At 40.1% G+C, this 275931-nt stretch overlaps 23 protein-coding genes and 5 non-coding genes across 68 annotated transcripts; 9 read left to right on the forward strand and 19 right to left on the reverse strand.

The window, feature by feature from the left end:
* Positions 1-16751: 16751 nt before the first annotated feature.
* LOC116046078 (transmembrane protein 275) lies at positions 16752-19889 on the reverse strand. Its single transcript, XM_031294249.2, has 2 exons — positions 19351-19889; positions 16752-18488 (listed from the first exon to the last, which is right to left on the reverse strand). Exon 2 carries the CDS (start codon positions 18370-18372, stop codon positions 17758-17760), a length of 615 nt encoding a protein of 204 aa, XP_031150109.1. The 5' UTR covers positions 18373-18488; positions 19351-19889; the 3' UTR covers positions 16752-17757.
* A 1907-nt stretch (positions 19890-21796) lies between these two features.
* On the reverse strand, positions 21797-26057 carry kncn (kinocilin). Its single transcript, XM_031292861.2, has 5 exons — positions 25783-26057; positions 23959-24027; positions 23796-23867; positions 22718-22799; positions 21797-22060 (listed from the first exon to the last, which is right to left on the reverse strand). Exons 1-5 carry the CDS (start codon positions 25928-25930, stop codon positions 21985-21987), a joined length of 447 nt encoding a protein of 148 aa, XP_031148721.1. The 5' UTR covers positions 25931-26057; the 3' UTR covers positions 21797-21984.
* A 2699-nt stretch (positions 26058-28756) lies between these two features.
* trnai-aau lies at positions 28757-28830 on the reverse strand. Its single transcript has one exon. It is a non-coding gene; the product is annotated as a tRNA-Ile (tRNA).
* A 190-nt stretch (positions 28831-29020) lies between these two features.
* Positions 29021-29092, forward strand: trnaw-cca. Its single transcript has one exon. It is a non-coding gene; the product is annotated as a tRNA-Trp (tRNA).
* A 635-nt stretch (positions 29093-29727) lies between these two features.
* trnap-agg lies at positions 29728-29799 on the reverse strand. Its single transcript has one exon. It is a non-coding gene; the product is annotated as a tRNA-Pro (tRNA).
* Positions 29800-30562: 763 nt separating this feature from the next.
* Positions 30563-47981, forward strand: gigyf2 (GRB10 interacting GYF protein 2). 11 transcript variants are annotated; one of them, XM_031294253.2, is made up of 30 exons: positions 30563-30629; positions 33140-33190; positions 33383-33542; positions 34084-34179; positions 34435-34543; positions 35703-35808; positions 35970-36010; positions 36098-36133; positions 36325-36492; positions 37073-37278; positions 37484-37631; positions 38294-38545; positions 38650-38819; positions 39057-39213; positions 39337-39503; positions 40818-40912; positions 41922-42050; positions 42188-42318; positions 42440-42540; positions 42849-42989; positions 43106-43264; positions 43355-43588; positions 43673-43795; positions 43910-44245; positions 45359-45564; positions 45710-45861; positions 45967-46160; positions 46632-46634; positions 46856-47000; positions 47103-47981. In XM_031294253.2, exons 2-30 carry the CDS (start codon positions 33153-33155, stop codon positions 47168-47170), a joined length of 4071 nt encoding a protein of 1356 aa, XP_031150113.1. In that variant the 5' UTR covers positions 30563-30629; positions 33140-33152; the 3' UTR covers positions 47171-47981. The 11 variants fall into 11 exon arrangements, with proteins under 11 accessions (XP_031150113.1, XP_035860933.1, XP_031150111.1 ...); XM_036005040.1 differs by lacking the exon at positions 30563-30629 and adding an exon at positions 31671-31689; XM_031294251.2 differs by lacking the exon at positions 30563-30629 and adding an exon at positions 31671-31689 and having other exon boundaries at positions 37088-37278.
* Positions 47982-48438: 457 nt separating this feature from the next.
* On the forward strand, positions 48439-54161 carry snorc (secondary ossification center associated regulator of chondrocyte maturation). Its single transcript, XM_031294261.2, has 3 exons — positions 48439-49036; positions 52901-53062; positions 53145-54161. The coding sequence occupies exons 1-3, from the start codon at positions 48712-48714 to the stop codon at positions 53252-53254; spliced, it is 597 nt and encodes a 198-aa protein (XP_031150121.1). The 5' UTR covers positions 48439-48711; the 3' UTR covers positions 53255-54161.
* A 2440-nt stretch (positions 54162-56601) lies between these two features.
* LOC116046082 (G-protein coupled receptor 55) lies at positions 56602-60485 on the forward strand. 2 transcript variants are annotated; one of them, XM_031294263.2, is made up of 3 exons: positions 56602-56729; positions 57692-58436; positions 59629-60485. In XM_031294263.2, the coding sequence occupies exons 2-3, from the start codon at positions 57708-57710 to the stop codon at positions 59833-59835; spliced, it is 936 nt and encodes a 311-aa protein (XP_031150123.1). In that variant the 5' UTR covers positions 56602-56729; positions 57692-57707; the 3' UTR covers positions 59836-60485. The 2 variants fall into 2 exon arrangements, with proteins under 2 accessions (XP_031150123.1, XP_031150122.1); XM_031294262.2 differs by having other exon boundaries at positions 56619-56729; positions 57687-58436.
* Positions 60486-62542: 2057 nt separating this feature from the next.
* On the reverse strand, positions 62543-69482 carry itm2cb (integral membrane protein 2Cb). The gene is made up of 7 exons (XM_031294278.2): positions 69323-69482; positions 67257-67528; positions 65181-65318; positions 64849-65040; positions 64654-64764; positions 64333-64483; positions 62543-63777 (listed from the first exon to the last, which is right to left on the reverse strand). The coding sequence occupies exons 2-7, from the start codon at positions 67341-67343 to the stop codon at positions 63686-63688; spliced, it is 771 nt and encodes a 256-aa protein (XP_031150138.1). The 5' UTR covers positions 67344-67528; positions 69323-69482; the 3' UTR covers positions 62543-63685.
* hes6 (hes family bHLH transcription factor 6) lies at positions 69323-71238 on the forward strand. Its single transcript, XM_031294279.2, has 4 exons — positions 69323-69567; positions 69651-69737; positions 69868-69949; positions 70309-71238. The coding sequence occupies exons 1-4, from the start codon at positions 69493-69495 to the stop codon at positions 70728-70730; spliced, it is 666 nt and encodes a 221-aa protein (XP_031150139.2). The 5' UTR covers positions 69323-69492; the 3' UTR covers positions 70731-71238.
* A 2559-nt stretch (positions 71239-73797) lies between these two features.
* Positions 73798-94954, reverse strand: per2 (period circadian clock 2). 11 transcript variants are annotated; one of them, XM_031294271.2, is made up of 25 exons: positions 94802-94954; positions 89717-90263; positions 85950-86042; positions 85654-85808; positions 84985-85106; positions 84634-84835; positions 83945-83996; positions 83348-83490; positions 83085-83163; positions 82855-82961; positions 82601-82754; positions 82356-82470; positions 82003-82152; positions 81599-81689; positions 81259-81439; positions 80746-80870; positions 80380-80586; positions 79413-79679; positions 78065-78993; positions 77615-77728; positions 76963-77170; positions 76515-76641; positions 75589-75739; positions 75082-75129; positions 73798-75051 (listed from the first exon to the last, which is right to left on the reverse strand). In XM_031294271.2, exons 2-25 carry the CDS (start codon positions 90142-90144, stop codon positions 74929-74931), a joined length of 4371 nt encoding a protein of 1456 aa, XP_031150131.1. In that variant the 5' UTR covers positions 90145-90263; positions 94802-94954; the 3' UTR covers positions 73798-74928. The 11 variants fall into 11 exon arrangements, with proteins under 11 accessions (XP_031150131.1, XP_031150126.1, XP_035860640.1 ...); XM_031294266.2 differs by adding an exon at positions 91519-91744 and having other exon boundaries at positions 73798-75129; positions 94802-94952; XM_036004747.1 differs by having other exon boundaries at positions 73798-75129; positions 89717-90171; positions 94802-94953.
* A 9469-nt stretch (positions 94955-104423) lies between these two features.
* LOC116046092 (solute carrier family 12 member 9-like) lies at positions 104424-116463 on the reverse strand. The gene is given in 17 exon segments (XM_036004805.1): positions 104424-105228; positions 105230-105851; positions 105974-106120; positions 106555-106727; positions 106814-107002; positions 107119-107243; positions 110441-110486; positions 110488-110515; positions 111924-112081; positions 112431-112527; positions 112831-112837; positions 113035-113150; positions 113829-113837; positions 114266-114517; positions 114872-115009; positions 115464-115598; positions 116089-116463. Coding segments are annotated over 17 exon segments (2775 nt in total). The 5' UTR covers positions 116297-116463; the 3' UTR covers positions 104424-104903.
* A 151-nt stretch (positions 116464-116614) lies between these two features.
* On the reverse strand, positions 116615-120562 carry thpo (thrombopoietin). Of its 3 annotated transcripts, none has more exons than XR_004898200.1 (5): positions 120246-120561; positions 120007-120131; positions 119735-119835; positions 119445-119609; positions 116615-117643 (listed from the first exon to the last, which is right to left on the reverse strand). XR_004898200.1 is itself a non-coding variant. In XM_031294290.2 (5 exons), exons 1-5 carry the CDS (start codon positions 120256-120258, stop codon positions 117500-117502), a joined length of 537 nt encoding a protein of 178 aa, XP_031150150.1. In that variant the 5' UTR covers positions 120259-120562; the 3' UTR covers positions 116615-117499. The 3 variants fall into 3 exon arrangements, 2 of the variants coding, with proteins under 2 accessions (XP_031150150.1, XP_031150151.1); XM_031294290.2 differs by having other exon boundaries at positions 116615-117646; positions 119749-119835; positions 120246-120562; XM_031294291.2 differs by having other exon boundaries at positions 119749-119835; positions 120246-120556.
* A 426-nt stretch (positions 120563-120988) lies between these two features.
* On the forward strand, positions 120989-162673 carry clcn2a (chloride channel, voltage-sensitive 2a). Of its 8 annotated transcripts, none has more exons than XM_031294283.2 (25): positions 120989-122100; positions 140622-140790; positions 144665-144796; positions 146822-146950; positions 147320-147453; positions 147816-147896; positions 149567-149590; positions 150059-150137; positions 150783-150908; positions 151348-151432; positions 151874-151975; positions 152453-152555; positions 153529-153684; positions 153765-153834; positions 153926-154036; positions 154580-154793; positions 155006-155139; positions 155869-156113; positions 156496-156607; positions 156787-156833; positions 158029-158097; positions 158662-158700; positions 158799-158903; positions 159859-159945; positions 160088-162673. In XM_031294283.2, exons 2-25 carry the CDS (start codon positions 140622-140624, stop codon positions 160601-160603), a joined length of 3069 nt encoding a protein of 1022 aa, XP_031150143.1. In that variant the 5' UTR covers positions 120989-122100; the 3' UTR covers positions 160604-162673. The 8 variants fall into 8 exon arrangements, with proteins under 8 accessions (XP_031150143.1, XP_031150140.1, XP_035860695.1 ...); XM_031294280.2 differs by lacking the exon at positions 120989-122100 and adding an exon at positions 126158-126416; XM_036004802.1 differs by lacking the exon at positions 120989-122100 and having other exon boundaries at positions 140398-140790.
* Positions 137875-140246, reverse strand: LOC116046089 (zona pellucida sperm-binding protein 4-like). The gene is made up of 7 exons (XM_031294286.2): positions 139902-140246; positions 139610-139797; positions 139290-139387; positions 139058-139215; positions 138640-138980; positions 138473-138548; positions 137875-138052 (listed from the first exon to the last, which is right to left on the reverse strand). Exons 1-7 carry the CDS (start codon positions 140185-140187, stop codon positions 137937-137939), a joined length of 1263 nt encoding a protein of 420 aa, XP_031150146.1. The 5' UTR covers positions 140188-140246; the 3' UTR covers positions 137875-137936.
* Positions 162674-163624: 951 nt separating the features above from the next.
* On the reverse strand, positions 163625-169509 carry fam131a (family with sequence similarity 131 member A). 2 transcript variants are annotated; one of them, XM_031294287.2, is made up of 5 exons: positions 169238-169509; positions 166434-166545; positions 166167-166343; positions 164479-164616; positions 163625-164335 (listed from the first exon to the last, which is right to left on the reverse strand). In XM_031294287.2, the coding sequence occupies exons 2-5, from the start codon at positions 166522-166524 to the stop codon at positions 163809-163811; spliced, it is 933 nt and encodes a 310-aa protein (XP_031150147.1). In that variant the 5' UTR covers positions 166525-166545; positions 169238-169509; the 3' UTR covers positions 163625-163808. The 2 variants fall into 2 exon arrangements, with proteins under 2 accessions (XP_031150147.1, XP_031150149.1); XM_031294289.2 differs by lacking the exon at positions 169238-169509 and adding an exon at positions 166816-167113.
* Positions 169510-170841: 1332 nt separating this feature from the next.
* Positions 170842-192942, reverse strand: eif4g1a (eukaryotic translation initiation factor 4 gamma, 1a). 7 transcript variants are annotated; one of them, XM_036004885.1, is made up of 33 exons: positions 192500-192942; positions 190493-190619; positions 190315-190401; positions 189983-190015; positions 188216-188236; positions 187660-187839; positions 186452-186551; positions 185382-185492; positions 183399-183592; positions 183093-183185; positions 181484-181559; positions 180494-181387; positions 180317-180405; positions 179947-180127; positions 179714-179847; positions 179313-179432; positions 178499-178888; positions 178137-178283; positions 177778-178014; positions 177107-177211; positions 176580-176876; positions 176171-176288; positions 175985-176087; positions 175462-175799; positions 175236-175357; positions 174914-175086; positions 174631-174756; positions 174102-174183; positions 173824-173922; positions 173304-173447; positions 173087-173168; positions 172680-172820; positions 170842-172255 (listed from the first exon to the last, which is right to left on the reverse strand). In XM_036004885.1, exons 2-33 carry the CDS (start codon positions 190565-190567, stop codon positions 172074-172076), a joined length of 5274 nt encoding a protein of 1757 aa, XP_035860778.1. In that variant the 5' UTR covers positions 190568-190619; positions 192500-192942; the 3' UTR covers positions 170842-172073. The 7 variants fall into 7 exon arrangements, with proteins under 7 accessions (XP_035860778.1, XP_035860780.1, XP_035860779.1 ...); XM_036004887.1 differs by having other exon boundaries at positions 172074-172255; positions 183441-183592; XM_036004886.1 differs by lacking the exon at positions 188216-188236 and having other exon boundaries at positions 172074-172255.
* Positions 177315-177391, reverse strand: LOC116046254. Its single transcript, XR_004104081.1, has one exon. It is a non-coding gene; the product is annotated as a small nucleolar RNA SNORD66 (small nucleolar RNA).
* Positions 178402-178461, reverse strand: LOC116046255. Its single transcript, XR_004104082.1, has one exon. It is a non-coding gene; the product is annotated as a small nucleolar RNA SNORD66 (small nucleolar RNA).
* A 1420-nt stretch (positions 192943-194362) lies between the features above and the next one.
* tfa (transferrin-a) lies at positions 194363-202059 on the reverse strand. 3 transcript variants are annotated; one of them, XM_031294298.1, is made up of 17 exons: positions 201920-202059; positions 201674-201822; positions 200806-200908; positions 200498-200689; positions 199622-199751; positions 199330-199385; positions 198772-198935; positions 198441-198603; positions 198172-198335; positions 197983-198079; positions 197860-197880; positions 197003-197167; positions 196279-196429; positions 195670-195737; positions 195309-195493; positions 194901-195093; positions 194363-194742 (listed from the first exon to the last, which is right to left on the reverse strand). In XM_031294298.1, exons 1-17 carry the CDS (start codon positions 201957-201959, stop codon positions 194696-194698), a joined length of 2088 nt encoding a protein of 695 aa, XP_031150158.1. In that variant the 5' UTR covers positions 201960-202059; the 3' UTR covers positions 194363-194695. The 3 variants fall into 3 exon arrangements, 2 of the variants coding, with proteins under 2 accessions (XP_031150158.1, XP_035861034.1); XR_004898293.1 differs by lacking the exon at positions 194363-194742 and having other exon boundaries at positions 194927-195093; positions 195309-195545; positions 195627-195737; XM_036005141.1 differs by lacking the exons at positions 194363-194742; positions 194901-195093; positions 195309-195493 and adding an exon at positions 195514-195545 and having other exon boundaries at positions 195628-195737.
* A 9547-nt stretch (positions 202060-211606) lies between these two features.
* Positions 211607-221468, reverse strand: ubxn7 (UBX domain protein 7). Its single transcript, XM_031294300.2, has 11 exons — positions 221345-221468; positions 219096-219249; positions 218741-218805; positions 218557-218622; positions 218278-218390; positions 216488-216634; positions 215993-216083; positions 214780-214910; positions 213450-213936; positions 213262-213341; positions 211607-212119 (listed from the first exon to the last, which is right to left on the reverse strand). Exons 1-11 carry the CDS (start codon positions 221448-221450, stop codon positions 211958-211960), a joined length of 1602 nt encoding a protein of 533 aa, XP_031150160.1. The 5' UTR covers positions 221451-221468; the 3' UTR covers positions 211607-211957.
* Positions 221469-222438: 970 nt separating this feature from the next.
* Positions 222439-228567, reverse strand: ppp1r7 (protein phosphatase 1, regulatory (inhibitor) subunit 7). The gene is made up of 10 exons (XM_031294302.2): positions 228440-228567; positions 227557-227652; positions 227252-227307; positions 226778-226843; positions 226376-226506; positions 225972-226134; positions 225678-225794; positions 225467-225571; positions 225247-225333; positions 222439-224640 (listed from the first exon to the last, which is right to left on the reverse strand). The coding sequence occupies exons 1-10, from the start codon at positions 228477-228479 to the stop codon at positions 224464-224466; spliced, it is 1038 nt and encodes a 345-aa protein (XP_031150162.1). The 5' UTR covers positions 228480-228567; the 3' UTR covers positions 222439-224463.
* A 2199-nt stretch (positions 228568-230766) lies between these two features.
* Positions 230767-236387, forward strand: LOC116046099. The gene is made up of 6 exons (XM_031294303.2): positions 230767-231196; positions 233099-233281; positions 233403-233660; positions 234427-234525; positions 235119-235136; positions 235585-236387. Exons 1-6 carry the CDS (start codon positions 231130-231132, stop codon positions 235668-235670), a joined length of 711 nt encoding a protein of 236 aa, XP_031150163.1. The 5' UTR covers positions 230767-231129; the 3' UTR covers positions 235671-236387.
* Positions 236388-237884: 1497 nt separating this feature from the next.
* cdc20 (cell division cycle 20 homolog) lies at positions 237885-241536 on the forward strand. The gene is made up of 11 exons (XM_031294304.2): positions 237885-238096; positions 238454-238665; positions 238764-238906; positions 239044-239140; positions 239233-239358; positions 239584-239780; positions 239881-239975; positions 240061-240289; positions 240784-240909; positions 241044-241161; positions 241303-241536. The coding sequence occupies exons 2-11, from the start codon at positions 238476-238478 to the stop codon at positions 241476-241478; spliced, it is 1497 nt and encodes a 498-aa protein (XP_031150164.1). The 5' UTR covers positions 237885-238096; positions 238454-238475; the 3' UTR covers positions 241479-241536.
* A 1795-nt stretch (positions 241537-243331) lies between these two features.
* elovl1a (ELOVL fatty acid elongase 1a) lies at positions 243332-247457 on the reverse strand. Its single transcript, XM_031294305.2, has 8 exons — positions 247131-247457; positions 246215-246308; positions 245796-245986; positions 245603-245683; positions 245364-245420; positions 245138-245243; positions 244806-244945; positions 243332-244675 (listed from the first exon to the last, which is right to left on the reverse strand). Exons 2-8 carry the CDS (start codon positions 246273-246275, stop codon positions 244367-244369), a joined length of 945 nt encoding a protein of 314 aa, XP_031150165.1. The 5' UTR covers positions 246276-246308; positions 247131-247457; the 3' UTR covers positions 243332-244366.
* Positions 247458-252286: 4829 nt separating this feature from the next.
* On the forward strand, positions 252287-260400 carry bokb (BCL2 family apoptosis regulator BOK b). The gene is made up of 5 exons (XM_031294306.2): positions 252287-252603; positions 253000-253343; positions 254961-255089; positions 258240-258403; positions 259416-260400. The coding sequence occupies exons 2-5, from the start codon at positions 253121-253123 to the stop codon at positions 259539-259541; spliced, it is 642 nt and encodes a 213-aa protein (XP_031150166.1). The 5' UTR covers positions 252287-252603; positions 253000-253120; the 3' UTR covers positions 259542-260400.
* Positions 260401-261513: 1113 nt separating this feature from the next.
* On the reverse strand, positions 261514-270033 carry thap4 (THAP domain containing 4). Of its 2 annotated transcripts, none has more exons than XM_031294317.1 (6): positions 269921-270033; positions 264196-264318; positions 262980-263133; positions 262655-262764; positions 262036-262139; positions 261514-261835 (listed from the first exon to the last, which is right to left on the reverse strand). In XM_031294317.1, exons 2-6 carry the CDS (start codon positions 264218-264220, stop codon positions 261719-261721), a joined length of 510 nt encoding a protein of 169 aa, XP_031150177.1. In that variant the 5' UTR covers positions 264221-264318; positions 269921-270033; the 3' UTR covers positions 261514-261718. The 2 variants fall into 2 exon arrangements, with proteins under 2 accessions (XP_031150177.1, XP_031150175.1); XM_031294315.1 differs by having other exon boundaries at positions 262980-263136.
* A 40-nt stretch (positions 270034-270073) lies between these two features.
* On the reverse strand, positions 270074-273844 carry agxtb (alanine--glyoxylate and serine--pyruvate aminotransferase b). The gene is made up of 11 exons (XM_031294308.1): positions 273497-273844; positions 272827-273019; positions 272627-272691; positions 272358-272458; positions 272189-272259; positions 272022-272106; positions 271809-271907; positions 271546-271615; positions 271071-271166; positions 270705-270833; positions 270074-270453 (listed from the first exon to the last, which is right to left on the reverse strand). The coding sequence occupies exons 1-11, from the start codon at positions 273767-273769 to the stop codon at positions 270346-270348; spliced, it is 1290 nt and encodes a 429-aa protein (XP_031150168.1). The 5' UTR covers positions 273770-273844; the 3' UTR covers positions 270074-270345.
* Between the last annotated feature and the right edge of the window lie 2087 nt (positions 273845-275931).

Raw genomic sequence — 275931 nt, forward strand, 5'->3', positions numbered from 1 at the left:
ATATGCAAATGAGCATATGACGTCATCTAGTGACTTTTAGCGACTTTTGGAGCTGGTGCTAGCGACTTTCATTGGAAAAGAGTTGGCAACACTGTATCCAGTTCTTAATACATCCATGCTTATAGAGAATCCTTGATAGCGATAACATGTCAGGCTTGCTTTATTCCAGCAATGTACATTCGTTCAGGCAGAGTTGGTGGAGAACAAAACCAAAATGAGAGTAAATATTGGACTTACATTTGTCAGGTGACCAAAAACAAGACTCCAAGTGAATAATAATGTTGCTTTGTGTCTGCTGGTAAGCAGGCAGATATGTGCTAACAAGCTAGCTAACGTTACCAATAACAACTTTAGGGCCGCATGCGGTCTTATTATACAGCCATGGCGCATGTCTGTCAGATTGTTATGGGTTTCTTCTGCCCTTTAGTGGCGAAAAAATTGATTAATGCCTAACGCTGCCTTCACACTGGCAGTTGAAATCAGCTCCGTAATACGCAATACGCCTCCAGCAGACGTCGTACTACACTGTTGAACAGCTTCGGAAACGACTCACAAAAATGGCAGAGAGACTAGAACGACTGATAAGTGTCTGAATGTACGATTCTCTAAGACCTCTCTTATACAGACATAAATAGAAAGGCTGCTGCGTGGAGAAAAGTTGCCCAGGACGTTGACATGTCATGTCGGTTAAATGTGATATAGCGGTATAATGTCAATAGTTCGATGTCTGTTGCTAGCTAACTAATTAGCATTAGCAGGTTTGTTTATCAGTACCATAGCAATGCTGGAATTGTCAGATAGGACCTAGTTTTTAACATGGTTACTGCAGTCCACATGCAAAATACTGAAGAGAGTCGTCTCCCCAGACCCGAAGTTCATGGCGGTAACTTTCCAGGTTGAGAACCAAGGGGGTAAGCTTCTCATTGGACCGCGAACCTCCTATGGCGCCATTTTGATGCTACCAAGCCATCACCTCCCGTTAGCATTCCATTGACTGCCATTCATTTTGGCGCCACTTTGACAGCGAATAACTTTACATCTGAAGCGTTTAAAGACTCTATTTGTCCATTGTTTATTTCTAAAGAAACACGACAATGTATAAAAGGCTCCATTACCTTGTACCTCACGTTATGGCTCCGTAGCAGACGTCTTTGTAAAAATAGGCTAACGATTGTGTCATAACCACGCGACTTACTGTCGCATAGTAGAGGAATTACCGTATAGTACAGGAGAAGTGCACAGGCAGTTTCGTCTCACATTAGCTGTTTAACTATAATTACTAATGTTAACTAGCATTTTAGTTAGCAATAATTAGCCTGTCCCTATGTTATCTCATTACATATACCTACACTCTCCGTCTCTGCAATATTCGGAATGATTGAGATTTCTCTTGGCACAGCTACCAGAAGACTTACAACTTTCAGACACATTGCTCACGTCACATTTACGTCGTCTCTCTCAGTTGGAGGCAGCGCAGTAACGCTCAGCCATCACCGGAAAAGTGCTTCTAATATCCTTCACTGGTCTCCGTCCAGAGCAACGGGATCTGTTGGTCCATTCTTATATACTGTCTATGTTGAGAACGCTGAACCCAATGCCCCACAATGTCAATGTGTTGACAGTCATAAAAGCCTGTGCTCTCGCGGTGCCTTCTACACGGCTGACAGTTACTTTTTGTCAGCTAAACATAGGCCTAACTGCATGAAGCCAGTGTGCCAATCTAAAAATAAAATGTTTTTTTCCCCCAAACTTACAGCAATATTCAGCTTTAATAAGAGCACATGTTGCTGCTGTAAACCTCATTCAACTTTTGCTATCACATTAAATTAGATTAGATTAGATTCAACTTTATTGTCATAGTGCAAAGTACAAAGACAACGAAATCAAAGCCGGTCTACGGAAAGCCTTTCCACTCCCTATTCAGCCCCATTGTACCAAATTTGGTTGCAGTTCCACCAGAGTTCCACTGGGGGTGATCGCAGGCGAGTGCAAAATGAATGGGACTCTATGGAGCTAGACGGCTAAATTTGTCTCTTTCACCTGATTGTCGTTGAGAAATCTCAGATTTGATTGTAGTTTTTGCAAGTTCAACATGGATTATAGGTCGAAAGTTGAATGAACGAGTACTTATGTCATTTAGATTTCTTACAGGTTGAGTCGTTGTTGCCCATAACACGCTAGCATTCTGCTAATGAATGCTGATTGGTCAGTGATGGACTGATTACGATCGGAGATCCCGCTTGACGGCATCCGAAGCAGAACCAGAATGTCAGAATGGATATTTTGGTGTGGTCTTTAAAACATTAGCAAACCTCATTCTAGAACGTGTATTGACAGGGAGAGCCTAACCTGTCAGCTGTGTTGTCGATGCCTCGAGAGAATAAAGGAAGCGACTCAGAGTTTGCCGTAAAGCAGTATCTCTGGCCGTATATGTGTATGACGTCATTGACGTTTTAAAAGGCTTTTTAGAACAAAAAATAGTAGTAGTAAGAATAAAATAGATATACATATATGCAGTGTATTAACAGAATATATAATAAGAAAAACATGCATGTCCCTACATAAAAAAGACATATTTGCAGTGTTGATGAAAAGAAAGTTAATCTATACCCACATACTATTATTCATTTATTATTAATTAATTAATTATTAAGCACAGTTATTGAAAAAAAAATGGATAACTTTATTTAATTGCATGATTTAAAATACTTCACAATACAGTAATTTTATAAAACTCGTTAAACATCTATATCTTCTTTTTCCTTCTCTCTATTCTCTATTTTATTTTGTGCAGACTTTCTGTTTCTGAAGACTCAATCAATCCTCTCTTCCCCTTTTTTAAGCCTACACGTACAGTAATGTCATCTACAAATGCGTAAAGAAAAAACACCACCCTCCGTCTTCACAGTGTCAGATGTCTAAGTAAGCAGTGTGTGAGCATTATACAAGGTAGGTGACTTTGTTTTTCATGAGTCAGCTGTGTCAAAGCCATGAGTCAGGGAAAGTGAGGAAACAGCTGCATCTTTGTGACGTCTGACTTTTTTTATTTCCACTGTGAACCCTGGCAACCTTTTTAGACCAGTTGTAAAGCTTTATTTGTACATGCTCAAAAGCCTTTCCAACATATGACATTGTCATGGATTCAGATCATACTATGCATCATGCTATGTCTTATTTAGCAGTGATCAAATCTCCAAAAAAATTAAAAAGTGTTTGGTTTGACCTTTGAATGACCAGGTGTTGTAACAATAGTCTATTTAAGTTATCCGTGTGGACTTTGACATGTTTTCTTTTACCTTCTCAGTTACACGTCTTAATGTCTGGTTTCCAGTTTCATGCCATTCTTTCTTTCCTTCTTTCTCTCAGTCTTTCTTCAGCTCGGACAGATAAATACATGTAATCAGATTAGGAAGAGAGGAGGAGTTGTATTGTTCACTTTCAGGTGGTAACTGCCCACATCGAAGGCCTACTCAAAACAAGTTTGAACAGGAACAGCACAATAACTGGTTGGGCCAGGGTCTTGGTTTTTAGGGGTCCAAGCCCCAGTCTGTTCACACAGCAGGGATGTGGAACCCTATTGTTTTCCTAAGGATTATTATTTTTAGGGCCTGAGCGCCGACAGCGGCGAAGGCTCTATTGAAACTGAAGGAATTCTTCTTTCTTTCTTTCTTTCTTTTTCCCGGCAAATGAATTGCCTTTTTGAGGGGCTTAACATATTCAAAAACTCACCAAATTTGGCAGTCGCATCAAGTCTGGTGAAATGTTAAGTATTTTAAAGGTTTCGGGAATAGGCGCGCAAAAATGGCTCGCTAGTGCCCCCTACAAAATTAAAGAAATTGAGCCCCTGCAGTACGTTTAACGTAGACTCACGAAACCTGGTACACATATGTATCATGTCAAGACATATAGAAAACGTCATTGAAGCCATACCCTAAACCCAACAGGAAGTCCGCCATTTTGAATTGAAAGTTCAAAATGAGTGTGATTTTGGCCATTTCCACGTCGTACTTTAACAAACTCCTCCTAGAGATTTCATCCGATGGACTTCAAATTTGGTCTGTACCATCTCAACACCTTAAAGATGAAAAGTTATTAAAAGAAAAACTTTTCGTCAAACGTTGTGGCCGTGGCGTGGTGGCCATTTTGAGTGTTTAGCAATGAACGAGAAAGTGGCTGTAACTACAGCGTACGTTGTCATATCTGCTTGAAATTTCCCACAATCAACAAGAGGACATCTAGAGGCCAATATTCACTTTTGGTCTTAGCTCCCCCCACTGGCAACAGGAAATAAGCCTTATATGACAAACATCATCTGATTTATATGAAACTTATAATGTGTGGTCTCCATGTGATACTGAGCCGCCCCCTATACTTTAACCACACCCACTTACACAGGTCACGCCCCCTTTCATAACATTTGAACCATTTAAGGTAGAGTCTTGTGTGAGGTGTCATTGAACTTAGCAGAGAGTTCCTTCTTTATTGCTTATGGTTTGGCCCACCCCCGATGCTTAAGCCACGCCCCCTTTAATAACTGGTGAACCATTTAAGGTAGTCTTGTGTGAGGTATCATTGAACTCAGCAGAGAGTTTGTTTTTGATTGATGATGGTTTGGCCCGCCCCCTATGGTTAAGCCACGCCCCCTTTCATAACATTTTAACCGTTTAAGAGAGGTTACACACCAACCAGACGGCCGACCGTTGGCAGAAAAGGTCCAAAAAAATGCCTCAAAACACACTGAGGCGACGCCGACTTGAGCGTACGCTCTGCGCGAAACGTAATACATCTCCATAGCAGCAGTCTTATGTGAGGTATCAATGAACTCAGCAGACTTTCTTTTTTATTGGTAAAAGTTTGCCCTGACCCCTATGCTTAGGCCACGCCATCTTTCACAGGTAATGAACTGTATGACGTAGAGTCTTGTGTGAGGTATCATTGAACTCAGCAGGGAGTTCCCTTTTCATTGGTGACGATTTGCAGTGTCTGAGTGCCACGCAAATGCGCGGTCGCAAGGAGCGGCATCCGCCAGTAACCCCGACACGCGCACAAGCGCGAGGGCCCGTCCATCGCTGCTTGCAGCTTTATTTATTTATTTTTTTCGCTATTTTTCTTATCCGCCTAAAACTCCCGCTACATCCTAAACAGCTACAGTAGGGGTGGCCTCAGGAGTGGTCCTAGATGGTACCCTCCAAATTTGGAACAGTGGGGTACTGATTGGTCAAAGTGGGCATGGCCTATGGGACCCACATTTGGATTCACCACTTACACTAATGTGAGCAACTTTAAATTTACAGGGTAGATCTACAGTGGGTCATGGACCTCACCTACCAAAAATTACACATGTGGACCACTAGTTGGCGCTATAATGTTTTTTTGCCTTTAACTCCCACATTACACATTGCACATTAGAAAACCATACACCCACATTTTCCTTGAATTAATCTGAATCACATGATGTAGGCCTCGCCCATTTCCACTAAGAAGTTTTTTCGCAATATCCCACAATGTGCAAAGCCAACTTTTTCGAACTCGTCCTAGGCTGTGCGACCGATCTGCACGAAACCTGGTAGGTAGCACCTCCAGATGGACCTGACCAAAAGTTATGGAAACAATTTTGCTATGTTAAAGTATGCACATTTGACGACCAAACAACTTTTCTACCTACCAAACACAGATGTTATATCTCGGCCAAATTAAATGATATCAGCAATAGACTTGAGAGTGACGTTCAACATCCCACTACAATGCTCTGTACCAAATTTGGCCAGTAGGGGATGCTATAATCAACGATTATGTGTTTTGGCCAATAACACAATGCATGCAAATGGGACATTTGCGATTGCAATATCTCTCTTCCGTAGTAATTTCTATCAACATGAAACTTGTGATGCTTGTTTGGCATGCAGCTCTGTGGCTCTGTACCAAATTTGGCAAAGATCGGCCATTAGGGAGGCACTATAGTCAACGTAGACCAGTTTGGGCCCTTTTACCCCTTCTGAGGTCAAGTGCGTTGTATATGATGCCAAACAGCACTTCTGATTCATAACTTAATAACTTTATAATTAGAACTAGTAGAAACATATGGTCTTTTGGAGCTAAAAGCTAACAGTCGCCACGTTCTGCTGATGTCTTTGTTGTCTTCCTAGCCCTTACAGGTTTTGTATCCAGCCTAGAAGTCTAGAGTTTTTCGGGGTCTTTGTGCAATTAATCCATACTGTTGCAGCCAAGATTGATACACTGTATGTAAGAAATGTAAATAGTTTGTCCTTTATATGAGTTATAATGTTCAATATGTTTATTTTTGCACTGGATGACTCCAAATATATAGAACTTTTAGGCAACACAAATGCTGTGCTGTGTGCTGTGGCATTGCTGTGTGTGTTATATCAATATCTGTGAGATTCATGTTCCGTTTTATTTATTTATTTATTTATTTGTCTTTATGGTCCTACAACCTTTTTAACATTCAAGTGACCTCACTGCAGCACAAATATTCTAATAGCCCAGTTTTTCCTGAAAAAAAATGATGTTCATAGATTAACTATGGACAACAGGGTTGATGTTTTACAAGCTTTTATAGAAAATAAAACCAGACGGACCAGAGGTTTGCGGCTCACACCACTCGATATTTCCTGACGTTTGCCTTCCCACCGTTACGCTTTGGGTCCCGCTTTCGCACGCTCCCCGGGTCGTCGGGGGCGACTGGCGTCAGGGGCGACTGGCGCCGAGAGGCTTGGACCCCGTTATAACTGCTTGCAGTTCTAGTTCAGCTTGTTTCCTTTAGGAGATGAACCTATCAACTCTCTTAAGGTCGTTTTGTCTTTTAGTCTATATTGTATGTTCTCCATATGGTAGTGAGAATTAGATAACTATGACTATCATTCATCAATGTGGCCCTGTTAGGTTATACTAGGCACAGCGGTGCTTTAAGGTAAATGCTAACAGGCTCACAATGACAATGCATACATGTTCAGCAGTTATGATGTTTACCGTATTCACCATCTACCAAGTACATCAGGCTGATGGAGATGTCATTAATTTTGTATTAATTTTGTATTTATTCATAAAACAGTCATAAAAGCTTAAGCAAAGGTTAAGGGATCACTTAAGTTATTACAATTCATCCTGAAGGGGACATGGATATCAGAACCAAATTTCATAGCAATTCATCCCAAGACATTTCACCCAAAAACCTCATGGTGGCTCTTCAGGAAACGTCAGGAAATCCCCAAAGTCAGTGGTCTTTATCCTCTGGGAAGCATGACATTTCATGGCTCCAGTCACGCTGCTAGTCTGGGTAAAAATGCAGAAACATACATAGCAAATGTATCTATTTATTATTTGTTGAAGATATGTATTGGTTTTCAATTCTTTCCTACAATTAATAAGAGAAGAAATAAACAAAATAAAACAGATAATACTGTAGATGACAATGAACTGAAACAGAAAACGAGAATTAAAAAAATAAAACATGTATATATTTCATCATACTGTCATTCAGCCCTATTCCTTCTTTTTCTAAAAAACAGGGTGAGGGAATTCTCAGCATGCTGGTCACCTGCTCATCACACAGGTTTATAGATAACAGAACATCACAAGATTAAATACTGCAGTAGCAGCAGAAATAAAGGGACATTTGATTTGTGAGTTGTCAGTATTACTATACAGTCATAGTGTATGTCACAGTGTTTTAAAGGAAAGCTTAGACAGAGCACATACATAACATACATACCCTCATGATTGGTTATAACACACACACACACACACACACACACACACACACACAGTAAGCTCAGTGAGGATTTACAGCAGGGATTATATTTTATTACACATGCCATCACTCGCTGTAATCCACTTTAACAGGGCCTTGTTTGCTGACACCTTGCAAAAAGAACATACAACTGAAAGAGAGAATTATTCACTCAAAGTCATAGCTAAAATTACCATTGTGAACTCACGAAACCTTGAACCTTGTGTCACTTATGAACTCAGGTCGATGACAATAGTATGAATTTAAATTCTGACTCACCACCTGTGCAACTTGAGAAACTATCATGTCTTCAACCAGGGGTTTAACCTTTAAATAAACCCGACAAATGCCCGATTTGCTGCTGACCTCCCACTTGCATCTGATTTTCTTTTCAGAAAAACATTAATGCTCTTATACACTGATGAATCAATCAATGATTAACTGATCAACTTGGGGGGCACCTGGTGAGCTCACCTGGTTCAGCGTGCGCCCCATGTCCAGAGGCTCAGTCCTTGTTGCAGCTGCTGGAGGTTCGGTTCCGACCCACGACCCACCCCACGGTGGGTCATCCCACTCTCTCTCCCACTTTCCTCACTTAATCTGTCCTATAAATAAAGGCAATAGAAGCCAAAAAAAATAACCTTTAAAAAAAACTGATCAACTTGGCATAAATTATAGGGATAAGGATAAGGATCAGAGCAAATACTGTCCACAGGCTCAACATATTTTAATATGGAGCTGACATGTGGATTGGGTGTTTGGAGTAACTATTGTTGACATTTCTTTCCTGTTTCCATTTAGTAGAAATGTGTTTGTATCAGTCCAGTGTCACATTGTCCATTTGTTCTTCTGTCAACAAGCAACTTCAACAGAACAGATAAACCTTCACAAAAGGTTTTTTGGAAGGAGTCAGTGGCCATGTGATCATTGTAAGCCAATTACATCGTAGCTCTGGGTATTTACTTTAATAAACCTGCCAACAGAAGATCTAAACAAGAACATGCACCTAGAAAAAGAGTTTTATGAAATTACGTAAGGGAACACGTTGTCTCATCTGTTTGCTTTGAACTGCATGTGCAATGATAGGTCAGGGTTTGTTGGTGGAACCCTTGTTTGGGTTTGTGGGGGTTTTGCAACGTGACCATGTGTTGGATCCAGAGGAACAATCAAACCAGGATAAGAGAGGGGGCTGTGGGGACAATAACAAGGCTGTCCCCTGTAGGTCCCAAGCCACATAAAGACCTGATTATTCTCCCACCACCCCCCGTTGGCTGTCCATGCAGAGTGGACAGACAGTGGACTCAGTATTTCCCTTCCTCTGTTGAGCAGTGGGGACTCTCCTCCAGTCTCAGCCAGACCAAAGCAATTTGAGGGGAAGTGTTGTTTTTGAGAGCCACTGTGGGAAAGTCATTAAAGTGTAAAGCATCTCTCTTTGATTTAATTCTAAAGGACTCCTGGAAGAGACATCCACTAAGGCGGTGGATGGTAATGAGTGCTGACACAGATCGGCCACCCCCACAGTGCCATGTGAGCCGATAGCCGCTGCCATGGCAAACCGATTCTCTGCTATTAAACTGGCTGGTGGGTCACACAGCAAGAAGGGCTTTCTCTTTTCCACAGGTGGCCAGTGTCTACCAGCAAACTACTAAATCAGACCTTTGCTTCCAACCGGAAAAGGACTTTCAGTCCCTTTGGTGGCATGTGGTAGTGTGTTGGGGTGTGGGTATTCAGTCATTTGCTCTAAAGATCAGCCTGTCATTATTTATTTAAAGGTGATTCAGTGAATACCTGATACGCAACACATGGCTCTTAGGGATGCTGAGATAAGGCCTTTAATTTAATCAAGGGTCATTTCTTAGCCGTCTCCTCTTACTAATCATATCATTATTATTCCATGTAATATATATTTAAGTGGTGAACTGAACAGTTCACAGGTACAAAACTACCCATCATCCTTTCTCCAGTGAAATGACCCACAGGGCAGGCTATTATCATAGCATTACAAAACCACAAAAGGAGACGTAACAGCATGCAGGGGATAAAGGCACAATAAGTAGCTATATGCACTGCATTGTAATGACAGAAGATTGCCTTTACTGAAGAAAACACATCATAGCAGTTCCCTTTATGCAACGGTTGCATAGAAAACAATCAGAGGTGCTTCACTTGCCAATTCATGAATGATAAGGTAAAGTATCCAGATCACAGTGGCGCAGTCAGGCACAGAAAGAGCTAAAAGCAGAGTCCAATGTTGAATTTCCAAATATGACAACCTCTCTAAAATGTGGAGCACACAAACTGGTCTGAGGCAGTCTGCTGTGGAGAACTGTTTTTCATTCATTGCGCCTGTATTTCTTTGAAAAATGGAGGCCTCTGCTGGAATCCATTGGTACCACATGTTGTTTACCAAGGCTTTCGCACCCCAGGACATCCCATTACAGTATTCAATTGACTCTTTTTGTCACCATAGCATGAAGCTGTCTCATCAAACATTATTCATAAAACACTGTGCTGTACACACTATCCTGGCCTTGCACCAGGGATGTACTATTCACAATGCTCTAGAAATCATGTGCAACTCCCCTCAGTAGTGTTTAAGACGAAGCTTTACTTGCCACAGAATATTATTTTGGCTTATTGGACTCACGAGTTAAATATTGGTCCAGTAGTCACATTTAAATATTAGCACACCACCATTCTATTTTCAGTCTGTCTATCGATTTGCCTGGTTTATCAGTGCACGTGCAAAAGGATAACATTCACAGAACAGGTCAAAGACACCCAGTCATGGTAAAGAGAAACAGGCCTAACTGTCCACACAGTGTGCACAGTAGCAGAGCATTACTGAGGCAACTGAAAGCAACATTGATTGGCTTTGTTAATGGCTGGATATAGGACATAGTGATTGGTTTTATGTCCTGTTGGTCATACTGTTACATGCAACATTTTTGTTTGTGCTTTTATATTTCCCCGGAACTGCACTGGGATCTGCTCTCTGTGCTCTACTGTGCATGTTTCCTTCTCCCAGGGCCCACATATATACTTGTATAAAGTGAGGTTATGCAACAGCCTGGCCACTTGAATAAACTGCCATTTACTGAGCTTGAATGGAGGAGTTAGAAATGGTGAGGGCCCTATTGTCAGTGGTCATTGGTATGCAGAGCACTACAGCATTACTATTAGGACCCTCATTGGTTTTGATCAAAATCCGCTGTATCTTTGCCCCCTGATGTGTGGGGAGTTTTCCTTTTCATGGCGTCCTCGAACTGCCCCTGTCATAGAGACCAACAGAAACAGCGCAGCAGTCACAAGGCCCGCCCATGCATGGCACATAGAGGACCAAAGCAACACTTAGAATGAAGTTTGTCTGATATGTTTTCTAATCAAATCATATGTTCAAACGTACCCAGAGACCTATCTTGAGTAAACACTTGCAGGGTTGCAGGATTGCAGTGAGGGCCTGAAATATGTTGTTGTACTCACCAGTGCAATGAAGCAATAACCAAAGGTGGACACTTCAGTCAATAAAGTCAATAAAAAACTAAATCATTTGAATTTGCTCCAGCACAAAATAAGGTCAATGCTTTTATTCTGACAAAACAATCTAAATCTAATCTAAACTCCTTGTTGACCTGGAGAAACAGAGTATGAATAAGAATTTGACACCCATTGTCATCTGAACCGAGAGTGTGTGCAGATAACCAATGGCCGCGTTCGTTTTGGTCTTAACAAAAAGATTCACCCCAGTTCAGTAAATCCCCCATCTCCTCCCTCCCAGTCTGTCTTTGGAAGTGGAGTGAACTGGGTTAGGGTTATATAACCAGTGTCTGCTTCTATAGATCCTTAGCAGCTCGTCTTCCCCTAATCTTTTCAGCTTGATTACACCCTCCATCCCCCTCCTCTGCCGACTCACTCAACTGAAAGTTTTCTCATACACAAGCACATCCACACAGAAGCACATGAACAGTGCGTCGAGATCCACCACGCTCCGGTTTAGAGCGGATGGGATGCTTGTGATTGCAGGTGTGTGCGGCTGCAGCAGCGTTTTGTGCAGCATCTCGTCATGACAAACAAGAAGACATGCGTCTGAGGTTAGACTGTTCCAGTTGTTTACATCTTATTTTAGCATCACAAACATCAGTGTCAGGCAGTCATCGCTGCAGCTTGATATCTGTGTGAACAAGAGCGGTGTTAAAATCTGCTCAAAGATGTCAACAAAGAGAGACTGTACACTGATAATATTTGATATACCAGCAGCATGTCAGTGGTTTTGTAACATTGAAAAGTCTGCTGATACTGGAGGTGTTCCTGGAATTCAATCAATATGGATGCAACATACAAATAGAGTATAATGAAAGAGACAAACAGTGGAAGTGTCAACATTCACTACTGCTTGTTTACAGTACATCTGTCTCCCTTTAAATATCCTCTTTGATTTTCTGACAGAAATCAAACAGTCCTCGTTTGTTATTGTAAAGCAAACATTTTGCAGTCACAGGGTACATTTGATAACTGCTGTGATATGAGAGAAATCCAGGTCAAAGGCTCAGACAGTGTACTCAAAACATTTATCATTACCCATAATAAGGCCTGAGGATATAAGGGAGACATGGAGGTTTAAAGGGCAAAGGGTGAACGGACCTATTTGGTCCGCTTTTTTGTGACAAGTAAGCTTAACTGCAGCGGTAAACCATGACCCCTGACCTTTGCTCTCCAACCGCATAAACATGTGAATATTCTCCTCAGGCCGCAGCTCACCCACAAACCTGTGCATCTCCAGAAAGCAATAAATATGTCAGCCTCCAGCTGGCTAAACATTTAATATATTTTATGAGTTTCTTCAGTGAAGGCCAACAGGCAGAAGATGCAGGGAGTGGGCATGTGTCGCAGTTGTAACGCAACATAAACCTGGAAGCAGTTAAAAGGTGGGGAGGGATGGGGTTTGAGTCGAAAAGGGGCTTACTAGTTTTCATGTGTAACTGTTCTGGTGCAGGCTTAATCACAGAAACGTCCATTATATGCTGCCGATGTATGACAGCGACCAGTGACAGTTTTACTTACATCATTGGTACTGTATGTAAAAATTCATCAGGCATCATTTGGAGCAGAACAGAGAAATATGTCAGACACAATCTTGTTCTTTTCATATGTATTATAAAACCAAAGTAAACTGGATTTTTATATTGTCAAAACATTCCCTTATGAATCAATGTCTCTAAATCCCTATAGCCTTTAATCTACTGCCAACCAAGGCTCAGTTGATGTAAAAAAAAAACAACTGCATACTCTCACACTGTTAAACATTTATCAGAAACTTATCTATGAAATTGGTATTCGTTTTTGGAGCCTCTCTGAAAGAAAATAAAGATCCTGATTCTCATTTTGTCATCTGTGAGAAGCCTCGGAAAGTAGGCCACCCCAGATTTGTGCCGTCATCATCTTCATGAGCACAAGGGGAGCTTTATCAGCACTGTGGGTACTTAAAATGATACTCTCGTTACATTGGTGTCATTAGTGCTATGATGGGATCGCCAAAACACAAGCTACTCTCATGTTCTCTTACAGCTATGAGAAATCTTCTAGAAACATGATGTAGACTACTGACACTTTTGACTGGTTTATCTTCCAAACTTCTCAAGACAATGCTTTGTGAAAACTGCAAACAATTTCTGATGATATTGTATTCCAATAGTCAATATGCAGTTGACAATGTCCCCAAATCCACTTCAATATAATCTACTAAGCATTTGTGCTCTTGCCTTCCCTAAACAGTAGCCAACAGAAGTTTATTTATGATCTACTGGCATCTATTGGCTTGATGTAAAATGACAGCCACATTTTATATAACTTCACTGAAACTCATAGATGTGGCTCTGCCGCCCTCCAGTGTTAAACATTTTAAACACACATACACACTAGTAGAAGAGCCAGATGGACATCATATCGAGTTCTTTTCTCAAAGGGCATTTTGATGTTGTGCATAAAGGGATAAGCAGCATTTCTTGTTCGCTTCTTCAGAACAACTTTTAAATAAGCCAGCCTTAGTTTTTTTACAGCAAAGGCGATGCGACTAAAGCTAAAAAAGATGATCAGTCGATTGACACAAAATGAATCGGCAAACATTTTGATAAACAATTAATTAATTCAACTTATTTGTCAAGCAAAAATGCAAAAAGTTCCAGGTTCCAGATTTGCAGATTTCTCTGTTTTGTATTACTGTAAATGTTATATCTTTGGCTTTTGGCTTGTTTGACCAAATGATATATCTATTATTCAAGAGATGAATCTGCAAATATGAAATAATCGTTATTTGCATCCCCAGATGTGAGACTGGAAGAAGCATGCTTCAGGTGAACAGGAGGTTGGTTTGGCATGGAAAGATAAACTGAAGCATAAAGTCACCAGCTGTTTTGCACTTTCTTTTTGACACATCTGGGGAATCATTTATGCTTTGTCTTGTTGTTTTCCTACAAACTTCTGTTAGAGTCTTTATAGAGTCCCTCTTGGAATGAATAATGCTTGTAAAGATGAGCAAGCCCCAAGAAACGGCTGTTATCCTACAAGATCACAATGGTCTTGTTTGAAATTTGACCATATAACAAACCCAGTTGGACATTTTTATTCATTTCACTTCATGATGACACAAAATGCAATGTAGCAAGAACACAGTGTCATGCCACGCATACATAATGAGCAACCTCGTGTTCTACTGAAAGATCCTTTTTATTTGTATCTTTTGAAAGATTCACATTTGGAACACTGCTTTTTTTTTTTTTAAATAAACAAATTATAATCTTCACAAAAATATTCTATCCTTTACATTTTCCAGATTTTCATTTTTGTAGAAGTGCTACACAAATTAAAATACACAGATAACACCAATAGTTCACAACAGGGTGTTCGCATTTCCATGACTCAGTTCTCTGAACTTGCAAAAAATAAGCTTAGCACAAGAGAGAGCTTTGACAGAGAAACTGGTCCATTTGAGGAGCTGTGTCACAAATAATGAAGGTTAACACTGTATATGGTAATGCTCTGGTCACTGGACTGTGTATCTGTATGCAGGTGTTCACTGACCTGCTACTCTATATAAACGTCTGCTGAGATGAAACATTTAAGCCATTTGCATGCATTTGTTATACCCACACACACAAAAAACTTGTTGAGGCTTTTTTAACAATATGGAATAGAAATCCAGAGCCAAACAAAGGCTTTCTGAAGATAAATGCTATTGTGCACTTTTGTTATAGCCCTCATTAGTTTGATTCTGATATCTCAGTCTAAGGCAACTTTCCTTTCAAAGGAAATCAGGGTTTGAATGTTTCTTTTGACCAGTCGAGTTCATAACTGACAAGGAGATCACAGTGACAGGGAACAGTTACTTTTTTATGCAATCTGAATATCTAAACTCTGCTCCCCTATATTGTCTATACAAGGTCCAGTGGAGGTTAACTTCTTCTGAATGTGAAGTTAAAGTTTTTCTTATACCGGACATAAAAAAAAAAGAATTCAATACTGTGAAATTCATATTTGTAAAACATTCTTTTGTGGGGTCCCACTGTAAATTCAAATTCATGATGAAAAAAAATCATCATTATGACACATTGCTATGCCTTAGGATGAGGTACAGTGTCCTATTCCACTTGGATCATGAATTAAACTGAATTACACTGTATATGAATATATGAATGTATATGAAATAGCGTGATGAGCTCGACCTTAAAACGGTGAGTTGACTCCCAATTTTTTAGCAGGGCGCACTAATCTGTTAAAATGAGAAGATTCTTATACTTGTTCCAGATGATCCCCATTTTTCTACCCAAGTCATTTTTTAAACAATATATCTCTACATTTATTTGGAATAAATCTAAGCCACGTGTACGAAAAGGTATATCTGAAAAGGTCAAAACCAAAAGGTGGACTAGGTCTACCCAATTTACATCATAATTAGTGCAAACATATTTAAATGACCTTGCTGGATTACCACATTTTCCGACTTGGTCGCAATTGACCTCTCCATTACCTCCATATCCGGGTATCCACACTGCAAATTCCAATGTAAAAAATTCCTTTTTTTCCACTTAACCCATAACCAACTATTCTTACCATCACAAATAGATCCAGCGTTTAAGTTGTGTCAATGGTCTTTGTTTTTTCCCTAACTTTATGTAAAAAAAAAATAATATTCCCAGGTCACACTTTTTTAGATACTTGCAGATCCAGAGTTTTATCATTTTCCATCTTTCTCTGGTACTCCCCCACTCGACCCAGTATTTTACCTATTAGATCTTAACCCGTATGGGAATGGCCTAATCTCCAGGGTATATACTGTGATTCAGCACATTAAGCCCCTTACTTGTGCCGACAACAAAGTAGCTTTGTAAGAAGACATTGGGGAAGACCAATCAGAGCAGGTATGGGAAGACAGTATATCACACATCCATACCTCATCCCTCTGTATAAGACATGGATTAATACAGTTCAAAGTCCTTTACCAACTGCATTTTTCAAATGCTAGACTAGCTCAAATATTCCATACAGTGAATCCCAAATGACCCTGATGCCACCAAAGCCCTGCTACTTTGGGCCACATGTTTTGGACACGTCAGGCACAGAATAATTTCTGGAAACCTATCTTTGAACCCTTCTTGCATGTGTGTGGTAGAACGCTTGACCTCAACCCTATCACTGTCATTTTGCCATTCTCTCTGGGCCCCGCCGTCTCATTCTTCTCTAACGTCCCCCTACATTTAATGGATCAAAAAGATATAATAACCTCTCTGAAAAAAGTCAGGTAAAGTTTTATACAACTTGGTCAAAGGATACGTAGAAACATTGTCTTTTGCTTGAATTAAGCCCTTTTTCTACCAAAGTTATAGCGCTAAAGACACTAAAGAAGAGAACTTTTATGGTCTGTCTCAGTCTATATTCACACATCTTGCACACAATTCTTTTTTGTCTACTGTTTGCTTAATTCATTTGTATTTATGTATGTATGTATGTATGTATGTATGTATGTATGTATTTATGTGTGATTTATGATGTATGTATTATGTCTGTATTTATGTATGTTGACCCTGGTATGGATGGGGGTGGCAATGGGAGCTGTTACTTGTTATTTTGTATGGAAAAATCAAAATAATGTTTGTAAAAAAAAAAACTGAGTTGCGACTACCGTCAATGAAAATTTGCATGTGAAATCAGAAAGCAATGTGCTGAGAAACATATTCACAGTGTTAATATTGGTGTGATGACAGATGTTTGTCAAACTACAGGTAAAGCTTGTACACAGTTACATGTTATTATACTGTAACACACTGTTCTATATGCACCGTTGTTCATTACAAATGTATTGGCTGTAGACAAGTAGTGTGTTATCACTTACTTGTGAAAAGAACTATAAATGCAGAGAATTTAATGTCAGGTGAGAGGATATTGCTTTGGGACCCCTATGACCTATACTATCTTATGCCCCCAAAACAAGTTCAGCACTGAGAATGGCACACAAAATGCCAAATGTCACTACAAACGTACCTGTACAGTTCACTGTTGACCTTTCACATCTAATCTTTAAGTTTTCAGAACAAATAAACATTCATATTTTTCAATCCAGCCCTCTGAAATCACTGCCGACCGCTGAGGTTACAACAAACCAGAGTAGCAGTGGAATATAAATGTTTATGGTTTCCGACACTTTTTGTTATATTTCTAAATGAAAACTGTTCATAATGCCCTACGTTAAAAACAAAGACCTGTAGGAAAAAAACAGCACAAGAGAGGTAGGAATTTGAATTCCAAAACCTATGATCCACAAACACTTGGATGTTTCATTAACTTTGCATGCTAATTACCAGTTGGCTGCACAACAAGAAAATCAAAAGCAAACTGTTCACAACCAGAAATATGGCACTACGTAAACTAGAGGACACAATCACACTCAGCAAGCCCTCTACCCAGAAGGATATTTACACTGGCATCACTCCGGTATTGGAAGAGTTTCTGCTTTGCTAGGCGACTTCTTCACGTGGCAGGTTGAGCCTCACCTCCCCTCCTGCTGCTGTGGAGGCTGAGTAGACTGCGGTGGCAGAAACAGAAGGGCCGTTGGTCTCCATGGTGAAAAGACTGCAGGGTCCTGGTAGGGCCACATCAGGAGTCTCCTTTTCTGGGCTGGATGCCTGGGATGATCCAGGGGAGGATGTGGGGCTTAGCTGCACAGCTGTAGTATCCTGCAGTGTGTGCTCGCTGGTCTCTATTTCAAACGTTGCCCCACCAGCCAGCCCGCCATGTCCCATCAGCCCTGTACCTCTGCTGCCCACCTTAGACCGCCGGGAGCTGTGGGGAGGGGGGAGGCGGCTGCACACGCAACAGGCCCCGAAAAAGGAAAAGGCCACCAGCAGGAGGATAGGTCCAATGATGATCGGGGGATTGGCAGAAGGCACCAGTGTGCTGAAGGCAAATGCTCCCACCAGGGTGATGTTGAGTCCAGCCAGCATGATGCATAGGCCACAGGCACAGCAGAGTGCCGGAGAGGGCAGGCCATGAGGGCGAGACTTCCTCCTCGTCTTCTTCTGGGGCTCCTTTTTAGGTACAGGGGTGGCGGTGTTTCTATCAGTGATGACCATGTCTTCACCTCCAGGCTCTGTCTCTTCCACTGTGTTATCAAATCTCTCTGTCTTTCAGTCCAAACTCTTCCCCATGGCAATGTTTAAATAAATTCACAGCCAGGAAGCATCTTTGTCTGTAAATGACAATATATGACAGCTGTAAGATTTTTTTTAATTATATACAATGAATACAAATAAACTCTGATATATAAGTGCCCTCATTATATTGCTCTTGTTCTGTGCACCAGTGTCACTGGACAGCTATCTAATGAAAATGTGTGAAACACGAACTAAAATATGTTACTATATCTAATTTTGCTTGTTTTGCTCAAATTCCATGTGAAACAACACATAAGTAAAGTACACAACACATCATGTAACCCAGGTAGACAAAAATACATTTAAACAATAAAACAGTCGAGATGTATTGGTGGGACCATTAATAGAGAATGTTATCTACTGTATATTGTTGCATTATCACATAATGAGATACATGCCCACTGTGACTCTTGCATCACTATTTAGAAAAAACGTGCTGCTTAATAATTTAACATGTTTGATCACATTTGCTATTTATTTTATTTTGTTCTGTGAAGTAAAATGTGTGTAATGGCACTGCTGCAGGTGCTTTATGTGTGCCAGCTAGGCCATTATGTGAATGGCATTTTATGTTAAGCACATTGTGTTGCAATTTGTGCATGAATTGTGCTATATAAATATTGTTTATGATTATAGCGTATTAATAGTATTTCAGTATTTAGTTGCAACTGACTCAGCCCTTTTATTCCAGCATGCACATATTAAAGAGCATACAGTGCAAATGAAGAGAGGGGATGTGAGGAAAGAATATTATTTTTTTAAATGTGTATATCAGTATATATTACACACAGTACGTTTAATCATGAACTAGGCTTTGCTAAGAATACATTAAAATGCATGCTTACTGCACTGATGTGTTGCATTCCTGCTAAATCAACCCGTAAAAAATCATCTTACCCTTTATGCCGATATATTGAAGGTCTTTGCATTATTTAATCAGTTGATTTTCACCGAGATTCCCAGTCTAATAACGGTGTAATTACTGAGGGGTTGAAGGGACACCAAATGAGGGATTTTCATCCTGCTTCCGCAGCTTCACAGTCCTGGGGGCACAAGTCATCAATCAGTGGCCACGGAAACACAAAAGCAAGGCGATCCGACCTACTGATGTAGGCTATATAACATCCGAGAAGAGAGGAAAAATCACTTAGGTGAGAAGGCATTTCTTCTGAGTTGACACACAAACGCAACACCGTGCGCTACTCATGATGTGGACCAAGACACACGTAGCACCTGACAGGTCATCCTGCAACGGAAATGGAGGGAAACCGCTAATATATGCGAGGCATCTCTCCGGTAGTCGGCGTGGAGTCGTCATATTTCATAAATGCATATGCTATCTGATCTGGCGCGCAGAGCATCTTCTCTCTTCTCTGTGGACCTCTGGATGCGACTCTCCTGCCTCCTCCTCACCGATCCATCCTTTACCAGTGTTCAACCTGGCGTATGTCTGTGTGTGTGTGTGTGTGTGTGTGTGTGTGTGTGTGTGTGTGTGTGGGGGGGGGGTTGAAGGTGAAGGCTGTTATACTTTGCCTGCACCAGCTTCTTTGTTTACTTGTTGCTGTTTTAAAGAGGAACACGACGCACATTTTTAATTATTTCACCATTTCTTTTGAAATTTAATTTACAATCAGTTGCTTGTTATCGTGCCTTCAGTCACGCCCTTAAATAATATGATGCCACTTTTTATAGAGTGTTCTTAAGTTGTAACTAATGGCTTAATGGTTAATAAATGAATTATTGTAAGTAATTAATTATAACAAACTTAGGGTTGCCACGTGGTAAAAAATCTCTCTGGCTGTTGAGTATTTAATAAGTCATTAATAAACAAATAAGCCAACGTGTTTGCAGTTATGCATGTTCGTAAGTCATTAAGAAATGACCAAAAGTCACCTAATAAGCCAAGAACAGAAGTTAGTAAGTCATGTGTAATTACAGCACATATTAAATAAATCATTAATAAAAGGATCAGAAGGTCAGAGGTCAAGCTGTCCTCTGTAGGGGTCTTTCTGATGACTTAAAGAGCTAAAAAGGATTTAGCAAATGTCATGCTGGAGAAGGATAAACAATACCTACAACCATTTACTGTTAAAAGTAGCTGGCAACCCAAAAGCTGTTCTTATTAAGGACTGACTAATGTTAATAAAGCATCACTAAATAATTAATTAACTATCAGTAAGTTGTACAGTAACTGAGAAATAAGTTGCTATAAATCCTTCAGTGAGGCCAATGGCACCAATAATATCCTTAAACCTGAGAGTTAAATATTCGTCCACTTACTAACTTTTTTCTTTAAAACTCTAAAAAGCAGAGAAGGGGTTTCCATCACAACTTCACTTCTAAGGTGCATGGAAAAGGGAAAAAGTGGTAAAACTCCTTACCTCTACTATGCAGCCAAAATAATCCCAACTCAAGGTCCCCTTACTATCTCGCTCCGGTGCTTTCAACCAAAAGACATAGATACATGGATTTTGTTCTATATTTATGCATAGATATATGGTTTGCATCCTAACCATCGAAATTCCATCCATTGGGCAGTGACAGAATTCTCATGGATGGATACTTCAAAATTTCTTTAATTAAACAAAAAATATGGCTGGACACCTTTAGGGGTAATTGAAAAAAAGGATGGTTTTTGTTTGTGATTTGGGTCAAATGACCGTTTAAATGTTCTTCTAATGCTTGTTTTATAAGGTTAGCCCATGGTGTTTCACTGCCTTTCGAAAAGAGCATGCTGGGATAGGTAACTGGCTGGATGGTTTACAGGTGGTACAATTGTTTACACCTTCTGGCTTTTATTCAGGTGAGTTTTAATTGTCAATCGCTGTAACCCATTCTGGATGGTGTGCAATAAAGCATTTGTTATGTGTCCCTCTGTTGTTAAACTTTACACAGACACAGAGGGGTTGTGATTTGAGGTCTGACAATCAAACAATCAAGGCACTGCGGACTCCTCGGTCTCCTGTTGCTGACATTATTCAGCCTCACAGCACTCCACAGTTTTTGTCAGAGCACAGCGTTCTTCCACATGCCACTTCCCATGCAGCTGCCATCCTGCCTGTGCTGCCCTGAATATCAATGTATTACGTTTCACTGCCGGGATGCAGTTCACTGTGTGCACGCAATGGATAGCTGTTTGTTTGTGTGTGTCTCTACTGTCTGTACACATGTAATCTAATTTGTTTTGCTCATGAAAAATATAAGCAGGGGAACTTGAGTTAAATCTTGTATGAGTCCCATCATCACATAACGACCATAATCATTTCCTAATTGGCGGCTGAGAACATTGTTTGCTTCACTCATTGGCAGGAAGTTTGGAAATACTTCTCTAACAATCACAATGTAATCTTTGGAGATGTTTATTAGGCCACATAAGTACAATATCAAAAGGTGATAAGGACAGGACAAGTTCAACTGATACAACAATTCTACAGAAAATCAGCATCTTTTGTCCCAAATTTGAAAGAAACCAAATGAAGAAGATTTAGCAGGAAGTTGAATAATATTGGTCAGTGAGGTCACAGGATGACATCATGGTAGATCTTGATCAGAAGGTGGCTGCTTAAGATTCCGTCTTGATAAGACGTCTGGCATGTCTGAAGATGTCCTGCAACACATCAATGCATGACTCACGTAAGCAACGGATATTGTATTGTGTCTTTTGTTTGCCAGATGAAGCTAAACTAAAACATCCCTAGGAAAAAAAATAGCTGAAGAATTGCACCTCATCACCTTTTCCTTTAAACTATGACATAAAAAATGGTTACTGGACATACCACAAAAAGAGCAGCATAGAATGTGGTCTTTGTATCTAAAACATTCCTGCTGCATTTGAATTAGATTGGTAGAAAGCAGCATGTCAAAATAGTGCAACAATGCAATAATCAAGGGCAAATCAATGATGAATGCAATGATTACATTTCGGTGAGGTTCTAGATCTCGAAAAAATAACTATTTGGTTAATGTGAGGGAAAGATCACTGTCGTGGTTTAAAGAAAACAATGTTGACTGGTGGCAAGAAGCATGCCCCTGTGTGTGCATGTATTCGTGTGTGTTCAACATGATGATCTGGAAATGGTTGTGACTTCTAACGGGGCAGAAACCCAATAACCTGGTGTCAAAGTAAATTGTATTGTACACCCATTCACCTCCTCCTCCTGCTCATCCTTACTTTCTTGCACTATATGAACGTAACACTCTGCTCTTACTAATCCACATTACACATTATTAACATAATTCACAGGATATAATATTGGCCTCATACCCCTCATCTGGGTTCGGTCCGCCCTCCACAAAGGTTCCCATTCGACTCTTAGAACGCTCCAGATGCAGTTGACTCTGAGTCCCTGCCGAGAGCACAGAGAACACCTCAACATGCGGCAACATTCACTTACATTTTATGTTTCACCAGTTTGTGGATGTCTGAGAGCTGTATATCGTGATATAAAAATTGGCAGGTGAAAGGAAAAATAAGCTCAGGGGAAAAGGCACACAAATACTTGGAATGTCCTATCCATCCGTCTTCACCACTTAAACCTAGATCAAATGAAAAGCTGTTACGGGCATGTATAAGCAACTGCAGCTTCTAAAAAAGAAAGAAAACACCCATCTCCATCTCATATAAGTGTTGGTGAAGCTGAATAACCATAACAGAGGAACTTGATTCCATGATGAGGGAATGAAAGAAGAACTTGCATCCCACAGCTATAAGCTCCTATAACTAACTAACTGACTCCTCAGCAGTTGTTTTCTATTTAATCAGTGACTTTTTAACAGGAACATTTGGGTCGGATACAATTAATACATGTTTTCTGTATAAAAAAGAAAAAAAATATATATATATATATATATATATATATATATATATATATATATATATATATATATATATATATATATATATAAAATTAAAAACATAAACTACAATAATAATAATATTTCATACTTGATTTTTGTTGTTGAACTAACATTTATATGAACATATTTATTAGCTGTTACATGGCTCTTTTCTCTCTTTCATCTCTCCTTGATCTCATAATGTTTTCCATCTAGGTCAAGACAAAGTGGTTATGAAAGAAGAACACAACTGCACCCCATGAGGTATGAGAGAGATGACTGATGCTCTGCAATAACCACACAACTCCACCTCTCTCACTGCTGTTAACTTTTAGCTCTCCAGTGTGCAGACAGGTGTCAGATTTGCTATCAATAAATACATGAACTTGACGGCTCACTATCTGGCTAACTGAACAACATATCGTTGAATGATATAATACATGCATATGGTTGGCTGCCCTTCTGTTGAAACATTAAGCAAAAGGCTGCCTCACACACTTGCTCACCTTCTCTTCTTAGAGTTTCTACAGGTTGATCAGGAGCAGGATTGGCAGGTGTGGGGTGCACTCTGAAGTTTCCTGGGAAGTTGAGACATTTTCAGAGCCAAATAATGTTTTACTTTCAATACTTTAATGTTCAATTACTGAGTAAAAATATCAAACAACTAACCAAAGGATGGAAGAATGTGGTTAATGTTCAGCCAAGCTTTTATAAAGGGGTAGATCGATATGAGCAGGCCTGGAAAGCAGACAGAGTCATTAATTTCATGAATTATATAAAAACACTGCTTTTAGTTTCCTAATCACTTTTGTTTGAATTAATAAGCAAGGACAGATGAACTGCAGTGTTATTGTGAACATTTGTCACAATCTTGGGTTCCAAAGAAATGATAGGCAATTCCATTTATTCTTTGGCCTGAATTTGCCCTGTACTGAAACAAAACCAGGAGTGAAGGAAAATATTGTGTACTGCAGGCAATAAGAACAATCTCATTATAAAGAGATTTCTGCTAATCTCTAAGTGCTATGTGAGCCACACCAGAAAGGAGAAAAACTCTCTTCCCTTTCTCATACAAGTTCCCATACTTGCAGACATCATGACCAACCATAAGACTCTTTGATGAAATAGCCTTTGGATTATTTTGAGTGTACCGAATACAGTGTGTGATGTTTCTTCTTGTTCAACTCGAAGGATAAAGTAATATCTGAATTACAGGGCTTGTGGACTTCTCAGTGGCACTCCGCTCCTATTCAACACAGTTATTGATTTCCCTTGTAAGCCACACGAGCTGGCGTTAAACCCTGGCAGGTCCTGAGGGTGGCTGTGATGCATGCATGTGCTTAAAATGTCGTGAAACTACAGAAGGAGTGAAAAGAATCTGCCGAGAACACTCTGTTCATACTCATTAGTCAGCCTACGTGTCGGAGGAGGCATCAAGGCACATAGGTCCCAAAACACATAATAAGATGCTACTTAGCTGCGAATGTCTCTGTCAAGCTGCTGTGCACTGTTTGTTTGTTTTTATTTGCCAAATTCTTGTCCACATTAGAAACACAAATTAACTATTAAAAACTATCAAATCAAATGCATGACAATGTTGTCATTCTCAGATAAAAAACCCTGCCCTGTGCTCTATCTCACTCCTTTATCTTGGCAGTGCGACTTCTCAGGCTGTCAGTTGGTTCCAGTTACACTGTATCAAATGATCATGGTTTGTTTTTCAAGAGCGGTGGAAGGAAAATGTCACAGGCCCCAGATCTTTCACTCTATATATATATATATATATATATATATATATATATATATATATATATATTATGCCGAATATGAATCTGTCCTGTTCAAACCAGACAATACTCTGAGGAAATTTTCTTTAACATAGGTTTTACTTCCTCGCTGTATTACTATAAAGCATTTTTACACCAAATAAGGGTAAGTTTTATCTTTTTTATGTGCTATGCATGAAATATTGTGTTTTCCTGTTGTTTTCCAGTAACTCATTCATTCCTACATAGTGACATCACTTAATATTTGGTTAACCCAGAGCAAAATGTTATAAAACATCATAGATACAGATTATGTGAAAACCTGGTGAAACCCCCACTGTATTTGACCATGTTTTACAGCTGGGGTCTCCGAGAATACAAACAGAAGTAATGTGACATTTTCTATAGCAGCCTCCCATGACAAGCAAGCAAGGTCAAAATCATGTTTAAAAGCTTGTACAAAAAATTCAGGAAAGACATAAAGTATCAAGGTGAAAAAAGGAATGTAAAGTATGTTTTTAAGTTGTTTACACTAATAAAAACGTTCCATCAATAACCAGTGACAGTACAGAAAAAGATTAATGTATGGCTTTTAGAAGAAGAAGAAGAAGAAGAAGAAGAAGCAAAAAGAAAAAAGCAATCAAGACAACCAATGACATTTAACTATTACTAAATACCTTTTCCACAACTGGGTCAGTAGTTCCTAAAAGGTTTTACACACACTCACCGAGGCCTCCCGCTCCCAGGAAGATCCCCCCTACAGCATCAGCATCACACTCCCTGGACACCCCAATGATGATGCAGCCCGCCACAATGCTAAGCAGGCTTGAGCCCACCCGTAGCCCATGGTACTGCCCGACGCTGACAGGGTTCATTCAGCAGGTGGAGGCCCCCCACCTGCTCCTCACACACACACACACACACCCACACACACACAGTGAACAGTCCTGACACTTAACTCTGCTTCGGGCCCTCACTGCCACTGGCAACTTCACCCTCCCTTTCTTTTACTCTCTCTGACACAGAAACACTTTCTCTGGCAAAGCCTCCATCTCTATTCTCCGTAGCTCAAGACGTCTCATGCATCTTTAAAGATGGTGCTCTGGTTTCCATTACCACCGAAAATTAGAAAGCTTGGGGTGCTGACTCTTATGACAGTGATACACGTGTGCTACAAATCTGATCACAGCCCTCTTCCTACCAGCACCGGCATCTAGTATCACGTTACTTTGTAGATGGATGTATCTGATGTCTTTCATGTAGTCATGTTGTCATGTTGTGGTGTATAATGTATTGTATGTATCTATGCGTTTATGTGAGGCTTTGTATAGACCCATAGTCCCATGGAAAAAGGACAATAAAAATCTATCTACACAGTGAATGCCTGTGAGTTAAATTTAGGAAATATGAACACTAAAACAACAAACAGCTGTGTGACTGTCTTGAGTATGTGTCAGTGCATCAAGGACTTAGAAGTAAGTGCAGAGCAGTACAGTGCAGAGCAGCAGAGAGACACAAAGAGAGAAAGGGATATGGAGAGAGAAAGAAAGGGTGGTAGCTAGAGAGTTATAGCTATGTTACTTGTGTGATTTGTCTGTGAGCTTGAAGGGAATGTGTAATGAAAGGTTCAGAGAGTCCTCTGCGGTGAGGCCATCCACAAAGGCCTGCAGTTGCCATAGGAATAGCATATCCATGGCAACAGAGGGAAAAAGAGGGTAAGCAGGATTAACACCGGTGAATAGGATAACAAATTAACTTAGTGGGGAGAGGAGAAACAGTGACACATTTCCTGTTGTTCTATGTCTACATATATTATCAATCAATGGTGGTGATAAATATGTGTGTGTGTGTGTGTGTGTGTGTGTGTGTGTGTGTGTGTGTGTGTGTGTGTGTGTGTGTGTGTGTGTCAGAACAATCTGCTGAACGCGCTCTAAACTGTGGAGATGACAGTGGACTTTAGGAGGAGCCCCCCCTTCACCATACTCAACAACACTGTCTGCTGTGGAATTCCTCAGGTTTCTGAGATCCACAATCTCTCAGGACCTGAAGTGGACGTACAACATAGACACCATCAGGAAAAAGGGCGAGCACAGCATGAACTTCCTGCACCAACTCAGGAAGTTCAACCTGCCTCAGGAGCTGCTGATTCAGTTCTGCATTGCAATCATACATTGTGTTCTCTGCACGTCCATCGCTGTTTGGTTTAGACTGACCACCAAACAGGACAGGAACAGCCTGCCAGTCAGGACTAAAGAGAAATTCACTGGCGCCAACCTGCCCTTCATTCAGGACGTACACTTCTCTAGAGTCAGGAAACGGTCAGGAAGCATCTCTACAGACATCTCACCCTGGACACAACCTGTTTCAGCTTCTCCCCTCTGGTCGGCGCTACAGAACACTGTTCTCCAAAACAACCAGACACAAGAACAGTTTCTTCCCACAGGCTGTCACTACAAACACTAGTATAGTGTCAGAATCTATCCCTGTGCAACACCAAGCATCCACCTTTCAGTAAATTAAATATTTTATAGTATTAAACTCATCACTGTCAAACATACATTGTTTATGTCATATCCACCTACCTCAGAGATATAAGCAACCTGTTATATTAATAGTTCTTGATTTATTCCAGCACCATTTGTACTATTGCATTGCACTATTGTATTAATGTTTACAATCCTCACAGTGTTGTTTGTTTACATGTGTATATGCATGAGTATGTAATGTATATATTTGCTTTTTTTTTATATACAAATGTTTATCTGTACATAGTAATCAAATGTTTATGTTTACCTTATTCAGCTTTGTTGTCCATGTTCTCTAATGTCTATAGAAAGTCAAGCACAACATATTTTAGGTGTGAGTGCATAAGCTATATGAGAAGGGAAATGTTATCAGCAAAATTACTAAAAACTAAAAATAAATCTGTGGCCTTGTACTCTGAAAGATAACATAATATTATTACCTTGCTGTCATGTAATGAAGAGGTCACACATCTATAGTGTTCACATAATGAACACACTAAATCAGCACCTTGAGCTATCAATGTGGGAGGCTGAGCGAGCACACTCATAATATGTCAAGCAATAACCACAAACATTAATGTAATAGTTAATGTAGCCTAATCTCTCCAACATCTCTGAGGTTACTAGCACTGTGCCCTTTCAAGGGATGTGGGTCTAAGGGTCCAAGGTTTGCTCAAGGAAAAATGATTTAGACAAACAAATAGGCTAATTACAAAATAATAACAATCAACTTCAATACATTTAACATATACTTAAGAAAAGCAGACCTAATGTCACTGCTGCATAATTGTATCCAGTTGTTGCAATCTCTCTGCAATACTTAATAAAAAAAAACAATAATCACTTGTCTCCCCACATTTAACTATTCTCACAGAAATAATAACATACAACAATTTACTTGTGATTGCTGACCTTACATTTATAAAAATGAAAGACTAAAGATTAAAGTTTTTTTTTTTGAACTATCCTTGTGCTGTTTACGTTTACAGGATATAAGCTGTAAAGAACATGTACAAACAGTTGAAGTTCTATAAATAGGCTACAACAGGTACTTACATTTAACAATGCATTATTCGGTCATCCTTTGAGTAGAAATAGTCTGTGAGGAGCAGTGAAACAAAACAAAAAGATATTGCATTAGCGGGCGGTGTTTGAGAAATTACGCACAAAATTACATGGCCAGTACGGGGATCGAACCCGCGACCTTGGCGTTATTAGCACCACGCTCTAACCAACTGAGCTAACCGGCCACGTGCTAAACAAGAAAGTACAATGCTATTATTATACATGATAGTGCCCATAAATGATCTTATAACGTGGGACGACAGGCTACTTTCCATTCCAATACATCCAATCTATGATATGACAGAGAGAAACCTAAAATAATACCGACATATACTTTCTGTCTTTATATTTGGTCTACACTATCCATTTGCTTTAGACCTCGTGGCGCAACGGTAGCGCGTCTGACTCCAGATCAGAAGGTTGCGTGTTCAAATCACGTCGGGGTCATTTCTTTTATACTTCAATTGCATTTATCAAATAAATTCTCCCTCTAAAGTATGGAATGCCATTTAGATCAATATTTTGTAAATATGTCTATGAAACACATCCTAAAAGAAAAAAATGAGCGAGGCAATGAATATATATTTACATTTGTAAATAAATGTAAATAAAAATACATAAATGAGTCAATATAGTTCAATAATAAGTTTTACTTACTTACTTTTCTTTATTTCATGGGACTTTTATTTCAAAATGTCACATTTATTTAGGTAATATGATTGCTGTCCAAACCAAACCAGCCAATATTGCCGGTTCAAAAAGTATGAAAACATTAACAGTATAATGTAGTATAATAGCCTATAGTGTTATGCATTTTATCATACATTGGGAATTGATAAAGGGGCACGTGAGTTCATCTGACAGTGCCGTAGGGGTACCTCAGATGAAAAATGTTGGTAATAGAACATAAGTCAAAAAATTAAATGGCTATAGATGTGGCATGTGAGAAATAACTCACCTGAAATGTATCAGCTGTAGGCATGACCTGCAGAACACTGATAGTTCCGTTTCAACACTGCAGGACAGACAGAGGTAAAATGATATTAAGATATACAAACTAACAATCAAACAAAATACCTCCAGGGCTCGTCCGGGATTTGAACCCGGGACCTCTCGCACCCTAAGCGAGAATCATACCCCTAGACCAACGAGCCAATGTAAAATAAATGGTAGGTGTTAGACTTCAGAAAATGTGCACCTTGATTAAACTTGAGAAATTGAGGTTAGAGTGTAGAGAAAACATGACGAAGTGCCATCTAGGGTGCCCTTAAATGGAGAAAACATGACAAAGTGCTCTCTGGGGTGCCCAAATTGAGAAAACGTGATGAAGTGCCCTCTGGGTGCCCTTCCAGTAGAGAAAATGCGATAAAGTGAGAAAAATTGAGAAAATGTGGTGCAGTTGCAGGCTGCTCTACATGGAAACGTTACTTACTTACACTTACACATGGCTTATCTTAGCTTCCATATGGTCAATGGCAATGTACTCTGCGTCTACTGTTGCCGTTTGTGTGCGATATTAAAAAATAATATAAATGTGATTCAGTGCCAGGCTGCCCTACATGCTAGAAAACTTTCTTCTTTTATTTTTTTCACCCATGCCCCTCAGACAGCCTGAGTCTGCCCATAGACAGTAAAAGAAAGTCTGCCACTGGCCTGTACCATATTCCTTCTTGGATGCTTTTGATGTGTAGAAACAAAGTAATAGCCGCTTTATTTAAATGTAATTTCATGAGACATGGTTTATGACTGAATGTACTGTGCAGACCAGGCGTGTATACCATAAAAGCAATAAATACAGTGGTAATATTCACTTGGCTGTTCGTGAATCATACGCACCAGTCAGCAATTCTGTCCACTGCATACGGGTTTTATCAGTTGTCATGTGACCCATACTCAGCCATCTTGTGGAAACCGAAGAGAGAGAGAGAGAGCGAGAGAGCCACACAACTCGCATACAAACCTTGTGCTGTCAGATCAAGCAGAGGTAAGACAGCCAACGTTAAATACACTAGCAAAGAAAAGAAATTACATTTAAGTTAAGTGCCATGTCAGAGAGTGATATTCTGACGAGCTGGGGTGCTTGGGACTGTTGCTCAAGCACCATGTTTACTTGGCCTTGCAGCACCGGGCTCTAGTGACTCGGTGTGCGTGTCCGGGCCGTGTGAGGTGCGGGACGATTTAACGAGGAAATGTTGTTGTGGATCCAGGCTGCTCGAAGGCCGCGTGTAGCTAGTTAGCCAACCTGTTAGCATGCTAGCTACAAGTGTTGAGTAACGGTATAGGGATCAACATATGCGTTATAGCAGTGTTATTGTGTTATATAACGTTAGAATATATGACAAGACGTCTTATCCTATGGTAAATTAAATTATTGTCAATACATATGTAAACCTTCACGTATGACAAGCATACATTAGCTACGCTGGGATAAGATGCTGCTAACGCGCTAGCATAACCACTGTTAGCCATCGAAAATACCCTGGTGTGGCACCAGCATCTAGCTAGCTAGCGGCACTTTAACTACAATTATGCTGCCACCTTTCAACATAACTAGCTATAAGTATACTGTCAACTTTTAACCGTTGGAAACATGTGTAGGCTAATGTGCGTTACTAGTGCCATGTGTTTGCTCTATTATCCATGTTAGTGTATTTAACTGGTTAGCTTGCTACGTTAGCTAACGTAGCTAAAGTTGGTAACTGAGACGACGCTGAAGTTAGCTTCTGATTAGGCAGTTAAGGGGGAACTTACGGGAAACTAACTAACGTTGAAGTTAACATGTGAATCGGAAGCTAACTTCAGCGTTAAGTTTCCCTTTAACTGCCGAATCGGAAGCTAACTTCGGTGTCATGTAACCGAGGATGATTTCCATTTAACGTTAACCTTCCGGAGTGACCATCGCCAACTTTTAACATTCATCAGTAACGTAATTTACTTAATACATCCATGGCATTAGCAGGGTGGGTCGGTATGACTAATGTTAGGTAACGTTAGCTGCTTTGCTGTTTGATTAACATTAGCTACATGGTGGATTCAACGTCAAGGTAACAATCCGGACAACTAGCTAGCTATGAAAGAACATACTAGTGGTCAGTCATGTTTTCCGTAGACTTAAGCCGTTTACTCATCAAAATGCAAGTCTAAAATAACACTGGTAAATGGGCGAAGCGTACAGAGGAATTTTCAACTGTTATGTTTTACTCTAACTAACGTTACCAATTTACACGTGGCTTATCCTGGCTTCCATATGGTCAATGGCAACGTAGTGTGCGTTTACTGTCGCCGTTTGTGCCCGATATTTAGAATATAATTAATTTTTCATTGCACAACGAAGTAAACTCTAGCTGTCCTTTAACGTTGTACACATGTATAACACAGAACTATAAATAGAGAAAAACATTATATATAAAGGTAAATAAAAAAACAGACAAAAATATGTTTATAGATATAGAAAATATGCATTTGCTTTGCTGTGACTAAAACAGTAGATGAGATTGCAAATTGCTGAAATATAGTGGCTTTATATACAGGTAATACTGTTGGGAATACATGTACAAGGACTGTGTTAAGGTGAAGTTGGAATATAAACATCTGTGCAGTGTTATTCATATATATATATATAATTTTTTTTTTTTTTTTTTATGTATATATATAAATACTATATATTTTTGAGAAAGCATCTATGTAATAAATCCTTGCTTTCAAGCCTAAGTGTTAAGGAAAGTATTGGCAGTACAAACACACACACGCATAAACAAACAGCTAAGCTTGTTGGCAAAACATTGTTTTTAGTTTATTTGCTGAAGTAAAGGTAACATCTGTTGTCAATTAAAGGTGTCTGACATACCCTCTTTGCGGACTGGGAGACTTCCTAAAATAGCTTTAGCAGATTGAAATTGTACACTGCTTGTGTGCTAGTGGGATGGGCTATGTATACTGAGGAGTTGTAATAAATTAAAGCAGGTGATACAAGTATTTTTTCCAAATTCTGTTTAGCAGAATTATGTTATTGTAAATTAATTGTGAAATAAAACTTTTACTTAAACTGGTATGGTAAAACAGCATAGGTGTTAGGTAATAATATTTGTGTAGATATAAATTAATTGCACGTGTGTTTGGAATGAGGGAAAATGATTGAATTTTAGGTATCCTGATTATAAGTTATAATAATTAATGATCAACGAAGCAAGACAGCACTGCAGTTAAATTGTTTGTCCATGTGATGTATGCAATAGTCTAATCTAATTTTCCTATTGAAAACGTACACAAAAGGGTTTTTTGAAGAGGTAGCCTACAATTAATACAGCTAACTGTTACATCACTAGTATGTGAACAAAACTAAAACCACAGACCTTTTAATTATTAGTGAATGTTTGTTAAACAAAACAGGCTATGAAAGTAAATATGTAGGATTTCTATGCGAGTAGTACTGTTCTACCATAATGGTTCATACTGAGTGGAACTAATCCTTTTCCTCCATTTTCATATTTGTAGAACTTCAAGAAGAATGGCCGAAACCCAGACACTTAACTTTGGACCTGAATGGTAAATGGCAAGAATTCATGATTGGTTAGAATTGATTAGAATTGATTTGTAGGTGGTGAAACTGGTTTTCTGTTGGAGCCCAGTGCAGCGTTTGCATAAATGTTCAGACATGTCAAGTGCCACCTCAGCTTAAGTGTTGTCTCCCTCACCTTTGACCCTTCTTCTTTTACTATCCTTTCTCTCTCTCTGCAGGCTCCGCGCCTTGTCTGGAGGTGGTGGTGGCAGTGGTGGTGGAGGCGGTGGCTGCGGGGTTGCCTCTCCACCCCTCTCACCTGCATTGCCAAAGTATAAACTTGCAGACTATCGCTACGGGAGAGAAGAAATGTTAGCACTTTATGTAAAGGATAACAAGGTTCGTAGGCCTATAATGTCTGCATCTTAGCTGTTGATGCAGGCCTGCAGTCAACGTGATTTACATACAAATTAGGGCTGGGCGATATGGAGAAAATCCAATATCACGATATTTTTGACCAAATACCTCTATCGATACTGCAACAATATTGTAGTGTTGACTATTGGTGCTTTCACAAAATATTTACACAATGAGATCTTTGATAAATAATCATCAGTAATGTGGATACAATGACTAAGTGGGTAAAGGCAAATAAGAGAACAGCTAGAACAGTCTGGCAAGTTCAGAAAATGACATCACTTTACTGTAATGCAGCCTTTAAAACCAGGAAAAGACAACACTTATGCCATATTACGATCTCCAAAATCTAAGATGATACCTAGTCTCATATCACGATATCGATATATTGCCCAGCCCTAATACAAATTATGTTCTTGCCCATTAGATTTACGTCTTCTTTATTTCAGTGTGTTATAACACATTCTTTCAAACCCTTATGCATCTTAACAGATTTTTTGGATTGTTTATTTCACCCCTCCAGATCCCTATAGACCTACATGATAAGGAGTTCCTGCCGATATTGCAAGAGGAGCCTTTGCCTCCTCTGGCACTTGTGTCTTTTACAGAGGAGGAACAGGTATGAGTACTTCATATCAGTTCTCTATCTTGGTTAGAAATGGTAAGATGATCAGCAACAATTTATCTTCTGACTTCAAAACAAATGCCATATTGGCCTCAGGCCAGTTGGCTCCTTATTGTAATTACCTGGATTATACAGTACTTTAAGTAATTAGGCTTCCAAATACAGAGCCGGTGCAAAAAAAAAAAAAAAGAGAGAGCTAAGAGCTTGCCTTTTGTCCCCCTTGCTCCCCTCCCCCGTTTGTGTTTGCAGAGAAATTTTTCCATGTCTGTAAACAGTGCAGCTGTACTTCGGCTGACAGGGCGAGGAGGTGGTCCGATAGTAGGGGCACCAAGAGGCCGAAGTACCTCAAGGGGTAGAGGTAAGAATTGAACTAAGATCATACATGAATCTGTCATGTTTCCTTTTTCATTTCAAGGATAAACAGTTTCTGATGTGACAGCGCTATGGTAGATTTTCTTTTCAAATTAGCCTTTATTTTAGCTATTTAGCAGTTTCAGAAGTCGCAACAACTGCAGATACTTAAGATGCCTTTTAAAGAATCCCACCAACTGAGACAAGGAGTGTAATATTAGCACTCTGTAGGTGTTGTGCTTACTTGGCATATTCTTCTGCAGCTGCTTGAACTATTGATGTGTCTTAAACATGAAAACCCCTGTTTGAAAACAGACTGCTAGTATCACACACACACACACACACACATACACACAGACAACTATATACATCCTCCAATCAGTTAAAGCTGCATACTGTATTTCACAGTGCTGTTTAGACCGCCTAAGTTACTGTTGGTCAGTCCCAAGTGTTTAGAGAAGTTCAGTAAATAGCAGTACTGTTATCGGCCAGCCCGTGTGTGTTATGTTTATTGCCAAAGAAAATAAATAAATCTCAATGGCATCTCTCCTGTTCCTCACTGCAGAGTTGGTCCAGACCAACCACAGTTTGGAGATGCAGTTCTGGAAAGGCAACGAGACAAAAGCAACTCAAATAGAATAGTGATAAATGAAATATACCACTCATTGCGAAAACTGTAGGCTATTGCTTACTGACCAACTCTCAAAAGCTGATTCATGATCTTGCAAAGTCGTGGCCCACACCTTTACCAATCTTCTTTTGTACTGAGCATATAATCCATTTGAACTCATAATTCTTCACAATTTAAGGTCCTGTTCTCTGTACTGTTGATCACTTGGTGTTTGATTCACACAGCCCAAGTTCACATGTCTTTATGTCCGGACAATGGGTAGAGTACGAATTTAATCAGTAGCAGCTCCTTACATTGAGTAGGCAATGTTAGTTTTCCCTGTCACAAAAGGGGAAACAACAACAAAACATCGCAATCGGCTATCGACCAATTTGTTATTTTAAACATTGGTATCGGCCCAGAATTTCACAATCGGTGCATCCCTAATCACAATGTTAAATATATAATTCCTAAAGGTGAGTTCATGCTTAGCATTTGCACACAGTCAATAGCAACTTGATCTCCTCAGGTCATGTCAACCTTTGATTGTTTTCAGGCCGGGGAAGAGGAGATGGAGGGTTTTACCAAAGAAGTTTTGATGATGTGGAAGGTTTTGGTCGTGGAGGGAGGGAGATGCATCGCTCCCAAAGCTGGGAAGAAAGGTATTAAAATGCCCATTGTGGTATCAAATTTTGTTGTAAAAATCTGGCATTTATTTGACCATGTACAGATGTTCAATATGAGACTTTTTTTTTTCTAGACAGAAATTTAAACATTTTAAAATTATTTATTTATTTTATTTGTGTATTTTTTTTCTCACCAGGGGAGAAAGACGGTTTGAAAAGCCAGGTCGAAAAGACCCAGGTTGGTGGTAAATTTTGTTGCTTAAATAATGATGTATTCATTGGCAAATGCACTGGCTTATCCACTTGTTGCTCTCTGTCACCCTAGCTGAAGTTGCTCCAGGACATTTCCCAATGAATCACAGTAAGTGTGCCTTTGTAATTTAATAGACCATTGAGTTCAGATTTCTTTAGTAGGTGTAAATGGCACAAATTACAGTTTTCTAACCGATTACAGTGAGTTTGAGTTTAATAATGTAGCTTTAAATGTAAACTATCAATGTAATGATGATGTCTTGACCTTTTAACTATCCCCCTACCCACTACTCTATGCAGTCCGAGGAAACTATGAGGATGGTGTAACAGTCCCACCGAGGAAGCATGACTTCACGCGGTCAGAGAGCGAGAACTGGCGTACTTCTCAGAATGGTGAGGATGATGAGGGGGGCTGGCGCCTGGCGGGGTCTCGGCGGGACAGTGACTGGTGGTGCCCCACGAGCCCAGGTGGGCGCAGCACTGACCATATTACCGTTACATCTATCTTTTGATAAATGTTTGTTGTATGGCTTGTTTCAGAATAAGATACATTTTAAGGGTGCTCCGATTGATTGGTCACCGATCAAAATATAAAAAATCTATTACTATTTTTCTCTCTCTCTCTCGCACACCCTTTGTACATTTGTGTGTTTTCATTGCAGCTCACAGAGAAAAATAATATTACCATACAACCTGCTTGAATTAAGGGGTATTCTCCAGCTCAACTTTTTCTTTCTGTATAGTTGCTGCTTGGCTAGAATTGGAATTTTATCACATAACAGGTACCAATTAAGGGCACATGTTTTATGTAAAATGTACAGTTTAATGGTGCACTGATTTCTCCTTTCATCACTTCCCTGTGCTTTTGAACTGCACATCTTAATGCACATGCTCAATAATCATACTGTTAGAATGGTTTATTGTATGTGCATGCACTTCAGTAGCGCTACAGGTAGCAAAAGTGTTGCTGTCCATCCAAAGTGCTGTCCATCTTGAAGCCAAGGTAGATCATGAGATTAAGATTGGTTGTGAACACTAACCATTTTAGATGGGCCTCGGTCAGCAGGGTGGCACCCAGATCAGCGTCGCCGTTTTCCATTTGATGCAAGAGAAGACGAGCGTGGCTACAGGAGGCCACGGTCAGGCAGCGGCAGCCTGGAGGACGAGAGGGACAGCTTGCCAGAGTGGTGCCTGGAGGACGCAGACGAGGAGGCGGGCACCTTCGACTCGTCGGGGGCCTTTCTTTCACTCAAGGTAAGCATAGACCTGAGAAGAGTTTTGATTAAATCAATGAGTGACAAATACTTTTTAAGTATTAAAGTGCCATTTATTTATATAAATGGCTCGTCCTCACTAGATATTATAAAGTAGATCATTCCTTTCCTACTAATATTAAAAGCTTTATGGGATAATAATGGTGTCAGAGGTACTGTAATTTTGTTCTTTGTTGTGTATTCAGAAAGCCTCCAAGGAGCCAATCCTGGAGGAGGCAGAGCTCGACTTCAAACCCTTGGAAGAGTGTGAAGAGGGCCTGGAGGAGGATGACTGTCAGCCCAGGGAGACCAAAGAAATGGAAACGGAGGCCAAAAGAGAGGCTGAACGAAAAGGTCCGATAGTTTGAGTGCTGATTTTTTTTTTTAAATGCATTTTGGATGTTTTCGGGTTGTCCGTCCGTCTGTACCATTCTCGTTACACAAAATCTCAGGAATGCCTGGATGTAATTTCTTTAACTTTGGCACAAACGTCCACTTGGACTCAAGGATGGACTGATTGGAATTTGGTGGTCAAAGGTCAAGGTCACTGTGCTGACCTGTGAATGGTATTAGTGGACTATGCCATTCTGTTGCCTTGACCCAAATTATCTTAAGAAACGGTACAGTAACTGTAATATCTCAGTTATTACTGAAATAAGATTTAAAAGCCACACAGCAGTAAAATATATTTTCAGACCCAATGTTCTTTGATAGGGAAAAGGTTTTTGTTGTTTAGGACACAAAAAGACGCATTCAGTTGCTCGGCAGATGGTGGCTGCTTTGTTTACCAACCACCATGATTAAATAGGAAGTTAGTGACAGCATTTTTAAAGCAATCTAATCCACTGTGAGCATGACCAAAAAAAAGAAAAATGGCTGATGTGAAAGAGGTTCTCATGTTCATTATCAACCATAATCAAAACTTTTTTAAATTGAGGATCATAGTAATGTTGATTATGATCCCATCTCATGTATTTACAATTATTCTTCTTTTTTTTTTTTTCTTTTTTTAATAGAGTTGTCGAGAGCATCAGAGAAGGCTTTACCTGTGAATCCAACTCTTGCTCCCCCAGTCTCAGAGCCCCAGGCTCCTGCCCAGTCTCTGTCCCTGAGCCAGCCCAACAGAACAGAAGAGTCTGAGAGGCCATCTGAACGGCATCCACCCCTGGAGCTCCAACCAGCGCCCTGTAAAGTCCCCCTGCACGTCCCCATGTCTAACAGTATGCTTGAGTCCCTACCCATGAACCACATTTCTACAACCCTTGCAGGTGGGATTTAGGTCTTCAATTTCACTGTAAATAGGACTTTTTTGCCAGTTGGTTCCACCTACCAGGAAAACCTCCTAATATCTGCTTTTCCTCATGCTATGCAGAATTATCTGCTCCATCGCCCAGCATCCAGCTACCGCAAAAGCCCATGGAGGTTCCTGTGGCGATGAATAATCCTTTGCCCTTCCCCTCAAGTATAATTGCACCTATTGGCAGGCCCACCACTGTGCCACACGACACAGATGAAGATGAGGGACTAAAACACTTTGAGCAGGTAAGTTAGTAGACTTTTAACATGAAAATCAGTCATGAGGTGGTAGGGCTATCCTCTATTCCACTAACAGTCATAAGATATCTTTGATGGATTTAATGGATCTCTTAAAATCTTGTACTCATTGGAAAGGAAAGCGTATTGTGAATATAATGATAACAGAAATAAAAGCCAGACTATGAGTGCTGTTATATCTTTCTAAAATGGTCTCTCTGTGTATTGGCTCCCATCCTTCCCCAGGAGGCAGAAAAAATGGTAGCATACCTACAGGATAGTGTGGTGGATGATGAAAGGCTTACAGCAAAGACTTCAGAGAAGCCCAAACCTGCAGGCCTGCCGCTCACCCACGAGGCTGCTCTCAAGTGGTTCTACAAAGACCCCCAAGGGGAGATACAGGGTAAGATTGGAAGAGGTTTTATGTGCTCAAAATGTGACTTAAATACTGTACATTTATTATCAAAACTGCTCCACCATTGCCCCTGAATCTCCTCTGCTATCTTTGCTCTCTTTTGGGGCTCAGGTCCATTCAATAACCAGGAGATGGCTGAGTGGTTCCAGGCTGGTTACTTCACAATGTCTCTCCTAGTCAAAAGAGGGTGTGATGAAGTATTTCAAGCACTTGGAGAGATCATGAAGATATGGGGAAGAGTACCGTTTACTCCAGGCCCTGCACCACCACCTCTACAGGTATGTTTTTGCTTTATGTGGCCTGTTTGTAAACAGCGCTGGATGCCAGTACTAGCCGTGACCTCCAGATGGCGTGGTATTTCACACTTTGTAACAGTACAAAGTGTCAGAAGAATCCTTTATGTATTTATTATTTCTTTTAAGACCCTTCCCTCTAACTTAATGGACTTTGTAAAGATTTTTCATGTAGCAGTTGAGAAGTTCTCTTCTTGATCGCAACAAAAAGCTGTGTAAAAGTGTAAATGCATCCAAGAAACAATCGAGATAGACTGAAATCTTAAATTCTAGCCAGATGCTGAAAATGTCTAAATGCATCTGTCTCATAAAAATGCATGCAGGGTTTTTCCTGCATAGAATATTTTTTGGTGCCCCCCCAAAGAGGTTGTAGCCAGCACCCAAGGAAAATCACCAGTGCCAAATAACAATTGAGAATAAAAATAGCAATTCCTGTCCGAATGTGTTTTAATAGCAATTTACCAAACGACGGTAGAAGCAAGCAGAACATAAACCTGAATAGGAACACTTATCTCACTTTTACCGTCCACACTCAGCCTGTGCCGGACTCTCCTGGTGATTTTAATGGAAGTGTTTTAATATTATTATTTTTTTTTACAGTTTTGTTGATTGGGGTTTTATTTACTCAAGCATAATATACATTTTTGTGTATCAAATTGTCAGAAATAACAGGCAAAATGCAAACATCTCTGTCAAATAAGGTAACACAGACTCGCTGCCTTTACTGTATTCAAACCGATCATGCTTACTGTCATACGTAGTCAGGAAAAACCCTGATATGTAATATTTACTCCTCCCATAGTGTCAGTAAGCTGTTGGTGGAAATAGCCACTCACTGTTTGTTTTTCATAATACATCCATGGTCTGTCTTCTCTGTCCTTTCATGACAGTGGCAGCTGAAGGTACACAAAAATTAAATTAGCCAATATACTGTCTCCTTAAAGCAACAAGGAAAATCTGCTCCTGCCATTTCTACACATAACAATCAAATATTAAGTTACTTGTTTTGTTTTTTACACTGATATGGTGACTGTAGATATATGTTTTGTGATTGATCTATGTCAATTACAAATTGATTAATTTAGTAGATGCACCTTTAGTGGCATTTGCGGCCTTGGTTGAATAAGTAAAGGTCTGTATTAGCTTTTGGACAACTGGATGCTGTTCAAGCACTTTCAAATAGTTAAAAAAGAGACTGTGTGAACAGCAGTTTTGAGGTCCAAACTTTTTTTTAGTAGCTACCTTATACTTTTTTGACTGCTATGATTGATTTCAACTGTGTCTTCTTGTATAATGCAGGGGGATGGTGATCAGGAGAGGTTGAAGAGGCAGCAAGAGCTCACTGCTCTCAACCTTTACCAGTTACAGCAGCTCCAATATCAATACCTCCTCAGGTACACCAGACTCAGATCTGACACTTTTTGTTTATAGTTGCAGCGTGATTGTTCATGTGTCATGATGGAAATATCCAAATACACACATTTATAAACTGCTTCACTTCCCTGGGCTTAATACAGGAATAGGTTACAGCATGAATTGATGCCTCATAGAGGTGTGACGAGATCTCGTCCTACGAGATCTTGCAAGATTAAAATGTGACCAGACTTCCCGTCGAGGTAAAAATTGTCTCGAGATATCGTTCACAAGTGCAGAGGAGCAGCCAGTAGACAGTCTAACCAGGTTGGTCTTATAATACATCTGGCTTTGAAGATGAGTCTGACTTGGACCTCTAAATTAGCATAGAAGAACCCCTGCCTGTTCGCCAAATGTGCAGCGGAGTTGCAATTGTAAAAAACTGCCTGTTAAACCCAGCGTTAGAACATTAGAGGGTACGGCCACTCTCACTCGCGCCCAATGCACGGACTGCAGCTCAGTGTGGCGCTGACTCACACAGATCGCTCTCTTTCTCTCTCTTTTTTTTTTAAATGAGTCGAAAGCGAAACCTAACTTGATGATGATGTTTAATGATATTAAACAAAGAGAAATGTTCTCGCCTCGTCTTAAAATGGTCATAAATCGATACAAGAGCAGCCTACTTCCTGGTTTACTGCTGCAATGAAACGCTTGGTTACGTTGTAACCTTGGTTCTCTGAGTACATTTTTTCCATTATTTTTTTCCAGTCATATTTCTAAATTGAAGTTTTCTTTAAAATGGTGTTAAAATCTCATCTTGTCTCGTTCTTGTGAACCCCATACCCCTAATGCCTCACAATCAAAAGCACCCTCCACCACCTAATGCAATTGTAAAAAAAATATACATCCAACATTAAATTGCATTAATGCATATAGGAAATAAACATCTAACATGCAGTGTATGTTCAGTGACATTCATTCAAATCATAACTAATTTTTCCTGTTTGGCTCTCATTTCTCCCATCCCACGCATTGTCTTCCACTATTCAGGCAGCAGTATGCTCAGGCCCTGGCCCAGCAGAAAGCTGCAGCTCTTAGCTCAGCTCCTCTTCAACAGCAGCAACAACACCAACAGCAGATCAACCTGCTTCTACAGCAATACCAGGCTCTCAAGCTAAGGTTGATAAACAAACACTGTCTCACCCTACCTCTAAATACATCTGTACCTGTGCTTCTGTGTTTACAAATCCTACTTTGCATTGACATGAAGAGAGTATTGCATTTATTAATATGTGTATTTTCTTGTGTTTTTGTAGAGCGTCTGAGAGCCTCCTACCTCCTGTTACCCGGTCCCTGTCTGTGCCAGACTCTGGTTCTGTGTGGGAAATGCAGAACCCGTCCTCTCAGGCTTCCTGCACATCAAATGTCCAACAAGCTGCTTCAAACAGTGAGTTTTTACCTTAAATATTCTGCAGCGTTGGGTTCTTTTTGAATCACATGAGAGGAAAAGGAAAGTCTATATTATGTTAAAGCAGTTCTAATGTATCATATTCCATTACACTCAACAGCATGGGATGGCAGCAGCGTGTGGGATTTACCTATAGACTCCATAGCACAGGCTCCAACCATTGAGCAGATGCAACAGTTAGAGAAGTCAAAGTCTGCAAAGGTAAAAATTATTTCTGCTCACTTTTGTTTTTGTTGTCTGTGTAAAATGTTTCTCATCTAAAGTCAAGACCTCTTATAGTCTTGAATACAGCAGCATCTTATGTCTGAGTCTTTTCCAAGTCTGAAAATGTAGTTTCTTGCTATTTTACTTCTAAGATGAAATTGGTTGCATTAAAATAGTCAAATATTAAAATTAATCTGACGGATCTATGATTTTAAATTATAGGATTGGTCTGAAATATGTTCTAATCTCACATCCCTGGCTGCAGATAATATCATGAGTGTATTTTTATTTTCCTCATCTGACAGTTGGAGTTGGAGAGGCGAGAGGCAGAACTGAGAGCCAAAAGGGAGGAAGAGGAGAGGAAACGGCTGGAGGAGGCCCTGAGGGCTCGACAGGTGGAGGAACGCAAGCGCTTGGAAGAAGAGGAGCTGGCACGGCAAAAACAGGTCAAGTATTAAAACAATATAAATCTACAGCACTTAAAGCCTTTGAGCTACTGTTTCATTGTGAGGCACTTTTCTTTGATGTCGTTGGGACTGACCCAGTGTTGTAAATCCTTTAGGAGGAGGCTTTAAGACGACAGCTAGAGCAAGAAGAGGCACATCGCAGACAAAAAGAGGAAGAGGAGAGAATGAAACAAGAGGAAGCTCTGCGTAGATTAGAGGAGAGGCGGAGGGAAGAGGAGGAGAGAAAGAAACGGGAAGAGTTCCTTCGGAAACAGGTACGCTAACAAAAACATGTCACATACTTCCTACCTCCTTTCTGGATTTGTGAAATGTACCCTAAATTGCAATGTTTTCCACCTCACCAGGAAGAGGAGCGCAGAAAGCAAGAAGAACTTGAAATATTAAGGAGGCGTGAGGAGGAGAAGCGAGCGGAAGAAGAGGCAACAGCTGCTGCTCTGGCCCAACAGCAACTGGAGGAGCAGAAGAGGAGAGAGCAGGAGGCCCAAAGACAGCAGGAGCTGCAGAGACAGAGGCAGCAGCAACAAGAGGCCCTCAGGAGACTTCAACAACAGCAGCAGCAGCAGCTTGCACACATGAAGGTAAGGTCGCAGAGGGTTAGTCAGCAGAAGTAGACAGTACAAAATATATTTAAAGTTCATGAAACACCTCGTCCTACTTTGCAGCTTCCATCCTCTTCAAAGTGGGGCCAGCAGTCAGTCAACACTATAAACCAGACTCAGAGCACCCTGTCACTGGCTGAGATCCAGAAACTGGAAGAGGAGAGAGAACGACAGACGCAGGAGGAGGTAAAGTCAGCGAGCAGTCAAAGTAACTCTTTTTGACAAATTCTTGTCATTTAGCCAAATGTCATTTTTATGCAAACTTATTTGTGTCCTCCTTTACCTTCCTCACCCCCACAGCAGAGACGTCGGCAACAAGAGCTCCTGAAGCTACAGCAGCAGCAGGCCTTGCAACTGGCTCAGCAGCCCCAGGCCAAGCTGTCTGGTTGGGGTAGTGTGGCAAAACAGCCAGCTGCAACTAAATCTTTGCTGGAGATTCAAAGGGAAGAAGCCCAGCAGATGAAACAGCGGAAGGAGCAGCAGCAGCATCAGCAGCAACAGCAGCAACAACAACAGCAGCAACAGCAGCAACAGCAGCAACAGCAACAACAACAGCAGCAGCAGCAGCAGCAGCAACAACAGCAGCAGCAACCACACCCCATTGCCCCCCAACAGATCCGTACTCAAAACAGAACTGTACGTGACCTATATGATACCATGTCTTTATTGGCTATAATAGGATAAAAGCTACGTAAAGCCACAGGGTTTGGTGTGGATGTTTAGTGGACAATATTGAAAGCAGTGTATATGTATCTTAGAAATAGCTGCTTGAAGTGATGACAGAATAGTTGTGGCTCTGTTTTCCTGGCTCTAAACAATTTCACAAATCTTATAGAAATTGAAATGATCATCTAAAATTTCAACAAAGCCATGTTGTTTTTCATGTGACCTCTTTAATTATAATAACCTCAAGTGATCTTTTGCAAAAGAAGGAAGGAGGGCTGAAATGATTAGATCAATCAATTAGTCAAACCGGCATAAAATTAATCTATAATGTTGACGGCAGCTTCAGTTAGCTGTTAGCCTTACATTAGCCAAATGGGCTTTCTTTACTTCAGGGAACTCCGTAAATTACGAGAGTTGAGGCACAGTAGCCAGAGGACATCAGTGGGAAAACCAGAAAACATTTTTCTCCATAAAATATGATCCAGTTTCACCAAATCACTGGTAGTGCCATAAAGCGTAACAGCACTTCTCCCAGGATATCAGTCCCGCTCATCAAAGTTGCATAGTGAGAAAACAGGCGATCAGGGCGTGCAGTGAGAATGACAGAGGCACCATTCTCCCTATTACAAATCAGTGCAGCATAAAAACTATTTTGAAGTTGTTACATACATTATTTGTAGTTGTGCAATGTTTCTTTAATTGAGTAATAAGATTCATTTCAGCTTGAAATGATCCCAAACTTTGGAAACTTTGTTGTTTTCTCACGCCTGTCACTTCTCTTGGCCCCTCGCTATTTTCTCTCTTCCTCCATTTTTCAATCCGCACCATCCTTGTCACGTCACCTGTACACAGCCCATAAGCGTGTTGTGTGACTAATAATTATCCATGCGAAATACAGTTGGCTATATATAGTTATATGGGTTAAACAATTTTTAGTAATCACATTTTTTGAGTTATTTGAGGAATCATTTTTGCCCTACATCTGATTAATGAGAAAGTGATTAATCAGTAATGAAATGTATTGTTTCTTGCAGCCCTAGAAAGAAGTAGTATGTCAGTAACAGTATATCATTCTCATCACAGACATCGTCTCTGAGTAACTCGGTGTGGGGGTCTGTGAACACTAGCACCTGCACTAATTGGGGCTCAGACTCCAGCAGTATCTGGGGTGACACCCACAACTCTAACATGGGCTTCTGGGATGAAGCTGTGAAAGAGGCTGTCCAGCAACCTCCTCAAACCAAGAAAAGCAGCACGCAGAAGAACAACAAAGGCAACGCCAACATCAGGTATTTATTTACAATGCCAAAATAGAAAAAAAAAAAAACTATCTTTGTCCCAGCCTCCTGATGAAAAGCATGACTTACCATATGAAGGATATGAGTAATGCACATATCTTAATAACTTCCTTTTTTCTCCCTCCTGCATGTAAAGTAATTCTGTGAGTGGGCGGGCCAATAAAAAAGTAGAAGAGGAGGAGAAGCTGCTAAAGTTGTTTCAAGGGGTCAATAAGAGCCAGCAAGACACCTTCATGCAATGGTGTGAGCAAACCCTGCACACCCTCAACACAGCCAACAATCTGGATGGTAAGACTTTAAATATATATCTTTGCAAAAGCACTCTGCCTACAACTATTGATTAACCATTTATAGAAGCCAGACTCTCAAATATTCCATCTATCTCCCTGCCAGTTCCAACATTTGCATCCTTCCTGAAAGAAGTGGACTCTCCATACGAGGTGCACGACTATGTCAGGGCTTATCTGGGGGACACTCCCGAGGCCAAGGACTTTGCCAAGCAGTTCCTGGAACGTCGTGCCAAACAGAACGCTAACCAACAGAAACAGGCACCGCAGAAACAACAGCAACCCCTCAAGCAGCAGCAGGTAAGCAAGAGGCTCAGTATATGAGGTACCATATGTTTTGGTCCCATTATTTTCCATATAAAGCCATGTGACTCTTGTAATGTGATCAAAAAGAGAGACAGCTGTCCCTTTCGCTCCCCAAAAATAGCTTGTGCTCTGGGGAATTTCTGCCTGGCATGTTCAGACCAATCAGAGCAAGTCATCGGACGTCGTCAATGTCGTCATACTCCATGGCCACAACTGTTATTTACATTTCTGGTGTGACTCTCGCTCGCGTCACCCCTTTGGATCGGCCCCAAAGCATGTCATTGTACTGCTCCTTCCTTGTTTCCTAATGGGATGAAGACCAAACATGTCCATGTGATTTTCCTGCAGACTGGTCTGGCTACGTATCATAGTTTAAAAGTGCTACCATGACAGATTTTTCTGGTCTCTCTCCCTTTAATGTTTTGGGTGTGTTAAGCTGTGTGGGTAGTGTTGCATATCACTAAGCAGGATGGCTCTATGGCAAAATTCGATTTTGAAATGCTTTTTTTGCATCAATAAGGATATGCTTTATTATGTCACACTAAATTTTGATACAGAAATATATAAATAACACATACTGTCAAGTAGTAACATTTTGACTTTGCTGTCGTCACAGACTACAACTTCACAGAATTGCTTTTTCTCCAACAGTTGAATCAGTCTTTTAAATTTCTCTTTTCTCTCTTGTCCAGGATTCTGTATGGGGTGGAACGGGCTCTTCGTCACTCTATCAGTCCAACCATACAAGTGGCCAGCAGCAGTGCTTTGAGACCGTCACCTCAGGGAAAAAGAAAAAGAAGCAGAAGATGGTCCGCGCAGACCCAAGCCTTCTAGGTGAGAGCAAACGCCCATCTGCTAAATCTGAAAAATCTGCAACGATGTGTCACTGCTTTTTATATCTCATCTGCTAATTGCATCGTTCTTTCTTTTTTTCAGGTTTTTCTGTGAATGCGTCATCTGAGAGATTGAATATGGGAGAGATTGAGACTTTGGAGGACTTTTAAGGGGCACTGCAGCCAAGCAAACCCAACTGACTGTATCCAATTTGAACAGCAGTCGTTTTACCCAAACCTCCTGCCACCTTCACCTTTATTTTCAGTTTTACATTTATCAGATGTCCTCTGATAATCACTCATAAATTCCAAATTGTGAACAAACCATGATCTCTAAGGCAGGGTGTGGTTTCCTTTTGCTTACGGACCTATAAACTGATGAAAACCCTCAAGACAAATGTACTGTAGAAAACTGGCCAGTGAAACATCCGACCAGCCAAGAGAGCAATCAGCAAATGAACTCAAGTTTCTGGAGAGGAGAGAAGTCTGCAGAGGTGTTTATGTATGTTGGGCATCAGCTGCTTGGTTCCGAATCTTGTCCTGAAATTCAGTGACAACAAATTTGAAATTTGGCCTCCCATTATTTTAAGTGTGGATATATGGTTGGGATATTATGGGGCAGGTTAGAGAGAATATATCCATTGTTTTTGTTTTATTTATTAAATGTTTTCCCATTACACTTTAATCCCCCCCTTCTCTTATCCCTCCCTGTTGTCTGCTGGGTGTTCATGGATAATGATGCAAGGTAAAGCCCAAGGATTCGTGCCCACTTATGTCCTGTTTTAAGGACATGTCAAAAGTTCCAAGTAGTTATCTATTTCTTGTAAAATACTAGGCTGTTTAAAGAATAAACTTTCAATTCTGCATCTGTATTATAATATATGAAAATGATCTGCTGGAGTCATACTTTTTTATTGCGGTATGAAATAAAACAGTCTGATATGTGGGCTGTTCAAACCTGTGTCTGAACTATTCAGAAAAACCACAATTGTACAGAGTTCATATGATTCACTCACATCACTCGGTCACACTATGATCAGTTGCAATTTAAAGAGATCCTGTTAAGAGCTGGAAATGCAAACCCAACGCATTTTCTCCACAGGAGATGACAAATTGAAGAAGTTCAAATTGGAAACTAACATTGACAGCTTTTCAGGAAGAAAAGCCCATCCTCTCACCCCTTGGTTGTAGTACATATTGACATTTAATTAGTTAAGGTTTTTAAATCCACAAAAAGGAAATGAAACCTTCCATTTCCTTCTGATGAAAAGCAACATTTTTCTAAACACGCACAAAGATCGTCACCATACTGGTGACTAAACCTTTTTTAAAAAGCCTTCACTGCCAAAGATGAGCTTTGGCCATCATTAACCTTAGTGAGTCCCCCAACCTTGTTGGAAGTGCAATACTAAAGTGCTGAAGCACTGCTTTAAAATGTTGTTTATTCATGCATCAGTAACAAACATCCAATGATATAATGCAGTAAAAGTCATTCTGTATAATGAGTTTACTTGTAACTTTACATGTTGCTGCTAATATTCCTTGTAGTTTCTAGATGTTGATACTTTTAGATCTCAATACGTCCTCCACTACTGCCATCTTTTGATTTTAAAAAAAGAGTAAAGGTGTACAATAAATGTCCAGCAGAGACCTTCGTGATGTGACCTGGGCAAGGTCAGTGGCTACCGAATGTTTACCCCTCACACCCAACTATGTGGCCGGAGGAGTTTGGAGTGGGTGGGCCCTGCAATGATGTGCTTACAAAGTCCACACTGTCCAGACAGTCCTGTGCACACCTAGTCCCACCCCTTCTCTCACCCCTCAGTTGCCTACCTCTCCCCCTGCTGCGCTCCCCTGTACTCCTCTCCTGCTCCTCTCCCAGGGTCAGCTACTCGTTTGAAGTTCGAGGAGTTTTGGAGACGTATTTTGCTCTGTCTGACATCTCATCCCTCACAGCCACCATGGTTCACAGCAGCAGTATCTGTAGAGTACTCCTCCTGGTGCTCCTCGGCCTCTTGGTAGCCTTTGTACACACAGGTAAACCTCCTTTTCAGTGTGATTAATATGTTTATTTCATTTCTGTTGTTGGGTGATGAGTATGCAACCTCACCTGCGTGTGCTGCAACTAATTATGTTAGAAATGTTGCAAGAAAGAGACAAAGACAAAGCATACAAGATCTGAGTGTGATTTGTTGAAAAAACACCTGCCTGTCACCCTTGAAATGAAAGGTGTGATGTGAGGAGAAATTGTTCTGTAAAAACAATAAGGCAACACAAATCATATCAAAGAAATTCTGAATCAAGTCACAAGCCTCTTGTTATAGAAAAATGCGGGGAATTCTAAATCGTTGATCTTTTTTGCGCCCCAATGCTGTGTCCATAAACGTGGAACATTTCAGAATAGGTAGGTTTAAGGTTTTATATTCCAAATGCTTATAGTTGTTAGCTTATCTGCTGTATGTGATTCATGGGTTGAATGATGTTTGGTCCTCTGAAGTATCAAATCAAGGATTTGTGTATACGTGTCATTTTTGCCCTCTTTTTCCACACAGCTTCCACAGCACCCCGATGTAAATGATGCCGTTGTTGAGACTCTGAGAGCTGTGAGAGCTGCTCTTTAACAAACAGGATGATTCATTTACTTTCATGATGCCTGATGTTCATATGAAACTGAATACCTGCTGCCCTCTGACTCCAGCTATAACGTTGAAGTGATTCTGTGTAGTATCGGTTTGAGGTAGTGAAATGTCCACAGGTGTGTTTATTTATTGTTTACTTTATTATAATGTATGTGGAGAGATGTTGGAGGTAGTAGTAAGAAACAGGCACAGATTCAATGTGAACAGGTTTTTTTTTCGTGATGTAGCGCACCCAACGTCAACTGGTTCTCAGCATGAGTGGTATTTAAGACTTGACCACACTCACTGGTCTTTCTTTCACTTTCACTTACTATGTTTCTCTGTTCCTCTTTGTGACATCTCTCAAATCCACTTGAAAAAAAGCTTTGGAAACAGTGGTGCAGCTCTCAGGCCCAGAGGTGACAGTAGAGGTTGAGAGGGCAATGGGGCAACAATGTCCTCCCTGTCCTGTGGAAAAAACAAACAAACAAAAAAACGGTGGTCACCTTTTACATGGGATACGAAACCTACTGTGGTAGAAAAAGGCTCTGTGGCAAACACTATGTCAGGGTTTCTAACATAGAGGTGCCATGACCTGCCTATACCTTTCTAAAAATATCTTGCGGCCTCGTCTTGCTTTGTACAGTTTTAAGGTGGAAACATATTTTTATGCTTCACACTGAGTGGCCACTCTGCAGCCACCTCTTATCTGTCCGTGGCTGGCATGTACAGAATGTGATGGTTTCAAGTACTGCCATCAATCTTGCCCACATCCTTAACCGACCTAGTGACTTAACCAGCGTGACATTTGATTAAGTGTAAGAGCCTTGGACTACAATACAGAGAAGGGTTCATCACACATTGGTCATTAGCCAAATATTTTATAATGGAAAATGCAGCCACCATAAGCTAAAGAGGGTGAAACAAGGAGACATGACACCACGATGCCCTGTTTGGACTGCGTCCCACGCCAATGCTTGGCCAGGTTGCTTCTCACACACAGCCGTCTGCGCGTTTTGTCATTTCTCTGGCCAGTGTGAAATCCTGACCGAAGGCCTGAGGTACCAACAAATGGCCGCCTGTGTTTTTAGTGTCTGAAATCATCCTTTCCTACAGTCTGCCAAGCTTTTATAAATCTGGACTTGTGTATAGAGGGTTCTTGATTGACACATGTCTGATTGAGTCAAGTCTTTAAAAAGTGTGACTAAGTGCAGTTAACAGTGTGTGAAAAGCTGTGAAAAGCTTAGCTTACGAGAAAAGAAGTTGAAATAGTTAGCTAAAAGTAATGAATAAATGGTTGAAATAGTTAAAGTAATGACAGTTTAAATAGTTATCAAAAAGTGGATTCACCTATGTTCGCGTTATAAGAGATTGGTAAGGGCTATCTTCACAGTTCAAATTGCAACAAAGGGAGATGGACTTTTCAAAAGCAGCTTGAATGGTAAAAATCTGTTCAGAGAAAGGAGGTCTCCTTAATGTGTCATATTAAAAAAGATACTGAGATGGGGAACATAGGACCCTAGGCAAATAGATATGCTTCCCTAAAAGTAATGGATGAACGGTTGGAATAGTTAGCTAAAAGAGCAAAAAGTTGAAACTGATAAAAGTAATTTTTAAACATTTGAGAGAGACACACAACATGACAGATGGTGTAGTAGGGTAGCCTACTTGAGCTCATCTGATAGGGCTGTGGGGGTACAGTACATCAGACAACAACGCAGTTGCCACTGACCGAGTGGCTAGCGGGAAGTTGGTTTTTTCTCCCGAGGCCTCAGTCATGTTAATTTCAATAAACAGAAATTACAAGCTCGAGTGAACGCCTCCCCGTGGAAACAAACACCAATGGAACACATCATGTTATTATTTTTTGCCTTCTTATTAAATCAAGCTGTCCAGAAGGCACAGCCTTTTACACACAGGGACTATTTAATAAACAAGTTTGTTTGACATCCAGTGCCCAGCCGGTGCCTGGTTTGGGCCTGGCCGGTTGTTACTGGTTGCAGCCTGCCGCCCTCCGTGACCGCACAAGCTGCCTTTTGTGCCCTCAGCTGAAGGCCTCATTGATGGCTGAGCTGGCCACTGGCCCAGGCCTCCAAACCTCCAGCCAGCTACAGGACAGGAAGCTGCACACGACTCAGAGTCAACACAGCAGCATCAAAATACTCACATCAGAAGTTCATATCAGAAGTCAGAAAATACTGCAGCTAACATACTGTCGTTTAAGACTTATTATATGATTATATCATTATGCACTAGTTTCTTAGTAATCATGTAGAGAGATAATAAGAGGCTTCTTTGATAATGACACAGAAAAGACAGCATAGGAAAGATGGTAAGCAAGGTTAAAGAGTTTACTGAGGGCGTCAGAGGCTACAGGGTAAATATGTAGAGTTAAATAAACTGAGTGTAAATATGTTTGGATTACAGTTTTGTTGGTACGTGTAGAGTTGAGGATAGGATAAGTGAATCAGTGAGTGGGTGGGCTTGTGTGTGAAGAGTTGGTTTCCAGGGGAGATGAACATCACATTCCCCCCCTGTTCAAAAGAATAGCTGTACAGCTCTTTAGGTACCATAAAGATGTCAGCAACCACAATTGTCATTTTGGTGGTTTATCTTCAATTGGGGCTCTAACAAGTGGTCTTAGGAAACAGAAATGTGGCGTAGAAATAGACCTTGTTTGTCTGGCTACTGTCAAGGTGTGAAAAGTCTCAGGGTAACTTCATGCTCAGATGGGAGGAATGTCAAAGGGACAATTTGGGATGGAAAGAGAACAGACGATGGATTGGCAGAGAGAGTTGTACACAACCTGAGCTTCATGCACAGCAGCCAATCACTGCCTCTCCTACAAGCTGTTTGTGCTAAAGCATAAAACATATACTACTACACTGAAATAATTAATCAAACCTTGGTTGATGGAGTTTCTTAGACAATAGACAAGCTTGGTTCAACTCTTGAAACATGTTAAGAGGCTACCTATTTCCAAACGGACGAAATGTTCATCCTCTACAAAGACATCTTTATGTCCAGGCCTGAGCCGTTAACTCAGTGAGACAGAGAGAGGCTGTTGGGGTCATTACAGACGGGGCCATGTGTGCAGCTCTGCATCCCAGAGGCCTCTGAGTCCAGAGAAAATTAGCAAAGCTGTGCGCCTCGTCAGTGAAATTACTACCTTAAGAAAACATGCAGTAAGTCAATACTGCCCAAGGGTTAAGTGACTGCTTCTAGATCAGCCATGTTAAACAGAAGCACAAGTGGTAAATAGTTTTTTTTTCTTGGTCTGCAGAGACAGCCGCAGACTCGACAACCAGAGACAACCAGGACACCATGTCTGGAGAACCACCCAGTGACGTCACCACCAAAGAGCCATTACAGGACATGACGGAGCAGTCCTTCACTTTTGACTATGAGGACACCACACACTCTCAGGCCCTGGACAAGAATGAGGGTAAAACTGACACTATTTACACCAAATTTGTGTCAATCTTATGTATTCAAATGATTAAAACGGTGTATGTGTGTGTGTGCAGGAGTGCTGGGGCCAGGAGCCATCACAGCCATTGTTATAGCGGTCTTTCTAGGAGCGTCTGTCCTCCTCGCACTCATCGTCATCACACTCAGGAAGTTCACCGCCTCCTAGAGTGAATACATCCCATCTTGTATTCGTGTGTGTGTGTGTGTGTGTGTGTGTGTGTGTGTGTGCGTGTTTGTATGTCAGCGTTTCTCTTTTGCCTCTCATCTCAATCTCTTAACTCTTTCTTGCAAAAATGCGTTGTGTCTTTTGCTTCGCTGTAGATGCTGAAAATTGTGGCAGGTCCCTTGACTGACTATTTCCAGATTTCCTCCTGGAAGCACACTCTAATTGTTGCTCAGCACGTCCACTTGTTACTGAAGGTATAATGTTAGAAACTGGCTGGCTCTTCCAGTGGAAATCGTAGCATGTCCATGTCATTCACTTTGTTTGTTTTTTGAACTTGCATGCTCTAAATGGTTAATGTTTGTGGGCTGTTTGTTTCCTGATGTGAAGTGTCCTGCATGTGTTTGCTTTTATATTTGAAGATGAAGTGTGTGTGCTTTTGTCAGTCTTTTGTCTTACTTTTTTTCATTCAATAAGATACACATGAGGTTTTTATTAGTCTTTCACAATAATTTTAACTCATGTCTAAAATATCCCCTTGGTGTCACCCATGTACAATTTGTATTGCACCATTTACAAACATTTGTAGAGTGAAAATAAGGAGAAAACATTTTAGAAAGGCTTCTTCGATGAATGTAAACAGGGTAGCTGGGTTGGTTGTTTTGACCTGCAGAGCAAATATAAAGATAGAGCGTGGATGAATTTGTGTTTGCACTCAAGTGAGTGTTTGTAGTTTTTTGTCGTTGTTTTATTTGCAGAGGGTTGGAAATCATTTTAGCAATTTTTGGGTATTTTTTACATGCCTCAGAATCCTCAGCCATACAGCTGGATGTTGCCATGGTAATTTCACTGCCTGATTATTTTGTGAGATTTAAGTTGAATAAATAAATCCAATGAATCCGATGCCAAATGTCTGTGACTATGGTGTGGTTGTTTTTTAAACACGTGACCACTGAGTCAACACAGTGCAGTAAACAGAATGACATTTAGATAATTATATTTTTTATATATGTATTTTCTTTTCTTTTTATTATTATAGCCATTTCTTTTTTGTCAGTTAGCATTTAGATATTGTATGAAAAACTAGATTTGATACAAAATAAAGCCATGTTTTCACAAAGGATGACAAAGTGCCTGCACAACTTTCTGTAGTTTATAATCTTTACAACAAGTTACAACAAACCACAACATTATTACCAACGGTAAACTACCTTTATTCTAATGCTGTTTGTGTTCTGTTTAAAATTAATTAAATAAATACATCAATGTAGAAAATGCTTCAGCATATGCAGGGTTCAGCTTTTCCAGCCAAATGGCAAGTGAATTTTCAAATTTGACCAGCCACTCAATAGATTACCATTGTTTTTTTGGCTGCTTAGTGAAGCAAATCTACTAGCCACTTGCATATTTTACCAGCATTTGGCTGGTGGATTGGGCTTATTTTAAACCCTGACCATATGTTAATTATAAAAAGATCTTTGTCTCACATGACTATACAAAATAAACTCTTCACAAAAGTCCTTATGGTCCCCAAAACAGAGGAGAATGTACCGAGTGTTTATCTATAGGGACCACTGGCCTCACTTCAGTCAGTCAACAGTAGGTGGCAGTGTGGCTTCCAGCGTCATTTCCACTTACAGACAAAAGGCTATGGTTTTCCCAAAAATGAAAGCTATGCCACACGAATGTGCCCTAAACCTTTTGGATTTAATCCACTTCAAAAACATTTCTCTGCTGACTGAGTTCAAACTGTCCTCCACAAACATCATCATTAACATCTATCTTGCATTTCACTTGTGAATAACAGGGACTTCTCACACTTAAAATACAGTTTAGTCATCTCACCACCTGGAACCAGGAAACCCTCAAACCCCCATAACATAATCACAGTCTAAATCTGCTTTTGCAGTTTCTCACAAACCCGAAACAGTGAACGCTTTGAATGCTTTGACTTTCAGTCTCTCTGAGAAAGAAGACTGATTTCCACTGACACGCTTGGACTAACACCAATGCCAATAGTAGTACCAGTACAGAAATCACGGAACCTGAGTCATCATGCTTTACTAGTGATCAATGCTAGATTTATACTTTGATGAAGAGATGGAAAACAACTAGCCTTTGATCTAAAAAGTAGAAAGTCAATAAAGGATATAAATTCACCTGGTCACCTGATCAAGACACTTTGTTTGTTACTATAACATCCCAACACGAAGTTAGGTACACTTACAGTCACAAGATGCAGTAACCAACCACAACCAATATGACTTCATTCTTATATAGTGATGGAAATTCCAGTCAGAGCAAAAATAATACCATAATCTTGACATGTGGTAGACAGGCATGTGGTATTAGCAAATGCTAGTTTCCTCAAGTTCATATCATTTTATCCTGTTTTATCCAAGTTTTTGTTCTTTTTTTACATGTGGCTTGTGTCTTTTTAGTCTCAGCTAATTTCTAGTCATACTAGTCACAACGTTGGTCCTGACTGAAATATCTCAACAACTATTGGATGGATTAAAATAAATAAAAAAGTGAGGACATTCATGGCCCATAGGATAATTCCCACTGGCTCTGGTGATCCTGTATTTTAAACTAGTGCCAACATTTACATTTATACAAAACTATTGACATTCCTATCAGCCTCGGCTGTACTGTGTTTAATGCTTATTAGCTAATATTAGCATGCTAACATGCTAGACTACAATGTTGAACATGGTAAATATTATACCTGCTAAACAACACTGTTAACACTGTCATTGTGAGCATGTTAGCGTGCTGATGTTAGCATTTAGCTCAAACCAACCCTGTGGCTAAGCACAGTCTCCTAGAGCTGCGGTAGTGTTTCTCCTGAACCTGAATTAATATTGTTGCCTAAATGAATTTTTGTAAGTCTTTTTATCTTTTGTTTTGATAATATTATGACTGCATCTAATTATCATTGTCAATCATTATTTATAATTACTTGACTTACACTTAGTTTTAAAGAATATTAATCAATTAACTATTTACTCCATGTCAAAAAATAGCGAAAGCATGCCTGCCACAATTTTCACAAAATTCAGAGCCCAGGATGATGTTTTTGAACTTCGTGTTTTATCCAAGCAGCAGTTCAGACCAAATAAAAAGAGAATTAATCTATTCATTGTTTTAGCTCTCATCATTGTGTTTTTTTATGATGTGAAACATTTCTCAGTATTACTCACATTACAAATACAAATTAAATCTTTTGTTGCAGTTTGAAGTGATCATGCATGCCTGTATTTTTAAAAAGTATATAAAATTAAGACTTGCTGATCGAGTTCCTCTGCTTTGATTTGAATCAGCTATAACGAACGTCTGAAAACACACATGATGTGGGGCATGACTCAGGAAGTGGTGATGAAACAACAAAGGCAGAGAAAGCAGAAGTGTGTCTGGCACAACTCAGACAGTCAGACAGATACACTGAACGTTTGACTGAGAGACTGCCATCCGTGAGGTAAGACAGCAACTATTTTCCACTGTACAAGATACCTAAGAAAGTGCCAGGTTAAGTGTTGCAGTTAATGTTAATGAGGAGCCAAACATGTGTAGCACTTTGGTTTAAATGTTTAAATTACAAGCCAGGATTTTATTGTTAATACTATAATATAAAATAGTATAAAGAAATTGCAAAATATTTCAGATGATTCATTTTATTGGGAACAGCACTGATCTAATAAGAAAAACCTTGATCTTGAGCACTTGAATGAGCCAACAATATCAACGGCCTACCTGGTTAAATAAAAAAAAATATATATACTGTATACGTATATGGCTGCAAATGTTACGTGAGTTTTAACATGCGATTTGTCTGGTGGATTTTTTTTCTTTTTAATTTTCTTCTAGATACATGGCCACAGAGCTCAGAGAAATGTTTTTGGTTTTTCTCTGTAAAACCATTTTTAATAGCTAATAATAGTAATAGTTTGGAGTTTTTTTTCTCTGCAACAATCTCACATTTTCATCCAGTGACGACTGCAGATTAACTCCAGGTTCCACCAAAGACCTGATTCTTTGTATTAAATTGGGTTTACATCACTAAACCCTCAGAACCTTATGGTACTGTACTCTTTATTAGTGTTTGATTAAAGCACTGAATAGGTCAAACAGCCGAGTCAAGATCAAGCTATATTCATTCAAATCTAAATTTAATTAAAAGTCAAAATAATTCACCAATTACTTTAAATTATACCTGATTTGTTGTAATTGTGAGCATGTGATTGAAATCTTTACATCAGAAGGCAGATACAAAAACAAGTTCACTGCGACTAAACCCACACACAACGGAGAGGTTTCGCATGGCTTTGTACGTATGTGTTTCGGTGTGGGAACAAAGAGTAATGACAGGAAAGACATATTCAGTTTGAAATCCTCACAGAGCTGTTGAAATCAAATTGTATCAAACTATTTCCAGTGCAGCAGCGGCAGCGACACCATGACAAGCAACTGTTCGTTTGAAGTGGTGAACAACCTGATGAGATATTTGGAGCCGGTCATATACCTGCCCATCTTCGTCATTGGTCTGATTCTCAATGTTGCAGCACTCTTAGTTTTCTGCTTCTTTCTGCGGAAATGGACAGAGTCAACTATCTACATGACCAGCTTGGCTTTGATGGACCTGCTCCTCCTCTTCCCTCTTCCCTTCAAAATGCACGCCAACACTTACCACTGGCCTGCTCACCTCCAACCTCTCTGTTCGGTCTTGGAAAGTCTGTATTTTGTTGGGATATATGGCAGCATCTACACCATCATGTGTATAGCTGTGGACCGATGGGTGGCTATCTGTCACCCGTTCAAAGCCAAGCAACTGCGTTCACCCAAAGCGGCTCTGGGGACATGCATGGGGGTCTGGGTGCTGGTGCTGGCAGCACTTTTTCCAATCGTCTATCGCTTCAGAGAGGCCGGGCAGGGGGACTTTCGCTGTTTCCACCACTTTTCAAAGAAAGGCTGGAGCCCTCCGGTGATCATCTGTCTGCAGGTGTTTGGGTTCCTGGTGCCTGCACTGGTGGTGGTTTACTGTTCAGTGCGGACCATCTGGGCGCTTCAGCAGTCCGGCCTGCACAGCCCCCAGAGCCGGGCCTGTGTGAAGATCATCTACAGCAGTCTGAGTGCCTTCCTCCTGCCTTTCACCCCCAGCCACCTGGGCATCCTCCTGCAGTTCCTGGTGAGAGAAACTGCAAGTTCATTTCTAGTAAACTGAACTCTAAAGTGTGCCCATCTAGTGACGGGCATTGCAAATTAGCTTAGGCTATAAAAATGCTGTGGTGTGTGGCAGGTTTATACTACATACGTGTCCCAATACAAATATACTTTACAATAAAGTGAAAAGAGTGAATCACTTTAAAGTAGATTCATAAAGGTGAAAACAATCTCACCTCAAGGTCCATTTAGTAGCTGTTCCGGAGCTTTTAATCACAACACATAATCTTCATCAGCAGAACAGTTAAATTGGAGATGTTTAAATTTCCTTTTTTTGGACCACTTTAAGGACTTCTGCTCCATGTTGGCTCAACGAATGTACATTGCTGGGATGAAGCCTAACATCCGGCACATCTCTCACATGCTGGAGGTCCCTCTTCTTACGCTAGCACCACAATCTATTTTGCAGGGCACTGTCGCTGCAACAGGGCCTTTGCGTCGCCCAAGACAGTTGTGATTGGTTTAAAGAAATACAAACAAGTCAGGGCGTTTTTTTCCCCTCTCCCAAAATTGATAAGCGGTGTAGCCAGACCATACTCCAGCACTGACACAGCGCTGCGGAGATAGGTCTCGCAATGCAAGACTAAATGACTTAAGAAGACTATGTGTTACATTGCAGTCAAAAGTTACGCTTCCTACTTTGTTTTTATACTAAATGAAACAAACTACTTCCCTTTTATACGGTAGCTACAGGCATAACGAGCAAGGCTGTAACCAGGGTTTTAAAAATACTGATGATCTTTTGTGTTTTGTTTTTTTTACCTGGTTTGGGTAGAGAAATGACAAACCAGTAGGCTTAGGGTTATATTATATAATCATTCTTCAATTTAAATGTTACAAAAATACGTACGTGGAAGCAAAGAAAGCAACTAATGGTGAAGCATTTGCACTTTATTTTTATTTTAGTATTAAACATCTGTGACCATTCTATTTTAACCACAAAAAGGCTGTTTAGAATTATAAAAGATCCTGGAACCGAGATATAAATAAAAAATTTCAAACTATTCACTGACGTCGACCTGGCAGACTGTTTTAGCAAGTACAGCAAATGTACAAGTTCACAATCCTGGGTTGTCTCTAGTCTTTTCATACGTGTAGGCAGGATGCTCAACTGATGTTTCTCTATCCTCTATGTGTGACCCTTCACATAATTCCAGGTACACCAAGGAATGATTCAAGACTGCGGCAACATAACCAGGATTAGCCTGTTTATACAGATAGCTATGTGTCTGTCCAACATCACCTGCTGTCTGGACGCTCTGTGCTACTACTTCATCGCTCGTGAGTTGAGGAGCCCCAAACATACCTTCAGGATATCAATGATCAGCCAAAGAAGAGCCACCTTCAGCACTTCAGCGGTCTGAACACAAAGAAAATACAAGGTAAAACATATATTTGTCCTCATTGGATGCCTGGTGGTGAATACAAGTTCTGGCATCTTGAGTTTTAGCAGGTCAGTGAAACTGAAAAAGAGCCAGTATTGTTTCCAGTAGCTGATAAGCAAGTGTAACATGCACTAAGAGTAACGGGTCAGAGTGCAATCTCAACTAACCACAGTGCTTGAGAGTAAGGTTTAGGGGAAAGGCTCTGACAATCTCTGATATGTGATTTGGTCCAGTGACAGGAAGCACCGTAGACGCCTGTGTAACCTCAGAGAGCTCTGATACCCAAAATGTAGGCTGCAAAAAGAAAATCCACCTAAAAAGCCATAATGTGACTTCTTTCTGTAATGATTTATGGATGAGCTTGCGAGATGGCTTAAGGCACTTTCAGGTCATCCAGTCCTACACACTGAGAACCTGATGTGGGGTACGATTCATTTCAAAGCAGTGGAACTGCTACAGTCTACTGTATATGCTCAAGAAGTCAAGTCAAAGGTGCTCTTACTGTTCTGAAGACCAAGCATTTAAGATCAGGGCTGATACACTTCGCCACAGTTTGAGTCAAAAGATACAATTAGGGGGTGACCTCTAGCTCACCCTGTAAGAGCGTGCGCCCCATGTAGGCTGAGTCCTTAACAACGGCCGGGGTTCGAATCCAACCTGTGGCCCTTTGCTGCGTGTCATCCCCTCTCTCTCTCTCCCCCTTTCCTGTCTATCCACTGTCACTATCAAATAAATGGAAAAGCCCCAAAAAAATAATCTTTAAAAAAAAAAAAAAGATACAGTTAGTAAATTGTGAAACAGCTAATTATGATAACAATCATATGTTTTAGTTATGTTGCATATATAAAATGCAGATTTACATAAAAAGTCCACTTAAAACAAGTAAATAATTAACAAATATTAAACCTACGTATTAAAGTATTCACTTACTTAGTATATGAATAAATCAAGACACCAACCAGTTGAGATCTGAAAACACATGAAGTAACTGAATTGATAATTATTCATAATAACTATGGCTTAATGACAACAGATTTTATATAAACTTTAACTGATACTTAAATCATTTTATTGCTTTCTTAATTGTTGACGTTTTCTTAGTTTGTTTTTTTGGCAGATTGTGACTTGTTAAGAAATATTACTGACTAGTAATACATATAACTACATCTATCATCATTAATAAGAAACTGGAAATATAGCATCAGAAATATATTTGAACCCATACATTATGGGAATTCTGACCTGATTATTGTTTTAGAATTTAAGTTACATTTATGTATCCATCCTGTAAATTATTATAGAAATAAAGCCTGAGGCTGAATGACAAATAAATTTTAAATGTATCTCCGACCTTATTAATGCATACTCAAATAATGTTCAGGGGGGATAATACTAACACATTTCATATAATTGTTCTGATATGACTGAGGAAGCAAATAAGTGGAAAGGTCTGCTGAACGTTTTAAGAATGCAAATTAACTGACTGTGTGTTTATCAACTTCCTTAGACTTACCACAATGTATATATATATATATATATATATATATGACATGCTATTATTCATGACACATGTAACTATAATGTTATATTTTAATTCTTTTATTTAATTCTTTACAATGTAGCTTCAAATGTGCAATAGTATTAAAAGTGTTAAAAGCCAACTGTTAATGGCCTCACCTGTGTACTAAGATCATAAGACTGTTTTGATATTAGTGTGTTTACAGGAGGACATTTGATTTATGTGAATGTAGTCAAAGCTAAACTCAAACGGAAAGTTGCACATGCAGTACATTAGGCCGCTCTCTGTCTTATTTTGCTCGTGTTGAACAAAGTCACCTTTTGGTAACAGTGGAAGGTGTTCTTAAGCCTCGATTAGGGGATTTACTGTATTAATGCAATTTTTATTGTATCAAATAATCTCTTCCAAAACCAGAAACAAGACATGAAACTCATGTTTTGTTTACTTGCATTACTTGTGTCTCGATACTTTCATTTTGCACAAGCCTCGTCTTTGCTGAGTTTCAATTATTTGTTTGTGATAATTCAGTTTTGTTTCTGTTTTAATTTCTGTTTCTGTTATTTTTCCTTAAGTAAAATTTGTCGTGGAGATTCTTGATCTGGCTCAGACATCATGATGTAAAATTTTTCAATTAATACTTATCAGAGCAAAGCCCTTAACAGGTAGATAATGTTGATTTTGTTGACCCGCAGTGTGTTTGTACATTTATACCATATGCTTTACTTCTATGGCTGTCTGTTCTGAAACTTAAAGCTCACATTTACATTATGACGACACGTGTATCAATTTGAAGAAAATTACAGGAATCACTTTAAATTTACTCAACTTTTCTCGACAATTTGCATGACATGAAACCAAACCTCCTCTTCCATTTTAAAGTGAAATAAAGCTTACCACAAGAGATTCATCTTGTGATGTGTGTCACATTCATCACAATGACACTGCAGTTTTATGCATGTTGCATGTTCAGCAGAAACGGAACTGATCAGGCCTTTGTTTGTTATATTATGTCTGTACTAGCTGCGATAGTCTTTGTTTCCCTTTATACAATATTTCCACGCAATATTGTTAGCAAACTCTCCAATTATTCTACACCATAATTTGCACATTTATGATGTGTATTATTTATTGAAACTGTTGCTGATGAACATTCAAAAGACAAAAAAAGTTAATTTATCATTTATTCTTAAAGCAGCAAGATATTACAAGAAAAATCGACTGTACAACAAAATAAGGTAACCAGGACGGGGAAATACGCGCACATATCACAGGTCTCTTAGGAGACTTATTTGCTCCAGGTTGTACATTAGAAAGACACCCCAAATCTTTTTTCAAATTGGGACAAATTAACATTGTAGAGATTATAATGCCAAGATAGGAAGGATTGGGAACTGGCGAGAGCTAAAACAGGCAAAATCCAAGTGAAGAGGAGGAAGAGCAAGACAAAATGAGTTTTAGCCTTTGATATCATCTCCAGAAGGTGATCTAAGCTAAAAAACATTCTTTCTAAATATTTCATAAATCATTAACACTAAGCATAGCATTGCTGACTGCAGACTTTGGTTCCTTCTGTCCCTCTAAAGCACTGCTACTAATTACAGTCTAAAGCCATTATATCCAAGGAGTAGGAAAGTGTGATTCCAAAGTAAATAAAGAGACAAACCGTAAAGAAATAATTCACAAAAACAAGGTGATTTTAGATAAAAATCTATGCATGTAACAATATGAAATCCAGAAGAAAATTAATTTACAGTATATATTGCTTAGGAACAATTAGTTATATACACCAATTAATGATACAAACCAGCAAAGAAACGTCTAAACTACATGAGGTATGTTTCGCCATTTTCCATTTTTCAAACAAAATAAAAGAACAAACAAGAAATGGAATTACAACATAAGTGTACCGTGCAAGCAGTTTTTAAGTATGCTTACCATCACCCACAGTGCACTGGGTTACAAAATAATAAATAAAAATAATGACGTGAAGTGTAAAATAAAATTAAATCAAGCCTTCTGATGTAAATGTCACAAACTGACACACATTAACATCTTATGCACAGCTTGACATGGTACAGATATATCCAAAACACATTTATAACATCATCCACATATACAGACTGTCTGAATAAAAAAAGACATTAACATTGTACATGAACAATAATAGAGCATTTTCAACTTAAAAAAACAAACATTAAAACTGTTGGGACAAATACTTGCTCTTAAAGTGCAATTAAAAGCCTAAAGAATTCAAGAGGTATGGTTTGAAACTGGCTTCAGAGTTGGATGGCTGTGATTTCCGCCTCAGATTCAGACCCTGTCGCAGATGACAGTCTCAACCACAAAAGTGTTCTCGAAGTGACGAATGCTGTGGCACCTCTTTGTCTCACGCCTCTCAATACCTGAAAGAGACAAGAAGACCTGTTTAAAAGATCTGTTCACTTTGTAGTGTTTATATTATTTCTACTGCTACCAGGCCTACACATGTCCATGTTGAATGAGCAGTGGTAATCACCGCAAATCACATTCATTTATGTACTCTGGCAAAGTCTGTTGCATCATGTCTCTCACACCAATCAAAGAGAGCAACAACAGAGATATCACTAAAGCGCATCACTACCTCCTCCACAGTGTGTGGATGTGTCCACTGCACAACCAGTGACTCACTTAGCAGGAAGTTCCCAGGCTGCACCCACATACAAACACTGACGTGATAATCAGGCTGCCAGGCTGTTAGAAAAGGATTTTACACTGCAGATACACTGTCGGCAGATAAACTGTCTTCCCCTACTTGGTTTTGATTGTATTTTCTTTTATGCACGGCCACATGCCTCAACATCTCACAATAGTTGGTGTGAAAGAGCGTGATACATTAGCGGATGTGATTTTATCACTTATTTTTTAGCATCTCATATTGCCTGAGTAGTTTGGAAAAGAAGGTGGATGTGTGCACTTACGCCTGTGCTGGTTGCGGCGTCTGAGGCGGTAGGTTTCTTTGCCATAGCAGAGTCTGTGGATGAAGGGGCCCAGCTGCCTCATGTTCCTCACCCTCCCTGTCACCATCATCTCCTCCTGGATGATGTAAGTCTGTGGAAGGTACGTCCCTCTCTGTGGCAAAAGGACACAAATGAATCACTCATTCGGTCTGTGGGAGGAACACTGCAGATGAAGATGGGAATATGCTGTCCTTCACTTTATCAGACAGTCATTCATCTCTAACAATGCTTTTACAACAGCTTCACGAGTGACATCAGCAGCAAATGTACTGAGTGCCTCACCTTGACATTGACGAGCAACTCCCACAGGTTCCGTGGAGGCATCACCAAGGTTGTGTTCAGCTCAGTGATGTAGCATTTGTCCAAAGCAATGTCATGATAAGCTGTGAGGCCCTGGAATCAATTAAAATGAAAATGTTAAAACCTTAAATGAAACACTTGAAAAAAAACAGTGAACATATGGATGCAATAACCTACCCTCTGAAAGTCGTGGATGATATCAGCGGGGTCACTGCCTCCAAAGTGTGGCACAGGTACACTGATCTGCTCGTAGTTGTCGTCAAGGTAGATGCCAACATTCTCCTCGAGTTCTTGCCGGCCCCTCAGAGGAGCATACACAGAGTCCTCGTAGACAACCCGGCAGTGGAACAAGCTGTCTTCTGGGATCTGCTAATGGGGCGCAACAGAGCTGAGTTAGCATGTGACAGTTACTTTAGGTTGTATCTTTGTTTAATATTTGTGTTCATTCAACATTCTGTGGCACTGGGTTCAGGATATAATGTAAGAAAAGGGAGGTAGAGTGAACTGACCTGAGGTATAAAGTAGTAGCGATAGACGTAGATAGAGGCCAGCACCAGTCCTGACATGAAGACCACCAGGCCAAAGGTGAGGCAGCAGAGGCCGGTTGGAAAAGGCTTCTTGGGCCTGACAGGAAGAACCTGTTGCTCCTGTAAAGAGAAAAGCAGTTTGGTTAGAGGACAAAACGACAATGAAAAGTCAGCTAGTTAGCCAAGAGATTGTGGTAGAAGATTTGGGCGAAATATTAGGAACACAGCTTAGCAGTTAACTTGAAATTAATCATTTCCAGTTCTATGAAGGAGTATCAGTGGACATTATGTAAGTCCTCTCACATGGCCATGCGTTCCTATACAAAGTCCAAATCGTAACAGAGGTTATTCTAACGGGAGGCGGTTGCAAAGTCGTTAGTCAGGCAAGGAGGTCTGGTAGACGTAGGACGGACTGGAATAAAACATGCCAGATGCCCACCCACAGTCTCTCAGTCAATCTGATGCATCTCCCTACTACTGTTGCTATGGAGAGCGGAAGCAGGGAGAACAGATTGTGCCAGGCTCTGATGAAGATGCTGGCACGTGGCCGTCTGGGTCTATTCTTGGAGGCCTACTTCCACACTCCATATTTGTTAATTTCCTAGCACTCTCAGTGGGAGTCAAAGCGAGAAGAATTGCGTGGAGTCCCTCAGCAGAGGTGGACATATTAATAGATCTACACACATTGGCTCTGACGCCTATCGCAGCCAATCAGAATCCACACAGCCTTTTAGATCATGTCTTATTCTTCTGTTAACGTAACAAACAGGTGAAAAATGTGTTTGCAGAAGTGATGGATACATCATAAAGTGGTAATAATCATCGTGTACAGTATGTTGGGGGAAAATCTATCGATCTATCAACTTTAAAGGACAGTTTCATTCTGTTCAAAATATTGTAACACTGACTGAGCCCTATGTTTGAGGTTTGCAGCCTAAAAACTAAGGACTTGGGTCTTGGGATCTGACATGTTGCAGATGAATTTCAGGGAATCAGCTGCCATTGTAAAACAATGAGATGTTCAGTTCCTCTCTGAACCCCCTTCAAATAAACTCAAATCTAATTAGTAGCCCAGCCAGATCCTACTCATAGGATACAGGAATAGCTCAAACTAGAGAAAAAAAATTTTGTGTGCATATTTTGCTAATTTTAACTCCTGACTTTTATGATGTCAATTTTGATAAATAAAAAGCTAAACTGCCTTTACAACACACAATAATCAAGCACAACCTGCAGGACCCACGTGGTATAACACTTCGTGATGTCACTAACTGGTGCAGTGACCGCATCTAACAGCTCTGTTGTTTTCTCATTTCGACAAAACGGGGGAAAACCTTCTAATTATGCATCTATAGAGGCTATGTGATCGCCTACTGCTCATTCAGAGAAAAGGGAAGATTTTTCTTCTACAGTATATGCATACTTATATACACTTATAATACATATGAACCATATAGAATAATGGTGTCATATTCTGCTGAAGGCACATACAGGACAGCCATCTGCAGTGTGTCTTCGCAGTGGCCAAACAAGGTGACGTAATGTCAACATCCCCAGGCTGGGATGGCCTGCAATTGATGGTCTTTTCCCTTGTTATTATAACATTATAGCACAATAAGCTTTTTTGGTCAGAAATAGTGTCCTGTAGTAACTGCAGCAGCAAAAGCAATATAATAAACTGCAGTACGTGAAGTGATTTTTAACCATTCAGTTGTATTAAAAACACACAAACACACACACACACACACACACACACACACACACACACACACAACTGCGATATATTATTTAGCATACTGGCCTTTGTTTATACATATACGGTTGTTTGCTTAATCAAATAGATCATGGATCACCATTACAAAATCCAATCCCATCAAGTGACATGATGATGCATGGACAGACAAATCCAACATTACAGCTAAGAACAAACAGATTAACGTTAATCCATTTAGCTATAAACTATGAAAAAAAAGAGTACTAATGCTATAAATTAGTGGGACACAGGACAAATGTCTCAACACGAAAACAAACAAAGAAAAACAAAGTGTGCAAACTCACGTGAGCCTGAGGTATAATGATCTTGTCTCCATCGATCTCTTTTTCGGGCTTCTGCGCCGAAACTGTCTGGAAAGTGATCTTCACCATGTTTGCTTGTTCAGTGTATGTTTGCTTTATCTCGTTAGCTGATTTGGTGCGCTGGTTTCTTCTACCGAGCAAGGAAGATTATATAGGAGCGGACCAGTCTCGCCCCCGGGGCTCAGTGACCTCAGTAGAGCGTCTTCTCTGACGAACGAGCACAGTGTGGGTCTGAAGGAAAAGCCGCCTCGCCGCTGTCAAAATAAGAGTCCAAGTCCGGCTACAACGGTTACATTTAACACTTAATACACTGTTTTGCGGGCTTTGGTAAACAAATACATATACTTGAATGATAAAATCTGTTTAGGATTAAAACAAACTGTTTTTATCTTCCGTTTGTTAAAATGAAACTGCACCATGCCCTTATTCTGAAGGCAAGTGCCCGATATGGTAGTATTTCCGTATTTTATTTAAAGCTCCGTTTCTCAACCATCATGTTTTGAACACTATCCGGAAATGTAGGGATGTTTCAAAGTTAATGTAGGGATGTTTCTAAGCTACTAGAATGCAATAAAGTTAGCTCGAGGTGACTACTACTGATCCTAATAATGGGCACATGGGCACATGGGCATCAGCAGGGCATGTAATGCATACAGTACAATACAGTACACTGTGTTCTGTACAATGTGTGCTACAGTATGTGTGCCTTGGTTGAGTATAGTTTAATACAGTATATTGTAATTTAGCATTTAGTATAGTATACACCTGTAATAAAACCTTAAAGCAAATTTTACATTTCAAAAATAGGTCACTGCGTGAGGTCACAAAGGGGGTTATTAGTGCTGCAGAGCATTTCTTTTTCTTTTTTTACAAACTCTAAACTAAAGTCAAATTTCATGAATGCAACTTTGAAATGCTATAGATAAATCATCAGATGTAATTATTCATTTTTTTCTTTAACTAAACTAACAAAAACCTTATGACCACCTTCTTAACACCTGCAGCCAGGCTATCAGCAGTGTAACATTACTGAAAAAATAAAGCTGTAACCATGGCTGTAACAGTGGATCACTGCAAACCAAACAATATGTACTAGTGCATATCTATCCTAAAAATGCAAATTACACAACACATGCAAATTTGCAGACATGCACACAGCTCTCACCACCATATGTGAATAGCCATGACGGTGTGTCCATATGACTTACTACAGACATAAGACACAGCGTGTTAAACTTGGACAATTTAGCAAACTTCAGAATCAGTTGAGTTTGAGCTGATGATTTAACAATACAATTGGCTGAAAAGATCTACTTCCAAATTATACCAGAATGGACAATAGGAACATGTCATGAAACCTTCCAAAAACAGGAATGGTCGCTTTTTCTGCCAGCAGGCTGCTTGTCCATTTCGAGAGGCTAGCTCTTTACACAAGAGAGTAATGTACTTGATAAATGGCTCATATTGGCCAATTCACATTAGTTGTTTATTTTTCTACAGAGGGAGTGGAGCACTACTAGTCTTCATAGGTGGACTGATGGCTCACAATCAAGCATGAAATAGGCCCAGCTAACTAATGATGCAATGTGAGAATTAGCAGATAATGGCCTAAAGTGATGAAAGACATTAAATGAGAGTGCTTAAGAATGTTAACATTGAAAGGTAAATGTTGACGTGTTTTTGCAAGAGGAGCTTGGTATACTGAAATAACAGATGTAAAGGACTGACTATATTTTATTTTTTGGTAAATCTGTGGTTGTTGTCTGGCATTTCTATCCAAGATAATGCTTTATTATTTCCATTGATTTAATTGGCAATATCTATTTGTTTCAGCCGTTCTGGTTGAATTTATTTTAGAAGTTGATGTTTTTATCTGTACGTAGGTTCAGACCTCTTTTTGCAGTCAATGGTTCAGACTGAAGTTGGGGACAAAACAAAAGCTATGACCAATAGGGATTGGCGGGTACGAGCGTAGCGCGCCCTCGATGTGCCTTGCTCTCGTAGTAGCCACTTCATCCATTCACATGTAAATGAACCGTCATATATACCTAGTACATGCCCCCTCGGAGCAGCATTAAGGAGCCCAGTCTCTCTGCAAGCTTTGTTGGCTGCTGGGATCGCCCGGCCATCTGTCCCATTGACAAGCTGTAACGGCTCTTTGGATTACACACCAACCTCCAGTGGGTTTCTGGCAGCGCCTGGGTTAAACTTTAACAACATGGCCCCCATCAGTAACAACACAAACGGAACGGACAGAGGTGATAACTACAGTGGAATCAAATCTGAAAGAAAGGTAAGGGCCTGTGTGAGCACTTAATACCAATATGTTTGTATTAACTTGGCTGATATTAACTCAATTTTCCTTACTGTTGGCAGATGAGGAAACCTCTGGTCGAGAAGAAAAGAAGGGCTCGCATCAATGAAAGTTTACAAGAACTCAGAGTTCTCGTGGCAGATGCAGACGTAAGATACTATGCATGTATTTGTAGGCCCTTGCCTTATGTAGCTAGTGCTGTTCTTCAAATGAATTAAATTGGTTTAGCTAGCTTGTGTTGCCAGCGGTTACTTACGCTTTTTTTGTCACCCGTTGCAGTTACAATCAAAGATGGAGAATGCCGAAGTGCTGGAGATGACAGTGAAACGTGTGGAGAGCATCCTGCAAAACCGGGCTCAAGGTAAATCGTTACATTATGTACGTTTACTTTTAGAGTACGCCAGCAGGCAATAGTTCCTTAAATATTTTATGTTTCACCAAAAACTATTAACCTAAACTAGCATATTATTTACATGTCGTCCTCCCACCGAACAATATAGTTATTTTAAACTAACCCAAAAATTAAGTTCAATGGGTTATAACGGTTAGTGCATTAGCTAATATTCCAATTAACTGTGCTGCGGCCACAGGTGCTCATGTGCATCTTCGACCGCGGCTCAGCCAATCAGAACAGAGAGCCCAACGTTTGTAACTGTCAGTTAGTAGTTTAGTTTTTGCTAATTTCTGAGCTAACGGTTGTTTTATTTCATCTTTCCGTAGAAGTGGACGCCGTGAACCGGGAGGCCTGTGAGCGTTTTGCTGCAGGCTACATCCAGTGTATGCATGACGTTCACACTTTCGTGTCCAGCTGCCCGGGAATTGACCCAACATTATCCGCGGAGCTGTTGAACCACCTCCTGGAGAGCATGCCCCTAAACGACGAAGACCGCTTCCGGGTGATGCTGCCGGACACGTTGACAGAGTGCACCGGCAGCAACAGCACTTGGTCCCTGTCTGAGAGCATGTACACTGCTCTAGTGTCCCCGGCCCCTTCCACCACCTCCACCGATGACCTCTGCTCTGACCTGGATGAGACGGACTCAGAGCAAAGTCATGTTTCTTCTTCAGAGGAGGCTGAAAGCCAGGATGTGTTGTGCTTGCCTTCCTTAACTTACTCCAAGTCAATGTGGAGACCATGGTAGATCATTTAAAAAAGGAATAGCATGTTTTAAACTACGCTAGATGATTTAGCTAGCTAATGCTGTGTTATGTTGTAGGGAGTAGGCCTCATGTACAAGTACATGCCAACAACACTGCTGAGATGACAACTTTGCAACGTATTGAAAGGCATCTGAGAAGCTCTTTGTATAATTAGTGGGGAACTACCATGAAACTAAAATGTATTTAATAAATAAAATATGTAATTAAATCTGTTTTGTAGAGGTCAGAGACTTGAACGGTCTTCATTTGGAAGTGTTTTGGCCCTGCCTTCAGTGAAGGGGTAAATGCATATGTAAATATTTACTTGTTGAATATGACTGGGCTGTGATAGCTGTCCCACTAGAAATGTATTGTTAGTTGTGTGTAAATTATTTTGTATTTAGGATGTTTTTAACTTTTTTATTTATAAGTGTCCAATGACGTTTAGTAGGCTACCTCATCTGATTTGCCTAAGTTTAAACTTTTCAATAAATGTCTTTGACTTTTAAATTCTATTTGTGCAGCTTTTTTTCTTTTTTTAAAAGCTACATTTCACACACAAGGATCCCACTATCCACCCACCCACGGCTGTTTTCAAGACATTAGTTATTACTCTGCAATTGTGGCCCATTTGTGTGCACATTCTCTCTCTCTCTCCCAAGATCTCATAGCACATCGTAGGCATCTGTGAGGTGTGAAATGAGTAATCCACTCACTCCTTATATAGGCTTAGTTGAGGAATTGACAAATGGGTTTTATAACTCCACGTCAGCTTTTATAAGTTACAGTTTAAAAAAAAAACATGGGAACAAACAACTTGCTCAGTCATGGAAATAGGCTCACTGTTGAGTTATCACTTTCACATTACATTGTACTGTATTATACTGCAGATGGTGCTTTTTATTCAGGGCAATGCAATGGTGGTCCTTTGCCAAATAGTTCACTACATATGACTAATCAAATGTATAAATGTACTAATAAGAAACGGTTGTATTGCCACAATACATTCCACATAAGTGTACTTATTGTGGCAATAAAACCTTTTCTGATTTCTAATCTACCTGTAAAATCTGTGCATACCATCGATCCATCATAGGAGTCCCATGCTAATTCACACACAAAAGCTTGTGTCTGCACCCTCAGACATTACCTGTGGTCCTGGTGAGAGCCACAGTCAGTGTTCTGCCTCTGCACCATCAGCTGCTACAACTAATAAATAAGAAAAGACAGCAATCCTCAACTCACTCTTAATCCATTTCAGAAGGCTCCTCTGGTGTTCCTGTGATGTCCAAGTGTCACTTCTTACACTTTCTTACCCATACTGAGAGGGATCTTTAGTTAAATGACAAGAAAATGATTAATACAGTGAGCGTGGGATTATAGTAGTAGTACTTCTTCTAATTAGCATAACACATCTCTAGTGTTGGAAAGTACGTACTCAAGTGCTGTAGTTAATTCTGCCTGAGGTAGCCTGCTTGTACTTTACATGTCTATTTTCTGCTTCTGTATACTTCCACCCCACTACATTTCAGGGGGAAATATAGTGTTTTTTTCATCCACTACATTTATCTGACAGCTAGCTATCACTTAGCTACTTTGCAGACAGATGAAACTGCAACAATATCGTTTAAATTAGCTCTACCTCGACTAGCTAACATACTTGTACTTTAGTTGGGTATTTCCATTTTATGCTAGACGACTTTATAGCCTACTTACACTTCACCAGTTTTTACTACACTACAGGTATGAGCTAGTTACTTTGAAGATTCAGATTGAGACTTTTGTAGCACAACATCCTGCCTACGCGGTAATGCATCAACAACAATAATAGTAATGCATATGCTATTAGACCTACATTGATTGTAGAAGTAGGCCTACTTTTACTTTTAAAACAAGTTATTCTTGCATCACTGCAGATTTCACACGACATGGCTGGATGACGAACTTGATACTGTCCGCTTAGGTCCGGATCTGCGAATCTCCAGAGGTGCAAATGACCGCTGCAGGAGGGCAGTTTGTTAATTTTGTTCAGGTGTGAACAGTGGAGGGGGAGGGGCAGATAAGGGAAAGGGGTTGCTTTGATCCGGCCTGCTAAGCCGTGGACTGGAGGATCTGACTGTCTGCAGAGAAAGACACCAGATTACATCTCAGCTATTGTTTCAGTGGTCGGGTCAGACTGCCATTTGCATTGGGAAGGTGACTATCACGACTTCAGGGTAGAAAAGAACACATTTCTAATTTTTTTTTTAACATTATGCCCATATTTATCATTTAAATGTATTTGTAGTAGCTAGCTAGTTGTCCTAGCTGTTAATATCATTTATATACGTCCATTTTGATGGTCTATTTCCATTCAGTTCGTGCTTTAGGGTAATCAATTCTCTTCTCACCATTTGTCAAGCCTTGATTTGCTGCAAACGGACAATTGTTTTCGAAGTCGTTTAGGCTATACTCATTAATTGGTCATCTGCCCATTAACAGCTGCAATCCTAAAGGAGTCTAGTATTTGCCCAATTTAAACTAATTTGCACAAACAAGCACTGAAGTAGTCACGAGCCTGCAAGGAAGAAACAGTGTTATGCAAACATTTCACAAAAAAACTCAACGTCACTGTAAATTCGGCAACATTTTATTTAGATTTTATTTAGAAGTTTAACAAAACATTTGCGATTAAAAAAAAGAGAATAAAGTCCGTTCAAATAACAGAAAGACAAATTCAGGAAATGTTTAAGTTGTCGAGAAGAGCACAGCTTCGTCTCAAATGACAGCATTAGCTTCAAAGTGGCGGAAAGCTCTCTACAGTCACTTGACATCTGTCTGAGCTACTTTACACCCGTGCAATAACCCTAAACTTAGACTTCTGAGGTGACCACACAAAACGGTAATGAGCTTCAGACACTTCCACAGGACGCTCAGAGAGGCTCCTTTCCATATTTATGAGGGGCAACATCAGACCATTTAAAGTGTTACGTTGCACACTTTTAAAACTGCTGAAAACATCTATATTCTCCTCACTTTATATTTATCACCCACCATAAACAACATACTACTCTAGTATTTGTTATAGTATATAGTAATCATCTTAGTCCTACTTTTTAAGCAGGCGTTTCCATAAATAACTTAAAAACACAAGTCTCATACAGAAAACGGTGTATGTAAAAAAATAAAAAATGCTCAGAGTCAAAGACTGTTAACAAACATTCACACAAGCATTTAATAACTTCCACAGTTGATAGTGAAACAAATGCTGAATAGAAATATGCATAAAGTGACACTGGCGACTCGAAAAATGCAAATTTTGAGGATACTTTCTCAGAAACAGTATAACGTGATGGGCTGGTGAGTAGATTTAACTTTACAGGACATGTTTCACCTGATTGTCCTTTTCTTAGTGCAGTCTCAAATGTGTTCAGCACCTCCACCGTGCCTGGGGATCAGTAACAAATGTACTTTTCCATTTTATGCTACTATATTTCTTGCATTGCATTTTCATTATTTCTACTTTAGTGAATAATGTGAGTAGGTTTTCCAGTCGGAAGCTTCACCAATTGCCGATGAGTCCATGCCTGGTCACTGCTGTATACAGGAGCAAGTTTGTTTTTTGGACTTTAATTTCCTAACTCGTGTTTTCCCCCTTCTTCCAGTGCAGCCCACGAAGTGCAATCATCCGTTCATTTGGTGCTTTAGGCTAATCATGACAGGAGCGGCTGGAACTTAACTCCACCTGTTCTCACCACATGCTGTCGTAGCATGGTGTTGTTGTAACTGAGGAAATTGCGTCACAAAATGCTGAATTCATTCATTTACTGCAGCACTTACAACACCACAGTGCCATTTCCTGACGTGCATGAAGCGGCCTCCAGTTGGTTGGTGTATGAGCACATACAGTATAGTGTTTCCCTTATTGGGGCATCTCCTGATCAGTGCATATGTTGCGCTGTGTTAAGTGCTACACAGAAACAAATTCATGAACATACATAGTCTCAGAGTCCAGCACTTGTATATTCACATTCTGCAAAAGTCCTGACTGTTCCAGCCAGAAATCTTAAGAGCAAAACAGAGACAGTAATAAAGAATGTTGTGTGAAGAGCAAAGGGCCTGTATGATGCTTTAACTAATCTAGGTCCCTCTTCACTCGTACAAAAACAAAAAGGCTGAAGAGATGACTAATCTCACTGAAAATCCTGAGAAGTTTATTGTCTAGCTGGTTGTATCTGTAGAGTGTTTGAGGATTCTCTGCTGGCAGCTGACCTCCCCCGTCTCTGTATCACCAATGTCTAGGTCTGGCTGATCCTCCGCTGTTGCTGCCGCCGCTGCCACCGCCTCCGTCGCTATTGCTGCCGTCACCGCCGCTTGCTCTGTTGCTGCTCCCTCTGACACACCGGCACAGCAGGAGCACGCCTGGACAGCAAAGACAAAATGAGAAGGTGAGAGGGGACATAGAAAAAGTTGTGCATTTGAGAAACAATGAGAAAGACAGGGGTGTACAACTTTGGCTTTTTTTTTTTTTTTTTCAAGAAACATCTCAAGCCAAAAAACCAAACAAAAACAAATATTATCCAAATGATATAACATATTAACTCTGACCTGCGTACATGTACTTGTAAAAAAAAAACACTGTTTCCTTAAAAAACAACATCTTCAAATTACTTTCACCAGTTTGATATAATCTAATGTAATGTATCTAACAAACTGTTACAAAAAAAAATGTCATGTCAATCATTTAAAATTGATAAACAAGATAAAACATGAGTGTAAAACCATCTGGACTAAAACCCTGATTTTGCACATATTTCACTTTGAAGCCTAACTAAATTGAAATTAATTGAATGGCATGGAATAAATAAAGATTCATTCTACCTTGATGTCTATTGCCTTGGGCAGACATCCCTTCTTGAACCAGGGGTAGACCTCCACCAGCTCCTTCTTCTGCTCCTCTGAAAAGTGTGGCTGGTTCTTCTGCAGCAGCCTCAGCTTCTCTCGGTCCTGTCTGAGAACTCTCTGGATGTCACTGCAGATACAGCAAACACACAAACACAGCCACATTCAATCCTCTACCCAACAGTCGGTATCTGACAAACCTTTATGAGGCCGGGGTTTGCTAAATAAGTGGGTTGGATGATATATTCCTAATGTTGGAGAATCATTAACGGTGAAAACAACATTGCTTTGCTTTTTGTAATTATCTCGAGCTATTGAAGTGTTTGCAACTGAAACCTTTGTTTACCATATACAACCAAGTCCACAGTCTAATTCAATGTCAGGTACCTCCTACCTAATGACTCTGTGTTAATGTAAGTGTGCCATCTAGTGGTCCCAGCAACAATCCTGCTAAGAGTTCCTGATTCTATTTCTATTTCCTAACCCTTTTTCCTATTTCATGTGCTGTCCCTCATAAACGAGGCAATGCAACTGCAAGGGAATAGTAACAGTTAAACAACACATGATTAACAACAGTTTTGGCCACTTACACAGGACAGAAATGGTGTGCAGGAGTATGTGATGGTCTTATGACAGCTTGAGTAAAAAGGGCTTATTTGTATATTTAGTGGTGCTGCCTGAAGACAGCAAAACACTCACTTTGAGATGTGTGAGCAGCAGAAAACAGACAACAGCACTGAGAAGAGCTATGGTAGGAGGAGTTACACGTATCTAGTGACTTATAAACTGCTGATGCTGATAAACTCTCGCCTTCAAAGACAGCATCAACTGGCATGTAAATTATGCTTAAGTTATCTCTAATTCAACATATAGTGAGCAGTCCCAGCGGGTCCTGCAGTACATACTTGATGAAGTGTTCGCTGTGGTCCATCTCCACGGCCTGTCCCTCGCTGCCGTTCAAGTGATCTTTGACCTTCTGGCTGTTCTGGGACGAGTCCACGCTGCCAAAGTATTGACTACTATTGTTGCTTCCTGAGAACACCCAAAGAGCACAGTATTAATACTTTTGAAACAAAGATTTTTTACTACAAAAAGACAATATCATTAAAGGGCATATGCCAGTGGTTGCTGGTAAGCTTCTCTTTTTTTTTTTTTACACTACAGCTTATGTACATACTTCTGAATTCATAGAATCCCTGGGTTTGATCTGGTAACCAATTTTTGTACGTGCTTCCATCTGTAAATCTTGTGATATGGGATGTCTATTAACAAACATATTGCTACTTGTATTCAGTGTTTCCTGCTCATTTACTTATCTCATCATAGCCATAAGATTGAAACTTAGGTGCAGACCTTTTCCACTTCCGGAGGTCCCACTGGCTGACGTCCTGCTCTTAGATGTCCCGCTGGCTGAAGTTCTACAGCCGTTGGACCCTGAGCCCATGGACCCCGAGGTGGCTGAGCCAGTGCCTGAGCATGAGTCCTCGTCAGGAATTATGTCCAACACGCCGCTGGACAAAGAGTTGGTGTCACTGTTGTTCCCTTCACCATGTGAATTTTCCTGCAAAAACAAAAACATTAAAGAGATACTATTTAAGAGGAGCTTGACTTCATAGCTTTGGCCAGCAGACTGTAGTACTTCCTCCTTATCCTGCATCTTTACGATACAGGCAGGTGCAGTATCATTGGCTGTGTTGCATCCTGCCTCTGCATTTTTTAAAGACTCAACTGGGAGTATACTTCTTTTTTTTCTTCTTTGTTTTAAGATTATTTTTGGGCTTTTTATGGCCTTTAATCAACAGGATAGCTTGAAGACAGGAAAGGGGAGAAAGAGGAGGGACGACATGCAGCAAAGGGCTGGATAGACCAGAACTTTGCAAAATTAAAAAATGCTTTTCCTAAGTCATGAAAAGGAATAAAGAGAAACTGTTAGCTATAATTGACATATGGAATCGGGTAAGAATGGGATTGGAGAAGTGTGGAGGTTTTCCGATGATTTGCCTACCTCTTTGCTGCAAGCCCTTAGCCTAGAGTACACTTTATCCCAAGAATGCTCACAGACACGGGGCGAGCCCTCGCAATTCAAGGGTCCAGGTGGACCAAGGAGACTGAGAGATGGCTAAAGGGTGTAAGGGATAATAATATAATGGGTTAACACCCTGGGCCACATTTCATGTCTAGACTGACTGTGAATAATGTGGAGGAATCACTGTGATGATGGCATTAAATCGTGAAAGGCAGAGACACATATGAATGAATGTCTCCGAGGAACATGCCACAGCCTACCAACTGGAGTTCAAACAACTCACAATGATAAAGTTCAGCAGGGCATTGACATTTTATCCTGACAGTTTAAGAATGTTACAGGTAAAGAATATCAGTCATAGGCAATGGGAGCCATTGGGAAAGGAGAGAAAAAGAAAAGCAGGAAAGCAAACAAAAAGAGGTTTATTACCTTGTTTACCTGCTTCAGCTCCCTCTCCTTGGCATGGTTGCCACTTGCTCTTTTCTCCCTTTGAGTCGCATTATTCCCTTGTCCTCCAGAGGACAGCACTGTGCTGTCCTGCCGGTCCACAGACAGCTCCAACTCCAGGAGGTTGAGGGGTGAGCTGCACCGAGACTGGAACAGGGGTGGGGACGCCTGGCCTCCATCTCCTCCAGACTGTGGTGTAGAGGAGCGAGACTGGCCCTCCACCACGGGGGCCTTTGAGGTTTCCAAGGATGGAGGGAAGTAGAACGACGGGGTCAGGCAGCCTGCTTGAAGAGCAAAATGGTTCTGGGTGCTGAACTGGTTCTGAACACTGAAGGAAGGTGGATCTGTGAAGGGCCCTTGGCCTGGAGAGGCAGCCTGGCCAAAAGGCTGCAATTGGGTGGGGAAGCCACCAGTGACTGTGTGGTACACTGGCTGTGGAGGTGGCAGTCCGGGGGCCACTGAAGGGTAGGGCATGGGCAGCATTAGAGCCACAATGGGGGTGACCATGGGGGGGACCATGGGGGTGGTGTAGGGAGCAGGATGGATGGATGGGGGGCAGGGAGGGGACTGGGTGCCCTGATTGTGCCCAAAGCCTTGTAGAGTGGCGTCTGTGTGAGGAGGTAGGGAACTGGCTCCGGGGTAAACCTGGAGCGGGTAGCCTGGTACCACAGAGGGGTAGGCCATGGGAAAAGTTGACTGTGAGGTGTCAGAGCGAGACCAAGAGGTCGGGTTAAGGCCGAGGTTTAGAAGAGGAGGCCGCAGATGTTGTTGTCTGTGATGGGACACTGTGCTATCTGAGGACTCCATTTGCTTCGCTCGCTTTGACTTGGTCTTTTTATTTCGTGCGTCTCGTCGCGCAGTAGGCAGTACAATCGGTCCACCCTCATTGTAGGATCGAGCAGCAGGTACAGCTAGAGATTAGAGAGAATCAAAAAAGAGTTTGAGTAATTTGTGAATTTCACGAAAGTAATTATTATTGAAAACTTTACAATTTGCCAGTAAAAGGCAAGTATGAGGTAACAATTACAGAGTAAGAGGAAAATTCCAACTGATTAAAACCTGGGTCTTATTTTTGGCCATCATTGCTAGCGTTTATAATAACACTGTACTCAACGAAGTATTTGCAGAGGTCTGAGAACACAGTGACATCCCTACAACAAAGTCCACTGGGGCAAAAACATAAGCAGTCAGACAGATCCAGCAATTAACTTGGGGAGTAAAATATTAGAGTTACAGATAGACAGACAAAAATAACACCCAAGTTGTAATAAACTGCCATTATCCTTTAAAGGCTTTTAAAATGATGTGTCAGTATGGTGGTCAGAGGTACCATCGCTGGCGATCTGTTCTCTCTGACGCTCCAGGTACTGAGAGCAGTTTTCTTTGAGTGCTGTGAGTCCTTGATGCTCCCTGAAGCGATACAGAAAGGTCTGCTCCTCCTTCTGCGTATGGGCTGCCAAAACCTGTTTGGTCAACCCAAGTTTTTTCTTATAGGGCTCCCTCTCCTGACTGGGAGGTGAAACAACAGAAAGAGGAGCCCCGGGGTTCTGGCTGGATTCTACAGTCTCTCCTGTTCCTTGGATATCCCCTATGATATCTGTAAGTCAGAGGGTGACAGTAGAGAAAGGACTTTAACATACTCTAAAGCAATGAAAGGTGGAGTTTTATGTAATACGACAGTTTAGCATTGGCAGTGACAACGACAAAAGCAGTGTTGATCAAGCATTGTAGTGGTTTGAATTGGAACATTGGACACCAATGAAAAAACGGCTTTAAAATAAAATGGAAAAAAGTGTGAACCCCACAGATATTCACTTACATACTTCCATCATGATAACACGCAACTACACATACACATATAGAAGGACACAGAGAAAGAAGCGCGTACACATACTGTACAGACGTAAAGTTGGATTTACAGTGCTGTGACAAACCATTTGCCCTTTTCCTGATATCTTCTGTGTCTGCATATTTGTCACACTTAGTAGTTTCGAATCTTCCAAAAAATAAGATGATGCTTCTAATCTACAACTGTGTCTGAGCGGAGCAAAGAAGAGTGGGCTTAAATTCCCCACAAGACTGACGTTAAACATTTACATTTCAAATATGTACACTTAATGCAGTTATTGTTTTTTTGGACAACTTTTTTTCCTTAAGTAAATTACATAATAAGCTATGTTACAGTTCTTTAACTTTCTAATAGTAGATTTTGTCTGAAGATCGGATATCTTTGTATGATAAATATGTAACACTAGGGGAATCAGGTTGGAAGCAAATACTTTTTCACGGCACTGTACCTGAGTCTGGTCGAAGTTTCTTGTCCCCAACATGCACTATGGTGCTACTGTAGCTACACTGGCTGGTTATGGACACAACGCTTTCGGTTTTGTTAGGTACAGGTAGGGGCAATGAAGTGCCCACTACCGCTGTGGCTGCGTCACTGGACTTTTTGTCTTGATCATCCAATGCGGAGAGCACAGAGTGATCCTTCAACAAGGCTGGTTCTGCCAAAGAGAACAGAGAACAAGATATACTGAAAAGGAACTGGCATTGTAGAGTTTGAGAGAAGAGTTTAAAAGGAGAGGCCGTAGCTTTGTCTGATGAGGTGACAATAAGTGTCTGCTATAATAAATATTGGTAGGATCTGAATTGGGGACACATACCTTCAGACACCTGCATGCTGTTAGGTTCTTTCTGTTGGTCCTCATCTGAGTTAGAGGACGTGGTGTTAGAGGAAGATTGGCACTTCCTCTTCATTGTGATGGGAACATTACAGCCCTCCAAGTACCTACAGGAATCATAACAACACATCATTATCAACTAGCTATCTGCAAGAGTAGCTAGTTGATTTTTGTAGCATTTCAATTATTTTATATGGCTTGTATTTACCATACTAAGTATGTGTTACAAGTTGGATAACCTATACAATTTAATTGTACAAGGCTTGGTTCAAATTACATCCTACACAAGATCACGGCTACCACATATTTTTTTCATTTATTTGCGTATAGTGTACATGTGTATTTATGCTCTTATCTATTTATTATCTCATGTTTTTATGTGTTTTTGTGTGAATGTGTATGTGTTGGCTACCTGTTGTGAACCAAATTGCCCCTTGGGGACATTAAAGACATTTCAACTTCAACCATTCTTCAATATCATGTCTATCTCCGTACCTGACGACACTGTCCAGACAGCTGATCTGCTGGTAGGAGTAGACGGTCGGATCACTGAAGGCTGTCTCTTCCTGGGAAGAGGACCTACTCTCCTCCATGATGGCCTCTGTCTCCTTCCAGTTGAGGGGAGCTGCTGAGTTTTTGGGCCGCACCACCGCTGAGCTCTTTTGTACAGACTCTGCTGGAAAAAAGCCAGAAGTTAGGGATAACTCCAGGATGGGGTCAATTTCACAATAAATATAAATTGTATTTTCTCCAACAACTTTCTTACTGTCTCTGGCTCAGACACTTTCTCAACTATTTAAACAAAAATGTGTAGGTAGTTATGAACTGGACTTACTGCCATTGCTTTTCTTGATGTCTGGTCTGGTTGTCTGCTGCTCCTGGCTCTTCTGAAGATGTATTCCTTTACAGATTTCCTGAAAAGTTCGCTGTGAAATAGAGACACAAGAGTCAAGAGTCATCTGATTTCAAATATGTTGGTAGGACATTTTGCTAAAACTTTTCAATCCAAAAATAAAGGAATATGGAATAAATTGGCCAACTTGGTTACATTAATTTCCATAAATATTAATAAATATTAAACTTCGGGCTAAAGTGATTTTATCCTCCCGTTCAGTTGAAGAACAATCAAGTCATGGACAGTTATTGTGCATAAGTTCAACAACCCAGTATCTGCTATTGCCATATCATCCTGTAGCAGGACCACATGGGCTAAAACACACTGTACTAAACTTCACTCACCGGTCTGGCTTTGCCGTTCACTTCTTCCTCCTCTTGTTGGATCTTGCTCCCGCTGCCGTTGTTGAGGCTCTCGCTAGAGGAGCTCATGCCCACAGGGTGGTCATTTCTGTTCACACTACTGTAGCCACTGGACCCACTGTTACGGACCGGCTGAAAGAAAGTCGTTTTACAATTTCCAACCTGTTGTGTTTTTTTTTAAGTAAGATGTTGCTCTTATCCCTCAGCTATATATTAGCATGTGCATTTCTTTACATTTATTACATTGATGCTAGCTACTTTAATGGCTTAAATAAGCTACCCCTTCTTCTATAATCAATACTATGTGTCATTTGTTCTCCTTTCTCCTCTCTCACCTGTAGCAGGAGCCGATGGATCTGCTCAGTAATGTCCTGGATGTCAGAGTCCATGGTCTTCATCTCCTGGACAGTGGAGACCGGGGCTGCAAAAACATCTTCATTCACGGGGCCCCTGGTAAAAACACATGGTTGATAAATGTCTATCTACAGTATAATAAACTGTGAAATCCCTATCTATTCAAAGAGTGGCTTATTGACAGCCACTATAACAGACAGTGTATCAGCAAGATAGTAATACTCACACGCGCACTTTGTGTCTTCCGATAACGAAGGAGACCTTGTGGCTCCAGGGGTTGACGAAACTGGACCAGCTGGTGTCAAGAACGATGTATTCCCCATTTTGCGCACAGAACCGGACGGACGAGTGGTCAAATGGTTGTCCTGCGAATTGAAGAACTGCGGCGAAAGCCCAAATAACATAGTCAGATCATGATAGGGACAGATTTCCTGTGCAGACATGGGCAATTCTGAAATCTACTTAATTCTGAGGACTCACTCTTTCTGTGAATGGCCAACATAATCGGTCGGTCATTGGGATGCAGATGGAGGAGGAATGGTGTGCCAATCAGGTCTTGGGGGAGGTACCCGAGGAGAGGAACTGCCCTGATTTACACAAAACACATGACAATTCGCTCGGTTAGTTGGCAAGCAAAAGCACCAATTCTATTATCTTGTGATAGGTGAGAATTTTTTAGTTCAAAAGGAAATCATCCCACAATGACTTACCTCTCATCCACATCCTGAAACACACAACTCGGTGTGTGTGTGGTGGTGAAGATGCGTTTGTCTGTTGGAATTCTGGGTGCTTCAAAAGGAAGAGAAAAGATTTCTTAAGTACTTGACCGAATCTGGCAATTTTGTATATGTGTTTATTAGTCCAATATACAGTACAGTATAGTGATTGAGCAGTATGGTGCAAAGATGAACAGCAATTTCACAGTGTCAAGATTAATGAGGACCTCCAATAAATAAACACAAATTGTTCTCACCATCATAACCAGAGTGAACTATCTCAGCCAGCAGGAGGCAGCAGAACTGGTCTTCAGCATGTACTGTGTCTTGGACCTTCATCCGGTAGGGTGTCATGCGGAATGGATAGTACTGCAGATTTCCCTCACACTTATTACCACCACTAGAAATTTGTTAGAAGAAAAGATACATAACAATTAGGATTTTTGTTCCATTGAAGTACAAGTTTTCACAAAGAATTCCTGTCTGGGTTTGTGGATTTTTAAGTTATTGAAAACAAGGGGGCAGTGCTTAGCTATGTTTCCATTCATATCTGTGTAAAATTAATGAGAGTGGTGTGTGATCGTGTAATTTCCATCAGAATAAGATTAAAGGTCTGGCAAGATAAAGTCAATGGAAGGACCAAACAAGTAAGGTGTGTGTGTGTGTGTGTGTGTGTGTGTGTGTGTGTGGGTGTGTGGGGGGGGCTGGAAAAAGCATGTAATGCTGTAATTCACAATATGATGTCACAAACTAATTAAAAAACATCTAGAGAGGAATGACAGTATGAATAAAAACTGCAAACAGGTACGAGCAGCAGATGGCCCACCGCCGTGTTCAAACCAACACACACCCACCTGATACGACAGAAGAAGGACTTCTCCTGCATGCAGTCAGGCGGCGATGCCTCTGAAAACAGGAAAAATAAATGTTTTAAATAATTTAAAAGCAACGAGATCCGGCCGAATGCTAATCGGGGTCTAGGCTCCAGCAGGTGACCTAGCAACCTTCAGCTCTGCACTTAAATGCAATGTATTTAAACAGAGTCAAGGCTTAATTTAGTGTGCAAGACAAAATATATAATGCATATAGGGGACAAATCACAATAGATAAAGTGCAGCTCTGGGTCGGATTTAAGGTTATGGACCAACAAGCCAATCTGGGCACTATCAGTTAAACTGGAGAGGAGATAATGAGTTCTCCCCATTCAGTAATTCATTTTACTTTAGCACCTGAGACAGCTCAGTCTGTTCTATCCAACTTCAGTTTTTTTGAATGAATAACGTCAGGTCAAATTGAACTTAATGCACCATGATGATGGCAGCCTGTGCTTCATTGACTTGTCACCAAGCAGACTGGCTATCCAGGGATCTCATTCAGTCATTTATTTCTCCAATTCATATTTTATGTATGCAAAGTACTTTAAAAATTGACAGTGTGAATGATCATCCCTTTCACAGTCATCTTCCTTAACCACTATTATGATCTATCTCGAGTATTATTGATACTGCATCTGAAGAGAGCCTTGAAGCTGTTATATATGTACCTGCTCCAGTGCACATGCTCCAGGAGGGCAGGCGGTAGGGCGTTGTGAAGCTGTAGAAGACACTAACATCCTGGGGCATCACAAATTCCACAAACTTGCTTTTCTTGAAAACTTCTCTTTTGCAGTTGAGGATGGAGGCAGCTTGATCAGAAATGTAGACTATCCTTCCTGTAACGAGAGACACTGCTACTGCAAAAAAGACCTGTTGAGGAGACAAAATCCAAATGGTGGGATAAATGATGAAACCTGTCCCAACTGCTCAAACACAATCAGTAAAACCTTCACACCAGTATATGCAACTAAAAGAGATTTTAATATTTGTATTAGTTTAAAGATAATTCCGTGACTCACGTTGTTTCTAAGGGTGTATTCAGAAGTAATACTGTCTATCTCCTCTATCGTATACGAGGATACATCCAGGACTGAAGGTTGACTGTGATTGGTCATCAACAGCTGGTAATACTCCTCATTGGCTGCAACACACACATAGTGATTTTATTAAAGTCTGGTCACAACATATTATACAATACAGAATAGATGGGTAACAAAAAGATGATCGATTCATACTGAAGTCAAAGACATTTTTTAATGATGAGAAATGCCTCAGCGCTATGATAAATGCGTCATATTCCGTAACAACCAAACTGACTGCACTGTTGAACCTCTGCCCACTTATTGTTTATATCTGTAAACATTTAGGCAGGGTAGATATTAAGCCTCTACAGACCATTACCCATAGACCTGCCTACACAATGTTCCCTCCTCCGCAAAGTTTTGCCTTTATTTATTTTTTTGGATCTCATTTGGCTACTATGCTTCCTGATTTCCAAAGAAAAGACATTCTTGTGTACAAATAGCTACATTCGTAAATGTACTTATTGGTGTGGAGTGAATTATTAAACTATAGACAGCTTAAACAAAATAAATAGGAACAGGCCCTTAATATAAGCTGTGTAGAGATTGGCAGCAACACACAAGACAGGAGCAGAGAGAAGACAGAGAGATATGAATGCACTTTACCTTCCACTTGTTTGACGCAGCGCAGTGCGTACTTGAGGGTGTTCAATGTGGATGACTTGCTACTGTGTCTCTTCTCAGTGGGCAGGTAAAGCTTCAGCTCTTTCAGAGTTTTAATCATCTCCTTCTGGGTCTTTGCTTTGGCGGACTCCTGACTACTGCAAGTTGCACAAACACACACAGCGGCAAGTCAGATATTGCAAAAAGGAAACCATTCCCTTAAAAATAAAAAATAAAAAATAAAAAAACATTGTTCTGTGAAGTGTTTTCAGTGTTACAGCGGTGGTTGGTGCCCTGACCTGCAGCCGCTGGTTGAAGGGTTATCCTGCTCTGAGCTTAGCAGACTGAAGGCGTTTGAGCTGCTGGGAGGAGACGGACTGTGAGAGTTCGAGCTGTTGGGAAGAGAAGAACAACTGAACATTTTGGAACAAATAAAGATTACACCAATCACCTCAAAGAGAGACACAAACAGAGAGAAAGAGACTTGCAACTGATTCTAATTCAGTCAGATTTTAACTCCTCCTTCACTAAATTAAAGTTAAACAAAAATCCATATTGGTAATCAAACAGAAGACGGATTGGATACAAAATCCCCTTCTCACCCAGTGGAGACACCCGTCGTTAAGGTGCTCAAGTTACCTTATAATAAAAAAAAAAAAACATACTCAATCTCACAATATGGCTAAGTAAGGCCAAAATAGATAAGTCAAATTCTGCCTTTGTGAAAGTGAATTGAGAACAGTGTGGACGCAGCTTCACTCTCATTTAGCAGCCAGGCTGTACAAAAGAAATCACACTCCAAATCTGAGGTCCGTCTCACTTCCTTGTGGACCTTTCCTGCTGTAGCTACACAGCAGGAAAGCACCAATACTGCAAGAATTAGGGGCCTAAATACAGGAGCAGGAGCAAAGATAGAAATTCTGAAAACGGCTCTCTTGGTGCCCTGAAATAAAAAATATCTAAAATTCTTGCTTTTTCCAGTTTACCTTTCTGCTCCCTAAGTCGTTTGACCCTCCTGGACCCCTGACGGGAGTATTTACACACAAAAAAATACATCATGGACTACTTATTTCACCAAATGGCAGTGAGTATATGACATGTTCTATCTCTCCCACACCTGTGTAAGTTCCTATATGAACAAGCAAGCAATGCAAAGTGAGTCATCTGTTGGTCAAAGCTCAAAGTGTGTGCTGCATATCTGGAATAAATGTACTCGGTACATTTGAGCAAACTCCGACAGCTGAGAAAGACTGTGAGGTGGTTTGGAAGTTCTGAAAAAAGCCAAGTAAGTGGACCTTGAGTCAATACGTTTTGTCAAACTTAACATGTAGTGGTTTTAATGTCCCATTTTTCTCATGCTTGTTTCTGTATCTGCCTGTTTGTGAAAAACTTTTCAAAACAAAGATTAATGTATTTGTGGTGGAGACTCAATGAAGTAAGACTCATGTAAAGACCTGAAGAGTGTGTGTATGTGTGTTTGATCCACTGCATTAACCTACAAGCTTAACACTGATTGCACTAATACAGTAAAATCGAAAGCCCTCTGAGACACTGACTCACCACAACTCAGGTTGCTATGTATAACCTGCCTACCTGACTAAGAATAGAGAACACCTATACAAATAGCCTCTTAAGCACAAGCAGGCCTCTTATTCTATCAAGTGTATCCTTCAGGGCTCAGGAATTCAACAGCTGGTTTTAGACTGTAAAAACTGAGCATGTATTAAAGTGAGACTTAGAAACTTAGAGACTTTATTACAGAATGCTTATTGACAGTGTGGTAGTGTGCAACCTTCTGCTGACATGTTACAAAACAGGGTGCTCAAAGAGCCGAGGACAAGGTGGCTTTGTTAGAAGACCTTTGTCATAATGGAGATTTGTCAAAACCAGAGCTTTGACCTAATTCTACTGCAAATTGCATACGCTAAGCAGATTTTCAGTATAGTATACTGTAGTGTGTTCATACTGGAAAATAACCAAAAAATGTCAGTATGCACACTTAATCTGATGGATAGTGCTGTTGATGTACACTATTGCCCCACAATGCAATGCACAAAGGAAATACAAAGAGCTGCTGCTGCAAAGGGCAGATGGACAGGACAGAGCACAAAAAAGTATTTACAAAAGGAGTCAATTCAGTTAAAAAAAGACTTTACCTTAATCATCTTACTTTTCTGAATGTAAATAATGTTATCAGTCTTTAATTATTTCAGCATAGTACTAACTTCAGCATCTGTTCAGCTTGCACACTGTACTAGGCTCCAGAAGACTGGGCAGCAGCTGAATTTGTTGGTATTTGTTTCCCAAAAAAGAAAAGCAATCCAAAGGCTCTAGAATATCAGTAACTAAAAGAGTTAATGCACAGAAAGCCACCCATTGTTTTAACCATTTCAATTCTGTGTATCATGTGGTAGTAATACACCACAGTTTGATTCAAACTGAAGGTAGGCAGTCAACTGAACTCTGTGTATGCAGTCCACTGTATTAGCTGACAAGCTTAATTTAAAACTAATAACAGCTCTAAGAGCTACAACTCAGGTTACTATAATCTGCTTACCTGCCTTAGAATAGAGAACACCTATACAAATAGCCTCTCTATGCACCAACAGCTATCTAATTCTTTCAAATATAGCCTTCAAGTGTTCAGTGGGCTAATTCGCATGTTGACAAGCAAGGGGAGTGGTAAAAAAAAAAGAAAAAGTAATGGATTTAAAAGGTAAAGTGAGGTAAGACAGACAGAGCTGAAAGTGAGAAAGAAAGAACCATAGGAAAGAACATTCAAGCTTGCAACTCTGCTTCCTCCGCCCAGTGACAAACAGAGATAAACATTGCATTGCCATGGCAATAACGAGGAGTTGGAGAGCATGACACAGCCCGTCTGGTATTGAGAGAAAGCCAGTCTCCCAGATGACGTCAATCCGGTCTTCCTTACTGGCAGCAACAGACCCGCTCTGGTTGTCTTGAGGGCAGACTGCATAGTGTCTGAAACTACTTTTTAAGTCACACTGTGGTCACTTCCAGGCAGAATTTTGGAAATGTTATATCATTATGATTCAACCAAATGCCTGTGTAGTAGGGCTCATTTGCTGTACAGACTCAGAGCAAAGAAGCTGGCTAAACATGTTTAACTCTGTCACCTACAAGTCTTCAAACAAGTAGGCTTAATCATAGATATAACATGTTCAATATCTATGGGCTCAACAGGCTGAGTAAAGTAAAAAGGTGTGTGGTAGAGCTGAGCTACATGGCTAAAATAACAGTTAGACATTAGTCAACGCTGAAAAACACATCCGGTGCTTATAGCTGCATTCATTAGGTCAAGACTGTGGTGGCAGAAGGCAAAGCGGACATTATTTTGTATGCCTAAAAGACATGAGTCTATATGAATATGTCAAAGTTAACTACAAGGGCGAAAGGAAGAGAAGTGAAGTCCAGCATAATTTGTCAGCTATGACCCTTTTTGTGAGCCATGACAGCTGTGATTTGTATTATTGGTTGCTTCTATCTTTTACACTGAACTATTGGTAGATGCTATGGCTTAAAAATGTAACAGTATAGATACTGCATCGCAATCAATGCGTATTTCCCTGCATATTTAATGTTTTATACGGCATGTGCATGCAAGTGTGCTTTACGATACAGTGGCTGAAACAGCAAGCATCATTTTACATGCAGCTGTTTTGACAACGAGGGCAGTACTCAGCTTACAAAACAGCTTTCCTGTGTAAGCCTTTTCATTTGAAAGAGTAACCTTCACCCCATTTCACATCTCCTGCCTGACTCCTCACTCTTCAGAGTTTTTAAAAAGTTCAGCTCAAGAGTGTTTTATTTAAAAAAAGAATCCCTACTTTGATTTACTGTCACCAAAGGTCAGAGAGTGCTGACTAGACCAAAGATCAGTGGATACAGAGAGGATTCCTGCACAGTAAACATACCGGTGCTATCCTGCTAATAAGAACAGTAGCTCTAGTTTCTCTCTCCCTCTTTTCTTCACTATCACAGTAAGCATGTCAGAAAAATAAACAGGTCTACTGATGGCTTCATCATTCCCACAACTACCACTGACCTCTTGTTGCTTTCAGAAGATTCCAGCAGTGCTGAGTCTTTACTGGTGCCATTGGAGCTGCTCATCGACGAATGGTCGTGGCTCTCGTTGCCATGACTATTGTTGCCGTGGCTTTCATTGCCCTGTGATTCGGTTCCACTCCCGCTGGAGCCACTGCTCTTCATCTCCACGTCCTCCTTGGGGAGCGGTAGGGAGCGGGCGGTCTTGCGATGCTTGGGCGGCGAGGCAGGAGGGTCCTGACCACTGCTGTCGCTGCCCTCTGAGGGGAGGCCTAAATCAGGCCCACTTTGGCTGTAGCCACCCATCCGGTGCAGTTGTGCCATGGCGCTGCACCCTGAGGCCCCCCTTGGCATGGAGCTGCATGAGACTCCTTTCTGGTCCTCCAGAACCGAGAAGTGATAGAGCTTGGAGGCTGAATCTTCCGACATCAGGAGGAGTTCTGTCCTGGGCTTGTTCTGGGTTAGTTGTAATTGAATGATAAAAGAACACAATCACCCCATTTTCACAAGGGTGTCGCCGGAGAGAATGAAAGAGGACACGGATTGATCTGTTGAGAGAAGAAGATTACACATTAGTAATGAAGTTTACGCTTGTCTATTGCAAATTATGCATATTTAGTATTTCATATTTGGAAAACCAATGATTGAGTAGACATATAGTGGAATCCTATGACTGCAACGGATCATTACCCTAGTTAATCAGTGTTCAAGTGGAAAAAAACTAAAACAAATCACCTATGTCAAGTAAGTTTCAAGTCTTTGCAAGACCATTTCAATGCCATACTGATATGAACTGAAATCAGTGGCCATCTAGACAACAGGAATTCAAATAAACGTTCATCACTCCTCCTTCAAAAAGGTGTGTGTTTGTCTTTCGTCTGATTAAACCCCTCACCTCTGAAGAGCCCTGCAGGAGCTTCTCGATATACAGTCAAAAATAAAAAGCTCCCTTGTACAGACTGTGTGGCCTTTAAGAACAGTCGGTCTGTCCCATCTGAGCCCTCCAACCCTTTCAAAGGATCATCCACCCTGGGACACTTAAAACACTAGACAGCGTTGATCTGAATGCCACCAAAGGTTGCTGGCCGACAGTGTGGCCCAGTTTTCTGTGGCTTTTAACACTGCTCTATACAAAACCAGTGTCATCTCAGATAATGATGCTATATAAATACCAAAGTTAAAGAGCTGACTGCCAATGTGCCTGATATTCAGAAAGAATAAAGTATTAGGTGAGCATTTCCACTTTGATGAGATACTGACAGACAGTGACTAGCGATACATGTTTATACTTTTTGTTGCACTTAAGTTTTTTTTTTTAAGGAAATGCATGTTTTTGTTTTGGCAACATTGTTTAATGCCAATAAAAATGCACTGAATTGAAGTTGAACTGAGTTAAGAGAGAAAGAGTGAATAAGTGAGTCAGTAAAGAAAATACAAACAAGGTAGAGAGATGTAAAAAGACAAAAAGAGAATAGACATTTGTGCTGCTGCAGACCTACCGGTACGGGATGCAAGCACTCTGAATGGACAATTACATATTTAGCTTACCACCACTAACATATTTATGAGATACTTTATTGTACAGACCCACTTCATTTCCCCGTTACAGAAACAGAGAACTTTAATCAAAATAGCAGTCGCTCAAATTCTTACTTGATTAAAAGATCATTAATAAGAACAATCAATAAATAGCATAAAATAAAGGTCACTAACAGTATTTAATATATTTACTGTGTGCTAAGTTGTTTACTATTGCTGATGATAGCCTATAAATGTCAAATCCACCTCTGCAGTAAGGGTTACCTCAGGCTACTTCAATATCTGTGATCGCTTTTTTTCCAGTCATTAACTGAATCTACTTCATCCTGTTGAGCTGCTGCAGGGAAGGAATTGGAGGAGAGTAACGTAGATTTCCTATGACGTGTCCACCAATTTTGAAAATTAGAATGATCTCACAGGGAACTTGATGCCATAGGTCTAGGAAGCAGTTGTATCCTACATTGAGGTGGGTACAACGTGCAACAGGTGGCTAACAAGGCAAGATGACAAACATAACACAATTACAGGTTATATGGTACTCCTCTTGGGCCCTTTCAGTCATTTTAATGCAATCAAAAAATCATTCTGGGCTATCAAAGGCTGACCTGTTGGGTACATGTTGCCCACTTGGCCTTTTTGAATCTTAGGGGACTTTAAGGGAGGTAATTTAAAAGAAATGTACTTTTTCATGTAAAAAGTATGGAACACTCCATTCAGACTGATGGCTTAAACAATTACAGTTAAGCTTGTAATCAGGGTCGGAAATTAAAATTTGATTATGTTTTGATGATTGTTAGGTTTAGCCACCGATGTAGTGGTGAACGCAGTTTTTTTAACTGGTGGAAAGACAGAGATTCCTTCCTCTGTTTCATCGTTATTTTCCCACTTGCTGCTGTTCTCAATCATCATAAAATATTCTCTTTTGTCTAATTGTAAAAAAAAAAGTTATATATATATTCATGTCACAGTGCTCTGATCATATTATCTAATGCTGCGGTTTTATAACTATGTATCATGCTGGAAGCCTTTATTTTTTTAATTGCACTATGTCGTCATCATCTTGTACAATTGACTCAATTTGCATGATGACTTACTGTCCCATCACAAAGGGAAGATTAAGTTTGCCATTTTTGTCTTTAGTTCATAGACCACCAGAGTTCAGTTAGGGAACCTTACATAAAGCCACTGACATGAAAATATAACCTATATTCAGTGTTCACACAAACCTTTCCAATTTGAGATTAAAAACGTTCGTTTTAGAGAAAGTAAGCTAGGCTGTCCTGCAACATGGTATGCTTTGACAGCATCCTTCCAATCCTTGAATAAAGTTTGCCAGACAATAAGTTTAAAAAAAAATAATTTGCAATCACATCCTCTCATTCTGCAATCATGGGTGTGGAAATTTGTACCCTACATAATGCCAAACATTCCAAGTGAGATAAACAAGTCTAAATAACTTCTCCCTCACCAGCCTTACATGTGCCAGTCATCCTTTCTCTTCCCTTTCCAGTCACCAAAGGGAAGCTGAATATGACTGTAGCCACTTTGGACTTGCTGCTGATATTCTGTATGCTGCTGGACTACCAGCTGTCACACAGAGAATCACTGTTGAATTAAAATGTAATGTTTCAGTGCTAAATACTGATGATTAAGGGGCAAAATGCTATTTCATTGTGTCATCTTAAATACATCCTAGCAACGTTTGTATCACCAACTCCTGCTTTTGGATGGCTTCTTCTTGCTTTCTGTTTCTTTAGGCAAAGTCCAAGCCAGTGGCCTCCAACCATGCACACATGTGCCATGACTTTTAATTGATCCATGCACCCCCTCTATTTAGACAATAAGACAATGTATCTCAGTAAATGTAAACAGTCCTCCATTCAAACTTTCACTTTAAGTAAAAGCAAACAAGTATTAAAAGTAAAATAAAATCAGGTAGCCTATCAGAAGTAAAATATTAAGGAAGTTGAATTGTTAATATCAAACCGACCATTAAAAAGTATTTTAATTGTATATTTCAGTCTGGTTTAGTTTGATTTAAAAACCAGCAATGCTTGATACTGTCAGCTAAAAACTTTTATCTCTTTTTTTTTTAGGGTTTTATGGGATTTTAATTCTTTCAGGTTACTGCTGCCCAGGTTGGGACAATTCTCTAACTTCCATTTTAAAAACTCTTGACATGTCAAACATGCATTGTGTAGTACATTTTTTCGATATTTCCTGAAAAGAACATTTTTGTAGATACAAGAGTAGATGACAACAGGAGGAATGTAATCAGTTTCTTTGCCTGCAGTTAATAATCTTTCCAAACTGCCAGTAGGATTGTAACTAGAGATATTCCGATGAAAAGCCTCAAATACTGCCTATGTGCTGGTACCGATATCGGCAAACTACTCTGTATACCACGTAATTTAGCCCTGAAGAAAACTACTTTAAAGTAGTTTATGTTCTTTTTCTGTTATGACTGACTGTCAAACTGGATAATAAAACTAAGTTTTCTGACATTCACTGTTTGTTTGTGTGTTTGTTTCACAAAGAGTTTAACATGAACCAGACCATATGATAGCAATCATATTACATCCATACCGGGATAGTAGTATAGCTACAGCTGTTAAAACATAATAAATTATATATTTATTAACACGCTGGATCAGATCGGTACTCGGTATGGGATAGTTCAGGTGAAGGAACAAATTGTTTCGGAACATATAGTTGTAACTACAGCTGATCCCTAAAGCAAATGTATTAACGCATAGGCTACAATACTTGGTTACAGTAGGCCATCATAGCCTATTGACTTTAAGTACTTCAAACCTCTGCCGTAAACATAACTGTCAAACAAATAACGAATTAATGCACCCAAAAAGCGATGTCTTCGATGTAACATTTTTACATCATAGCCAACTAAACCGCCTGACTCAAGCCTTACATCATGATGTCACGTTGTCTCAGGGAAAACAATCGCTCACATCTTGGAAATTATCTAACTGGTGAAGATATATCCTTCTGCCATGTGCTGCTGCAGACTCTTTATGTAAGGCGTTATTATGCCGGTTTTGATGTGAAACCAGAAAGTAGTCTAATAATGCACCACGTGACTCCGACATTCCCACCAGTTATTGTTGTCAGCTGTTCTATAACAACTTTGCAGCATCGTGATAGGTTGTCAGTTTTACTGCGTAATCCATCTACTCTTCTTATGTAAATGTAGGTTACTTGAGCCCAGGTCACTAATGGTCACTGGTGGTATAGCCATACAAGGGTTACTTCCGCACCGCTGTCATGAGGGCAGGGGCAGGGCTATTGGCCTGCAGTAGTCTACTGACCGGGATTCAGTCACACTGACACAGTTATGCAACTTTCACGCACTGACACAGTTACGCAACTTACACGTTCATAGGCTAGAGTATTTTACATCATTTAGAGCACAGCGCGTTAACGATGATGTTATCTTCATTTGTCGCATTTTAAAACATCTGTATCGCACAGCAACACCAAAATTGCATGTTACAACTCGCGTACGTTACATTTATAAAACTCCACCAACCTCATAAAAGGCAAATCCTCTACCGATCCCGCTGTCTTCGTGAAATAAAAGCCTTGTTATTAGAGCTCTGTATGGTCCCGACTAGAGAAAGTGTACTGTACGACACTGCTCTTTCCCGTTCAGTTTCCCAAATACGTAACTCTGCCCTGGATCTCCAGAGTGACCTGATTTCGAGCGGCTCTTCCTGCATCTCTTCGCCCATTGGTCCAGAGAGCCGTTTATCTGTACCTCACAGCGCTGTGAACCAATAGGCGCTGCCCGCCCCCACGAGGGCGGATACGTGACTGCTGCTCCGCACTGCTACTGGTCTCCAGTGCTGTCATTATTTTTACATAAGGATGTCACCGCTTTCACGTGGAAACCCACGGCTACCACCCTCGTGTCAGAGGCAAAAGCAAACCACTACTATGCAGCTGCCGGTGAATGAATCGGTGCCGATGGTTGGCTCACTGCGGGCGACTGTTACCTAAACGGTTATACAAGTGTGTGTGTGTTCGCGTGTGGACTTTTTGGTGCGCATATCATTCGTGTATAGCATTAAAAAAAACGTGCATGTCTAAAAACGGTGATATAACACCAGATATCTTTGATAGTGGCTGTTATCTAATTTATAGTCATCCTTACATAAAAAAAACACTGCAATGTAGTGATGTTTTTGCAGCGTTGTTTTTGCTGTTGCATTGCGAATGTATTTTTGTGGTAAGTATACATAACAAAAACACATTTTGTTATTTAATTCTTATTTGGCTTTACTACCCGAGCATTAATATGCTGCAGAGCTTTGTTCTGCCCCATGCCAGGACACAATATAAATAGACGTATAGAAAAGACAAATATAATATTTAATTAAAAATATAAGCTCTATATTAGCACATTTTCATCAGTTCTCGCATAGTAATTGGGCAATGCCAAAACGAAGACCGCACATACATAACATGCTTTTGTCCAATGACAACAATTATATTATCTCAACTGAATGTTTGGGATGGTTTTGAAGTCTGTTTTTTTCTGAGGAGTCAGCCAACTGTCCCTCTAGTGGCTGAGTTTGGACTCGTGTTAGCTGCTGATCATACCACCTGCCAGTGGTAAATTTATAACCTAGCATTGTCACCAAAGGTTTAATGACCTATGCCAGCACTCATCACACCAATTACCTCTACAGTAACAATGCATGATGGACTTAATGATTTTGACATTTTAATAAATTTGACAATTTATCATTGTGGTTGTGTTTATACCTGTATTGTGATATGTCTTGCTGTCCTCTGTTTGCTACATGTCTGCTTTCCTGGACTGTGTGAGGAAACAGGAGCACCTGAAGGAAACCGACAGAGGTACAGGGAGGCACATGCAAACCACTTTTCCACACAAAGACTGTAAGGCAGCCCTTTTTCATTAGTCACATTGCACGTTTCTGTTATGTATGGTTTATGTGAGAGTAACAGCTGAAATTTATACACACACACAATAACAAAAACGTTTTTTTTCTCCATTAAATATGTATTTTGTTTATGCAAATAGTAATGATGTACGTTTTTATTTGCATATAGAATGGGGAAGTGAAATTAAATCACAAGTGATCACTCAAGACGCATGTTGAGACTCATTGTAATGCCGACATATCTAGTGTGAAATTTGCATATCTCTCACAGTATAATGAATTAACTGGACACAAGCTACAAAGAAAGTTCTCAAATTTGAACATATGTGATTTGTCTGGTTGGGGCGGTCAATTAAGTCTAATTAAGGAACATACTGCATAATAAATATGCAATAGTTTTTGCCATTTTATCATTTAAAATACTGTGATTATTAACCGCTGAAACAAACAAAACAAATAAGCCAATCAAAATGGTTGTTGTCTTGATTGGTATCCAGCCGACAGATGGAACAGAGTGTGTAGTGTGATCTATACTTGAACGAAAAAACAAGTCTCTAGATAAGGAACAGACCAGCACCAGATGGCAGAAAGAACTAGCCAGTCTTGACTGGTACTTGTTGCCTTGTGCTCTGTGTCAGGCTGAGCCAATGCAAAAAGAAAAGGTGAGAAGTTTGTAGCATGTGCAGCCCCAAAACCAAGTAGGATGCACGTTTAGACTCCCATACCTCAGTCACACACATTCATGTAAAACGAATAGATGGATATACAGATATGGATGTATAGAAAGATGTATAGAGAGATAGCTGTATAGACAGATGTAAAGCCACTGGAAGGATTGCCTTCTAATACATACAGTCATGTGAAAAAATTAGGACACCCATGCTAAAGTTGACTAAAAAGAATCTTTTGCAAATTGATCTTAATGCCTTAATTAAAAAAATGAGGAAAAATCCAATCTTTAAGGACACCAATTTTCATTGTGAATGAATAATGTATCATAAATAAATAAATGTTCTTCCTTAAAATACAGGGGGCATAAGTAAGCACACCCATATGTTAAATTCCCATAGAGGCAGACAGATTTTTATTTTTAAAGGCCAGTTATTTCATGGATCCATGATACTGAGCATCCTGATAAAGTTCCCTTGGCCTTTGGAATTAAAATAGACCCACATCATCACATACCGTTCACCATACCTAGATATTGGCATGGGGTACTTTCCATAAAATCATCTCTCAATGCAAATCAAACCAGCTATTAGGCTAAATGAAATAAAACCATGCCAATGTCTAGGTATGGTGAAGGGTATGTGATGATGTGGGTCTATTTTAATTCCAAAGGCCAAGAGAACTTTATCAGGATGCATAGTATCCTGGATCCATGAAATAACTGGCCTTTAAAAATAAAAATGCCTGCCTGCCTCTATGGGAATTTAACATAGGGGTGTACTTACTTATTCCCCCCTGTATTTTAAGGAAGAACATTTATTTATTTACCATACATTATTCATTCACAAACAAAATTGGTGTCCTTAAAGGTTGGATTTTTCCTCATTTTTTAAATTAAGGCATTACGATCAATTTCCAAAAGAAGATTTTTTTATTCCTCTTTTTAGTCAACTTTAGCATGGGTGTCCTAATTTCTTCACATGACTGTATATACTGCTACTAAAGTAAGGGGATATATTCAGTGCCTCATTTTGATGTTTTTCAGACACACCATCAGACTGAAGTGAGCCATACTGTAACAAACAGCACAAAATCAAAACAAATGGAAAATCATTGTCAGTACTTTGAAACATGACCTCTGGATGGAGTCATTTTATTCATGTACTAGCAAAGCCTGAATTAAAATTGGCTTTCAGCATGTAAAAAGATTCCATCAATTTAACATGAAATGGAAATGTTTTGAGTGCCACTGGAGACAAGCGTCATGTCACTTCAGCTAATCCACCCTTACGCAGTCAGTGACGCAGACATCCTAAATATGTCCCTGGAATAGGATTCATAATATCCATGAAAACCATTGTTGGCTCAAAAACATGAGACATCACAATGAAACATAATGTTTCCCTTGTTTGATGAAAGTAAAAGTGTGTCAGTGACGCAAATCAGCTCAGCAGGCCTCTATAAAAAAGAAGGGCATCCCCGGTATGAGGGGGTGGAGTGAAACAGCTACAATATACAGTATGATCATCAGTTATAACTGCTAGTACCACTCAAACAGCATTGAGGCCAGCAAGGTTGGTGTCTTGCTAGAGAGAACCTCAAGCTCTAAAATTAATGCTCTGTAGATGAGCATGTGGAGGGTAATGACCCTGGGAGTCATGTGGGGGTCACTATTGTGCCAAATTATCTGTAAAGTCTTCAAACATTAACTATGTTTTTGCCGAATTTAATTGAAATCTGTTGTTTTTAAAAACGTCCAAAACATTTTCACTCACTTACATTACTTATATATTTTTAAAACATTTAAATCTTCTCTTTCATCCAAAAGACCAGACACCTATGAGTAGGTTTTTCTGAAATGTGACACCCAGGGGCTTATTGTACTATAACACAGTAAGAGGACGCAAGCAGAGGCAAGGCACATTTGTTTTCCCAGACAGAATACCACAAAACTGGCATACAAATTCATATACCTAAAGTCTATTTTGGGCTTTAATCTATCATTAGTCTGCAAATAACCTGATATATGGAGGTTGTGCATGCAGTAGGAGGAAGAAGCGTACACTCCCACAGAATAAACAAAGTCTGCAGTCTTCCTCCCACTCGCACATGAAGTGGTGCTCTTTTCACAGTAACAGCAGTTTGAACTACATCCGAGATTGCTGCCAGATGATGTGGGATACTTTTCACATCAGGCTACAGATACAAGAAGCAATATGGGATGGACTGCTGCCAGAGAAAGAAATACAATAATGGCACATCATGACTATGTGACTCAAACACATCTCTCTCCCTGAGCATCCCACAGAAAACATCAATTATATGGAACATATGTACCATAGGTACATCACTCGTGACTGTAAAAGCAGAACAGAAACTAAATAAGTTTGAGTCACACACAAACGTTCTTCTCTCCACTTAGTTTCCATAATGGTCCATTTTTGATAGTGGGTCACCATACTGGTAGTGAGGTACTTAGCATTTTTGCTAAATCAGTGTTTTTTTTTTTGCTATTTTTTTTGGTAGGTAGATGCTTTACGTTAGATGGTGTCAGCCTGAAAACCAAAAAAGAACTATGAAAATGTTTCTCCACCTACTCCTATTCTTGGATTAAAAACGATTTATATTTGTGTTCATGACGATCATAAAGTGCATCTCAGGTGTCTGTGTTCCCATATCCCTTACAACAAAAGTGACCCAACATAAGGTAAAGCAACAATATGCCAGGATGAAAAACTAATTCTTTATATGCGATAAGTCATTGTCTATTTAATATAGTCCACCAGAGCAGCTAATGCATGCCAATACAGTTACCTTCCATTTAGAATTTTTTAGACACATTGTCTATATTATTGAAGATAAAGCACTTGCAGTAGTGCCCGCTCTGTCAAGTGGGCACTAATGCATCCTCCATTTAAATAACTGACAATACTGTTTTGTATTACTTAACACGAGTGCCAGCCTAATAAAAGTCCACAGACAGCTTTTTATGCTTTTCACACATCAGCAACTCTCCATCCCACAGCCATTCAGTCGGAAGTGATTCAGTTCCTTCATCTAGTGGTTATGGAGGGATCACCCTCAAACAGACACCTATGGCTGTGGAGATGCATGCCTATGAACGTATCACTTTATGGCACTTTGAGCCCAGACTGCTTCAGTCTGTGAACACACTACCTCCCACATGCAAGTTTGTCAGTGACATGTAGGCGGGTGTCAGCACACCAATATGAAAACTCATGAATTCTGCCACAAACGTGACGTATCCCGCAGATGGCCTCGTCTCTTCGTCAGAAGGAACTTTGTTGCCCACCGCCACCAAACCCGACTGAACTGCCAATGATATATTGCAGTAGCCAGGTTATTTTTCATGCCAAACTAAACCAGGTGACATCTGATAGTGAAAGTATGAAGCCTGGCATTAGGTTTACTGCTTGCCAATGTTTCATCAGAAAAGGTGCCAGAAAATCCAAATTGAGACACCTTTCAATTGGGCAAACATTTTCCAAAACACATTTTAAGCCTTAATATCTTAAAATTGGAGCAGTAGTTTTCAGCATCAACACTATGACAAACATAAGGGGGTGTTTAGTCTATATCGACGATGTTTCATTTACTGGATTGTTCCGGTGCCACCGGAGGTGCCACCAAATGTTCGGCAGGATATCCTTCATTTTCGTCCGGATGTCACTCACCTTCCGCTTTCTTTGTGTTGGCATTCTAAACTCTGGTTCCCTCACTAACAGGTCGATTCGGGAAACATCCTCCGAGCTAGAACTGACAATCAAATTATATTTATCTTTTTTTTTAGTAAAATTCTTATCACACACTCGACAGCCATTTTAATTCCAGAGCTTGCCTCACTACGCACACATGTTCCACCAAAACAAGTTCCTTCCTGAGTCTATTTTGCAGAGGCACCATACCTGTGTCCGGCGCTTAGCGCCACCCAAGATGATTGTGATTGGTTTAAAGAAATGTCAATAAACTAGAGCGCGTTTTTCTCCTATCCAGGAATGCTGTGTGAACTAGCCAGACCCTATTCCGCAGCGCTGTGGAGGTAGGCCTGGCAATGCGAGACTAGGGGGTGTTAAATTAACTACCGAGGCGCTGCCGTTGTATGGGAAAGTATTGACTGGCTAAATCTAATAGTGATTAGAGAAGCTTTAAATTAAGACAGTCTCCTCCATAGTCTATGATGATGCCATGATAGTTGGTTTGGTCAAATGCCCAACCTAGGCATGCCAATAAAATCACATCTTCATAATAAAAGGCATTTTTCTCAAGTGATTTGAAGGGCTACAGATTAAGTACAGCACAGATTAAGAGAGATTTTATCTGCCAATGTGTGCTGAATGATCCGAAGGTCAGCAGTTCAGAGCAGTGTTTTATTATTCCTCCAAATCAGAGGGATGTTTTGATACTATTTTTTGGTCATGTTAGTTTGATAGGGATTCCATTTGTTACTAATTTTGGGATTCTGAACAGCTTCTCAAAAGGTTACATTTCCTGCATGACCCCAATTCACATATGGTTGAAAGATCCTGGGAGGCAGATGACAGGATGTACATGCCCTTTTTATGAATAATTCCTCCTATTGATCAGTGGTTGCTTTATAACAGAATTCTGTCCACTTCTAGAACCTGACGGGATCCCACTCCCAACATGGTAGTCGGATATATTAGTCAGCAGGCTACAAGCACCACTTCACACCTCAAACTGCACTTGTTCAGCTCCTCTTCCAATGATGATTAAACATGTATGCCATGTCAGTGCACTTTTGAATGAAATAGGTAAGATAAATTAATGTCATCCACCATGCTAAACAAAAACAAGGGTGGTTTTGAATGAAGGACCTTTGATCACTTAGTCCTCAACAGTTTGATAAAAAGAGATGAATAGACGGTATTATATAACTGTATTAAGCACCAGTCGTTTCCGCACCGTCAAATTGGTACTGAAGGGGAAATTAATGTCTTGGGCATATGGGAATCACCTATTAACTGAACTACTATCTCAGGTAGATGCTGTAGGCTAGGATGTTTTTCCACCTTTGTTCTCCAAAATCATTGAAAGTCTGCCTTACATCAAAACTGATGCATCATCCATTTATACCCAACACTTTCTATTGTCCATTTAATTTTAAACAAAAATATTTGGTTTTGTTAAGGGGTTCTAACAAACCCTGCATTTAGCAAGTATCTGATCCCTCTCTCACAAAACAAGAGAGGGCCAATGTGATATTATTCACAGTTCATTACGATTTCCTACGTCAGAAACTTTTTTTTTAAAAGTCAATCAGTGGTCGGAAGTGATTCTGTCCCTCCATCTGACACCAAAAACCGCTGATAGTTCAGATGCATCTACAGGTGCACTATTCATTCTTTGTGATTTCCAAAAAGCTTGTCTTTAAAAATGTGTAGATGACAGAATGGATACTGTCCATTATATCTTAAATGCCCATGTTTCCTGCTTGACTGTTAACATGGTATCCCTTTATAGTACTGTCTGGAGCCCCATCTGCCTCCATCTGTGAACACACTCCCTCCCACATGCAGGTTGTCAGTGATGTGTAGGCGGGTGTCAATACTCCTATGTGCAAACTCATGGAATTTTCTCTAACCGAACGTGACGTATGCCACAGATGGCGTCAGCTTTCCATCAGCAGGTACAGCCTTGCCGTCGCCCACCACACACTTCCTATGCCAAATTATATACTGCGTCGTTAGGTAGTTTTCATTGAATTATAACTAATACTCTAATAATGCAACAGCCCATAAGAGAGGTTGCTTCATTTGTCAAATGACAAAGCAGATTATTTGGATAACATAACTGCATGTAAACTTAATGTGTTCTCTACAGAACTCAAAGGTGGAAATATTAGGGATGTAAATCAAGATATCCCCTTCACGGTAATTTTAAATTACCCATTTGGATTGTGCATGTCGGTCCACACCACTTACTGGCCTACTCCCAATGTCCTCTAAACTCCCTAAGCGTTGGGCCATTGGGAATTTTATTATTCATTTAATTTGTGTGCTCAGTCAAAATGTCCATGGGCTCTATCTTTTTTTGGGGGGCATTTTTGGCCTTTATTTTGGTAGGACAGCTGAAGACATGAAAGGGGAGAGAGAGGAGGGGAATGACATGCAGTAAAGGGCCGCAGGTCGGAGTCGAACCCGGGCCTGCTGCATCGTGGAGTCTATATATGGGAGCCCGCTCTACCAACTTTGTTATCCGGGCGCCCGGCTCATAATTCTTTATGCATTATGGGAAAGCAGTCTGTGTATTGAAGCTACAGTAAGTGATGTTAATTTACTACACTTTTCAGCAAATATCTCCACATGGTCATCTAGTTCTATTTTCTGTGGGCACTGAAAAAAGAATCCAGTGTTCCTATACAGCCCTGGCTTTGTAAATGCAAAAGAAACAGAAAAGAGCGCATGAGCCACACAACACTATTCCAGCCAATCAGCACTAGGTGACGAGTGCAAGCGAGTGATTGAGGCAGGAGAGAGGGGGGGAGGCAGCGGCCGGGGGGCCAGGAGTTATTAGTATCGGACCAGTATAGGCCAGACCTATCTCCACAGGCTGCGGAGGAGGGACTGGCTAGTCCACATAACATTCGGGGATAGGAGAAAAACGCGCTCGTTTATTGGTATTTTTTAGAACCAATCACAATCGTCTTGGGCGGCGCTAAGTGCCAGATGGAGCAACGGTGCCTCTGCAAAATAGCCTCGGGAAGGAACTTCTTTTAGTGGAACATGTTTACGTTCAAAAGTTGTTTTAGTCATGCAAGAGAAAACTTAGATTCGACAGATAGTCTAGCTGTCTGGATTTACCCTGCAGAGATCTGAGGAGTTAACCATAGTCTTCATAAATCGACCGGAGTTTAGATTGCCAACACAAAGGAAGCGGAAGGTGAGGAACATCTGGCTGAAAATGAGGTACATCCGGAGGAAACTCCGGTGGCACCAGAACAAGCCCATAAATGAAACATCGTCGACATAGACTATGATATGCAGATATTTTGGTTATAGTCGATCGGATATTTTTTGCTCTTTTGGGGAGGTACCAAGAAGCAGCCACACATACTTAGAATAAATTGTTGTTTTAAATAACTTTGTGCCATCTATGACACACAAACACCATCTTGCAAACAGGTAAATTCTGAGACTGAAATATCGTTCAGTCCAGCACAGGAGCCAGTCAGCAACAGGTCAACCAGTACTGGTCTGTGCTGAGTCAGATTGTGAGGCTGCTAGTTTGAGATAAAGAAAACCTGTGACTGAACAGATTAGCCTACATGTGTTCAAAGTACAGATGCATATTAATAACTGGCATAAGCACTATTACAACAGTACACCAACAGCCTAGTGAAGGCAGACTTGGTACAGCACATCAGCAGCCATAATACTGGGTATATATCGCCCTCTGCAGGCATACAACAGCCAAGACTCAATGGTGTATCTCAATGGTTCTCTACACCAAATTGAATAAAAAGCTTTAAGAACATCTTTATAAACCGTATATCCTAGCAGCACGTCTCTTTATCAATTCAAAGTCAAAAAAGTAATACAAGAATTTGTTTAATTAATTTTTCTATAACATGTACAAAAAGTCAAAGTTGACAATATCAAGAGCATGTGGTTAACAGTATTTTAACAAATGCATGGGCCATAGCATGGGCCTACTATACTTCTTTCTGATTTTAACTATGTCCTTTCTTCCTTTCACCCCACAAAATGTGCAAAATTTTACATTTCTATGCCACTATAGCATTTCCAGAAGTAAACTTGAGGTTATCAAATCCATTTTCCCCAAGTGTCTTAATAATATAAGGGGAAAAATTGTATAAACGCAAAAAAAATTTGGGTGTGACTCAGTATAAAATGGGTTTGTTGTGTTGTCAGTGTCAGGTCTGATGTTGTAGTTCATAGCTTAAATATCAGGTGAATAAAGTGGTGGCAAGAGACACAGTCTCATGGACAAACAAAATCAGATCAGGGATTTTGATGGAATAAGATTAAATTATAATAATAATATAAAATTTTAGAGGTCAGTAGTGACCACGGGAGTGACCCCGTGAATGAGCAATGTTGGGCCCAGGTCCCAACTCAACACAGCCACCTGGTGGAGGTAGGCATGGTAATGGCTTGTGTCTGCTGGTGGCCGGGGTAAATACAGGAATCGGACAGCAGGCTGAGGGGCACCGTGTCTGCGAATCAGATCGTTGACAGCACAGATATACTCATCTGTCAGCTGAGGAACATTATTGGGAAATGTTTGGATATCATCTTCCTTTTCAGCTTTCTCATCCTCTGGTCTGTCCCTCCTTTCCTCATTCTGTGCAGACTCTACCAGATTCCCTCTCTCTTCCTCCTTGTCTCTGCCTGTGCAGTGCCGCCACCACCGGGTCCCATGCCACAATCTGCACCTGAGCTGAAATCCTTAGCTCCTTTAGCATCATCCGGAGCTTCTTCTCCTCCTCCTCTTCTTTCAGACTGCAACCAGCCTCCACACACAGGAAGAGGCGGAGTCTTGCCTGGCTCCAGGCACGGGTCTCTTTAAGCACGCTGGCCAACTGCAGCAGGAACAATGAGCAAATGTCGACATAGCCGCAGCCGTCTGGTCGAAGCAGATTCAGAAGCCACACGTCAATGAATTGCCCCGTCATGCTTCGGTTACCCCCAATCTTTCTTCCTGAGCCCATGACCTTCTCCCGGTTGAACTGGTTGAAGTAACGAGCCAGTGTCACATTCTTCCCCATTTTTACAGCGTCAGCGATCACTGACACATATTCCTCTTCCTGAAGGTCTTTGAGTTCCTCAGCATCCCGCACATTATGGAAGAAGGGGGACCATTGCTCTCGGGGGTCTATGGATGGAGTTTCTGTATCCAAGCAACAGCCTGAAGACAGAAGAATTTTACCTTGGAGATGGTCTTGAGGGGTGCAGTCATCATAGAAACCCAAGACAAGGGTGTTTGGTCTCATTCCACCTAGATGCAAACAGATGTTTCAAATCTGTGGTTTTGGATAAGAACTGAACAGTTTTTTTAAGTAAAACGTTCAATGATGGAAAATCAACATCATTATACAGCAGCAATGTAAACTTGGCTACCAAAGCCTGTGACGAAAAGCAGGTTCTGAACTCTGTGTCGGACAGAGTCTGCCAGGGTAAGGTTGACAAATGCCTTGATGTTTAGATGGTCCACTAGAGACAGCCAGGAGTCATAATGGCTCTGCAGAGGATCAGAGGGCAACCCATCTGCAGAATCACACACAAAGACTAATGTAAAATCTGTGAGAACAGAACCATCTCATTCCTTCAACGGCAGCATGTGTTAGTTTGTTGTGAGTTACCAACATAAGCAACTCTCTGCAACATACGGCTGCAGTGTATCTGGATGTATTTTGGTAAAAGTATGACTGATGGGAGCACACTAAGTTGTGGCTTAGACTGCAGGAGGGGGTAAGGAAGTGTATGTCCATTTTGACACTTTTTCCCCTCACCGTGAAAACTTGTTGTCGACATTAAAATTCATTGCAACCGATATGAATTCAAGTTTACCATGGCTGCTGTTTCTTATAGCTTTTAACGACAAAGGCTTCAGCTAGTAACATTTAATCAAGCCACCTTTAAAGCCTTCAATAGCTGAGTTTTCAATACTAAACACACACACACACACACACACACTTTACCCAGTGAACCCAGTTTTACATGTCCCAGTACATAGAGGCCACTCTTCTTCAGGTCATTGATAAAAGTCATTAGACCTGTACAGCTGTGAGGGTTTGCCACCATCAGCTGGGACCTCCAGAACTTCACATGGTCCTTACGCCCATCCAACATCAACAGGTACTTGTGCACCCGAGTGAATAAAGATGATGTAGTAACTCATACAAACTTGCTTCTTATTGTTGCATTAGTGAGAGAGATGGCCTTCTTTGTGACACCTGGTGGTAGATGAGAGCCTGGCTTATGTAGCCCCAGTTGCTGATGGGGCCGAGGTAGTGGATAAGCATCAATAGCAGTAACATAAAGGCTATGCTGGCAAATGCATAAATGGCATTGATCAGGAACATCATGACCAGGCAGCCAAGAATGCCCAGAGTGCAGGTATGCCATGTAAAACAACGGAATGAGGGTCTAAATTCAAAAACAAAAAAGACAATGAAAAAATAAATAAAATGAAAAGACCTTTTCAACCAGGATTGTGCAAATAAATTCCAAAACAGAAAGCATGCCAATATCCTGCACAGTACCTGAAGTTTGGTGCAGAAGCCCATTCAAGAGCCAAACAGGCCAGGTTCACAGCAGCATAGACCAACAAGAAGAAGATAGTTACAATACCAGCAATGGTGTTCAATTTACCAGCAAACAGCACCACCTAGTGGGAAAAATAAAGAAAATTAATTTGGCTTACATCTAATATCTAATCAATATTTTTGTATCTTGTGCTGCTTAAATATCATTCAAGTTTTAACATTGTAACATTGATCATTAACATATGTAATAATTCTAGCAATACAAGTGTGCAAGCTTGACACACACACATTCATTCAGTGTTGCTGAGAACAATATACAAACACAACTCCCCATATCTATCTACATGAGTAGCTTCAGACCTCTGGATGTCCCTTGACCCCATTATGGCCACACTGATAAACAGCTTAACTGGTTTAAATTACAGCTATATTATTCATGCCCATGACTAAGAATAGTGTAACAAACCTTGCTATATAGTTAATATGCTGATGCTAAGTGGCATGGTTGTGAAATGAGGAATTCACTTACTAGTGTAACATGACAGTACCCTGCTCTGCCTCCCTGGCAAAACCTTTTAAGCTTTTAATGCTCTTCATTTGACAAATGTTCAGCCAATCAGAAGCTGAGCACAAAATGTTTTGCATCGCGGAGTGGTCCGTGAAAGACCAGTTGATCCAAATCTTACAGTTATCCATTATAAGGAGTTATCCAATAAGGAGTTGGTACATCTTTTTTTTTTTTTTATTTGAAGCACAATTATACTGTACTCAAAGTCTTATAGCAGGTCCCCCCTTGCTGTCAAATGCCCCTCAGATGGTCAACACCTGTAATTTGGCCTTCTTCCCCTTTGGCCTTGGCTAAACCAGCTTGCCACACTCCCTAGCATCAAAATTCTCCTGATTCTCATCAGATCTTCCACTAGTCCAGGACTAAAAATCATATCTCTGTATTTTTCGGCTGAATGGCGATACACAATATATATCTCTGTCTCTAATATATATATTTTTACACAGTGGGCTAAATGTTCAGTTTTAGGTCAAAGCCACTTTTCACAATCTCTTTTATTAAAAAAGATGTGATTAAAATAAAATGCAAAGACAGGGTTTCCTGCCCAATTTGAAAATATACAGCTGCAACACATGTAAATTATCTGAAATAAATAGCCTGGGATATATTTAAAAAAATATATGTCTGAGAAAGCTCCTTCACTTGTTTTCAACAACAGTAAGAGACCCGGATAGCCCAGTAGCTCATATAGGGAGAGAGGGGGAGTACGATGGACTGAAGGTATGCTACTCACAGAGTGATGGCTGACTCATTATGAATGGGTCCAGCACGGGTCGAATGCACTTTGGCGGGTCAGCGGCGTTACACACGTCTTGTGTATGAAATGTCTGTATCGTCCCTGGCTGCGCTGCATTTTTATGAACTATGATAATGTGGCCATGGGTCACATCTCTCGCCCATGTCCAGCAGGCTCCGTCTCACACGCTACTCAACGAACTTAAGTTAGTTCCATTCAATAACTTCTTCTGTGTTTTTCGTCGTGGCGGCCGCAATAACAGAGAGTTACCAGCGTAAACACTGGTACAAATACAGGTTTCCCTCTCATACTTAATATACAGCTGTGTTAACAATTAAAACTGTAGGCAAATGTCAGCAGTGTGGACCGGCGGCGCTGTGTCTGTCTGCATGTTGCAGGTGGGCCGTGTGTGAGTGAATTGGGGCGGGGCTGCGCGGAGAGAGATCCAAACACAGGCACGGCTTTACAGAAGAAATGGGTCACGTAACGCAACATTAAACCATATCGATATAAACGACATTGCGTCGTTAGTGGAGAGGCAGCGGATGCGAGGACGTTAGGTGCACCGGTGCGACCTAGGAAAAAACATAGTCGCATATGCGACCAAATTGGTTGCACTCTTGAGCCCTGACTGTTACTTTTACACATTATAAGCAGAAAGCAAAATGGAAACCACAATTAAAGACAAACAATTATGGTGTAAATTAGTTTTTTTTATTATCGTCATCTTCTGTTCAACTTTAGCTATTAATAACGGTTTATTCATAGCCGTAATGGTAAAAACAACAAAAACAGCTAACAAGTAATTTCACAGGTCAAATTTGTAAACTAGGTCAATAATCTAACATGCAAAAGAGCAATATGAACAGCAAGGGGTTAAAGGACAATTCCGGCGCAAAATGAACCTAGGGGTTAATAACATATGTGTACCGAGTCGACCGTTCTCTGGGGCATGTTTTCATGCTAATTGAATGTGTCTGTAGCTTGAAACAAGCTACCGCAAACCGGTGATTAGCTTAACGCTAGTAGTCAGGGCAGAGGGAAAATGCTATTTCTACACCACTAACAAGGCTTAAAATAGCACCACACATCTTGGGAAACCACAAACGCTGAGTTTGAGCTATGTTACATAGCATGGTTTCTGGTTGCATGGCGTTCGTAGTTCGACTGCTCATGACTTTTCAAAGATGGCTTCCGCATGTAAACATGAACGATACTGTCTTCATAATCTATCTTTTTAAAGGTCCCATGGCATGAAAATTTCACTTTGAGGTTTTTTAACCTCATATTAATGTTTAACATTAATATGCGTTCCCCCAGCCTGCCTATGAATGGCGAAATGGCGATAGGTGTAAACCGAGCCCTGGGTATCCTGCTCCGCCTTTGAGAAAATGAAAGCTCAGATGGGCCGATCTGGAATCTTCTCCTTATGAGCTCATAAGGAGCAAGATTACCTCCCCTTTCTCTGCTTTGCCCGCCCAGAGAATTTGGCCCACCCATGAGAAAGAGAGAGACATCATGGCTTTCAAACGAGCAAACCACACCCCCACTCTCCACCTTGCCCCCCCCCTCTCTCCTCCTCAATAGTTACAGACACAGAAATGGCACATCCTAAGGAAAGCTCATTGTGGGACTGGCTCTAGTGGCTGTAATTCTGCACCAAGGCTGAATTTCGGGAAAGAGACTTCAGATACAGTATTAGGGGAAAACTAAGGCCTATATAAAAGCATCCAAAGAGCACCATGTCATGGGACCTTTAATAAACTGTCTGTACACTTACAAAGTTCTCCCGTTGAAGTGTGGTGCTATTTTGAGCCTTGTTACAGACACATTCGATTAGCATGAAAACATATCTCAGAGAACGGTGGACTTGGAACCACTAGGTTCATTTTGCGCCGGAACTGTCCTTTAAGGCCAAGAGAAGTGAGCTTTAGTAGAGCTCAAGCAGAGCCACTCCAAACTTTTTAAACAGAGGAAAACTGTCATCGCACCTTGCATACAGTGTATTAGCCTACCTGTATAAGCAACCAGGACACCAGCACAGCAGCCCAGGGGTTCCCACGTTTTACTCGCCAGAGCCAGGACACCACCTGTAGAGATTTAAAACATTAATAAAAGCCACTTAGTCATTGCCAGTGTTGGGCAAGTTACTTCCAAAATGTAATACATTAAAGATTACTAGTTACTGTCATTTGGAGTAATTAGTTATATTACATTACTCTGTCTGAATTGCTTTACGCTACTTTTACCAAAATAACAGCAGAAGTAGGCTATGACTTGGCAGGTAGCTTGTGAATTTCACCATGGGATCAACAAAGTCTCATCTTTATCCACTTTAATACAGCATCATTTATTCATATTTTATATTATTAATCTGAATCTGCAAAATAATTAAAGCTTTAAAATAAAGAGTGAAGTAAAATGTACAATAGCCTACTTGACTCTAGAAGTAGCCTATAAAAGTAGTAGAAAATGAAAGTACTCAATTAAAAGGTAGCCTACCTTACAATTGTATTGAAGTACTATACGGTATAGTTATACTTTCCACCTCTGATAAAATGTAATGCTAGTATTTACATGTAGCAAGCCTAAACATTCATTCCCGACATGTTTATATCTGTAAGCTGCTCGGACACACAGCTGTCCACTCTGACGTACCGTTACCTGCTGGGTTAACGCAGCGTAAAAAACTCCTAAAAATAATGTCCATCTCGCAAATGTATCTGTCTCTGCAGTCATTTCAACCACCAGATTCCAGCAACAGGAAATAACACTCGCAGACTTTTTTCTGTGCTGAAATGTTTTGCGTTGTTGGTGAATAAAAAAAAAAAACACTACTAAATGTTGGGTTAAAATGCGTTGTAACTCGCATTACTGAGATTGTGAGGGGTATAATATTACTAAATTGTTGTTAGTAATGCGTTCTATTACTGCGTTACAGTAAAAAGGAATACATTACTGTAATTGCGTTACTTTTGTAACGCGTTACTCCCAACACTGGTCATTGCTCATGGTCATAAATCAGATAAACAAATGAGTCATCCTGCAGTCCTGAAGCCAATGAGGATTTTTTTTTTCTAAGAAAATCACAGCAAGCCATCTGTTGTCAAACGATGCTTTCCAAATTAACATGCCTCCACTTGAAACACGAGAAATGATGAAATTGATAACAAGTGTCAATTTCTCACATTTGAGATGGGAGGCTTCTTTCAACAGATGGCTGATTATTGAAATGTTGACTCAGCTTTATGGAAGACCAGCTAGAGTTGGATATGCTTTCATATAGCCTGGATCAACTTTTTAGCCCTGATCATAACCTAAACAAGCTAGATTAGTACTTAAATCCTTATATGTCCAAAAATGATCATATGCCACATCAGTTAAAACCCCATTCCACCAATAAAACAATAATTTGGTATGTAATTTTCTAATGTTGGGGACAACAGGCAAAACTAATTGCAAACATTGGGCAATAGGACACATGTTCAAAAATCTTACCAAACAGGTTGTCTTTGGACAGCGCATACAGGACTCTGGAGGCTCCTATCAGGTTACTCATGGCAGCAGACAAGGTGGAGGAGTAAACCCCAATTGTCACCAGGGGCTTCCATATATTGATGTCTCCCAGGAAACTGTAGTCTTTTTGGAGAAGGTGGCTAAGGATAATGGATAAAATTCCAAATATGAAATGAGTCAAAACATAATTACATAGACTAGATTTAATGTGTTAATAAAACCACATTTAAATCCCTTGTAATGTATACAAACAGAACATATCCAAGTAAAATCTCAAACTACAGCTGATATATTCCATCTCTGAAAAAGAGCAAAAATATGCAAAAGCTACTTTTGAAAAAAAATTGTTAAATATTGAAATGCACAGCAGCATTTGGGGAATTTATCTATAGATTGAATAAAAACTTGTTTATTATATTTCAGGGTATTTGTACAAGGACTACTTTGTTTGACTGTGTCTGTATGTGTGTGTTGGTGTGTTTGTCTAACCGGTCACAGGATAACGCAACCAGCAGACTAAGCAGATTGTATGTGATGAAAGTTGTAAGAACAGCTGCAAGCGTTCCTCTTGGGATGGAATAGCTTGACAAAAGTTGCCTCTTAAACAAAACCAAAATGATTAAACACCTTATAAAAAAAAATTGTCAAAGTTCACCCTTTCCCAAATGCGTACATGTATTGTGTCAAAGATCAGGAGCTGGATCTACCAAAGTCTGCATTTCAAGACCTGCAATAATTGGTTGGTAGAAGGCTCCTCTGCAAATGTTTCTGAGAAATGTAGCTTTCTCCCCAAGTGTGAAGTATACAACTGTATCATTTGTATCCCTCAGTATTGCATTATCCATGAATAATATCAGGCATAATCATGTGGCCATGTTTATGATTACTAGGTTTTTCTCTCAGGTGGTCAATTGTCACTGGTAAATACGTTATCAGCAGCCTGGATATGCTGTTAGTCAAAGGACACTAGCCTCTGAAAGACCCACCATGATGGGCTTCCTGTTTTGGTATGGTTTCCTTCCTTCACATAGCTAGAAAAAAAAGGGCCCTTTGTTTGCCCTTTACGAATTTGATTGAAGTTTTTTTTTAACACCATCTTACCTGACATGTTGGAGCCTGCCATAATCCCAGTGCAGCCATTGAACATCACAGCGAACACTGTGGCAAAATTCATCATGGCACCAGTGGTGTAGTCTACTGTGTAATTAGCTAGGAGGTACAGGAGAATTGTATGAATGATCATACATTAAAAAAAAAGTTTATCTTCTGCTTAAAGTGCTCATATTATGCTTTTTTTCCCCTTTCCTTTATTGTGTTACATATCTTTTTTGTGCATGTTATAGGTTTACAAGGTGAAAAAGTCCAAAGTACACCCCAAAGGGACTTACCATCTCCAACAGAAAACACTGTTCACAAACAGCTCTATTGTAGTTCAGCCTTTAGTTCCGTGACAAATGTGCTTCATTTTGCGTCACTTTGTAACACCTTATAATGCTCACCTAGCTGCTAGCGTGGCACGCCCTCATACTCTGCTTCTGACTGGCTAGTAGTCCTTACCTAGGTACTGCATAACTCGGTAGCTAAAACAGAGAGCTCAACACACAGGGTTATTAAACCATGTAAAGCCATTTTGTTACAACCTCTAAATACAATTGTGAACCTGATAATGAGCATAATGAGGTCTTTAAGTAGTCAAAGTCCTTAATGAACAAATCAGAGCTAACATATAAAAGGCTGCCTTAGTGATGTTACGTGCGTTGTCGAAGCTTCGGAGCGTGTCGTGTACTCCAGGAAGTTTTCCGTAATGTGCGAATCGAGGCTTATATCGTCTTGGACCAATGATGTTATTGTTGACACGCGCAGCAAGATATCGTTCCAGAATAAAACGAATAAAGTCTCCCCTCTACATGATTTACACAACCATATTCACTGCTCTCTGCCAAGTTTACAAGCACATTCACTGCCCTCTACCTGGTTAAAACATTGCTATTTTTCAGTTTTAGAACAATCATTTTGCCCCTGCTGCCATTATGAAACAATTATTTACCAAAGGACTGTTACACACATTTGATGCATTACTCACAAGACACAGTTATGTTATCCAATCTGCCTGTAATACACTCTTTGACCAACAGATGGTTTTGTGTGCACACAAATGTTATGTTAGATAGATATCTATCTATCTATCTATCTATCTATCTATCTATCTATCTATCCATCTATCTATCCATCCATCCATCCCGTAGCACCACTGTCAAGTCCAATTTTCTCTTGACTGTCAATTTGGCCCAAAGCAAGGTATCTTGGAAAAAAAAAAAAAAAACTACCAGTTATAGTTTGCTAGTGGATATTCACTGTTCTCAGTCGATTTTCCTTTAGCACCACCATAGCCAGAATTTCCACTTTTAGATATCAGATAAGATAGTACTTAAAATACACAGTAAAACACAAAGTAAAATGAAAACAATGAAGTCTTACCAAGCAGACAATAAAACACAGGAAGAGCAGGACAGTGCCGTACAGCAGAGACCACCAGTATCCTGAGGGCAACACCTGATGGAGACCTGCAGCACCGTCTGAAAGACATAGAAACAGGGTTGATTGATATAACACACTCACATGCCTAGATGTCCCACCTTGTAATAATAATAAATCCTTAATTTGCCAAGTACATTTTACACATACAAGGAATGTATCCTCTCCATTTTACTTTAACTAATTAGGAGCAGTGGGCAGTCATAGTCCAGCGTCCAGGGACCGCCTCAAGTTGTAATGCCAGTACCTACGTCAAGGGCAATGGCAGGAGTTCCTAGCATGATTGTCATTATGGTGGGAGGAAACCAGAGCAACCGGTGTGCAGTGCCTATTTTCTGTGAGGCAACAGTGCTAACCACTGAGGCACGGTGCCGCCATCTCCTAATGTTCCTTACCTTCTGGGATGCCAAAGGTAGACATGATAGCCTCAACCAGACCCAAAACATAGAGAGCACTGCCACACACATTGGCAAAGAAAAACATGATCCCAATGCTGCCGCCAAACTCTGGACCCAGGGCTCGGCTGATCATGTCTAGGGATCCAAGCTGAGGGATTTCTGACTCCAGATTTGTACATGTAAACTAGGACCGGACACAATATCTCACCTTAATAAAAGATGATTAAAGATCAACCACTGGTCAGATTTACAACGAAAAGGAACCTGTGCCAGTGGATACAGCAAATCATGAGAAGAAATAAAGACCAAGAACATTTTTTTCTTAATCCATTAGTCAGGCTTAATCACAGACAAACACCCAAGTGAGGCTTTTTAGCTACAACATAAGTGTAGTGTTCACAAGCAGTGTGTTGAAATTCTGATTAAACACCAAGTTAAACCGCAGCCAAGGAGTAGTAGTAAGTTTGACCATTTGCTGTCACACTTCTTCATTAACATGCTGGTAAAAACTGTAAAGACAATACACAAATATTCAGTCTGTAACTAAACATTGTCAACACAATAAGTCTCTCTAAGCAGTAAAGGATACAGTAGGCACCTCCAGCATCTAAAGCCCCATTGGTGGAGATGGCACAGACAGAAAGCACGGTCATTGTGATGATAAAGTAGGCCACCAGGAACATAGCAATGGACTGGTAGAGCCCTGCTTGACCCACAACAAATCCTGCAAGAGGTTGGAGGAAATCTTATTGATAATGTAGTCTAATGTTCACCTCAGGCCTGTACCATTACTTTTGTTTGCAAAGTAAAATGCAGGATCATTGTTTCACTGATTTATTTCCATTACTACATTATGGTCACAACAGATGGAATAAATTGGCGCAAATGCAGTAACGTTAGGCCTATCACAGATGGTTGAGATCATCTGTAATATAAGTGCTTGCATAGTCTGACACTCTTTGACCAACAGGTGGTTTTATGTGCACATAAAGCCTCGATAAATTAACGTTAACTCTTTTGCGAAGCTGATAAGCTCCAAAGCTTCATCTCGCTATCCTAGTTAGCATCGACTAATCGCAAACCTGTTTCAAAATGAACCGGAAATGCCTTTATTCATAATATGTACGTTTGTGTTTTTGTTGACTCTAATGTGTTCTTTTTAGGATAATATTTTCCATATTTAAGATTAAAGTTGTTTTGCCTCCTCTACTTACCAATTCGCAGAAACAAAACGACGCTAAACATGGACAGCACTGTTGGTATGACCACGCCAAACACCACTCCGAGCTCCCGGGCGGTCTTGTCCCTGGTCCGTCGACCGTGTCTGCCCGCCTTGATCCCGCTGTGTTTAGACACATCTTTCGACCACGGGCTGGTGCTTGGTGCGAGTCGGTAATGTAGAAGAGCAGACTTTTCTGACATGGTGTTAGGTTAGCGCTGGTGTCAGCTGAAAGCACAGTTTAAACCGCACTTGCTCAATGTAAGCCTAACCTCTTTTCTATCACTTTTTGCTAACATTCGAATCAGCGTTTAGCTAACGTTGGTCAAGTAGGGCGTAGGCCATGAACCTCCGCACCTCCCCTGCACACCTAGCCCTAAAGCCCGGTACACCTTCTGCAAGTAAACGGTTTACTAATGAAAAAATGACGTCGCCTCCTATAATGGGCTCATCCAATCAGTTGTAACTAGTTACCCTAACATTAAAAAGTAAACGAACGAAATAAATACATTATCAATAAATAAATGGATCTATGAAATTTAGAGTTTATTGCATATTATATTGCAAAGGTTTTGTATCATAAACAAAATTGTATCAATATAAAGTGTAGCAAAAATGTCCTCTTAAATGCAAAATCCGATTATTTACATATACAAATTAACAAAGACACCTAAGATAGATTTCCTGAATTTGTAAAAAAGCAATACATAGAAGCATGCACACATTTACAGCAAATCAATAACTTTTAAAATAAAAATGTAAACAGAGGTAAGATCTAAAAGTGCATTAAGAATAAACCACATTTGCTCACTAAAGTCATTCCAGAAATGTAGACTATAGGAACACTTTCCATGATTCTTCAGTAAGTGTATTTGATTTTTTTTTAATTCCACTAACAATGTGCAAGGACTGTCTAATGTTAGCAGTATCTTATTTGCAAAAACGAACTTGATTGAAATTAAAGATAAAATAGTTTGGGGACTGGATATGGGCTGTGAGAGTTCATCCACTTTTCAAGACCTTTTTACTACTGACTAAGGAGCAAAACAAATCTGGTATAAGAACATGAATCCAAACAAGTTGACTTTTTGGATTGGCCATGTAATCAAGCAGGACCACAACTTCTGATGTGAAACAATCATTCTGATTAGGATCATTTTGCATCCAGTGAAGACTTGGAAAAGCTGCCTGTAGGCTACGTACTCAAAAAAAAAAAAAAAACATTCCTAGTTTTATGTAGAATGATACAAAAAAACTGCCCTTCTGTCATATATTCATTTGTCCATAATGTTCATACTTGCAGACATATTGCTGTCTGTCATTTTCTCTACTTCTCCAGCTCCTCCTAATGACCAGCAGAGAAGGGTGTATTTCTTCTTTTTACTTTTTACCGAGTTGTTCTTGTGTTACTGGGAAATGCAGCGGTCTTCCAGGTTTATCATGAACCGCTCCAGTTTGCCTATGATCAGTTGGTTGTAGTTAACGAGGATTGTGCTCAGACTCTGGGTGCTTCGAGGAACACAAGACAGTGCTGGACTCCCCACTGGCCCCTGCTGGTCCAAACAGAACACACAAAAATGAAAATAGTTTTAAAAATGAAACAGAAACAGACAGGAATAAAAGTAAATGGAGGCTGGACATTAGTCCAAAAAGATGGTGACATAACCATCCATGTTGACACTGTTGGATTGCACAAAACTTTCTTCAACTCAACAACTCAAAATCAGAAATCATACTGTTCAGACCCCCAAACCTCATCAGTCTTATTGAGAGTGGCCTTGATCCCCTGTCTGCCAATGTCAAGGCCACTGCAAGAAATGTGAGAGTAGTATTTGACTCAGATCTAGCCTTTCAACCACACATCAAACAAGTTGTCCAGTCATGTTTCCTTAAAATAAGAACCATGTCCAGAATCAAACCCATGCTTTCACTCTGACCTGGAAAAAAAGTCATTCATGCTTTTATCTTCTCCAGACTTGACTACTGTAACTCCCTCCCCTCTGGCATCAACCAAAAGTCACTCTCTCTCTGTCTATTGGATCCCTGTTTGATTGAGAATAGATTTTAAGATTTTACTGATCATCTGGGTCGCGTTCCAAGCTATATAGCGAAGATGTTAAACCCATATGAGCCAGTTCGCAGCTTTAGATCCTCAGGTGGGGCCCTTCTGGCCGTTCCAAAGTCAAGGCTTAAATGGCTTTTACCATCAGGGCCCCTCGACTTTGGAACAACCTGCCTGGGAAAGATAAGGCTCACAGAATCAGCGAACTCTTTTAAATCACTTTTAAAACCCATTGGTATAGACTTGCTTTCATGTGACGTTGTCTCTTTTTTTATTGCTCTTTATTTTTTATTTATTTTAGTTTACTTATTGCTTTTATTGTTTTTACCCTTTTTTTAATCTTTTACATCTGTTTTTTTATTTTGTCTTCTCTCTACTATGTTTTGCGTCTTTTGTCTTGTTTTTATTTTCCCCAAATTTTGTCTTGCTATCGTTTGGCCCCACTGTTAAGCTCTCTGTTGTTATATTGCCCTCTGGATATCCTGCTTTTGCCTTGCTTTGTCTGTCAAAGCACTTTGTTAACTCTGCTTTTAAAGGTGCTGTATACATAAAGTTACCATTATTATAACACCCAACACAGATTATAAAAATGCCACTATTTACTGATAGGAACACTTAAAAAATGATTACTGATTTATTGACTATTAATCCATAATTTAACTTTTTGAATTTTAGGACATTATGTAAAACACAGATCACAGGACATCCATCTTTCACTCTGTCTCACTGGGAAAGTATGCACTGCTATCTTCTTCTTGTCCTGAGGAAGGAAGGCTTGGGGTCACACAACATAACATCACTCCCAGGGCACAGACACTACCAAAAGCCACACATTTATGAGAAACCAGGATATTTCCACACCAAAGGAAACTGATAATGCTTCTGAATCAGATTCAAACCAGTGAGAGAGAAGCCCATCAACACGTTTTCACTCATTTTGTGTGAATGTTCATCAACACACTGATACATTTTACTTGGCTGTTTGTGTGTGAATGTCGATAGCTTTGATTTGGTGTTTTACAGGTCAAAAGGCATCCAGACGATAAAATCAAAAGTTAAATTTTCTTAGAAGTCAAATCTGTTTCGAAAGCATTTCATTGTCTATATTGATGTGCACTTGGGAGCTTCTCAACTGTGAAATATAGATATTTAAATTGTTATATGGATCCAAGACATCCATAAACTTTCATTTATAGAAACATGTACACTTTTTTTGACCAACAAATTACCAAAATCAGTGCTTGTGTGCGCTTGTTTGCATGCAGTTTGTCACTGTGATCGCTTCTTACACTCAGCTGAAGGTGTGTGAGAATGAGCAGGTAGTTGTTGATGTTGTTCTCCAGTCTCTGCAGTAGCGAAGCGGCACATTCTGGCTGGCTTGGGGATTTCACAACTTTCACACCTTCAATAAGAAGACTCAAGGATGCAACTATGTCTCCTCTCTTCTCCTGGTGCTGCGGTAACACACACACACACACACACACACACACACACACACACAGAGGATATTATTAAGACAAGGTAAACTACTAGGAAGCAATTAAGAAAACCACTGTGGTAGATGATTTTGGACTCATACATGTGCCAACATACTGATTTGTTTTCCCAAGATGCTACATGAAGCTCGATACAGGGTAGCTGAACCGGTGTGGATAGGGTTGTCGAGCCATTACAGTTACTCTGCAAGGAGGAAGACAGTTGACAGCAGCCAGACAAATAGTTGGACTACAGAGAGACACACTGATGGGAGACTACAGGTAACAGCAGACAGGAAGGAGGATTAGATACATTACCCCAAAAGGAGGCAGAGAGACAGAAATGTTGGGAAAATGTATCTGTAACAGTCCTCACCAGTACACTCTCCATCTCTGCCACAATATTCATAGCCCTCCTGGCGCCTTTATTACACATAAATTCTATGGGTTTGGTCTCAGCATCCCACACCTCAGAGGCTAGCATACAGAGCAGCAGGAGTCCTGGACAAACACATAAACACACGCTGAAGCTGAGGCGCCACAAGCCAGCATGTTCAGCTTATAGCAAGGGCATTTAAATCCTCACAAGTCAAACTTTTTAGGCTCACTACTCACTGCTTAAAGCCATGCCCTGCTTGGCCGCTCCTGATGAATCCACATTTGTTCCATTAAGAAGTGTGTGCCAGGTGGAAAATGCCCCGTGTCCACTGTAGAGGAGCTGTGTGTCCTTTTTGTCTTCTCACCACTTGATTTCCCACCTTCTTATTCAGTAGTGGGAAGTGCGAATGTTATCTAGCCTGAGAGCAGGATGCGCTCCAACTTTCCTGCTGCGCAGCATAACAAAATGTTATAGACTGAAAATGGCATTTCATTGATAGCGGGACTATTTTGCTTCTCGTTTGGCCAGAGTTGGCTTTCAGGGCGTTGAGAGTCAGCATGCTTGCTGACTAAAAGGTTAATGATTTATTATTGTGAAAGACTCCATTTACACAGCTGACATCAAATATGGTCACTACCACTGGAGGATATTTACCTTTTGTCAAGGTTTGTTCCAACCAATAGAGGTAGCAGCTTGGGTTCATATAATCCACAAAATTGGTGTCAGAGGGAGCTACACAGCCCACATACAGAATGTGGGTGTGTTTGGTGTGACTTAGCTGTGTCTGTAAGTGACTTGGGAAAGGTTGTTAATGTACCAGCAAGCCAGACTGTTTTCACATTTAGGTTCACAAAAGTGTATAAAGATCCAAATTGTGCCAAGATTTTGTTCTTTTGTAACTTTTTTGTATTAACTCTTACATTTTGACTATGCTGCTTCATGTATTCTTACAGGCATGTGGTGCAGGGAGGACAAGGTGAAATCACTGCCGAGGTGATTACCCCTCTGAGGATCGTTTAATAGCCTTACTGGCTGTATTTATTACCCAGAAGGAGAAGTGAACAAGCGGTTTTCACCCTGATACATACAATCATCCATCGGGTTGTGATGCCTGGGGGTGCAGCTGGAAGACGTGGTGACGCGCCAATTCAATTGGAGGGGGGGTGAGGATGTATAATAGCTGTCAAAGACACGGATAAGAGAAAACATGGGTCAATGCACAATCCATCCTCATTTCAGACACTTGCTCAACCCCATCACCTCAGCCTGGACATTAACTGAGTCCCGAGCCTCTTCTGATTTAGACGCATATTAAGTGTGCGTGTTGTCACATATGCTACAAGGAGAAGGAGAGAGAGAGAGAGAGAGAGAGAGAGAAAGAGAGAGAGAGAGGGGTGGTGGATGCAGAGAGAGATAGCATGAACACTAAACACATGCTTTATTTTTCTCCCCCCAAGCCTCCTGCTATCTCTGCAGACATTCTCTACCGCCGTTAATTGAGACGAATGTGCGCCGCGGCTCCGCAGGTAATGACCGGAGCGCATGGATTTCTGCACACGAGGAGAAAACTGCGGGCCATGGCACTGACTGTACCCGCATTGCATCACGGAAACGACACCCGGTACCCCGTTGTCTCCCTCCCACTTCAACTGGAGCCGATGAGGAGACTGTAGCACCCTATCATATGCTTTTTTTTGCCTCACAATCCCATGCAGCCGCGCTCTCAGACGGCTGGCTGTTGTCGTTCCCGGTCTCCAAAGCCAGCAGCAGCTGCCTGCTCAGCTGTGCGCTGCTCTGGAGGCGCAAAACCGGTAATTACGCGCCGTGTTGACGACCTGTGGCGCGCTGCTGTATGGATTGCGCATCAGGAACGGGCCAGTTTCTGGGATCTACTGAGATTTCAGACGGGAGTCATCAGCTGCCCGATCACATCATCGATTAAGTGTGTGCGCTGCAACCTGTAGCTGCGTGCCCCTTCATTTCAGTCATTGTTCCGCCGAGGCACAATGGAAGGACACAGCTGACGGTTTTGAATCTGTAGCCCGAGGAGGAGAGAAGAAAAAGAGGAGGAAAGCAGACTCAGGGGAAACCGTAAGTCTGCTGCGTCCTGACAAGATAGATCACAGTCTCTTTTCTCTTCCCAAAGTGTCTAATCCATGTATGTCTCCTGAACTTTGTCCATATCTGGCTCAAGGGCAAATGGTAATTGAAGGTCTGATTGGGTTATAGTGTCATTTGCTGGTGTCATTTTGTGATTTTGTGATTTAAATATTTTCTGTCAGCTGAAGCCAACAGGGAGTGACTAATAATTGAGAAACTTACAATACAAAACAAAAAGAGGCACAGGTGGTTGTACATCATAATGTGCGTACACCAAGGACTCAAGGTCCTTAATACTGTAGATGTATGGCAGTAAAAAAGCATACATGTGTGTGAGAAAAATTCATTCGCACACATTCATGACTAGGATGTCAGATTAAATTATTTATTACTGTTACTCTCCTGTCCATGATACAAAATGATAATAATGAATGGTAAGAAATTGTTGATTATTCCTCTGACCTCTCTAAATTCAAGACGTAGCGTTCCTTACGACACACTCAATTAATTTAGAATTAACCAAACTAAACCAAACTAATTTTACCGTTTTATAATAGATGGAAAATAGATGTGACTGTTTTCTTATGCTTTCCCATCATGTGGACGTTAAGCTCTTTTAATACAGGAAAACCATTGATCTTTGTCTTTAGGCCTACTGTCACACAGGACTCAGGACATGTTTTTCCTCTTGTATTTTGGTACCAATCCTCCATGCAGAGGTGGGTGGTTTATATTTCTAAAGAATCCTGTGGAGATGGAGAGATATGGGTCAGTGTGCTGCTCCTTGGGGCTGCAGAGCACCCAGTTCCTCTGCTGCCGGGGCCACAGTACCCCTGCATGTGGCTGCCAGCTCCCTGATAAAAATAAAGTCAGTGACACTCTTTACCCTCAGTTATGAGATAGGGAGATGATGTAAGGACAAGTTGTAGATGCAAGGTGCATTATGAACCTGAAGTGCATGAATAATGACATTTGTGAATGTGTGCTTTTGGGTGAAATCCCTCCCATCACTTGACATTCTCAGAATCCCTAGTTCATTCTGGTGCCTGTGGTCCAGGGCTTTGAACTGGTTGCCTTGCCAACGGCCAATCAGCTGCAGTCTTGTGTGGGACCATTTTTATCAGTCAGTCAGTTAGTCAGAGGCAGTGACTCCCAGAGGAGTTAAGTCTTTTAACCTGTAAAGGATCGAGTGTTTGATATTCAAATGCTCACAGGCCTGTGACCAGTTAAATTGTTTAATGTAATGCCATCAATTTAAAGCTTAATTTCATGAGTGAACTTGGTGGTGCAATCTAAAACAATGGGGTGGTAAGGCAAGCATATTTGTTGGGGCCTGAGAAAGTTCTGAACTCCTGAAAATGTAAACGATCTGAATTTCCCATCAAATGAAGGGCATATTGGCAAACATGAAGGACATTTGGCTCCTGACAAAGCAACAGCAAATCCTTGGAACAGTGGTTATCTTTCAGGTGCGAGTCTCACTTGGCTCCACATCTTTCAGTGCAGTAGATATCCCTGCCAGTAAGTATAGCACCTCCGAAAAGCCTTTTGTGAAAGCCTGGAGAGATGAGCTTACAGTATTGTTATACATGTGTCATCTGAGGAAAGAAAGTTATCTGAGAGTGTAACAAACCTTCATGTGTGAGCTTAGAGTGTTTGATACAATCTCTCCTGAGAGGTGCTTCTGCAAACGCACACATACACTCTAACACACAAGGCAGTTTTATGTCATATAAGCCTCAACAGTGACTGCTGCTGGTGCCCATGAGCACGGTACTTCACTGTGAAATGCTCCTTATGGGGCTGTTTGGCAGCAGAAAATTGTGGCTCTTCTGAGTAAAATATACTCAAATATGAGGCAATGCATAAATTCCAACATAAAGTGTTTTAGTACGGCTTTGGACCACTATGAGAACAGATTCAATGCTCATTGAATCTACAGGTCGCTGAACTTAGAGGGGTGAACACTATTTGCCCACTTGATATTGCCTCATTTGCTTTGATGATGATGGTGATCTGTCGAAAACATCCAATAGGTGTTCAGTTGGGTTGAGATCTGGTGTCTGTGAAGTCAGTCAGTCACATAATGTTCATACTCATTCATTGACCCTTTGTGCCCTGTGGATGGGGCTGTTGCTGGAAAGTCACTTTAATTTGTCAGCCATCTGTACACTGCTTGTGTGTGTGTGTGTGTGTGTGTGTGTGTGTGTGTGTGTGTGTGTGTGTGTGTGTGTGTGTGTGTGGGGCAGTGAAAGTCTTTACATTCTCTTCACTTTGGTATTGTTGTTCTTTATGTTTTCCATCTTTCTAATATCACCTGAAAGCACTGAAAACGTAATGCTTCCATTTTTCAAAAATAACAACAGCCTGTCTAAGAGAGTAACTGTTACTCCAGTTCAGATTGTATCAATGTGAGAACTTTCAAAGGGGCATTCCACCGATTTTAACACATGAAGTTCAGTTAATCAGTTAATAATTCACCTGTGAATGTCATCAGGGTTATCTTGAGTTGGGTTCTAAAAATTTAAATGTTTTAAAAGATAGCTTGTAGGAAGGTGTACTTAAATACATTGAGTTGCATTATGGGAAATCTAAGATCCCGTTTTTGGAGCTTGACCCAAAAAGTAAGTGGCCCTTGAAGAACACCTAACAAGTAAAACAATAAATAATTGAATGAGATTTAGAAAGATTATCTAAAATCAAATCCTGAAATTATATACTGATGTTCCCACAGCCCTATGTTCCCACATTTCTAAGATTTTTCTTAAAATTAGGACCTATGTTCCCACATTTCTAGGACATTTTCAAAATGAGGTCTTGTGTTCCTACATTTCCCTTCAATTTAAGCCCTATCCTCCCACAACATTGTTTAGGGTTAGGATTAGGGGTTAGGGTTAGGGGGATGAAATCTGATACAAATTTGTGAAAAAGGAAATGTGGGAACATAGGGCCTATAATTTTGGAGAAAAAAAATCGTAGAAATGTGGGAACATAGGGCTGTGGGAACATAGGCACGCTCCAAAGTCTGAACAAACTGTTATCTATCATGGATAACCCCGACCACCCTCTCCACCCCACACTAGTCCAACAGAGGAGCACCTTCTCTAAGAGGCTCCGACAGCTTCGATGTCGCACGGACCGCTACAGGAAATCATTCCTACCGCAGGCAATTCAACTTTTTAACACTTCATCACTGAGTGTGAGATAAGACTCATACATCACAACTGCGCTGAATGCACCTTGCACAACAGGTTTATCTACATCCTATCATTACTAGTGAAACAGTTGTACATTTGTACTCCCCAACTTGCACATTAAGTTTATCTATATCTATTGAAACAGTTGTACATTTTATTTAAATATTGCTCATGTAATATTCTATTATTATTTCATGTATATTGTTTCCTATTATTTAATGTTTAGGCCTACTCTATATGTGTGCTGTGTGTCTGATATTTTGCTGCTGCAACACCGTTATTTCCCATTTTTTGGGATGAATAAAAATCTATCTATCTATCTATCTATCTATCTATCTATCTATCTATCTATCTATCTATCTAAGTCACTAATGGGTGCTCAGCCACCATTCTGTATTCACTTAAAGGGATAGTCTATTATAGGACTGTAAAGATGTCGTTATGACATTGACAGAGCCATATATCCGCCTAAGACAAGCCTCACCCTTGTGAATTACTCATCACACGTTTGATCAATCCAGTGATGACTCAAATCGGGAGCAAAGGACGGATCAGAAACACCACGCAAGAAAAGAAAAGAAAAACCATCCAAACTGTCTTTTATTACAACTGTAGCCTATCTGCTCTTGCCGCCACACAAAAGCACAAAACATCATCAAATCCAGTAACTCCAGAGAGAGAGAGACAGTAGAACAGAGAGTGGAGGAGGGGGCGGTGTTTTGCAGTCAAACCGCACCAGCGCTGCTGCGAGGCTAGCCGGCTATAGCCTACTCTCATCTTTCGCGCGCACACACACACACACACACACACACACGCACGCACACGCACACACACGCACACACACACACACACACACACACACACACACACACACACACACACACACACATCGCAGCGGCGGCGTTTTGCATCATGCAGGACTGCTCACGATAAGAACCCTGTTAAACGCTGCCCATGTGATGGCAGGCAGCCGCGCCGGGTCCTCCTCCGTAGATTAATTAGCGGATTTGCGACTTCTGAGAGTCTCGGATTGAGTGTCTTAATGAGGATATTGCGGCAATGGTGAAGGACAAGGCCGAAAACCGGACGCTTCAGTATCAGCAAACTTTGGTGAGTTTCGGTTGAGGTCATAGATGATGTTTTCGGGAATGGGGGGGGGTGTCATGGATGCCGGATTTGGCCGAAGAGCTGCCGGTTGCTCAACTGTGTGGGAATTGTGTGCAGCTTTTTTATGGAATATTCCTATATAAAAAATCTGAATCTTTATGCGCTGATTTGATAGCCTTTTGCTCTGCTTTCCCTCTATTTGCTGCTATGCTGCTCTCCATACATTTACCTTGATCCACAGGTGTTGCATCACTCTCTGCCTGGCCTGCCTTCATAATTAATTCTTATTCATTTGGATTTTACCAAACCATGTCAGATTAATTTGTTTAGCTTGAAGAAATGCATGTATTACTATCTCTGATTACTTTATGTGTGGCCTATTAGGTCATTATTAAGATGTTAATACCCTTGAAGTATAAAATAAGAGCCTCACGTTGCTTACTGAGCTCTAATGTATTTTGCTCACGTTCTGTGTCTTCCTTATCTCCTCTATTTCTCCTGCAGATCTTGTCCCTCCTCGTGCCCCCTTATGTATTCCTATGTCATCTTCCCCTCAGCCCTTCCTGTTTGCTAGAGCGGCCCCTTTTTACTTATGAACCAAAAGTGGAGTGTTTCTGAATATAAATTGCCTCATGCACCAGTTTCCCATGTCATTGCAGGACTGACAGTGGTACCCTGGAGCAATCCACGCAGGGATATCTATATTCAGATAAAGGCACAGACAGATAGGCTGGCAGTCAGTGGATTACAGTCTCCTTCCACCCTGATTTGTGAGTCTGTAGCAGCAGTTATCTATCATCTTCCTTTCCTCTCTTCTTTTTGTGTCTATGTATTTTCACATGTGCACAAACTGTCGGTCAGTCCGTGTTTGTGCAGTTGTGATGGGCCAGTGGTACAGAGGTGTTATTTCTGCTCTTTGTTGTTGTGAAGATCAATACCATGCTCTGTGTCTCAGTGCAAAGATCAATAGTAATATAAAATGGCAGTCAGAGTCTGAGGATTAAACCCCCCCCCCCCTTTTTGACCATAGCACTTAGATCATCCACTCCCTGCATACCAGTCCATTACCCCTAATGCATGTGTGTTTCTGCACATGCAAGCGATAGTGCAGCTTGTGTCCTGATACTTTCCCAAAAGTACACAGTGGCAACTCTATCATCAAATACCTTCCCTCTGGTAAAACAAAGCATCTGTGTTTTCCTCTTAGAAAACTGAATGACACACAGAGATATATATTAACCATACATTTAAATCAGATAAGTGAAGGCTCACTCAAGGTTTTTTGTCTGCATAGCTGCAGTCTAAAATTGGATTTTAGTGTTGACAAAAGGATCCTCTGTGTTTTATTGTTTGCCATCAGCAAGATTCAGAAGTTTTTCAGTCATGTGGTTGCTTGAATTTTCTGGCAGCACAGAACCACTGATGCTGTATTACGGGATGGAGCAGATGACATGAAGCAGATAGAGAAAAATATAGATCTGTCTGATAACTTCTCCCTGAGGAAGCAGCACAGAAATGTCATCTCCTCATTCATAGCTACTGTACTAAAAATTGCCATTCCCTCCATTGTATATACATTTCTAGCAATAATCTTTTTATAGAATCAGCAGTGGATTGACTGTAGTGTTTACCAAGACAATGGAACAAAATATCCCTTTAATTTATGGCTACTGCTAGTGCTCGAGTTTTAGAATCAATGAGCATTGCTGTGACAATCCATTAAAATAAAATGTGGTGGGTGTCATAAACTTATCATATAAATGAGCTGAACAGCTGAATAATTGATATAATTACATTGCAAATGGCCATGATTACATTTCCCATTGTGCAAACTCATCCCTAAAGAAAACAATCATTTTATATGTAAATGATACCCATTCATATATCATACACAGCAGCACTGATGCTGTATTTTCAGCCACTGCACCAAACAGATTTCTTGGAAATTTCTTAGAAAGCATCCCCACTAACCTCTCTGAACTCATTATCCAAAATAAATAGTAAAACAGAGAATAAACAGGCTATTTATAACCATTAAGATATTCATGAATACAGCAGTGTGAAGAAACTCTTTATCTTAAGCAGCAAGATGTTATTTTCTAGGTCCTGTGCAGAGATGCAGGAGAGATCCTTTGAGCAGCAACTGGCAGTTGGAAAGCAACCAGGGTCTGGTGCATGGGTCAATGGCTTCTACAACTGCTGTCAGGTGCAGTGCATGCTGGGATAGTGGGCAGTGGCTGTCTGTCTCCCCGGTGTCTCGTGGGATGGCGGGATGGAGCAGATAAAGTGGAGAAGATGCAGGTCAGGGACTGAAAAGAAAAGAGACCGCAGGTGTTGTGGTGACTTGGTGTTGCAGCCTTCCATCTGAATTCTTTTCAAAAGCTTTTTTTTCAGAGGTGTAGGAGGTCTGGATGTGACATGTATTTTCTCTTTTTAAAAGCGTGGGCAAGTTTACTCTTGCATTTAGTGTGTGTGTGTGTGTGTGTGTGTGTGTGTGTGTGTGTGTGTGTGTGTAGGCGGGTATGCACTGAGTACCTGCCTACACATTCGTGCTTAAATGAGTGTGTGGTGAGTCTCTGTCGAAGTAGATGTTAGAGACGGCATGTTCATGTCCTTCCAGTAGCGGGAGGCTTTGGCTGCTGCAGGGATCAAAGTGAGTCCACCTGAAGAGAAAAAAGCCTCCACCACACACCTTCCCTCACCCTGCTCCCCGCCACAGGGCACTGCAGCAACGCGGAAACCGTACACAGCACACAAGCTGCTGGCCTTTCTGAATGTATACGTGTGTGTGTTGTTTCTGAGCAACCTGCTGAACTGACTATCAAGACATGCCGCTAAGAAGATCCAGTTCTCACCCTTCTCCTTCCATATGTCTGTGGTTGATTCATATTTAAAGCAATGCTACTGCAACAAAGATTTATGTAAAAAATATGCATAAAGTGGCGCAGGAGAAGAGAACACCATCTCTTCTGTCTCACTGAGACAAACTGTTGGCAGCCGGTTTGTCCAAATTCATTGATTATGATTTCTCCAGCCACAAAAAAATCAGTATGAATACAATTACACACACAGTATTAAGACTGCACATACTTATATATTTGTATACTGTTAGTTTGCACTGTGCAGCATGCGGACAGAAGGACAGATTGTCTTCCTGAACAGCAGTGAGCAAGCGCTCTGTCCACAAAATACTAGACTGTGAGATCTGTTGCCTCTCTCTTCTCTTTTGTATTGTTTGGTGTAAAGTATCACAGACCAGTTGGGTTGGTAAATATGCCGTTTGCAATTGACTTCCATCGCTTTAAAGGATTTTTGCGTTTTATAATGTGTTTCCGTACATCTTATTGCCATTTGGTGCAGCTTTGATTTTTTTTAATTTGTTTTTTATGAGAAAAACTCATATTTTGAATATAATTTGACTGTCATACACATCTCTGTTGTATCTCAGCATCTCTCTTTCTCTCCCTCTGTCACTGTTACACACGGACATAAAAGCGCTGTCTCTTCAGGGGGGTCTAGTTCCTCATCGTCAGCATTCTGTCCCTTTATCCAACGCAGAAGCTGGCTTCAGTCCATTTTAGCTCCTGTCACTTGGAATAGTGCTGTTACCTGCACACCACTGAACGGGCTACTGCAGAGACTGCAGACAGAAAAAATCCATCTCAATTCATTTGACAGTTAAAACAGACCTAGCTCATTGTACTGTACAGGGTGTACTCAAGAACTAACTCCCCAAATATATACTTGTACACTCTTTTATAAAAAAACCCTCAGAGGATGTAGGGCAAAATCATTTGTAATAAACATTAGGCCTAGTTGATAACCCCAAATGACTATTATATAATAATGTGTGCTATTGTGAAATATGGAATTAAGTATTGAGATCCTTTACTTGAGTAAAAGAATGCAAGTATTATCAACCAAATATTTCTTATGCAGAAGGCCCTTTTTAATAATGTTATATATTATATTATTCTCCTATTATTAGTATTATAGATGCATTAATATGTAAGCAGCCTTTTCATCGATGTGGAAATAATTATAACTGCTTAATATGCTGTAATATGCTGTCGGGTAGTATGTTTTGTATGTACATTTTTACTAACGAGTGGCTATATCTGTCAGCTAGGGCTACACCTAGTATTTTCAATATTAATGAATCTGTGTATTATTTATTCTTGATTAATTGAAAATTGAAAATCTTGTAATTAATTAAAAAGATAATATTTAATCTACAATATGTCACTAGTGAAAAATGCTCATCACAACTTCCTTCAAATTTCTTGTTTTGTCCAACCATTAGTCTGAAACCCAAATATATTTAGTTTACTGTCATATAAGACAAAAAAAGAAAGTTCTGGTTTTTGAAAAGCTGAAATATTAATAAATTATCAAAATAGTCGCCAATTAATTTTCTGTTGATCGACTAATCGATTAATCTTCTACTTGGTTAAGCTCGTCTGTCAAATAAATGTAATAGAGTAAAAAGTTTATGACTTCTTCTAAAATGAGGAGAGAGAGCAAGTTCGCCCATTAATCACAGAGTTGGCGGTTTGATGTCGACACGACCTAGAGCAAGATACAATTCCTCCTGATGAAAGGTTCTGCCATCGCGGTGGGAGAAGTGCTCTGAATAAAAGCACTACATATTCAAATGTAGTGGAGTGTAGAAGCATAAAATGTAAATACTGACTTTATAGTAGTTAGAATTACAGTTCGTAAACTTACATACTTCAAACCAGTGTTGGGCAAGTTACTTCCAAAATGTAATACATACTACTGTCTCTGAATTATAATGCATTACACTGCTTTTGCGTTCCTTTTGAGTTACTTTCACCAAAATAACCACGGAAGAAAATGGAAATAGGCTACCTTATAATTGTATGGTATAGTTAGTTTCCACCGCTGTTAAGATGTAATGCTATAGCAAGCCTAAGCGTTAATTCCCGACATGTTTATATCTGACAAATCTACAAAACCACAGACAGACTTTCAGTGTGTTTATATCCCTGTTCTGACACTTTACGCTCATTTTAAACCTGTTGCAAACGTAATCTCTATGGATGAGTGTCATGATGTTTGCAAAAACAACCAGCTCCCCTCCTCAAGTCTTTTTTTGACAAGATGTCACTCTCTCAGCTTGATCCCTGACATCAACCCCCTCCCAAACCTCCCCTATCATTTGTGCTGCTTTCTACTAATATGATCAGAGTGTGTGTTGGTGTATTTTCACTTGTCTGGGTGCACAGGGTCTGCTCGGCAGCATCAAGGTGTGTGTGTGTGTGTGGGTGAGAGAGAGCGAGAGAGCTCTGACTTATAGATAACTATTCTGAAAGCAGCCTCCGCTACCTTTATTAATGCAAATGTAGACAGCGGGATGAGTCAAATTTGTCACTTCCTCCTCTAATTCAATTTTCAATCTTGTCCCTGGAAACTCAGATTAGTTTGAGTGCTTTAGTCCTCCTGTTATTCCCCTGGTCTCTCATCAATACACACTCACCACACGTTTAAGTAATCACACCGCCACAACAGTAGGCTGTGTACTATAGGAGTTTAAGGGTGTGAAACATCCATCTTTCCTCTGCAGTGATGGTCATTCTCACACGCTACAAAAAAGAAGAGATTGAAATCGCTTTATGAATATTTATTAGTGAAAAGCAGCAAGGATGAGAGTTTTAGATTTTCAAGCCTTCATCATTGTAGTGTCAAATACTTGTCCTTGCTGTTTCCTCACAATGAATAAATTATCCTGCAGTGCCTTTGGAATAGCTAAATAACAAAGAACTTTTTTTTTTTATCTCATCTGTTGTGCTAGGGTTGCACATGGTCTGACTGTGAAAGGCGGCAAAGTGAGCGATGTAGCAGTAAAGTGGGGGGTCTGACGCAGTAGAAAGTTTGACATGTGGTGCTCTTTCCGTTTTACTGGATAGTTTTCTTTTTTTCTTTTTTTTCGGTAGGTGATCTTGTGCGGTAAGTAGCGCTGTAGAGTGACATGTAATTGCTGCAGGATAGCTGGTAGTAATAATGGTGCAGCCCTTGTTAGTACATAGAAGTAGTGTGTGATATAGCCTGTCCAATATTGGATGTTTGAGGATGTTTTGAACACATAACATGAACAAATAATCTTGTTTTTTGTTTTTGTTTTTTTTATTCTGGGCAAAATCCATACTGAGCAGGACAGTTGAAAAATCAAGTGCTTTCTAATGGACAAAGTATGTAATGGTGACACCTTTTTTAAATTACCTTAAAGCTAGTTCGGCATTTCTGCACTGCAGTTTAATATTGCTTATCAACCAACATACCAATATGTACCATACCAATAAGTCTTCTACTATGGTATGTGATATTGCTGTATCAGCATGACATAGTACATTTTCTGGAAACTTGTTTGAGGACCTATTTATAAATAAAATAACTAGAAGAGAATGTCTGTTTTTGGATAATCCAATCAATTCAATTTTTGAAAATGAAGGTGTTTTATCACACTGATGCAACAATGGTGTGAATCCAAATTGTTCACAGTATCTTTATATTGCGCCCTACAAATTACTATCAGTTGTAGTATGGGAGACACATGGTATTGAAGTGTCCAACAGGATAAAATGACAAAATGATGATATTTTGTCTCCAAATGGTCAAAGGTCAACTTTACTGTGACATCATTATGTTCTGCAAAAACACATTTCTGGCCATTATTCAACGCCATAACTCAGGAACAGAAGGGGAGATTGTGTGACCATATTTCACTTTTGATCGGATACTCAACTGGTGACACTAATTTTGGGTGCCCACCTTGAAACTGTGATGATTGTATAGATCTTCTGTGCTGCCGGGTGAAAGATGTGTGTGAAGCATCCACGTTTGCAGCAACATCCACATTTGAGGCATTTTCCACTGTCATGCAGGGACGTCGTTAGGCCTATTTTAGGGGTGCTGAAGCTACCCCAAAATGTTCCTAAGCCCCCCCAAATAATAATAAGAAAAAGAATATATTTTTTTTTACAGTGCACGCTGTATCACTCACTACTTTGAATCAATCTTCCTTCACCATTCATCTGTTTGTGTCATCGTGCACAGCAGCCTGTCTGTTTTATTTATATTTCACAAACTGTCAGCTGGTGGAAAAGGAAGAGACAGAGGCTCAACGAGCCCGCGTGTACATAACGGTATGTGGACGAGCGAGGTAGAGAGTGACTGAAGAGAGAAGAGCGCCTGGCGGCATTAAAACAAAGCAGTAAATCCGAGAAATAAAACGTTTTCGCCGATTTATCACTCGAAATGCAACTGTAGCAAGCATCTCACTATCGCTAACGTTATCCAAATTCATATTTAGAAACAACAAATAATATATCCAGCTCCAAAAAGCCGGAAAGTCGAAAGTTAGACAGAAGTACAAAGAGTCGATGGTTATGAAGATGATACACCGTCCTGTCTCGTCTCATTGGTGTCTTTCTTTGGTCTGAACTTGCTACTGCACACACAGTGTGATACAGAGTGAAATTGTAAGTTGTTGTTAATGACTTTTACTTGCTTAACTTTAGCTATGTTTACTTGAGGTAAAGATAAAGGGATATTTTAGCTGGCTATAGTAAACAATATTCTAGCTAGAGTGAATGAGTGAAATACAAGAAATAACTAACCTAGTTAGCTATCCGAAGTTTTCTATTCTTTGCCATTAATATAGCATGCTATCTCTATAGTATTAAAAACAATATCAGTCACCACAGAATGTTGTCACTGAAAACTAAATGTCATAGTGTCACTGTTAATGCTATTGTACCGTTATATACTTCAATTTATTGAGCAGATGGATACTGGAAGATATTTTGGGAGAGAGGGAGAACAAGAGGGAGAACGAGAGGGAGAGAGAGACAGAAAGAGAGAAGCAGGAGTTTGGCAGGGCAGCTGATTCTGAGGGAAGTTGCTTGATTGAGGTCAGTAAGTGGTCTGCTACAGGGCTAAGAAAGTGTGGGGTGTTTTGTTTTCTTCTAACAACAGGCATTTGATGGCAGGTCTATATGCACTAAGGCAAAGCCTTAACTAAATTATTTTATGATATTATATATGCTATATTCTGACCAACTTAACTTTCTGCATTCATTTGGTGTAATAAATTCAACAAGTATGTAGATGTTGTAGGCTAGGCTATACATGAGCATACATACATACATATACACATATCAGTCCCTCCAGGAATTTGAGATGTCGCGATCGCAACAATTCACGCAAATTCAACCAATCACCGTGGTTTTTATTTTTACAGAAGTATGCAAAAAAAATCGTAACTTTTTTTTTGCAATTTTCACTGTCTCTTGCAACTTCATTGCAACAAAAATAACAAAGACATTGCAACTTTTATCCTCTACCATGCAGTAACAGTAATTAGTGTAATTAAATAGTCTTATTTTGACCTGCAACTTATCTAATAGAGAGAGGAATTAGGTGGTATTACTTTATCACACATTTACATGAGCAGATGGATTGCATTTAAGTCATAGCCTACAGAATAACTCAGCAGGAGCACAGTCCAGCCTAAGTACGTTCCCCCCATGCAGCTTTGATGTATCTAAAAGCTAACATTAGAATAACGTAAGTAAGATTTTGCAAGGGAAAGTGTTGCAAAGCCTGGGGGCTAAGCCCCCCCTGTCATCCAAATCCTAGTGACGTCCCTGCTGTCATGGCTACAACTTTGTGTTCTATCCTGTTCCTCTTGTCGTCCACCACAAGCTCATTGGTTTTGTTGATATTGAACGTCCATATCTGTCCTCTGTATGCCTCTGTAAAAAGTCTCTATAAGAGATGACAGCATGTTTCTCACTGGAAATTATTCACTGGAATACATGTCAATATAGTGATAACTTCCATATTATATGAGTCTGGACAGACATGATGTAAATTTCAACTTGACTGGTTGGCGGACGCATACAACCGTAAGGCGGTAATTCTAGTTTTGTGAGATGTTTGAAGGCGATTGTTGGTACTACTGACTAAATACAATACAATATTACAATATCAATGCATATTTTTGTTTTATCTCAGTACAGATGATCATCGCCTTGTATTCCCAGGATATCTGGACTTAACAAAAGCTGCAACTCTGAGTGGTAAAGCTGCTCTAAAAGACTCTCAGGCTGCAGTTTCTCACCAGATGCAAAGTCACTATTTTCTTTCCACTAAATGTTTGGGTCTGAATAGGTAATTTTACTTCATCTCATTTGTTAACTTGGCAACTACGGGAATTATTGTTCAAATGAGGAGAATTATGGCAGGAGCCATGTTTGATTGACAGCCTTGATAACAACTGCTCTTCAACTCCACTTAAGCTTCCTCTCCTTTTTGTCCAAATTTGGATGTTCTGGATTTTCATGTTTGGATGGAGTGTACAATTGAAATAGTTAGATGAATGTGAGTTGGATTGTCTTTCATCTTTTTACACCAATTTATGTGTGGTAAACATAATTTCTTCCCATGTGAAACTATTTTGCACCAAACTGGAACTCTACTTTCTGTAGGCATTACAGCCTGTGACAACCCAGTCAGTAGCAAACTGTGGGAGGCAGGAGTTGTAGAGGGTTGTGATGTGGGAGGTAAACTGACTAATGTAGATACAGAAGTTGGTCACGTGGGAGGTGAACTAGTTACAGATAACAGCTCATTTAACCCACAGGGTCCCACCTGCTGCTCTCCCAGGAGGCCGTGCTCCAGATGGCCAGTGATTGCTTTCACACAGGCCACAGAAAGCATCACTAACAGGCCCCGTTTAAACTCCCAGTGGGTGTTTGTCTGGTGCTGGTGGTGCGGTATGTGTGTCTACAGTATACTGTATGTGTGGGCGCATGAAAATGTTTTTGCCAACACACAACATTCAGTAATAAAGTTGAAATTCAGTGTAGCTCTGAATAGATTTTAATTTCCCAGTGTAGTGATGATTAAAATATAGACCAGTTACCAACCAGGAAAACCAAGTGTCTGTCATTTTTCCGCCATGCACGACTTCATTGGTTAAGATCTTTAGAAGACAGATGACAGATGTGATTAATTTAATTTAGGAAATACGAACACAGCCATATTGATTGTCTTTTGATGACGAATCATTTTGGGGGTTTCAGATTCTGTGTGGATACTTTTTTCTCATCTTAACTGCTTTCCAGCCAAGGCATAAAGACAAACACAATCTTAATATGTAATTACCAGAAATTATATTGTTACACATTTGAACGCCTTGCAGAGTTTTAGAAATTATGCTGACCACTGTGGTGTGAAGGTTGTGTTGTCTTTGCATTAAAAGCCCCACAAAGCTGGAATACTAAGTTGCACTACTTAATTTTTTTTCATTGCAGCTTTAAAACCCAAAATAATCCACTTCATTGAATAGCACTGAAGAAATGCAAACAGAGAGCTTGAAAGCAAAGCTTGTCAATATTAGAATTTGCCAATGATTTTATACCACCATTGTGTAAGTAGCTCTGGATTCTCTTATTTACGACGAAGGGTGATAATTTGGTCAAATATGACCGTGTTGAAGAGCCCATTTTTGCCTGAATAGTCTTGGTTTCACACTGACTTATTTGCTTAATTCTCCCAATATTTGCCATTCCACTCACATGCAAACTGCTCTGCAGTCAGTTTGCCTTATTTGACAGCATTTTTAACCAGTGGCAAAACCTACCTTTTTACATTTCACTCCAATGACGTGTATGCATGTTCACAACGGCTGTTTGTCAGCTGGCACCTATTGGCTGATTCCTCTGGGATTTTTTGGTTTATAGGTGAGGCAGTGCTGCTGTCTGAATATGATGTATAGCTACATTTTGCTTAAATGCTTCCCAGCAGGTTGGAGGTTTAAGTGGATGGAGATGAGCATCCCTGACAGAATGGTCCTCTCTGCTCGTCAGACTGAACCTATATGGCTGCTCTGCTTTCCCTCTCCACCGCCTGTGCATGTGAGCAGTAAGAGGGAGTCTGGAGGAGTCGTGATGCCCATCTCAATGAGATGAGGGGGTGGATGGGTTGGAGTGGGACAAAAAGGGAGGTGGTGTGCAGAGCAGGGAAGGGAAGATATTGCATTTTGTAGCATACAGATAAACCTAGAGGGACTGTTATCAACTATTAGTGAGTGAGTGTGAGGCTGGTGGAGTTGTGATGTTTATCTTAATGTGGCATGCTAGATGAGAATGAAGATCATGTTCATACCACCAGTACTGTAAAGCTGTTTCTAGTTAAGCACATTTAATTTCATAGCTTTGTACATGTCTTCGTACTATCGTTACATTTTCAGTTTTGTACCTGCAAGTATTTAGTTGTCATGCAACCTTGTGATTTCTAAACACAAATAAGGAAGAGGGTTTGCATTAAATGCTCAACTTCACTGCCTCTGCACAAAATCTAACTCTGCAAAAAAATTTAAAATAAAATATATAGCATGTGACCTTCAAATAGGAAAATGTAAGACCAGACCCAATTGTAAGCATGAGCTTTTAACAAGTTTATTAAAAGGCTAAATCTGGCTGCCATATCTGACTGTCATCTCTCCGATTTGAAAGGAGCAGATATTCTCTGCTCAGTCAGCATCACCTCTCCGCTTGATACTACAGCCATCCGACTTGAGGAAACTCTCCTTATTGCAGCCGCAGCTCTTCCTGCAAGAGAAGAATGGAAAGTGCATCGTCACTTGACATGTTCATAATCTCATACAAGTGATAGTCATTTTGTAAAGCACAAATACAAACATTTGGTTCAAGCTCCTCCAAAGTAAGAACTGCCTTCCAATTTGCACCAATCCATCTATTCTGATCAATAATTTCACCCCCCCCCAAATTAAAAATGTATATACTCACCATGAGGTGGTAACATAAGGCCAACGACCGTAGTGCCAACAACTTATTTGGCAGCCTGCTGTGGCTTATAAAGCTTTTAACAGGAATACCATTTCAATGAATGGTATGGAATGGCATTTTATAGTAGTCTCCAAACCTGCTCTTGGAGAGCTACTACCACACCTTTTTTAGCTCTCCAGGAGCAGGGTTGGAGACAAGCTGTCAAAATCTTAGGTCACTTACGTTGCCGGTGGCATGGCTGTTCACAGGAGTTAGTGCTGCTGGGATAACACACTGCCGTAGCACAATGGAGGAACACCTGAAAAATTAAAAGTTGCATATTCTGTAGGAAACTACAACTAGACTAAGTTGTTTTAGGGACTGATGTTATTGCGCCATGAGTATATTACCGCATCTTGCTTCGTAGAATAGGTGTTTTGATCCACAAATGTGAACATTTTAACAATGAAACGTTTGTAGTGCGTTGGGTAAGAAAGCCCAGAGGAGCCATCCACAGGAACCACTGTGGTTAAATAACGGTCATCATGATAGGGACAGCCGTCAACCAGAAGGTCCCACTGCGGCAGGCTGCGAGGATTGGGTGCAGAGGTGGCCCAGCAGTGCTCCAGGTTCAGAATGAGGTTCGGATCAGACCTCTCCAAGATGTTCACCTCCACATACAAAGGTTCTCGCAGTACTTTAGTGATTGGGTAGTCTGCTGCAGTGTAGAAGGAGCTATACGCTGCCTCTTCTGCAATCAAAACATATATTTTAGTATGTCAAATTCTAAACTAGCTGGCATCATTATAAGACTCTTGTGCCACTCACCCTCCACACACCCCTTTGAGTGACACTGCCCGTTGCCCAGTCTGAGCTCCACTCTAAGAGGTCCTGCAGCAGCGACCGACACAGGTGGAGGAACAGCATTCACCTCCATAACGAGAGCCTCCACAGCTGAGTCAGAATATTTACACTGAAACAATAACCTGTTGGAGCAGAACTTGTAAATCTCAGTGGACCATAAAACCAATACGGAGATCAATTTTACACACACACTCACTCAAAATGGCTGTCCCTGGTGATTGATCCTCTGGGTCCAATTCCCACTTCATATGAAGAAGACATGTGGTTCTCGTATACCACGTAACTCTCATCCTCCTGCAGGAGGAAACCAATTTGTCATTTATGAAGGCAGACATTTTGTTTCAATCTTAACAAATGTGACGATTGCCGATATCTCATGTTTACAGCATCGTAGACTGTATTTCGGGCCAGGGTAACTCATGCCAGCCTTCCTTAATTTGACATTTTATAACATGAAAAAAATGAGTCAGACTTAATAACTTATAGATTAGCTAAAGCAAAAACTGCACCAATCACCTTGAGTGTAGTACCACATGCAGTAACAGGGAACTGAAAGATGGCAAAAGCAGAGGTGACGCCCACAGGGGTACAGGAGGGGTCGTTTGTTTCCAGCAGGCTGACCGACTCCACATCTATGTGGGGCAAAGTGGCATCTCGAGCCACGACCACCACAAACTGGCCATCCCTGGTACACTGCACGGTCACTGGGTGAGGAGAAAATAGATGAGAAAGTTGAAAGTCGCAGCAGATACTTTACCCTTTCCATGCAGCATTTTAGAGGCACTGGAAACTAGTCCAGAGCACACACCTGCTTTCCCATAGTAGCACTGCTGCCCATCAAAGCAGCAGTTTATGTTTTCACACTGTTTAGCAGTGATATCTTCAGTACCACACTGGATCTTGTTTTCCTGCGTTACCTGGCATTTATCAAAGAGAGCTGCAGGTGGAGGGACCTTAAATGGCTGTTGAGGCCACTGAGAAGGAAGAGGAGATTGGTTTTGCTGCTGAGGCAACATCCAGTGATGCTGGGCAGTAACATCACAAATCAAAACAACTACAACCATCACACCAAACAGATTTTTGAAAAGTTCCATTATGGTATTAGAACTGCACCAAAGCTGTAACAGCACATACAGCTCAGACGCAGGCTTTATACATGATTGATTATGTGTTGTTTCCTGAGAACTCCTCTCATCGTTAGGTGTCAATTGTGTGGCAGCCCTGCAGAGTTAATCAGCTGGGAGCTGGCAGGTGGAGCTCATTGTCTGCTCATCTCTCTGAAAAGAAGTCATTACACGACTGTTGAGACAAAACTGAGTGGATTTTTATTTCTTAAAAAGACTGAGTTGCAGGCAGTGAATTTTTCGACACCTGGCCATGTTTACTCTGAGTTTGAACCTTAGTGTGTTTACACAAGCTGACTATCTTTACTGTGACCCAACATTGTATTATGACATTTCTTTTACTGCTTCCCACTGCCTACCACCTGCATAAAAGCTGTCTTTTTTTCTGTCTTTCATGCGCACAGATGTATGGGCGGTACACTCAGGAGCTGGGTGTGTATGCCAAGGAGGAAGCAGCCCGCCTACGGGATGGAGGAGTGCGGGATGGTGGAGGACTGCGGAGGAACACCAGTGTTCGCAGTCGTGCTGCAGATCTGCTGGATTATGAGAAAGAGCCATGTGCAAAGTGCCATTGTAAGTGATAAAGGTCTTCACAGTGTTCTTGCAGAGAAAAAGTGTGCAGGTAGTGTATTGCTCATGTTCGGAATGTCAGACTGTGGGTGTGGGTGGGGCACTCTGCCATGGGTTAAAGTTGCGACAACATTGAGTACAACAGAGCAGCTACCTGACACAAGGGAGCAGGAGAGGATGTGAACACGACTGATCTGAGCAATGACCTCCAGCCAATAAGGGCTGTCTCAGTGTTAGACAAAGACTGCCCCCTCTGCTGGCTGCCAGTGGCCCACCGTGTACACATCTGTGTGTTTGTGTACTGTGGAGAGATATTTGCTTTGGGGTGTGTGTATTTTTGTGAGAACTCTGATCTGAACTGTCAGATTATTTTATGTCTAGTCTTCCCAGATGACTGCAGATAATAGAGTGGCACCAGAAGAGAGCTCTACTTTAGGTGTGTGTGTGTGTGTGTGTGTGTGTGTGTGTGTGTGTGTGTGTGGCAGACTATGCTTATTTTTATCTATTTATTTAACCTTCATTTATGCAAGTTGTTGAAATCAAAGGGATTTTTTTGCAAGTCAGCAGAGATGCAATGCAGGGTCATTTCACCCAAATTGAAACATTAGAACTACTTTCCACTGTAGAAATAGTCACCATAAAACTATTCATACTGAATATACCGAGAATTTCCTGGTTTTCCTAGACTTCTGTCATCATAAACTAAATATCTTTGGGTTTTAGGGGTTTAAATATATTAAAATCGTAGGAAAAAAAGACCTGATTTTCTTCAGTATCAATGTCATACAGGGATACTGTAGGTGTTTTGTACATCTATTGGCATACTTTTATGGTGCCAAAATGTAAACAAAGATAAGCTTAGAAATTGGCTCAAGTTTTAGCCTGTGGTGTAACTCTTTGAATCCATGACGACAATATACTTCCTGTTTACATTCCCTAAAGTATGGGAAATGTAGTTGCAGTTGTCTCAATTCTGTCTTGGGGGGGCCCACAGAGTTGAACCTGTCCTGGACAGGTTAGTTGCACCCCCAGATTTAGTTGAACTGACCTTTTTAGATATAAAAATCAACACAAAGTCTTAAAACATGATTAGATAATCTCAATAAAATTGAGAAAATGTAAAAGGAGAGAAATACAGTTTGTTTTCACATGTGTTTGCACAAGTGAGCCAGTGTGGCTTTTTTCCCACAAGCCGTTTCTACCTCTTTGTCCTGGTGACTAGTGATCTGATTAAAGCTCGATACATTGCACCACAGGTGAAAGCTACACTATATCAGCCTAGCCTCGCTCGCTGTAATGGAAGCCATTTAAAACAATCAGTCTCAGATCAGGAGCCAGCCAGAGTGATTTGTGTGCTTGCTGTCGGTGTGCTGTGTGCTCGTAGATCAAGCTATGTTTGTATTTTTAGCCTTGTCTTTAGATAGACGCTCAGGCTGGACGCTCAGGCTGGACAGGTTCTGCTGTTGTCTTGTCAAGTCATGTGTAAAGGAGAGAACCTTCAGATTTGGAGGATGTGGGAGTTTTAGTGTTTTCCTCTCATGGTGTATCTGTGTGGGAACATCATCTCTGTGGATGATGGACTATGAGTGTGCCTCGGTTCAGATCAGTAACTGGAGCTGCAGCTTTTGAACAAGGCAGCCTACACATGCAGCCAAGGGCTCTGCTACTGGTCGTGATGAAGAGCGGGAAATATGTACTGCCTCACTGCCTCACTGCATTTATTTTGACTCGGATTGATCTTTCTGGGATTTTATAGCATCATGATGTCTTATGTCAAATCTGCATATACTGTTTTTAGTTGAATTTTTTTGTTGTTGGTATTTTTAGATTTATTCCTGATTTACATATAGTTGGCTTTAAGTGATGCAATGCAGGACTAGCAGAGGTGGAGAAAATGTCTGGCGTTGGGTGTGACTTTTATAACGGGATCAGGAGAAGACATCTGCGATCGCCACTGAGCCTGCGGATGTTAGCGCGAGCCAAGGTGTGTGTGTGTGTGTGTGTGTGTGTGTGTGTGTGTGTGTGTGTGTGTGTGTGTGTGTGTGTGTGTGTGTGTGTGTGTGTGTGTGTGTGTGTGTGTGTGTGTGTGTGTGTGTGTGTGTGTGTGTGTGTGTGTGTGTGTGTTCCCAGCCTCGTCCACATGGATCTGTGCAGTCTAATCTGCACAGATATGCTGTATTTATGTTTAAATATTTCTCTCTGACATTGGTGTGTCCACTCTGTGATGGGTTTGTCTGCACATGAGTGAGTTTGTATGTGTATGTTCTCTGTTGGCAGCTTACCATCCAGCAGGTGGCCTGGCCAGGCAGCTCGCCCCGTCATGCACACAGTTCCCTCAGGAGACTCAGCATCGCCCCGTGACCCGAATTCTTGCATCAGAAAGACTGATGCAATGTCATTTAGTATATTGTTTATGATTGTCTAGACAGTAGCAATGTCATTCAAACAGCAAGAAATATTTGTGAACACTATCATGAAGGGGAAGTACTACTTCTTTTCCAATTGTACAAGCAGCATAGTCACAATTTTGACTTACTGTAGAAAAAGAAAACTATGAGTTAAAACAAGGAAAGGATAAGGGGGGTAACAATGTCTCTGTGAGATTTCTGTCACGTTATGTTTATGTTATTTTAGAAATAGTTTGAGCCATTCTTTAATTTTTAAAGCTTGAAACTTTCCACAAGTAAAATGTCCAGATGAAATAGTTTTAAAGTGGAACTCAATTCAGCCTTAAAGGATAAGTCTGTCGATATTACTTTTCTCTTTGTCAATAGATCCTATTAAAGAAAATTCTATAACCAGTGATGTGTTAATCCCTCTATGACTTCCATACCTTGTCTGTGGCTGTATGACTTCAAAGCGGGAGAGTAAAATATGAAATTTATAAAATATGGATCTGGTAAACGTGTTAGTAGCATATCTTTAGCTTCTCTTGGGACGGGAGCATCTATGAATGTTGAAGTGAATTCCAGGTTTTGGCGTGTCCGCAGAGAAGAGAGAGGAAATGAGTCCAGTGATGCTTCTTTTAGCTGACCTAGCTCGGCGTTATAGATTATAATGTAATGGTAGAATTTATAACTGTGACCCATTTTTGTTTTGTCTCTGTATTCTTGATATTTGAGGTGGATGAAGTGATGCTCACACTCAACATATTCACCACATAATAACCTGCAGTTCGTTATTGTTATTTCAGCTGCTCACTCGCGCCGGTTAAATGGATATCTCTCTCTGTCCAATCTAATCATTGTCTTTATAATACACCATTCTCCTTTAGTTTTTCATTTGAAATTGGATCCTTTATTCACACAGCATGATAAGTGTTTTTTTCTTTCTGTTCAGGAAATTTCAGCTAATTCAGAATGATCTTACCAGAGTAGAATACAACAGAATAGACATTAATTTGCTAAATCTTGTCTACATATCTCTCAGTAGTTTAGGACCAAAATACATTCCTGATAGGGCTGCAACTAACTTATTTTCTATTAATCTGCCGATATTTTTGTCGATTATCCTATTAATCATTTTGTGCCTGGATAGCTTACCTGGTAGAGCAGGCCCCCATATATAGAGGTTTACTACTCGACGCAGCAGCCGCAGGTTCGACTCCACCCTGTGGCCCTTTGCTGCATGTCATTCTCTCTCCCCTTTCATGTGTTCAGCTGTCCTATATAAATAGACCTAAAATGTCCCCCCAAAAAAAGTCAGAAAATAGTGAAAATGTCCATCCCAGTTTCTCAAAGTCCAAGGTGATGTCTTTCAATTGTTCTTTTAAAGAGTCACACCAACAGATATATTTCTTCTCTTTTCACACCTTTAAGATTAATTAGAGATTTTACTTTTGCATTTCCTCTGTCCCTTCCTGTCTCTGTGTCCTCAGTGTGTGCGTCCCGCTGCCAGAAGTTCCTGATTTCGCGGGTGGGGGAGGACTGGATCTTCCTCATTCTGCTGGGGCTGCTTATGGCTCTTGTCAGCTGGGTCATGGACTACGCCATCGCCTTCTGCCAAGAAGGTAGGAAAGAGACAGAAAGCCAGAAAAAAAGAGGAAAGAGCTAGAAAGACAGGTGGATAGATGGACAGTGAATAAAGGGCAGCAAAGTATTAACCCAGGCCTTGTCAGGTGTGGTGTGAAGATGGTATTAATACATATTACTGCCATTCTGCTGCAGAGTTGTATTGCGTTAATAAAGTTTTTATTTATTTTTTTATATTTAAAGGATAAAAAAATTAGATTTTTATTTTCCATATAGCATCAAATGCATCCATCTTAACACTGACCCTTGAATTAATTCACTAGGTCCCTAAATGTATTAACTATAAAGAAAATTTGTATTTACTATACAGATAACTTTAAGTCCCTCTTTCACATTAATACAATATCTGTAAATAATGAAAAGAGTATCACAACTGGTATACACCATCAATTTCCAAAATCTCAGTCACTTTACACTTCTACTTCAGTACAATTCAAAGGCACATATATTTATTTGACAGCTATAGTTACTAATTAGTTTTCAAATACATTTTTTACACAAAAACATAAGCAAAACAATGCATTGTTACAGATGGATTAATTTAAGTTCAACAGTTTGAAGCCAAAAGATGTATCCAATATTTAACATAAAAGCAAAAAACAAATAAGTACAAAATTTGTGTAGCAGAACTTTTTTTTTTTCATCTTCCCTACTCCATGACCCGTCTCCAACCCCTCAGTATTTATCTCGTGACCCTTTAGAGGGGCCCGTCCTCTAGGTTGCGACCCACTCAGTCTCGCTTTGCCAGACCCTCCTCCAAAGCGCGCAGGATTTACCCTGCAGAGATCTGAGAAAAAGTTAACCACAGTACTCATAAACAGGAGCGTTGGACGTGGGGGGGGTACCCAGGGCCCTCATGTGAGGAGGGACCAAAAAGATGCTAGAATGAATAGCTGTGGATGCGGGGAGGGGCCCATAGAAAATGCCTTTCTACAGGGCCCAGAATATTGTGCTACGCCCTGCTCATAAATCGACCGGAGTTTAAAATGCCAACACAAAGGAAGCCCAAGGCAACGGATATCTGGCCTAAATGAGTAAAATCCGGTGGATTTTCTGGCGGCAACGGAGCAGTCCCCGAAGTGGAACGTCAAGGATATAGACTACCCACTGGACTAAACTAGAGAATAGTTAAATAGGCAATTTTATGTGTAAAGACTAGCATACTTATTAAAGTATATATTGTTGACACTTCTGAATACAGGACTTTTACTTGCAATGGGGTAGTTTTACATTGTTGTATTGGTACTTTTACTACTTTTTTACTAAAAGGTTTAAGTACTTCTTCCTCCATTGCCCTGCCCAATGCAAGAGTGTTGTTTTGTCATTTATCCGCTATGGAGTGTGTTTTAGAAAAACTTTGCTTTTAGGTGTGAAAAATGTCGGCCTAATGGAGAAAAAAAGATGCATTATGGATGTAGATATATGGACAAGAAACGCTTCCTCTAATGTGTTGGTCTGTATCTGTATGTCTTGTAATGTGTTGTCTAATAAGGAAAAGGAGGCCACAGCGCTGCTACAGGTGCAGACCAATGCATGAATAAGGCAGAGATGGGAGGTCAAAGGGTGGGAATGAAGTAGGGCTGGGTTTCGCCAATGATTTCCCAAATCCATTCGATTCCGATTCACAAAGTCCCGATTCGATTACAATCTGATTCGATTTAATATCAACTAGGTTAGGGAAATTTCAGTTACAGTACCAATTTTGCTTGTATATAAAAGAGATTCTCAGTGAATGTATGCTGTAAATTGTACAAGCAAAAAGCAACCTAATGTTTACATTAACAATTGACCCCCAAAAAGATCATTCAAACAAAGATTGATTTTAGTTGGAGAATCGATTATTTTAACCTATAATGAAGAGCAGAGGAATTGGGTGAATGTATTCACAACCGATAAATATTGTTAGATGGGGAAACTGGTTGTTAAATGGTTTAGTTTTCTACTGCATTATACTGAGATGAGGTTACGTGTATGTGTTTGTGCGTGCGTGTGTGTGTGTGCAGCACAGAAGTGGATGTATGGTGGACTGGACAGCAACATGCTTCTGCAGTACATCGCCTGGGTCACCTACCCTGTAGTGCTCATCACTTTCTCAGCAGGATTCACACAGATTCTGGCCCCTCAGGCTGTGGGTAAGACGCACATACACACTTACACACATTTGAACAAGTCATGCATAAACATATGTATTCAAATTTCCATCATATTTCTGTGTTGGAATATTGTAATTGACTCTATAATGCACCATAAGGCCTCCAAGGACATATGCTGTAGGTGTCTTAGTGGTAACGGCTGTAGGAAATCCATACAATATCCCTCTGATGAGATGTGCATACAGAAAACTATATGCAAATCAATCATCTTTTCCCCTCACCCACCTCCCTCGCTCTTCATTTATTCCCCTCATCCCTCTCTCTGTAATTACTTTTCTTTCAACTAATCCTTTCTCTCCACTCCATCACCACATCCCACCTGGCATCTCTTTCTTTTTCATTACCCAGGTTCAGGTATTCCTGAGATGAAGACGATACTGAGGGGGGTTGTCCTGAAGGAGTACCTGACGTTTAAGACGTTTGTGGCCAAAGTCATCGGTCTGACCTGTGCTCTGGGCAGTGGGATGCCTCTGGGGAAGGAGGTAGAGGGTTTCTTTTTCCAACATCTCTTACCATCACAGTCTTCTTGGCTATACTAATGACACATGACAGATTGCTTGACAGTTTTTGAAGTTTCCTGTTGGGAAGGATATAATCATTTTGCTTCTTCTAATCTCATTAAAGTCGCGGCTGCGAAAAAAAGAAAGAAAAGTGATTTACTGCTAATAACACTTACATTTTCCTATTTGGGGGGTTGAAAAGTTGTTTTTAATTTGAGTCTGAGCAGGCTTTAATCGTGCAAGGTTTATGCCCCTGAACCTGAGTGCATCAGGCTCTACTAAAATGTGCTTTTAATCATATCCTGTCTACTTACATCCTGATTTCTCTTCATCCTTCCTCTCAGGGACCCTTCGTTCATGTTGCCAGTCTGTGCGCCGCTCTCCTGAGCAAATTCATGGCTCCTCTTTTCGGTGGGATTTACATGGTGAGGATGGTAACCACATTTATAGAAGGAATGCCGATTTCCTGATGCACATATTTTAACCTGTTTGAGTTTACTTTTAAAAGAGACCTATTATACACTGTTTACATATAATACCACATCTGGCTAGATGCCTAGATCGCACCCAACACACGTGTCAACGTCAACACTTGGGCTTCCCTTCCCGTCCGTCATTGCAGCCGAAGACTGACTGTTGCGGAGTATAGTGGCACTTTCTATCGTGAGAAATCACCAATAAAGGCTTCTAAACCAAAAACTACACAACCGGACATGCTCCAGTGGGAATGTGATCCGAAATTGGGGAGAAAATAACAACATCTGCAACCAAGATTACAGGTTTCCCTGAAGTTAGCATGTAGCTACATGGAGCAGATGACCATATAGACAATGGGCTCGGTGTGCCTTTATACCAAGCTGGTTGTCTATATATGGTCCTCTGCTCTGAATCGAGAGATTAGACATTAAATCATTGGCGTTTCTTAATTAACATGCCATTATATTTACAATAGTTGGTACGCTCTCTACACTTAAATATTTAAAAAATATTGATCATGTTTGTGTTAGGTCATACCAGTCCTGTTGATGACACAAATGCAAAATATCTTCTAACTTAATCACTTCAGTTCAAATTCAGTGACACTGCACGGCACCTCCAACAAATCCAACATCACATTACAGATTGCAGCTTTAAAGGAATAGTTTACTATTTTATGAAATTTTGCTTTATGTCTAAAAGTGAGATGAGAAGATTGATATCACTTTCATGTTCAACTGTTTTGAGTTCCACAACAATCCTGTTTTAATGTTTTATGTATCTGTGTACATGTAATAGCGGATTCATTTTTCTTCGAATAGGCTTGTTGTCCTTTAAAAAAAAAAAAGACAAATATACAGCTTTAATTTGCATATTGCATATTATGCATATGAAACCCGCGAGGCGGGGGCCGCGACTGTATCAGGGTGATCGTCGCCACTGGTGACAGTACTTTAAAACATAGTTTTTTTTGCGTAGCTACTTCCCCATAATCTGCCCTTCTACTACTGCGTCATGATTTTTCAGAGACACAGCCTAAACTTGTGCCTAACTTTTGAAATTAAAAGATTTATTTAAAGGCATTTTGGGTCCATTTGAAAGTGTGAAAGTATAGAGAGGCAGCGCACACACACACACACACACACACACACACACACACACACACAATCACAGATATTCCTTGTCTTTATGTTTTACTTGACTTTCTGCCGTTCCCCAGGACACACTCTCACCTCCACTCATGGCAGTGGAAAGTGTGCAATGCTTCTCCTCCATGTACCAGCAGCACCAGCATCACCATCAATACGGAGGGAGATAACCTGCAGTGATGAGGTGGAAGAAAAACTCATGTCAGCGCAGTTAGACAGACTGAAATAGTCCAGGGGTCGACTGTGCAGCCATTAAACATAATCATTTTGGGAAAATGATAATACAGATTCACTGCTGAATCAAGACTGTGCTGAAGCTCATTCACCGCTTGTTTTGATTTTGTATGGTTTGGATAATAAGTTGGATGTCTTCCAGGAGCAGAAATAGAAGGTAACCTCTGCACTTGTACAGATCGCACTCACACACATTTCTTTTTTTTTTTTTTTTCCTTCCACTTTCACTGCTAAAGGAAGAGCCCTTTGAGGGAAGCAAGGTATGAAATGCACGAGTCAGATAGTTTCTTTTTTGGCAATTCCATCAACATTAGTAATCCATGCTGTCCATTTCAGAAGCAGAGTTAGATTGATGCTTTTCCATTGGTCTGCGCCGTTTGATTCTGTTCAGCAAACCATCACAGCAAGGCATTGATTTCAACACTCAATCCTGGGTTTTCAATTATGGCCTCCCATATCTCACCACTCATATGTAATCTCATCCAACGTCAAAAGATACAGCAGCAGCTAAAACTGTTGCATTTGTAAACAGTTGTTTTTTCATGAGACATGCATTTGTTGTATTGTGTATTTGTGGCATTTGCACGTACATGTACACCTGTTGGGATTTGATTGTTTGTGTGTGTATTTGCTTGAATGCACGTGTGTGTGTGCGTGTGTGTGCGTGCGTGCGCGCGTGTGTGTGTGTGTGTGTGTGTGTGTGTGTCTGTCTGTCTCTTTTCGGACAGAACGAGCTGAGGAACACAGAGATGCTGTCAGCTGCCTGTGCAGTGGGTGTGGGCTGCTGCTTCGCTGCCCCCATCGGAGGTAAGACAACATGGCTGCAGCCTCTGATTGAATGGTATCTAGTTATGGTAGATAATTACGGGAGCTAATTAGATGGAGGAGAATATTTATCCCGCTAGCAGGAAAGCAGTTGCCAATCTTGGTCAGTCTGTCTGTCTATCTCTTTGATTCAGAGCAACATAATGTGTCTCAGCAACTATTGGCAACGATTGACATAACATTTTGAATGAATAGTCACGTCAAAGGATGTTTCCAATTGTTTTAGGTGACCCCGTAACCTTTCCTTTAGAGCCACTGTCAGTTCAAAATGTACCCTTTCATCCAAACTTAGATCCACGTCTAGAAATTTAGATTTAAAAAAAACCCTCTGCAGATGGAGTTGCTAACTTATCATGGCCACTTTCCATACATCACTGTATGTATTTAATGTCTTGTGTCTGTCCATGTATGTATCATATTATATGTATTTTTATGTGGCAGCCTTTTGTCTAAGACAAATCTCCCTTGGGACAAATCAACTTTCAACTATTTCTTGAAAAAAAGTCTCTGAATGGGAATGTCTTTAAAGTGTGTTTGTTTGTTTGTGTGTGTGTGTGTGTGTGTGTGTGTGTGTGTGTGTGTGTGTGTGCGTGTGTGTGTGTGTGTGTGTGTGTGTGTGTGGTGCAGGGGTGCTGTTCAGTATTGAGGTCACTTCCACGTTTTTTGCGGTGAGGAACTACTGGAGGGGCTTCTTTGCAGCCACCTTCAGTGCCTTCATATTCAGAGTGCTGGCGGTGTGGAACCAGGAGGAAGGTAAGGGGGATTTTTTTTTATGTATCAAAGTCCTTATTCGACATTTGAATAGCAGTTTTTCTGTGTTTGTGTAACTCTGTGTGTGACGTTGCTATGGTGTGTGTTTTTTTTCAGTTTTCTGGATTAATAATAAATAAGATCTCATAAAATTAGAACTGGAAAAAGCTTTAGGTAGTAGTTTCATCATACTTTATATTATTAATCACTTTAAAAGAAAGGGTCAATGTTATTATTTAAACCTCCATGTGTAGAATTGAACATCACATAATATGTGATTCTGTATTTGTAAGCAGATATTTTAACACAGTATACCAATATAAACATGTTGTACTAGTGTCCAGTCCCTTTGAAAGGTCAGTGTAATATATTTGCATCTGTAACAAATAGACATATTGCTATGCAGTCTACACACAGTGACAACAATCTTCTTTTTCCTCAGAGACCATCACTGCTCTTTTTAAGACCCGTTTCCGTCTTGACTTTCCGTTTGATCTTCAGGAGCTGCCAGCGTTCGCCATCCTCGGGTGAGTGTGTTTCTCTGGACTGACGCCACATAAAACTGAGTCCTGATCCCAGAACAGTTTGGAGCCTGAGTTACTGAAGATATCATTGTCTGTAGTCTCCTCCCGGTCACATTTCACATTCCTGCTGAGAGTCTGAAGGTTGATTTGTATTCGATGAACGGGGCATGAAATTGACTTTTTACTCTGCTGATTACAAGTAGAGACTGTATCCACATCAGCACGTGCCAAATTTGATTAGTTTGATGCCAAACTGTTTTTATAGAGAAAAACAAGAACCTAATGTCGGTTGGCTTCCTGTCAAAAAGCCCCAGAAAAGTGACTTAACCAGGTGCAGTCAAATTGTATTTCAGTGGCAGTGTGATTGCTTTTCAGTTTTGTCCCAGGATGCTCTTCTGTATCACCTCCAATAGACTGAACAGGTGTGTCTTTGTCTGTCTGTAGGATTGCCTGTGGTTTTGGTGGTGCTCTGTTTGTCTACCTGAACCGGCTGATCGTAGAGTGCATGAGGAAGCAGAAGACTATTAACAAGTTCTTGCTGAGGAAGTGAGTATCTTATTCCTGATGTTACACAGATCATTTTTGGAAATGCACTTATTTGCATTCTTGCCGATAGTTGGGTGAGAGGATCGATACCTCTCTCATGAGAGGGGTATCAATCTTTTCATCTAACACTTTGCAAGAAAGTGAACATGTGTATTTCCCAAAATATTGTATTTTTCCTTTAAAATCCCAACAAATATTCAAGAAGCATCTCGAAAATCCAGATTTTAATCAGTTAAACTGTAACTAGACCCAATAAGGATCAAAATCATGCTTATGTGCCCCTAAACTTGTGTTTAAATGTTGGTTTGCTTATATCACAATGTTAATGTAGTATTGAGAGATGTAGATGATGTCCTTGTATGAGTTGGGTCAGTTTCACACATCACATAGAGTTATTTATAGTTCTTCCATTCTCACCACCCAGAAATCAAACATGCACATACAGTGTGACAAGCACACCCATTAATGACCCCACAGTCCATCTCTTCCTGTCAGGCGTCTGGTGTATCCTGCTCTCGTCACCCTGCTGATCTCCACTCTCACGTTCCCTCCGGGCTTCGGGCAGTTCATGGCGGGACAGGTGAGAACATACTTTCACACTCTTATGACAGCATGAATGCCAGCCTTGACTGTTGTTTCATGATTGATGGTAATTTCAAACGAAGTGAGAGTTGGTTGTGTGCTCCTCTTATTACAGTATATACTTCTAGCATAAACTGGTCAATAGCTGTGTTTTTTTTTTTTCCTGATATGGATTACTATAATGATAAAGCAAAGTTAAAACAAGTATTTTCTTTTTGCTTTTGAACAAATGCAAACAACAGAAAATGGATGTTTATTGTCTTAGTATAATTTTATATTTAGGCTTTTCTACGTGTGCTTCTTGATTGATGAATGTTAAGAGTTGCTAAATAAAAGACTTGCCAGATACAACGTTGCAGCATTTGTGCAAAAATAAAACTATACACCTCTGGTTGCAGACACTTTGTACTGCCACTGGAAACGTCTGACACTTGACACAACAAAGTGAAATGTAGTTTGAGCTTTTTTAGAGATGCAGCAGAGCACACCATTTTAGTGCTGGTGTTGCCTCTAGACTTGCCGCACTGCACAATCGTCCTGCATAACAAGCCATTTACATTGGTTTTGAGCCTTTCAGACTGTCGAAACAAGAAAAAACATCTGCTAGTGAGTTGAGAGAATAAGTTTTATTTGTCCTGTGCAGTTTTCAGACAGTGAAAAAGTATTGTCAAAATCCTGACACAAAACAGAATAAGACAAGTTGCTGAACTGGCATCAAAAAAGTTACACTTTGTTTTTTGTTTCTAGACAATATTGGAAACAATTGGAGTCAATAACACCCAAAATGACAATAACAATTAAAACATATCAATTATCAAATGTAGCATTTTTGGCTGCAGGGATTTCCAGCAGATGTAGATCCCAACACAGCCTTTGCTGCTGACCTGTAAGGCCTCCTGCACAGGTCTGTCAGGCATGGTAGAATAAGAAACAGACATTCACATAGCCTTTCTCTCTTGTCGACCTGTCAGCTGACGCAGCACGAGTCTCTGGTCGCACTGTTCGACAACCGCACGTGGTGTCGCCACGGTGTGGCGGAGGAGTTTGACTACACCAGCCACCACCACGCCTGGAAACACCCACAGGTCAACGTCTTCATCACACTCATCCTCTTCATCATCATGAAGGTAGGCCTTCGACATAATTATGAAAAAATGTGTAGGATTTGATGACTGACCATGATTCATCACTTGTCTCTCTGTTTCAGTTCTGGATGTCCGCTGTGGCCACCACCATGCCGGTTCCATGCGGGGCCTTCATGCCAGTTTTTCTTATCGGTGAATAAATTCCACTGTGTTTTCTAATGTTTCTACTGCAATGTAAAGAAACTCTTTTAATAACTCCTTCCTCTCTGCGTGTGACGGACAGGTGCAGGATTTGGCAGACTTGTTGGAGAGGTCATGGCAACCATGTTTCCTGATGGCATACATGCTGACGGCAGCGTGTATCCCATAGTTCCCGGCGGTTATGCTGTAGTTGGTGAGTTCTTTTCACACACTGTGCTTTAAATCCCCATTTTGTATATAATTTGCCTTGATAACTAATTTTCAGGCCAATTTTCACTTTTCCTCTCTCCTGTGTGATTGAAACCGTCCCTTGCTGCAAAGCTACAGCCATTTTCATCACTTCATACCAGCTTATAGAATGTGACTGATGAAAACTGATTCCATTTAAGCTGAACACTACATTTTGGACCGAAGTAAAATAGAAAATCGTTCCATACAAAATTGCCACGGTCATGACTCACTGGTAAGTGTGACAGGGTGGCGCTAAATGTTATGAATTAGAATGACATCCTGCAGAAAATCTGGTTTGGCTTTGCTGTCTTGCAGAAAACTGTTCTCTGATTAATAACACACAGATAGCTTGCACATTTAACATCAAATATTAAACAATCTAATTTTTTAATTCCTGTTAAAAAAAAGGATGCCTGGTCACACACTAAAACCTCCCCTATTAAGTGAATGAATGGCTTAAAAGAGAAGACAGAAAAATATGTTTCTTTAATTCCCTCCTACACAGGTGCTGCAGCATTGTCTGGAGCAGTCACCCACACTGTATCCACAGCAGTCATAGTGTTTGAGCTGACTGGTCAGATCTCCCACATCCTGCCTGTGATGATCGCTGTGATCCTGGCCAACGCCGTGGCCCAGTCGCTCCAACCATCACTGTACGACTCCATCATCCGCATCAAGAAACTCCCTTATCTACCTGAGCTGGGCATGGGACATCACGAGTGAGTCTTTGTTTGCAGCGTTCCAATGAATGCTCAGGATGGAGTTGTCCATTTTTTTATATTTGATATTCTTGATTGTGAAGTGATTCTGTGCCCTTTTTTGTTTTGTATCTCCTCTCTCCTTCTCTTGCCTTTCATTTCTTTCCCTCTCCTGTATACACATCTCTCACGCTCCCTCTTCTCATCACTTCCGCCCCTCTTCCATCTTTCAGGAAGTACAATATCCGAGTGGAGGACATCATGGTCAGGGATGTGCGCTACATCACTCTTATCTCGTGCTATCGAGACCTGCAGGAGATGCTGCTGACTGGTCAGCTCAAAACACTGGCCCTGGTTGAGTCCAGTGGTAAGTAAAGTCTCGGCATTCAACTTGATACTAGTCAATTGATCCTGTCAATTTTTAGAACAAGCTGCTATTGTTTCGATACTAGTGCTGATGTAATACCTGCGTTTCAGTATAAAAAAACAAAATGATACTTTATCTATACCTTACTTTCCGGATTATAGTCATGCTTTTCTACCAATCCATTTTGTTTGTTTTTAAAGAAAAAAACAAATAAACCATGATTATGAAATGCTATAAAAACACAATCAGTTAAAATAAAATAGTCCAATTGGCAACATTATGATTTAGAAACTGAAGTGAAGAAGAGAATCAATATTTGTAATTTGACCGTTTAGAACTTTCCCAGTTTCCCAGTTGAAATGACTTCACCCCTTTAATAGGATTATTCAGAGAATATCATAAGTAAAATGATCATTTTAAACCTACAGTACACTTAGTCAACCTGCAGTCTAATTTAACAATCCTGCAATAAATCCTGTCTTCATGAAGGTTGTTTCTTGTATATCAATGAGTGTAGACTAAATCTCTAAACGGCTTACTAAAACTGACATTTGTTCTACTGTATGTCATGAAGTGGTTGTATCAGCATAGCCGATACAACCACTTGACATGACAGTTTTTATTTTTTTATTTGGTGTTCCACTTTTACCTCTGTGAGCTTCGTCTGCATTACACTCCCTAACAAATTTCCTGTCACTTTTTTCTTCCTCTTCCTTCCTTCTCCTTCAGACTCGATGATCCTGCTGGGCTCCATAGAGCGACTGCAACTCCAGTCGCTGCTCTCTTTCCAGCTGGGCCGCCAGCGGAGGCTGGAGTACCTCCGCCGGCTGGCCCAGGACAACGGCAACCACGATCCCCTGCCCAGCCTGAACACCGACAGCACGCCCAGCTCCCCCTGCTCCCACACCCACATCAACGCCTCGACCAACACCAACGCTCGCCAAGCGGTGCGCTTCCTGGTGAGCACCCAACAGGTGTGAGGCGTGCGGGGGCGCCAGGGCTGGGCTGGGCTGGGGCAAAGTCTGGCTTGGGTTGGGATGTAGCGGTAGATTAAAAAATGGATCAGGCACAGCATGTGTACTGTGAAGCATGTAGCAGTAGGTAAAGGCACAGATGGTGTTTTTGGACAACACTGTCGTGGTAAGTGTTAATTGTTAACTGTATAAATGTGCTTTATTTCTACATTTACATTAACACATGTCTTCTGTGTCTCTGTCGTCTGTGCCCTTACCTGTGCTGTCCTGTTTGTTTATCTGCATGTGCTCGTGTTTGTCTTTTCTGTGTCTTCTGGGGCCGTTTGTGTGTGCGCATGCACGCTTGTGTCTGGCTTCCTCTGTTAATGTATTTTCCATGTAGATATCCACAGAGGAGTCTTCCTCCTTCAGCCCAGGGGTTTCCAACGTTCAACTCCCTCTAAAATCTGCCTTGAAAACTGTGTCAGCCATCAGCGACCCAGAGACAGCAAATAGTACGTGCTTTACATTGCTGCAAAAGAACACACACACACACACACACACACACACACACACACACACACACACACACACACACATATATTAAGCCACACATTAAAACACTGATGTAGGATACTGAGAACAAGCAGATCCAAATGGAATAAACTCTTGTTTTTTGCTTTTTCTCTCCGAGGTTCTCAGACCCTCTCCTGTGCTGACCAAGACAAGGACTTGCTGGAGGTGAGAAAGAGAGAAGGATATATGTGTGGGTGCAAGTGTACTGTATGAATGTGACACATATCGTATGCGTGGGTGTGTGTGCTCTCTCTGAGTCCACGCATATGCCGTCCACGTCTTCCTCCTGCTGATTGGCAGGATCCACCCACAGGCAGCAGGGTTTTCCTGTGTGATCTCATGCTGTGGAGTTTTGTTTTAAAACTTCTGTGAGTCATTGCCGCCTCACTAAATAACAGATTCACCGCCTGTTAAACGTTTTTGAACATTTTTTGGTTACCTTCTAAGCAATACATGATGGTGTCAGGCAGTCAGGTAAAAATGTTTTGTCAATTTTTAAACCCCTTCAACATTGCTGATGCACTTGGGTCAGTCATTGTTCAAACCCACAGAACTTTATTAAAATAATTGTGGAGATCCTAAAGTTACCAAATATCAGCTTTTGGGAAAATGTGTATGTCACATGTTTACATTTGATGTAATGATGCAGCCATTAAAACATGGAGTCTTGGTTTCAAATATTTCCCTCAGTGTAAATATCATGCAGCCCCGACTGTGTGATTCTTTCTTTGTTTCTGTTGTGTGAACAACACTGCGAGTCTACAGTCACACTAGCAGCTCCGTGAGGTTGTATTGAGGCACAGTGGTCCATTGAGCTAATTGCTACCATCCAGTAGGCGATTTAATGCCATTCCCCTTGTTAGCAAAATGACCAAAATGCATGGCTCTAAAATGAAAAGTCATATGAATATCAAAGTTATTACAATGCAGGGATACATGAATGTTTGAACAGAATTTCATGGCAATCCATCTGATAGTTGTCGAGACTTTTCACTAGAAACCAAGAAGCTGATTAAATAGTATGTGATAGTGTCAGACAGTGTGGGATAAAATGATTTTTTTTCAACCTTAAGCTCCTTAAGGGAACAATTACGAAACATAGCGACTCAAAGTGCTAAACAACACTGTTAAAATGTTCAAAAACCTTTATTCTGGCAGTGTGATACACATCATGTACAGATTTTGTGCCCTCACTTTCATCTGTGGTGTAGTAATTATACCCTTTCAGCAACATTGTGCTCGCATCTCAGGGACTTCTCCCAGTAGAAGTCAAACTGGATCCAATGTTGCAGTGACACCGTGTAAGATGCTCTGTTAATGTTGTGCTGTGTTGTTGATGCTTTCTCTCCCTGGTTGGAAGAGCCCGGCTGGGCCGGCTCCTCCTGAAAAAAGAAAGCCCAAGTCCAAACGAGTGAGGATCTCCATGGCGGTAAGATTGTCTGCCGCCTAGAGACTGTTGCTTAGTAACCGTTGCCTTGCGACACACACGTAATGAGTGCTGGACCAAAATATTAGTAGTGCGCCAGTCAAAGCATTAGAGTGGTTTTGCAGAGAGAGCAAAGTGTGTGTGAGAGAGAGAGATGAGGCGTTTTTTTTTTTGTTTTGTTTTTTTTAAGTGGCAACGGTTTCATCTTCTTTTCAACATCAGTGTTAAACCAAATATTTCATCAGCGTTCACTTTAAACTGCTGTGATGCTTGTTCTGCGTGTGGTGGTGTCATCGTGCGTCAAAATTTGTTGTGTGTTTAATTTGAAGGTGCTTGATTCTTAAGTTTAATGGTGTTATTGGTGTTGTCAGTATGGTTTTATGGGTACTGGGTGGCAGGTGCCCTGCTTGAGCCATAAACCAAACTTTTCTCTCAGCGTTTCCTCTGAAACTCTAGATATGTTATTCAGATTGCTCCCTGTGTAATGTGTATGTGCTGGTACACTATGTAGTGTACACAATGTGTAAACATGGACAATGTATGTCTTACATGATTTCATCTTTTTAGGAATCTACTGAAGTGGAAGATGGCATGTCCCCATCAGACGTGAGACATACAGTACACTTACTAGAAATTATGCAAAAATGACTTTTACAACTCAAGAGTTCAGAAGTTGTAGTGTCTTGTCATCCTTCTCATTGCAGATAGCAGAGTGGGAGGAGCAGCAGCTCGATGAGCCGGTGGATTTCAAGAACTGCAAGATTGATCCCGCTCCCTTCCAGCTGGTGGAGCAAACATCTCTGCATAAGGTACGATATCAACAAAAAAAGCCCTAAATGACATTGACCATTTTACCATAGTAGGCTATTTTATTTATCATATGAATATTTTACAATAATGTCCCAGATTTTTACAGCAGTTACCTAGCTAAGTCCTGTTACAAGTGGACCGAAATACAAACTTGATCCTTTCAAAATCTAGTTTTATTGTGAGTTTAACCACTAGCCTAAATGTCCTCTCTGGTGTTAATGTTACAGCTTAACATACAGGACATGGCACGAACTAATGAGGTCTATGAATCCTTGTTGAATAATGCCAAATAAAGTTAATGACACTCAATTGTAATATAATTTGTTACTGGTGTTTTAATGGTTTGATTAATGTTGGAGGATATCAGCTAAATGAGCATCAGGAGGGACAGTTGCTCATTTTATCTCATGTAGTGTGCAGTGGAAGAAGTACTCAGATCTTTTACTTAAGTACAGTAAAAATAGCGATACCATAGTGTAGACATAGATTGTACTCTGTAACAAGGAAAAGCCATGCATTCAAAATGGCATACCAAAAGTATTCACATCAAAATATACTGTACTTAAAGTAGCAAAAGTACTGTAAGTAAAAAATGGAGCCCATCTTCAGGGCAGATGGACCTTGATTGGTTTCACTTTCACTTCCAAACATAAAACTGTGATTACATACATACATATTGTTTTTTTTGTTGCCAGGTGAAACAGTAAAGTCACAGCCCTGGCACCTTCTTATTACCTATGTACGTCACACAATGTAAAATATGGCAAGCTATGATTGGTTCGGGTCCGAAGCCATGTCTCACAGCAAGAATTTATGTTTGCCTAGTCCTAAAAGACAAAAATATCATGTTGTCTGATCCTGGTATAGTAATTTATATGACCCTGATCCAAAATGCAAATAAAACCTCTTTCTGAGACTGTACCAAGGCCATGACCCATCTTTCCTCCTCCACAGACCCACACTATCTTCTCACTGCTGGGTCTGGATCACGCCTATGTTACCAGCATGGGGCGTCTGGTTGGAGTGGTCTCTCTCAAAGAGGTGTGCATTTTTCCTTTATTTGTTTAAGCTTCTTATAGATGTTTTTTCAGTATATGATCATTAATGCTCACCTTCTCTCTCGCTATTCCCTTTTACTGCTTTCTTCCTTTTCCCCCTGCCGGCTGGGGCTCTGTATCTCCAGCTGCGTAAAGCCATAGAGGGCTCAGTGACAGTGACTGGAGTAAAAGTGCGCCCTCCGTTGGCCAGTTTCCGTGACAGTGGGAACAGCACAAGTGTATCAGAGGTAACGGAACTACACAAGCTTTGCATCCGCCACAGGGGGCTCTCATTGCCACGCGAACCCAAGCGTCCTGACGTGGTGGACAAGCCCGATCTCGCCTACAAAGAGATCCCCGTCAACTTCTCGGACCAATCGAATTTGCAGTTTGAAACCAGCCCCGGTGACGTCTCAAGTCAGTCGTCGGAGTTGGTGCTCCAGGAGAGCCCCTCGCTCACCGAGGAGCAATCAGAGTTTACTTTTGACTGCAGCCCCTCCCACACTGAGGAATCGGAGCTGGCCTGTGACTATGACCCCCCCACCCACACTCCTGAGCCAGGCGACATGGAGCAAGAACAGCGGAGTCCATCTATGAGCAGGGACCAATCAGAACCTGAGGGAGAGGGTATCCCCGTCCACACTAAGCATCAATCAGAATGATCGGAGGGGATCCATACTGTCGCCTCATGAATGTTGACATGTCTTACATGTGTAGAGGTCACTCGCCCCTCAAAAGTCCAGCCTAGATACCTGTGTTTCTAACATTGTGTGGCGTGAGTGAGCGAATGAGCGTGGGGATGAGTAGATGTGACATTCATTATTGTGCTTCAAATGCTTGTTTTACAGGATAAAGCTGTTTTATTCTATATTTTTATTACTGCCAACAAAATCCCATGAAAAGACCAAATCAAAAACAGGTTTGTCTGTCTCTTTCTGACTTCCCTGTCCTGTCCGTGGCTCTTTGATTCCTATTAAAGACGCATATCATTAAAGAGGAACACCACAGATTTAACACATCAAAGTCTGTTTACAGTTGTTGGGGAGTTTTTCTGCATATGTGGAAAAAAAGTTGTTTGTGGCTGCAGAGGGAGCGGTGTGAGGGCTAATAGTCAACCTGGTTAGATCTAAAGAATACAACTTTGGAAATTAAGACAACAAAGCGTGGTGTTAGAAAGAAGTGAGCTTCCCAAAACCTCTGCAGCTCCTCATCTCTGCCTCTAGGCTCGAGGCAACATTAGCTGCTGCTCGAATAACACGCCTGAATCTCTGACCGAACTGTCGGCGGTCAAAACCTTGAGTCTACATTATCCACTAATATAGGCCCACAGTTTTGACGACGATATGTGTGGAATATAAAAGACGATATCTCTGGTTCTGCCGCATCAATTTTTTACCATTTTTGTATCTATCCATTGTGAGACTGTGCTAAATCAGTGGGGTAACAAATGTTTAGCGTATCTGAGTTTGAACTGCTGTTTTGGAGCTTTCGATTATATCAGCAGATGGAGTTTGCCCACCTGTCATGGTATTGTAGATGTTAAAATCTCTGTTTTTACTAAACACTTTAAGGACTTCTGTTAGCTTAAAAGTTGAGTTGAGACTACAGTTTCCACGGTCAAGAATGAGCTTGAAAACTACAGTTTCATGACAACTTAGCAAGGTCTGATTAATTAATTAAATTATCGAAAGCTTGAGCACATCTAATAATGGACCTTTAGGTGAGATTATTTAAGTCATTTCCTGAAACGGCTGGGCACTAGAGGTTAAATTACTCAAGTAAATAGTGCATTTTTTTCAGCCATGGATTTTAGTCTAGTGAGCAGAAGGATGGTGTGTATATAGACTCTTTTTAATAGTTTTTGTGGAGCTCCGTGAAGAAGGCAATGACAACACTAGTTTGGTCTTTTCATGGATTTTGTTCAAAATAAGAAAAGTATAGTGTGTGTGTGTGTGTGTGTGTGTGTGTGTGTGTGTGTGAGAGAGAGTGTGAGAGAGAAAGAAAGATCTGGACTCTTACACATAATTTGAGTCTTCATGCCAAAAACCATCCTGTTACATGACTTCAATTACACTGCAAGCAGAGAGAGCGAAAAAAAGAGTGAAAATAAAAGGAGCAAATAATAGACAAGAGAGCACAGAAGAACAAAGACAAAACATTCTAATGAGCACATGATGTTATCAATTCAAACTACTACCTATTCACTAGCACTGGACTAATACATCAGAGGGCCATAATTAATGGCTAATAATAATAAAATATAGTGGCGTTGGTTATATGTTGGCTGATATGCAATAACTACAGTAATAATGCAGTAAAAGGTGGTTTAATAGCTACAGTGTCATCAGTTTGTCAAGACTCCATTGTTTACAACACATATAATAATCAGTATTTTCTTTCATTTTACTAGCCCCCGAAATCAACTGGGATCTGCTGTTCAAAGGCAGCTTCCAAAGGCCTTTCAAGCATATTACAGGGCTCCAAATAATTGTGAAGCACATTGTAATTACCATGAGTATCATTTTTCTGCACACATAGCCTTGTTTGGCTTTATAGGGGCTGATTCAATAAGGGCAACGTAGACTGTCAGTCTTGTCACTTGAACTGCCTCTGCATTTTCTCCTATGTGAATTTAATTGTGTGTTTAACGTTTCTAGCATGATAAAGTGAACAACACTTGAGCTCAGAGGGAAAGGAAAATACTGGCTGTTGTACAGAGCACACAAACAAACGCGCGCACACACACACACACACACACACACGTGTGAATGCGGCCTGTAGATATTAACACCGTGATATGTTACACGTATCTTTATGACAGTACATTTAATCCAGCCTGGCCTCTAATACAATGTTGAGAAATGTAACTACTGTATGAAGCACAGTGATACCAACAAACTGTCATAGAGCAAAGGGTCTGTGTGAGTCCTCGTTATGACCCTCAAATTGATGTAATATTTTTAGCTTCATGCTGTCGCATTTTTGAGCCATATTTCAATCTTATGTGATATCATCGCAACACACAACTCGGTCTCATTTTAAAAAAAATATGTAAACATTTGTGCAACGATTTATTAGCGTGGTTACTTTTCGTTTGCATATAGAATGTGAAGTAGTGCTTGCCATATAAGATAACATATAAGGAGTTAAATGTAGAGAGAGTATAAGCTAATTTGCAGCGTATCTAGTTAAGCAATAAGTCTGTAGTATCTCCCTTTATATGGCACTGGCCTGTATATGCTTTGTACATATAAATACACTGATGAGATCTACGTACATACTATTGTACATAGGAGAATAATGCATTTAAAATCCAACAGCCATCGTTATTTTTCAGAGAACATGAAATTGTTTTTGTACATGAGTGACTGATTAAATTAAAAAAAAAAAAAAAAAAAGGTTGTTTGTGTTTTTTCCTTATATGTTTAGTTTGTGGAAAAAAAAGACGACAAAATCTTTCCAAAAAAAAACTTATTTATATATAAGCAGGACATTCAGACATTCAGTATCAAACATAGCCCGACCCAACATATCACGACACAGCATGACCCAGAAAAACAATACAAAATATCCATAGAAAACCAATGCAACACATGACTCTTCACAAAAATTTACAAAACTAAGTTTAAACAACAGCTTTACATTCTGATTGAACGCTCAATCATTATATATACACACACACACACACACAACAGATCTAGCTCGATCAGTACATGAAAGGCCTGGAGGATGAGAGACAGAAGGCAACGAGTCGAGAAGAGATGATCAGAGGAAGAGGAGGAGGTGGAGAGAGGTTTACAGTGAAAATAGATTATGTCATATCCAGAATCAACACGGACTCAAAGAGACATAAAGATGGACGACACATCACATCAAATACTCTTTCTTCTCCTCTACTTCATCTCTCTCCTCTTCATCGAAGGACGCCACTCCAGAGGAAGCCCGGTCGGAGAAGAAGCTTCTCCGGCTGGAATGCCACGCTCGAAACTCATGAAACACGCTGCCCTCCTCCTCCTCTTCCTCCTCCTCGTCCTCCTCTCCAGGAGACTCAGAGTGAGAGGTGGAGTAGCAGGAGTCAAACCTGCTGCTCCTGGCCCGAGGCCTCCACTCAGGCTTGTTGTGGATGCAGACCTCGCTGCACTGCTCCTGCAAAAGGGCCGGCTGCTCCACGTGACCACCCAGCCTCTCTCCCTCCTCTTCCTCCTCCAGGAAGGGACTCATGCAGTCGCTGGCTAAAGTAGGTGAATTGGTCTGGGATGAATGTGGGTCATTGTAAGATGCAGGCCTACCACAGAGCAGCCTGCCCCTGCTGCTGCTGTCGGAGGGCGGTGCCTCGCCGCCATCAACTTCAGGCTGGCATGGCACTCCGCTGATAGGATTGGACGTGGCGACGTCTGAGGGAGGAGCAAAAAGTCAGAACACCTGGAGATGGATGGAAAATTGGGGGAGGGGATGGGAAGATGATTTTGTCAGTGATGATGCATTAATGAAGACGATGAGTGATGAAAATGAACAAAATGGTAGCGACGGTGGATACCTGCGTTCTGGCTGGAGGCGGTTTGAGTCTGTCCGTTGGTGTGGGAGTCTTCATCGTTTGAGTCTTCCCCGTCGTCATCATCTATAGAAGCCCAGGCACGCAGCTTAGCCTCAGCGATGGCAAACTGCTCAGCCACTCCTGCAGAGACACAAGTCCAATAAATGAATGACCCCTTACAATGGAGGAAAAGTTGTGTGTGTGTGTGTGTGTGTGTGTGTGTGTGTGTGTGTGTGTGCCTGTGACCAGTTAAACCAAAGGGTGATTTTCTTTCCTTGTTTTATTTAAACTTTCAGATGTAAATTAAAAAAAAAATGCTAACATTAAAGAAAATTCGGATCTTGATGCCTCAGATTTGTCGTGTAACTCCTTAAAGAGGATGGCAATCAGTTTGTTTGTCTGTTTGTCAGTACATCAACATCTATATTAAACAAGGTAGACGTGTTACTACAACTTGTACCTCTTTTTTGAAAGATGCCAGATTTTACAAAACACTTTATGTATGTCTGACATTATTTTAATAATGTCAGACGTTTTCTTCCCATATACCAATTTAAATCAATTTTAGGAACCGATGACAGTTTATGTCATATTGAGTCAAATGTAGGGCTTCATAATCTGCTGATTACTATTTAATAATAGTGTTCACACACAATTTCCCACAGCCGGAGGGTACATCTTCAAATTGCTAAAAAAAAAAAATATATATATATATATATTCAGTTTACAATGAAACAATACTAACATGTCATATTGTTTCATCCCTTGTCACAAGCCTTTCGGAAATCTACAATGCAGGAAAAAGTGTCCTTATTTTGGAGCAATAAAGTGTAAAAAAAGAAGATAAAGACTTTATGAAGTACATGTTGTACAGTCACTATGTACCCCGCTTCTCTCGCTCTCTCTCATCCTCTCGATCAAACCACGCCGATGTCCTCGGCACCAGACAGGATGAGTCACAGCAAAACAGCAGGAGCTGTTGTACCATTGGTGGGCAGTGAAGTGTTGTGGGAGAGTGTCTAAATAATAGGCCACCATCTGCTGCCAAGACAAGCCATCACCCAAGAGACAGCGCGGTGGGCGGAGCGGACCGCTGACATACAGAAGTTTTAGGGGATTAGGTGCATGACAGAAGGTGGCAGCCTGCAGGAGATGATGCTGGAGCTAAACCAAGCTAAGTACAAAGATGCATGCGCAGAGACCAGCTAGTTACACAGTCTAAGCTGGATACAAAACATATTCTTGGCTAAAGGTCTCAGAGATGACAAGTCTATATCCACGACCTTCCACTGGAAATTCCACCATATGTCTTTCATTTTGGCCGGATGTCCGTTCCCTTATGCTTTCTTTGTGTTGGAATTCTCAACTCCGATCTATTTACGAGGACTATGGTTAACTGCTGATCTCTACAGGGTAAATTGAGACAGCTAGCTAGACTATCTGTCCAATCTGAGTTTTCTGTTGAACGACTAACAACCTTTGAAGGTACACATATTCCATTAAAACAAGTTCCTTCCCGAGGCTATTTTGCAGCGGCACCGGGGCCATGACGATTGTGATTGGTTTAAAGAAATGGCAATAAACCAGAGCACGTTTTTCCCCCATCCCGGAATGCTGTGTGGACTAGCCAGACCCTCCTCCGCAGCACTGTGGAGGAAGGTCTGGCAAAGAGAGACTACAGAGATGAATACCTGCAGCAAACCGGGCCTCCTTCTCTCCTTCAGTCAGGTGGCAGTAGGAGCTAAAGTGGGCGGCTGGCTGTGGGTTTGCAGGTTTGGGCCAACCTTTCCACTCAATGAGGTGGGCGACCCGGCCCTGAGCCAGGGAGGTGGGCTTTGTTACATGGTCCTTCATTGCCTGAGAGATACCTGGACACAAAGCGAGGTACAGGTCAGAGTATGAAGTTGTAACTTTAATCACAGACATTCCATTAACACAAAAAGTCAAAAGGCCATTACCATTTAAGGAGGACCTGGCAAGTGCTGCAAATTCATGGATCCCGACACTTTTCCTCGAGTCTGCCGGAGATTTTCCTGACTTTGGAATCATTTCACTCACCTCGAATTTCACCTGCGAGACAAATTAGATTTAAGCAAAACTCCTTGTTTTGCACCAATGCACGAAAGCAGCACATAAGCTCTGTTGTGCGTCACTCCAGCACTAGTCCGCTATTTCAGTATTCAAAACAGTTAATGTTTACTTTTCCAATATTTAGGCTGTGAGAAACATTCTAATAGGATCTAAATAAAAAAGCTCAAATTCAAATATGAATCACAGGACAAACATACAGCTTTATCCCAAACAAAGATCTACACTGCTTTAAAAATAAACGTTTCCTACCTCTTCCTATCTTTGTCTCTCCCTTCTTTCTCTACTCCTTGATCTCAGCCTCATCGTGGACATACAGAGATGGTGTCAGAGCGCAGCAAACCAACACAACTAAAAGTCACAGCTTGGGTTTACTGGTTTAAACCACCAGGCAGACGAGCAAACAGCTATGCCCTACATTAACTGTAATGCTAAAGCCACAGTAAGCCGGTGAAACCGGTTAGAATGGTTGGGGTTAAGGGAGGTGAGGGCAGTCTCCTTGTGGATCGGGCAATCACATGGCATTTGAGCAGCTCTGGTAAGCAGCTCCAGTCAGGCCTGCTCACTCCAAAGCTGCTGATCTCTATTAAAAGTGATCTTGCTACGCAAATACCTCCATATCCAAAACAATTACACATATGACTGCACCCAGTAGATCAGTTGGGTCAGCGAAATCTACTGGAGCAGCTTGGAATATGTCTTGTTTTTAGGGCAGGTGAGTCTTTCAACAAGCAGGATACATGTTGCCTGAATACAACTGTGAGCGTGTGCATGACTTGACAGATATCCTTAAGCAGATCGGCTCCCAAAGCAGCTCAGGAAGCAGACTTTGGTTAAAGGCTTACGTGCTTTAAAGTAAAAAATGACAGTAAATGTGTGTCAGAGGCACACAGGCAGGTAGGAAGCTGGGAGGCAGTGATATGAAGACCAAGTGGCGTTCAACACTCCTCAGAGGTAAGCTTTAGCAGAAAAAAATATACCTGTGAGCACTGCAGACATCACTCATGCTCAACACTGATAAACACTCCACATGTTCAGCCTGTGGTGTCAGCTCCCTCCTGAGACTCAGACACAGATTTCAGCACCATGGATGTCTTAAATCATGTTGACAAAATAAGACACACACAATGGAAATCAGCTTTTACTTTGAACTATTAGAAATGGGGATTATTTTAGGTCATATGCCAATTAGCATGCATTTGTCACCACCTACACACTGTATACCAGCAGTTCCATTCCCAACCTTTTTTAGTTTGTGTCTCAGAAAAAAAAGAAGAAATAGCCCTCGTCACAGAGTCTTTGAGTTCTGCCAAATTTAGATTTTTCCCTCCAAACGTTTGATTTGGATAATCTTAGCGATCAGACAAGGTTGGGGGACGAAAAGTGTGCTTTTGGGGGAATTGGGGGAATGTTGGTTCTCTGTAAATTTTAGTGTGGTCTAGACCTACTCTATCCGTGTCTTGAGATAACTTCTGTTATGATTTGACACTATAAATAAAATTTAATTGAATTCAAAGAGCAAACTTTTGAGAGAATGCAGAAGCTAATATAAAGAGATGTAGTATAACTTTTCCCCCCGTTTTCTATCCAGTTAAGTATATTGTGACCACTCAGATTGATCTTGTGACCCAATGAAGGGGTCTCGACAGTTTGTAGGTCACATCCCTGTCATATGGTTTAAACTTGTGATTCCCTGTTCATCTCACTATGTGTTCATCTGTTGATGCAGTGATCTGTTTTAGTGCTGATAACTGGTTTAGGTCATTGATTCACTGGTTCCAGCTTCTCAAACGTCTGTGTTTTTTGTTTTATCCATCATTGTAAACTGAATATGTTCATGTAATAATTGACAGATGAAATCAATAATGAAAATAATCATTAGTTGAATGACTGTTCCCTTTGATATTTTTTTTATTTTTTTGAACCGGTGCACCTGCACATGATTGGGCCTCTCTGGAGCAGTTAATTGTGTGGTGCTGCTTTTGGAAAAAAAACTCCCACTTCAACATGCTGATTACCAGCTGACAAGTGCTGCTAATTAGCATTCATCCTAACAACAACATGTGTAGCAGCGTTTGCGATCTAATGACCTTGTTGCTTTAAGTCATTCTTCATGAGGTGTTTGGATTATTTTGCCCACTCCCTGCAGAGGCAGACTGCTGTGTGCCTCTTTGACATGCACATGACTAAGCGTGTCTAACAGGATGATCGTCTGACATCCACACAGCCAGTGATGTGACTTATATAGGACCAACAAGTGGGATGGAGTTAAGCCAGTTTGACTGCAGCCAAACATCTCGTATTTGGCATGAATGGAGGGAGCTGCAGTGTTGATGTGATGCTTTTTTCTCTATCTGGAAATTTAGAGCAACAGGAGCGACACGCTGACGGCTAAATAACGCACACAATCACCCCGCCATTGATGGGTGCAGGCCTAGTAGCGTGCAATTATGGGGAAAATAACGCACGAGAGACGCGGATGCAGCAGCGGGTCTCCTGGCAACCTTTGAATTATCCATCTGCATACCAATAGCTCCATACCTGCATTGGATAAACAGCACGAAGATGCCGAGAACCCCCTGCCTTTTATATGCACCTCCACAGCTCTAAGCATGCTCGCGTGCTTATAATCTATAACATAATGATTCCCCTGTCAACGACTCTGGGTACCTACCTGTAAGTCGGACCGCGGTAGCTCATGATAATACGCTTAATTGTCTCCAATCCGATCAACAGATGATAGCGCGCGGTTTGTCCCCCTGCAGCAGGCTCTGCAGTGGATCATTAAAGCCACTCAGTCTGCGGAAACATCTTCCTAACTCCAGCATTAGGTCTCCAGCACAGACGCACCATTTGTTGCTCGGTAGGCTATATGTGTTACATAGGCTGTGATGTCTCCCGATGGCAAGCGTCATCAACGCGAGGCGGTGTCACAGCCCCACCCCCCCCTCTCCCCGTGCAGCCAAGATACAGTAGCCTAACCTGCAGCTTTGGCCCCGAAATACACTGCAGCTGTTTTTCACCTGTCGTTCTATAAAAATACAGGCCTACTTTACAGCGCACATCCGCAGTCATTTGGTAAACATACTCAACAGGACATGTGGTTCATGTGCGAAAATGTAGCCTACTGCATTCTGATATCAAGAAAACGCTGGAAAGATCTAAAAAGAATTATGATTAAAAAAAAGACTGCCATCATGTCAATTTGACCTTATTTGTCCAGTTATAGCTACAGCCCGCAACAAGAGACTTTGAGAATTTGAAAATACAACAAAACGCATTTAACCCAAGGCTCGATTACCAACAAGTCCCACGTTGTTGCTTGTGATTTTTATATATATATATATATATATATATATATATATATACACACTTAAAAAATTGTTTATAACACACTAGAATGTTGGTTTAAGCAGCAGATAAAAGGACATATTAAAGTATTTATGCAGCCAGCAGTATTTTCAACAATTATAACTTCTCTTAAGTAAACACATTTTATGATTACAACTGTTTTACTATATTGTCATTCATTATGTGTTTATGCACAAGTATCGCTATGAATGCTGCACAGGTGGAGTTATCATTGACAAATATAACCCTAAATATTAAAATGTTCTGCTTACAATTATGTCTTACAAAACATTGAACTAAAGTGTTACCCTTTAAGCCATAAAACAGAAATATAATTTCAAGATCTTTCATTTACATGGAGCATATTGCTAAATAATGTTTCACTGAAATACCACAAACTAATTTAACATATTCCTAACATAACAGTGCGGATTGTATCTGGAGCACCAGCTTCATTATTAATGCTGAAATGATGAGCTGATTAATCAATACACTATATAAAATGTTAAAAGTAATTTAGAAAAAATGCTAAACATTTTCTGGTTCTACCTTCTGTGAGGATTTCCAGGATCATTGTATATTGTAGGCTATATGGAATATCTCGTACATATGGAATGCATCCAAGAATATTTTTATATTTTTGTTTCCAATTCAAAATCTCTACTTCACTGCATGTAACGAATTAGAATTATTTTAATGTAAATGTAACATGAGACCTGGGTTGCATTGAGTCGATGACTGAATTAAACGTACAACGGAAACATTTCATTTTTTTATGACCTTGACTATTCAGTGACATCATGGCTGATAACCAGTCCCCTTAGTAAGTTCAGTCGATTTGGAGCGTCTCTATGCAACCAACCATAACCACACACCACCAGAAAATCCCCAGGGACATGTTTCAGCCAGACTTACGCAAAACTCTACTCAGCAACTTAATAAGTCCTTTATTTGCAATGTTCCGTGACCTCATCTGTCTAGTTTCCGATGCAAAAGAAGCAATAATTTCTTAAATAAAGAAAGCAAAAAAAAAAAAATATTTACAAAATTCCAATACAACTAATAATCAATGGATTATCTAAAGCACCTCTCTGCATCTGGACAACTGCTGTTTCTGTTGGATACACTGCAATTACATCAGCAATTTCTCGTTTCTGAAAAATAAACTGAAAAACATTGTTTTTTTTTTTAATTATTATATATTTACAGAATGCTCCTGAAATAAGTTTCCACTTACAGTAGAAAAGGCTTTCAGATCATTTCTGTGTTGTTTTAACTGTATATATTTCCATCAAGTCAATTTTCTGTAGATTTCAAGTTTTAACGGTGATTGGGTCATTAAGTGTCCTCTACGACAGCTCAGGTTTAGGTATAGAAGAGGTAAAGATGAAGAGTCAGTGTGGTTTACTACTGGGGATGGGAGAGGATGGCTTAAAGGAAGCATTAAGACCACCCCCTAGTAGTCAAAGGTCAACACCAGTCCATGTTTCTGTCCTCTAAGTTCATCATGGGAAACAGGAAGAGAAAATACACAACCTTTGCATTAAAAACTCCATTCATCAAATTAAGATTAGTTCATGTACATTTGTCTATCGAAGTTTCGTCCACTGTATCATTAATAGAAACACACTTCAGTCATGCTGCACACGCCAGTAAGGGACAAAAGACATAAAAGCCGAGTTTGGATTGAACACACATTATGGCATGACGATACCCACGTTTTAGGGAACCCACTACACCACACGCCCTGCGGTTCATCTTGCAGATCAGATAGGATTTTAGGCATTAGAATTTTCTAGAACCATAAAAAAAGCAGCCTGTTGGTTTGCATTATTGTGAGAAAAAGAGTTTCGTAGTCGTGGGATACTTCACACCTCGTTAACAAGCAATCCTGCTGAATCAGTTTTCAAGTTTATTTGATGAGGACACTTGCTGTGACAAGCAGGTGGGGGAAATAATGAGGAAGCAAGAGAGGAAGGGTAGAGAGAAATGATTGTTTTCTGAGTCCATCCCTCAAAGAAAAGAAAAAAAAAAAAAAATAATAAAGATTTATCCTCATTGAGGATTGATTTGAGTCTGCCTCTCTGGCAATATTGTCCATGACTCTCTGCAAAGCCCCCACCCTGCCAGAGGTGGGCGGCAGCTTTCAGTTCAGTCTTTTATTCCTTGTCAGACTCCTCCTCGGCCTCGCGGAGCCAGGTGAAGAAAGCGGTGACTGATTTCAAGGCCACACCTTTGCCTGTTTGCTCCGCAGGGTCTTTGCTGGTTTCCCATTTGTAGAAGGCATCCTCTTTAATAACGTCCTCGTCGTACAAGGCGTCGAAGAACATGCGCAGCAGGTCTGAAGAGACAGGATACAGAGGTCAATAAAGTCAATTTTCTTTTTTTTTTTTTAAAAAAAACACTTATTTTCCTCTCTCTGATGTCACTTTCCCACCTACTAATCTAAACTTAACATAGGAATGAGCACAAACACTAGTAGTTTACTCTATAGTGAGGAGTAAAGTGAGATTTCACATATGAATCATCATTTTGTGTCATCAGGCTCGGCGTTACATCTGTCTCAAGCTATGGTCTCAATAATGGCCCTATTTGCATATTGAATTAACATTAATAACAGGCATAACCCAAACGGTATATGCTCCACCAACTTCAGAATTTGTTACAGGGCAACGGTATGAAAAGGTATTTGTTTTTTTGTCCACCCCTGTACATTTAGCCCCAGCACCTTACTGCTGGCCCTCTACAAGTAGAATACTACTCACTCGCTGGTTGCTCCATGTGCACCATCAGAGCCTGGAGGGCGTAGAGGGCCTGCAGCTCCTTCTGCTCATCAGACAGGTATCTCTGCAGCAGACTGGCCCTCTGACCGATCTGCAGTGCGTCCACCCTGTACGGGTTGTCACCTGAGAAGAAGAAACAAACTCATTCATTGAGATAAAACTTCTTGTAGGCCATGAAAATGTTTACTCTAAAAAGGGTTGCAAAATTAATCACATATTGCAATTTGCGTTTCTACAATTCATCATCACAGAACATCGATATCTCAGTAATACTGAAACATTTTCAACACGGAGAATTAATGCCGCCGCTGTGAGGTGAAAAGACGAACAGACAAAGAGAAAGGATAATTTTAGCCCAAAACAGAGAGCCCTTACAGCTATATACTTACATATGATTGCAGACTGACACACTGATGTCATCAATGCTCGTACGAACTGGTTGGAAGCAGTTTGCTGCTCGTCCAAGTTAGCCTGGGGAAAGAAAAAAAACCCCACAAAAAAACTGTTCAACAGAGGAAACAAATGACTCATACAACTTTAAAACCTGCATGGGATACTCAAGTCTGAAGTAAAACATGAGCTACATCAGAAGTACATTTCACCCACCTCAACCCAGTCTCTGATGCGCTGGTTGTTGGCCTTGTCCTGGAGGAGTCTGTCCAGCTGTTTGCTGAGCTCCGCTCCAGTGAGGACCTTCTTCTCATCCACGTCCTTTGACTCCATCTCCTCTCCTGTGGTGAACTCCACTTTCTAAATTACATAAACAAAGATAATTGAAGATTCTCTTGTAAGTGATTAACTTTTAATTATTTTGCTTTTAATTCTTTAATTTTTCTTAAATGTGAATGACCAAAACACAACACATGACATGAGGGGTATGTAGGTATTGGCATTAGGTCTGCATTGGTGTCAATTTGCTGCAATTAAATATCTTTATTTCTAAATGATAAACAATCAAGACATATATTATGTTTCTGTTTTCTATGAGATTGTATGAAGGTCTTTCATTTCGTGTGCCTTCTCTGAATGAGAGCTTACAATCTCTCTTTGTTATTTCCCCGTGCCTCCACCAAACTACATTGAAAAAACTGTGTTTCACTGTCTTGTACTACTGTAGCCTACAGACCTGATCGGTGACAAACTTGTTGACGTCTTCATCCTCGGGCAAGAAATCACTCCAATTGAGCCCACCCTCAGTCCACATGGCCCCAACCTTCTTAGGGGTCTGATGGGGAGAAGAAAAAAAAAAAAAAAATTAAATCCAGTGAGTCTAAACTGTCAAACGGCACAAAGTATTAAGATGTTAATGTACAACAAGGTGTAATGAAACAATATTAAAGGTTGCACTCAATATAGACAGAAGGACAGAAGGAATGGGGTTTTGGGGATTTATGTAGGACGTACCATTTCTTTGCAGAGCAACTTGAGGATCTGTACCAGAAGCACGCCAGCCTGCCCCAGAGGCACAAGAGGCTTTGAGATCTCCCTGAAGATGCAACACACATACACTGAGTTATTCATTCCATTTGCTTTTAACTAAATTATTATTCAGTCGTTTTATTTATTACCATAATTAGTAAAATCAGTTATAATTAGGGTTTAAAAAAAAAAAAAAGTACGTTGATTGTTGTGAAAAGGAAATGTGAAGAAAGGGAATGATAGACAAGAGTAACTACAGACACCTCAAATATTTGTGAGAAGCTGACAATGGTGTCCCTGTTATCCCACTGACTCAGATTTGATGTTTTTGAACTGCATGTGTACAATATGTATTATTGTGACGCATGTTTAGGGCCAGAGCACTGCCTACACCCTACAAATGTTGCTGGGTCAAAGGTAGCAGTTGCTGACAGATCTCAATCCACAGGAACTAGGCTTGCTTAAGAATTATTTGATTTAATTATGTTTGCTGACTTCCAGCACTGTAGCTCACCTGAAGAGCTGTCCCATAGGGATGCCTCCCTCATGGAGCATGGGGGTAATGAGTTCAGCCAGGTAGAGCCAGATGTGAGGTATATCTATGGCCGTGTCTTCCGCAGCCTCCAGGGTCTCTTCTAGCCTACAGTCCCAAAAAGCACAAAGCACTCAATCTCATTTTAACACACACACGCACATTCGTTAGTTTATTTTGCATAAATCAGTCCATCAAGAGTAAACAAGGATGCACTTTACAGACATCGGAAACACAGTGTGGTGTTTTTCCTGTTAAAGCTCACCCTTTGTAGTACTGCGCTGTGGGCAATAAATCTGCCTTTACAAGTTGGTGCAGCAACAGGCCCATGTGTGCTCTAGCAATGGTGCTGCGCTCAAGCGTCGACTCCACGCCGTTCCGCACAAACACATAGAGCAGTGAGGCGCTGTTGAGTTCCGTCACACACTGCAACGCCTCCTACGGCAGCAGAAGAAGAAGACACACAAGATGTTGGCCATCAAAGTGGTTTCATATTCCAAGCATTTGCTGGTAAAGCCAGACAATATGCGTACATTTAAGGAAATGCACTTTGTTGCATGCAAGTTTACATGGCGTCACGTTTGTACCTTCAAGTCATTAATGTGGAGGTATTCTTCTATAATGGCGTTCGACTTCTTCTCCAACTCCTCTTCACTCAAGGCAGGTTTTGGGAGAGGAGGAGGAGGAGTGGGGGCACTCTCACGCTTAACTGCAGAGAAAAATGAGTTAAATAGCTCACAGCTTTTCCTTCAGGACATTTTTCTACCATTATATCCATTTCAAATCATCACTTTTGCTCAGTGGGTTTTTTACCTGGGAGATCTTTGCTTGGGGCCCTGTCCTGGCTTCCTCTGTCTCTGCTTCCTCTATCCCGACTTCCTCTATCCCGACTTCCTCGGTCCCTGCTTCCTCTGTCCCTATTGTCGGTCATGCTGGCCACGCGGCGCACCGGCTCAGTCGAGGCCCGGAGGTCTCCGGCCCTCCCGCCGCGCTCCTGAGACTCTCTGCTGAAACTTCTCTTGGTAATTTGGTTCCGGGTGCTCCTGTCGTCACGACCCTCCCGTCCCTCGCTGCGATCGAATCGGTCAAACCGATCCCTGTCGCGATCACCCCTGTCTCTGTCGCCACCACGCTCGCGGCTTGAGCTTGACCTAAAGGTTGTAAGTGAAACAAAAAGGTCCACATTTATCATAATGTGCCATCAAATCTGATCTGATATTAAACTGGTTGCTATACAGGCCATTTATTCAGTGAAGGAGATAAAGAAAACAATAGGAGCAAAGTACGAGGACAAGACATTTCACTTGGTGAGAAAATATCTGCAGCTGCTAAATACCTCGGAGGAGCTCTGCGATCAGAGTCAGTTGAAGACAACAACGAACCAGACTGTTGCAGGGCTGAGAAGCGGTTGAGGGTGCTGGTAGCTGGACGACCAGAATCTTAAAGTGGAAAAGGATAGATTAACACTCCAACCACTAAAACATCTTAAAACCACACTGTCTTTTTGAAGAATATGTTATACCTGGCTCTCCGCTTGCTGGTTTTGCTCCAGTTCCTCCACTGCTGCCTTTGCCCCAACTACCCCACATGCCTTTTCCCCCTGGAGCCAACAGTTGATTGTTGAAGTCCAGAGAACCAGGCTGACGGTGAACACAAAAGTAACAATTACAAACAAGTTAAATAAACATTTACACCAGTCCCAAATCATCAGGTCAAATATTTATTTTGTTTCATTCTAAAGGCTCGTGATTTAGCAGAATAAGTGCAAGACTGGGGCGATTTCTTGCGGTGCACCCAAAACACACTTCAAGACTCAGGACTTTAAACACTTTATTTGACTATACTGTCAAGTTAAACTGAATGAAAACCTGAAGCTACAAATTGTATACAGTCAATTTAGTGACAACTTCTGTGTTAGACTTGGACATTACCTTTGTGATCTTGCTAAGGCGAGTGGTGTCGATGGGTCTGTTCTTGGAAATGGGCACAGTGTTCCATCCCTCATCCTGAGGCTGGCTAGTCCGGCCACCTCCTGGTGTGTGAGAGCCACGGCCCCCCATGTTCCCTCCCATCCTGCCGCCTCCTCTTTCTCCTCCTCCTCCCTCCTTCTTGGACAGGAGCTGCTGCTGAACTTTGATCTGTTCCCTGTGCTCCTCCATCTCTGCCTCCTTGTGGATCTGGTCGATTGTTTTAGGACCCTGGTCTCCTCTACGAGGCACCCACCCACTCTGTAGACCAAGGATGAAAGATAGTTATAAAAACGGTCTGTAACTGTTCCAACACCTGTCATTAATGTCTTCATTCATGGTTCCCACGCGACTCCTAATCCCTGTGGAATACGTCACACACCGTTTAAAACGAGTCTGCTCATTCAGGAATACTTCTTAGCATTACTCACCACCATAAATGCTTATTTATTATTATTTTCGGCTCCGGTTATGGATGAAGAAATATTTACCTTTCTGAGGTCCAAGACGTCTTGTAGCATGAAGCGGATTCTGGATGAGGTCTTTCTCTCTTTGATGATCTTGTCCATCTGGTTGAAATACTGATCCATACGAGGCTAACAGGGACACAGAAAAAAAATTTTTTTATGAGTCATGGCTACAAAACAACAACCTCATTATGAATAAAGAATTGAGACTGATTTATACGTAGAGAACTGTCTCCTCAGTTCCTCAATCCCATCACTAACAATCAGTGGCCCAGACACGTGGCACAAAAATAAAAGTCATCACCGGAGACGGTTGAATGTGTAAATACTTAGGTTTTCTAGGGGTGTCCCCGACTAAGAATTTACATAGCCAAATGGCAATGGTTAAACCTTGCCTATAGTCGACTGATATTCCAATCATGTTTTTTTTTTTTTTTTTAATTAAAAAAAATATATTTAGTGCTCTGCTCGAATTCCAAAATAGGCTATACAGTATATCATGATTTATTGGGAGAAAGCAAGCAATTCTATGTAAAATCTGACATTCAACACCCCCATATTGACCGAATGGAACGATACTTTGTTTTTTGTATGACCACATTTTCCACCGCTGCGACAATTCAACGGTCCTTTGATCAAATCATCAAATAGTCGACAATTCGGGGTCACCCCTATTGTGTCCATGCTTTATTTACCTTGGCCTTCTCAAAGTCCAGGTCTTTGCCAATTGTGGAGAACAGCCTGCAGAGACACTCCAGAGACTCTTCATCATGATTCTTCAGTAGTTTCACTACGCAGTCGTGCATGATGGCCTCTGTCAGCATCTTCAGCTTGAAGAGCTCGCCAATGAACTTTATGTTACCCATTGAACGGCGGCGAGCCTTGTCTTTGAAATCCTGCAGCTCCACCTTCAAGCGCTCACACTCCTCTCCCTGAGGGCAGATACAAGTAGGAGTTTGTGCTTAGTGCTGGGGTAATATGATCAGTTTAGTCTAAGTAAACAACAAAACCTGTGGTGGTTGCGACAGTGCGGGTAAAGGATCACATTTCTTACTTCTTTGGCAGCCTCTATTTCTTTTTGCTTTTTCTCAAAGATTTCATCATCATCCTGGTCCTTCTCAAACTCTTTCTGGCAGCGGTTGAGCAGCAGTTTGCGGAAGTTCACAAAGAGTCCTGGCTTGTCAGGGATGGGGACTTTCAACTGAAGGAGGAAAACAGAGTACAATTAAACATTTTTAATGAATATACATCATCTCAGATATAATTATATGGCCTAAAGCATGATTATAAAAGTTAAAATGAACAGTGATTAAAGTGTCCTTTATTATGAACATTCAGTGGCCCAGACACGTGGCACAAAACAGAAGTCATCATTGAAGCAAATTATAAGACCCTGATAAAAATCACACGACCTACCCCCAAAAGGCAGCGGCACATGTTGGCATAGGCCACAGAGAAGTTGGGCTCTGAGATGGCTTTCTCAAAGATGAGATCAATCGTTCCCTTCAGCCTCTCCTCTGTGTCTATCGTCAGCTCTGTCACTTGTTTCATCAGCTCCTGAAACTTCTGAGGGGTCAACTTGTTGAGGATACTGCGCAGACGCTTGAACAGCTCTTGAGTCTTGGCCTGTTCAGGATCGTCATCTTCGACTTCCTCCGCGGCGCGGGTTCGAGTGGACTTCTTTACCGTGGGCTTCCAGGCCTTCTCAGCCTTGTTGAGCTGCACGTCGTCGCCGAGGGACATGCTGCTGATTATTTTCCTGGGCTCTTTCCTCTGGCCCTGCTGGGAGCGACGTGGCCCAGGTGGCTAAAAGGAGGGGAAGGGATGCATTTTAGAAAAGAAACCATGATCAAAAAAATAAATACATCGAATTATGGTTAAAATCACCAAAGAAAGAGAAGAGACAAAGTCACTGTTGCGTGCTGTGGTGTTTGTGTCTGCTCTCTCTTGGGTCTCTCTAGGTACCTGCCAGCCTTGCAGCTGCAGTAAGTGATTGAGTGTAGCTTATTTCAATAAGTAATCAGGGCTGGGAGTATAAAGGAGCTGGAGAGAGCTACGGACAGTTCCAGTGGGCCATTACGCCAACGTCCATGTGTGTACTTTATACGTTAATAAATTCCTTGTTTGTCCATATACTTTAGTTTCCCGGGTTCTTTATCCCCAGGTTATCTTTATTCATTTTATTGTTACTTCAGTCATCCCCTGGGCTATTCAGGTAACATTCACTCACCGGGCCTCGTGGTCCTCCCACCGATCTGCTCCCAAGGTTTCCCAAATACGAGGGAGTAAAATCAGGACCCACATTTATCATTCGAGCTGGGTCAGCAGGCCGCATTGGAGTCTTGTTCGCCTGAAGTTAGAGTAAAAGGAAAAACAACCTTAGTCCATACAAAACACTGACAAGATGGACGTCAAGTTTCCTAATTCTCTATAATAATAATAATAATAATAATAAACATGATATATTAAAAAAAATAGTTATGCTAATGAGGTCAAAAGTTAAGTAAAATACTTTCTTTTTTTTTTTTTTTTTTTACTTTCATGCAGCTTCTATTTCAATATCCCCTCATTTGTCATTAATCTCACACATGAAAGACATTCCACAGGAGAATTATGTAAAACATCCCCTACCTTGTCCAGGACCACATCACTGATGATAGGCAGGCCATCGGGTTTGTGCATACTGGCGCTGATAAACTGGAAGCCCAGGAGGAACTCCCTGTCGTACCGCTTCTTGTCTTCTGGGTCTATCGGTTTCCATTTTTCTAAAAGATGTACGAGAAATGTTAAAAACACACACACACACACACACACACACACACACACACACACAATTTCTAGAGAATCTAGTCGAGTCAACCTACCTTCTTTGTACTGGTATTTCTGCTCAGTTGGCTCAGATGTAACTTTAGGTTCTGCATTTTGCTTGTCTTCTCTCTCCTCCCAGGTCTCATCTACAACCTCAGCTGGAGGTTCAGGTGGAGCAACAGGGACAGGGTCGGCCTGAGTGGACGAGGGTTCAGGAGCAGGCTTGGCTTCTTGCTCCTGCGGAAAAAAAAAAAAACACAGAGATTAAAAAGTATTATGATAGCCCAGTTAGTCACAGAATGCAGTGTTTTAAAACTAAACATCCTCAAAAATATTATTGATACAGCTGAAACTGCTGAGACACTTAAACACCATGATGACCTCGTGTTAACTTCGATCTTTGTTTTCATCTGGCCTGGCACTAACCTCTGTGAAGGCATCCAGGAGGTCTCCAATTGCCTCTTTCTTGTTGAACTCCTTCATGTTCTTCCTCTTCTTTGGCACAGACGTTGCAGCTTCAAGAAAATGACATGTGTTGACATTAAAATTGAGCACAACACATGCGGCAATCATAAATGCGAGCCAGATTTAACTCCACCCTACCTTGCATAGTAGGTTCCTCTGTAGGGCAGCTAACAGGGGCAGGAGGGGCATCCTCACTTTTCTCCTTCCTTTCTTCCCCTTTCTCTTTCTCCTCCTCCTCCTCCTCCTGGGCAGGCATTGCCGTTTTAGCCACAGGTGTGGATTCCTGAGATTGAGAAGCATCAGGCTTGTCAAGGCGTGTAGTGTCTGAAAATGCCACATCCTCAGACAGTTCCTCAGTGTCCTGAGGAAGGCCGTTGGAGAGAAGAGGCTCTGCTGCTTCAGCCGGTGTGGGTTCGGGTTTAGGGGCGGGGCTCTGGGTGGCGTTCTGGGTTTGTGGAGCAGAAGGTTCCTGTGCAGAGGGTGGAGGCGTAGCGACTTTAGTTTCTGTCTTTGTAGCCGTTTCTTCTTTTGCCTCTTCAACAGGGGTAACTGTTGCAGGAACCTCAACTGCAGGCTCAAACTTAGCACTGGCCACTTGCTCCTTATTTTCCAATTTCTGCAATTCCTCTGCTTTCTTTTCTTCCTTTTCTGGTACCTTCTCAGCTGGAGATGGGGCAGCCTGTGGTTCTTCCATTTTGACAGGCGCCTCTTGTGCTGCTAATGATGCAGAAGGGCCAACAGGAGCGTCTACGGTGTCACCAACTTTAGTATCAACTTTATTTTCTGCCTCAGGAGGAACTGTAGTAGTAGATGCTGCTGTTGCTGCAGGGAGGGAAGGGGGAGACTGCAGGTCCTTTATCAATGGGGATGTCACCTCTGCAGCGGCTGTAGGGGCTACAGATTGTACGGCTAACTCAGCAGGCGGTGTCATCTGGTTGTCCATTTCCTGTTTAGCCTCCACCACAGGCTCTGTATTTGCTATGGCAAGAGGTGGTGGGGTTTCAGCACTAGCAGAGGGCTCAGTGTTTTCATCTGGGCAGTGAAACATGAAATAATCACAATAAGGAAAATCTGGAATACAGCCATCTTGCATTTTTTATGTAAACCAAAACAAGAAAATGTACTCACCTCTTCTCGTCACTGTAGTGGCAGGCTGTGTAACTTCACCATTGGTCTGTGCAGGACTTCCATCTGCTGCGGAGGCCTACAGTCACAAAACAGTATTAAGTGTTTTTAAGCTCTGATGATTGCAATGGAAATACACAAATGTACAACCATTTTATGATGCAATCTTTATGAAATAATTTTCATTTTTAGTTGAGACTGCGTCAAAGACGTGTTGATTAAGCTCTATGGTCTTCTTTAAAGCGTAACTTTCGCCAAAATGCAACCTAGGGTCTTTTTGTGAATGTACCTGAGTCAAACTTTCGTTTAAAAGCATATTTAGGACAGAAGCACCACTTTTAAGATGTACCGTATTTTTGTTTTTCGGTCAAATGGCCTTTTGAATGGGAGTAATAGGGGCACTTTTATGCTAGCCTCAAAATAGCTATTTTTAAAACACTAAGAAGGCTCGACACAACATGAAACTTTGCTCCAAGTATCACCAGGGGCTCAACACATGAACTCCAGCATTGACAACATTGTTTGTGTACCCAGAGTTTACTAAAAAGAAAGGTTTTGAACAACTCACAGTAGCCCTTGTTGTTTCCGGCCGTTACCACCTCGGCAGTCAAAACGAGTCGATATCAAAACAAGTAGCCACAGATTTAGTATATCCCTTGTGCACCGGTGTAGTTAAGGTGTAGAGCCCCTGGTGATACTTCGAGCAAAGTTTCATGTTGTGTCGAGCCTTCTTAGTGTTTTAAAAATAGCTATTTTGAGGCTAGCATAAAAGTGCCCCTAGCACTCCCATTTAAAAGTGGCGCTTCCGTCCTAAATATGCTTTTAAACGAAGGTTTGACTCGGGTACATTCACAAAAAGACCCTAGGTTGCATTTTGGCGAGAGTTACGCTTTAAGACTGTAGTGTGTCCTGTGTATTGTATTGCATTTTATAGTGTAGTAATAGTGTTTCAAATTTTTTTACCAACCCAGCTGGCAACTCAATGTACTTCTTAAAAAACTAGCCTGAAAATAGAACAGCTCAAAACATCAGTGCATTTGCTTTGGCAAAAGTTTGTTCTGTGAAACTCTCTGCAATATTTGTACTGTGCTGATAATAACATGTTAGCACAGAGATGTGTAAACATGCAATCCCCTATGAAAATGAAATAAGTGGAGAGCTGGTGTGTAAAGAAAATGTGTTTTCCTTCAGTACAGTAATGATCTGCTCAAGCTGTAGGTTTTTTTTTTTTTTTTTTTAAAATCAGTTATGTTCTTATGTGCAATTAAATCGTAAGACATTAAACTGTAAATAATACATTTTTGGAAAAAAAATACTATATTGTAAAAGAAGCCAACTACCACTGTAGATAGTTTCACAAATAGAACGGTCTACCTTCACTTTATTTTCCACACAGACGGTACCTTAAGCCAGCACAGAATAGCTGAAAACAATTTAGATTTCTAAAATAAGAAAAACTAAATCCTAATCACAGATTAAAAACGTGTCATTATTTTTCAAGACTTAAAATCAAAGAATGAATTCTGTCTTTAACCATAAACACAACCATGCTTGCTTCAGATCAGAGTTTAAATGAGTCAATAAAAACTGGTTTTCCCAAAATGCTTCTTACCTGTGGAGGAGTCGGTGTGGTGGTGGACCTTCCACCTGACATGATCTCCTCTGTGATATCGCGCCCTCCCTGGTTGGGGTCTCGTATCCTTATCTATAAGCAGACAGGGTCAATATTGGTTAGGTTTCCACAAAACACTTATCCTGTTTAGAACATAAAAATACAGACGGTATGCAACGATGCTGTCACTACTGATCTACAGCTGTCACCCATCATGATAAATGCTATTGTTATTTTTAGGTAAAAGGGAAAGTTCCACATTGAACAGACAATACACTTTCTGTCCATTCAATTTTTTTTTTTGACCTCAGACAAGAGGCGCGCTGCCCTTTTGTTGTGACACACTACCGGTTTGCGTTCCCTCTTTGGTGGCCCTTGTGACTGTGCGGGTGGTTGCTGAGGAGGCGGGGCTTGTTGCTGTTGCTGGGCGGGGTTGATCATGACCGGTGCCGGCTGGACAGACTGAGAGTACTGCGGCTGAGCTGGATAGTATGCTCCTGCTGAAACAGTCAAATGAAACAAAAACAACAACAAAAACATTAACGAAAAGAAAACAATACTCGCTCGAAAGACGAAGCTTCACACTAAAACAAAAGTCCATCCGGGAGTCACAAGATTTTTATCCCGTAGTTATGACCAAACATGAAAACCTAGCAACGCTGTTTGTGGGTGTGGACCCTATTCATATAAAGACCTTAGCACAAAATAAAAAAAATAAAAAAAACACATCTTGCAATAACTTGCAATAGGAGCTGATGAAACTACAGGAGATTCCTGTAGGAACACAAAAACAAGAATTCACACAGAGCCTATATGAGGTGTGTGGGTCAAGATCAAAGCAAAATATAATGTGCATACAGTATTATATACATATAGGCTAATCTGCAGGCTGGTTAACGTGTTTTGCAATCAGTTTTAGAAATAAAGTCACTAAGAGGGTCCGAAAAATTGCTGATACTAGCAAGAAAGTCGCCAAGTTGGCGACACTGTGTTAGGCTGTGACAATAGTCGGTTACTGTCCATCTGTGCCACTGTGCACTCAAAGTAAACCATCACACATCATCTCTAGCCATTACTGTGCTGGCAGGGTTGCACTAAAATAAATAGAAACCACAGATGTTACAGACAGCCTGTGTGAATGTTAAAGTTATTCAATCTCAAAACCACTAGTATGAAATAGGGGTGTTGAAATTAATCATTGCATGGATGCATCGCGTTGCGGACCTAGACGATTCTGCATCAATGCAGTGACGGACCATAATCGATTATTGCCTACTTGTTGACTCAGACTGCTTGAATTTGTTGATTAAAACCATGTGTAGCAATATATAATAATATTGAGGAGGTGACGCGTTGTGATGCATCGTGACATTGAATCGATTTGAAACGTTGACAGGATAATCTTAATCGAATCGTGAGACCAGTGAAGATTCACACCACTGGTTATGAGACAGGCTTTTGAAATAATACCCTTCACATTCAGGCTGTGAAGGTCGGACGGAATAGCATGTTAACATTCCTGTGCAGTAAATGAACACAGCCAACATTACTTGCAAGCTTACAATTACAAATCAAGGCACTTGCAATCCGCAATCCACAATTTCTTTCATTGTCATCACATGAAATAAGAAATTCTGAAGCATATCACTTTGTTAAAAGTGGAATTTTGGCCCAGCTAGCAAGAAATCTGCAGCCTGGCAACCGAGCGGCACACTGCAGGCAGACTTTTTAGCTCACCATCAGCCCTGTGTAGGCGGACTGCTCGTCCTCAGCAGTAAATTAGGGTGGGCTTGATTTCAAGGGCGAGTGCTTTTTTGCCCCTTCCACAAAGTTGAAGGATATTGTTAGAGCAACTGATAACAGCCCAGCCGAGCCCAGTATGTGTGGTTTTGTTAAACAGTTTAGAATTGTTTAGATTATAACCTTTATATAATTGGCAACTATATTGATCACTCCTATCTACAACCTGATTTAACCTATACTGCACTGACATGTATGAATGAAGGTGTACTTTCTTGTGGTATCATCATCATCATTGAGTAAAACAAAAATACCAAATGCCATTATTTATTTTGGTAAGGCATCACCATTTTAATCAAAAATACTTATAGTGGAATGATTTTTTTTTATGTATGTGACATTCACTTTGTATCCCATTTGCATATAATAGTAAACGTGGGTGTTACCAAAAAATAAAAATACATCTCCAATGCTATCAGCGACAGGAAGTGCCAGAGATTTTTGCCACTAAAGCCTGCTGACCAACACACAAGCACACACACTACTCACCAGGGTAGCGCTGGGAGGTGAGAGGAGCACCGTGGAGAGAGAGACGGCCGTTCTCTCGCCCGCCCCCTCTCCCCCCACCACCCCGCCTCTCCCTCGCAGCAAGAGAGGGCTCTGAACCAACGCAGCAAACAAGAGGAAGGGAGTGAGGGACGGGAGAGGGAGGAAAGAAGGAGAGAGGGCAAGAGACAGATGCAGAATGAGTTAATGAGAGGATCCAGAGGAAGCAGGGTGTTAAAAAGGTCCCATGAAATGAACGGCTTTAATGTATATAGTGCCTTGTGTTCCTGGCTGCATCTTATTCTTACGTCAACTGTTTATTTTTCTTCATATCTTTAAATAAAAATCATAAATTTCTTACTTTAAGTTCTGCTTACCGTTTCAATGTGAGCCAATGTAATCGGTTTATATAGGTTTTAGTTTTACCCACACAATGCCTCACATTTAAGAAAAAATGTGTTGTTCAGCAAATGAGTATTTGCAGCAGGAACACAAGTCACACAAGAAGTGTGTTTGGGGTGGCATTTCCAGAATTGTTTTTTCAAGTGCAGTGGTTGCGGCAATACTCCAAATGTTTGCCTTGCATTTTAGAGGCTTTGTCCTGGATACTTTTGAACTCTCATTAATATTCAAATTAGAGCCATCTTAACATTAAATCCCATCCCAACAGCATGTTTATATGGACATGCATCCAGCAAAAGAACAAAATTCTTGTCTCAAAGCCATTTCATGGAACCTGTAAGGCAGTGTCCGGTGAGACTGCAGATAGAAAGAACACAGGCCAAAGCAGAATCAAGCCAGACCACATGCAACTGGCGGTTCACCTCATACAACAGTGTTTTGACCCAGAAAGACATTAAACACACCAACCAGCCAAGCACAACCACGACAAACCCAGCAATGCCTTATGGGCAAAGAGGTGCGCAAATGGATATGGACTAAAACTACATGCTTATACTTTAAATGTGTTAAGTGAGGAGTTCTGTTGTTTGAGATTTCATCCCCTTTAACTGATAATCCTCTATGTTAATAGTTGTGCTTGGTTGTTGTTGGTTTTGGTCAAAAACCCTTACCATAAGCAGGGTATTCAGCAGGGCTAGTTCCCGGATAGAAGCCTGCTGTACCGCTGGTCACAGGATACTGCTGAGTAGGAGGCATATATGGGGCCCGGTACTGCAGAGACAAAATAAAGGGTCAGAGACAACAATAGATGGAACAATTAAGTTGGGAGAGCATCAGATCAATCCCTGCCATCTCAACAGTAAAAAGATCAGACCCTTTTTCTAAAGTCTGATTTATGGTTCTGCGCAGGCTCCACGCAGAGGTTTCGCCATAGTCTACGTAAGTGGCCTGAAGTTTATACTTGTGCGTTGGTGTGTGTGTGTGTCGATCTCTTTAAGAGAATAGCATGGCTGGCATGTGTGTTTGTTGTGGGGAGTGTGTGGTAGGGGGAATGAGAGAGTGACAGGGATTAGCTTCGGAGCGAGTACCGACTCCAGAGTGAGTACCGACTCCAGAGTCATAGTGAGAGAAACAAAGCGTCTCCCCTGTGCTTTCTGACCACGGTTGGAAATCGGTAGCAGGAAAAGTTAACCCTCTCTTTGATTTCATGTCGTTTATGGAGCAGGAGAACACGGAAATGAGTTTGGGGAAAATACAGCGCTACCAAGCCACGGCCGAGCTACGTGTACAGTAGTTACGTTTTTTTAAGAGGTGCACGTCAGGCTATGCCGTAGGGTCCGGCGTAGGGTCCGGCGTAGGGTCCGGCGTAGGGTCGGTATCTCCACGTACCTACGCACGTACCTACGCACGTACCCACGGGGTCAATTTAACGCAGAAGCAAAAATTGGCCATATTACCCGTTTTTGGTATACAGAAACTCGCACATTTGTGTAGCTTGTCCAACTCTCCTGTCAGGCTCTTGGAAGCAGACGGAATGATTTTCTCTGGCAGTTAGCATGTTTCCCATTATGACAGTCTGTGACACTGGTAATTCTAGGCTGCTTCACAAGGGAGTCGGTCCTCAGTCTGTTTCGTTAGAAAATGCTCTCAACTTATTTTCACTTGCCAAAAATTGTATTTCTCTGTGGCAGCAAAACAAGCTAAATGAGCTGTCAGAAACTCCAGTAGGTTAAACTGGGTTCCTAAACAGTTTTAGTTTATGCTCACTCTGTAGGAATAGATACTCTCTCCTATTCAAAAGAGAACATCTACAGTTGTTAGGTCGACCGCTAATATGTGTGTCATTTTAACAAATGGATGATTGCTAATTTGAACCAACCTGTCCAGGGGGGATAAAGTAGCCCTGAGGGGAGCCAGCAAAAGACAGCTGCTGCTGGGAAATCATCATCATCTGTGAGCCGTGCGGGTAGACTTGAGTGGGTCCGACAGGTCGTGGGCCACTACTCGTCTGTACCCTTGGAGCACTGGTGGCCATGGCTGGTCGGTTTTGATAGTAACTCTAGAGAACAGATAAGGGAGAACAAGGAAAGAAGGATGAAGAGTGTATCACAAGCAAATATTTTGCTCTTTGTGTGCATTTAGTGTCTTTACTATGGTGGCCCTAACCTGTGTTAGAGCACACACACGCACACGCGCACACACACACACACACGCGCGCGCGCGCGCGCACACACACACACACACACACACACACACACACACACACACACACACCTAACCTCAGCTGGAAGCATTCACAACAACTGCCAATGTGTACAGCAAGTTCATTCTTGGGTTACACTGAGTCTAAATTGTACTGAATGGCATGTCTCCCTGCTACACTGCGCTTAGCCAAAGTTAGGAGGGGGGAGAGGGACGAAGAGAAAAGCTGTTACCTGTAATGCTCTGTATCCACCCTTCAGCCGCGCAACACATGAGCAGAGAGCAAGAGAGGGAGTGAGATTAAGGTGGAAATGAGGACAAGAGACAATGTGGAAGGTTGAGATTACAAGGTGCAAGAAGGAAGAGTATGAGAGGCAGCAGCAAAATATCTCTCTGCCATGAACAGTAAGCTCAAACAACCACATGCAACTCTGTACAGGTCTGCATAAAAGTAAGATCCCCTGAAGTCCTGCGGGTCCCAGGTTTGAGTGGATTAAAGAATCACTTTAAGGGCTGCAGGTGCATGCGAGCAATGAAACAATGTTAGAATGCTGCAGGTACTAAAATCAATTCACTAAATATTAAACTGTTATGTGCAGGTGCACGATGTACAAAGAATAATGAGGCCTGGGAGAATTCTGCTATTAAAACATTGTGACCCAGCAACAAAAAAATAAAAACTTTATTTCACAGGGTGTGCATAAGACTGACATGACACCTGTCATGAACATAAAGGAGTCTTTACAAATCTTTCAGAATGTTGTCATTAAGGGTCATTTGTAGTCTGGCTATCACCAGACCAAGCTCAATCTTTTAAGATTGAACATTAGTCTGGGGAGTCTGCTCTGTATTTTCTACTGCACAAGAGGCGTGATCAACGGGCATAGTTCAAATGACTGTACGCAATTGGATAGTCCTTCAACCAATCAGACCAACGATCCGGGTGACGTACTTTGCAGAGCGAGGCAGAGCGAAAGCCGGTCCTTTGAAATCTTTTAAAACAGCAGGGTTGCTGCGCTCCGGTGGCCGTCATATTGAATGTAAACAAAAAGCTGCTTGCCTTCGCTTCTCTATCGTCGTCATGTTAAACCCGCCAGTGACGCGCCAGGTGGATAAGCCAGTTTGTGATTGGTTCCCGCAAATTTGTAACGGAAGCAGGATAGATAAACGTACAGGTTTCCAGCCCGAGCTGCAGGGCGAAATCAAATCGCTGGCAGATCGGGCTGGGTTTACCCAGTCTAGCTCATTTGGTAAATTATGACACTTTTAATGCAAAGTTCACATCGTTTGAGATATCTGGTATGACAACTTGACATTAACAAAGACAACAATGTCTGTGTTATGATAAACTTGACATTAACCTAGACGACATAACCTGCAATAAATGTGTCATAGCAGGCCTAATTATCAAACTTAAAGAAACTATTTAGCTTTATGTGTTAACATTACATTAAACTGCCATATGTGGTAGGTTTTGACATTGGCTGTCATGAGACCATTATAATTGTGTCATGAATATTTTCCTTGACCTCAAGTAAAGTAAAACAATTTGGACTTGTCATAAAATTGTATTACACTGTCGAATGCTTTTATAACGGTGACATAAATAACTCCCTTGACCTTAAGTAAAGTAGTACTATTTGGACTTGTCATAGAGATGTCATAAATGGTATAAGGCCAGTTTGACATTAATATTTACAGAGTTTTGGACAGATAACTTTACTTGTTGCTAACGTAACCGGCCATTAGAAAGTGTACCATGTTCATGACAGGTGTCATGTCAGTCTTATACACACCCATTCAAATAAAGTGTTATCAAAAAATGGCACAACTTCCTACAGAGAATTATGCATTTCTAGAATGAGATATAAACCTCAATTTAACTGGACCTCAGTTAACTCATCTAATAAACACTTTAATTCTCCAACCAGTGAAACTGAAAGCATGTATTACACTAAAGAGACAGTGGGGATGTAAGGAAAAGTGAGGAGTGTTAGTACCTGTTGGTGTAAAGTACGGGGGCCTGCAGCAAACTGGGAGGACAGCAGAAGAGAGGAAAGAAGTCAAGATTGACATTTAAGGAGAAACATGGCAAATAGGCCCACACACACACACACACACACACACACACACACACACACACACACACACACACACACACACACACACACACACACTTAGCCAAAGCCTTGTAGCAGAAGAAGCCGTGTCAGAAGTCTTTGTGAAAGAGCAGGAAAGGGAGGGTGCCCATACAAGGCAAAATATCACATACTTAGACACTGAATGCAAAAACCTTAGCAGAAAAAAAAAGAAAACATGCTGTGAACAATACCTGTCTTGGCTGAGGTGCAGAGTTCATTTGTGGAGGTGGAGGGGTGGCAAAAACAAGAGAAGGGGGCTGTCCAGGACCGTAGGCGGCCTTGAGATGAGAGGATGGGGGGGAAAATACATGTTACCAAACTTGAATCTACCAAAAACAACTTAAATTCTAAAAGGTCCATTTCTCTCACCTGTGTCAATCCAGGGGATGGGGCAGGATTTGGGACAGAAGTGGGTCCCGTTATAGGCTGTGGTGGTTTGTTCATTTCACGTTCTTTTATGGTTCTGCATTAGGGTGGCTGTGTGTTGCCAGCCTTTCTGTGGAAAAGAGGAGGAGCAAGGAATACAAAAAAAGATGAACAATTAAGAATTAACCAAGTGTTAAACAAAGGTATTGAGAGGAAATCACTTTCAGCTCAAAGTTGATCTCTACATATGACAATTGCAGTCATACAGGTTAAATATCACTTAACACTGTATGAAGAGAAGACATGAACCTTTAGCGTGGCATCATCAAGCCAAGCAGTGAGGGTGTGGTCTGTGGTTTTGCCTATGATAACACCACCACCACCTCCCACAATGTTATTCACTTGCATATTGTCTCATGCATGCAGTCTTATGGACAATTAGTGTTAAAATAATCTGCAGATGCATTGTTCAAATCAGATAACAATGAACTCATTTGTTTTAACCTCCACCCAAAACTGTCTGTTGTTTGAGTAGAAAAGGGGTCATGGCACTATTTAATCAATTCTAAAAAGGGGACTTTACTGTAAAAAAAAAAGAAAAAACTGACCATGACTGAGTTAAACCACAAATAGCTAATAGGATTACTTGTAATGGCTTGGAGATCTACTTCAATTCATACATGCCTGCCACCAAATCAGTTAGACTGTTTCGTTTTGAGTGAATTTAAGAAAATGGATACCTCAGGTCAAAGTTCGTTTACTGTGTTAACAGTGGCTTCAATGCCCCCTGGTTGTGCTAGCTACATGTGCAAATAGTCCACTCAAATAACGTCAATATCCGTTTAAAAACTGACTGCAGTTTTCTCACGAAGATAAATGATCGTATAGGTGCTGGAATAGCTCAGTCATACTGGATTAATAAAATCTGATGAATACTACTAGCAGACGTGTCATCCACCATCCACCTGCTGACACAGGAACTACCGTTAGCTGCTAGCTAATGCCATGCTTCTTTTAACAGGGCATCAATGTACAGAGCTACCATATGGTTCTGTTAGTAGAGATGGCTACCAGTCTTATGAACAATCAGTAAATATGACAGGTAGTCTAGGAAACGATTCCCATTGTGTCTTAGCTAAGTTATAGTGTGAAAGGACATTTTACTGGCCCGCTAACAAGGCAGCATTCCCGGCCGAAGCAGGTTAAATCGTTAGCAATCAGCCAGCTAACGTTACGTGTCCCACTATCATAGAGGTCTTTGCCTAGTTACGCTACGTGGCTGAACGTAGAGTCCACATTTAACCTTAAAGAACACAGAGCTCAGTGTGATAGTTTTACTGTGCTGATGTACAATATGACTAATCAAAACTCGAGAAGAGCAAATAAGCCGGTCCTCGCAATAATGTTGCAAGACTTGACACTGATTAGGTTACAGTTCAGCTAACGCTGGTTATCGGTTTAGCCCTGCCCTACGAAGTGTATTTAATTACAGGCCCAGCGAGCAAATGAGACCATCAACCTGACATTAAACTTGAGCTAATAGTGTGCCAACAAGACAAATAATATCAGAGTTTCAAACAAACAGTTATTATAGAGAAGTTAGCTGTTAAACACAGTGAAACGTCGTTTTTAAACCATGCCCCAGTAGCGTTAGGGCTAACCTTACGAAGCCTCAATGATAACGGTAACGTTAACACCAAATTAAGCTTAGCCACGAGAGCAAGGGACCCTGGCTGTCACTTAAGTTAACTACGCAGCTCTAAATAATGTCTCAAGATTGGGTACCTACCTTTTAGCCACCTTTAAAACATTCAAATTAATTTGGTTTCATCCGTTTTCGAATTCTGGGAAAGAATCGTAGGATAGCTATCCTAGTGTGAGGACTGACAGCCGGCAGGGCCTCAACCAGCTAACATTAGCTAGCTAGCCTGTGTGCCTTTGACAAAAATGAAGCTAAGCTCGGGTGTACTCCAAGCTAGCGATAGCACCGTCAATTGGTTTTATTCTTACCAGGAATCAATAGTGAATATGTTGTAAGATGGTAACTCGGGGAATCGGCCTCTGATCAGTCTTCTGTTAATAAAAGTAGTGGTGTTGCAGTTTCCTTGTCCTTTACTCCAAAAGAAAAGTGATGCCCTTCTTGGCTATTGACTTAGCGAGCTAGCTAGCTGACCGGCAGATGGGGATGAGTGCTACTACTGTCACTTCGGTTTAAATCCCCGGGCGTGCAAAAGTGACAGTGCTCAAAATCAAATAATATAGTACTTAGGGAGTACTATTGACAACTCCGATGGCCCCGAAAAAAGCCTCTGGACCGGAGGTCCATGATCAAGGCGTCGATGGTGACGGATTGCCGGTTAGGTATGTACACAACTGTCGCATCAGTAGGCTCAGAGCGAGGCCATAATGCGATGTTTCTGGTCTATGGAGCCGGTGCGCCTCCAAGTCGCATGGGTAACTTCCGGGAAAATTAAATTTTGATGCCGTTTCCTTGGTCATGTGATACAGGAGCTCAGCTCAATTCATTAACCGTCGCCTCACAATAATCTAGCTAATACTTAGCTGAAACAAACACAATATATTCATGTCAGGAATTTAAGTACTACTACAGAATTTCACAAAGTCTGTAGTTGTACTGGGCCTACACAGTAGTCCAATATTAAGTATTACGAATGAATACTACTTGTAGTTCTAACAAACATTAAATAATCAGAATCAGAATACGATTTATTGCCAAAGTAAGTTTTCACTTGCATGGAATTTGCCTTGGTGTGTTTGGTGCATACAATAAACATATGAAAATGGAAAAAACAATAGAGCAAACTGCTACAGTTAAGAACATAAAATATGGAATAGAAATATTACAATAAAAGTATGTAAAAGACAACTGTTTTAAGGCAGTACGGTTTTGTGCAGGGTGTGCAAAATATTAATATGGATGTAAAAAACAGTATAACATAAGTCACAGATAATAAGTTAACCATCACATATGTCTAGAAAAACCGCAAATCCCCACATCTGAGAAGCTGGAACAATCCCACTCCTGGTTTTTACTTAAAAAATTACTTGATGACATTAATTGATTATCAAAAGTTGATGATACATTTTATATATACTATTAATACTACTACTACTACTACTACTACTACTACCATATATTACTAATACAAATATTGCTAAAACATAACATCAGCTGAAATGATAAAGGCATTATGTTGTGTCCTGTATTATTACCTGCACAGTCTGCATAATTTGTGGAGGGGCACATTTCTAAATAAATTTGAGTTGAAATAGGTTTCATTGCCAAAAAACAGGCGGTTAATAAGGGCCTTAAGTTATTAAGTTATTAATTTTTACCCTGGGGCCTCAAAGCTTGCAAAGTTTGGCCACAAGTTTTGACATGAATGCCTCCCCTCCCCCCTCTAATACGATTTATATATGTATTTATTCATTCCTTTCTGAAATCTGTGGAAATGCAGCTGAAGGTGCAGACTGACTGACATGGCTGCTGGAATGGAAAAATGACTTCCCTTATAGGTAAAATTATGACATTAACTGATCATTGTTTTGGTGATTATTTAGTAGTAAGATATTTTGTAGTGCATATCTTATCATGATAATTTACCTCAGTTAATCAAGTCCATGCACTTTTTGTACAAGTCCTTTTATACTCTAGGGGTGTTGTACAGTTACATTATAGCCAATCAACACAGCGATTGTTCCAGACTGTTTTTGCCATTGGAAGCAAATTTGATAATATTGTTCCTTTTACTCTTTCAGTTATGACACTTCTTTGTACTTTTTTAGTGATATTTAAGATGAATGCCTAAACATTACACTTTTACAAAAACAAACCATACTGTCACCACAAAAGAGCATTAAAAAGGCTTTATTTGAGAAAAGTCAGGCACATGTTGACAAAACATAGTTGATCCAATAACACAGGTAATGAAACATTATGTTTCATCAGCATGAAAATAGCTACATGTGGACATGATTGATCACAGGATAGGTGATTTAAGTTTAAGTTTAAGTAAGTTGTGGTAGTGCAATGTATCCATTTGTTGGTTGTACTTCTAAAAACAGTCTACAACACAATCAGTAAGAAAATACACAATGCAATTTTTGGGTTGAGTGTGAGAAGAGTGGGTATGGTGCTCGAATCACTGAGGGCTGAATGAGGCACAGCATGGTCTATGGTTGCCACTAGATTTTTTGCTGGCAGGAATGGAAAGTGCAAGATTTCTCCAGATCTGTTGGAAACAGAAAAAGACAAAAACTGACTTGGGAATTTCAGAGCAGGTACATATCTTTATGGTGTCTGTCTAGAATACAAAGATACAATTTTAATGTGAATCTGTTAAATTGCAGTCCTGTTAGTCTTGATTTGGCCAACAACAGTAGTACAAACCTGGAGTGGTTTCACTGCACTGTCTGAGTGACTTCATGGAAATCATGTACTGTTCTCCCAAAAAGTCTGCATATGTTTTTCCAGCTTGAACCTCCTGGAGACACTTAGTAGAGTCCTTGAAGAGGAGGTTCTTTCCTGACTCTGACTGGAACATCCTGAATGTGGCATCAGGGACACTGCTACCAAACTTGGCCTGTTAATAAAAATAAAAATGAAGATTTAAAACCAACATATTCCCTTTTAAGATCTGACCTACTTATATTATTTAACATCAAGGCCAGAAATCAACAGGTGTTTAAGGGTAAAAGTGAGGAAAATACATGTAAACTTAAAAACAAGCGTGCAAAATGCCCTTTTTAAATTTTACCCCTTATCTTATGCCTCATGACTTAAAAAATCATCACCAACCTGCTGATCCCGGAGAACACTAACAACCTCGCCGTGGCTCTCTGGACGAGTCACCACAGCGTGGGCGGGCACGAGAGCCAGATGACAAGAAGCGTAATCAGTGACTGGCACTGGAGCCTTCCCAGGGCAGATCAGCTGGTAGTCAGCAGATTTCACACCACTAGCCCATGGCGCTACATTCTTGCCTTTGACAAGAAAGGTGGAAGAATGTTTGGTAGTTTTATAAAAAAAAAAAAACAACAACTTATATTTATATATATATATATATATATATATATATATATATATATATATATATATATATATATATATATATATAACTTATATGTATATTTGAGATGAAGACAGGCCAGTCTCTTACCATCACTGTTTTCTGAAACGATTGTGTGTTTGATGAAGGCAACATCGCCGGCATTCTCAACCAGACATCTATAATGATATGCAAAACATAACTTGGGCAATATGAAGATGAGGTTTACAAGCCTGAGCAAGGTACTCTGGAAGTGTAATGAAAAGGAACGAAGGTTTGTCATTTTTGAAAAAAACATTTAGTTGCTTTGTTAGATGAGAACATTGATAACACTCTCATGCCTGAGTGTTAATTAAGAGCTGGAGTTGGGAGGCAGTTAGTATAGCTTAGTCTAAATAATTAAACAGGGGAAACAGTTGGCCTGGCTCTCTCCAAAAGTTTAAAAAAATATATGCCTATTAGCAGCTTTAGAGTTGCTGGAAGAACTTTAGAGTGAACCAGCTAGCTGTTTACTTCTGCTTACAGTCTTTGTGCTAGTCTAGATTAACAAGCTCCTGGTTCAAGATCCATACTGAGCTCACAGACATGAGAGTAGTATTAATGTTTTCTAATTCTCCGAAAGAAAGCAAATGTGCATATTTCCCAAAATGTCCTTCCTTCCTTGAACATACTGTACATGCACGTAAAATTGTATGCAGAGTAATTGCATCGTTGTCCTACCTAAAGGCTCCAGCATAGCCGTAGTACTGCTCTTCAGCACTGGCTTTGCACTTATACTCATCTCCCACAGCTTTGCCACTGCCACGACAATTAGTACAGAATGGAGACGTGCTGTTAGCTCCGGGGGCACAGCCGCTACTGAAGAACCTGGCTGAAGAGAGGAGGAGACATAATGTGTTGGTGCTGCACTCAGAGGTGTGGAAAAGGCTATAATGTCTGTTAACAATTATATTTATACACTACAGAATGGTTTCACCACATACATTTTGGAGGAAATGTAATTTCTGCCTGGATTATGTTCTCTCACAATGTTCCCAGTCCAGGAAATGTTATGTTATTCTACACTACAGAAGTCGTAGGGAGGTGGTCGGGGTGGATGTTGGGTATATGCAAAGTACAGAATTTAGACACTTTGGTTAAGGTTAAGAAAAAAATTGGGGTTTTAACTAAGACCACAATCTTAACCTAACCATAACCAAGTGTTTCAAGTTGCCTTAACATATTGCAACCATAAAGAAAAGATGTTTTAGTTGCTACAAGTGGACTTTGTAATTAAATATGTAAACAGTTTGCAACCTTACAGATACTGTATGTTCAAACATTTCCTCACAATGTTGATAGACAAGATTATCTGGGCGGCATTATGTTTCTTTCTTAACATATTTATTTCAAATTTGTTGTATATGGACAGAATGTATTGCAGAAGAAGCACACAGTCACTTACTGAAGTCACAGTCCTGAGTGCGTTGGTGGATCAGACCCATAGGGATGTTCCAGCCAGCAGTTCTGCCGACGCCCGTGTGGCAAGACCTCTTGCCCTGAAGAGTTTCCCAGGTCACCCCTGAATCCCTCTTTACCACAGCAACAGCATAGTAAGACGAAGCTGTGGCTACAAGAGTGGAAGTACAGAAGGAGATGAATCAGAAAACTATCCGCCTTATTAGTTATAGTTAATTTAAAAGTTAAATTAAAGTTAAGTTAAGAGATACACATATATGTACTGCTCTGTACTTTACAAATAATTTCCTAATAATTTCCATGAAGTGTCCTGGAAAGAACTACGCCATTTGTTACTTTTTTACAGAAAATAAAATGTTCACTTGGTACACTTCCAATAATCAATTCCGGTTAACTGCTCTAGAATCTAGAAAGTCTTTTAGCCAGTGCACAGGTCAGCTTAACATGCCACAATGTGACGTTTGTCTATAGTGAAGCACACAACTCCAGATAGATGGAGAATAAAGTTTAAATAATAAATGAATAGGCTAATTAATGCAGATTTATTTGGATTCAAATGGAGTTTCTCCTTTAAGAAAATTCCTATTTCCTCATAATTTTTTTTTCCCCCCAGGAAACATCCCCATGAAATATTAGGAAATTAATCACATAGACAAAGTCTTATTGACTAGATTTTTTGTTTTTGTAATATACTGTGGTGACATAGATGAAATCTTTTCTTTTGATGATTTCCTCAATTCTACATTACAGCTAAATCCCACACTTTTCTAACCTAATTCCATGATTATACATGATGGGAAATTACCAAGTAATTATATGTTTTTAATCTAATTTTGTCCATACCTCCAGCGGTGCTGCACAGCTCTGTGGAGAGAGACACAGATTCAAATATTAGAATTATGTAGAAAAGGTGGAATAAAACACAGACTTGTATGGGGTGGTTTCTGTGCTATCTAAGCCTCATACCGCTTTCATACTGCTCCACCATAGCAGGAACCAGACCACACTTCCCTGCTGTGTACACCTGTCCTCCATCCACTGCCATTGCGTCAGCCTCTTTACTCTACAGGATAATTGAGATCACAAATAATCATAGACAAACACCACAGAATGGAACAAAACAAATTCTCACATTTTCATCCAAGACTGTTTTACCATAATCATTTTCAGGCACTCTTCAACTGTGGCACCCCTTGCACATTCAATGGCGGCGGTGGCGTCATCCCGCACGCTGTTGATGCTCCAACTGTCACACTTGGCTGTCTCAGCATGGCCCACAGCACACCATTTAATGGCAGTGGATGTAGTGCCTGTCGGCTCTGGAAAGTGAAGTACAACCATAAGCCAATGTCTGCTTTCTAATAATGCGTTTGCGTGATGGTTTGTATGTTAATGTGTTTTTCATCTGCTTATGTTTACAGTACCTTTCTTAAGGGAACGGACAATGCTCATGTATTCAGCACCCAAATACAGGAAGGAATCTGTGTTTGCGGGCACCTGCACCAGCTTCAGTGTTGAGTCCTTGAACATCAGGTTTTTGGCAGGTGCATAGGCTTCAGAGGAGAAGAGGTCAAAGTCCGGAAGAGACTGAAGAGAAAAAGCTCATTATGTAAGCACTGAAATACATTGTAAGGGAACTAAAACACAATTAAATGAATCCTTTTATATCGTGATTCACTGCATTTCTCCCTCATCTACCTTATCAGGCAACTCTACTACTTGCTCTTTGTGCAGTACAAATATCTGGTATCGTACCTGTACTGAACTGAGGTGAGTCCAGATTAATTGAGCCAGCTGTGGGTCCTTGCGGGTGACAACAGCATGAGCTGGTACTTTGGCCAGGTGGCAGTTTTGATAGCTGTCGATAGGCGCTCTGGTGTTATCCTTGCACAGCAGCTCGTAGTTGCTCTTTTCAGACTCTGAAAGTGTGCCACAACAATGTTTTAAGTTTATTTTTCCTCTTACAATCTTCTAGTTCTAAATAAATAGATTCCGTACCCATCTTCTTTCTATGTTGTATGCTTTCCCAATCACGTAATCTACATAAAAAAGTTGCTGTCCATAATATTCAGTGATTGTGATATAGATGTGATGATGCCGGGCAACGGTGCTGTTGCTTTATTCTTTGGTATTGAGGAATATAGGAATATCTAATTTAATTTAAAAAATATGATATAAATATATATAATCGAATAACAATAAAATATAAAAAGATAGGAAGATGTTGGCATTTAACTGAAATAAATAAGACTGCTTGTATTTCATACTGTCATAATACAGTTTTGAAACAACTGATGATTGTGTGATACTGACCAGGTACAGTAAGATGTTTCACAAAAGCCACATCTCCAGCACCGTCCTTTAGACACCTATTAAGTAGACCAATCAACATTAAAGGTGTGTTTGTTACCAGAGGTATAGTGTATATCCACTGGGTTTAAGAAAGCATCAATTTTTATTATTTATCAAATAATACAAATGTCACAGGATTACAGACTGAGCTGTGACAGGTTATCATATTTGGAAGATAAATGTGTAGAGGTTGATAGAGGACAGTAAAAGTCATAGTAGAACTGAGAAGGATCAAAGAAAGACTGATACTGACTGGAAGGCTCCGCCGTAGTCGTAGTAAGGCTCATTGTGAGACCTGGAGCAGTCTCCTCTGCACAGCTGACACAGTTTGCTGCTCCTTGTTGCCCCCGGGACACAGCTGGCCGAAAAGTACTCGCTCACCGCTGCAAAACAAAAAGCAAGGCCGTGGCAAAGGTTTTAGAAATACTGAGGTTATGCTTCCCCGCCCACTCCCTTAGGAAAGTTTGACCAGACTGTTTCAACATTGTTTTTGGTATCCTTTGGATTTTTATTCTGTATAGTAAACTCTTCTTTTCCAACATGAAGCTATTTAGCAATATAATATTTATGTTGGTCCTTAAAATAGTAAAGATTATTTATCAAATCAGCCTATAGAACATCCACTATGTTAAAGGAATAGTTTGACATTTTTGGAAATGGGATTATTATTCACTATTTTACCGAGAGTGTGATGAGAAGATTGATATCACTCTCATATCTGTGGTAAATATGAAGTTACAGCCAACAGACAGTTAGCTTAGCATAAAGGCATTGTAACTTCCTGCTTACAACTTGTCGATTTACACTTTTACTACATTTTGTTACCTTTGGACAGAGCCAGGCTAGCTGTTTCCCCCTGTTTCCAGCCTTCATGCTAAACTAAGCTAACTGGGTTATGGCTGTAGCTTCATATTTAACTGACAGATATTACATTACATTAAATCACAGTTGTCTAAAACTACATAAAGGAAATAAAACTTCCCAGAAAGTGTACTGGGAAAATACTGATTTTCCTCAATGGTAGGCTATAGCTGCAGCTCTGACTAAAAGTATAAATATTATGTTTGATTGTCTTTGTCTTTGGTGACTTTCATTTGAAGATTGTGCTAAACATTTAGTGTTTACTCACCCTCCTCCACAGGTTTGTCTTCAATGCCTCTCCACTGAATCAAATTCATAGACACCAGAGTTCCTATGGGGATGTTCCAGCCTGCAGATTTCCCCAACCCAGTGTGGCAGGATTTCTTCCCCCTGAGCTGGTCAATGGTAAATTCAGTGCCCTTCTTCACCACAGCAACAGCGTAGTAACAGGTTTCCGAAGCTGGATATATGCAGAACAATTGTGAGCAAAGAGTTAAAACATGTAGCTCATTCAAAATGCTATAAGACTTTCTTGTGCTGATTTCATCAGTAAATATGACTGATTAGTAAACATACAGGTGCCGTAGTCCTCTGCAATAATGGGCTGCAGGTCATAGTTCTTAAGTCCAGCAACGTAGATGTCCCCTCCATCCAAAGTGATGGCATCTGCCTCACCAGCCTGATGAACAAAACACAAATTGTTATCAACCAGCAACATGATGTTGGATCTCTAGCTGAAAGATATTTGACGAATGGTTTCTTGCATAATTTGGTAGTAACTAAATGCAGTGGTGGAAAGTAAAACATTTATTCAAGCACCGTAACTTTTTACCATGCTGTGTACCTTTTATTGAATGCTTCAATTTAATACTACTTTATACTTCTACTCCACTTCATTTCAGGAGGAAATTGTATGTGTTGCTCTTCTACATTTATGTGATGGCTGTAGTTAACAGTTATTTTACATCTCTACAACATATACAAAACATATGATATATTTTATGCATACTGAGTATTTTTACTGTTGATAGCCTACTTTTTTTCTAATAATACATAGCCTCCATAATAATATTAATGTAATGCTTTAAAAAGGGGCCATCCTGCATAGTGTGAACATTTTCCTTTGATACTTTAAGTTTGCTGGTAATACCTCTGTACTTTGACTCATTAACATTTTAATTGCAGGACAAACTTGTAATAAAGTATTTTTTACATTGTGTTAGTGATACTTTTACACGAGTAAATGATCGAATCCTTCCTCCACTGGGCACATCATTACTATCTTTTTGACCATTGCAATAGCCTTTTCATTTATTAGCCATTATTATAGGCAACAAGATGAAATAAAACTGAAGACAGAGCTATGAAGAATCATTTTCTGATGGGATTATTTATGCAGCACATCTCATTGAGTGTGTGCTCTGTATAATGTTACTTTCCTCACCTTGATTGCAACGATGCAGTCGATGGTGTTGGTTTTCTTCACGCAGGAGAAGGCAGGAGCTTTGGCTGCAAGGGCCTCACATTTCTCATGTTCTTTGTCCGACTTGACGCACCACCTCACCCTGTCAGCTGGGGCCGCGAACACGGCGGCTGCAAAGGCAGATGGTTAAATAACAATGCAGATACATGGAGCGTTTAGTAAATTTGTGTAAAAGGTGCCTGTGGAATAATATAAAAATGTCTTTACCGAGGCATCCGAGCAGCGCAACAAGGAGGAGAGTCTGCATGTTGGACGGCGGGGTCTCCAGGTCAGCAGAACAGAGTGTCCGGCAGGCAGCTCAGGCTTTTTATAGCAAACCTCGGACCGAGCTGGAAGAGGGAAAAAAAGAAAAAGTTTGCTCAGGTTTCCTAATGTGTGCGTGCATGGGCGTGCGCGTGTGTACTTTAGTGTGCTGGTAGGATACACGGGATGGCAGAAAAACAGAGAGATAAGGCTACATGCGCTATTTGAAATTTCAACATACTGGAAATCCAGACTATCCTCTGAAACTTCTCAACCATTGTTTGAACTATCTGAAATTATCCATCATGCACTTTGAGGACACCTCCATTACAAGTACAAATCCTGCGTTCAAAATTTCAGTTCAGTATTATCTACAAAATTACTTCAAGTATCAAAAGTAAAGTAAGTCACATAACGGCTTCCTTTAGTGTTATATTGTCATATATCATATATCATTATTATGCATTATGATTATATTTCATTTATGTGTGAGAAGCATTTTACTCCTGTAGTTGATCATGATGGAGCTCATATTAACTAGGCCTACTTTATAGGCTACAATTGATTGGTTTAAATTATAGCTGTGCATCATATTTCATAAATTGATCATGTGGTTTGTGAGTAAAAAAGTAACTTACAAAATAACCAGAAATGCAGAAACAAATCATAAACATAGTGGAGTAAAAAATACAAAATTCCCCTCTGAAATGTAGTGGATTAGAAGTATAAAGTAGCATAAAATGGAACCTCTATCTCAAAATTGTACTCAAGTACAGTACTACCTAAGTAAAAGTAGGCCTACTTAGTTAATGGCTTTGGGGTGACTACTGCTTTATGAAGACAAGGAGAAGTTCTGCAAAACCTGAATACTATACTGTAAGTAATTATCCAGCCACTTCAGGCAGAAGTGTAAATAACTCTGTCACATTCATACCATCAGAAGAAAAAGGCAAAAGCATGTAAGAAATTGCATTAATCAGTGTACTTTACTTAGAAAAGCTGCAGTGTGACCCACATATGAGTTGTGTTTACAGAGACAATGTTGCCCAACCCAAGAGCAAATGTTCCTGTTGATTTTTGTAGCCTTACTTGAACCAATATCCAATCTATCAAACATTGAAATATCACCCAATAACTTTCACAATATATTTCATGTTTCACAAGGGGCCTTTAGTGGTGCAACTTTGGAAGATCCGAGACGTGGTGCTGGACGGAGTGGATATTTTTACTGTCATGACATTGGCTATTGCTATATATGTACACGTACAGTGTCTTATAATAAAACATTTTCAAGTCAATGGGATTTACAGGAGTAAATAATCATTTTAAAAAATTACTAAAAGTATAAATGAGAATCAGGTGTAGCAGGAGAAATGCAGATGGAGACATATCAGTGACAATGAAATCTGTCTGGAATTATTCCTCTTATTGATTTTGCCCTGTAAAGCAAATATTTGAAGCTTGAGTGGATTTTCCCAACAATGAAAGGGGATAAAAGGTAAAACTGTAACATTATGCAACCATACTCAAGGCATTATATTATACATTATATATTATATATATGTATAGTATGTCAGCAGGTGTAAATGGACACGTGTATCAAAGTATTACAATTCTTGAGCAGCAAAATCAAAATGCTTAGAAAAGCACATTACACAACATTTTATTTGCACAGTTGAATGTCCATTACGTGCCCAAAGTAGTGCACAAAATGCCCTTTAAGCTGAATCATTACACACTATGTAACCCTGACCTTAGTCTCACCCTCACCCTAACATGACTAAATATTTATTTTAACCCCCCATGACATAGACTAGGAAAATATAGTTCACAGACTATCAGGAGATCATAAAAGTAGTGACTGCTGCAGTGCAAAATATACTTGAAATTGACATTTGATCAGCAATAAAACTAACAATCTACTTCCAGTAGATTCTTGATTCCATGCTTTCTCAGTTGCCTGTTGAGTCTAGTGTCTGAAAACGTTTACTACGACAAGTATTTTATTTCATGTTAAAGACTGAAAACAAATGCTGAATTGTATGCACTGTTGCTGACAATGAAATAGAACAAAAGTGTGTGTTACTCTTTCCCATGTATTCCAGTTACCAACTTCTCCTGACATTCCTTACCTGACCACCAGTCGTCCTTGTTGTGTGGACCCCCTTTTGCCCTCAGAACTGCCTTAATTCTTCATTGCATAGATTCAACAAGGTGCTGGAAACAATCCTCCGAGATTTTGGTCCATACTGACATAATAGCACCACGCAGTTGCTGCAGATTTCTCTGGTGAACACCCATAATGAGAACCTCCCGTTCCACTACACCAAAGGTGCTCTATTGGAGATCTGGTGACGGTGGAGGCCATTTAAGTACAGTGAACTCATCGTCATGTTCAAGAAACCAGTTTGAGATGATTTGAGCTTTGTGAGTGCTCATATTATGCTCATTTTCAGGTTCATAATTGTATGTAGAGGTTGTTCCAGAATAGGTTTACATGGTTTAATTAAAAAAAACAGCGCATCTTTTCACCCTGTGTGTTGAGCTCTCTGTTTTAGCTACAGTGTGAGGCATCTCACTTCTATTCCATCTTTGTTGGGAGTCGCACATGCTCAGTACCTAGGTAAGGACAACCAGCCACTCAGAAGCAGAGTATGAGGACGTGCCATGCTAGCAGCTAGGTGAGCATTATAATGTGTTACAAAGTGACACATGTTCGTCACGGAAGTAAAGGCTGGACTACAATAGAGCTGTTGGGAGCAGTTTGTGTTTTCTGTTGGAGATGGTAAGTCCCTTTGGGGTGGACTTCGGGCTTTTTCACTTTGTAAACCTATAACATGCACAAAAAAGATATATAACACAATAAAGGAAAGGGAAAAAGCCAAAAAGCATAATATGAACACTTTAAACAATGCTCAACTGGTAATAAGGGGCCCAAAGTGGGCCAAGAAAATACCCCTACACCATTACACCAGCCAGAACCGTTGACACAAGGCAGGATGGATCCATGCTTTCATGTTCTTTACGCCAAATTCTGACCCTACCATCTGAATGTTGCAGCAGAAATCGAGACTCATCCTCATTTTTTTTAATCTTCTATTGTCCAATTTTGGAGAGCCTGTGACAATAATAGCCTCAGTTTCCTGTCCTTAGCTGACAGGAGTGGCACCCGGTGTGGTCTTCTGCTGCTCTGGCCCATCTGCTTCAAGGTTCCACATGTTGTGCGTTCAGAGATACTCTTCTGCCTACATCGGTTGTAACAAGTGGTAATTTGAGTTACTGTTGCCTTTCTATCAGCTCGAACCAGTCTGGCCATGCCATGCTTTTTTCTCCTTTTGGAACCATTATCTGTAAACCCTAGAGAAAGTTATGCGTGAAAATCCTAGTAGACAATCTGCAGAATTTCAAACCAAGCATCAGAATGGGGAAGAAAGGTAATTTGAAAGTGACTTTGAAGGTGGAATGGTTGTTTGTGCCTGACGGGCTGGTTTGGTTAAAAAAGAGAAAATATCCAGTGAGCAGCAGTTCTCTAAGATAAGATAAGATAAGATAAGATAAGATAGACTTTATTAATCCCACACTGGGGAAATTCCTATGCTACAGCAGCTCAAAAGAAAACAAAATGTACACATATCAGAATAACACAAATACACATTAAGTAGACATAGGAGAAAAAATATACATAAAGTATAAGAAATTATAAAATAGAATTTGTTATAATAATAATAATAATAATAATAATAATAATAATAATAATAATAATAATAAAACAAACATATTTACACAGGGTCACAAAGCTCAAATCATCTCAAACTGGAACATGAGTCATGACAATGAGTTCACTGCACTCAAATGGCCTCCACTGTCACCAGATCTTCAACAGAGCACCTTTGGGGTGTGGTCAAAAGGGAGGTTCACATTATGGATGTGCAGCTGACAAATCTGCAGCCACTGCGTGATGCTATCATGTCAGTATGGACCAAAATCTCAGAGGAATATTTCCAGCACCTTGTTAAGTATATGACACAAAAAATGAAGGCAGTTCTGAAGGCAAAAAGGGGGCCAACCCGGTACTAGCAAGGTGAACCTAATAAAGAGGCCTGTGAGAGTATACTCCTCCTCAGCCAGCATTCACCTGTTTACCCAGATTGTCTATGTTGCTTTACATTTCCATCCCAGTTTTTGATCTTCTTTCCTGTGTGTGAGATGTGTTTGCTTTTATGGAATTATTGCTCTTTGACTGATTAAAGATTCTCTCATTATCTGCCTGGTGAGTCAGGATTTGAGTCTTAAACCTGTGCCTGTTTCCTCAACCCCCACAGATTATGATTACTGTGCCTTTGTCAATCACTGCTGACAATTCCCTAAGCAGCATTACTGTAATGACACCTCTTGACAACACAGCCAGCAACTCAATAGCATTACTATCCTATAATCACTGCACAAGTTGCTATTTACTGCATACTCTTGTAGAATAATAATGTTTCTGTTCAAATGAGCTGGATTTCTGCTGGAGGCACCAGACAAAAAATGAAAAAGAATATACAAATGAGTCTAAAAACACAAGATAATCTAATGATCTAAGTGATAGATATTTGTTGCAGTAAACATGCATATGGATATGTAGGGATATTAATCAATAATTTGTAATATTTGTTTTGATTTTTTGAAGTCCCCCAGCTTCCTGAAATACCTCTGGGACTCTTGTGACTGACTTGCATGTCTGATAGTGACTACAGTCCACAAAGCCATCCTGACTTTGCTAAATCAGAGCGGATAAGCTTATTATCAGTGATTGTTCTCTTGAAACATGCAGAGCAGGGGGTTAACAAGGCATTATAGGTTGGACATTGCACACAAACACTCTTTCAGTCTGTGACGCAGGCCTCAAATTAATTTTTTCCTGCTAAGCTCTGCGTATAGGCTCTGGTACATCATTAAAGCAACTGCCACTTCAGATGTACATGAAATATTGTACAAATAATAAAAAGAAAAAAAGAAAAGTGTTGCCAAGAGAAGGGGTTGTGCATTTTGCACTTGACTAAGATGTAAAAGTTGAGTATAAGTGAAGGAGTGAGCGGTGACATAATGCTCAGCCGGTGATGATTCATCTTAAATACCCACACATGATGATAACACTCTTGAATCAGCCCCTTTGAAAACTGTTTCTAGAAAAACACATCTGGCTGGTTAATCAGGAAATACAGACACTGCTGGTCCCAGTTGTTAATGATGTTACAATGTCACCTTTGCAGAGGTGGAAGAAGTGCCCAGATACTTTCCTTCAGTAAAAGTACCAATACCACGATGTAAAAACACCCCATTACAAGTAAAAGTCCTATTCAAAATCCTATAGCAAAAGTACAGAAGTATTATCAGCAAAATGTAAAGTATCAAAAATAAGTAATTATATATAAATATAAGTAATTGTTCTGCAGAAAAATATAATACAATAAAATATGATTTATTATTATATTACAATATTTGAATATTAATGCATCAAGGCATTTCACTGTTGTAGCTGGTGGATGTGAAGTTATTTGTAACAACTTAATTAACAGTTTAGTTTGGTTTAGGCCCCCTTCAAACAGATATGACCCCTAATTAAATCTCAGGGGTTGTGAGATGAATAATGGGGTACGAAAGATGAAAAATCCTAAATTCTGCCAAACAAATTCTGCTTTAAATTAAATAATGAAGCGCTTTAGCTCTTTGGGCCTTAATCAGCTACTATAATTAAACAATATTAGAAGTTTATGGGTCTTTATTTGGGGGAACAACTCTTAGACAGTTTTTTTGTGAAGGGTCTTAAGTTAAAAAAAAAAAAGCTTGGGAATCAATGGTTTAATCTCTAATAATGCATTATTTCATAAACTTATCAAATGTTTTTTAAAGTAAAATCATTATCTGAAAAGTAACTAAAAAGCTGTCAAGTAAATCTTGATGAGTGAAGAGTACATTTTTCCCTTCTGAAATGTGGAGAAGTATTATATAGTATAAAATGGAATGACTCAACTTTAATACAAGTACCTCAAATGCTTACTTAAGTGCAGTATGAACCTATGTAGGTTGAAGCTTGAGAGGAGGGTGACATTCATTAAGCTTATCAGGTCTTTGTTTGATCAAAAAAAGTCATCCTATTTTATTTATAGTTACATCCAGCAGTTTTTTTGCAGGATAGGAAGGACTGCTATATTATTTTACCGGGCCAATCTGGTGATTCAAATTTTCCATCCACAAACATGCTTCTCTAAACTGCAGGCTCCTGTCTTCTGCATATATTACAGGTACTCCAGTGATCATAAAGTCATAAAGTTGTGGGACTCACAAGAGACAGATTAAAACAAGAATGGTCAAAATCGATGCAGCAGAGGCCAAGAAAAACTGGATCCTACATTTCCCATAATGCAATAGCATCTTCCATTAGTCCCTTGGCTCTTAAATGCTCACTTCTTTCAAACTCTACACCTCCAGTTTGTAACACAGGCTTTCCATTAAAGAAAATGATGGCTTAATTAGTAGAAAGCCACAATGACTCTTTGTGACAAGTAAACTGAACTTTATATGTAAAATTGGTGGAGTGCCCCTTTAAACTCAGCTCCAAGAAGGCTCACTGATCACACATTAACTGTAATTGATTTCTTTTTAAGAACTAGCTGACAGGTGACTGGGGTCAACATACTTCTTACGCAACAGACAAAACCTCAAACAAGGGTCGTGCTGAGGGCCCTGTCGTGAAGCACTGATGAATAAATGTAGGTTTCAAGTGAAATAAATGCAGGTTATCGCTGTTAGGTGAAAACATTTAACCTCCTCAACATACAACTTTTGCAGGATATTAGATCAGTCTTGCTTTTTTAGCTTGTTAGTATTTTTCCAGCTGGGTTATTAAATGTTTTTATGACCTGCAAGCTCAAAAAATAGCAAAACATCATAACAAGCGTCACATGTCAACTATCCAAAGCAATGTTGATAGTTTACTGATTTAAAAGATGACATTTTGACCTGTGATTTTGTTGATTCCAGATGCCATTGTGCAAGAAAACCTACAACCTCGGCTGTTCTGTATTTGAGGCAGCTGATCAGCATTACAAGCATACATTTCTTTTTCAAGTTAAGGGGGAAAAGGATTCAGTACTTTATTCAGCGCTGCCCTTTGCCAGCACATTTCCCCTCATTCTCCTTTTGTCTATTACACACACAAAAATGGAATGCCCTTCACATACTGTAGTATCCAAACAGCGAGGGGAGTGACACAGAGCCCTCATCTGTTTGTACAGCTTCAAGTCCTTTTCTTTCACCTCTGACCGTTGCCCTGTACACAGTTAGCATTATCAGTTGGGGCCCTCATTCAAAGGGAAATATAAAAAAATGTATTTAAAATTTTAAGATGCTAAACAATGACTCGTTTCTTCTTTCATTCAAATGCTCGACACTAAATCTCATCTACAGTATAAATCACAGTGACGTTCTGTGACAAAAGAGACGGGGAACTGAATGTTTCTAAGTACTGTAACACTGGTCACATTTTCCTATTTTTCTAATTGTAGATTTTCAATATTTATTTACTTATTGACACTGCTATTTACAGTTATACCTCTGCATATACTGTATTCATTATATCCAAATCGCAACATTTCAACAAATCCTTTAAACGACCCGTGAACGTCTGTAATCAAAAATGAATTTTTACCACATAGCTTATTCTGATATTAGTAAACTAACATGGCAGCATACATCACCTCCATTCTTTTAGGACTGAAGTGCTCAGTAAAAAAAAACCTTTGAAGGTCCCATATTATGCTCATTTTCAGGTTAATACTAGAACATATTTTTCATGCTTTGTTGTTTATGCTTACACATGATTTTTCTCATACTGTCGGTCTGAAAATACCTATATTCACCCTCTGTCTGAAACTCTCCGTTTAGCGCCTGTCTCTTTAAGCCCCAATCCTGAAAAGGCCCAGTCTGCTGTGATTGGTCAGCATTTCCGGGTCTTGCGCATCTCCAGAGTCTCCACACCCTCATTGCAGCTGGGGAAAGACTGTAACAGCACTGTAGCGGTTCTTTCTACTTATATATAGTAGAGTCCTGACTGTTCGTTTAAAGACGGGCTGTGTACATTTCCCTGTGGATTGAGTGTTTGATATTTTTATAGTATTTATATAGCACCTTGACCTGCTTTATAATAAAAAAAGAAATGGAAATCTCACTTTTTAAAATAAGGGACCATTCAAAATAGAAAAACGAATAGAAAAGGAAAACAGCGCCTCTCCAGGACAAACTGCAACTTGAACTTTTCACCAACAAACATTAACATGCTTTGTTTTGTCACCCAAAAACATCCTTAAGGATGAAAAAACATTCTGTATTCATTTCCTTTTTCATAAAACATTTGTGAAACTCATTTAAATATTTTTAAACCTTCATTATTTGCACTGGCTAGTGGTCTTCTTCTTCACCTTATTTATTGAAGGATTGTTGATATTTAAGGCACATTACTGCCACCAACTGTCCACATTTGAGCTAATTAAAGCCCACATGGTGCATTATTAAAAAGCTATATAACTATAAGCAGGAGTTCCAGACACTACAGATCCTATAACAAATTGCCAGATTGTTGAGGCATTGGTTGGTACTCTGAGGTGGTTCTCTCAGCCTTATACAGCTGTTGTCATCTGTTTAATTTACTAAACATTGTCAGTCTTTGATTTAGGCCTAAATAACAAATCCCTGGCTAGCAACTAACAAGAAATCATATGAACATAATTTGATTAAATAAAGTCACAGGCATAGCTAGGTGCATACTGAAACACATTTTCATAACAGAGTAGTACACATCTGCTTTGAGTTGTTGCAGTTGTTTCTCATGAGTTTTTGCATTTCTCTTTTTATTACATGTCTTTCTAGATTTGTTTTGGTATTGGTTTGGGTTTTAACCTATGACATTTGTCTCATCACATGCCTGTGTAGTTCATTTAAAATGTGACAAAAGACCAAGCAGAATCTCTCTTGGTTTTGGTGGTTATATTTCAACATCAGCATATTTTCTTGGCAGCATATAAAAAAAGAAAGGAAACATTGACTACAGCTAAATATCAGTCTCGCTAAGCCATCTCTGTACAGTGTAGGTCCGACTGATGAGATGTACCACCCTTCATTCATTCCCTTCTGTATCAAAAGTTGAAATCCAAAAACAATCTATGAGTCTCTAATTAACCAATAGAAACGTGAGTAAAAATGTGCAGATCAACCCAAATCCTCTCAGATCTTCACAAGTGTGTCACAGATGTCCGACACATTTTCTTGACTAGTCATTTCCGAAACCATTTCTCTTAGTGGCCCTGCCTTCCAAATAATTACAATTGTTCAAACGACGACCGTGTGAGGGACCAACTTTGGGTCAAAATAAACAAGAACGAGCCTCTCTTAACCTGTCCCCAGGTAAAGAAAATAAGAGCAAGAAAATAAACTCTGACATTTAACATCCTTTCTGGGAGGTAAAAGTCTTTTTGTAAAAGTCCCTCGTGCCTCATCATCAATCAGTGATCCATTATTTAGGCTTTGTTTTTATTTGAATATGAGCTATCGTTTATATATATATATATATATATATATATATATATATATATATATATATATATATATATATATATTCTATCCAGATGTGCCTCAGTGTTCAGAACAAGATGAAGCCTGCATCAGAAAAGAATATATTGCATTAAAAAATTAAAGAGTGTCGGCATCTTTAACACCTTACTGGCCAACTGTAGCGCACTACAAAGGGATTAGGCTGTCAGTAGAGATGTCAGTATTCAGACCCGTGGAGTGGCGGGGAAAGTAGTCCATCCACAAATAGTTGTCTTGGCAAAAATGGGGCCTAATTCCAGGAGAACAGAAGGTTATAGGATCAAGGCCAGTGACATCGTCCCAGATCATTGGTGAAAGGGTGAGGTCTAGCAGAGAGATACAGACAAGCAAAAGTGAGTGTGTCTGACAAGGCTAGTTCCTCTCCTGAACAAATACAGTCTCCTGTGGACAAAGCCCCGCCTCCTGCAGCGTGATGTCATAGTCCAAGTGGGCAAGCTTCCTTCTGGGAAAGTTGGTGACGAGTTCGAAGCGTTCATTTGGGTAGCCTTTGGATTGGACGTGTCTTACCAGGGCCTTGACGAGAAAGAGTAAAATACCAGAGGTGAGACATTGTAAGCAACAATCAGTATTCGTGTGATAATATTAACTGTTTGGAAATGCTACCATTTATTTTACTCAAAGCAATAGTTTGACATTTAAAATACGCTTATTCACTTTGTTGCCAGGAGTTAGATGACATGACAGATACCACTCCCACATTTGTACAGTAAATATGAAGCCGGAACCAGCAGCCAGGTAGCTTAGCTTACCTAGAGCCAACCTAGCTCTGTCCAAAGTTAATAAATCCACTTATCAGCACAGCTAAAGCTCACTAATAAACACATTATACTGTACCTCGTTTGTTTCATCTGTACAAAAAAACAAAGGCTAAAAATTACAATTTGCTGTTTTGTAGAGAGTTCTGTGCCAGACTTATTTCTTGGCAACCAGCACCTTCCTGGAGTCTGGCAAAAAAAATTCAGTTTGCATCCAGTTTTATGCTAAGCTTATACCCTCTTGGCTCCAGCTCCATACTAAATCCACACTTATATGTTTTTTCTTTAAAAACGCACATCTTTTGCTACCTTTACACCTGGTTTTCACACTACTCCGGCATTTCCAAGCCCCTAAACTACAACATTTGGAATCACTGCTGACCCCGTTTGAAAATTCCGGGGTTCCGTTGTGGTCTTGATGAGCAGAAACGACGGCGCACGTGAGTCAGTCTTATCGGTTAGCTAGGTAGGCTTACATACCTTTCAGTAACAGTTCCACCTCGTCGTCGGTCCAGGCAAATAAATCCCTGGTCCTACTTTTCACCATTCTTTCTCCTAAGTACTTTCTGTATTTTCAACCTATACATCCATAATAACCGCAGATCAACATTAGACAATCTGCTTTATGTTTGCACGTGCATGCCCACTGTATGCGAATTGTCATGTGATATGCGTTTTCAGATGTGTTTATATGGACAGAGATCATTTCTTATACGGAGTCTAAAGGAACGTGTGGACGCAGACCGCTTTTGTTTCGAAATGCTGTTCAAAAATGAGAACGTAGTAGTGTGGATGCAGCCGTAGTGTACAGACATGAGTGTGACATTGACCTTCTTATCTGACTCTCGTCAACAAATCTCAGAAGCGTATTTCCAAAAATGTATTGTAGTGTGTTCTCACCAAAAGTTTTGCTTTAGAAGACAAGGAAATTTGCTCTCTCTGTCCATCAGGGTAACGGAGCATCAACCTGGCTTTGGGACCTGTGTATAAAAAAAAAAAAAAAATTAAAAAAAACATGATGGTAAATATCTTTAATACCTTAACCGTCATCATAACTGTTCGAGGCTTAGAATGACGCATTGACGTACCATTGTCGTCAGGACAGTCCACGTCACAGATTTTGGTGGTGCTAGTCGTGGAAGGTCCAGCGCTTTCGTCTGCTGGGAGACAGTGGTTACCTGCAGAATCTGCGTCAGGCTGAGGATGACGAGGAGCAGCAGCTGAGGGCTCCAGGTGGTTCTTTTTGCTCTCCTCTTTCTTGTGACTGTGGTTGTTTTCTTTGTATGGAGACTTTCTATGGGAAGAAGTGGAACTATCGGGGTGTAGACGCTGCTGGGCCGCAGTGGCCGGAGGGGGCGGAGTGTGTTTGCTGGTAAAACTTTTCTCTTCGCTGTCTGAGCCATCAACAGATATGGGACCCTCGCTATCAGAGAAAGGCTCTGCATCCGATTCGTCATCTGATCGGAGGGAATCAGGGGCCTCGGGGGCATTTGAGGACTCGTAGTGGGTCTCCTGTAGGGAGGCTCGTATCGCTGCCTCCAGCTGACTGTCTTCACTGGCATCAATCAGACTCTCCTAGAACAAAAAACAGAGTGTGCAGCTGTAGAAAACAAATCAAAGAGCTGGGTAAAATAACACAAAAACATGGTATTACTTATTACACTAGCCATGGCTGTATTGGCCAATACTATTTTTGGGGGTGACTAACGGTGCTATTATATAAGATAAGACGTGTGCAAATTCTGAGATACTGTCATCAGTAATAAGAGATTGATGACCAAGCAGACACAAGCATTTTTCTTGCAGATAGTACAGTGGAAATAAGTTCACAAAAAATGTAATATTTTACATGTTATTCAGCCTTTAGAAGTTCTATCATGATATATAATAACTACAGTGTTCATATGCATTTTAACCAATACTTTTCGGCAAATTTCCATGACTATGTTTTCCTGAAAATGTCAGTCAACATTATACAATAAGAATAAAAATCTGTGTTAAAGTTTACCCTCAGAGGTTTAACAATAAAATGAATGACAATTTATGTTGTTCATAGTGGGATTCGTAATATCGAATAGAACATTGAGGTTAAGACGACGTGAAATACATTTATTAATCACATATTATTATGCTGTGTTAAAAAAAATTCCATGACTTTTACAAAACTTTCTGGGTCTTTTTATGTTTCCAAAACCTTTCCAGGCCTGGAATTTGCATTTTTCAAATTCCATAACCTTTCCAGGTTTTTTCCAAACGTATGAACCCTGTAACTAAAATAACAAATAAAAGCTCTACAATTGATAAATAATTCTAATTTGTGATATTCTAACAGAGTCCCAGAGAGAGAGAGAAAAGAACACCTATTAGAGCAGAAAAAAGAATGAGAATTAGAGGCGACACATGAGATGAGAGACCCACAGAGCGAGCTCGTTTGGCAGGGGGTGCGTGGCAGGATGGCCCATCGAGCTGGCCGTGCTCTGCCAGGAAGCCAGTAGTCTGCTCCAAAAACGATGCCACATCCAGCTGATTCCATTCCACCATTTTTTGACCTGAAGGGGAAATGTTTTGAACACCACAGGTCAATAGCAAAATCAATTATAGAACATTTAAGCAGCAAAAGTACATGTGTTCAGCTTCAGCTGCATTGATTTAGAACTACTTTGCAGATGTAAACAGCGAGGGCGAGACATCTGCTCATCGTAGCGTTTATATTTCATCATTCATCTTTATTATTTATTAAGTGAAAAAACCTATTGTTGGCCTGTATTGATCCCAACACTTAATCATCTCTTGCTCAGTCACGCACCATTATTCAAGGATGTTGTATACTGCTGCTTTTAAATTACTTCTCCTAATGCTGTTGTGTTGTCTTCGAAATAGTATGCATGCATGAGATGTATATGCTGTCCTCCACCCCAAACAACAGCAGATGTATGGTGTCACTGAAGATCAAGCATCAGATGGATGTGGATAATAATAACTTCTAGGGTTGCACGATATTGACAAAATGTGATATTGCGATATCAATTATGAATATTGCGATAGCGATATTAATTTCGACATTTTTAAACATATGTAAAATTACAAAAGTTATGGGAAAACGCATCAAAATAGATTCATAACAAATACAACACAAGGTTTACTGGACTGTCATATTGGACTGGTCCAACATGAATAAATACATAAATAAGGACCATGTCTACAGAACAGGACATGTTTTACTGGTTGGACAGTATAAAATAAATAAATAAAGACACAACTTTTCTTTCTTTTCTCTGATTTGTTCCGTTTTGTTGTCTCTATCAATTTCTTCACTTACACTGTCACTCTGTCAAAATATGCACACACGTGGTACACTCCATAGGGTTTGTCACGTAGTGGACCCGTGCGCTGACATGCACTAACATGTGCAAGTGGCACGGTAACTGGCCAATGAAACATGATCATTATATCGTTTCAAGCTGGCTCTAAATCAAACACAACTAAGCCACACAGCCAACGGACGGGACGCAGCGCTCCACAAAATAAAAAAAAAAATATTGCATACTTATTGCGACACTTTCGATATATCGCAATAACGATATTGAGTCGATATATCTTGCACCCCTACTAACTTCCCATGAACACTCACCTGTGCGGGGATCGAGGATGGAAATATAGGGAAACTTGTTCAGCTTATAGAACTGGATGTATCTTTGTCCCTCTTCACTATCATGATATACCTGTAATGAATGAAAATGCACAATACAGTTCAGACATGAACCATAAACCAGATATACTCAAATTGAGTGACATTTATGTGAATATTAGGACAGGATCAGGCTGAATAAGGTCAGGCTGTTTGCAAGACGTTTTCTACAGTAGAACATGGGTACTACAACATCATTGTGTACTTAAAAAACATTTGCACTGTAAATGCACTGCTTTACGTTTCTTGCTTACCGTTTCCGTTGCTGTACTGTCGATGGTTTCCATTTTTGCATCACTGACTAAATTAATTTCTCAAATGAATAATGAAGTTCAACTCGACCTTCCCATCAAATTAGTTGCTGGACCCTTGCAAAGACCTCAACACAAAGTTTGCAGGAACATGAAAGCATCACAGGCCATGTATGAAACAACATACCTGCCAGAATATGAAGTGTTCTCTGATGATGGTCTTCACTGCATCATTACTCCAAACATCCCTGTTCAGGCATTGGCAGGCAAAGTCCTGAACATTTTGAATGTTGATCATAAGCCACTTGTTCTCAAGTTGTCCACAGTCTTTTGCCTGTAAGCACAGTAGAGGCGATATATAATTTGATTTTTATTATTGGGTCATGCATAAACAGGGTTTCACCAAGTACAATTTAGGACTTTTTAAGACCATTATGAATGAAATTTAAGACCTTTATCACAACATCAACTAAGCCCTAAATCCCGTTTGAACTTTGAACTTCGCCACAGCCAAAGAATAACATAAGTTTTATGTCTGTGGTACAATCCGAAAGAGACTCGCGCCAATAACACGAAAGCTGACTGGCTGCAATAAAAGTTACATGCCGGTCTCATTTGTAGTCGTAATACAGCGAAATTATATTTGGACTAGCGATAGAAAGAACTACAACACCACAGAATAATAATAAAAATTAGCATAATGAGGTAGCGTTGCATGGACGTAGGAAAATTTAAACCTGTTTAAATGATTTAAGACCTACAACACAATACTTCAATTTAAGACGTTTTAAGGCCTAAAATTTAGATTTTTAAATTTTAGAGTTTTTTTAGACCCCGCAGAAACCCTGATAAATAGCATTATTTATGAGGAAAAAAAGGAAAGAGATCCAGAAACCAGAGTAGGAACATACATTACAAATAATACTAAACAAATAAACCATCCTGACATTTTCCCCAAGCTTTAGAAACAAAGATAGCCAACTTTATAAGCATTCAAATTAAACAACCATTCCATTTTGTCATCGTCAGTGCACCAAAATATTTCTGACATTTCATTTAATACAGATATTCTTAACTCATCATATAAAAGGACAACACAAAATAAAATGTGTTTAATTCTCCTTGCATTATTCACACAACATGTTGTCCTACTGGATGTTTTTAAAGCTGCCAACGTCAAGGGTCAGAGGAAGGATTCCTGTTCTCAACTGTGCAACTAAAGACCCTTGACTCCTCGATAAATTTGCTGAAATTAAGGTTCAGTGCCATAATTGTGCTTGATTTGAATATACTGTATGTTCGAAATTTTGGTTACAAGATATCTTTTAACTGTTTTTCTTCAAATCGCACAAGTAACTTTCTTCTAGTTGTGTTAATGCTGCATGATAAATTATTACTATACATACTGTATATATCGCAATTCAGCTTCTTAAAAAACAGCTCTATAGCCCATTGAGAAATATGTGATTTATGTGTATTCTATTCTATTATATATAGAATAGAATACATATAATAGAATCAGAAGAAAACACAGAAAATCAAGATGGATTTAGTCAATTGCTGAGAGATGTGATTGTTAAATCGCCAAATCTGGAGGAAGACCAAAAGAACATATGTGGTTAAGCTACAGCTTGATGACAAATGATAAAATTCTTGAAGTAAACGTGTCTCTTTATGGAGAACAATCATAACCATCTACATCAGTGGTATGTGATCATGTCATGGAGGGTATGCAGGTTTTCATTTTAAACACTGCATCAGCTGATTTCACATATATACTGCAAGTGCACATCCAACCAGAGAGGGAAAATGTATGCATCACAAATGACAACCTGCACACAACCTACAACCTTCCATACGTGGCAGACCTGGTTTCCCACCTTTGATCTACACAGTCACCATCTGAGATTTCACTGAAAGTTCACACAAACTGAATAAAGATCTGTGGTTTAAAGTGTCCAGTGATTGACTCCTCACCGTCTCAAAGCTGCCTTTGTGCATGAGCTCAATGGGAGGACGGAAAAGGTCTGCCAGGGTGCTCAGTTTCTTATCCACTGTTCCACCGTTACGCAGCTCCTGTTCCTGGCGAACTGGGAAAAGAAAAACATTCATAGTCATTACAGGAAATAAAGACACAGTGGGAAAAGGTTGAGACAGAGAGAAAAGGTGACAGGTTGTCTTGTTGGTGTTAATTACGCAGCATTAATCTATACCAGATCGCTACGGACCAGATTCTTTAAGCTTGAATTTACTCACTTGTTTCTGTTTGAAAGTCTCGGAAACCATCAAATATAGATCGTGCAGGTCTTCTTCGCTTTGGCACTGCATGTATAACAGACACATCATATCACATTAAGCAGATGACTGAAACAGCACAGCCAGAAACAACTATTTTGTGTAACATCTGTTTGCATGAGGTCCAATAAGAAAATTACTATACCTCCAAACAATGGTTCAGGTTCCACCAATATGTCCTGCTTCTGAGGAATGGGTGCTCGTACGTCACTGAGACATGAGGCAATATATACAGTATTATTCTAAGAAGCAATGAACTTTGTTATATCAACCAGCAACAACACAAATCACAGTAGTGCTCGGAACCCCAAATTCTACTCTCAGCTCACTGTTAACCACAACGACAACCACTCTAAACTAGCAGAGCAAATATGGAGCACTATAAAAAAAAAAGAAAAAAAAAAAGACTATTTTAAAGATAATTAAATGTGGCAGAAAACTGGAAAGACTTTGATTTACTTTTATCTGACATAAGTCTGTGAGGAAAAATATCAGCATACTCTGAAGGGGGAGCTCTGCTGCTTGAAGCTGCTGAACTGGAGCTGGTGCTGGGCTCCTCTGTAATCCCACCTCCGTCCAGAAACATGGTCACTGCCATCTCCAGGTTGTTATTGCATGCTTCCAACATATGTTGTCCTACACTCTCTGTGGCTCCTAAAAGAGTGTTGGACAAAGGCATACTGATGTTGAAAAACAATATGGACACAATTCTAATGCACAGGTACATGTGTGTGAAATTTCACACTATCCATGTCAGTCATGGAACAATTTATCTATGATTGAAAACTGCAGATTGTCAGTAAAATATGTTTATATTGAAATAACCTATTTAATGGACTATGTTTATTTTTGCATGTTGAAACTTGTTTACTACACATCATGTAGCCTATACATTACTGCTAACTTCACTTTTTCAAAGCATCCTATCATTTCATTGTTTTATAACTTACTTTAACAGGGCCCATGGATTCATTTTACTATGTTGTGACTAGAGCCTGCGGAATGCTTTGACATCGTTATCAGGATTTCAAAGTTTTAAAAAAAGATGATCGATTTGGCGATTTGGTTTTATTATAAACATTTGATACGCATACTGTAGTTTGATTATTAACGTCATGACTATGATATGTACTATTCAGAAACTGAACAGTTGAAAAATTTACTTTTGAGGGCTCTCAGGGGGACAAACTATGTAATGGGGATAACACTTCTAAATTACCCCAAATACAGTATATCTTTGTCAATTCTGCACTGCAATTTCTTGTTACATATCTGCACACATCTACAGCAATAATACATCTGTAAACATTATAAATGCAATGTATATAGTAATATTTAAATGTGACACACAGTAAAGCATATTCTGTACTACATACAAAACATCAGTGATGTAGTAGTTTGATGTCTGCAGCTCTTCTGTTGTATATCAAATTACTCCATTAAATGAATCTATACAGTATCATACTAATTTATGCATGTTTTAGCCTATTTGCAACATGCGGGGACATGCTAACACGTTTTTTGTTTGCTTTATAACTTGCCTTTCACTAGTTTTTATTCATTTGACTTTTTGTGACAATGCATACTTGCATAAGATTGAAACAGGCTTGTGAAAAACCTTGTCAATGTGAACATCCCGTTCAGTATTGCTTTCGATAAAATAGTCCTTGTTTAGTGTAAATGCAAAATGAAGCTTTACAACTATAGGGTCCTATGAAATGCAACGACAGTGTAACTTCATAAAAGGCAGAGTTGCTGTTCACTGCGATGGATTACCAACAAGTCCTTGCCAGTTGACTGCAACACTGTACTGAAATGAATGAAAGAAAGCAAAACTGCCTGAAAGTTAATCTATGAAGAAAATGCATCCGGTTAATGGTATGCTTTGGGAAATAGTAGGCAGTGACGTTAATGTAGCTCAAGTGTAGGCTACGTAATTTGTAGGCTACAAATAGGCTGCAAAACACCAGGATTGTCCTTAAATGTCTTAAGATCACGACTTGACACAATGAATAAAAGTATGGAAATACTCTGCATGTGAGAAAACACTAATCTGAGGGTTAACTTGAGTCTTTTTTACGTGAACAGCGCCGTTTGGCTACACTGATCTTTCCGTGTGTACTGCGCATGTCCGTTTCACTTTCCAAGTCAAGCAGCAGCCCCCGAACTGAGTCTGCCCTCTCCTTTCCGTTAAATAACTTAAAACTGATACACTGTCCATTGTGTCAAGCACACAAACTATAGAGGACCTTTGTCGAGTAGTTGGAGACAGACAGTGAGCTCATCCGAGTGCGGCTAACCTCACAGTCAGAGTGAAGAATACAGTAACACAACGTAAAGCCTGGATGATGATGAAGAAGGGAAATGTTGCACAGCCGACGTCCATTCCACATTATCAAACAACATGTAATGGAAAAAGGAGCAGAAAATCAGCTCTAGGCTAGCGAGATAGTCTCTGCAATGAGCACCACGAAGAAAATATGATATTTTAAAGTGGTTGTGACAGATACTATTCAAAGCGGATGGGTTTCTGTTCCTTTTTCTGAGTCTTTCACTTGAGTTTAGCAGATAACTGGCTGTGCTTTTTCCCTTCTGCAAAGCATTGACAGCGTAGGGGCCAGGGGAGGACTTAACGTCCGTTTTCTTATCTACGCACTCATTTTGTGGTTTGTTGGACAAGGGACCTATTCCTGTTAGATAACCAAAACCTACTTAATAGATCACACGTAAAATAAAATGTAATTTTTACCTGTTATTGATGTGAATTGTTGTATTAACCCATTCACCCCCGGAGCTGAGGTGTCTCCGAGCGCCGCCATCTTACCGCCACAAACAACAACATAAATGTCGCGCATGCGCTACGCCGTCCCTTTTCCCCTGCCTGGCGCGCTGGCGCGGCGCAAGCCCCATACGTCACCAAAGGATTGTGCTGCATTGTGGGTTATGTAGTTCAGTAAACAAATGGCGAGTTATTAGCATATGTATTCATAATTCTTTTTTAAAAAAAGATCGCTATTTCATAGGTTTTATACAGTTCTTGTAGGTTCCCCATAGTATTTAAAGAAATATTATCTCTTAGAAACTAACACTGTTTCCTCTTTAACCATTTTTATTGGAGATAAAGCATTCATTAACAAACATCACATGTTTCAATTTGAATGCTTTAAACTGTATTTGTCTGCATTTCATGGAGCAAAATTATTTTGGTCTTCGCTGTACAGCAGTCTAAAAGCTTGCTGTATTCAACAAATAATACTGCATTGGACTACAGGTCTACCTATAATTTTTGTAATTCAGAATTCGGAATTTAGATAGGAAAACACTTTTTTGTTTTTTCACATGCGTTTTATCTGTAGGAAAATGGGTGTCGTGTGGATTAATGTATTTTAGCATGTGATGCTGTGATTAGTGGGGGCCTTATGGCTTCCAGGGACTCCGTTCTCCTCTTGTTGTTCCCTTCTCTGTTTATGTAGCAAGTGATTATTGGGATAAAGAGAATTCATAATATTCAGTTGCTGATCATTGTAGGTAAATTTCACATCCACAATTCTACATGGTCTGGCACCTTAATTAAAGAAGCTAAGAACAAAAAGGCCAAGAAGCCTTTTAATAATTATAATGAATTTGAACTTTAAAGTGACCTTTTTTTTTAATGGACTTAATTGCACACTTGTTTTATGTTTTTGAATCACTATTGTTGTACTCCATTGTAAATAAAGTTAACATAAAAGACTTTGTAGGAAGGTTTTAAAGGATACTCAAGACAAGCTGACAATGGGCTACAGTTTCAAAATTAGACTGCATCAGTCATCATGACAACAAATATTACAACTACAGACTTTCTTTTTAAGTAGTGTAACTTTATTATTTGCATAATACATTCAGTTTGAAAACATCATCAACAAAGTCCGGAACCTGAAGACTCAGTTCAACAATCAGCTACTAGCAATTTGAATAATTGCTCATTCAGTAACCAATCAAATTCAAGCTATAATTACGGTATCTCACACAAATCTGCTGTGCTGCCTGGCAAAACAAGTAAGAAAAAAAAGGATTTCACTTTACAAGGGGAAGGTGATGATGGCACTGACTTTCTACATCATGAGATGTCCAAATTATTTACAAATACACAAAGTGACACTTCCAATCCCACTGGTCAATTGTTAAGTTAATTATAGTTAAAGCTGAACATAAAATAACGTATCAATCATGTATAATGTCCTTCAGTTTCACCGATAGTCTGAAATGGGCTCATAAATGTTCTATTGAGACATGGTCAAAATCACCAATTATAACTACTTGGATTTACGATCATCATTTTAATTCCTTTGAAAGAGAGCAATTTGTCAGCTAAAGACACCTACGATAAAAAACAGCATACTATGCTATTATTTTCTTGACTACAAAGGGTGATACAATATTAACTCAGGCCACTACAGTTTGAATATGCACTTTAGACCCAGATGAAAGGAATTAGATAATAATTATAAATATCTTATTTTGCACAGAAAGCACTTAGTTTAGCATTCTCCATGTAAACCCATCAATTTATTGAAATCTGATGTATTTCTGCTGTGTCCAAATGTGACCTTGTTAGCGGAGATAAGTGTTTAATGTATGTGGGAAATTTTTCTTTTATAAAAGATGCATCACATTTTAACTGTAATCCGGGAGTAAATCACGTGCACTCAAGCATTATATACAGGAGACCATACGAATAGGCCATTCACTTTTTGTTCATCTTAGTACTTGATCTACGAAATCCTATGGCAAACATGAATATACAGGTTTATCTATCTTTAAGCAATACCGAACGCCAAATGAGATTACAGAATGTGTCACTGTAGTGGTTTTACATTTCGGAAATTTTAAACCCGAAAATTTGTTCAGTAAATGAACATGACTTAATATATCCTACATTAGTTAACACTTATGTAAGACCAGTCCTGCCATTAGTAAGTAAATTCACTTAAAAAACAATCTACATTTTACTGTTATCAGTTCAAAACAAATTAATGAACAATTTTCTCAAAGTCAAGAGAACCAAAGCAAGATTTCTACCAGTTTATTAAAATGATTCATCAGTTTTTGCCGTTTTCCTTAAAAAGACGGATGCAAGCAGGTGCCACTTCACTGAACTGGCATGAACCTGCATGGTGTCACTTTGGCATATTAGGCTTAATTAGAGATGTTTCTGTGGCTGTAAAGTTTGGTAACTCGTTCAGGACAGCTTTGAAGCGTGTTAAAACCTAATAAGATAAGCAGTATTCTGAAGATTAAAATATGTAAATTATTTTGTTATGGACTTTCCATTTAATGTTGATGTTTGTTATTTTACCCACTGTCTACCTCGTGAGAACAATCTCATCCTCTCCAACAAAAAGGAAAGAACTCGCAACAAAATCCCTCAAATAGTAAAAATGCCACCCTTTCCTCTCATATATATATATATATATATATATATATATAGAAGTGCAACTTCAACAACATGAATAAATAAGACTCATATCTTATTTTCCTGATGGGCACTGACTGATTGTGTCTCCATACTGTATCCCACATACAAAACAATAAAAGAAAATTAAGTGTAGAGGAAAAATAATGACATGGGTGTAGGGTACTTTTTTAAATCCTTTCCACAGTCCAGCTTAATAAATAAATAAGCTTCCACACAACAGCATAGATCAAGGTGTGAGTGAGTGCATACATGGGGTGACAGTGAATGTTGGAATGTGTATTTGTGTTTGGAGTGACTATGTGATTTAGTGAGGCAAGTGTGTTTCAAAATGAAGTTTGTTTTGTAAGAGGGTCAGGCAGGGTGGTGAGGGAGAACACTGAGAAGTTGGCAGGTCAATTTTACACTGCAGTTTAAAAGCGGATGAAGGTAGCGTCAATCTGGCGCACACTGGGCAGCGCTAGCATGATCTTTCGCCGGTACTGCGGATCCTTCTGTAGAGGATTTCTTTCAAGGTAGACAGTCTCCAGAGACTTGGCATTCTTCAACTCATCGAGATCTGACCAGTTATCTATCTGATTATCGTTCATCTGGGGAGGGATTGAAAGACAATATAGCCAATAAGAGGAAAGACTTAGTTTTGCCTTGCAAAGAAAGCTCAAACACAAACTTTAAGCACTCTTGCAACATACAATGTAGAGGATGTGATGACAAAAGAGGAAGAAGAATTAATAAGACTTTATAAATTACTTAATCAAGGTTTATAACACACTATAACATAGTTGTTAGCGAGGATAACTGCATAGACTGCATATACTGTATATTATATATGTAAATTGTTTATTATATATGTAAAATAAACACTTAAATTGCCCTAATGCTGCTTTACAACTGTATAGTGTGTTCTTAACAATTTATTAAATATTAAATAAGTTTCTTATGAATTTGTAAATCAACTTTCTAAAAGTTTTCAAAAGGAAAATTAACCTGGGGTATTTCATTTCAAAGTACATTTTGTTTTATCTGTTCCCCTAGGTTCTTGTGGGAAGTAGTACAAATTCTCAATGGCTGTCACCAGAAATGTCTGATGATGCATGCTCATCTAAGTAGCCTTTACACTTTTAAAAAGGCAGACAAGTGGCAGATCAAATTACCATCAAATTACATTCTAGTTTATTTTCACAAACTATCCGTACCCAGAACTCCTGCAGGTCTGTCAGATGGCTGATGTTTTCGATTTTCTTTACTCGATTGGCTGCAATGTCAAGGGTTGTGAGCCTTTTCTGTGTGGGAAAACAGTGTTTGAATGTACAGAACAGACTTTGTTGTAAATGTTTGCACAGTTAGCAAAATACATGATGGACAGTTTGGCATTCAGCCCTTTCATACATAGGCTGTGGAATTTCTATAACTCACATTGTTTTCCAAGCCCTCAATGACCTCAATGCCATTGTGGCTCAAATAGAGCTCTTTCAGGTTGACAAGATTCTGTAGACCCTCAATTTTAGTAATCCGGTTACTCTGCAAATAAAAGTACACTACGTTATTCACCAATATTTCCACATACACACTTTAGTTTTATTCTTGTAACCACTTACACAATTGTTGAAGATAATTTGTGAATTACCTGAATGCTTAAAACAGTCAGGTTGTGTAAACCCTCCAGATTCTGAAGCGTAGTTATTTTATTGGTGCCAAGAAACAAACTTTGCAAAGATGTAAGTGTATCCAGGTTCTCTATGACCTGTGAACACAACAAAATGAAAGAGGCATAAATAAACACGACATAATCACTATAATGACCTATAATATATCATTTTACACCATCATTTTGAAAAAAACATGTTTTCATATATGTAGTTTTTGATTTGCAAAGTTTTAACATTTCCTTTTTATTTTATTTTATTTATTTATGACATACCCGGATGCGATTGGAGCCCAGCTCCAGCATTTCCAGGCCTGTGAGGTGGTCCAGATTGCCAATGTTGGCAATTTTGTTGTGAAGCAGAAAAAGTTTCTTCACCCGAGTCATCTGCTCCAAACCCTCGATCTTTCTCAGCATATTAAAGGACACGTCGAGCTGCCTGTGGATCAGTTATAAGTATACGATTAGAATTAATTGTATTTGAGATGTTGGTTCTTTGATCTATGTTATCTGCAAGGAAAATACAATACCCCCAGCAATCACCTGATACCAATACGTAAAAATGTGGATTTGCCATATAACAGTATAACAAATAACTTGAGTTTGGCCCTCTCTGGATGGAATATCTGTAAAATGCGGAAGCAATTAGAAACAAAGCCTTCCGTTTTCTTCAGACTTACTCAATCTCTGTGAGGGTCTGCAGGTTCTCCAGTTTGCGGATCTGATTGTCATAGAGATCTAGTTCCTGCAGTGAGCTCAAACTTTCAAGGTTTTCTATCTTTTTGATGAGATTCTGTCGTAAGGAGAGTGTCTGTACAAAGAGAAGGATTAAAAGAAAGCAATTAACAGATACAATCAATAGCTGTATTTCATCATAGACCACAAACCCTTCTATTAAAAAAAAAAAGATATGATATTTTTTTTTAGATATGATTAACAAAGTAAAAAGAACAAATGGTCGCAACCAAAATTCTGTCTGGTTTCTCTAAGGAAAAAAAATAATGATAATGATTCTGCATACTACGCTGCTACCATTACTTCATCACTCACTGACAGTGGCACTAAAAACTGAGATTACTTACTTTAGCCTTCTGTAGCACCTCCAATCCTTCAATCTTTCCAATACGACAATGAACAAGATCAACATCCTAGAAAGAAACGTAGTTATTAGGGTTAATCATGTACATACAAGTGCCTAGCCCACACATCGTGGACTGACAGACACCAGAGATATAGTTGCAGTGGTTAAACATCTGTTAGAGAAGAACATAACCTTTTAACATATAACACTGCATTGCAAATAAAGAATTGTATGTCCACTCCAAAGTTCTACAAATAAAAATCTACCAAAAAATGTTACCTTCCTAAAAGACAACTGAAGTCTTTTATAATCATCCTACCAAATTGAGTCATTAGAGATGGAGGACATTTTAAGATATACTATATTCTCCCCAAGAGGAAATTCTGCTTGGGATTTGTTAAAAAGCATTACGACATACATTTTGTGACAGTAGCTACTGCCAAACTTCAGCAAACTTTTTAGACCATCTACTAACCTCTTCCTCTGGGTCCAAGGTTATGGTGTCCATGTCAACAGGAGACTCTTCTTTACCTTGGAATGGAAGCAAGAATGCATCAAATAACGTAATATGACCAATGCATCAAGGTAGGGTTTTCATAAACATGATATAGACACTTAAGGCGGTTTTAAAGCACTTGAGAAGACTCATAGTTATGTAATGCTGTCATGTGGATAGACTGATCTGTGTCACACTCTTGATCATTCACATGAAATTACATTACAGCTGACAGTCTGACTTGTGTCACTTTAGCTGTGCTGCCTGCAGATGTGCTTATTTACCAGTGGTACAGGGCTGAGTGGGGTCCACGTTGCCATTGATACTCCTCCTCCTAGTCTCCTCATCACCAGACTCCTCAGACTCACCCCTTCGGTCAACTACAGTCAGCAGACAAAGACAAGTGAAGCTATATTTCTCTATACAGACGCAGAGCTGTTGTATCAGCGACACATTTAGCTGATGCATATGTAATGTGATGGAAAGACTAGGCCCAGCTCCACCTAGCCTGCTGAGGAGTCAGGGGATGTCATGTGAAGCATCCAGCCGCTGTCTGACTGTCACAAACCAAAGGCTATTAACTAACGTTAGATCATGTGTCTACACTCTGCGAAAACATGTGTGCCCACCCGGGATTACAAGTTACAACTATTAACGTTACTGAATTAAATCGGTTAGTTTGAATTGCTGTGGATGTGATCACAGCTGTATTTCCAATGTTACCAGTTTAGAGACAACTCGCAAACTAAGATTAGCTGACTCACATTAACACAAGGGGTAAACACTGCTAACCATGTTAGCTTGCTGGGTAGCTAATTGGACCACAGTATGCAGGTTTACGACTAGAAAGATGTTATATGGGCGGACGAGCTACGTTAAACATAAAATCAAATTTCAAACCATTAGACTAGACAACGCAGCTATGAAAACGGAAATTAGATGTCGATTAGAAGGACTGTGTGAGTTGACGTTAACTGAATAACGTCAGCTAACGAGGATTGTTGTTAGCCTGTTAGCTAGCAAGCCAATGGTGAAGGTGTGGTTCGTAACAAGGAAAACTAATCGCCGGATGTGCTCATATATAAATAGATACATTTGTCTAAATGAATGCCAGTTCACGCAGCTAATACAACCATATCACGGCTGCATCTTTACGCATTTACTCGCCTTCCATCTCCTGATGCTCTCCAACAGACCTGGAAGCCATGTTTCCTGTAAACAGTCCTGACAACCGCTCAGCCAATCCAGTGAAGGCTCATGATACTGTGGCCAGACACTGGAGGGCGCTGGTGGCCCACACTAAAAACTGCTGAAAACCACACATTGTACTGCGTATTTACTAAAACAATATCTTAAAACAGAGGGACATTTACTTTTTGATTCCATTAGATGTATCTGACAGCTATAATTGTTATATTGCAGATTAGCATTTACATATAAAACATGTGATCAACATAGAATATGATGCATTTGTATTGATTAAACTATCCATATAAGTATAAAAAGCACAACATAGATCATCTACAACATTACAATGCTGTATACATGTTAATGCATCAATAACAATAGTCCAATAATGTAGTATATGAAGTGATATAATTGTGTAATTCTGCATAATGAGTAATTTTTCTTTATTTTATTGATAAGACTTTTGTGTATTTTGCTTATGTAAAATTGTCAATGCAGATCTTTTACTTGCAATCATGTATTTTTACATTGTGGTATTACTACTTTTACTAAAAAACTTAAAAATCCTTTTTTTAGTATTTAATTGGTGCAAAACATTTGACTGTTTTCAACAAAAACACTCTATATGTGTCCCTATGTAATTCTTAATGCAGTTTTATGCAGTGTCACAACATGGTTATTATTCTAAGAATTAGATAAAGAACAAACATTTACACATTTAAGAAATCAAAAAAAAGGAAACATGCTATTTAAAGTAAGCAGGATCACAAGCTTGTAAAGGAATTGTCTACAAAAGTGTGGTGTAGGTAATATTTATCATACTTCACTGCAAAGCCAGCCATATTGGATTACATGAAGCATAAAACAGCCTGACTCCTAAAATCCCCTCACTCTGTAAAGTCCCCTGCACTCTCAGCCGACTGTTTATACAACCAATTCCCATCTCCCTTGCATACCTTCCATTTTAAGAATCCGCCTGCAAAACATTAAGGCACTTGGTAAAAAAGGTCTGGTGACAACATCAGCACTCAAATAATTATTCTTTATATAACATACCGTAACATAAGATAACACAACATAACATAACATAATATAAACATAACATAACATAACATAACATAACATAAACCTAACCTAACATTACTTGTGCATAAAACACCCATACAAATTAGACAGATACTGTAGATATAGCTCAACATATCTAATCATTAGTATGCTCCTACGTCATTCGTTTCTGATAACATAAACATTTATAAAGAGATATGATAACAATAGGAACGTAGAATTTATACTTGACCTAATATCAAACGTGTCTTTAGTTCTTTCATATTTGTAGTTAATCCAGAGAAAATGATAAGCAAACAGGTAAAGTCAGATACATAACAACTGGGTAGCTTAGATAGACTTTAAGACATAGACTTGTGATACTATCCAACCATTTCAGAGGTGTTCTGTCCTGATACAGAGTGGAGGAGCCTATTCCACAAAGTATGTTTACCAGATACTCTGAGTTTGTTAAGCCTGAGTTGACGAGTTCCAGAAACAGAGACCCCCTCATCACTTGGTGATCACTTGCTATCAATTGACATGGCCATGAAAGCAACAAAAATGTCCAGCAGAAAATCCAGCAAAAGATGGAACCTCACTGCTACTTCAAAATCTGATTCCACTTTTAGTTTTTATTTCATCTCTTTTATGATACATTTCATTAAAAAAAGTGTGATGTAGTTGTCAGTGGTGGTAAATGTATTCAGATAATTTACATAAGTAAAAGTAGCAATAACACAATGTAAAGAAAATACTAAATTATAAGGTCCTGCCTTCAAAATATTACTTAAAATTAAGAAATGTTATCAGCAAAATATACTAGTATACCATAAAGTATCAACCATAAAATTATGCAGCAGAACTGTACTTGTCACTTCATTTATTATGTATTATATTTTTGATTATTACCACTGAAGCATTAATGTGTAAGCATTTCAATATTTTAGCTGGATGAGGTGGAGCTAATTTTAATTACACCACTAACTATACCTGTCAGATAAATTTAGTGGAGAAAAACCTACAATATTTCCCTTTGGAATGTAGTGAAGTACAAGTCTAAAGCGTCTAAAGTAACAAAATTGACTCAAGTACAATATTAAAGCTATAGGCTACTAAGGTAAATGCAATTAGTTACATTTTATTATTGGCAAACATGACATGCCCATGACTCTGTTGCCATGGTGAAAACATGTTACCATAGTTACCGCACTGCGGTTAGAGAATCGGTTAGTTGGCCATCTCGGACAGTCACCTTTGACTTCAGGTGCTTGTTTGGTTTAGCTAACTCATTTCCTGGAGCAGGACCTTGTTATACTGGATCTGTGAGGGAGAGCCATAGAATAAAATGGGGATGTGCCAGCTATATATTAACCAATCAGAAGCGAGACGGGTGTACATTTAAACAAAAGTTTGTCAAAGCTAAACAGTCCGAGGAAGTGCGCACTGCGCAGTACAACGAGAGAAGTGAAAGTTTTGGCTCTTGGATGCATCATTAGTTCGCTGGTTACGCTTAAATGGCTATGGCTTAACACTATCCTTGCTATTTATAACTCTGGAGACTTTTGTCCTTCCTTGACGGTTGAACATTGCTCGGTTTTAAGTCGGACCCAGTGACGCTTGAAATGCATTTTCTTGGCATTTTTGTGCTAATGTTATGCGAGCTATCATTGGGGTGTCCTGTTCCAGTAGGTAAGAACAGAAGCTTGTCTCTTTGCATTGCATGTTAAGTCAACCCCATACTTATGTACGTTAGTAGCTAAGCCTTTGCAAGCACGTACCGTTACACATGTACTAGGCTACACTATGGTTGCTGTTCATAGACTCGAGTCATTCAAATTTGCTAAGATTCGTACTTTTGGTATACGTGCATCTTTGTCCCAAATTCCCCGTAACGTAACACCTTTTGTACAGGTCCTATCCGCTGACCAATCGGCTATCCTAACCGCCCTTAACCGCTCGAGGTCAAATGCCTAACCCCAACCAATCGAGCTGCTTCGTAGGGCCTTCTTATATACTGTCCTATACGTAGGGCGAGTCTTGGCGTGGCCATAGTGGAATTTGGGACACTAAACTGCACGCTAACCCAACTTGGACAATGTCAATACAATTAGCCTTGTGTTTGTAAAATGTAGTGTTCAGTGTTTGTTGGCACTAACAAGGAGTGTTAGCTCCAGAGGCCATAGTTAGTTGTAGTGTTGTATTGGAATACTTAATAATAATTAATAATTTGAAAGTGAATTATATCATCCACCCCTCTTTACATAGGGTACATTAGGGAACAGATAGTTGGAAACACCTCCCAACAAAATGCAATCCAGGAGTTAAATCAGTCCCTGTCAACAAAAACTTAAAAGGATTTTAATAAGATTTATTTTAGGTCTCTTTTAAGAATGCATCAGATTGTATAGGTCTAACTAATGAAACTGGTAATACAGTTTAGGCTACTTTTTTATTCCAGTACAAATGCAATGACTACATACTTTGCAGATTCAAAATTAACTATGTACAATGCATTGCAATAATGGAAAGTACCCAACATTTAAGTGGTTGGACCCACATGGACCAACAATACAACATTCATAATTTAAAGGTGCACTATGAGTTCCTGCATGATGTCACTTCTGTTGATGTTCAAAGTAAATACCAAACAACACAGAGCAAGCTCGCCCCTCCCCCCCATGTTTCCGTAACTGTCATGACTAACTGTCACTAACCCCCACCCCCACCCACAACCATCTTGTCGGTGATTGGCTGGAGTGGTTTGTTGTATTTTGGTGCACAGCCTGTGCCCCCAGTGTTTGTTTGACGTTTACGACCCCTGTGTTGTCTCCCGAGACCGGGCTTTTTCACAGTGTGTTCAGGGGGCAGGCAGCTAGCGGATCAAGGAGAGATGCCTACAAAATCGTGCAGGAACTCATAGTGCACCTTTTAACACACTTAAAAGGGCCATTCAGTAGAATGAATGAGTGCTTTTAATTTTTGTTTCACGGCTATTCTGCCCTACAAAGCAAAAAGGCAGTAACTACGCAGAGTGCAGAACTGAGAAAAATGACTTTAAAGTTATCCTGTCATCCAGCTAAGTAGTTGTAGGTAGATTATTGGACATGTGGCTGTTTTTGTTACTTTATATTAGCTTATTCTTTGTACATATCAATCCTCATATTTAATTTGATATTTTACCCCTATTTTACAGTTACTGTACTCATGCTTTGTTTCACTAGGGCTTTTTGCAGTTACTGTACAAACGACTACCATTTTTCTCCAAAACGACACACATTTGAGATAAGATGTTTTGTCACATAACAAAGGATGCCTTGAATGTCATGAAAATGATGATAACTCATTTGTGACCAAAAATGCAGTTACTCCCTTTTTGTTTTGTAGGGCAGTATTGTAATCTGTCATATGTTTTGCAAAGTTAAATATTTATGCAGGGCTACTTTCAAATGAGTAATCTAACATGCATTGTGCACAAGTTACATTTTAGCCTATTTTGCATCTCTTGCTTCATTACATAATACAATTCCTGTGGGGACTTAAAGCCCACTGTAACACTTGGAGTCTTACTTCTTTTTACTTTTTAACTGTTAGATACCATCATAGTGCAGGTCCAGCAGTGGGGAGTGGTGGGTGCTCAGCAGGTCGTGGAGCAGGTCCTTCTCAATGGAGTCTCTCTTACTGGCAAAAACCAGGAAGTTGACAGCATTATCCAAACCATGTCAGCTGATGCACAACTTCCAATTCTTATCGGTGTCAACCAGACGTTAGTCCTAAGTAAGAAAACATCATGTACCAGTAATGACTGTAAAAATTGACATCATCAAAACCTCAACTTGGATCTAATCTTGTTGTCAGTCATATTGTGTTTGTTATTAGCCTTTATCTTCCTCCCTAGGAAACCACACTGTCCTCCGTTCTCGCGAATGCATATTGGAGGGGTCTCAGCTGCACTGGACCGACCGTGTGTTCTATGATGGGAAGGTCTATCTGACTCTGGACCACTCTGACACGTGGACAGCCCACGTACCGGAAGCACTGGCCTTTAAAGTGCTGTGGGACCAGGAAGAGCAGCGCATAAAGACGGCGAGGACCCCACTTCAGGAGGCATGCATCAAGCTGATGAGAGAACTGATGCTTTCTGTGGAGCAGTCAGGTATATATTCTTTCTGGCTTTGGAGAGTTTTTTTTTTGTTGTAACTATCAGCAAGCTTTAAGAGATTTGGAACCTAATGAATGCATGTTACCCACAAAGTACGTCTTTTCAAAATAACCACATTGTTGATACTGCAGTTTTGTGCTGTGGACACCAGCTGCCAATGTTTACAATCAAATTACCAGATTTGAACTAGAATTGTGTATATTGGAGCAAACCATGGTGCAAAATGGCGCAATATTATACAGTAATTCTCTTCCTAATGGCATTTGCTTTTAGCCTTACTTGATGCTCTCATGGAAAAACATTTTCATTAAGTGCAAAAGTCGAAACTAAATGATTGTTAAGGCACTCTGCGTAACATGAATGATCAGGTGCAACTTTGTTGTAAGGCAGGTCACATTCTACATCATTCATTCACTTGTGTGAATGAATGATGTAGAATGTGACCTGTAGAATGTGAATGTGAGTGATAACACATATAATTAACGATATTAGATAATACTTTTCTGGATCCGTAGCTGTACCTGCCTGGTAGTTTGAAATCCTTTTAGGGTTGAAAATCGGAGGGGGGGAAGCCTGAATGCTGCTGGTGGTGGAGGCAGCTCATGCAATTGGTCTAAAAGTCATGTGACACAATGCATGCTAAACAAATAAATAAAAGGGTTATGAAAACATAAAACCTTAAAAACATAAAACGTTTGTCCCTGTGATTGATACTGTTTGTTGGCATGCAGTCGGATTACATTTGTATTTGTTTTTCTAGTTCCAGGAATTCCTTCGCCTCAGTTTCTGATCCCAATCTTGGCGCTCCTGGCGTTTACAGGACTAATTGTAATCAGCCTCCTCCTCTTCAAAAACCAGGGTGAGTGTTAGTCAGTGTCTTCATTTATGATCCTAGTGGCCTGAGGGTAGAAGCTCCTCCCGAGCCTCTCGGTGCTGGCCTGGTGTATGCGGTACCTTGTACCTGACCTCAACAGGGACGAAAGGCTGTTGCCTGGATGGTCTGGATGATGATTCACTTAGCCTTTTTCTTGCGATGCCTGGTGTAAATACCCTTTAGACAAGGTAGGGCACTGTCTATTGTGTGTTCAGCCGAAAGAACCACTGTCTACAGTGCCTTGCGGTCCTATTTGATGCTATTTCCATACCAGACAGTGATGTTTCCAGTTACGATGCTCTCGATGATGCAGGAAATTTCTCAGTATTTGAGGGAATGCCAAGAATTTCCTCAGGCGTCTGTATTGAAACAGTCCCTGCCTCGCCTTTCTCACCACTGAGTCAGTATGCAGCACTATTTCATCTTTATATCTGCTTTAATTTAACACCTACATTTTGAAAATTTTGCTTTCACATGATTGACATGATAGTCACATCATTTGGTATGGAGTCTCATGCTCACAGGGAAATGTATAAGGCATAATGATGTGCTTTGTCTTTCTCTTACTCTCTGCCTAGGTTTGAGACACCCTGGAGGTAAGAAAACAACATCTCTGTTTTGTCTTTAGCCCCTGTCGACTTCTCAGTTAACAGTCTTGGGAAAATATTGATAGAGATAAATATTAAATAAACTCAAAACCACATACCCTTTGGAAGGGCATGTTCTTTGAATTTTCTTTTGTCCATCCTGATTCATGCAGTGATATGTGCAGTATGACCTCACAGTGAGGTTATACTGCATGTATCCCTGCACAATTGCAGTCGTATTCAGTCAAAATAAAAATGAGGCTCACTTTTATTGTCAATTGTCAGGTGACACAGGGATGATAGTTTATGAAAGTTAATGCTCATAAGAATTGTATTAGGAGTGATATCCAATCATCTTGAACAGTGAGTGAGAATGTGCAGCTCATTATGTTAGCTATTTTTTTTTTTTTCTGTGATGGAATGTCAGCCTAATCTGTGCTCTTTGATTTCCTTGCAGGTGTTGTTGGTTCGATTATACATTACCCTAAAGACATGACTGAAACAGCTCCAGACATTAAAGCCAGTGGTTACCGTACCTTGTAATACAAAGTTCCAGCTGATGAGCAGGGTCACGTTTGAGCTTTCTACTTCATTTCTACTGTTGAATGTCCACTTACTGATTTAACACTTCGACTCCCTTCTGTGTATGGACAGTGTTGCTCCATGAATGTAACCAAAACCTTTGCTAAAGTACCAACAGCCCACTGTCTGAAACGCGGTCTGGATTCCAGACCACATTATTTTATGCACTTTAATATATGTGTCACACTTTACACTGATGCTTCTTTTATTGCATATCATTATCTTATTTTTGCATATATAAATACACACACACATACACAAAGAAATGTAAACATGATTGCTGTCTTTTAACATTTTCTGGACTAGGCTATTCAGGGAACACTAATGTAAAAAGAAATACAATGACAATGTTCTATTTCAAGCACGTACACTATCTAATGCAAGTCAAGACAGAGAATGTCACAAATTGTCTTAAAGTCTGTAGATAAGGCCCTGCTTAAAGTGTTTTGTTTTGCCACTGATAGACCAATCACACTGAACACTGCCAAACACTGGATGGACTACTGTAAGTGTGTTCAGTTATCCAAAGGGTCGGATTGTGTTGTTTTGGTTTGAGATACCATCCTTATGGTTTTAATATTTCTTTGTGATACTGTTACATTGTTGGGACTGTCTATACATTTTCCCTATTCATGTCAACTTTAAGAAATCGTTAAATTAAAAGATTATTTTATGGAATGTTTATTTCATGGAATGTTTATTTCATATGTTTTCACTCTGTCAGCTTACCCTTAATGCTGATTTAAGGACAAATCCAGAATTTGATACCTCTCCTCATTTGGGCACAGTTAAGTGATGGTTTGGACCTGGCTTTGAGTCTCTTACACATCTACGGTAATTAAGAGGAATATCAAAATGAAGCACTTGTCACAATTTTTTTATTATCTAATAACATAATACTTTTTTTTTTTTTTTTTTTTTAATTCGTGTTTTAGTCTGCCTCATAAAATACTTGTGTGGCCGTTTAACCATGCTGGCCACTTACACTAAAAGCTGCATTACAGCACTATCACCTGTCATAAACAGCAAAAATATACCTGCATAACACACTATGTAAAATTAACACTGTTGTATAAATGTAAATTATATTGGAACTGATAACGATGTGACAACATAAATATTTAACCAAATATAGATGCGACTTAAGTGGCTCTTAAAGATTGCTTAGCAATGGGAAAAGAGTAGGGTACTGCACCTCATAAATGATAATCGAGTTTTAAAATGGCAGACTTTCAAGTTTGTATGATGGTTTGAACATTTGATGTTCATTTCCATAATTAATGTTCTATGTCTCCAGAAAATGATTGTCATATCGCAGAATCAGAATTGGAAAGGGTTTTATTGCCAAGTATGTTTTTTTTAACACATACAAGGAATTTGTTTTGGCGTTGTTGGTGCACGTCACACATTCTCAAATGCAAGCAACAGTTTATTTTCTTTTAACACAATCAAAATCGGCTGCATTGGATTATCCTTCCTGTTTTCCTAACACCTATAGTCCTTTGAGACAGCAATACATTAAGGGTATTTTTTATAAGGTTTAGCCACAGACAGTATGCTTTTTTGATGTCAAGGTTAGTCTGTGACAGACATCGGTTTGTCATCATGGGTCTTCCATTGACTCTATTATTTTCCATGAAGTTGAGTATTGAGTGTATTGATGAGTCTTCTACTGAAATATCCTTTAGTAAAATGGAATATATATAATAGAATAGAATATTTATTCAATGGTGTGCCTCGCTCTACTTTTTTTTTTTTTTTAAAGCTTACTAATTTGATCTTTTTGATGGTTCTTTGAATTGGATAACTTAAGGTTGTTGTAAAATATAAAAACGAATCCAGAATACAGGTGTCATGCTGCAATCTCAAACTCTCAAACAAATAAAAATAAAAAGTAATTTTCCTGCTATTATATGACCTTTAAATACATTTCTCAACCTTTAAATAATTAAATAAAAGACATTTAGTCGATATTTTAAATCAAAGCAACCTACACTAAATCTTGCTTCAGAAAATTTTGATATTTATAGATTTTTATCTGTTTTTTATTGTTTACCTCACAACTCACAACTCTAATATCATCTTTTGGCCGATAGATGGCGATATATATTTTTGGGAGGAGGATTGTTTTCGAGCAGGAAGTTTCCTCCACCAATCACATAAACGCATTCATAAACATTACCATAGTTATAACGGCAGCTCCTTGAACGAACCAATCACAGGAGCTCTTTCTGGCATTTAAACCGTGTGGCGTCATCGTCACGAAATTCAAAATTTAGAAAGAGAAGAGAGAGAACGGTCAGTGTTGCTCCAGTGTATTCCACGTTTTCTTGAAGAAGTGAGATCGTTCTGTTTATTTTGAGGTTTCAGAAGGGCCACATTTGACGGTAATTAAACATTCAAAGCGGTTAATGGTACTGAATGATTATGCTAACTTCTGTTCATTTACTTAGGGAAAGCTAGCTAGATTTACCTGCAGTCGTTATACCTAGGTTAACGTTAATGCAAAATAGGTTTGGCTGATGTAAAACGACTTCTTGTTTTGTACTCCAGCGCTGATAGGTCTGGCAAAAGGAGACTAGCTAGTTCTAACGTTAACGTTACCTCTGTGATCTAAGCGTTAGTATGCGTTGCCTAGCTAACGTTAGCTAGCCGAACTATTGACTAGCTAGCTGACGTCATATAAATGACTAGTGCACGTCATATAAATGCTTATTTTTTTTATTTGCCCTGATATATTACAGGTCGTATTAAAACCTGGATAAAATGGCACAGTTTGGGTTTGAGAACGACATCCATAGCATCTTGAAGCTGGATATGCCCATCACAAACGCTCCCATGGCAAGGTGGCAGAGGAAGGCCAGCTCATCAAACACATCCGCCTTGAACGGGTTGTCGCCTGGCAAATCTGCCAATGTGTCGCTCAGTTCATCAAAAACACCGAGCAAAACACCAGGTAACGTGTGCCATTATATTAATGCAGCGTAACACTTAACAGACTCTGTAGTTATATCTCTGCCAATGTTAACCACTGGGATATTCTTTGTATCATAGGCAAAAATAAAAAGCAGACACCCTCTAAGATGGGGGGCGACCGCTTCATTCCCACCAGAAACAGCAAACAAATGGATGTGGCAAGTTTTCTGCTCTCAAAAGAGAATGAGCCTGTGGACACCAACAATACAACAGGAACATCAGTAAGTTATTGTTTTGATACACCTTCTAAGATGGGGGGGGTTTGCTGTTTCATTCCCACCAGAAACAGCAAATGATCCTACATTCATGATCCTTCAGTGAATTAAAGGATTGTATTGATTACATTGTGTCTTTAAAGGAAAGCCAGAAAGCCTGGTCTATGTCACTAAATGGATACAACATTGAAGATGCAAAGATCCTTCACCTTGGAGGGAAACCACTGAATGCTCCAGAAGGTAACATTAGGATATGTGTCAACCATATTGCTTGACAAAAATATTGCATTCATATTTTATTTACATTGTTTTTAATTTGGTCTAATGTACAGGCTATCAAAACAACTTGAAGGTCCTCTACAGTCAGGGTGCAACCCCTGCCTCTGTCAAAAAGACAAGATACATATCTTCAACTCCTGACAAAATCCTGGATGCTCCTGATCTTCGAAATGATTTCTGTAAGTGTAAAGAGGTTTTTCCTCATAACATTAATGCATGTTAGAATTTTATTCTGTGACAACAGCAATGTATGCATCATTCATCACATCTTGGATTAACATCAATCCACTGAGGGTGGATGTTGATCACTACTTTATAAATACTAGATTTTGTACATGCATATTTGAGCTTTACACCAAAGGCACTCCTGTACATCTAACAATAAATATGCCCCCCCCCCGCAGATTTGAATCTGATTGACTGGAGCAGTCGAAATGTTCTCGCTGTGGCACTTCATAACAGTGTTTACCTGTTGGATGCCTCTCAAGGAGATATCACTCTCCTCATGAAGTTGGAAAGTGAGGACATCTACATCTGCTCACTATCCTGGACCAAAGAGGGAACCTACCTAGCTATCGGCACCAGTGACTGCAAAATTCAGGTCAGTGTTCTGATGAACACACCACCTCGGTTCATAAGGACACATGGCAATCAAATAACTACTTCATATCTTGTTTAACGATACGTTTTTGTTTTCTTAGTTGTGGGATGTTTACAACCAGAAGCGTCTACGCAGCTTGGTCAGCCATACGTCTAGAGTTGCTTCCCTGAGCTGGAATGACCATGTTCTCACCAGGTACAGGTTTTTCCTCATTTCTGATAATGGACAAAAATTTGCAATACCAGTTTTGTGTGTTTGACTCGTATGTTTCTTTCCCTAGTGGCTCGAGATCAGGACACATCCACCATCATGATGTGAGGGTGGCAGACCACCACATCTTCACTCTTACTGGTCACTCACAGGAGGTGTGTGGGCTAAAGTGGTCACCTGATGGGCGATACCTGGCCAGTGGAGGCAACGATAACTTGGTTTATGTATGGCCACGTATGCAGGAGGGCACCACCAGCAACTCGGTCCAATGCTGGAGTGATCATCAAGGAGCTGTGAAGGTGAGGAGCTTCATACTTGTACTGGAAAACAGAATTTCGGCGGCCTCTAGCTCACCCAGTAAGAGCGTTTACCCATGTTGGCTGAGTCCTGCAGCGGCGTGGGTTTGAATCCGACCTGCTGCCCTTTGCATGGGTTGTGATGGCGCAGTGCATATGATGCATGCCTTTGGTGTGGGAGGTCTGGGTTAAAATTCCACTTTGATACATCAACCAATGTGTCCCTGAGCAAGACGCTTAACCCTTAGTTGCTCCAGAGGAGTGCAGCCTCTGACATATGCAGCAATTGTAAGTAGCTTTGGATAAGCGTCAGCTAAATGACATGTAATTTGTTTAATCAATTTGTCCCAAATCAAGACAAGACTTGTTTAAATTTTATTTTTTCTGGTCATGGAGCACAATACATTTATTTATTTTTTTTTTTTTATAAATAAACTGCCAGGATAAAATGTAACTGGGTTAAGCTTGAAACTCACTTTTGAATGTTATCATTCTAGGCTTTGGCCTGGTGTCCGTGGCAGCCAAATATCCTCGCATCTGGAGGTGGTACCAGTGACCGTCACATCCGTATCTGGAATGTTAACAGTGGCTCCTGCATCAGTTCACTTGATACTCAGTCCCAGGTACCTGCACACTGCTAGACCCTTTTTAGTTTCAATGGATATTCTCAGTCAAATGTTCTTTTATTTTTGAAAAAATTAAACTTGGGAGGTGGCAACATCATAGGTCTTTTCTCAAATCACAACTTTTTTTTCAGATCTCATCACTGTTGTTTTCACCCAACTACAAAGAGCTTGTCTCTGCCCACGGATATGCCCACAACAATGTTGTTATCTGGAAGTACCCTGCTCTCACCAGGGTTGCAGAGCTCAAAGGTTAGTAACTATATTTTTTTTTTGGACTGTACTGGCTATGTACTTTTTAACACGCTTAACTTCAAATGGAAATATCCAGTGACCTGGAAACTACGTCCCACTTTCTGCTGATTTTAAACCTATTAATGCTTTTTATTATAGGCCACGAGGACAGAGTTCTCAGTTTGATTCTGAGTCCAGACTGCTCGACTGTTGCGACTGTTGCTGGAGATGAGACTATCCGTATGTGGAAGAGCTTTGAAGTGGATCCTGTTAAGAAGGCCAAGGAGAGGCTGGTCAAATCAACTAGCAGTGTAATTCATCAGTCAATCAGATAGTTTGATTCGTCTTGGTGTTTGTGGTGTGTGTGTGTGGGGTTTTTTTTTTTTTTTTTTTTTGGGGGGGGGGTCTATGCTGAGTTATGTGCAAATGTTTTATTTAATCCACAAAGATGTACACTGTTTTCACTGTAACTGGCAGTTTACAGCTCCCATTGGTGGTGTAATGGGTTGTTAGTCTCAATTGTTTATACAGGTCTGCTAATGTGGTGAGTTGAGTGTTGGTTTTTTTTTTTTTTTTAAGCAATCAATGTATTTAACTTTTATTAAACACTCGGGATGCATTGTATACCACAGACTAGGTTATAAATAAATGCTTATAAGTAAATGGTTTGATTAATGTGCTTCTGTCAGTTAATTGTGATGTATTAGTACTGCCATGGTGCAAACTGTAGGGCTTATATCAATTCACATGTAGTGCTAGCCATTATCTCCACCAGTGCCTCATGTTAACACCTGCCAAACCAACGGAATACAAATTTCATGTTTATCCTGCAGATAGGTTATTCATTTGCTCTATCATTAGCTTAGCTGTGGTTTAACGTTTAAAATGCCGTTCTCAAAAATTGCATTTAAACTTTACCTGTGGTGTTAGTCTGAACCTGGTTGCTGTGTTCTGTAGAAATTGCCTTATAGCCTGTAGAGGTCACTGTATCTGAGGTTTAACAAACTGTTGCAGATGTATTTGATCTTTAGAGTATAAACTAGTATAGTGTCACTTCTTCCTTAATTAATTTCTAATGACAGAAACAAGGTTACTGATTATCTGACAAACGTAACCAGTTAATCACAAGTCCAGTGCCTGCAGTGAGGAGTTTACCAGTAATGTGCAAGCCACAAACAAATGACTAAATTGTCAACTGTGGTTTTAGTGTATTAGTATGGTTTATTTGACAGATGAGACTGCAGAAGGATATTCAAAGGCAAATGTTCTAAAATATGATCTACATTTGATTTAAATATTTTGAAACATATATTATTGGTAGTGATGTACTTTCACAGGTGCAAGTAGAATAATAAAACTGTCAGGGGTTTACAATAAATAACCTTTTCTCTTACAGGACATTGGGTTTATTAACATAAATGGCGCAAATATCTTCTTGTGGTGTAATGGCATTCACTTCTACTAAGTAATTGTACAGAAATGTGAACCGTGGAAATGTTGCAGATCACAATAGCACAGATAAAATCATTTCATTGCTGCAGTGCATGCTGTGAAGCCATCAGACACACCTGTGTGCTACATAAGGCTCTGACACCTGGTTTAGCATTTTTGCATTCATATTAGATGCATATTTAAAATTATATTTGATCCTCACTAATTCACTTTAACAAAATAACTAACATTTAGCTGTTGATCACAATGTCCATGTTTCTTTCGTATGCCACTTATTTTTAGTTTTACAGTTTTCATCATATGTTGGCTGAGACAGTTATACTGCCAAAGCCAGAACATCACTGAACATTTGCAATCCGTAATGAATAGACAATTTACATGTTATTTAAGATGAGAGGTTTTCCCTCCTACAACAGCTGATTAGCTCACCATCATACCACAGGGTAAATGTATCAATGACATAATTTGCTGTTGAAACAGAAATCTCCATAAATGGTTTCCATACGTGAGTAAACCTCAGCTTTAAAGGAATGCTTATTTAACAGTGTGTTGCTGGGAGTACAATGAAGAGCTACACATGCTCATTTATGTTCTGTCTTTTTCTTTTTAGTTTAAGTTGCCGGTGTACAATCGTACAGTCGTTGAGGCTCCATTAGAAGCTTTGGATCCACCTGGTGTAGAAAAGTAAAACATTAACTTAGGTGAAACATTTGAAAACAGTAAAATTACAGTAAAATACATTTATCGAGTTTTTATTTCTGCTCGAGTCAAACAGGTTAATCTATTGAACATTGTGAGGGTTAATTGTAACAAACAGCTTCTGGATACCCAAAAACATCCATTACTATGTATTTTTAGTGGCAATTATCAGATCCAATTTTTAAAAGGCTAGCAGTGCTTCAAAACTAGATCATCCTTCAACTGTCATGAGTGCACGTATAATGAACAACAGCAAAAACCATTCAATATATACATTCTGCAGTGATATTCAGAAACAGCGCACTTTTTTTTCTAATTCTAATTTAATGGAAGGGACTTTTGATTAACTTCATGCAGAGTGCTGAGAGAATAGACCATACAGTGTTGCAAAACTCAGAATGGATTAATATAACCGTGTATGTCACTACCTAATTATGCAAAAATGCTGAATGCATCAATACTGTAATATACAGTATAACATTTCTTTTTCACAATTCTTAAAATTGAAAAATTGAGGTTTCTTACAGACTGCACACCATCGCTGCTTTCCAAATGACTCAGACCTTTATCTAAAAAATGTTTTATTTCAAAAGATAAATAAAAACAGAACAAAACTAAATCTTCGACAATCTTTTTGGCATAAACTTTGTACCCGTTATTCATATGTGCTGGTCTTCAGTGGAAACTGTGCGCTACTTCCCAGCAACAACGGTCATGCCAGCCAAACAGTAGTGTAGGTCAAGCTTGTGTGGCCCAACCCGAGTTGAAGAATACCATCAGTGACAAAGTGAGCACCGATCTTCATACAGTGTTTATCACAGTTAATATTTTTTACAACGACTAACAAACACAATGTGGCAAGTAGAGATCACCACCAAAACACATATCCCAACAAGTGCACAAGAAAGATTTATATAGAAACTATAAAGTTTAGAAGTAACATATTGAAATCTGTGCCATTCCAATATGCTACTAGATATGAATGATGAATAATATTTTCAAGGTAGCTCTATAGAGCCTCCTCTTCTTCTTCTTCTTATTTTCTCATTTTCTCATTTCCAGAGTTACCAAGTCAGATTTCCTTTACTTTGCCCAGGAGGATTTTGCCGTTGGTGTGGTGGTGTGCATTTCCATTCTCCAGGTGTTTCCCATTGGCCACCACAGCGATAGGTTCACTGGTTGTGCCGTTCTGTTTTGGCTTGTCCTTTACGGCAGGAAGTCGCTTTCCCTTAATGTAGGCCTGGATCCAGAAGTTGGAGAAGAGGAGGAAGAAGAAGACGCCATACATCCAAATCAGGTGGATCCACATGGGAATCTGGTAGTCACACTTCTCCATGAAGTAGTACTGGCTGATGTGGACGGAGACCAGAACAAACTGTGTCTGTAAAACAACAGAGAAAGGACAGAGTTGTTATTAATAAACCTCATTCTAACCCAGATTCATTGGTAAAATCAATTATACCAGTCATGTCATTATAATACTTAAAAAAAAAAATAAAAAAGGGACATACAAGCTGAATAGCGGTCATGTACTTCTTCCACCACAGGTATTTCTGGAAGCGTGGTCCTGCTGCAGAAAGTAGGTAGTAGAAGTACATGATGACGTGGACGGCAGCATTCACCATGGCATGGAAGCAGCCCATTCCTCCAGCTTGAAAGGAGGAAAATAGGAAATGATGCATTTCATTAGACATTTTTATGCAACTGTTGTTTTGGCTTTGAACTTTCTTTGGATGCAAAGTATTGAGAAGATATTTAGCCATGTCTATGGCTAAAATTCTTTGTTTATGCATAATGTTTGTATGAAGTGTTTTACATTGATATTATGCTGAGTAAACCTCACCAGGAGTCAGGGTGATGCCCCACCACCACGTCCAGGGCATGAAGGAGTGATGAAACACGTGGAGAAATGTGATCTGGCTATGTTTCTTCCTCAGCACAAAGAATAGCTAAAACAAAAAAGTAGAACAAGTTAAGTTAACTTGCATAGAAGACATGTCATTGACAACTAAAAAGTCACGAGAAAAAAGCCCAAAAAGAAATGTTAGGAGAGATGAAAATGTCCTTACTGTGTCAAGAAGTTCAATGTATTTTGAAAAATAAAACAACCAACACACTCGAATCATCTGGGGGAAGAAAAGGAAGAAAAGAGCTGTAATGTCAAATATCTAACTATGGACAATCATTGAAGGACATGATTTCGCAGCCTTTAGAACAGTCCTAACCTGAAAGTCAACACTTTTAGGACACAACAGGTAGTGAGAGCTCCTCTGCTCTGAAGCAAATGATAAACAATTTACTGGCTTACCCGTAAAGTCTCTGGCCGGGTTGAGGTGTCAACGAGGTCACATCTCCATGTGTAGGTGGTGGCCCATCCAGCCATCATGAACTAGGTGACAGAAACACATCAGCAGCTGTTAACATTTCACAAGCACTCTGGCTGGTGAGGAAATGGGTATTTTAGTCAGGAGATAACTCCATTTGTCAATCATTTTATTTACCTCATACACTATGTAGGCATTCAGTAAAACCATGCTGAGGTTGTAGACAATCATGGATGTGTTGAGACAGAGGGGTTTGCGGTTTGCCATCAGGCGAGGTCCAACGTAAATTGAGAGGAAGACATAGGCCAACAGGATGGCGGTCATATGTATAGGGTCCTGCATCAGTGGGTAGTCTCTGATTCTGACGTCTGGGGAGAAGAAAAAAAACCAACACATTTTTCATTGTCTCGGCATCAAACACACACACACACACACACACACACACACACACACACACACACACTTTAAAAAAAGACAGAAGCAAATGCCTTTATCAAACTTTTTACACAGCTTTATATTTGTATGCCATTAGATCATCACGTATTCATTCATATTTTAACAAATCAGAGGTGTAAATCTGTAACAGAGACACTTACCAGTCCTCATCAGTATATAATCGTGGAAATTTAAAATGTTTGATACAGCTTCTCGAATCATGGTGACTCCTTGTTTCTTGTCCTATTAAAACCACTGGGGGGGGGGGGATAAGAAAAGACAAAGAGTCAGAAACCAGGAGATGAAGCTGAGCTGAAGGTGAGGTCGGTTGGTTGGGCAGGTGAGCGACAAAGCGACCTGTCCACCTGCTTCCCCACTGACTAAACAAACAGGAGACAGCTGCACAGGCTCATCAAACACCCCTTGTGTACAACCTTACAACCCCCAAAAAATACACAGCAATATGTAGGAGCTCCTTTCACTGTCTTATCTAAAGTGTAGCATGTAAACTACAAATCCTCACTGTTTCAGCACTAAATGTGCTTCATTTAAAAAATAAAACAAAATAAAAAAGTAAATTCATTTGATGTAGTAAATGAAAAAAGAAAACAATGACCCAGTATGAAAATAATGAAATATCAGAAGGATTCATTAGGGATTGTGAAACATCTGATTTCTGCTGTCAGTTTAGAAACAATGAAATACTCTCCTGCTGACTAACAGAGCAAGTCAAACAGGTGAGGCAAAGAACTTGGCCCTCGTATACAGCTTAGCCAACCCACCAAGATATGAGCTGATCAGGGATTTCCAGGGAGTAAAACCACAGAGCATACTTTATTTAAAGCAGCAGAAGTAATGCTGTGTTGCCCTAGTCCAACTTTATTGAACTATGAAACGGAAGGTGTATCTGGCACACACAAAAGACACTAGTCTAACGATGATGAATTAAAAAGAAACATTCATACATTAAAAACACATTGGAGCAGCACACACACCAATCTCAGATCCCTGAAACTGCTAAAATACTTTCCCTGAAACTGCTAAAATACTTGCGGTTATTAGTACCAAGAGACTCACCGGCCGCTGTACCAACTCCCGTGTGTGAGGAAAGCAGCTGCACAGCCAGCGCAGGCAGCACTCAATCCAGAGAATCAAAGAGATCAGGAGCAGCAGTGAGAGGTGATCAGCTGAAAACCAGGTCCGTGAAAAGCTCCGTGGGTGGTAGCCTCCAGTTGTTCTCAAATGTCTAGGATTTTATTTAGCTGGAAATCCAACAAGAGCTGAAAGTTTCACAGGTAAGAAATGGGGAAAATAAGCAAGAGATAGAGTAAAAGTGAGAGGCCAGCCAAGATATGGGACCGGGATCATTTAACTCAATTTAAACCCCGGGACTCTACAGACCTTAGTAGTTGCAGGACCACACCCTGTTTCAATGCTTAGCTCCACCTTCCCATCCTCACTTAGCCTGTTTGTGATTGGACTGTCTCGTCAATGGTGGCAAAGGGGATGGGGTCATGGAGTCAAGGAAGGCCTGTAGCCTTGGTTAAAGGTGAATGGGCCCCATTGTTGGGCAACGAAAACCAGTTAATAAGCACATGAGGATAAAATTAATAATAACTTTATGTGACTATGATACAATTATTGACAAAAAAAGTTACAGGTTAAAAATTCAAAACAAATATCTCAATAGTTTAAAACTCCTTGTGTCAAAAAAAAAAAAAAAAAAAAAAGTCTGATAATTTCATTGCAAAAATGTACCTCCAGCATGATTTAGGCTAAAGGTGAAATCAGATAACACACATTCACAAAACCAACTTTTTTGAGTTGCCCATCCCTGTGCTGTAGCACCGGGGCTGGGTCCAACCCAGGCTGCTATGACGAGCTCTCCTGTGCCTCTGGTTTTACCTGTTTCCCGAGCACCCAGGACGATGGGCGTGAGGCCTGGATAAAGTTTGAAATGTACACCCCCTCATACTCGTACGATAGACTAAAAGGTTGGCTGGAATGAAAGGAATCTCTGCACGAGAGAATGAGGGAGGAAGGGAGGAATCATCGCTGTCTGTTTACATACCGTTTGACAATTTAGCACATGGTGGCTCTTCAAATGAAGTGGAGGCATGAAAAACACAGACATTAAATCATTGAATGTGTGATTAATGCACTAAATCTTAAACACAAACATGACACGGTGATTTGATTTTAACATGTCAAGTTGAAAATTTAGAGTTGAAACAAATTCCTGCATTGGACAGTTTGTCATGAAATAAATTCTAGGGGGAAAGAAAGCAACAGTGATTGCATTTGGTGCTTGTATGTCATGCAGTTTTGACCTTTGTACTCTCACAGTACATCATTCTTGGTGGTAGGCTGTGTTTCAGAGAAGGCCTAAAACTTGAGCAGTGGCTACTAAATGGCCACTTGAAGGTGTGGCTTTCAGTCACACTTGCCTCAGGTCACCAACATCTTAAACAGAAGAGAAACTGAGCTCCTTAACAAATTCAACAGTTTAGTTTTACTCATTGATCTCTAAAGAGAAGGATGCAGCTGTTTACACAGCAGCAAGTATCTCGATAGAAACAGTTAGCTCATCCACAAGGGGTTTTCCAAAATGATAAAGCAATGATATACGAAATATACACCAATATTGCCACCGTTTCTCCACTAAAAAGATGTAGAAAAAAAAGCATGACTGAAACATGTCAATGTTTTGAACACTGACATGTTTTTGACCCAGATTGAATGTTAAAGTTGGTGTCTTTGTCACTATCCATATGTCAGCTGTTTTTCATAGCTGCCATATTACTGCACTCTACAAGACACTCCATGTTCTTCTTGGTCTTGTGGCCATTTCACATTGACTTAAGTCCACGTTTTTCCCAATAGAATTTATCACATAGAAACTAACAAACAACATAACGTTGTCAATGGCCCATAGTTCTCTGCCCAACAGGATAACCAGAGAATAGACAGCAGCCTCGAGACATAGCGGGTCGTTCTCAATTAGCCAATTGTGAAAGATTGGACAGGAGAGATGCTTCTGGATGTGGAAGACTGAACTTGGCTGCTGATAAGGAATGAATGAACTCAGTGAACATGAATGTGGACATGCAATGAGGTAGTTTGTAAAATAGCATACATTCCCAAACACATGAGTCATCAGAGCTCATAAATTCATATTTTAGTCACACTGTCATTGTTGAAATCTGATCCTCCAGAGTTGCACTTTTTGTGCCATTTGTAATGAGAAGAAACTAGATTTCATGTGGGGTTCTAATGTGTTAAGTATTGTGTTTCATCATATAGTAGTGTGGTTTGCAACCTAGCTGTTTCATTGAATGCACTCGTCTGACCAAAAACATGTAAAACAATTACTATAACTGATACTAACGGTACAACCTGTTGTACAACCTAGGAACAGGGCCAATTGTGTTAATATTTGAAAGTTCAGGTTTCTCATTGGAACAAATGAATGTGAACACTGACTCAAAGGAGGGTGATGTTTTCTTTACTATAGCCACACTTCTCTTTTAACAGGATCACATAGAAACTCACCCATTAGCATGCTAATTACTGAAACATCAACATCTCAGGACACCTTTTCAGTCTTCTAATAACATGACGGTTTTGAGTTTTGATATTTTGTTGTTTAACTTTGCTTAGGAACACTTATTCAGACACTTGAAATGTACTAATTCATTCATTCTGGACTTTATAAAGCACTCGCCTATCAATAGTTTGTCGATTTTATGGAGAAATATCAACAGGTTCTAAGTGCCAATTTAAATAAATTGATGGACCATCCAAAAAACAGAGTTTGCAGGTTTGACCTCAGTGATTTTATAATATTGTTATTATTGAATGAATGAATTATTTTCAGTATGAGTCACAATGATTTACACGTTGTGAAATCGAGGCTAGTTATAGGAAAAAATATCAGAATGAGAATAAGATTTAATGCCAAAATAAGTTTTCTCTTGCATCGAATTTGCCTTGGTGTGTTTGGTGCATACAAATAAAAAAAAGGTAAATAACAATTAGCATAGAGCAAAGTACTGCAGCAGTCAAAAACATATAGAAAATAGAAAATAAAACACCATAACTATTAAAACTAATACTACTTTATATTGCTTTTTCTAGTGCTTAGTAAAGAAAGTATAGCTCCACATGAAGTATAGAACATTACCACTATGTCAAAGGCAAATCAGTTCTAAATGTTTACAAAATGTGGTGTCAATTAATAAACGTATAACCTGTTGTCAGTGTAGCAAATCAAACCGATTGTTGGTGTGGTCACAACAAGTCAGGAAGGATTTTGTATTGAATTAATTACACTAGTATTTATGTAGAACATTTATAGTCCAGACAAGCTTGTGGAGACACTGCTGCTGGTAGGGAAAAGGTCATAAAAAAAGTAAATGTTGTGGCCGGGTTAGCTCAGTTGGTAGAGCAGGTGCACATCTATTGAGGTTTACTCCTCGACGTAGTGGCCGCAGGTTCGACTCCAACCTGCGGCCCTTTGCTGTGTGTCGTTCCCCTTCTCTCTCCCCTTTCGTGTCTTCATCTGTCCTTTGGAAATAAAGGCCTGAAAATGCCCAAAAATAATCTATAAAAAAAGGAAATGTTTCATTCTTAAAGGGCAGTTCACCCCCAAATCAACTATTTCCTTTTTCCATTGTTTCTACATGAAACTGTTCACAACTCGGTCTGTGAATTATCTTGAGTAACTGGGTCATGATTTCTGGATGAAAGCCATTGCTGTTGAGTTTTTCAAATGTAGGCTATTTTTTGGGGGCTTTGAGCACCACAAGCCGAGTGCCATCTAGTTCCATTATATTGTTAGAAAGCAGACATCTCTGCGGCACATATCTCCAACACTGGGCAACTCACACCAAAACAATCTAGACTGAACAGATCAACAGGTAAGAGGACAAATATACATTCTTGATTTTGTGGTGAACTGTCCCTTTATTGAATGGGTTTCTCTGTTTTCCATGATCTGTGTGACTCCTATCATTGTAACATTGAGAACAAGGATCATATTATGGTTAAAAGTAAAACTATTTATCATCAGCACTACTTGTAAATATTATTATGTTTTATTAATATATTGATAAGAGCTGAATCTGTCCCAGGAGACAAACATGAAGAAATGACCACATCAGCTCAGAAACATTTATTTTCGCCTTCTTTTATAGTTTTTTTAATGAACCAGGAAACAACAATGTTGGCCTCAGCAGTAAAGTGAGTAACAGCGACACTCAGCGGCCAAACACTTAACTGTAACCCCCCCCTAATAATTAATAATTTAACCTAATAATAGGTGTAGATGATCTCGACCCCATCTCCTTTCAAAACAACAGCTTATTGTTAAGTTTAATTTGTTTTATTTTGAAAAATAACATAAAACAAGATCTACAGTATGGGGCGCCGAAAGTATGAACTTGTATTGATAGATAGGCTAGATATTTAATAGTCTATAAAGTAACCATGTGCCATACAGCAATCGTTAGATATAAACAGACAACTATCCTAATACCACCGACAACAACAGCAACAACAGCAGAACTCATTATAGACATTATACCACATATCATTAAAGTACTCTACGTATAAATGTTTGTATTTTGTATAATGAAATAAATGTGACAATACAACAACAAAACAATAAAACTGCTTCATACATGGAGCGTCGGAAAGCCCCTTTATCTCAGACAGTCAGTAGGCTATACGTGCAGAGTGGAACACCTGCTCTGGGCGGGATAAAGGGTGCGACTCTTTTGGCGTCAGCAAGGAACACATAACTCTGGGAGGAGGTCATCTGTACAGTTATATAGCCTACACCTGTACTGGGAAAGCCCATTTCACTCACTCACTCACTCACTCACTCACTCACTCACTCTAAAAAACACTTAAAGCCTTGTGACTTTAAAAGAGAGATAATAATAAAAATGTTTTTTTAAGAGAGAAAATATATAGGCTCGGTTCTTTCAAAGCATTATGCCAGATTATTCAATTAAATTCAAACTTTATTATAGACTAACAAGAGGATCCATAGCAAAAAAAGAAGATAAGACCTATAAAACCTGCCCAGATTTGTGAATGAAAATATCGATGCAGTTGATTTGGCTCCCTCTGTCCCCCGTGTGAAGATAATCTCGTTTAGTTGCTGGGAGGCGGGGCGTCAAAGTCCTCCTCCGGGCTTTTCCTGACTCTGAAACCAACGCACCTATTGAGCACCAATGGGAAAGTGGAACAACCCAACAGGTAGGCGTCCTCAAACTGCGTGCCTCGGCTCAGACAGGGAAACAAGTGGACCGAGCAGACACTGAGATCTCCCTTAGGAATGTGACCTGAGGCAGAGCTTCGCCCAGTGGTTTCCTAATGATAGAAAAAAGTTACTTCTGAGAGTAGACGAGCTGTGTTCCTATCACGTTCGGGCTCTCTTGGCTGGGAAACACTACAGAGAACCGAAAGGTTTCTGATTAATTGATTGGAAAAATCCCATTTGTCATATCAGAAGCGGGGGCTCAATGTGGATACAACGCTGAAGGTAAGCGTGGCTTGTTCTTTGCGTGCAACAGCCTAAATTATTGATACATCCATATTTTAAGATGGGCCTATTATCTCAAATATATTCTATTTATCAGGTTACTAAATGTTACACTGACAAATGTATGCTTTATGCAGTTTAACCTCAAATCAAGATATTGGGCTGTTGCTGTCCTAACAGCTAAATATTTCCCTTATCATATTTTGGTATCAGCTTGATGTTGCATAATCCAAGATATGTAGCACAATCTTGACTATCCCACTGTGTGACTCACAACAATAACGCCTCCATCATATTCTTATGTAAGTTTGTGGTCTGATGTATGGGATGGGATGTAGTTCAGGTCAATCAATCTCTCTCTAGCTGCCTCTAAATAAGGGTTTTCTGTCCTCACAGCTGTCATATTGTCTCCATCACTGAACTTTGTTCCTCTGGGATTAAAACAGAGGACACACTGAGACTCATCTGATCCCAAGAGGTCAGACTCTCTCTGACCCTGATCTCCCTGCAGTAGGACATGGAGGTCCTGCGGCGGTCCTCTGTATTTGCTGCAGATGTCCTGGATGTGTTTGACCGATCGTTGACTGAGAAGGAGCTGGTGTCCCAGTCTAAAGCCTTGTGCAGGGACTACATACTGTCCAGACTCAACCAGAATGGACTGGGATGGTCCAAAACTGAACTCAACCTCTCTCTCTCAAATGCAGCGCTCGCTGAGGTGTCTTTTGTGCTTCTCTGTCTTGGTAAGAGAAACCTGAAGAACTGTTACGTCTTGAGTTAAATAATAGGCTTAAAGGGGCAAAAATATGCACATTCAGGGCCAACAATGTTATTTCCTTGTATACTTTGAACCTGATGCACTCAGGAGAGGATAGCTCAAATAAGATGTGGCCGCATTAGTTTCAACATAATGCTTTTAACTAGATCAGAAGTGCATACCCCAGGAAAGGCTGCATAGTCCTCAGAATTTATTTCTAAGTATTTTTGGGGGTATTTTTTTTTTTTTATACCTTTTTTGTTTTTATTATTATTTATACATGCATAGACAGTAGAGAGATGCAACACATGTTTTGGTGAGAGGACATTGTGGTTTATTGACAGTGTCAACCTAATTAATTTATACATTTTTTATACAAAGATTAAGATAATCTTAATAAATAATCGAGGGCATTTTCATCTGCTCTGAATGTAGTTTTCATTGGGTCTGGGTCTCAAAATATGCTTAGTGATGGACAATGATGAAAAATCTGTGCCAGATGTTTGTAAATGCAGAAGTTAATAAGAAAATAGTGTTTTTCAATATTTCTCGTAATATCAAGACATCTTTAAGCTGGATCAGTATCTTTACCAAAATCCTATCATGGCTTAACTTTCCATCAAATTGATTTGAAATATGGAATACCCCAAGAAGATTTTGAGATATTGTACTAAAAACTAACAGGTAGAAGTGAAAAGATGCCTCCTTGGTGGAGGTAATAACTGTTGCAATATACAATAAAATAGGAGGAGCAGGACAAATGATCAGTTATATTCAATAAAAGTATTGGATTTGAGACATGCAAAATGTTGTTTGGGTCCTCTTGGCAAAATGCTAATTCCATGTAACAGTGCTTACCACCACCAACAACAACTCTCAAAATTAAGTTTATTGTGTGCATTTCCTAGAGAAAATTAGGAAGGCTGCAAACTTGAGTTCTGAACACTGGAAAGGAAACGCTCTCCCATCTTGCACGGATTGATCAATTCATTGCTTTCAAAGCGATCAATACATTCTCATTATCTCATGTGAATTCAGATGGAAGCCTGTGTGAGCTGACTGCTGTGACGGTGATGTGATCAGTATGAACTGCTCTTAGGTCTATAAAGCAGAGTTGCTAATGTACTTTTAGATAATAGTAGGCTGAGAGATGGAAAAGATAATTGATACACATAAAATATAATAAACTAGACTGACTAACTCCTCAGACGGGACGATTTCCACATACTGCACTGTATACTGTATACAGTATCATAGATATATTTAATCTATGAGCTTGGGTCAAATGATGAGTTAAGGTGTGTGTGTTTGTGTGTGTGTGTCTTGAACTATGTGATTACATCTGGAGCACTTGACTCACTTAACACAGCAGCTAAAGTGCCAGCCGTCTTTTTAAGAGACATGCATGTTTTACTTTAACATCCTGACATCTGAGTGACCCTCCACCAGCGGAACAAAGTAAATTGTTTAAATCAGTTGAATGGTTGGCTTGTATAATAGTTTGTATAACCCACAGCGTTTAAATAATTGGTTTAAACAGTCTTCCTAACAGACTTATGATGCTTCTCTCCGTTTTTGTCTGTGCTCTCTCTCTGTTACCTAGGCGACGAGCTGGAGTGTATACAGCCCTATTTGTACAGGAACGTGGCACGGCAACTCAACATCTCTGTTGCCATGGAGAGTATGGTTTCAGATGCCTTCATCGGCGTGGCAACAGAGATCTTCTCAACAGGTACACGGCTGTTGCTGAAGGTGATGATGAAGATGATGATGTTGCACACTGTATGCCATCCAATCCGAAGTCAGCACAGAAAGTGATTTAGACTTCTGCAGTGTCTCAGACAACTGATCAAGGCAGTTACTGTGAAAACAGTAACAGGTGTGACTGTGCAGTTTCTATCAGGCCCTTTTAGCTGAGAGGTGTTTTTAGTGAGAGTGAGTGGGTGTGAATCATAAGTAAGTGGAGCGTGACTTCATCTAAAACCCATCATTTCTCCCACAGATTTTTAAAGTCACCAAGTTTAGACACTGATTCGTTGATAGTTTGGGGGTATAGATTCTTATGGATTAAGTATTAATATTAAGTATATTGCCTTATTATTAGAACAGTACTATAATCTTCTTTACCTTTCGTTTTGAATTTAGGCATTGTATGGCCCAAGAAATGCCTGCTTCTGCCAACTGTTTTTTTCAGGTCTCTTGTAGTTTTTGGTAACCTGGACTTAGTGTAGCCCTTATGATAAGGGGTCGTGTCGTGGTGAAGGCCTTTTAGTTTTTGTTGTTGTTGTTGTAAATGTCGTTTGCAGACATTGTTGGGTGTTCTAAAACTTTGTAGCCATGCTAGCGGCGTCACTCTAGGGATGTCAATGTCGGCCTGTGGTTCAGTCGGTACCCCACTTTGGTCCAGACTGAAATATCTCAACAACTACTTGATGGATTGTCATGTAATTTGGTTCAGACGTTCATGGTTGTAGGAGAATGCATCCTACTGACTTTGGTTATCCCCTGTCATTACTTCCATCATTGGTGGTTTTGGGTAAAATGTCTCGACAACTGTTGTATGGTTTGCCATGAAATTTGTGTCCATGAAATTTGTGTCCTGACTCCTGCATAGGATCAATTAAAATCCCTTCAATGATCCTTTAGCTTTTCAGCTTGTGTCATCATCAGGTCAAAATTTCACCTTGTCCGATAATTTGGGTCATTCTTGCCAAACTAATGATAATCAACACGGTAAACATGATACCTGCTGAACATCAGTATGTTAACTTTTTTTGTCATTGTGAGCATGTTAGCATGCTAATCTTAACATTTAGCTCAAAAAGCACTGTGTACAGCCTCAAAGAGCCACTAGCGTGGCTGTAAATTGTTAGTCTTGTTTTTGTTAGGAATAGAGTTTTTATTTTGATGGATAATAAAGGTGTGACATGATCATGTTAAAGATGTATCCTGCTGTGCTGTAGTCCATGAAAGGTGACAGAAAGTGCAACTAAATTTGCTATAAATTCCAATGGTGGTTACCTGATATCAGGCATGTGCCACATATAGGGTAAGGTAACCAAAATGTAATTTAAGTAGAGATACAGTTATAGTACTTTACTAAATTTTAATTTACACTATTCCCACTACCTCGAAATAGCCATGGGATTTCCTGTTCATGTCACATTGTTCTGAGTGAATTGTGAGTCATAAGAGAATAACTAAGTTAATTATTGAATTGCTTAAATCTTTGTTCAGTCTTGATCTTGAGAGAGGAATTCAGTTTTGTCAGTCTCAACTTGGACTTGGTTGTGCTGGTTCTTGGACTTGTTTCAAGTTGCCTTGACAACAAAGTAACATTATGTCCTCAGTGTGAGCCTTTGGGATAGATTAGATGGTCTGGCCGCAGTGTGACAAGCAACTAGAATTTGTCATGTTTCCAGGAAAGATCAAAAATGGAATCGCTTAATGTAATTTTCATGCCCGTGTTCTGGCTAAATTTGTGCTTATTTAGACGTCACAAGGATGTAATTTTTAGAAACAGCGTGGGATTCCTCCTGAAGAATAACAAACTGGTGAACCCAGGCTGCCCTTGCCTTCTGGGACGGATTGAAACCTGAATATAAATAGAAAAATGCATCTTTGTTTGTTTTTCCTGCTAACTGGAATTTGTTCTATGATGACTTATGTAGCTTTTTATTATTCATCATTATGCCTCCAAGAGCTTAACATGACACAAAGTAAGTCCACTGGATCTATGTATCATAACCACATATTTTCTTTAGAAGCGGTTCAGCAGTGGTTTGTACTGTGGTCTCCCTCAGTAAAATCAACTTGGCTTGTCTCTCCTTCATCTATCTTAGCTTGCCTCCCACTTCTGTTCTTCCTCTTTCCACCGTCCTCTCCTCCAGCTTTATCCGTGACAATCTTGTCTCTATTCTTGGCCTGTTTCTCAGTAGGGAGTAAGATGTGACGTGCTCTGACAGCTTCCATGGACAGTTATCTCATTTAAGCTTGCTCAGAGCTCGCTCTTTCCTCTTATAGCCACAGTAAGACACTTTAGGTCAGCGATGACAATGGGAGCTGGCCTAAGGAGGCTAATGCCATTAGGCCCTGCACTGCATCGCTGACGGTTGTTATATCAGCCTCTGCTGCACTGCAAACTGAACCTAGAAATGGCTGGATGCCATTAATTATTAGACTGGGTTGTTTAGGTGGAAAGAGAAGAATTTGCCATTTTTAGCTCTCGGTTGCTTCTTAATAGTGAATGCAAAATCATTTTCTGAACCTGTTGACCCCCCCACTGTAGAATCTGAGTCAGTCAGTCACCCACCTCCAGGCAAAGGCAAAACAATCTAACCCTCTTTAATTTATAACTGCCTGTAAGACGTCTTATCAGCCACATTAACGCAAATACACTGGTTTGTTGATTCAAACCTGGTATTTCCAGTTTATTTCAGTACAAAGTCCACTGACTGCCCCACATGCTTAGAGTCAAATCACAGAATATGTAACAGAGACACCATATGGAGGAGGATGGGTGGTGATGCTTGGCTGTATGGCAGTTTACTGATTCCGGTCAGGAAATTCTGCCACCATGGAGGATTGAAGCTCAGGTCTTCTGGATATAGTGGAATATTTTTGCTTCTCTTAGCTCTTCACTTATTAAAGACAAGTTTCCCCTCGGGGACAATAAAGTGTATTCTATTCTATTCTAAACAACTGCTCTGTGACTGCAAGACTAAATCAATCAAATGAGCTTGAATTGCTGAAGCATAAATCTCCCATCCAGTCATGGTTTTAATAATGCATTAATGATGAGCATCAGGGCTTGCACATCTATCCATAGACAAAGGTAAAGACATAAAACACATCCCGGGGATGTCTGTTTTTCTCGCTGTAGGTATAACATGGGGTAAAGTGGTATCGATGTTCGCAGTAGCCGGAGCCCTGGCAGTCGATTGTGTCAGACTGGGTCACGCAACCACGGTTCACATCTTGGTGGACAGTCTGGGCCAGTTTGTCCGCAAGTTTCTGGTTCACTGGCTGAAAAGACGAGGAGGATGGGTAAGTGAAAATCCAGAAGGGATTTTAATTTTTTTCATTTGCACTTACTAAATCATGTTTTTTTTTTTTTTCTCTAATTTTTATAGGATTAATGCTGCTGCATGATTAGTGTTTCTGAGTTGACAACAAGATTGAAAAGAAATTTACTAACTGGCAACTTTCTGGTCTACCACATTGCTTTTGTGATTATGTAATCTTGTTTAAGGATCAGAACTCAGTTTGTTTTTATAAGCTCTGATAGTCAAGAGTTAGACGGGAGTTGCATACAATATGTAGCATGCTCAGATGGGCCCAGTTATGGCTCTGAAAATTGAGCTCTTCCTTACATACTGTTGGTTCCGGTTTGCTGATGCGATGCAAAGCTTTGCAGTGGTAATATTTGCTTCTGTAGCCCTCTCTTGGGTAAAAGACAGCAAAAATGAAAAATGCTTTTTTAGGTGCAGCACTTACATTTTGTTATGCTCAAACAAGTATAATAAATTACAGTCATTCATACTAGGGATGTGTTTATGTCCTAAAAGCCAAGTCAGATGAAGGTGGCACCCCAGTGATTTAAAAAAAAAAAAAAAATAAATAAAAAAAAAAAGGGGGAAAGAATAATCATGCCATAATATTTGGTACAGACATTCACATCCCCCTCAGAATGAACTGCAATAACTGGTTATCCTTTAACTCTCCTTTTACCACCATCAGGTCAGAATTTATATTCGTCAATAACCAAATACCTGCAGAGCTATGCCATTCCCATCAGCCGCAGCTGTACTTTGTGTTTAAAATGAATATTTAAATATTAGCATGCTAACACGTTAAACTAAAATGGTGAACATGGTAAACATTATACCTGCTAAGTCGTTTTTACCACTGGAGTGCTGCCTTTTTTCCTGAATACACTTTTTTTCCCCTGAAAAGTGCATCTGTTTCCTGAAATTATATTTGTATTTGGCTAAAAAAAGTTATTAAGTTATGTTTTTATTGTAGTCTTATTTTTAAAATATTAATTTCCTTTTATCAGGTGGAGATTACCAAATGTGTGGTGAAGAAGGATCTTGCCCCTGAGCACCACTGGCTGTCGTCTGCCATCGAGTCCCTGAAGTACTTCCTCACTACTATGTACGTCTACATCATGAAGGAACCATGAATCAGCACAGGAGTCATCATCATTGATTGATATGAGATTTAAATCTCAGACTTGTCAACAATCGATGGAGTGGAGATGGTCGCCGATATCGGTCTGTCACTAAATGGCCATCAACAAATGTTTCATCAGCGTTGTGTTTGTGTTATCTCGTTGTCGGATACGTGATTACCCTTCAGCCAAAGAGTAGTCACGGTGATATTTTAGAGCAAAAAAGGCAACGAAACAAGTTTGTGTCACTCCATCTCTTCTACGTACTGCAGTGAACCAGGCTTCTCCAGTGTTGTAACTGTGATGTGTGATGGTGTTCAGGTTGAATGTGAGGATGTTTGCACTCCTGAGATAAATTGTTAGATGCTTTGATTTGACATTTGTCTCAAAGTATATCTGAAGGAGTAATGAAAGGTGAAAGCCATGTTTGTAATGAAAATTGATGCTCAGCTGGCTGGGTCCAGTGAGTTTTCGTGAGAGTCTGATTTACGCTATTGTACTTCACCAAAGCACAAGCAGTGCCTCTCCCCAAATATGAGTAAACTTTCTGCTGCGATTTTAGACACCAGTGCCCAAGAAATGTTTGCCAAAGAACTTAAAGACAGAAGAATGGTATGAACTGCATCCACATATTTTGGTGAAATTGATTTCCTTTTTTAAACTGTGAATAGTTTTATTTATGATTTCATTTTTTTCTTCTAGTTTGATTATGACTATCAATTGAATCCACTGCAGTATAAAGACAACGGCTCTTCAGGATGATTGTGTGGTATGCTTGATGGTCACTTTCACAGTGTTAATTTATAAAGGTGTGTCTGGATGTTTTTTTTTTTTTTATTATAACCCCATAATAAACTTACAAAAATCTTCACATGTACTTATGTAGATTCTTTTATACTTTATCCAACTGTTGTGAAACAGGGGTTTAAATAGGAGCCTTTGTTGCATGTCATACCCCACCTCTTTCCACTCATTTACTGTTACTCGTTAATAAAAGCAAAAAAATACTTACAAAAAAAAGAGACAAAGGCACCTGGTTGCAGAATTGTATACTTGATGCTGTAACATTACAGGAGCATCAATAACACAGGTACACTGAATTGTCATTCATGTTGAACACTCAACCATTAAATCCAAGGACAGAACAGGAAACTTAAAAACATTAACATATTAAAATAAATGAAGACAAAGTAAAGAAATAGGTGAAATAACTTTAATTTCTTTTAATGCAGCCCGTAAAGGAACATCTACATATACACCAATAAACGGTCTACTGACATAAACCAAACCATAACCCAAATCACAATAACGCCCAGCATAGAACAGCTCTCTGTGAACATGGTTCATTGACTCCAGAACAACAGCGGTTACTTTTCAATCTTCTAAAGTAAAGTTGAAGATAAGAGGACACTTTACTTAACATTAATTTGTCAGTGCTTAATAAGCTTTTACAGCTCCAAGATTAAATATCTGGACAATAAATATTAAGATAGCACAAGCACCCATACTTAACCAAGGCCATTTAGTGCAATACAAAATCTTTTTTAGATTAAAAGGTTTACTGTGGAGTTTTAGACCTCTAGTAGTGGTTTCATTCTATTCCACCGATCTACAGCTGGTGGTAATTCGTGGAAATTGCAGCAATATGCAGCAAAGGCAGGGAAGAAGAAGACTGTTTAAACATTGATGAAAACGATACAGGATTTAAAATACTTTGTTCTATGAGGAAGGAAATGCACTTTGTTAAACCTCAAGACACACACAATGCGTTTTGGTGAGTAACGCTTAATGTGGTCTATATCAAAGACGTTTCATTTCCGGGATTGTTCAAGTGCCGCCAGATATTCCGCTGGATGTCCCTAATTTTGGGCCGGATGTCCGTCACCTTTCACTTCCTTTGTGTTGGCATTTTTAACTCTGGTTGATTTATGAGGACTATGTTTGTTTGGGGGGGGGGAAGGGAGGTGGGTTTTTTTCATTTTAAATTTAACAGTAACATTAACTCTATTTCTGTCTCACTGTAGTGCATAAACAACGCCTAGTTATTACTGCATGTAATGTATAAATAGTACACCATAACTCAAACTGTTTATATGATTATCTAACTAAACCATGATTATTGGTTAAGCAACATTTATCTTTCCTGACCAAAGTATTTCTATGTAGAAGAAGCCTCACAGCCTGTTGGGTCAAGACGAGCGATGGTAGGTGATGTGCAAATGCTGCATCAGTGGCTGGTTGTCTGTTGCCATGGAAACTGTCTGCTCCAGCCTCCCATCTGGTCGGAGCTGAATCACTCTAGAAATCTGAAAGATGGAAGAGAGCAGGCGAGGTCATGGACACAAAAGGAGCAAAAATATTTTAGTGATTAAAATAAGTTCCGGAGAAATGTTCTGGTGCAGCTTTGTGGACTGTGTGGGCAGTAATGTTACATAGACTTGATTTTAGCGACTAAATTAAGCCATTAATATTAACAATGAGTGCATGATCAGAGAACCAGTTTTACCTTCTGTACATGCGGCTCTCTGGCGAAAGAGACTCTGGCCAGAGCCTGGCTCTGCAGGTTCAGCTGCTGCGCTGTCAGCTCTCCCTCCTCAATCTCCACCAGACCTGCACACAAAGACACACTGGACTCAAAACACGTGTGAAGTGTGTGTGTTTGTGTAGACAAGACAGTAAAAAAAAACTCATTATATATATGCAATTTAATTTTAAACTGGTAACAAAAAATTACCTATATTTTATCAAAGCAATGAGCTAAATGTTACATTGGAAATTGTTTTAAAACCGTGTTAATAGTTTGAGAATCATGTATTACCTTTAAATGCAAAACAAAAGACAGCAAAAAGTAAAACAAACTTGGAGTGTAATTGCCAAATATTCATGTTTTTGCATCATGTCTGGAATATGCTTTCACAATGGCCCTGAGTCACATCTAATTTAATGAATGCAAAATAAGTTAGGAGATACATTTTGTATATTTGTGTTAAGCGTCCGAGAATCCTTTACATACCCAGCCTCTGCACATCTAGAAGATCCTTTTAAAAATTATAACACATTCCAGAAATACAAGCAGGAGCCTGGTTTTCAAAAACGAGGCCCTCTAGCGACATGAATGTAACTACCTGAGTTCTGTGCGATGATGAACGCTACTCTGAGGGCCCCTGGCTGCATTCGAATGAAGCCACACTCCCTGTGCAGGGGCTTCTTGGTCTCTGCATGGAAGGCATTGAACCTGTCAAACACAGTAAAGAGTGAGGAATCAGCAGAAGACTGAAGATGAAGTCTGTCCACATGATGCAAATTTCCTGCTGGTAGATTGTTTGGTCTGGTATTTTACCCATCAGTTATGCTGGGTGTAGGTCACACGTGAAAACAGAGAGCATGAACACACAGTTTTTCAACCTTGGTGTTAATCTTTAAAGTCTGATTGCTCACAGAGTAACCTACGTGAAGTTGATGACTGGTTGTCCCACATGGCTGAAGTTCAGTGTCTCTATGTAGCGGAAAGGTTTTATGGAGGTAAAACATCCCTCTCCAGGTTCATCTGACTCCCAGCTACCCAGAAGCCAGTCTAGAGGGAGGAGGGCTGGGTTCAACTCCACTCCTGGCAAAACACACACACAAACAGTTTATAATGCATTATCATGAATACAGAGAAAATAAATTCCATACGAGGTTGTGATGGGTGATACCACAGATTTGAACCAACACCAAGAAATATATTGAATACATGGATATTATTAACAGAGAGTTTGAACTTGTACTATCAAAGAATAGATCATTTTATATAATTCAGAGTAAAACATCTTATTGTATTCTGACTAAAGTGTAACTGTAAATCTCACGGGTATGTATATATATATATATATATATATATATATATATATATATATATATATATATATATATATATATATATATATACACACACACACACACACACGTATGTATGTACTGTATGTATATATACGTACTGTATGTATGTTTGTATGTCAGGAGCTACCAAGTGTACACACTCATATCCAAAAACATCTTTATTATGTATTATATTATATATTCATGCAGTAGAGAGGTAAGGAAATGGTGAATCGAGGCACCAGAGGGTCTAAAATCAAAATGCACTCTGATTGCTTATCTCTACTTTTAACAGTAGGTGGCAGTAGTGCTACTGTTTAGTCGAAATAAGGCAGAAGAAGACGACTCTGATAAATACCATAGACTGTATATGATGAATACAGAGGAAGGTGACTGTTTTATATCGCACTCATTAGTATCGACACTTCGCAAACAAGACGCAGTTACCACAGCAACCTTAAGTATCAATTAGACGATTACACAAATTTTGATATTCAAAACTCACTGAATACAAACAGCTCAACTTTGTCCCGGGTGGTGGTTGCAATTAGTTTCCTATTATGGAAGCTAAAGTTAGCTTACGTTACTATCGTTTTCAAAGATAACATTAGGTTAAATTAAACTCCCGAACAGTCAACGGTAAGCTTGAGTTGTATGTTAAAAAGGACCCATTTTACTTCAGTAAATTAATTAGCTAAAAGCTACTAAATACGTTTTAATTGAGCCTGTGGTCACTGCGACATGGTAGCTAGTACAGTAGACATCGATACAATATTTTTTTTATTTTAAAAAGTAACCAACATCCTACCTGTGTGATTGTCAGGACACGCCATTAAAAAAACTGCAGTCAAGCGGGAGAAAATGCGAAAAATCTGGCAGAAGTAAAAGATTAAATGTCACTAACGTTAAATGAATAGTACACGGTGACAGTCTTCTTCTTCTTTTTATTTTCGGCAGACTAGACGCATCTATGGCGTATTGCTGCCCTCCGCTGTTCTCTAATCGCTATTCACAACTTGATTAAAAGTCGTTCTCTAATCGCTATTCACAACTTGATTAAAAGTAATTATCTATATATTTTTATATACTCCAATACGTCGCAAGTACTCCATCAGTTTCTTCAATTTGTTCCAACTGTCCAAATTCAATAAAGTGTATAAAGTAAAAACAGTTTCTCCAGTTGCACCCAGTTCTCTGAACAGTTTCTTCCTCTGAGGAGAGTACTTCCTGCACTGCACTAATACATGCTTCACTGTTTCCTTGTCTCCATATTCACACTTTCCATCAGGATGTTTACTAATCAGAGCCAGCCCACTCCTCAGCCCACAATGCCCAAGCCTCAATCTGGATAAAATTACTGCATCTCTTCTCTTACATCTATAATCACATCTTTCTTTCTCTACCATTCTTTGTACTGAATAATACGTTCTCCCCTTCCTTTCACAATCCCATAAATTTTGCCACATTTCTTTTACTGACCTATTAATTATTTCTGCATAATCTGGTGACCCATACTGCACATTGATTTGAACTCTTTCCTCCTGCACTGCTTTCTTTGCCACTCATCTGCCTCCTCATTACCCTCCACACCCATGTGCGCCGGAACCCACATAAACCCCACCTCATACCCTACTTTATGAATTCTATACAACACTTGCATAATTTCAACAAGCAAATCAGGTCTGGACTTAGATTTGGTACCTTTAATTGTAATTAGGGATGCAGCTGAATCACTACATATGACAGAATGTTCCCGTTTGTTATCTTCAACCCACCTTACTGCCCATAGAACTGCCACCAACTCTGCAGTAAATACTGATAAGTGATCTGGAATCCTACAGCCTTTTTTATAACCTATTTCAGGTATACTAATACCAAAAGCCACTTTACCGCTCTCAGGATCCTTCGACCCGTCAGTATAAATTTGTAGGTAGCCTCCCCACATTTGACACTGACGGGCTTTTATCTCCTCCACTACCCCCTCTGACATCTTTCTTTTGCTTGTTTTCAAAAAATATAAATCAACAACGGGATCTGGAATCAACCACAAAGGTACATCTGAACGACATATTGGTGGACACACATTCAAATTCACAATACCAATTTCATCTGCCATAGATTTAAGTGTTTCTGTAAAGTTTGTTTTGACCAATCTTGCTGTTCCCATAAACTCCCAATGCTGACTCAACAGGTTTTTTGTTGGTAATTTTCCAGTCTGTCCTTTTAGTTTCATTAAATACTTCAACCCCAGTTTACGTCTTCTTATATCCAACGGCATCTCCCCTGTTTCTATTAATAGCGCCGGTATTGGAGTTGTACAAAACGCCCCACTACACACTCTAAGGGCTTTTGCTTGGACTATATCAAGTTGACTAATCACTGAAGGGGCTGCTGATCCATATACCATACAACCATAATCAATAGTTGATCTTATCATTGCTCTGTATATCATCATCATAGAATCACTATCAGCCCCCCAATCAGACCCAGCCACACACCTTACAACATTATTTTCCCACATTTAGACGAAACCATCTCAATATGTTTCCTCCATGTCAGTCTTTCATCTAACCACATCCCCAAAAATTTAAAATTTTTAACTCTTTCAATAGTTGTATTATATATTTGTAACAGCCGTGTTGGCATTTTCTTCTTATGTCCAAATACCATGTATTTTGTTTTTTCTATTGATATATCAATAGATATAGATACAAATGATATATCATTAGCCCATTCAGATACCCTCTCCAAAGCAGTTTGAGTTTGACCAAAAATATAGGAAAGGTTCCTCCCTCACTTCCAGAGGGCCCCATCATCTGCAAACAATGAAAACCGAAATTCTTTCCCCACTCTGCTAAACATACCATTAACTAGTATATTAAAAAGAACCGGACTTATAACGCTACCTTGAGGGGTTCCATTCTCTATCCCAACCTCCTCTGATAATTCACTTCCCACCCTTACCTGAATTATCTTATTAATTAAAAAATTCTTTATCCAATTAAACATTCTTCCTCTGATTCCCGCATCATAAAGTGCAATGAGCAATCCCTCCTTCCAAAGCATATCATAAGCTTTTTCAATGTCCAGAAACACTGCAACAACGGCTTCTTTATTTGCGATGGCTTTTTTAATGTCAGTATCTAAATCTAAAACAGCATCCATTGTTGACCGCCCCTGCCTAAATCCACTCTGATATTCCACAAAATATCCACTTTTCTCCAGTTTATCCACAAGTCTATCTGTTATCATGCGCTCCATAATCTTACATAAAACAGAGGTCAATGCAATTGGTCTATAAGAACTTGGGTTATCTGTTTTTTCCCCTGGTTTTACAATTGGAATAATTACAGCATGTTTCCACTCTTTAGGAAGACAACCACTCTCCCATACATTATTAATTAGGGCAAGAACTTCTTCTCCTAACAAATCTCCAGAATTTTTAAATAATTGATATCCCAACCCATCTCTGCCAGGCGAGGTATCTTTACCCTGAGCAAGAACTTTCTTTAGCTCATCTATTGAAAAAAAAACATTAATATCATCAGAATTATCACAATCAATTATCAATTTAGCCATATTAATTCTTGATATTTGACACCTCCTTCTCCTGTTTACATCATCTACATTTTTGGAGCTGTGTACTTTTTGGAATTGCTTGACCAACATACTAGCTTTCCCTTTATTATTTACAGCTTCATTTCCATCACAGTGGAGGACAGGAATTTCTGTCTGCCGAAAGATACCTGTCATTCTATGAACTAGATTCCAAATCTTTTTTAAGGGCGTATCCGGTCCTAACTTACTACAGAAAGCCTTCCAACTTTGCTTCTTTGCTTCCTTAATTACACGTCTAGCCTTTGCTCTAAGCCTCTTATATTCAACAGCACAATTCTCTAATAGGTGTTTCCGTAAGTTTTTATATGCCCTATTCCTATCTCGGACCGCCGAATTACATTCATCAGTCCACCACGGAACCATTGCTCCTCTTACTGGAACTTTTTTCTTAGGGATACTCTTAACTGTCGCAACCCACAACACTTCACTAAGAGACCTATTCCACTCATCTACTCCTTTTTCACTATCTATTCTTGACAATCCCATATTCACTCGATCCTCAAACTTGATCCAATTAGCTCTTTTATAATTAAGCCTCAGGGAGCACTGAACTGGCTCCTCAATCAGACACCTACCAAATTTACCAATTATTGGCACATGGTCACTTCCCACTGTATAAAGATCCATTGTTTCACACCTACTGATCGATGCTAACTCTGCTGATGCAATTGTAATATCTATGGAAGACGTCATTGACCGACTTGTACTAAACCATGTAGGACGACCATCATTTGACACAATTAATTTATTTTTATCTATAAAATCTTCTACAATTTGACCATTTCTGTCTCTCTTCTCACCTCCCCACAGTTCATTATGAGCATTAACATCCCCAACCCAAATCCCCGGTACACTAATTTTATCTACAATTTCCTGAAAGTGACTCTCTTCTAGCTTAATGCACGGATTATATGAATTCACAATAGAGATTTTCCCTCGATCAGTCCAAACTTCTGTAATGACACACTCTAACACTGTTTTTATTTCAATTATTCTATACTGAATCCCATTTCTAATAAATGTAGCACAACCCCCTCCTGATGTATTTTCCCTATCTTTCCTTTCACATTTGTACTCTGGTATTATAAAATCTAATCTCAGATTTAACCAAGTTTCCTCAATACAAATAATTTTTCTCCAAGACAATCTATCAAGTGTTTAAACTCTTGCCCATTCGCAATAAGACTCCTAGCATTCCATTGCATTATGTAAAACATAATACAAAAGACACAAATCACCATCATATTCATCATGTCTACTATCCATTTCCTCTTCCTCACTGTCGTCCAACTCTATGTGTTGACTCCCATTTGGTCTTTGATCTGCACTGTCCTGAGTATAAGTAAATTCCCATAATTCCTTTGGATTGATCCCCTTGAATCCTAAAAGTTTTTCTGCAGCAGAAGCAATTTCACGTGCCACATCTGACTTTTTGTTTGCCACCATTTTAACTCTCCACATTGCTTCAACCATGGATGTCAGTAGTCCTTTTTTGCTAATCACAACAGTCATCATTATGAGCATGTCCCTTTACTATTTCTTTTGCCTTGGCCTCCCCTTGATCTTGACTTACCCCACCATTACACTCCACTCTTCTCACTGCCTCAGCATAAGATATTTTCCCCTCTTATTCTCTCCACATTTTCTGCTTTGACATAGTTTTGACAACCCCTGAAGGAAGCTGGATGTTCACCCCCACAGTTACAACATTTCACAGGTCCATTACATTCTTTTCCGTCATGCTCCTTGCTACATCGTCTACATCTTCTCTTTCCATTACACACAGCTGCCACATGTCCATATCTCTGGCACTAAAAACATCTCAAAGGGGGTCTATCATACTCTTTTACTGGGTAGCTCATGAACCCCAACATGACCCTCTTCAGTAGCACACCATCTTTAAAGGAGAGAAGGATAGATGGATCCTCTACCATTTTCATTTCTACCCATACGTTTTACAGCTACAACATTACCGCCTTTTAAACTAGTCAATATCTCTTGCTCAGATACGTCCAATGGCACATTATACATCACTCCCTTTACCTCGGTATTAGTTTTTGGTTTGAACACCTCTACTCCCTTACCAAGCACAGTTTTAATCTTGAGCGCCTTAGTTTGTTGCATTTCCGACTTGCACATAATTGAAATCATTCCATTCTGCAAAATAGAGGCATGCAATATATCACCAATCCCTTTTTTAAGTTCATTTGTCAATTTAAGGGGACTGACTGTAGAAAATCCAACCCCTCCTTTTACTTTAATCAGAACTTTAAATTCCTCATCACTATTTGGATTAGGCCTTATTGATTTAAACTGTGGGTTTTCCATATCACTATCCTGCAAGTTATTTCCTCGCTGTCTTTTGTAACTTGTCTTACTCACTGTGCTCCACTCCTCCTCACCCCCATCCGCTCCCCTGGGCATGGGCTGACGAGTTTAAATTATCCCCAACTGTGTGAGAATTTACCGTTTTTAAACAAGGTTCACTGGAAGTTTTTTGTTTTTAGTTTTCCTTTACAGAAGACTCACCACACGACTTCCTTTCCACTTCGAATCTATCTACTGAGTTTGCTAGGACCTGCTCAGGGATATCGTTCCCGGACCTATACAGGCCGTCGGGCAATACCCCTTCACACAGTTCCTCACAAAACCCACACTATCCAATCCAAAAATCACACCTAGTCAATTAGACTCACGGCTCTCCGGTTACCCGGTACGAAAGGAAGCAGTGCATTACACCGAACGACCGTCTGTCTGTCTAACCTAAGTTAAAGACCAACAAACTTGTCTCCTTCAGGTTCTCACTACCACGCGCACCTGCACTCCGACCCTGTTGTCCCGTCAACCGCGTTCAAAACGTGTTGTTGTACAACAGCGTGAATGTCTTCCGCTCGCTGAAAGCCCACGGTGACAGTGTTGAGCTACTGTGACTATAATATACGACTTATACGGCCAATCACAGTAGGGAATCTTGGGTAATGTAGTTTAGACCTTCAAGCACACGTATAGACTTTTGGAGCTATTTCTGAAATCCTTTACTGTTATCACACATTGAGGCAGAAGAAGTGTTTGATAAATTAAAGCACACTTTATTGACATCTTTCAGCGCACTTAGCATGAACGATATAACAATATCTGCTCCTGTATTTCAAAACTGTCCTACTTATACAAGAAAGGCACATGGCGTTATAGGTTTTATAAAATCTTTGCATTCCAAATCACAGAAAGATTCCTGAACTTTATGTACTGGTCCAAGGGTCTGCATGTTGGGGTCACTGAGTGTTTACTTTTTATTTCCTAATGAATAAGTAAAGAGTGGGTGGGCAGAGAATCAGGTGTCTTAAGCCTTGCTCTTTTTGCAGTTCTTGAGAGCATCTGCCAGGGCATGTAGTGCCATGTCTGCATTAACCTTCTCGCAGTTGTATCCCATCAATCCGATCCTCATCACCTAGTGAAAAGAGAGGTAGACAGTGCATCAGAGCCTGCCGTGACTTAGCAGCATGATTCAGAAAGCTGTAACTATCAAACTGATGACGCTCTTGCTATAACGATTGAAATTGGATGTCTGATTTAATTAGTTCATTTAAGTGAATTGTTATAGTGGGAATGAAGTTGGCTATTATTTCGTATAGAAACACATTATTCTATCCAGGACTATCTCTGTTTGTGTACAGGGTTGTAATACCAGCAGCAACCCACCATGCCGATGGAAGGGCCTAGGCCTCCAGTCATCTCCATCTGATGGTGTTTCATGATATAGGCCAGCAACTCCTTCCAGTTGTAGCCGTCCGGAATGGCAATGGTGGTGACGGAGGGGAGCCTCAAGTCCTGCAGGACACGTCACAAAATGACAGTGGTCACAACAGGGCAACACAATAACTCTGGTCAGTTGTAGTGCAACACAAACAGTCCTTTACATAAGAGATATGACATACAGGGCTACATATATATATATATATTCTTCTACAGTGTTTATCCATTTTGTTGTGTCTTTTGTAGATAAGTTCTTTATTGTCCTTGTGCACAAAACACCAAGCATGTTGTTTTGTTTTATGTCTGTCTCACCCGTTCAGGGATGAAGAGCTTGAGGCCCAAGTCCTCCAGTCCTCTGTATAGGTAGGATGCCACCTCCTTGTGTTTCTTCCAGGACTCCTCCAGCCCCTAGAGGGAGACAAAGATTGATGGAGGTATGTGAGAAAGTTAGAAGTTGGCTGTGCCAACTCAAAACTACTGCACTATTATAGAGGCAAACTCCGAGAGCTATGTTTCATTTTCATTTTCAACACTGTTTCATCCTTCCTCGCGTTTCAATGGTGTTTTGAACAAAGACGTTGACATATTACTGCCAATAAAAGTGATTGGCATAACTGGAGCCAAAACAAAATCAAGTGTGTGTGTGCCCCCAGCACGGCCCACATTATGTACCAGTTGTATTAAGAAGGTTTTCACAAATGTCAATGTAAATAATTGAATTGTTACTTAGAAGTTGTAAATGTCTTTCAGTAAAGTATCTACAACAAGTTGTGAAATTATCCCCGACCTTCTCAGCAATAACTGCCAGACTCTCTCTCAGGGCGAAGAATCCAGACACTGGACCAGTGTGGTGGTATCTAAAACCCAGAGCAAACATGATTAAATATCCAGCACAAAGACACCCATAACATTCTTTTTTTCCAAAGCTTGAATGATAATAGCCAATAATTTAAACATCTAATGTTTTTTAGTATAGTTCTAACAGAGGTTAAGCAAGTTTAAGGTGGTATGAAGAGAGAGGATGAAATCAGTTGGTTGTAATGGACTTACACTCTGGCTGGTTGGCCATCGCAACCCCAGTAGTTGGACAAATGAGTCATATCAAAGAGGTAGGATACAGGTTTTGTTTTCCTGTTAAACATCTTGTGGCTGTGAGGGGTAACAGAGAGACAAAGAGATGATTGCTTGGTCTGATTTTTGTATGCAGTTGTGACAATTTAGGACTTGTATATGGAAACATGCATGCAGAAAGTCCCTACTCACCATGCTCTGTCATTAAAGGAGATAGGTGCTGTGCCAGGAGGTGCATTCAGAGCCTTCTGAGAGCCAGTGTACAGGATGTCAATATCTGGGAGCACAATGAGAGGCAGATTATATCACGCGCAAGTACATGGTAGCAGGTAGCCATCGTTATTCATTAATCGTCTTACTTTGCTTGTCCATAAAAATTGGTGCTGCACCAAGAGATGCGACTGTGTCAACAAGGAAGAGGCAGTTATGTCTGTGGGAGACAACAGTGAGGAAGATGACATTGTATTTGGTAATTGTATGAAACCGTTTCGTACGCGGTGCTTTAGGCAGATACATTAGGAGGCTCACTTTCTGCAGATGTCTCCAATGCCGTCCACTGGGTGACAGAGGCCAGCGGAAGACTCTCCATGTGTGAGGAAAAACAGGACAGGCTTGTGTTTTTCTACAGCCTACAGAAATAAATACAATGGAGTTTAATCACATATGTGTTCTTGTTACTGACAGTGTGGATGATTATGTTTCTCAGTCATGTATTCAACATAATAGTTCAGACATTTGGGCTGACAATATTTTTTATTTTTGTTTGTTGTAGCTTTAGTAAGGTATGAACTGCCTACCTGTTCAATTTCCTTATTGCTGAAATATCCTCCAGGTGTTTTTACCATTCTATGTACATTGGCACCTAAAGATAAAACAACATTTGAGACAGACAGACAGACATATAGATTAATGATATGATAATATAATAAACAATCAGTGTAAATGTAGTTGTTTATCTTCGTTGGATGCGTGCGTAAAACCGTGCGTAAAGACGTACCCATTCTTTCTGCAATTTCTGCAACGCGCTCTCCCCAGATTCCGTTAATGGCAACGAGCACGCTCTCTCCGGGCTCCACCGTATTGAACACCGCGCACTCCATAGCCGCGTGCCCGGAGCCGCTCATAGCTATCGTCATGTTGTTATCTGTCTGAAATATGTACTGGATCCCTCTCTTGATGTCATTCATGATCTGAGAAATACAATAAAAACGTCAAACCACTTTATAGCCTAGTTTGTCAGCTATTGTTACCATATATACGTGGCCTATGCGTAATTACGCACAAACTATTGATGCAAATGCAAATATTTTTTATATTGGTCTGTTTATGATTAAATCTAAAACAAAGTTGAACATTGAGTTGTTAACATGAATAATTGGTGTATCACAAATGTTTAAGTTGAATTTAGTCCAATAAAACCCACACCTCAGTGGTGGAAAAAAAATATTCAAACAATTTTACTCTACCAAAATAAATTATACCACAAAGTTAACAATACTACTCTAAACTTATTAGACTGAGATTAGCCAAAAGACAAAATGCACCTGCGCCTCCAAATTGTACTAAAGTTTTGTATTTTTGTAAACATGCTTATTTCCAAAGTAATTATAATTGGATATATAGGCTAATATAACTCAGTCTATTTGAGTTTAAAACAAAGCGTTTACCTCAAACATTTCTGGATGCATGTGACCAATTATCGGCCTGCCCTGTGCGGCTAAAATACGTGGAGGAACGTTTGAGGGTCCAGGTCCAAACAGGTAACGCAGTGGAGCTTCCAGCGGCCGGAGAATGCATGCTGGCGGCGGGATGGTGGCGGAGGAAATGGAGCGGTCCAGGCGCTGCAGCAGAGGCGCGCTCCTCGCGGCCAGAAGACTGTCGACAGCCGCTGGTGCCTGCTGGGCGAGCAGCGCGCTCCGGCTAAACAAAGCCCGCTGCATCACGGCTGGTGTTTTGGTTCCCGAGAAGCCTGCCTGGTGTTATCACCACTGACAGACGGAGAGACTGATTCTGACTGTGAGTTTTAGGTGAAGATTTAAAACAAACAGGTCTTTGAACTTTTGGCCAGGGGCGGTGTGCCTCCCCTTACAGCTTGTGACCTTTAGAGTTGGCAAACGAGACACAAATAAAGTAATAGTACACTAAATGGGGCAAAAAAAAAGTGTTATATATTGTAGATTTATGGTTAACTTCTGCAAATATTTTGCAAACGTTTAAGACTTTCAAAATTAGAAAATACTCAAATAGCTTCTGAACAGGTGAATGTCAAAGCCTCTCCCCTGTTTGGAGGAGACTTTGTGGAAATATACAATAAAAATCATGATATGAAATGAATTTATCATCAGTGTCCACGCTTCAAGTGTCAGTGTTTGAATTCAAGAAAATTCTCGCCAACACAAAGACTCATCAATGCATGTGTTATTTTGTTACAGTTTGGATCCACCAGAACTATTTTTTGTGTCTCATTCCTGGTCTAGATCCATAGCACCTGACACTTGTGGAAAAGGGAGGATGTCCACTTGGCAGCTTAGAACCGGTTCATGTCAGTTTGCAAGTGGTTTGTTGATTTTGTTTGAGCATTCAGTTACAGCAGCATTGCGTTTGTAAAGAGGAGTCTCCTCTCAGAGAGCCAATCTGCTCTCTCAGAGGCTAAAGGGGGGCAGGCAGGCAGGCACACACAGACACACACACACACACACACACACACACACACACACACACACACACACACACACCCAACCAACCACCCACCAATACACACACTACAAACACTGCCTCAATCTCATTGTCTAGTGCACATAAGCATCATACATGCATGTTTTAAGTGTTCCTTATAAAGTAAGCATTTATGGTAATTTCATACTTTGTTCTGTTTGTTGTGCTTTCTTGTTTCAGATGTTTTTCTTGTCTCCATTCTACAAAATGAAATGTCACACAATGGGCTCAAAAGTTTTTACCCACACAGGTAGTTAGATAGAATAGAATGTTATTAAACTTCAGTTTTCTAGAAATGCAAATTGTGTCTGAGATCCAGCTGAGAGAGGTCAGGTTAGATTTGATATGTGTAAAAGTGTGGGGTAAAAAAAACATTTGACTCTCAGACTTTGGTAGGATTTGTGTGGAATATGCACTGTGTAACTCTAACTGTTATGTCACTGCTAGCAGGATCACCAGAAGGTGCCCCTCTCTGCGTCTGGCTGGGTAAATAATTACACCACTGGTAAATAAATGGGACTCGCTGTTATTCTCATACTGGCCTTTGCTCTAGACTGAACACTCAAAATCTACCCAAACAGAGCAGGAGGAGGAGCTGGGGAGAGATAGACAGAAAGAGAGAGGCATGTATATAATAGTTTATCCACAGGGTGCATCGTAAAGCTGTTATAACATTCAGTTCAAAATGGGATGTTATGTAGGCCTACAAGGCCATGGCCTTTTTTTCCTGCTATGTCAATAAGAATGAAAGTGGATGAATTAGGGCTATTGGTTTCTTATATTACACACCAAATATAGTAGGTTATTTGAAAGTCTACTTATTAGTAACCGCATAATGTTCCGCATGTTGTCACTATGCTTTAGAAATGGGCACTCTGTATGGATTAAGATGCTAGATTATGACGACACTTAACCAGTCAGTTTTCTCAAGTAAACAATCACATTGTTGGATTGAGCTCAGTGTAGGCCTCCAATACTCCAATCAGCTCCTTCGACTTCACAAAAGCAGAATGTGGTGGTGGGGAGCTCGGCTGAAACTACTTTAGCACTCTGGAAAAAATATCTGAAGGTCCACATATCCCCTTGTTGTTATTTTATTAAGGATTATGCATAATATGAGACAAAATCAGAACTAAAATAATAAAACTAGATTTTGACACACAAAAAATACGAATAGGCCTAATGCAGGACCTGCCTTAGTTGATATTATACTTTAGTGGTGCAAATTCCTTAACAAATTTGAAATGACTGAAAACAAATGGACACACAGTGAACCTGAAGCCTTTTGGATCCCTCGTGGGACAGTTAGTAATCTGAAACCAACATGGACGAGACATCCTAAAAGTGCTCAGAGTAATGGAAAGTTGAAATCTCCAGAACAAGTGAG

Source organism: Sander lucioperca, chromosome 9 (assembly GCF_008315115.2).
Source record: "Sander lucioperca isolate FBNREF2018 chromosome 9, SLUC_FBN_1.2, whole genome shotgun sequence".
Classification (NCBI taxonomy): domain Eukaryota; kingdom Metazoa; phylum Chordata; class Actinopteri; order Perciformes; family Percidae; genus Sander; species Sander lucioperca.

What these genes read in the sequence shown, in the direction of transcription:
- LOC116046078 (XM_031294249.2), bottom strand. Translation starts at nt 18,372, where the DNA reads ATGGTCATCACTGATAGAAACACCGCCACCCCTGTACCTAAAAAGGAG.
- kncn (XM_031292861.2), bottom strand. Translation starts at nt 25,930, where the DNA reads ATGAACCCTGTCAGCGTCGGGCAGTACCATGGGCTACGGGTGGGCTCA. An exon ending in CCACATTCTTCCATCCTTTG is followed by an intron (nt 23,868 to 23,958) that starts GTTAGTTGTTTG and finishes TCAACTTCCCAG; the next exon opens with GAAACTTCAGAGTGCACCCC. An exon ending in GGACCGAACCCAGATGAGGG is followed by an intron (nt 22,061 to 22,717) that starts GTATGAGGCCAA and finishes GATGTGTTGCAG; the next exon opens with GACATCTTCAGACATGCCAG.
- gigyf2 (XM_031294253.2), top strand. Translation starts at nt 33,153, where the DNA reads ATGGCCGAAACCCAGACACTTAACTTTGGACCTGAATG. An exon ending in TCCCAAAGCTGGGAAGAAAG is followed by an intron (nt 35,809 to 35,969) that starts GTATTAAAATGC and finishes TTTTCTCACCAG; the next exon opens with GGGAGAAAGACGGTTTGAAA. An exon ending in AAAGGCAACGCCAACATCAG is followed by an intron (nt 45,565 to 45,709) that starts GTATTTATTTAC and finishes CTGCATGTAAAG; the next exon opens with TAATTCTGTGAGTGGGCGGG.
- snorc (XM_031294261.2), top strand. Translation starts at nt 48,712, where the DNA reads ATGTGGCCGGAGGAGTTTGGAGTGGGTGGGCCCTGCAATGATGTGCTT. An exon ending in GGTAGCCTTTGTACACACAG is followed by an intron (nt 49,037 to 52,900) that starts GTAAACCTCCTT and finishes CTTGGTCTGCAG; the next exon opens with AGACAGCCGCAGACTCGACA. An exon ending in GGCCCTGGACAAGAATGAGG is followed by an intron (nt 53,063 to 53,144) that starts GTAAAACTGACA and finishes GTGTGTGTGCAG; the next exon opens with GAGTGCTGGGGCCAGGAGCC.
- LOC116046082 (XM_031294263.2), top strand. Translation starts at nt 57,708, where the DNA reads ATGACAAGCAACTGTTCGTTTGAAGTGGTGAACAACCTGATGAGATAT. An exon ending in GCATCCTCCTGCAGTTCCTG is followed by an intron (nt 58,437 to 59,628) that starts GTGAGAGAAACT and finishes ACATAATTCCAG; the next exon opens with GTACACCAAGGAATGATTCA.
- itm2cb (XM_031294278.2), bottom strand. Translation starts at nt 67,343, where the DNA reads ATGGTGAAGATCACTTTCCAGACAGTTTCGGCGCAGAAGCCCGAAAAA. An exon ending in GCTACTACTTTATACCTCAG is followed by an intron (nt 65,041 to 65,180) that starts GTCAGTTCACTC and finishes GCGCCCCATTAG; the next exon opens with CAGATCCCAGAAGACAGCTT. An exon ending in TCATCCACGACTTTCAGAGG is followed by an intron (nt 64,765 to 64,848) that starts GTAGGTTATTGC and finishes AATTGATTCCAG; the next exon opens with GGCCTCACAGCTTATCATGA.
- hes6 (XM_031294279.2), top strand. Translation starts at nt 69,493, where the DNA reads ATGGCCCCCATCAGTAACAACACAAACGGAACGGACAGAGGTGATAAC. An exon ending in GAATCAAATCTGAAAGAAAG is followed by an intron (nt 69,568 to 69,650) that starts GTAAGGGCCTGT and finishes TACTGTTGGCAG; the next exon opens with ATGAGGAAACCTCTGGTCGA. An exon ending in CCTGCAAAACCGGGCTCAAG is followed by an intron (nt 69,950 to 70,308) that starts GTAAATCGTTAC and finishes ATCTTTCCGTAG; the next exon opens with AAGTGGACGCCGTGAACCGG.
- per2 (XM_036004747.1), bottom strand. Translation starts at nt 90,144, where the DNA reads ATGTCGGAAGATTCAGCCTCCAAGCTCTATCACTTCTCGGTTCTGGAG. An exon ending in TGAACGGCAAAGCCAGACCG is followed by an intron (nt 81,690 to 82,002) that starts GTGAGTGAAGTT and finishes TCTATTTCACAG; the next exon opens with CGAACTTTTCAGGAAATCTG. An exon ending in GACCTCCGGAAGTGGAAAAG is followed by an intron (nt 76,642 to 76,962) that starts GTCTGCACCTAA and finishes GGGTGTTCTCAG; the next exon opens with GAAGCAACAATAGTAGTCAA.
- thpo (XM_031294290.2), bottom strand. An exon ending in CATCTTGGGAAAACAAATCA is followed by an intron (nt 119,610 to 119,748) that starts GTATGTTGGCAC and finishes GTGTTACCGCAG; the next exon opens with CACCAGGAGAAGAGAGGAGA. An exon ending in TCACACACCTTCAGCTGAGT is followed by an intron (nt 117,647 to 119,444) that starts GTAAGAAGCGAT and finishes TGTTTGGACCAG; the next exon opens with CAGGGGCCAGTGGGGAGTCC.
- LOC116046089 (XM_031294286.2), bottom strand. Translation starts at nt 140,187, where the DNA reads ATGGAACTTTTCAAAAATCTGTTTGGTGTGATGGTTGTAGTTGTTTTG. An exon ending in GTGCTACTATGGGAAAGCAG is followed by an intron (nt 139,798 to 139,901) that starts GTGTGTGCTCTG and finishes CTCCTCACCCAG; the next exon opens with TGACCGTGCAGTGTACCAGG. An exon ending in ACAGCCATGCCACCGGCAAC is followed by an intron (nt 138,053 to 138,472) that starts GTAAGTGACCTA and finishes CTTCTCTTGCAG; the next exon opens with GAAGAGCTGCGGCTGCAATA.
- clcn2a (XM_036004802.1), top strand. Translation starts at nt 140,544, where the DNA reads ATGACATTTCTTTTACTGCTTCCCACTGCCTACCACCTGCATAAAAGC. An exon ending in CCAGCGTTCGCCATCCTCGG is followed by an intron (nt 151,433 to 151,873) that starts GTGAGTGTGTTT and finishes GTCTGTCTGTAG; the next exon opens with GATTGCCTGTGGTTTTGGTG. An exon ending in CTGGGCATGGGACATCACGA is followed by an intron (nt 154,794 to 155,005) that starts GTGAGTCTTTGT and finishes TCCATCTTTCAG; the next exon opens with GAAGTACAATATCCGAGTGG.
- fam131a (XM_031294287.2), bottom strand. Translation starts at nt 166,524, where the DNA reads ATGATTCCAAAGTCAGGAAAATCTCCGGCAGACTCGAGGAAAAGTGTC. An exon ending in GGAGGCCCGGTTTGCTGCAG is followed by an intron (nt 164,617 to 166,166) that starts GTATTCATCTCT and finishes GTGTCTCTGCAG; the next exon opens with GAGTGGCTGAGCAGTTTGCC. An exon ending in CGCCTCCAGCCAGAACGCAG is followed by an intron (nt 164,336 to 164,478) that starts GTATCCACCGTC and finishes CTCCTCCCTCAG; the next exon opens with ACGTCGCCACGTCCAATCCT.
- eif4g1a (XM_036004885.1), bottom strand. Translation starts at nt 190,567, where the DNA reads ATGAACAAACCACCACAGCCTATAACGGGACCCACTTCTGTCCCAAAT. An exon ending in GCCTTAGCAAGATCACAAAG is followed by an intron (nt 176,289 to 176,579) that starts GTAATGTCCAAG and finishes GTTCACCGTCAG; the next exon opens with CCTGGTTCTCTGGACTTCAA. An exon ending in GCATCAGAGACTGGGTTGAG is followed by an intron (nt 173,169 to 173,303) that starts GTGGGTGAAATG and finishes TTCTTTCCCCAG; the next exon opens with GCTAACTTGGACGAGCAGCA.
- tfa (XM_031294298.1), bottom strand. Translation starts at nt 201,959, where the DNA reads ATGCAGACTCTCCTCCTTGTTGCGCTGCTCGGATGCCTCG. An exon ending in GGTGGAGCAGTATGAAAGCG is followed by an intron (nt 197,881 to 197,982) that starts GTATGAGGCTTA and finishes CTCTCTCCACAG; the next exon opens with AGCTGTGCAGCACCGCTGGA. An exon ending in CGTTTCAGAAAACAGTGATG is followed by an intron (nt 195,494 to 195,669) that starts GTAAGAGACTGG and finishes TTCTTGTCAAAG; the next exon opens with GCAAGAATGTAGCGCCATGG.
- ubxn7 (XM_031294300.2), bottom strand. Translation starts at nt 221,450, where the DNA reads ATGCGCGACATTTATGTTGTTGTTTGTGGCGGTAAGATGGCGGCGCTC. An exon ending in ACCTGAACCATTGTTTGGAG is followed by an intron (nt 218,623 to 218,740) that starts GTATAGTAATTT and finishes TTATACATGCAG; the next exon opens with TGCCAAAGCGAAGAAGACCT. An exon ending in ACAAAGGCAGCTTTGAGACG is followed by an intron (nt 216,635 to 218,277) that starts GTGAGGAGTCAA and finishes CTGTGCTTACAG; the next exon opens with GCAAAAGACTGTGGACAACT.
- ppp1r7 (XM_031294302.2), bottom strand. Translation starts at nt 228,479, where the DNA reads ATGGCTTCCAGGTCTGTTGGAGAGCATCAGGAGATGGAAG. An exon ending in CCTTGGACCCAGAGGAAGAG is followed by an intron (nt 226,844 to 227,251) that starts GTTAGTAGATGG and finishes GTTTCTTTCTAG; the next exon opens with GATGTTGATCTTGTTCATTG. An exon ending in TTGAGGGCTTGGAAAACAAT is followed by an intron (nt 225,334 to 225,466) that starts GTGAGTTATAGA and finishes TTTCCCACACAG; the next exon opens with AAAAGGCTCACAACCCTTGA.
- LOC116046099 (XM_031294303.2), top strand. Translation starts at nt 231,130, where the DNA reads ATGCATTTTCTTGGCATTTTTGTGCTAATGTTATGCGAGCTATCATTG. An exon ending in CAACCAGACGTTAGTCCTAA is followed by an intron (nt 233,282 to 233,402) that starts GTAAGAAAACAT and finishes CTTCCTCCCTAG; the next exon opens with GAAACCACACTGTCCTCCGT. An exon ending in GCTTTCTGTGGAGCAGTCAG is followed by an intron (nt 233,661 to 234,426) that starts GTATATATTCTT and finishes TTGTTTTTCTAG; the next exon opens with TTCCAGGAATTCCTTCGCCT.
- cdc20 (XM_031294304.2), top strand. Translation starts at nt 238,476, where the DNA reads ATGGCACAGTTTGGGTTTGAGAACGACATCCATAGCATCTTGAAGCTG. An exon ending in AATGACCATGTTCTCACCAG is followed by an intron (nt 239,976 to 240,060) that starts GTACAGGTTTTT and finishes TTCTTTCCCTAG; the next exon opens with TGGCTCGAGATCAGGACACA. An exon ending in CAGGGTTGCAGAGCTCAAAG is followed by an intron (nt 241,162 to 241,302) that starts GTTAGTAACTAT and finishes TTTTTATTATAG; the next exon opens with GCCACGAGGACAGAGTTCTC.
- elovl1a (XM_031294305.2), bottom strand. Translation starts at nt 246,275, where the DNA reads ATGATTCGAGAAGCTGTATCAAACATTTTAAATTTCCACGATTATATA. An exon ending in TTATATACTGATGAGGACTG is followed by an intron (nt 245,987 to 246,214) that starts GTAAGTGTCTCT and finishes TCTTCTCCCCAG; the next exon opens with ACGTCAGAATCAGAGACTAC. An exon ending in ACATTGAACTTCTTGACACA is followed by an intron (nt 245,244 to 245,363) that starts GTAAGGACATTT and finishes TTTTTGTTTTAG; the next exon opens with CTATTCTTTGTGCTGAGGAA.
- bokb (XM_031294306.2), top strand. Translation starts at nt 253,121, where the DNA reads ATGGAGGTCCTGCGGCGGTCCTCTGTATTTGCTGCAGATGTCCTGGAT. An exon ending in TTTTGTGCTTCTCTGTCTTG is followed by an intron (nt 253,344 to 254,960) that starts GTAAGAGAAACC and finishes TCTGTTACCTAG; the next exon opens with GCGACGAGCTGGAGTGTATA. An exon ending in AACAGAGATCTTCTCAACAG is followed by an intron (nt 255,090 to 258,239) that starts GTACACGGCTGT and finishes TTCTCGCTGTAG; the next exon opens with GTATAACATGGGGTAAAGTG.
- thap4 (XM_031294315.1), bottom strand. Translation starts at nt 264,220, where the DNA reads ATGGCGTGTCCTGACAATCACACAG. An exon ending in GTGTCCTGACAATCACACAG is followed by an intron (nt 263,137 to 264,195) that starts GTAGGATGTTGG and finishes GTGTTTTGCCAG; the next exon opens with GAGTGGAGTTGAACCCAGCC. An exon ending in CATCATCGCACAGAACTCAG is followed by an intron (nt 262,140 to 262,654) that starts GTAGTTACATTC and finishes CTTTGTGTGCAG; the next exon opens with GTCTGGTGGAGATTGAGGAG.
- agxtb (XM_031294308.1), bottom strand. Translation starts at nt 273,769, where the DNA reads ATGCAGCGGGCTTTGTTTAGCCGGAGCGCGCTGCTCGCCCAGCAGGCA. An exon ending in TGCATCCAGAAATGTTTGAG is followed by an intron (nt 273,020 to 273,496) that starts GTAAACGCTTTG and finishes TGTATTTCTCAG; the next exon opens with ATCATGAATGACATCAAGAG. An exon ending in GATGGCCAACCAGCCAGAGT is followed by an intron (nt 271,616 to 271,808) that starts GTAAGTCCATTA and finishes TCTGGGTTTTAG; the next exon opens with ATACCACCACACTGGTCCAG.